The sequence below is a fragment of the Lutra lutra genome, chromosome 13 (assembly GCF_902655055.1).
Source record: "Lutra lutra chromosome 13, mLutLut1.2, whole genome shotgun sequence".
Classification (NCBI taxonomy): Eukaryota; Metazoa; Chordata; class Mammalia; order Carnivora; family Mustelidae; genus Lutra; species Lutra lutra.
In genome coordinates this window covers 74,405,981-74,644,253 of record NC_062290.1, presented here as the reverse complement: position 1 = coordinate 74,644,253, position 238,273 = coordinate 74,405,981, and the positions used below count along the sequence as shown (strand labels likewise).

The 238,273-nt window shown below is 38.7% G+C and overlaps 3 protein-coding genes across 12 annotated transcripts; 1 reads left to right on the top strand and 2 right to left on the bottom strand.

Moving 5' to 3' along the window:
- Nucleotides 1–2,909: 2,909 nt before the first annotated feature.
- On the bottom strand, nt 2,910–61,667 carry HSDL2 (hydroxysteroid dehydrogenase like 2). Of its 2 annotated transcripts, XM_047700040.1 has the most exons (11): nt 61,510–61,667; nt 52,293–52,456; nt 50,812–50,910; nt 45,785–45,899; nt 39,572–39,675; nt 38,787–38,885; nt 29,094–29,288; nt 25,170–25,241; nt 19,556–19,705; nt 16,801–16,929; nt 2,910–3,033 (listed from the first exon to the last, which is right to left on the bottom strand). In XM_047700040.1, exons 1-11 carry the CDS (start codon nt 61,524–61,526, stop codon nt 2,921–2,923), a joined length of 1,257 nt encoding a protein of 418 aa, XP_047555996.1. In that variant the 5' UTR covers nt 61,527–61,667; the 3' UTR covers nt 2,910–2,920. The 2 variants fall into 2 exon arrangements, with proteins under 2 accessions (XP_047555996.1, XP_047555997.1); XM_047700041.1 differs by lacking the exon at nt 52,293–52,456 and having other exon boundaries at nt 61,510–61,623.
- Nucleotides 61,668–86,433: 24,766 nt separating this feature from the next.
- On the top strand, nt 86,434–208,195 carry PTBP3 (polypyrimidine tract binding protein 3). 9 transcript variants are annotated; one of them, XM_047699126.1, is made up of 15 exons: nt 86,436–86,624; nt 128,186–128,258; nt 136,317–136,471; nt 150,482–150,651; nt 155,165–155,311; nt 164,081–164,245; nt 173,517–173,627; nt 175,075–175,249; nt 193,580–193,657; nt 195,247–195,386; nt 195,627–195,660; nt 198,157–198,249; nt 199,583–199,799; nt 202,918–202,995; nt 203,143–208,195. In XM_047699126.1, exons 4-15 carry the CDS (start codon nt 150,631–150,633, stop codon nt 203,273–203,275), a joined length of 1,392 nt encoding a protein of 463 aa, XP_047555082.1. In that variant the 5' UTR covers nt 86,436–86,624; nt 128,186–128,258; nt 136,317–136,471; nt 150,482–150,630; the 3' UTR covers nt 203,276–208,195. The 9 variants fall into 9 exon arrangements, with proteins under 9 accessions (XP_047555077.1, XP_047555082.1, XP_047555081.1 ...); XM_047699125.1 differs by having other exon boundaries at nt 128,186–128,267; XM_047699120.1 differs by lacking the exon at nt 136,317–136,471 and adding an exon at nt 89,571–89,604.
- Nucleotides 187,362–187,778, bottom strand: LOC125083142 (60S ribosomal protein L39). The gene has a single exon (XM_047699129.1). It carries the CDS (start codon nt 187,720–187,722, stop codon nt 187,567–187,569), a length of 156 nt encoding a protein of 51 aa, XP_047555085.1. The 5' UTR covers nt 187,723–187,778; the 3' UTR covers nt 187,362–187,566.
- Nucleotides 208,196–238,273: the final 30,078 nt, after the last annotated feature.

Genomic DNA, 238,273 nt, shown 5'->3' with positions numbered 1-238,273 from the left:
GCACAGCCACTTTGGACAGTTTGGCAGTTTATTATAAAACTAAACTTACTACCATATATTTTCCTTGGCACAATTTGCCACTTTAAGAAACTCAAAGTTCTTTTCTTTCGTATTATTTGTCTAAAAATGTATTGTTCTTTTGTTGAAATGATATATAAGCTCAAGTTCTAACCAAACAAACCTTGGAGATACTCATGTCTGAATACTCCCATGTATATTTGTAATGCACTTGTTAGAAAACTTCAATTTCTTCTTGTTAAGCTATCGTTTGCTAATCTAATTTATAGGACACCCCAACTGAAAACGTAAAGGTAGAGGGAACAGACTTTTTTCTTCTACTTAAGAGGCTTATTTAAGAGGCACTATATAAGGGGATTTGGTGAAATATAGGATTACTAGCAATAAACCATTTTAAAAATAACATCTAAATAATTTCACTCAGGGGCGCCTGGGTGGCTCAGTTGTTAAGCGGCTGCCTCCGGCTCAGGTCATGAGCCCAGAGTCCTAGAATCGAGTCCCACATCAGATTCCCTGCTTGGCGGAGCCTGTTTCTCCCTCTCCCTCTGCCTGCCACTCTGCCTACTTGTGCTCTGTCAAATAAATAAAATCTTTAAAAATAAATAAATAGGGGCGCCTGGGTGGCTCAGTGGGTTAAGGCCTCTGCCTTTGTCTCAGGTCAAGATCTCGGGGTCCTGGGATCGAACCCCGTATCAGGCTCTCTGCTCAGCAGGGAGACTGCTTCCTCCCCTCTCTCTGCCTGCCCCTCCACCTACTTGTTATCTCTGTCAAATAAATAAAATCTTTAAAAAAATAAAAAATACATACATACATACATAATACTTTCACTAAATCACTAACAAGACTCATGGGCTTGATTTCCCTCCACATCATTTAATTTCAGAAATAGGGTTCAACTGGCTGCTGGACGACTCACAAAATGGCCTTCAAAACTTCTGGGTGGTTCTACTTCAGTGCAGTTAATGGATAAGATCCATGGAAAGGGAACACATGAATCCATTAAGGTATCTGGGGAATGTTGCAAGAGAGGCTTCAGAAATCTAGGTGTGGCTACCTTTATTTCTGATAGGCTACGCTAAACCTGTCTGGTACTTAGCAATAATGACTGCAAAGGGGCTGCAGATGACCTAATCCAACTCCTTCAGTTACAGATGTGAAAACCAGGGCCCTACAAACATATTTTTTCCCCAATATCCCAAAGCCTCTTAGTAAGCGACTTCACATTTTAGTGACTAGCACCCAGAACTCCAGTCTCCCAATATTTTCATTTTCCCAAAGCTTTGAGACTGTTTGGAGAATGCAAAGGAAGAAGGCTTTGATAGACTTCAGTGGAATACAAGCCTGCTGGTAACACGTGACCAGAATCTTCAGACAGCTAGGAATGACTGGCACATGCAAAGGTAACTGTGAGGCTGTCACCCCAAAGGCAATCCATCTGGGCTTCTGGATGGGCAAGTAAAGTCTTCAGGTTCTATTCAAGGCTAATGTCCTAGGAGATTTTTGTTGGATAGGGATTTTGTTAATTTTGGCCTTGGGCTCGTCTTTTCCATTCTCTGATCCTGTTTCCTCATGTGTAAAATAGACATTAAATGCTTCTAACATTACGATTCTAGGAAATGTCAGAATTAAGCACAGTAATATTAGAGAATGAAAGATGAGAAGTAAAAGAATTACACTGAGCAAGTATTTTTAACTGATTAAAGTGAAAGGAAAGGACTTTTTTAAAACCTTTGCTTTAAAAAAGAAAGAAAGAAAGAAAAACAAACCATTGTAAGAGTTTGCTGGGGTTGCCAAAACAGGATACCACAGACTGGATGGCTAAACCAACAGACAACTTCCAGTTCTAGAGCACAGGAGTTTTGGTAGATGTGGTTTCTTCTCAGGCCTCTGTCCTTGCTTTACAGATGACTGTCTTCCCACTGGTCCTCACATGGTCATTCCTTTGTGTGTGCATCCCTGGTCTTTTATCTCCCAACTTCCTCTTCTTTGAAGGACCCCAGTCAGACTGGATTAGAGCCCACCTCATTCTAACTTAATCATTTCTTTCAAGGCCTTACCTCCAAATACAGAAAGTCTGAGGTACATGGGGGGGGGAACGTGTGTGTGTGTGGGGGGGGGAACATGTGTGTGTGTGTGTGTGTGTGTGTGTGTGTCTGTGTGTATTTCAACAAACAAGTCTGGAAGGTTGACAATTCAGCACTCAACAACCATCTATTCTGATGTTCTCTTTTTAAAACACTGTGACCAAGTGCATACTTCTGGAGAGAAAGTATTTTATTTTAAGGCTTTTTATACATTTAGCAAGAGGATACATACTGAATTACATTAGCAGAATTGTATTAATAATAGGTAACTTATACCTGGAAAGCTAGTTAGAATGAAAAACAGTTTTTGTTTCATTAGTCTTCACAAACAGTATTTATTAAGGTAGTTTATGTGATTTCTGTGAAAATACATTATAGAAGATATTCCTTAAAACAAGTATATAAAAATCTAAAATATCGTTAAGATTTCATTAGCATACAATCCCAAACTGAAAAATTTAAAACAGATTAACCTCCTTTTCTATGGGAAGATGTGCTGAAAAGAGCTAATTTTACTGTTTGAACCTGATTAATTTTTCACCATACCTTCCCCACAATGAATGAAATCTAGCTCTCAGAGGGCAAAACTCACAAAATTCAATAGGCAGGCTGTCTTAGAATTCCACTTAATGAAGTTTAGGTTTGATTAACTAGCTGTTTTAATTACAATTTCAAGTCTTATAGATACAGAAATTCTAGTTTTTCCAGAACAAACTTGCATATCCTTATAATAGGAAAGGGAAGAAAACAGATTTTAACTGTTGATTCCTTTTACTTTTTGAGCTTAGTGACTGACATTTTTTTTTCCCCCTTTTCCTTCACAGCCTGGCATTCATCTGATTCATTAGCTTCTCCAATTTGATTGCTAGGGACATGTTTCCTTTAATCTTCAATTTTCCTGACATGAATGCCATTGTTGGTTTTAGTTTCCCTAAAATGAGAAAATGAGAGAAGGAAAAGCAACCATTAGTGCCCTTAGGGAGATACCACTTCAAGAACAAGCATTATAAAAAGAACCTTCTTGAGTTCTATAATCCTCTGAAGTGCACAAATTTCTATTCCAGAATTTTTTTTTATCAGTATCTTGGGAATCCCAATTCCTAGACTTAGATGTTAACAATATCTTATGAGATAATGTAAAAACAATCAGCAAAGATTATACCAAAAAGATGAAGATGCAACATTTATACACCAGTTACAGCACATTAAAGGATACACAGCCCTCAGATGAACTGTAGTAAACAAATACTATTTTAGTTAATTTTCCAATCTATTATACAGTTCATTAAACTTTTAACATTTCAGGTTTAGATTTAAAAAAAATCAAAAGGTATAAATGCATATAATATTCTTAAGAAGTTATCATTAAAAACATAGTATATGGGCAACAAAAGTATGTAGCACAGAAATGCCAGGATGTAAAATGGGAGCATTACAGCAGAACTGTAGTTATTAACAACACAAAAGGAACAGAAGCTCCATGGAGGGAGGAGTCTGTATTTGCTACTCTTATTCCAGTGCTAGTACAGGGTCAGGCACACAGTGCAAATAATGAGGAAACTGAGGCTCAGAGACTATTCTGACTTGCCCAATGTCACACAGCTTATATACGACACACTGGATTTCAAAGCCAGGTGTTTGATATTCCTTTGTTCTTTTTTTAAAGATGTTATTTATTTGACAGAGAGAGAGAAAGAGAATGCACACATGTGCTGGGCATGAAGCCCAACGTGGGGCTCGATCCCATGACCCTGAGATCACAACCTGAGCCTAAATCAAGAGTTGGATGCTTAACCAACTGAACCACCCAGGTGCCCCTAATTCTTAATAGTTTTCTGAGCTATATGATGCCAATTTATATATACAGATATCTCCAGCAGGCACGATATGTGTCTGGTGCATTAGTAAACTTCTACTTGCCCACACAAAAATGGGCTCTTTGTAGGAAAAAAAAAAAAAAAAGCATGGGTTAATGTGTTTATACATGTTGAGATATTAAACACCTTTAAATTATTCAATGAAGGGGTTGTAACAAAGCATTATAGTTTAAGGATAGAAAGAATCAAGTCCAATTCTTTAACGAATAAACAGGTGCACATTACTCCACGGAAATGTGATGTTAAATACCTAAATTTACAAATCATAAACTAAGGGATAGTTTTGATTTATACAGAAGACAGGAAAATCTTTGTTCTTTACAGGAACAGAACGGCTCCTCCAGAAACTTAACAAACACTAATATCTGGGAGCTCTTCCGCTGAAAAACTGGGTCCCTATTCTGTCACCCTGCTTCACTGCAGGGTTTCACAACCCAGGAGACCACAAGCCCTGCTCACACATACACAGCTTCTCCAGCTTTATGGAGCCCTGCCTATAAAGACAAATGGACATCAAATGGAGACAAAAAAAACAAAAACAGATAAAAGCCATTTGACAGGCACTGAAGAAAGCTAAACAAAGTAAAAAAATTAAAAATTTCACAGTTTGTGTCCTTATTGATAAGAGAACATATAAAAGCAATGAATCAAGAGAATACCGGAAAAAGGGGGAAGAAGAGAAGCACAGGGAAGAGGGAGAAAATAGAGGAGACAACCTAAATGGGTAAGGGAGGAGAATGAGAGGGAGAGAAACAGTAGAAGGGAAATGGAATGGGATCCAGTGAGTGAAAAGGGGGCGGTAAGAGAAGAAGAAACAGTGACCACGTGGTGAAATCCTAGAAATTAAAAATTTGAGAGATAATATTAAAATACGATAGGCAAGAGGCACTTGTAGATCCTCTGGTCACAGAGGTCCGTCTTCCCCATTGCTACCATCCCCCTCCCACTACTACAAAAGTCTCTCTCCATGCACCACCCCCCATAATACTCTTTCCAAATAAAGTTTCTCCTTACTCTATAAAAAAACATGGTAGGTAAAAATAAGGTGAGCCAATCTCCCCCAAAGTAAAAAAGTTATATTAAGACATATGCAATACGAGAAGGAGATGGTCAAAGATTGAATCAAAGATCATATGTTTTCTCTAGAAAGCGAGAACTGAAAGAAATATCAAAGAAATAATTTAAGATACATTCCCAAGGAACCTATCAAGTACCCAGGAAAATGAAAGAAAAAAAGAAAAAAAGACCACACTACCTTACATCATGATGAAATTTCAAACCACAACAGAGAAAGAGAGCACTCCAATTCCAAAGTTTTTAGAAAGAAGAGAGGGTGGATCCAAAATAAGAAAAACAGTATCATTCAATTCTCAATGGTAATCTTAGAAGATGGAGCAATGGCTTCAAGATTCTTTTTTTTTTTTAATGAGTCTATTCATTTGTTGATTTTAGAGAGACGGAGAGAATGTGAGCAGGGGAAGAAGCAGAGAGGGAGGGAGAGGGGAAGAAACTCCAACAGACTTCACACTGAGTATGGAGACCAATGTGGGGCTCGATCCCTCAACCCTCAGATCACGACACGTACGGAAATAAAGAGTTAGGCACTTAAACCAACTGAGCCACCCAGGCACCCCCTGGCCTCACATTTCTGAAGAAAAACGAGTTTCAACCCAAAAAGCTCTACCCAGCCAAATAATGTGTTGGTAGAATACAAGTAGTATTAGACACTCACAAAATACTGCCTCTTAAAACAAGATGGGATTGGGAGGGAGACAAACCATAAGTGACTCTTAATCTCACAAAACAAACTGAGGGTTGCTGGGGGGAGAGGGGTTGGGAGAGGGGGGTGGGGTTATGGACATTGGGGAGAGTATGTGCTATGGTGAGTGCTGTGAAGTGTGTAAACCTGGCGATTCACAGACCTGTACCCCTGGGGATAAAAATACATTATATATGTTTATAAAAAATTTAAAAAAAATACTGCCTCTTATGTATCTTTTCTCATGAAGCTACTGGAGAATGTGTGCAACCAAAAGAGGATATAAACCAAGAAAGAACATGGGACACAGGAAATAGAGACATTCAGTGCAGAAGAGAGTTAAAAATTGCTAGGATCACAGCTGTGTAGCAGGCTTAGTAAGTCTATCTATCTATTGTAACAAGACAAAGGGCTCCAGGAAAAAAGCAGACCAACAGGTAACCTGACACATTTGGCAGAGTGGAAAACTGTATCAAAAGGTTGTGGGAAGGGGCGCCTGGGTGGCTCAGTGGGTTAAGCCACTGCCTTCGGCTCGGGTCATGATCTCAGGGTCCTGGGATTGAGTCCCACATCGGGCTCTCTGCTCAGCGGGGAGCCTGCTTCCCTCTCTCTCTCTGCCTGCCTCTCTGTCTGCTTGTGATCTCTGTCTGTCAGATAAATAAAATCTTAAAAAAAAAAAAAAAGGTTGTGGGAAGAGTACAGAAAGATTCTGCTTAGTTTCTTTATACTTATTTTAGTGGGGGGAAAAATAGGACAATTATTTATGTCCAGGAAAAAAGAAAAGTTCTCTGAGAGGACACATAATAATAGTATACTATTTGACTCAGCAGCAAACTATACCAGAATCATAATCATTTAAACCTAAGTATTGGGGCGCCTGGGTGGCTCAGTGGGTTAAGCCGCTGCCTTCGGCTCGGGTCATGATCTCAGGGTCCTGGGATCGAGTCCCACATCGGGCTCTCTGCTCGGCAAGAAGCCTGCTTCCCTCTCTCTCTCTGCCTTCCTCTCCGTCTACTTGTGATCTCTCTCTGTCAAATAAATAAATAAAATCTTTAAAAAAAAAAAATAAACCTAAGTATTGATTTAAGCAAAAATAGTGATAGAATTATATTGGGGGGATGGGTAAGGGGCAGGTAAAACAAAATCAAGGTGCTGTAAAAGGACTTAAATCTCACTTATCAGTCTTTAGATTAGTGAATCTAAACAAAACAGTCTAAGTATATATCTAACATTGAGAAATATGATTACATTGGAACAAGTGCAGTTACACAATGAAAAAGATACCAAAGAGACCTGAAGGTGATCACTTCTGTGCTGTGGAAAGGGGAAAGGCCAAAGAACATCTTTTAAAAATACATACTTTGGGGCACTTGGCTGGCTCAGTTAGTGGAGTGCGTAACTCTTTATCTTGGGGTCATGAGTTCAGACCCCATGTTGGCTGTAGAGATTACTTACAAAACAATTTTTTTTTGAAGATTTTATTTATTGGACAGACAGAGACACCAAGAGAAGGAATACAAGCAGGGGGAGTGGGAGAGGGAGAAGCAGGCTTCCTGCTGAGCAGGGAGCCCTGTGTGGGGCTTGATCCCAGGACTCTGGGATCATGACTGGAGCCAAAGGCAGACACTTAACAAGTGAGCCACCCAGGCACCCCAAAAAATTTTAATAAAATAAAAACAGGTATATTAAAGATTGAGGTGAAATTCACATGACATAAAATTAACCATTTTAAAGTAATTCAGAACTTAAATTTAAGTATAGTCACAAGATCATACAACCACCACCTCTATCTTGTCCCAAAACATTTCCATCCCCCAAAAGGAAACTTTGTACCCACTATGTATTAACAGTTCCCCTCCTTCTAGACCCTGGCAACCACCAATCAGCTTTCTGTCTCTATGAATTTACCTATTTTAGTATTTCATATGAAAAAATTCATAAAATATGTGATCTTGGGTCAGGCTTCTTTTGCTTATTAAGTTTTCAAGGTTCATCCACATTGTATGATGAATAAGTACTTCATTTCTTTTTATGGCTGAATAATATTTCATTACACACACACACACACACACACACACACACACACACACACAAATAATTTATTGATTCATCCGTTGATGGCCATCTGGGGTTTTTCCCACCTTTTGCCTATTGTGAATAGTGCTGCTATGAACATGTGTATATACATATTTGAGAGTCTATTTTCTTTTGAATATGGGAGTGGAAATGCTGGGATAACTGGATCTCCACGTCCAAACAAATGAGGTTAGGGTTCTACTTCATACCATATACAAATATTAGTTCAAAATGGGTCAGAGACCTAAATGGGAGAGCTAAATCTAAACACACTCAAAAAAGGGGTGCCAGGCCGGCTCAGTCAGAAGAGCAAGTGACTTTGGATCTCGGGACTTTAAGCTCCACTGTTGGGTGCAGAGATTATGTAAAAAAATAAAATCTTAAAAAAATAAAAATAGAGGCCCCTGGGTGGTGCAATCCGTTAAGTGTCAGACTCTTGGTTTTGGCTCAGGTTGTAACCTCGGGGTTGTGCAATTGAGCCCCATGTTGGGTCCCAGTGTAGAGTCTGCTTGAATTTCTCTCTCCCCTGTCCCTCTGCCCCTCCCCTCTGTGTTCTCTAAAATAAATAAATAAATCTTTTTTTTTTTTTTAAAGATTTTACTCATTTATTTGACAGAGAGAGATCACAAGTAGACAGAGAGGCAGGCAGAGAGAGAGAGAGAGAGGGAAGCAGGCTCCCTGCTGAGCAGAGAGCCTGATGCGGGACTCGATCCCAGGACCCTGAGATCATGACCTGAGCCGAAGGCAGCGGCTTAACCCACTGAGCCACCCAGGCGCCCAATAAATAAATCTTTAAAAATATTAAATAAGATAAAAACCCTCTGGGGTGCTTGGGTGGCTCAGTTAGTTAAGTGTCTGACTCTTGATTTTGACTCAGGTCATGATCTCAGGGCTGTAAGATCAAGTCCCATGTCAGGCTCTGAGCTGGGCATGGAGTCTGCTTAAGATTCTCTCTTGGGGCGCCTGGGTGGCTCAGTCGGTTAAGCATCTGCTTTCGACTCAGGTCATGACCTTGGGTCCTGGGATCGAGCACCACCTTTGGCTCCAGCTCCCTGCTTAGTGGGGAGTTGGCTTCTCCCTCTGTCCCTCCCTTCCCACTCGTGCTCTCTCTCAAATAAATAAATAATATCTTTAAAAAAAGATTCTCTCTCTTCCTCTCCCTCTGCCCAACCTCTCTCTCTAAAAAAAACCCAAAAATCAAAAAACCCTTGGGGTTCTGGGTGGTTCAGTCATTGAGCGTCTGCCTTTGGCTTAGGTCATGATCCCGGGGTCCTAGGATCAAGCCCTATGTCGGGCTCCCTGCTCACTGAAGAGCCTGTTTCTTCCTTTCCCCCTCTTCCTGCTCGTGATTCCTCTCACGCTCTCTCTCTCTCTCTCTGTCAAATAAATAAATAAATAAATAAATAAATAAATAAAATTTTTAAGAGTAAATCGCAAATCTTTAAAACAGGTTTCATTAAGATTCTTAGATATGACAATGGAAGCACAAGCAACAGAAGAAAAAAACCCACAAAATGGACTTCATCAAAATATAAAACTTTTGTGTTTCAAACTATATCATCAAAAAAGTGAAAAGATAACCCAAAAAACTGAGAGACCATATCTGCAAATGATATACTTCATAAAGGATATCCTCTTTATATCTGAGCTCTATAAAGAATTCTTAAAACTCGGTAAAAAAAAGACAACCCAATTAAAATGTGCAAAGGACCCAAAGAGACGTTTCTTCAAGGATGATGTACATGTAACCAATAAGCAAGCACATGAGAAAATGCTGAACACATCATTAGTTATTAGGAAAATGGAAATCAAAGCCACATGCAGTATCACTTCACACCCACTAGGATGGCTATTAAAACAAAAACAAAAATAAGGAGTGCTGGGAAGGGCAAGAACACAAAGAAACAGAAACCTCACACAACTGCTGGTAGGAATGTCAAGGCAGAGCTGCTGTGGAAAAGTTCAGCAGTTCTTCAAAGAGTGAAACATAGATTTACCACATGACCCAGCAATACAAGAGAAATGAAAACTAAGTCTACTCAGAAACTTGGGCACAAATGTTTATGGCAGCATTACTCATAACAGCCAAAGAGTGGAAATAACCCAAATGTCTGCTAACAGGTGAAAGGATAAACTAATTATGGCATATTTCTATGATGGAATATTATTCAGTCATAAAAATCAATGAAGTACTGATACATGCTATAACTTAGATGAACCTTGAAAACGTTATGCTAAATGAAAGGTGCCACACACAAAGGTTTTATTTTGTATGATTCCATTTATATGAACTATCTAGAATAGGCAAATCCATAGAGAGAAAGAGGGAAAACGTATGACTTGTTGCCAGGGGATGGGGGAGGCCAAAATGAAGAGTGTTACTTACATGCCATGGCGTGTTCTTCTGGGGGCGATGAGTAAGTTTTGAAATAAACAAGTGGTGTTTGCACAGGACTGTGCATGCACTAAATTAAATACCACTGAAGAGTATATACTTTAAAATGGTTAATCATATGTTATATGAATTCAATCTCCATTTTTGAAAAAAAGAAAAAAAGAAGTATCAATACATTCTACATCAAGAATGAAATTTGGGGACGCCTGGGTGGCTCAGTTGGTTAAGGGTCTGGTTTTGGCTCAGGTCATGATCCCAGGCTCCTGGGATTGAGCCCCACATCAGGCTCCCTGCTCAGTGGGGAGCCTGCTTCTCCCTCTCCCTCTGCCCCACCCCCCATGCGCTCATTCTCTCCAATAAAATCTTTAAAAAAAAAAGGGAACGTTGAACACATACTAAAAGAAAAACCATGCTGAAAGAAGCTAGTCACCAAAAAATCACATATTATACTACTCTGTTCAGATGAAAGTCCAGAAAAGGGAAACTAGGAGACAAAAAGTAGATCAGTGGTTGCTTAGAGCTGAAAGCAGGTTGATAGGGGATATGAGGTTAACAGCAAATGGGTAAACGGTTTCTTTTTGAGGTGATGAAAACGTTCTAAAAGCAACTGTGGTGCCGGCTGCAAATACCTGTGAATATGCTAAGAACTACTTAACTGTACACTTTAGATGGATGAATTGTATGGTAAGTGAATTATTCCTCAATAAAGCTGTTAAAAAAATAAAAGCGACTGTTACATATAACAATAAACTGAATTAGTAATTAAAAATGTTCCCACAAAAAAGCCCAGGTCCAAATAGCTTCACTGTTTTTTCGCAGGATACAAAATTAATACACAAAAATTAACTGTATTTATGTATACTAGGAACAGATAATTCAAAAATAAAATTAAAGACAATAATTCCATTCACAATAGCATGAATAAAATACTCAGGGGAAAAAGCATGAACCATAAAAGAAAGAACTGATGGATCAGACTTTATCAAATCTAAAAAACTTTCATAACTCAAAAGACATCATTAAGAAAATGAAAAGAGGGGCTCCTGGGTGGCTCAGTGGGTTAAAGCCTCTGCCTTTGGATCAGGTCATGATCTCAGGGTCCTGGGATCGAGCCCCGCGTGTCGGGGGCTTTCTGCTCAGCAGGGAGGCTGCCTCCCCCTCTCTCTGCCTGCCACTCTGCCTACTTGTGATCTCTGTCTGTCAAATAAATAAATAAAATCTTTAAGAAAAAAAAAAAGAAAATGAAAAGATAAGTCACAGAGAAGATATTTGCAAATCACATGCATCTAGAATTTATAAAGAATCTTGCAATTTAATTTAAAAAGCCAAGTCAATTTAAAGATGAGCAAGTTTTGAACAGTTCATCAATGTAAACAGCTATTAAGCACATTAAAAGCTGCTCAACATTAAGGAAATACAAATTAAAATCACAATGAGATACCACCACACGCTCACTTGAATGGCTATAATACCAAAGACACTGCCATTTGTGACAACATGGATGAACCTAGACCCAGAAAGACAAGTATTTATGATCTCACTTACAGTGGAATCCAGAAACGGAGAGTAAAATGGTGGTTGCCAGAGTTGGGAGTGAGAGAAATGGGGAGATGTTGGTCAAAAGGTACAAACTTTCAGCTATAAGATGAATAATTCCTGGGGATCTAATGCACAGCATGGTGACTACAGTTAATAATAGTATATTGCATATTTGACATTTGCTAAGAGTAGATCTTAAAATGTTCTCACTACAAACATAAAAAAGAATTATGTGGGATGACAAATGTGTTAATTAGCTTGACTATAGTAATTTAACAATGTATATATACACATGTATCAAATCATTCTGTTTTATACCTTAAATATATATACCTTTTGTCAAGTATACCTCAATAAAGCTGTTCAAACAAACAAACACTAATAAGTTTTGGTGAGAATTTGGAGAAATAGGAGCCTTCACACATTACGAATGAAAAGGTAAAATCAGTACAGCCACTGAGCCTTCACACATTACTAATGAGAAGGTAAAATCAGTACAGCCACTGAGCCTTCACACATTACTAATGAGAAGGTAAAATCAGTACAGCCACTTTAGCAAACAGTTTGGTAGTTTCTCAGAAAAGTTATCAACTTACCATATGACCCACCAATTCCACTCTTAGGAATCTATCTAAGAGAAATTAGAATATACAACCACCCAAATACATGCATGACCATACTCAGAGCAGCATATTCATAATAGCTGAAAACCTAAAATAATCCAAATGTCCACCATCTGGTGAGTGGATAAGTAATATGTAGAATAGCTACACAGTAGAATACTATTCAGCAATAAAAAGGAAATGAATTACTGATACATGCTACAACATAAATGGATGAATCTCAAAAGCCTTATGTAAGTGAAGACAGATACAAACGACTATACACTGTGTATTTCATTTATATCAACTACCCAGAAATCTATAAGAGACAGAAAGCAAATCAGCGTTTGGCTAGCTGAGGGTAAAAATGGGGAATGATTACAAAGAGACATGAAAGAATTTTCTGGGGTGACGGAAATTTCTCAAACTAGATTATACGTGATGGCTGTACAACTCTATAAATCTATACTGGGTGGATTTTATGACGTGTAAATTATACCTCAATAAAACTGTTTTAAAAATAACTTTAAAAATAGCTAGTAAGCACAATATCCTATATATAATATCTCCTCTCTATATATTAAACAGGTAATCTCCTACAGTTTCCTTTCTATGCTAATGTTTTACCCTACAGTGGCCTCTACTGGCCAAAGGAGATTTTGATTAGATGAGCACTAGTTGCTTGAATTTATTTATTTATAAAGAATCCACTATATAAATTAGGTCAGAAATGGCTAGGCTTTTTTTTTTTTTAAAGACTTTATTTATTTATTTGACAGACAGAGATCACAAGTAGACAGAGAGGCAGACAGAGGGGGAAACAGGTTCCCTGCTGAGCAAGAGAGCCCAATGTGGGACTCGATTCCAGGACCCTGGGATCATGACCTGAGCTGAAGGCAGAGGCTTTAACCCACTGAGCCACCCAGGCGCCCCTGGCTGTGGTTTCTTAAAAGAGAAACCATACTAGGATATAAGGTCTAAACTGTGTCCCTTCAAAGGAGAGCAGGTGAGATGAAGAGTAGAACAAAAGGACATAAGAAGCAGAAGTAAATTCACTGTCGATATAAGAAACCTTTTAAGAGGGGCGCCTGGGTGGCTCAGTGGGTTAAGCCTCTGCCTTTGGCTCAGGTCATGATCTCAGCATGGGGCTCTCTGCTCAGCAGGAACCTGCTTCCTCCTCTCTCTCTGCCTACTTGTGATCTCTGTCTGTCAAATAAGTAAATAAAGTCTTTTTTTTTTTTTAAGATTTTATTTACTTATTTGACAGACAGAGATCACAAGTAGGCAGAGAGGCAGGCAGAGAGAGAGGGGGAAGCAGGCTCCCCGCGGAGCAGAGAACCCGATGTGGGGCTTGATCCCAGGATCCTGGGATCATGACCTGAGCCAAAGGCAGATGCTTTAACCCACTGAGCCACCCAGACACCCAGTAAATAAAATCTTAAAAAAAAAAAAAAAAAAAAAAGGAAATCTCGTAAGAATACTTTTTTTTTCTTTTACTCATTTATCTGACTTCCCACAGTCAACCCAGAAGCACATTCACAGACAGATATAAATGGAAAACCCATTATTTTTTTTAAAAGATTTTATTTATTTATTTTTTACACAGAGAGATCACAAGTAGGCAGAGAGGCAGGCAGAGAAAGAGAGAGGAGGAAGCAGGCTCCCTGTCAAGCAGAGAGCCCCATGCGGGACTCAATCCCAGGACCCTGAGATCATGACCTGAGTTGAAGGCAGAGGCTTTAACCCACTGAGCCACCCAGGCACCCCTGGAAAACCCATTATTATAGGCTGATGTTACATAAATAAAATGTAAATTTAATAAGTCATTTGACTTTTTTCACCTTTGGAGGGTGGAGTAGCATCATGATTAAAAGAGCATGAGCCTAAAAGCTTGGATTCAAATTTTGACTTCAGCATTTCTTCACTGTGTGATCTTGAGTTTATTATTTAATCCACTGGTGCCTCAGTCTTCATTTTTATAAAATGGAGAAAATACTTTATCTCAAAGCATTGCTTGGATAAGCAATTAATAAGCAATATATAATAAGCAATATAAGTTACTAACAATAAGCAATATAAGTTACTAACTCATAGTAACCATATAATGCATATTAGTTGTAATTATTATTTCAGTTTAGAAATTGACAATTTTTATTTTAAATGATCTTTAAGTTCAAAAAATTACTTATCTATAAAATATAAATTTGCCAACATTTACTGAGCATCTTGTATGTCCAAAGCACTTTGAGTTTTATGAGGACATAGTGTTGGAATACTGAAACACTAAAGGCACTACTAGAAAACGACTGAAGAGATCATTATTAACATTGAAAGATGTTATAATGTGTGAGCGAAAAAGATCACCAAACAGTGGTAATGCTATAATCCTGTTTTTAAAAGCACTTGTGTATATTTATACATATTCACAAAAGTATGTATGACTCTAAACCAAAACCAGCTAATGGTTGACTTCTCAGTAGTGAGATAAAGAAGTATCTTTATTTTGCTTAGGGGTGCTTGGGTGGCTCAGTCGGGTAGGTGGCTGACTCTTAATCTCAGCTCAGGTCATGACCTCATGGTCCTGGGATCCTGCCTGTGTTGGGCTCCACACTCAGCAGAGACTCTGCTTGAGATTTTCTCTCCCGGTGTCCCTCCCCCTGTTCACATGTTCTCTCTAAAATAAATAAGTAAATCTTAAAAAAAATAAAAAGAACTATCTTTATTTTGTGTCTTTTTAAAAAGATTTTATTTATTTATTTGACAGAGATCACAAGCAGGTAGAGAGGGAGGAAGGGAAGCAGGCTGCCTGCTGAGCAGAGAGCCCAATGCAGGGCTTGATCCCAGGACCCTGGGATTATGACCTGAGCTGAAGGCAGAGGCTTTAAACCACTGAGCCACCAGGTACCCCTTTGTTTTGCTTTTTTATTAAGTGTATTTTCTGATTTTGTACCATGAGTTTTTTAACACTACTGTAAAAAAAAAAAAAAAAAGTTGGGGCACCTGGGAGGCTCAGTCAGTTAAGTGTCTGATTCTTGGTTTCAGCTTAAGTCATGATCTCATGGGTTGCGAAACTAAGTTCTGCATTGAGCTGTGCACTCAGTGCGGAGTCTGCTGGAAGATTCTCTCCCTCTGCTCCTACCCCCATCCTTGCACTCTAAAATAAATAAATCTTAAAAAATAAATAAAAGGAAAAGTTGAAGGGACCTCAATGATTAGCAACATACACACATTGTCTCAGATGGTAGGTAGGCCATTATCATCCTGGATTAGAACTGGAAAGCAGTGAGAGTCTGGGGGCTCAGTGGGTACGGCAGCTACCGTCAGCATGGGTCATGATTCTGGGGTTCTGGGATTGAGTAGTGCATCCAGTACCCTGCTTAGCAGGGAGTCTGCTTCTCCCTCTGCCCCACCTCCCTGCTTGTGTGCTCTCTCTCTCTCATAAATAAATAAATCTTAAAAAAAAAAAAAAAAGGAATTGGAAAGCAAGATCTACAGGGCACAGAGTACACACTGTGATCTTCGGGAATTTATAAAGATTAAAACAGAACAAAGAATGAATCACATTTATAGATCATTAAGTGAATTGTTTTGGTTAGAATGTTATAATGCTTTAGTCTGAAGTGTTGTTTCTAAATACATGTGATAATTACCATTTGGAGTAGTATCCTAAGAGTAGAAAATAGAAAAAATTATCCTTAAAATTCTCTGGCACAGTTAGAGGTACATGGGCAGAATAGAAGACTACACAAAAGGTTCTCTTGCTTACGGATTCCACAGAAAGCAGGATCATGGAGCCATGAGAGAGGGCCTCTGTTTCCTGTTACAGTCATGGCATGATCAAAGCAGGACCTTACTCTCAATAAATGAGGTACAGCTGAGTTCAGCACCTCCTGTGTCCCAGGTGTTACTGGAAGGGCTATGTCTTAGTCCAACCAGTAGAAATAAAGTCCACCTAGAAGTCCTTTTATTTATTTATTTATTTTTTTAAAGATTTTATTTATTTATTTGATAGAGAGAGATCACAAGTAGATGGAGAGGCAGGCAGAGAGAGAGAGAGGGAAGCAGGATCTCCGCTGAGCAGAGAACCCGATGTGGGACTCGATCCCAGGACCCTGAGATCATGACCTGAGCCGAAGGCAGCGGCTTAACCCACTGAGCCACCCAGGCGCCCTAGAAGTCCTTTTAAATCACCTTTCTATTCTCAAGATTATCTTATGGGCTTCTCAGTCATGCAAAAAAGAAATTCTGACTTTGACTTTCCCATTGTTGGCTGAACAGTAAGAACTTAACAAACAGTAAGACCCACCTTCTGAAGACTATGTGCTCTTTAACATCAACAGCTACTAAGATTCTATGGCTATGAACACAAGTCTGGATTATATGGAAAGGAATAAAGTTAGAACTAAATTTTCCCTGAACAATCAGTAAGTTAATAAAATTAAAAACTCACCTGAAAACATTTTTACAAAATCATCAGTAGACATACTCATCACCACATCTGCCTGTTCAGAGGGCTCTCCATATCCGACATTCCCACCTTTGCTTTTAAGATCAAGAAACCATGTTCCACCATCTTCACCTGCAGAAAATACAGAGATACAGAAAACAATGCCGAAGAAGCCTTGTTCTTCTTAAACTTAATAGCTGCTAGAGTTAGAATAATTTTACATAATGCTGTTTTCCTGGTTAAAACCCTCAGGCCACTATCAAATTCAGTAACTATTTATTAAGTATTTCCATGCCAGGCATGGGACTAGGCTCTGAAGACCCTGCAGTAACATGGTTCTTACACAAGACAAAGCAGAGCCAGGCAAGCCCCATGGAAGGTGAGACTAGAAAGTCAGGTGAGAATTAGGCAGATGAGGAACTGAAAAGAGTGTAGGAGGACTGAAGGTAGAAAGAGAATGAAGTGTGGCATGAGATAAGCTCATGAAGCAGTCCCGAGGCAGGGGCAGTGGGCCAAGTGAAAGTACTCCTTCCATGGCATATCCCTTATGATAAAGTCAGTATCGTAAGGGATATGCCATGGAAGGAGAATGACATAAGGCTGGTATTTTAAATCAATCACCCTAATATCAGGGTGGAGAATATATTGTTGAGGGATAAAGAGGATGCAAAAGGCAAGTTAGGATGGTTGTTAGGGTAGTTTGAGAACTTGAGGATGTGTGCCTGGATCAGGACTGTGGCCGTGGGAATAGGGAGAAGTAGGCATATTTGAGAGATAACTTCAAAGCAGAAACACAAAACTCGGTAAATGAACAGGATGAGGAAAAGGTATACAGAGTGCATAAGAAATGATTTGCTAGTTTTTGGCTCAGGAAACCGGGTAAGTGTGGATGTATTTTGTACTGAAAGAGGACTACTGAGAAGAGCGGATTGAATAGGCAGTGTCCGAGCCAGGTGTTGGGAATGGTGAGCTGTTTTAGACATTTTCAGATTGAGGCATCTCTGCGCCAACAAAGTGAAGATGTCAAATGAAGTCTGACTAGGCTGGAAATACAGAACCTAAGTAATCATTTCCTATGGTCAACTGAAGCCATGTGAATGATTAAGGTTTCCTAGGGCAAGTCTGTAACTGACAAGGATGATTACAGATAAAGGAGGAAAGCAAGGAGAGCTGCTGTCAGGGAAGACAAGGACGGGAGCCCTTCCAGAAGGCAGGAATGGTCAACAGCTTCAAATGTTGTAGAGTGGTGACAAGGTAAAAATGACAAAGGCCCACTGATGATATAGAGGTCACTGAGGACCTTGGTGACAGCATATTCAGCAGAATGGAGAAATACGATACTACAGTAGAGTGAACTCTAGATGAAATGAAGTTTGGCTCTAAAAGGGAGAGGAATGGTAGGGATAAGAAGTGGGATCAGGGGCATTGTGTTTTGTTTTAAAGATGGAACAGACTTTGAGGACGTTAAGTTATCATTGGAAAGCAGGCTGCAGGATACACAGGTGAGAGGGCATAATTAACAGCACAAAATCCCTGATGAGGCCAGAGGAAATGGGATCTACAACTTTGCTACTCAAGTGCGATCTGTGGACTATAGTCCTGTCAGAAATGCAAAATTCAGACCCTACCCGAGACATGGTGAATCAGACTGCATTTTAGCAGGGTCCCAGATGATCAGTATCAACATTAAAGCTTGAGATGCTTAAATCTAGAGCTGAGCTCTGTTCTACTGGGAAGGAAGAAAGAATGATGCTCATAACAACTGATGTGATATCAGATGACAGGAAGCTGAAGCACTTTGTCTGCAAGTTTGTATTATCTCTGTGAAAGAGGAGGTGGGGTTATCTGCTGAAACTGGCAGGGAAGTGGTAAAAGGGAGAAAAATGGGAAGTTTGTGGAATACTGAAAAGTTTTAAAACAGTCACTGTGGAAATTGAGGCAGTAAGCCAACCACAGAAATACAGTATTCTGAGGTGCCGCTTAGAGCCCAGTTGAGGAAGGATGATGAGAATTTCTACTAGTACAGATCCACTGGGTAGTGTGACTGGTTTTTTTCCATTTCCCCAGGAGCACTGAGCAGCCTGAATGCAACTGTGGGCCAGCCAGTGTGATTCATCCAGGACTAGGCTTTTGACAGGCAATGACATAAGCACAAAAAGGCCAGGGAATGTAGGATACAGGCAAGAGAGTGATTAAAGCAATGGACCATGGGCTCTAAGGAGAGCAAAGGAAGAAGAGAGGAAACCGAGGAGACAAAGGATAAAAGAACTGATAATGTCAAAGTTGCACTCAATGGGACTGAGGTAGCTAGTTCTTAAAACTATCATTAATATGTGTTAATACCTTGTTGAGAAGAAAAACATTGAGAAGTTTAAGAACGCTGACTACATGCAGACTGACTTGGATAATTTCAAAGACAAAAATGGCTGGGTATTGTGGCTGATGATACATTACTATATTAAACCTCATGTCAGGATCCATATGCCCTCCTAACTAGGAATTTCTCTCAACTACATACGCCAAAATTTATTTAACACTGGAAGTCTATGTAATGAGATTTTATTTTACATGTGTCCATATGCACTGATCTTAAAATACAAATCAGTATTTACTATTCTTTAATGTCTACATTCTAGGGTTAAGGGTTTTGGATATAGGCAACTTATCAAGGTGATTGCCACTGGAGGCTGATTTTCTTCCAAGAGAAATAACCTACTTTATTTCACAAAAGCACCACATTCCCAGATATTATCCTTACCTGAGAGTTCAAACAGATAAATTGCTTGAGTGGCTTTAACAAGGTCATCACTGAGGAAGTCCTTAACGATTCTAAATGTTTCTGCCACGGCTCCAGAACGTGGTTTTGGTGGTGGCTGTGACTTCTCTTGTTTCAATTCTGGAAGAGCATCTGTAAAATATTATTGATATAAACGGTTTGAAAGCCTACACAGTATGAGGCCACACAGAGAATCAATTAATTAGCAGAAAAGACTTGCCACCAATTAGACCTGTTTGACAAAAATGATTTTAAATGCATCTGGTGACATCAAAAGGCAGAAGTCAAACTGATGGAATAATATCCAAACACATCAGTCATGATTATAAATGTAAATGGTTTATACTCTCCAAGTAAAAGGCTGATTCTCAGATTAAGTTAAAAAAACAAAACAAAACAAACAAACAAAAAAAAACCACCCCAAACCACTACACTAAGCTATAGTGGCTTTTTTTGGTTTGTTTTTAAACAGACCTAAAGACATTTTTAGGAGTAATAATTAATCACTCCTTTATCACCCCCTGTGAGTTCTAAAACCAAATGAGAAAAGAAGACACTAGAGATCAGAACATCAACCATGTAAATTGATGGACTGAATTGAGGGAGTCTGCCGGCCTGAATCAACAGCCAAGTGAACTTCTAATAACTTTACCTCTGAATTAAACTTAGTTCCTTCATCCCTGGATTGAACCTACTTCCTCCCATCAGGACTATGCAAAGGACAAGGCCATTGGGGTTATTTTCCCTGGGTTTAGGCAGTAAAGGGGTGCAATGTCTGTAATGAATTTAAAAATAATGACAAACTCACTACAAGTGTTTTTAAAAAGTGTGTATCTTCTTTGCTCCATTGGGTCTTGAGGATTTCATCTTTAATATCTGTTTAGATTTTATTTAGATTTTAACTTGTAAGAAGAGAAGGATTTTATTGTCATTTTTGTCTCTGGAATCATCATAGTGAAAGGTAATTTATAGCCAGCAAATTTGGGATACTTTTATATTGCTCCTGTTGTATGATGGAGGATCTTTATGCTGTCCATTAGATTTCATTTAATAATCTTTGGTGAGTTATATTGGTCAATATGGCTGAGTATGATTTTGAGTTGGGAAACAGATGGAGAGTTCAATTTTAGCCTAGAGCACAAATTGAACTTGGAGTTAATTTAATTAATGAATTGTTCTCACTTGTTTCTGGGGGCAACTGCCAAACTACTCACAAGTGATTACTGGAGAATGAATAAAGGAACAGAAGTTGGTATTTTGAGGGACAGCTTCATGCTGTTGGAATTGTCCTATGGATTGCAGATCCCCTGGCTCATTATATACTGAATGGTTATGGCCATTGGGTTAAGTTGATACAAGTTTAAAAATACTGTAACTTCCACTCCCCTGGTCTTCTGTTTCTAGGCTCCTGCCAGGGCCAGGGGCAGGGAGAACTTTTGTGAGGCTGATAATCTCACCTTCCTCTTCATCCAGTGGGAGAAGCCCCCAGTCTGATGAAATTGCAAGAGGAATTGGCTTTTTGTGGATAACGGGTATGAATAATGACCATAAGTATACAACTCAAAAAGTTATCAGAAGAACTGGGGGATGGGTAGAAAGAGTAAAGAGGAGTGAGAGGTAAGGCTTTTCAGTTATGGAATGAGTAAGTCATAGGGATAAAAGGTACAACATAGGGGATATAGTCAATGGTACTGTAATAATGCCGTATGGTGACACATGGTAGCTACACCTGTGGTGAGCTCAGCATAACGTAAAGAGATGTCCAATCACTATGTTGTACACCAGAAACTAATGTAATATGCTACATCAACTGTACTTCAATAAATTTTTAAAAAGTTATCAATAAGTGAATATACTGTGTCACCATCACCTAGATCAGGGAAGCAGCCCCTAGAAGCCTGTGGTGCCAAGGAGACCACAGCAAAAACTTTAGTGTAAAGTTTTTACGTAAATTGCATAATTTATCACCTGGAATATTTAGACATGGTGTGATGACTCTGCACAAGAGAATAAAACTTCAGGAGACAAAAAAGAAATCAGTAGTGTAGTGGAAAGGTACAATCAATAGACTACAATGAGAAGCATTTCAGTAACCCCCCCAAAAACAAACAAACAAACAAAAGATACATGGCTAGGAGCCCCATCACAGATTCTCCTAATTTCACAACTTAAGTATAAACATGTGAACAAGACACTAAACATCACCTAGACTCACAATCTACTCTCAGAACCTAGGAAGAAATGTTCAGTAACTCTAAGGTTGACAAGGAGTCATCCTAAGAACACAGGACTGCCTATACTTTGCTTCATGGAAGATCTCAGAAAAAGAATAGCTCTGCTCACCTAAACAAGGAAGACAGGTTTCTACATTTTTTAAAACATGGGACCAGACTCTGGGCTTGCGCCAGCTAGAAGATTAGATCTGCCCCTCTATTATATAATGCCATCTTTTAAGAATGCCTCCATCTTTCAAATCCAATTTCAAAGCTTGTAGTTCCCAAATATTGGAAGAGCAGACAGTATAGGGAGCCTTGGTAGTGGTTCATCCTGAAAAGTAATGCCTCAAAGCCTTACTGGTGAAAGTGGGGAGAGGAAGAGCCCTGAGAGCAGGGAACGCAGGGGACAGTAGGAAGTAAAAGAAGGTCCTGTGTCAGTCTTGCACACTGGCACTAGCTACAGGCCTAACAGGTACCACATGAGAAGCTACAGCTTTGAGAAAGGAATTCCACCAGCTGAACAGGGAGTGGAGCCAAAAGCAATCTATGCATCTCTGTCACCGGGCTCTACTAGCTCTAGCGATCACTCCTAATATGAAGATGAATTAACATGGGGAAAAAAATAACATGATGTCTATGAAAAACAATGTACCATAAGGTAAAGAAAATTATCCTGAAGAAAAAAGAATCTATCTCTAAAAATAATTTACTATGCTTATTCACTGTTATTTACTACTAATTACTATTATTATTTACTAGGATTATTAATCCCACAAGGATTCCTCCACATGAAAACTCTATGAAACAGGGGCATAGAGTCATATATAACTGGCCAGGATGAAAAGACAACAGAATAAAATGGAAAAGGAAATAGGGAACATGAGAAACAAAAAGTACAACACCAAAATTAAAATAAACATTATTTTAAGTATGGCCATACGAAAAGATGAAAGTGTCCAAAGTCTTTTTGTAATGTAGGCTCCAAGCCCAGCATAGGGCTTCAATTCACGACCCCAAGGATCAAGAGTCACGCATGCGGTCTACCAACCGAGCCAGCCAAGCACCCTGTCAAAAGTCTTAGCAGTAATACAGAGTTCAACCTTGAAAAGGTCTCCCAGAATGCAGAAGGAAAGAACAGTAAGATAGAAATATTAAAAGATGGTGATAACTACAAGGTAAAGTAAAAAGACAGTCAGGCAAAAAATAAGTGTTTCTGAGGAAAATCCAGAACAATTGGAGAAGAGGAACAAAAGCAATTAAAATTAAAACTAAAGTAAAACAAAAACAAAAATAAACTGAACCAACTAACAAGACTCTGTGGGCTCCCTGTGTTGCACTAGGGTAGTAGGAAGAGGGGAAATCAATGAAGAAATGACAGTACTATTTTTAATATGAGAAAAAAAACACAAATTAAAAATTATGTGCATAGTTTTTACTTCATAGTTACAAACACATTATATAAAACAAATATACACAGCACAAATAACCAGAAAAGGTACAAATAGGATTAGCAAATAGAAAGGTGAGCTGTTCTCACTTGAGAAATGAGGGATTACACACGGACCTCAGAGAGAAAGTGTGAAGTCAACATATAGCGGATGTGCACATGGACTAAATAATCACCTGAAAGAGATGTTATGTCGCAGGCCAGGTATACTGGACCATTACCTATATAAACACATTAATATATCTACAGGAAATATTGACTAGAATTGCATGAATGAGGAAGAGGGAAATGAGAGCCACAGCAGCAAATGCTCTCTCCAGCATCATATGGGGAAGAGAAGCTTTAGCAGAAGGAATGGGAGTACTGCGACCTCAAGGATGAGAGCATCCCTCATGTGGAGATTGATGTAAGGACTGCAGTCAACACACCTGACATACTCTGATCCCACAGGCAAAATCACTCCTACTGAAATCCGATGCTAATAGACATCTATCTTACATTTTACTTATCTAATCTCTCTTGTTCTGATTCTACAGTCATGAAACAACCTTCTGATTATGATTCTGTTCCCCTATGTCATTATGACCCAAGGGAGAGAATGGGCTGATCACAGCAACTACACACTTAGTCCATGAGATAGCAATTCCTCATAGCTAATAAATTAGATTACTGAGGGAGGAAATATGTTAATTTAAAAGGACTTTACATAATAAAGATTTAGACAAGGAATTTAAATCTACTGGTTAAAGTTACAGGCTTTGCAATCAGAGAACTACGAATTCAAATCCTGGTTCTGCCACCTGTATGATCTCAGATCTAAAATGAAGATAATAATACTTGGCTTGTAGGCTCATGAGTGTTAAATGGGACAATGAATGCAAAGGACTTAACACAGTATTTGAAACACAGTAGTGCCCAATAAATATTTTTTGAAAAACAAAATGAATATACATGATCCATAAGTGGCTCTTGTTAATTTAAATTTGGAACTTCAATGAGCTCATTTCCAATGTTAAGGTTATGAGTAAAAATCAGGATTTTCCTCTTGCCTAACCTGAAGACTAGACTCTTTCAGACTTTGATAAGCTGTATATTTTTCAAGTTTTTTATGATATAAAAGAAAGCTGCCATTTTTATTAAGTAATTTCTTAAATATCTACAAAAATTTGGACAAAGAAAAAATATAGAAAAGAGTAAGCCAGAAAAAAGGTTGGCGCTAAAAACACTGCAGTGTCAGGTTCTATAAATCTGTACGAACGTATAGAGGAAATCTATTCTAGTTTTCTAGCAGCCATGTAAAGAATCTGTGATCGCTTAGGAGATTCACAGTATCTAGAAGATAAAAATAAAGTAAGGGCCCAGGAGAAACACAACTATTCTTGTTAATAAAGCATGAAAGATTCTTCTCAATGGTATCTGTTAAAGAATGTTTCTTCTGATATCTTTCAGTAAGCTAGTGGCATAATGTCAAACACAAAGACTAAACTCTGGACCAATTATAAAAACAAAATAAAGTAAAACCAAAAGTTCCTTTGAAGTTAATTTCTCCCCTGAAGTACTCACACAGCACAAACTCTGAGAATGGTGTTAGGTGTACTTCGATGTAACACATTTTTCCTCAAAATGAAATAATACATCAACATGAAATACCTAAAGACAGTGCCGAGGAAAAGAAATAAAACCTTAAAAAGGGTTTGCTTTCTTTTTAGAGTTTTTTTAAAAAAAATCAAATGAAAAGAATATATTAAGACCTTCTTACTGGGAGAAGGAAAAGACAACCTTCCTTGCTTGAATTAAGCCCACATACTACTGGTCTAGTTTAAATTACAAAATGTTTTAAAAGCATAAGGCAGAAATGTCCAATTTTATATTCTGAAAGAAATACATAGTTAGCATCTTTATTTTCCTACATAAAATATGGTCTACATCTTACCATGTGATTCCACTTTCTTGATAATTGTATCTGGGTGTTCATCTAAGAAGAAATCTGGTAACAAAGGATGGCCTGGAAAATTGACCCCAAAAATACTCAGGTTACTATGACAACATCAATACATCAAGATTTTAACACCTGTTTAACGAACATTCTATCTGTTTTTATTGTAATGGTCATTCTCGTGCAATGGAAAAGACTCCCACGAGAACTGTCTGACTACTTGACTTTCACAAGGCTAAAATATTTTTCTCATCATCAAGTTATCCTCCTCTTCTATGGCAAATTTCATCTCTAAGATCCAAACAAAGAGCCACCTGTTATGTTAAGCCCTCAACTTCTCTCCCAGGTGGTTTTACCCCCTCCTCATCTATGCATGCAAACCTTCTGTTCTACATCCCTCCAAAGTGCTCAGGACTCATTTCTTACCTGGGCTCCTGAGAGAAGGGGATTCCTCATTAAGAAGGACATGTTTCCCATCTCTATCTCTCCCTCTCAGAAGATTAAAAAAACTGGAGGTCAGGAATGCATTGGTCTTTATTATATCCACTTATCAAAGTACCTATTCATCTTATGTTCTCAGTACTTAACAGGATTTTTTTTTTTAAGATTTTATTTATTTATTTGACAGAGAGAGATCACAAGCAGGCAGAGAGGCAGTCAGAGAGAGAGGAGGAAGCAGGCTCCCCGCTGAGCAGAGAGCCCGATGCGGGGCTCGATCCCAGGACGCTGGGATCATGACCTGAGCCGAAGGCAGCGGCTTAACCCACTGAGCCACCCAGGCGCCCCCTTAACAGGATTTTTAATCTTAAATCAAATTTAAGATTTTGGGGACGCCTGGGTGGCTCAGTGGGTTAAGCAGCTGCCTTCGGCTCAGGTCATGATCCCAGCGTCCTGGGATCGAGTCCCACATCGGGCTCCTTGCTCATTAGGGAGCCTGCTTCTCCCTCTGCCTCTGCCTGCCATTCTGTCTGCCTGTGCTTGCTCTCTCTCCCTCTCTCTCTCTGACAAATAAATAAATAAAATCTTAAAAAAAAAAATTTAAGATTTTGTACACAATGACTCTGTGTCTTTAAAACCTAAATTGATAATTACACTGTCCAGGATCCAGAAGACCTGGATCTGGTTCAGGTTCTGCCACTGATTAGCTGACTGCTCTTTCACAAAGACTAATCTCTGTGAGCCTGTTTTTCTACTGTAAATAATTAACTACTGACTACTGCAACTGTGTCATATGCTGGGCACCGTGCCAAGCACATTACACACATTATTGCATTTCGTGCTTACAAAAATCCTGTATGGAAGCTATTGTTTCCTTAATTTTACTAGTAAGGAAAATGAAGGGGCGCCTGGGCAGCTCAGTTGGTTAGCAACTGCCTTCAGCTCAGGTCATGATCCTGAGGTCCTGGGGATCGAGTCCTGCATCGGGCTCCCCGCTCAGCAGGGAGTCTGTTTCTCCCTCTGACTTCTCCCCTCTCATGTTCTCTCTTTCATTCTCTCTCTCTCTCTCAAATAAATAAATAAAATCTTTGAAAAAAATAAGGAAAGTGAAGCTCAGAGAAAGTCGGTGACATGCCTTAAGTCACACAGCTCATGAGCAGCTGGGCTGGAGTCAGAATCTGGCTCGTCTTCTCCCAAACTCCATGCTCTTAATCCCTAAACAACACTGCTTCCCTCACAGGACTGCTGTGAAGGTTAAATAGATCATGTATATGAAACTGCGCTGGGGATGCCTGAGTGGCTCAGGGGGTTAAGTGTTTCCTTCGGCTCAGGTCATGATCCCAGGGTCCTGGGACAGAGTCCCACCACCGGGCTCCTTGCTTCTCCCTCTGGCTGCAGCTCTCCCTGCTTGTGCACCCACACTCTCTCTGGCAAATAAATAAATAAAATCTTAAAAAAAAAAAAAAAAAAAAAACTAGGGGCGCCTGGGTGGCTCAGTGGGTTAAGCCGCTGCCTTCGGCTCAGGTCATGGTCTCGGAGTCCTGGGATCGAGTCCCGCGTCGGGCTCTCTGCTCAGCAGGGAGCCTGCTTCCTCCTGTCTCTCTGCCTGCCTCTCTGCCTACTTGTGTTCTCTCTCTCTCTGTCAAATAAATAAATAAAATCTTAAAAAAAAAAAAAACTATTCTGTAAAACTGTAAAGAGCTATTTCATTCAGTTCAAACTGAAGAGACAGACAGAGATGACACAAATATAAACAAGTGCAAGTGCAACCTAATGAATATATTTAGAATACACTTCTGCACCAATAAAGAGAACTCCTGCTTATGGCTATATGGTCTATTTTTTTTAAATCATTTTATTTATTTATTTTAAAGATTTTATTTATTTGACAGAGAGAGATCACAAGTAGGCAGAGAGGCAGGCAGAGAGAGAGGGAAGCTGGCTCCCTGCTGAGCAGAGAGCCCAATGCGGGGCTCAATCCCAGGATCCTGAGATCATGACCTGAGCTGAAGGCAGAGGCTTAACCCCCTGAGCTACCCAGGCACCCCTATACTGTCTATTATTTAATATAGATTATGTTTTACACATAAAGTAAGAATGCTTGATCATCACCACCATGACCTACAACTTTAGAGAGGAAAAATGATTTCTGAACAAGGGGGCCTTCTGAGAACTTCTCGAATCACACTCTTGACAAAGGGCAGACTGTGTTCACTTGCCTTCACCATCCAGCAGTAAGCTAGCTACTCTAAGAGACTGCACTTAAGAGAAAAACATTTGGAAAGAGTCCAAATTCCTAGAAAGTTTTCATAGAGATGTACTCCTATATCACCTAATCCTTGAATAAAGTCTTTACTCTGATTTTAAGATCAACTTTATTTTTATTAATTTTTTATAAAGATTTTATTTACTTGACACAGAGAGAGCGCACAAGCTATGAGGAGCAGCAGAGGGAGAGGGAGAAACAGGCTCCCTGCAGAAAAAGGACCCCGATGTGGGGCTTGATCCTAGGACCCTGGGATCATGACCTAAGCTGAAGGCAGACACTTAATCAACTGAGCCTCTCAGGCATCCCCAGCGCAGTTTTATATATATGATCTATTTAAACCTTCATAGCAGTCCTGTGAGGGAAGCAGTGTTGTTTAGGGATTAAAAGCATGGAGTTTGGAAGACGAGCCAGGTTCTGATTCTAGCTCAGCTGCTCACGAGCCACTCAGGTGCCCCTTAAGATCAACTTTAAAAACCAATTCTCGGGCGCCTGGGTGGCTCAGTTGGTTAAGCGACTGCCTTCAGCTCAGGTCATGATCCTGGAGTCCCCGGATCGAGTCCCACATCAGGCTCCCAGCTCCACGGGGAGTCTGCTTCTCCCTCTGACCTTCTCCTCACTCATGCTCTCTCTCACTGTCTCTCTCTTCTCTCAAATAAATAAATAAAATGTTTAAAAAAAATAAAAAATAAAAAAAATAAAAACCAATTCTCAGATGCGCCTGGATGGCTCAGTCATTAAGCGTCTGCCTTAGGTCATGATCCCAGGGTCCTGGGATTTGGCCCCGCATCGGAATCCCTCCTGCTCCACGGGAAACCTGCTTCTCCCTCTCCCACTCTCCCTGCTGTGTTCCCTCTCTTGCTGTGTCTGTCAAATAAATAAACAAAAATTTTTTTAAAAACCAAACCAAAAAAAAAAAAAAAAAAAACCCCAAAACTCAATTTTCATTTTTAGTTTCAAGATTTAGAAATGGCTGATATGCCTTCTGTATCTGTACATCACTTAAAAAGGCCTCAATTCACTTCAATTGTTCCTTTCTTCCTTTCTGAAGCTATGTTGGTATGGTCTTCCCCTTCATCGGGAGGACAGGTTTTAAAAGAACATATTAGCTTTATGATTACACAAACATGCCCACAAAGCATGTGTGTGTTCCTTGCAGGAAATGCAGAAAAATGCATCACTACTTTTTAAAAACTTTTAAAAACTGGAAGCATTACCTGGTTTAATTGCATAGATGTCAAAATTATGTATTCCTTCTTCTCTTAAGATATTTTCATCAACAATAAAGTTTCCAGTAAAACTCTTTGGCTTTTTAAAAATTGAATAGGCAGCATCTGCGATGATATCGACTTTTCTACACTGGCTTTCAATACCAGATCCTCCCAGCATATCCATAGCAGCGGTGTGGATGGCTGTGGAGAGAATACACACATAGAACTCCAAATTAAACAAGACTGTTGGAAGGAACAAACGAGGCAGCTGATCTTTTTATTTCACAGGTGATGAGAACAAGAACCAGAGAGCTTCAGGGATTTGGCAAATGTTCTGTTGACATAACTGGGTAGAACACACAATCCTTACTCTACACAATACTGCTTCATAAAATAGAAGTCCTTTGTGAGACTCACAGCAAAATTCAATTAGACTTCTGATTTAGAATGCTCAAGAATGTGCATATGATTCTTCAAAGAAAGCCAGAAAGATATACCAGAAAAAGCACTGAGCAGTAAGGTTAGTGAGATTTTTATACCAACTATGTTGCTTTTTGGCAAGGCGCTTAACCTCTATGGGGCCTCAGTTTGTCTCTAAATATGGACCTCATTCCCTAAATTTATTGTCTTACCCCAGGGGCAGAGGGAGAGGGAGAACAGATTCCCCACTGAGCAAGGAGCCCCGGACCCCAGGATCATGACCTGAGCCAAAGGCGGACGCTTCACCAACTGAGCTACCCAGGCACCCTTTAGGTGCATGTGATTTTTAAATTCTATGTTTTTTTATGAAGTAATTTGAAACTCTACCATTCATTGTACACTATTAATTATACATTGTCAAAATTGTAAAGAGTAACTTATCTCAATTTACTTACATATGTTTTAGCTTACATTTCAAACAATGAAAAAGTCAACTTGTTTAAATGTACTTTGGGTTTCAATCTCTAGTAATTTAAAGTTCTCTCCATACCACTGTTAACCATCATTTTAAATCATTACATACTGGAATAATTTACATAACTCAGTCCACAAGATGAAAACTTTATAGCTTTTGAGAGCCAATAACCCCTTTTCATTCATTCAACATATAGTGATTGCGTACTTACTAGAAGTCAGGCATGACTGTAGGGATTGGGGACAAATGTGTTGATAAAACGGATAAAAGCTCCTACCTTCATGGTGAAGACATTCTAGCATAAAACCCTACTTCAAAGGCAGCACAATTAACTTGGGCAATTTCCTGAAAGCACTGAGTCAGAAAATATATCCCTACCTTATAACTATAGTTCGTTTACCACGAAGAAAATTTTTGCTTAACCAATAGTTTAAGAGACCTGGTTTTGCTCTTGATGTGATACCTTATTAATAAAAAATGGCAGCTGGGCACCTGAGTGGCTCAGTTCGTTGAGCGACTGCCTTCAGTTCAGGTCATGATCCTGAATTCCTATGACCGAGTCCTGCATCCAGCTCCCTGCATAACAGGGGGTCTGTTTCTCCCTCTGACCTTACCCCTCTCATGCTGGCTCTCTCTCATTCTCTCTCAAATAAATAAATAGAATCTTATTTTTAAAAATAAATAAATAAATAAGTGGCGCCTGGGTGTCTCAGTGGGTTAAAGCCTCTGCCTTCAGCTCAGGTCATGATCCCAGGGTCCTGGGATCGAGCCCCGCATTGGGCTCTCTGCTCAGCGGGGAGCCTGTTTCTTCCTCCTCTCTCTTCTCTCTGCCTGCCTCTCTGCCTACTTGTGATCTCTATCTGTCAAATAAAGAAATAAAACTTGAAAAAAAATAAAATTAAATAAAATCAAAAAGAGCAGCTAATATTTATCAAGTGCGCCCTATGCTGAGTATGCTGCTACATACTTTACATAAGTTATCTGAATGAATTCTATGAAGTAGGTACCTATTATTCCCATTTTAAAGAATAGAGCACTCAATGCACAAAGGGGTTAAATAACTTGTCCAAGGTTACAGGAGCTAGCATTCAAACACAGCTTGACTTCAGAGCCAGGATCTTAATGAAACTAAAGGATCATACTTTGGTAACCAACATTCTTAGAGTTCAGTTATCTCACTCCCATAAACTGTAGAATTTTTCTTTTACTTTTTGAGAGAGCACCTGCATGCACAGAGGTGGTGGGGAGGGGCCAAGGGAGAGGGACAGAGAGAATTTCAAGCAAGCTCCATGCCCAGTGCAGACCCCAACACGGGGCCTGATCTCAGGACCATTAGGACCCAAGCCAGACACTTAACCGACTGAGCCACCCAGGCACCCCAACTATAGAATTTTTCTAAAAATATTTCATTATAGGGATGCCTGGATGGCTCAGTCAGGAAGGCATGCGACTCTTCATCTCCAGGTCATGAGTTTGAGCCCCATGCTGGGTGTAGAGATTACTCAAAATAAACTTTAAAAAAAATTTCAATACAGTGCATCTTAAAACTATATGCGTATGCACACACTTTAGTCTCATATAGACTATATGAATGGTAAAAGAATTTTTAGAAACTCCAAATTAAGAATATGTCATGGATGTATACATGTGCTGTGTGTGTTCCTATGTACAGACACATACATACAACCAAAGAACAAAGAGCGATTTCCCCAAACAACCTATCTTTACTTTATTAATCTTTCTACAGATGATACAAAGAAGGCAAAGATGCTCAAAATCAGGAACTAAGTCAGAGTTATTTTCAACAAAGGTTTTGCAATGTCATAGGCTACCCTAATAGGGTATAAAACTGACAACAAAAGAAGCAGGTTCACAATAGGATACATCAAATGAAAACTCACCGATGATTTCTGAAGAAGAAAAAAAAGCAAAAATTTTAATGAAACCTGATCTGCCTTGGATCATAAGAATCCTAAAGGTGACCCTAAAACTTAAGCATTTATAAGGAAAAAATGGAGAAGTATCTAATAGCTTCCAAATGATTCTCCTGATTGCAGGCTGCACAAAACACACAATAAGAAGAGCCTTAAAATCAACCTAAGAGGGGTGGCCCAGTTGGTTAAGCATCTGCCTTCAGCTCAGGTCATGATCTCAGAATCCTGGGATGGAGCCCCCTATGCCAGGCTCCCTGCTCAGGCTCCCTCCTTCCTCTGCCCCCTCCCCATGCTCTCTCTCTCTCTCCTCAAGTAAGTAAAATCTTAAAAACAAAAACAAAAACAGAAACACAGATGTCCTTTCACATAAACATATAGAGTACATATCAGACTTAAAACATCAGCATTGCCTTTGACTCCTCCTCTGGAAAGAAAGCCTGTCTCACCTCTTTAGCACCTGTCAGTTGGGAGATTACTTCTGGTTCCAGCAAGCATAAAGAGCTGCTCTATACAGTCTAGGATGAAAAAATATGTTTTTTGGGGGCGCCTGGGTGGCTCAGTGGGTTAAAACCTCTGCCTTTGGCTCGGGTCATGATCCCAGGGTCCTGGAATCGAGCCCCGCATTGGGCTCTCTGCTCAGCAGGGAACCTGCTTCCTCCTCTCTCTCTGCCTGCTTCTCTGCCTGCTTGTGATCTCTGTCTGTCAAATAAATAAATAAAATATTTAAAAAAAAAAGAAAAGAAAAAACATTTTTTTTTAAATAGAAGCCTCATAAACAGCCAGGAGCCTGGGCACACTCTGAAATCCATTTTGCCTTAGTCATGAATAATGCAGTATCCTAGCAAGCGCTCCTGCCTCTCTCTCCATGATCTCACAAGTCATCCTACATTCAGATGCCAAATTAAACTTCTTAAACCTCATCGGCAACCCTATCACTCCACTGTTCCTATTTTCCCTCTGCTCTCCTGCTTCTAAAATTCTGAAGTGGCTCTGTACTGAATACAAGTTAAAATTCAAGCTCCTAAACTTGGCAGTCAAGATCTAGGGCTTAGTCATCCCCACAACAACTTCACACCTACCCAACATTCCACCCAATTCTTCAAGTTCAGTGGGAAATAAAAAGCCCATAATTTATCATATAAACACCATTATCAAATTCCTTGACAGTTCCACCAAACACACGGTATTTTTTCCTATCCCACAGTCTTCGTTGTTCCCTCTGCCAGGAATACCTTGTCCAATTCTTCTTCTTGCTAATTCCAAAATCCCCTTGAGATCCTACTGGAATTGTTAATTTTTATTAGAAAGCCTCCTTTCCTGACCTCTAACCAGAACTACACAGTCCTCCTGATCTCTTTCAAAAGTATCCTGTATATAACTCATCATGTCATGTATTACAAGGAACAGGACTGTAAATTCAGTTTACTGTGCCATCAAGTCTAGGCCCCAAATAATACCAATGGTTCCAAGATGTCTAGTAAAACTTCTAAAATGAACATCTCAAAGCTACAGCAAAGATGATGGAGGTGAACTGATTTCTCTCGTCAATCCTGGTGGTGTCCTCCACGTTCATGGTCATGCAATGTTCTGTTCAGAATGTCTATGTTGGAGGTGGGCAGAAGGTAATCATACTGTGCACTCATTAATTCATCAAATATTTACTGAATGTCTACAAGGACTACAATAAAATGAACAAAGCAGATACTATCTCTACCTTTAAGAAACTTTCATTCTAGCAAGAAAGACATTAACCAAGTTATAAAATAAATAGCTCAATTACAAATGTTGTAAGTAACATGAAGGAGATGTAGAGACTACTAAATCCAGGGGTCAGTCCCCATTTTATAAGAACTACCAGCAACATCTGACACAATGAATCACTCCCCTTCTTCCTTGAAACATGTTCTTCAAGTGGCTTTCAGGGTATCATACTCCAATTTTCTTCCTACCTTACTCTGCTATATAGTTCTGCTTTTTCTCCCAATTAGTTTTTCTTCTTCTTCCAAATCTCTGAATGTCATAATGGCCAATAGTCCTTTCTCTTCCTATATACCATTTACATGTTGATAACCCACAAATTTCTATCTCCAGCCCGGACCTCTCTCCTGACACCCATACTTGCAAATCCAACTGTCTACTGACCATATCTACTTGGATGCACAAACACAATGCCTCCAAATAAATTCCTAACCCTGCTCCCTAGCCTGCCCCTTCTGCAGCTTTCCCTATTTATTGGTTCCACTTTCAAAATACAGCAGAATCTGACCACTCTCCACTGCTTTTACTGCTATCACTCCGGTCACAGCTACCAAGATATACTGTCTAGGTAACTGCAACAGTTTCCAACCTCATCAATTTCCTGTTTCTCCCTTTGACCCTCAAGAATTTATACCGGCCCCTTCCTCTCCAACCCAGTGGGGACCAAGGTCCAGTGCAGAGAGTCTCTCCTCCTGGGGGAAATGGGCATGGCCAAAAAGAGTCCGCCTCCTCACCCACACATTCCTAGGGAACCTGGTGCTCAACAGTTCCTAGACTACCTGATTTGTGGGTCCCGGGAGTTTCAAACATAGCAGAGCAGCTCCCCAATGGGATCTTCTTAAAGTCAGCCCCTAACACAAGGGTTTAAAAAAAAACAACAAAAAACAAATCTTTTTTTTTTTTAAAGATTTTATTTATTTATTTGACAGAGATTACAAGTAGGTAGAGAGGCAGGCAGAGAGAGAGGAGGAAGTAGGCTCCCTGCTGGGCAGAAAGCCCGATGCGATGAGGGGCTCCATTCGGGGCTAGATCCCAGGACCCTGGGATCATGAGCTGAGCCGAAGGCAGAGGCTTTAACCCACTGAGCCACCCAGGCGCCCCAAATCTTTTTTTTTAAGTAGGCTCCACATCTAAGATGGGTCTTGAACTCAAAGCACCTGAAATTAAATTAAGAGAGTCTTGTGCTCTACTGAGTCAGCCAGGTACCCGTCCCCGACGTGCCCCCCCCACAATAATCTATTCTTAAGAGCATCCAGACAGATCCTTTAAATAAAGTACCATCACGTCCCTCCACTGCTGAAAACCTTGTCAAAGGGGTGCCTGGATGACTCCGTTGGTTAAGTACTCAATTCTTTCTTTCTTTAAGATTTTTTTATTTATTTGACAAACAGAGACATAGTGAGAGAGGGAACACAAGCAGGGGGAATGGGAGAGGGAGAAGCAGGTTTCCCGCTGAGCAGGGAGCCAGATGCAGGGCTCGATCCCAGTGACCCCAGGGGAAGGCAGATGCTTAACAACTGAGCCACCCAGGCGCGCCTAAGTATCCAATTCTTGATTTGGGCTCAGGTATTGATCTCAGGATTGTGAGATCCAGCCCCACATCAGCTCCGTTGCTGTGAGTGGAATTTTCTTGAGATTCTCTCTTCCCTCTACTTCTGCCCCTACCTGCTCCTGCATAGGTGTGCACACTTTCTAAATAAATAAAATATTTAAAACAAAATCAAAACAAAACCCTGCAAAAGCTCCCCATTTCACTCTGAATAAAACCCCAAGTTTTGGCAAGAACCTATAACATCTGCTCCCCATTTCCTTATGGGCATTATCTCCTTTTCTATTCTTCTCCCCTAAGTCCAGCCACATTGGTCTTCTCCCTGCTCTTTGATCATGCCAAGCATGCTCACCTCTTTCCCTTGGCCTCCCTCTGCCTTCAATGCTTCCCTCAGATTCCCTATGACTAACACATCACCGAGGGTAACTCCAGCACCCCCTTCAAGTCTATGCTCAAAAGTCATCTTCTTGGGGTGCCTGGGTGGCTTGGTGGGTTAAAGTCTCTGCCTTTGGCTCGGGTCATGATCCCAGGGTCGTGGGTTCGAGCCCCGCATCGGGCTCTCTGCTCCGCAGGAAGCCTGCTTCCTCCTCTCTCTCTGCCTGCCTCTCTGCCTACTTGTGATCTCTCTCTGTCAAATAAAATAAGTAAAATCTTAAAAAAAAAAAAAAGTCATCTTCTCAAAAAGGCGAAACCTTTCTACTCTATTTAAAATCGCAATCTAGGGGCGACTGGGTGGCTCAGTGGGTTAAAGCCTCTGCCTTCAGCTCAGGTCATGATCCCAGGGTCCTGGGATGGAGCCCTGCCTAGGGCTCTCTGCCCAGCAGGGAGAGTGCTTCCAGCTCTCTCTCTCTCTGCCTGCTTCTCTGCCTACTTGTGATCTCTGTCTGTCAAATAAATAAATAAAATATTTTAATAAATAAATAAAGAGTAAACTCGAAGGATAAGATCTGCATCCCCTTCACCTTAGTACCCTTAATCCCCTGTACACAGGTTAGACACATAATAAATTACCTGTGTATGCACAATGAATAAATAGTGCAGAGAACTGTGCCTGGCATATAAAAATGTTTGGAAGATGAATGAATAGAAAATGACAAGTAACATAACAGAGGTACAAAAAAGGGAAAATACTATGTTAGGACTTTGTTATCTGGAAGAGCTCCCTTTCAGACTAACTTCCTTTCACTATCTACCAACAGCAGCAACGACTGAAGTGGGAGAGGAGGAGGTTGAGAATGGATGAGAAGGAAAGAAAGCTGAAGAAGGGAAGACACAGTAAACTGTGAGCTTTTAAAGTTTTTAACTGTGATCCATAATCAGTAACACTTTTTATTGACATGACTAAGAATACATAATACCTACCTATACACATACTCACAAATACAAATCTATCCTTTATATATGAAACAATATTGACAATCTGCAATGCCCCCTAATATTTTCTACCTTATTCCACTAGAAATAAAACAACGAAATTCTGACTGCTACCTTCTAACTCAATTTCACAATCCACAAAATTGATTTCATGACTCACCAATGAATCTTGACATGCAGTTTGAAAAACACTACAGAAGCACTTTTTCACTTTCACCTTTTGCCCCAATGCAAAGAATATCATTCTCTAGAAAATCTTAAAGGAACTGTGTCTACTACAGAAACATAAGGGAAAATGAAGAAGCAGTAAAACATGGTTCAGATCCCACAGTGGGCCAGGGAAGAAAGGAATCTCGGTCAAATAGCATTCGAAAGGAATTTTAAAAAACTGGTCCTTGGAGCCCTTAGAAGAAGAATAGTAACTACAAAGGTGGCTGCAACGGCTAAATTCTCCTGAAAGTTACATTAACAATATGCCCCCATGTTCCATACATTCTCACCCACAGCCTCCCTGTTCCCCCCATCCCCTGGCATCAATACCTTGGGTCCTTGGCCCTTTCACTTCTGCTGGGAGTGGTAAAATCCCTTCACCCAGCAGACAGCAGAGGCGAACAAAGATAAGATAACCCTCAAATATCCCCAAGCTAGAACTCTGGTTAGTTTTACACTGTTGTCTGTAGCAATTCAGTTCAAGAGTACCCCAGAGCTATAATACTTTGCAAAAACGCTGGATTAAATGTGTTTTCATGACCAACTCTTACCAACCTCATCATCCATTAGCTGAAAAGGCTAAAGAAGTATCCACAGTGCCCTGCACAATGTCTCCACATAATAACTGTCCAATAGGTATTTGTCAAGCAATAAAGGAATAAACAAAATAATTCCAGAAGGAAGAATAGGAATAAAAAATATAAAGGTCCTTTAGACAATAAAGAAACATGTTAAAAGACACGATGGGGAGAAACAGGAAAATCCAGAATGTTGGAAACTCTATAAATGACCTGGTTTTTCAAGAAATCAGCGGCAAGGAAAAAAAAAATTAAAAGTGTTAATGACTATAAGTGAAAAACATATCACACAAATATAATGTGTGAAACTTTTTTATATCCTGATTTGAATAAACCAACCGCGGAGAAAGTATTTGAGACATATGGATAGAGCTGGAGAGTATAATGCTAAGCAAAATAAAGTCAGAGAAAGACAAACAGCATATGATCTCACTCATATGTGGAATTTTAAGAAACAAAACAAATGAACAGAAGGAAAAAAAGAGACAAACCAAGAAACAGACTCTTATTTGACAGAGAATGAGAGTGAGAGCACAAGCAAGAGGAGTGGCAGAGGGAGAAGGGGAGGCAGAGGCAGACACTCTGCTGATTTCCATCCCATGACCCAGATATCACCACCCAAGACAAAGGTAGACGCTTAACAGACTGAGCCAAGCAGGCGCCCAAGAAGCAGACTCTTAAGTAGAGAGAACAAACTAAGAGTTACTAAAGGGGAAGTGGTTGGAGGCATAGGTGAAAGGCATTAAGTGTACACTTATCCTGATGAGCACTGAGTAACGTAGAGAATTGTTTAGTCACTGCATTGTACACCTGAAATTAATATAGCAATGAATGTTAACTATACTGGAATTAAAATAAAAAATAAAAAAGGCAGGTAGTTGTTTATAAATTTAAAATCCAGAAGCACTTCTATACCCTAGCACCAAAGAGAAAATATAATTTTTTAAAAAACTACCATCTAGTATTGTGGCTGCCCCAACATGAGACTTACTAGAATACTTTCCCTTCCCCAATCTTCCCAAGCTTGTATAAGCCCTTCAGAATTCAATTACTTCCATATTTCGCCCTCCCCCAACCTCTAAGTTTTAAAAAGAGAATTCAGGAGCGCTTGGGTGGTGCAGCTGGTTGAGTGTATGATTCTTGATTTGGGGTCAGGTCATGATCTCAGGATCATGAGATCAAGCCCCAAGTCTCTCTCTCTCCCTCTTCCTCAGCCCCGCAACTGCCTCTGCCCCACACTCATGCCTCCAGCGCGCTAACTCTCCCTTTCTCTCAAAAAATAAAAAAGAGAAAAAAGAAAAAAAAGTTTGTTTCCCACCTCAACCTACCTACTCAAGATGTATCTCAAAGTGTCAAGGACAATAAATGAGACTCCGATCTGGATTTTTTTTAAATACATACCTGTTTTTGGCCATAATGCATTCACTGCAATTTCACCCTTAAATTCTTCTGCCATTCCAAGCACACACATAGACATACCATACTTAGCAATGGTATAAGCTGAAAGAAACCACAAAGAAAAGTGCTTAATTAAGAAACAACTCTGTGAGTATAAATAACCACTTTCTATGGCTACACTGCTAGTAAAACAAGAACAAAAAGTTGCAGATTTGTTTAACCTAGTCAATTAAAACAGAACTTCTTTTTTCAGCTTTGCCCTGTGGCTTTCTAATTACCTGTCTAAATTTTAGTGAATTATGTACAAAGAAGAAGTATCTGATGTAACTATTTTAAAGGAGGCACCTCTACATAAATATTGTAATTTAATGCATACTCACCTCAAATTATTTGTTTGCTGTGAAAGGAAAAGTACTCCATAGTTTCAAACCAACGTTATTGAAGAATAAGTTATATATAATAAAACACACCCACTGAGATGTGAGGGAGCTTTCTGGAACAATGGAAATCTGTATCTGGATTTGGGTATTGGTTATACAGGTGTATACATTTGTCAAAACTCTTTAAACTGAACCATTAAGATCTGTGCATTTTATTGAATGTAAATTATACTTCAGTGGTTTAAGTTACAGGTAAAAGTTTAAGAATCTAGTTTCGAAAGTACTATTGATTCTGCATAGAAAAGTTAATGTTGAATGCTATGTAAAAATTGTGATTATAACACAGAAACACTGATTTAATGCAAAACAAATTAACCAAACAAACCAGCCCCTCAACCTACCACCTACCACAGTGCTGTTTGAACCACATGGGATTTAGGTTCAGTGGTGGGCTGAGATTGAGGATATGAGCAATTTTACTCTTTTTCAAGTAAGGAATACAAGCTTTAGATCTGAAAGCAAAAGAAAACACACCAAGTTAATAGATTTCTAACAACCTCCCCACTTCTCAAAATTATTATATTTATTTTTAAAGATTTCATTTATTTGAGAGAACATGCACAAAAGCAGAGGGGCCAGAGGGAGAGGGAGAGAAAGAATCTCAAGCAGACTCCCGGCTGAGCACAGAGCCTGATGCAGGCGCTCAGTCTCCCAAGCCTGAGATCATGACCTGAGCCAAAATCAAGAGTTGGATGCTTAACCAACTGAGCCACCCAGGCATCCCTAAGATTGTATTTTAAAGTACTTCTACAAAGCAACTAAACCTGGTCAGCAATCTGTAGGCTACTTTTGTTTGTTTGTGTTTACTTTCCTAAAATGAAGGTAGGAAAAGCAGTAATTTTCACTTTTTTGAAACTTTACTTAATAGTCTGAAAAAATGATCTGCTTGATGAAAATAAATCCTTGGCACATTAGCCTTAACTCCAACTGAAGCTGTCCTCAACTACATCCTTCCAATTCTCCTCCCACCAACACACACACGTGCGTGCGCGTGCACGCATGTGTGCACATGTGTGTATAGTTTTCAGCAAGTTAATGTCCTTGCCAGCCAGCACAGGCAGTACTATGGTAAAGAACATGGTGCTCGGGTCAGACAGAGTGGGGTTCAAATCCTTCTTCTTCCCCTTCATCAAGTGATCTCAGGCAAAATATATTCTAATTCTCAGTTTTCTCATTTGTTTAAGTGTTGGTAATACCTGCTACCATCTAGGAATGACCAAGGGATTAAAATGAGATGATAAATATTAAATACTTAGAAGAAAAATAAATAAATAAATACTTAGAACAGTACATATGTTAAACATGAAATAAACAACTGCTATTATTAGTATAATGTATACTGATTTATTTCATCTTAGTAGGTGTGGTATTCCTACTATGCTGGAACTGTAATTTAATAACACAACTCCCAATACATTCCCAAATTTAGTTTGCACCAATATGCAATGCAGTATACCTTCGAGATGAATATTTAGTTTTTATATTTTTTAAAAAACTATTCAAAATGGTAGGTAATTTATTTTTTTAAACTTAGGTTCAACATTTTAAATTTATTAATGATTAAGCTACACTGTGTTATTAAGCTATAACATTGTGTAGCTTAAAATTATATAGCTTTTAGTTTTATTTCACATTCAGTCATTTCTAGGACTTTGAACTAGTTGATTCTTGTTTGTTTTTTTTTATTAACTAATGTACAACATTCTTATTACCATTTGCAATGTCTTTTCAGGTCTAGAAACCAAATATAATCAATATCACTAAAAGGTTTTATACACATTGCTTTTCCTTTCCAAAAGTGCTTCACTTTCATGGGAATGAGCTGGGGAGGGGAAAACACTATTACAGCTGATATTCATTAAACCAATGAAGCTAAAATCTCCACAGGAAAAACCAAATCTATTCCAGGCAATAAGACCATGACTACATTTTACATCCAAGGAAAGAGCTCATTTCAATTACATTATAAACATGAACTTCTCCTTTGATCTTTTAGACAAAACCTTTCCATCTGCACTTTGCCTGACTGGACCTCACCATTACTAATCCTAAATCAGCTGCATTTTTATGAGCAACGTGCTCGATCTTATGTATTAAAGATAATTAGCACCACACTTAGACACTAATATCTTCAGCTTAATAAAATAGTTAAGCTTACTGAAAACCTACTGCATGCTAGGCACTGCACTTACTACCCTTCCATGAATTATTTTACTTAATTAGGCTCACAAGCTCAATAGGCATTTAAATAAATAAATAAAGTGAGCTGGGTGTAGGGGAAAAAAATTAACTATTCAGAAATGCAACTGAACTTTATTATTCAATTTCTATAAGCATTTAACATGATACAAACACCTATACACTGGAGATTATATATTTAAAACTTAAAAATGCAAATTAAGGGTTTGCCTTCTATCTCATCTCTGCCACAGGGCCCTGGGTGCCAGGGATCAGGAAAGAGCTCTAGATCCTCGCTGAAACCTCCAAACAGGTCAGCTCTTTGGCCCTTGCCCCCACTCTCTCCCAGATGATGCTTCTCAGGCTTGCCTGAGAAAATAATCTACGCTTTCCTTCCATGAATAAATAAGTGTCACTAAATAAAAAACAAAATAAAAATTAAAATGGAAATGTTTCATTATCAATTTTCGCTTTCATAACTTATAATTTTCACAGAGGGCCAAAAACCTGACACCTTGTCCTTGATCCAAAGAGCAACATCAGGTCTTTTCATTTGGCATTGCAATATGCCTTTAACTGGGAAAAATATTTAGTATTATTTAAAAAATAGCTGTTCCAGGGGCCCCTAGCTGGCTAGGTCAGTAGAGAATGCGACTCTTGATCTCAGGGTCGTGAGATGAAGTCCCACATTCCGCATGGAACCTACTTTTAAAAATAAAATAAATAAAACAAGATAAAGTAACAGCTGTCCCTAAATGCAGGAACTTTTAACAATGAATAGAATCTTTTAAAAAAGGCTTTTTATTTTAGAGTATCTCTTCCTGAGACATTTGTAGATCTGCTATTCCAATATACTCATATTTAGTTTTTACTACATTAGTGCCCTATGGCTCATATGTTCCATCAGTAGTTCTCAAACTACACACGTAGTATTCATTGAGAAATGTACCTGAACAAAGTTAGTTCATTTTCTCACAGTTTGAAAATCAGGGGTTTTTTTGCTTTAAACTGAACCTTCAAATATGTAACTGCAGGAATGTAGTTTAAGCCATCAGTTTCATTTTTGGAAAATGATCCTGGTATAGGAAAGGGGCCAGGTTGTCCTTGCCAAATGGGTTTTCCAAAGACATAATTTCACAAGGAATGAGCAATGAGAATCAGACATTTGTGTTTAGTTAGTCATAATGTCGACTGATAAAGTTAAGTCTTTGATCCAATCTTTGTATGGAAATTGAGTTGAGAATTCTCTCAGGGGTGGCAAAAAACAGCTGATTTCTTTTAAATTAAAACCAAAATCTTGGGGCACCTGGATGGGATACTCGGTTAAGTGTCTGCCTTCAGCTCAGGCCCCACTTCAGGCTCCCTGATCAGTGGGGAGTCTGCTTCTCCCTCTCCCCCTGCTCATGCTCTCTCTCTCCCTCTCTCTCATACACACATACACACACACACTCACTCACTCTCTCAAATAAATAAAATCTTCTAAAAAAACAAAATCTCTTCAACAATACAACACAGCCACATAATCTTGTTACATAGCAGAGGATCATGTTTCTAGTCCACACTAGTAAAGCAGTTAACTGTGGTTCAAACCATGGAAGTGTGTTTAGTTCTTAAAATTTGTAACACAGTCCATTTTTAAATTTTTAAAGCAAGAGCAATTCCCAATGAACAATACGATGACCAAAATTATTTTCTACTAATGTAGAAATGGTTCCGTGAACCATTTCTACATTAGTTTAAAGTTTAAAGCTAACACTGACCATTCATGACAGCTTAAAGTTGACACTGACCATCGCCAACAGCACTGTCTACAATTATGGTTACTACGATTTTGACAAATCTATATCAAACTCCTAAGATGTCTCTCAATGCTTAACAAGTCATTTCCATGCTCGTGTCATGGGTACCAGTCTAAAAGTTTTTTTTTTTTTTCATGTCAAAATTCTCCTGACACCTTAGGTAAATAAAACTTGGTCAGTAGAATGTTTATATCCGTGGCTTCATCATCTACAATCGAAACCGTCACGAATGATTTAATTTCTCACAAATCATGTCCTTTTAAGCCTTAATTCAACATGCTGAGAAACAGTATTCCTGCTTAGGTTTGTATTTTTAAATGCTTGTTTAAATGAATGTTTGTATTTAATCAAAATTCTTTCACGAAGTTACCATCTGTAAAAGGTTTTGAGGCGCAGATAATTTCTTCATGTAACACATGACTGCATCAAAGAGCAGCGCTGCTGGTTTTATTTGAAAATAAACACAAATCCTATTGAAGTGTTAGTCCTTTTTCTATGTAAGTTTTTCACCACAATCTTTTCTGTATGTTTGCCATAGTTCTTACTATGGTTGGATTCACTGTGATCTCCATTCAACAGAGATAGACTTTACATACTGAATTTATAGAAATATGCCCCACGTCTACAAAGAAGTAAGCTCTCACTCATTTTACTTGAACATATGGCGCTCTTGGCATATGTCTCATCTTCCCACTTCAGACGAGACACATGGGTATGAGAAATATTTTACTTCCCTCTTTGAGAAAAACAGCAGGGCAAGCACACAAGATAAAAAGGGTAACTTTTTAGCCTGTCCTCAGTTTCAGGTCTCTAGGAGTCACACTGCAACGTAACAAAAGGCTAAAGCTAATGTCTCTAATGAGCCAGTCCACACCAGCCACTCTGCTTTAGTGCCTAACTGCTGCCATGTGGGTATGCTGTGGCCAGACTTTCCAATGCTTCAAGAAAAGCTAGAAATCTGGAATTTTGTGTAAATCTGATCTTTTCATATGCACAGCTAATAAAATTCTGAGCTAATAAAGGTGCTAATAAAAACAAAGTGTTTGGGGCGCCTGGGTGGCTCAGTGGATTGGGCCGCTGCCTTCGGCTCGGGTCATGATCTCAGGGTCCTGGGATTGAGCCCCACATCGGGCTCTCTGCTCAGCAGGGAGTCTGCTTCCTCCTCTCTCTCTGCCTGCCTCTCTGCCTACTTGTGATCTCTCTCTGTCATAAATAAATAAAAATCTTAAAAAAAAAAAAAAAAAACAAAGTGTTTTACTCTGTCAGGGCCCAGTTTTGCAGACCCAACAAAATATATCTCTAAGAGTAAAGTCCCAGATTAACAACAAATTTTACATTTAACCCTCACAACCAATCCTGTGACATACTTCATTGTCCCCATTTCACAAATGAGGAAAAAGAATCTGCAAGAAGTTAAGTTACTTGAAAAAAGTCATGAGATAGCACATACTTAAAGGAGTCTAACTCCAAAGCCCAAGGTCTTAATCAGTCCTAACCCATTTTATATAACTGTAAGGCAGGTACATGTAAGATACATGCGGGGACAAACAAGTTCTATGCTGATCTTTCCTTACGTCCACATGAAAAAATGATAGAGGGTGCCTGGGTGGCTCAGTGGGTTAAGCCACTGCCTTCGGCTCGGGTCATGATCTCGGGATCCTGGGATCGAGTCCCGCGTCGGGCTCTCTGCTCAGCAGGGAGCCTGCTTCCCTTCCTCTCTCTCTGCCTGCCTCTCTGCCTACTTGTGATCTCTCTCTCTCAAATAAATAAATAAAATCTTAAAAAAAAAAAAGAAAAAATGATAGAACCTGAGGGTCAACAGATAAAAAATGGACAAACAAGAGTGGATTGTCTGACCGATTCAGAACAGATCACAACTACATCTGGTTTCATTCTGTATCCTGTATTCACCCTGATATTTCCCAAGATAGCCTTAATCCTCTGTTACATTAAAATTTGATTCATAGGGGCGCCTGGGTGGCTCAGTGGGTTAAGCCTCTGCCTTCAGCTCAGGTCATGATCTCAGTGTCCTGGGATCGAGTCCCGCATCGGGCTCTCTGCTTGGCGGGGAGCCTGCTTCCCCCCTCTCTCTCTGCCTGCCAATCTGCCTACTTGTGATCTCTCTCTCTGTCAAATAAATAAATCAAATCTTTAAAAAAAATGTGATTCATAGACAATTAAACTAATATAACAATTATGTTAACTATACTGGAATTAAAATTTAAAACTTAATAAAAATAGAAAAAAATGTGGTTCATAATGAGCTTCCTGTGATTTACATAACTATAACCAGTGTTTTTCAGAGAAAGCAAAGACTACTGCTGATTTGAATACTCAGAAGAGTTGGCATGCATTCATGCAAATGTTTGAAAATGTTTGAGCTATACTTCAGACTTTATTAGATTCACAGAGAAAGGAGCTCTGAATAAAACTATTTAAAATATCATTTACTGGCTTGGAGCACTTTAAAGCCTTTAAAACAACTGACTAGGTTTTAAACTGTATTGCTAATCTGGTTCAAGTCTGTTCACAACAAGTTCTCTGAAAACACACTGCAAGATTCTCCCCGACCACTGTAACTTACGTCAGAAAGGTGCCTCTGGTGTTGACATTCATCATCAAATCCACTCTCTTTGTAGGTGTTTCCAATGTGTTGGTCAAACTAATAGCACTGGCATTATTCACCAAAACATCAATTCCTGTTTTCAAATAACCAACTTCCCATTAATGGAATTTTAACTTTATAACAAAAAGAAATAAAAACATTCATTCTATATAGTTGAATCCTAAGCTGGTTCACAAATACTTCTTTTAGATAATATGAGTGACAATATACTAATGCAAGCAAGATTTGATAGCTGTGGCAAAACACCCAAATGATTTTCACTGGCACAATGGAGAAAGCCAATCTCCAGAGCTCCACCTGAAACCACAAGGAGGCTTAATACTCAGTGGTTGTAGCTTCTATTCCTATTTTGTTCTCTTACCTCCTGGTCTTCCCTCATCTCCAAGAACCTTAGGTTAATTTCCTAAAAGTTTTCCCTTCTCTCTAGCATCTTTCCAAGGCTCTCCCCCCTTCCAAGCTCACTAGTCTCCCTTACTTTAATAAAAGAGGTCCTTCCTGGTCTTGGGAGGAAAAAACACCTAGAGTGAATTTTCAATTCTAGGCAAATCATCAAAGTATATCAAGTTTGTTTCAGTAATTCATACACAAAATTAATCTAGAATGATGATTATTTATGCATATTCTGTCGGTCCCTCATTATATAACATAATCTTGTTTAGAAGTTTAATTATAAGTTTTAGTTACAAGTTTAGTTAAATAATGTTAAATGAAAATAGTAAAATATGAAGGTATCTTAAAACACTTCTCTGTTTCTCCATGATTCATACTTCTTTTTAAAGGGAACTTAATATTCAGTTAAATAGAAATATCACAACTTCTATTGTGGGCTTAGACTGTTGCAATAAACATTTTCTGTTGTCCTCTTTACCAAGCCCCTCTCTCACAATACATGGATAATGTATTTTAGTCCTAAGCACCCTTTCTTCATATATGATATTATAAAATCTTGATCACATACTCATTCCTCAATTTCCATATTCTTCTGTATAAACTCTGTGTTGCTAATGTTTTTCTTTTTTTTTTTTTTAGGTTTTATTTATTTATTTATTTAAAAGATTTTATTTATTTATTTGACAGAGAGAGACACAGCGAGAGAGGGAACACAAGCAGGGGGAGTGGTAGAGGGAGAAGCAGGTCTCCTGCTGAGCAGGTAGCCCTATGGAGGGCTCAATCCCTGGATATTGGGACCATGACCTGAGCTGAAGGCAGACACTTAACGACTGAGCCACCCAGGCGCCCTGCTAATGTTTTCTTAAAATGTGTCCTTAGGACTAACTTTGGATTCAACAACATTACATCTTATAACTCCATTATAACAAATCTCAACTCAAGCAAGTCATCCACATATCTGAGACAAGTTCTAGATTCTGTGACTACCAACCTCCTAGATTGAACATAATGATGGCTGTCTTCACAAATAGCAATGATCTATGAAAAGCACATTTTTTAAAAGATTTTATTTATTTATTTGACAGACAGAGATCACAAGTAGGCAGAGAGGCAGGCAGAGAGAGAGGAGGAAGCAGGCTCCTCGCCAGGCAGAGAGCCTGATGTGGGGCTCGATCCCAGGACCCTGGGATCATGACCTGAGCCAAAGGCAGAGGCTTTAACTCACTGAGGCACCCAGGTGCCCCATATGAAAAGCATATTTAAATCAGGACATACTTGTCAATCCACAAAGCTATGAGCTGCTCAGCCACACCATGGAAAGGTAATCAGCGAGTGGCTACACTACATAGGCACTCTGCTAAGGCCTGGGAAGCAAGAAAGATGATACTCACTAAGGAAGCCAGGTGGGAGCAAAGCGAATTGAGGAGAGGTCTGAGTGAGAGGCTGGCCTGATGGGTATATACACCACCCTGTGTAGAATTACCCTCTTCAGAGAGATGAAGCTAGTAAGGATTGATCCAATCAATAGATTCCTTAAGCAAATTCAGACTTTATTGACTTCATCTCTCTCACTATGTGGTAACAAGTGACAAGGATGTTAGCAGAGCAAACATCTGGGCCCAAAAGCAAAGAAAGTAGATGAGAAATGGGGATATACTAACATGGTAAACTATGTTTGACTTGCCAGTGATAAAGAAAAAAATAGTTCTAATTAAGAGGTAGGTCAAAATTTCTAAACTCAGATGGCCCAAATTAAAATGGATCAGGGAACAATAGTGAAAAGTAATGCACAAGCAAAAAAAAATTATATATATATATATATATATATATGCATGCATGCTGCAGTGGGGGAAGAAAGGTTGCAGGAAAGAATGATTCTGTGGTTTATAAAAGAGCATAATTTAGGGGCACCTGGGTGGCTCAGTGGGTTAAGGCCTCTGCCTTCGGCTCAGGTCATGATCTCAGGGTCCTGGGATCGAGCCCCGCATCGGGCTCTCTGCTCAGCGGGGAGCCTGCTTCCTCCTCTCTCTCTGCCTGCCTTTCTGCCTACTTGTGATCTCTGTCTGTCAAATAAATAAATAAAATCTTTAAAAAAAAAAAAAAGAGCATAATTTACTCAAGGCCTGGAAAACTTTGAAGGTGAGGGAAGGCAGGGTGATAGGGAGCACCCTGTAGCAGAGCACCTTGAGGGCACAGGTTTGAAAGCATTATCAACTGCTCAGGATTTTGTTAAAGACAATTCTCCAGCAGAGAGAAATATCAGGAAAAAGTAAAGTCTTCCCAAAAGGCAGAATTCAAAGGCCCAGAGAATTCCAAAACAGAAGGCCACAACGGTAGCAACCACAGTATGGAACTAAAACCAAACAAACAAAAAAATAAAGGCTTGGCATCTTCATGGAAAAAGAGTACAGAGGGAAAGAAAAAAAAGGAGCAGCTTATGAATATTTCTTGTAAATGTGGTATCCTTCATAGTTATATGAGAGTGGCAGCTGAGTGGCTGAACAGAATTCCCTCTTCATTGTGCATTGTTATGCCAGGAAAGCAGAAACTGATGGGTAAAAGGAAAGCAAAAAATTTTAAATACATCAAAGTGGATATTAAGGAGGAGGAAAGGAAATCTTAGGCAAGTCTTCAAAGCAGAGGTAAGTCCACTGCAAATCTGTAAATTTATCAAGAAAAGTGTGTTTCAGATGACCATCTCAATAATAAGTAGCAAAATAGGGGCAGGACCTGGGTGGTGATGTCCTCTGAGCATTCGACTGTCGGTTTTGGCTCAGTTTGGTATCAGGGTTGTGAGATTGAGACTGGGTTGGTCTGTGCGCTCAGCGCGGAGTCCGCTTCAGTTTCTCTCCCTCTTCCTCTGCCCCTCCTCTGTGCGCCCACGCAAGCACACACTTTCTCTCTCTCTCTAATAAATAAAAATCTTAAAGTATTAAAATATACTGGGAGATTTTTTTGTTTCCCCTCAAAGGTATGGAAAACATATCCTCTTAATTGAAAACTAAACTCTGCTCCGGCGCTTTATAACATAGTACTTTGCGGTGAAGGTTATAAACACAAGCCATGCTGACAATAAGATATTTCTTCCCATTGGTCAATATCTTTCACACGTACATACGTACAGTCTCTGGAATATTATAGGGGGAGCAGGGAAGAGTGGTAACGGTTTGGGCAGGATTTGGACTTGGCCAGGTGCCTTGGTTTAATACCATCAAAGCTTTAGCTCACCCCCAACACCTGCCTTCTAGGAGTTTATGAACTAATTGAGGAAAAAAAATACTAAGATCTAAAGCAGTACAACAGAGGTACCTGAGGGGCTCAGCTGGTTAAGTATCCCACTCTTGATTTAGGCTCAGGTCATGATCTCGGGGTTGTGAGACTGAACTCAGTGTCAGGCTCCATGCCTGGTGGGGAGTGTACTTGATATTCTCTCCCTCTCCCTCTGCTCCCCCAACCCCAGCTCTCTCTCTCTCTTTCTAAAATAAAATAAATCTTTAAAAAAAATAAAAACGGGACCAGGGTGGCTCAGTTGCTAAGTGTCTGCCTTCGGCTCAGGTCATGATTCCAGGGTCCTCGGATCGAGGCCCACATCGGCCTCCCTGCTATGTGGGAAGCCTGCTTCTCCCTCTCCCACTCCTCCTGCTTGTGTTCCCTCTCTCTGTGTCAAGCTTAAAAAAAAAAAAATCTTTGGGGCGCCTGGGTGGCTCAGTGGGTTAAGCCGCTGCCTTCGGCTCAGGTCATGATCTCAGGGTCCTGGGATCGAGCCCCGCGTCGGGCTCTCTGCTCGGCGGGGAGCCTGCTTCCTCCTCTCTCTCTGCCTGCCTCTCTGCCTACTTGTGATTTCTCTCTGTCAGATAAATAAATAAAATCTTTAAAAAAATAAAAAAAAAAAATCTTAAAAAAAAATAAAGTAGTACAAGATAAGGATTAAAGGAATATTTTAGGAATTCAGGAAAAGAAAAATACACTTCTGACTAGTTGGCATGGTGAGGAAATTGGCTTCATGAAGGAGATGAGATATAACCACAGAAAGGTGGGTTTTCACAGACAGAGAAGGGAGCATTTCAGGGAGGAATGGAGATGGACAGGTAGGCACTGGAGAAGTCTCAGGATGGGAAAGAGAAAAAGTTAAGAGGCAAAAACCTCAAGGCAAGGATATGGAAGTAAACTATTTGAGGAAGAATAAAGTATTTACATAGGGGCATAGAAAAAAGACGGAACCAAAAAAAGTCTTTTGAGATCAGAATGTGAAACGTCTTGAATGGCAGTAAGTTATCTATACTTAATCCAATAAATATCAAAAGTCATCAAATTGATGGCTATATTAATTGAGGAGAGGCAAGAGGATGAGATCTGGGAAACTAGTTGGTTAGATGTATGTTACTGTCAAGGGCCTAACTTAAGAATGAATGGTGGATGTGCTGTATTATTCAAAATAACTTTTAACAATACAAAAGTCATCACATGGTTTTAAGCTGCATTTCTACATAAGTGAGTACTCATATCTGGTTATACTCCAAAGACAGGAAAGTTAAAAAAAATTTTTAAATTTATAGTTATAACAGTCAATAATTATTTCAGAATTAAGGTACTACCTCCAAATCGCTCCACTGCTTTCTTCACCGCATCACTGATTTGCTGTTCATCTCTCACATCAACAGCACATGGTAAGGCCTTTCCTCCAGCTGCTTCAACTACAAAGGACAAACAAACAAAAAAGCACTGAGACAATCAAATACTAAACTTTTCATTCTGCTGTGAATCAAAAGAAGTACCCTATTTTCAGAAAATCAATATAAATAACTATGTTCTTATAACTGCTAGTGACTCCACCCTACTGTAGGACAGACAAACCCATATCCAGCCTCTGCCTAGAGAGGCCAACTATATGAAAAAAACAAAAAGTGGGGGGTGTGCCTGGGTGGCTCAGTTGGTTGAGCATCCAGCTCTTGGTTTCAGCTTGGGTCATGATCTCATGGGTCATGGGACTAAGCCCTGCTTGGCCTCCGTACTCATCAGGGAGTCTGCTTGAGGATTCTCTCCCTGCCACCACTCTTGAGCACATGTATGTGCTCTCTAAAATAAATAAATAAATCTTAAAAAAAAAAAAGGCAATTTAAAAAAGTCTATTAAAAAGAAAAAAAGCGGGGTGCCTGGGTAGCTCAGTGGGTTAAGCCTCTGCCTTTAGCTCAGGTCATGATCCCGGGGACCTGGGATCGAGCCCCACATCGGGCTCTCTGCTCCACGGGGAGCTTGCTTCCTCCTCTCTCTCTCTGCCTGCCTCTCTGCCTACTTGTGATCTCTGTCTGTCAAATAAATAAATAAAATCTTTAAAAAAAAAAAAAAGAAAAAAGAAAAAAGGAAGGTAATTTAAAAAAACCTTTATTATGAAAAAATTCAAGAAAAAGACAAAATTATAAAGAACGGTATATTAAACTACCATGAATCTTATCACCTATCTTCAATGACTGTTAATTATCTGCCAGTTGTTTAATTTTTTTACTCCCAATCCTGTTTTTGGCCGGAGTATATTTTAAAACAAATCTCAGGCATCATCTCATTCATAAATACCTGATATGTGCTCCCCTAACATAACCACAATGCTATTAACATGATTAACAAAACTAGCAATATCCACCGAAGTTGAATTTTAAGCCCTCCCTCCTGATATCGTGCCTAGCGCAATGCCTTGACTAGAAGCACTTGATAATTACTTGTGAACTTAAAGTATTAAGATAATGAGTTTCAAATGGCACAGAGAATAAAAAACATGGAGAACTTTTTCCAAGTATCACATCCTCCACCTCTCATTTCCACTCCCCTATTCTCTGCACAGATCCAAGAACCACTGCTCTCAAGAGACATGATTTTTAAAGGGAGTCTCTCATATAATACAAAAGTGCTGGGGAAGACATGGTTCCTAAATCCTTGCCCCCAGGTGACAAAATACTTCTATAACCAGATAAAATTATGTTTAGAGTAGCTTTTAAATAGCTATAAACTCTCCAGCAAATTTCCCATCTACTGAAACCACAGTTAGAACATTTCAAGAAACGGCATTGTCCCATTCACTCACTCTCTTCAGCAGCAGTAAAGATTGTGCCTGGAAGTTTGGGGTTTGCATGGGTGGTCTTCGCAGCAATGACAATGTTTGCTCCATCCTTTGCTGCTTTCAATGCAATAGCTTTGCCAATGCCACGACTTGCACCTGTGATAAAAACTGTACATCCTGCTAGCCTCCTACAACAGAACAAATAATGACCTTAGAAGAAACCTCAGTGTTTTATTTACTTGTTAGTATCAGGAACTTCTGCGTATTTTCACAATATTTATGCTTCCTCCCCTAAAACTTTCTGCAGGGGCACCTGGGTGGCTCAGTCGGTTAGGCATCTGCCTTCGGCTCAAGTCATGATCCTGGGGTCCAGGGATCAAGCCCCGAATGGGCTCCTCGATCAGCAGGTGGTCTGCTTCTCCCTCTCCTTCTGCTCTGCACCGCCCCCCACTTTGTGCTCTCTCTTTCTCTCAAATAAATTTAAAAAATCTTAAAAAACAAAAAACTCTCTCTAAACTTTCCTTCCTCCCTCCCTCCCTGATAGCTAAGAGCTCTGTGATACTGCCACTGCATAATGATTTAAAAATTATTACAACTGCAGTTGGCCAGGCTTGTTGTGTGATAGGGCAAACAATATCTGGCCTGATAAAAGGTAAATCTTTTTTTTTTATTTGATTTTTTTACTATTTTTTATTACATTCAGTTAGCCACTGTATTATTAGTTTTTGATGTAGTGTTCAAGGATCCATTAGTTACATATAACACCCCTTTTAAAAGATGTTATTCATTTATTTGAAAGACAGAGAGTGAGTGAGGGAGAGAAAGACTATGAGCAGGGGGAGGGGGAGAAGCAGACTTCCCCTGCTTAGCAGGGAGCCTGATATGAGGCTCTATCCCAGGACCCTGGGATCAAGGCCTGAGCTGAAGGCAACTGATAACCAACCGAACCACCCAGGCACCCCCAGACAAAAAGGAAAACTTAACAAGAAATAGGGAATTAATAAACTATACACACATTTCCCCACAGAAAAAGTGGGGAAAGTATTTTTCCCCCACAGAAAAAGTGTTAACAAAGCTTATTTTTGAGTGATACAATTATGAATAAATTTTACCACATTCTTTATATTCTTCAGGCTTTTTCAAGTTTTCTACAATGAATACATACCACTTAAAAGAAATTATCTAAAAGCAAATAAATGTATAACAGATGCTCATCATTGCTCATAATAGCCAGATTGGAAAAAATGAAAACGTCTATCAACTGATGAGAGGATAAATAAATTGCTGTATACCCATACAGTGGAATATATTCAACAATAAAAAGGAAGGAAGTACTGATCCATGTTACATGAATGAACCTGGAAAACATTATGCTAAGTGAAAGAAACCAGTTACAAAGGACCATACATTGTATGATTGCATTTAAATGAAATGTCCAGTATAGGCTAATCTATTGAGACACAAGGATAGTGGATGCCTAGGACTGGGGGGGCATGGATGGGAGTTGATAGCTGAGAGATATGGGGTCTCTTCTGAAGATGATGCAAAGGTTTTAAAATTGATAGTGGTGGGGTACCTGGGGAGCTTAGTCAGTTAAGCAGCTGACTTCTGATCTCAGCTCAGATCTTGACCTCAGGGTTGTGAGTTCAAACCCCACACGTTGGGCTGCCTGCCGGGCATTTAAAAAAAAAAAAAAACTTGTCTAAGGAGAAGGATTAAAGAGAATATAGTGAAAATGACAACAGCAAAGAGAAAAGGGTACAGTAACCACATAAACAGGCTTGTTAACAAAAAAGAGCATAAGGTCTCTGACAAGATCTATAGGATTTACACTCCAGAAAAGGTCAGAGGTAAACATGGGGAAGGGTTTTAAAATAAGAAATAATCACTTTGGTAGGAAAGAAGGAGAACAGAGAAGAGGGAAGGAAAACGTATTACCAACACTCCAGAAGCCACCTGTCTATTCCTCTAATTCTATTCTCCTCCTCACTCTCCCACCCCAGAAAGTAACAACTAGTTTACATATGACTACTCATTCCCATTTTTTTTTAAAGATTTTATTTATTTATTTGAGAGAGAATGAGTGAGAGAGAACATGAGAGAGGAGAAGGTCAGAGGGAGAAGCAGACTCCCCAAGGAGCTGGGAGCCCGATGCGGGACTCGATCCTGGAAGTCTGGGATCATGACCTGAGCCGAAGGCAGTCGCTCAACCAACTGAGCCACCCAGGCGCCCCCTCATTCCCATTTTTTTACTATTCCTAATATCAACACATCTATGCCGAAGCCAAGGGCCTACTAAACAGTATAGCCCTAAAGCTAAAAATTGTTTACAGATGAATATTTATGATCAATTCGATGATAGGGAACACCATTTTTTAAAAAAAGATATTTATTTATTTATTTATTTATTTATTTATTTATTTATTTATTTATTTAACAGAGAGAGAGTACAAGTAAGCAGAGTGGCAGCAGAGGGAGAGGGAAAAGCAGGCTCTCCGCTGAGCAAGAAGCCTGACACGGGGCTCAATCTCAGGTCCCTGGGATCATGACCTGAGCCGAAGGCAGATGCTCAACCGACCAGGCCACCCAAGTGCCCTGGGAACACTAATTCTGAACCCCAGTGAAGCCAGACATTACATCCCTGTTGTGTACTGAATTCTATCTACCAAAAGGATATGTTGAAATCCTAACCTCTAGTACCTCAGAATGTGACCTTGTTTGGAAACAGGATTGTTGCAGATGTTAGGTAAGATGAGGTCATATTAGAGTCAGGTGGGCCCTTAATCCAGTATGATTTGAAATGCAGAGGGAAGACTACATGAAGACCCACATACAAGAACACCACACGATGAAAGCAGCAGAGACTAGAGTGACGCACGCTAAGAATACCAAGGGTGGCTGACTGTCACCAGAAGCTCTTTCACACCGTGGAAGAGGCAAGGAAGAATTCTACCCACAATTCTAGAGGGAGAATGGCCCAAGGGATACCTTGACTTCAGACGTTTAGCCTCTGGTACTGTGAGAGAATTAATTTATTTATAGCCACTCAATTTGTGGTTATTTTGTTATAGCAGACCTAGGAAACTAATAAAACCTCTCTCTTCCCCCCACCCCCGCAAAAGAATTTCATTCTTCTCATTGTATTGCCCAAAACTGTACTATTTTGAATTTCACTCATAAAAAGTATTGTGGAAATTGGTTTCTCTCTTGTTCTCTCAGGAACCCTCTTTTTTCTATTATGAACAATGTTGCTAAAAATATTTTGGTTTTGGTTGCCTAGTTGGCTTAGTTAGTTAAGCCTCTGCCTTCAGCTCAGGTCATGATCCCAGGGTCCTGGGATCGAGTGCCACATCGGGCTCCCTGCTCATTGGGGAGTCTGCTTCTCCCTTTACCCCTCCCCCTGCTTGTGATCTCTCTCTCTCTCTCTCAAATAAATAAATAAAACCTTAGAAAAAAAAATATTATTGTTCACTTTTTCCAGTCACATGGGCAAGAGTTTCTCTAAGGCATATAATCTTATTGGTGAAACTGATGGATTATAGGATACTATTGTAGGTCAAACATACAATCTACGTAAGTATTCATATATTGGAGCACCTGGCTGGCTCTGTCAGAAGAGCATGATACTCTTAATCTTAGGGTCATAAATTCAAGCTCCATGCTGGGTACAGAGATTTCTTAAAATAAACTTCACCAAAAAAGTATTCATGTATGGGGATGCCTGGGTGACTCAGTCGGTAAAGTGGCTGCCTTCAGCTCAGGTCAAGCCCTACAACATCAGGCTCCCTGCTCAGTGGGGAGTCTGCTTCTCCCTCTGCCCCTCCCCCTGCTCATGCTCTCTCTGTCTCTCTCTCTCTCTAATAAATAAATTTAAAGGTATTCCTGTATGTAAATACATATTCATATATTTACATATTTAAATACAAATAATAAATATATGGTATCTATAAACCATATATACTTAAAATAGCTTCTTACTTATGGCTTGCTTTTTCACTACATTTACAATTTTTTTTTTAAGATTTTACTTATTTATTTGAGAGAGAGAGAAAGCATGAGTTGGGGCAGATCCCAGAGGTAGAAGCAGATCCCAGCTAAGCAGGGAGCTGACAGGAAGCTCCATCTCATGATCCCAAGATCATGACCTGAGCCAAAGTCAGATGCTTAACCAACTGAGTCACACAGGAGCCCCTATAATATCTTTTGATGAGCAGAAATTCTTTATTTTCATGTAGAATTTATGAATCTTCTTTTACAGCCAATGCTTTTGGGTTAAAAAAAATCCTTCCCTAACCACAACTGTATTAATTTGTCTCTCAAAAATTTTATGGTTTGTCTTTTAAATTTTAGTCTTTAATTTACCTAGAATTAACTTATATGTATGAATGAGGGATGGATCGAATTACATTTTTTTCCAGTAAGGAAACCAACTGTCCAGTCTAAAAAGCTCATCTTTCCTACAGATCTTCAGTTCTAGCTTTGTCAAGATGAGTCTCCATAAATACAGCTGTTTCTAGGCCTTCTCTTCTATTCCACTGGTCCACATGGATTGCACAGTCTTAAGTGTTAACAGCTTTATCAGTCTTACTAACTGATAAGGCAAGTATTTTCAATTTGTTCTTCCTCAAGAGTTTCTTGGTTATGCTCGGACTTTTGCTTTTCCACCCATTATTTTAGAATCAGCTTATCTCGGATGCCTGGGTGGCTCAGTGAGACAGACGTCTGCCTTCAGCTAGGGTCATGATCCCAGGGAACTAGGATTGGACCCACATGGGGTGACCGGCTCAGTGAGGAGCCTGCTTCTCCCTCTCTCTCCCTCTGCTGCTCCCCCACTTGTGTTCTCTCACTGTCAAGTAAATAAAATCTTTAATATTAAAAAGAATATTAAAAAATATTTAAAAAAAAGAACAAACTTTTGTATACTGAAAATTATTAAATCTAAGACTTTAGTTACATATTATTTTGGTTTTCTATATAATCATATCAATTGCAAATAATGACAGCATTGTTTCCTTCACTTCAACAAAGATTTTTTTTCCTTCCCATTTCTTATTTATTAAAAGAAGAAATGTTCCTAGATGGGAGGTCTGAAGTGCAAGAAGACATAAAAACCAAAAATACTAAAACAAAAGAAACAAACAAAAAATAGAAACAAACAAATTTTAAAAAAACTCTGGTAAATTAAGTACAGAAATCTACAAATGTATTTACAATAATAATTAGTTATACCATAAGTAATAATAAATAATATTTGCACAAAGAATTAAAATATATTATAATAACATATGTTAAAAACAGTTATTAGAGTTTAACTTTTCTAGGTCCTTGTATTGTTTGAGGGAGTGATAAAATTTTACTTACTTTAGACACTTTAAGTTATTTACACGTCAAAATTTCTACATTAAATGTGACAAACAGAAATCCCAGATCTTGGGGTACCTAGGTGGTTCAATTGGTTAAGCTTCCAACTCTTGATTTCAGCTCAGGTCATGACCTGAGTCATGATCTGTGAGATCGAGGGCTCCAGACTCTGCGGGGAGTCTACTGGAGGATTCTCTCTCCCTCTCTATTTGCCCTTCTTCCCACTTATGTGCACATGCTCTCTCTCTAAAATACGTAAATAAATCTTGGGATGCCAGGGTGACTCATCAGTTGGGCATCTGCCTTTGGCTTGGGTCATGGTCCTGGTCCTGGGATCAAGCACCACATCCGGCTCCTTTCTCAGGAGAAGCCTGCTTCTCCCTTGGCCTGCTGCCCCCCACCCCTGCTTGTGCTGTCTCTCTCTCTCTCTCTCTCTCTGACAAACAAAAAATAAAATCTTTAAAAAAAAATAAAACATATAAATAATTTTTAACAATTTAAAAAAAGAAATCCAAGACATGTCTCAACTATTGCTTTAAAAGCCTCATCCCTTTGCCTTTGGTACAGCTGGACTGATTCCCAGTAGGATAAAGGACATTTGTCTCCTCACAAAGAGTTTCAGGCACTGGCAAAAGAAAGGAAAAGACAGTTTCTCCTCTTAACCTGAAGCCCTGGGCTGTCCTATTAAGAAACCCCCTTCCAGTTCAAAAACATTATAGCCATACGAGGCAAGCAAGCAAGCAAGAGTCCCAATTTGTCCGTACCATTGGTGGATGGCTAAAACTTGTTAACGTAGTTAATCTACACTACAATTTTCCAAACTTCTCTGGCACCTCAAAATCAGAGTAAATGTGATTTAATTTTTGTTAAGTTTTTAAAAAGAAAAGCAACCACTTTAAAAAAAAAAAAAACTATATAAGCTACTCAAGTTCATTTGGAAAAAGAAACATCCAACAATACCCAGGAAAATTCTGAAAAAAATTCCAAATGAGGCAGAAACTAGCCTTCCCAGGTATTTAAACATTTTCTAAAGCTAGAGCAATTAACTACTTTGGTACTGGTCCATGAATAGACAGACTAAAGTAATAAAATAGAAAATCCAGAAACAGATCCCTATCATACAAGACTTCAGTTATATGACAGGTGGAATTTCTAACAGAAAGATTAACTAGTCAGTCAACAATATTGGTACAATTGTACAGCCAGCCATCAGAACCAAAATGAAGAGGGCTTCCTAACTCACTTCCTATGTCAAAATAGTAAGCAAAATAGAATATCATCTCAGGTGAATGAAAAATCTGAGTAAAAACAAAATAAAAGTAATAAAAAATAATAAAAATCCCAGAAGAATACTTATCAATTCAAAAGAAAATCCTACCTTTAGATGGCCCTATAGGTTTGTCACAAAACCACAAAAGCCTTAAAAGACTATGACTCAATCAAAACATGTTTCTGCATGATAAACAGTACAAAATTAAGACACAATGAAAAAGAATCTGAAAATATTTGTAACACATATGACATACAACAATTTTTTTTCAATTTTAGTATATGTGCTGCCGAAGCGAGCACAACAATTTTTTTTCAAATGGAACTCTAAGAGATCAATCAAAACCTAGTTGTGTAAGCCAGGCAAAGAAAGATACACAGATGCTTTTAAACCAGAATTTCTCAATCTGCACTATAGACATTTTGGAAAGGATAATTCTTTTTTTTTTTTAAGATTTTTTTATTATTTATTTGACAGACAGAGATCACAAGTAGGCAGAGAGAGAGAGGAGAAGCAGGCTCCCTGCTGAGCAGAGAGCCTGATGTGGGACTCGATCCCAGGACCCTGGGATCATGACCTGAGCCGAAGGCAGAGGCTTTAACCACTGAGCCACCCAGGCGCCCCTATTTATTTATTTTTAAAGATTTTATTTATTTGACAGAGCACAAGTAGGCAGAGTGGCAGGCAGAGAGAGAGGAAGGGAAGCAGGCTCCCTGCTGAGCAGAGAGCCTGAGGCGGGGCTCTATCCCAGGACCCCAAGATCATGATCCAAGATAGAGGCTTTCACTGAGCCACACAGGCGCCCTGAAAAGGATAATTCTTTATCTGTAAGGGATTACACCGTGCATTGAAGAACATTTACCAATATTCTTGGACTCTAAAGATGCACATACTCTCACGCATACATAATTATGACAACCAAAAGTGTCCCAAGATATTGCCAAATGTCCCATAAGAGTCAAAATTGCTCCTTGATGTGGACTATTACTTTAAACATATAGAAAGATCCCCTCCCTCACTAATGATGAAAAATTTAACTGTAATGAGGTGCCATCTTTTTCAATTAGGTTTTGAGTATCAAAATAAGTATTTTTATTATCAAACATTTTGTTGTTTGCCAACGTGTGGGATTAGGAAATCTCATTCAATCTTTTGGTGTGCAGTCTCTTTGGAGCACTGAGGATATTAGCCATTGAAATATAAAGTGCATACACTTTTTCAAACTTCGCCTCCAGGAATTTGTCATACAGACATACTCAATTATATACAAACAGTGGATACAAGTTTAATCACTGCAGCAATTATGCAATAAGAAAAACTAGAAATGATCTGGTATCCAGTGATTGGGGGCTGGTTAGACAAATTATGGTACATCAATAGAATACTATGTAACCAATAGAAGATGTGCATATACATATGTAAAATGTACGTAAAAATATGTCCCAAGACATACTATGTAAAAATAAAAAGGGAGTGTGTCACTATTTTTAAAAGTGGTCTGTGTGTTTACAGTGGTGTACAAATGTTTAAAAATGCACAAACTATCTCTGGAAACATACCAGTGAGTAAATGGGAAACTGAATGTTAAGGATGGGGAAACTCACTCTTTACCTTACACCCTTTTGAGCCTTTTAAAGTCTTTTGACCATGTACCTGTATGTTTCAAGCAAGTTATAAAATAAACAAGTCACCCCACTCAAGACATGTACACTTTATAGAAACAGAAAGTAGAATAGGTGCTAAAGGGAAGGGAGGAGTGGGCGAGTTGTTTAATGGGTACAGTGTTTCTTTTGCAAGTTGAAAGATTTCTGGAGAATGGTTGCAGACAATGTGAATATACTGTACACTTAAAATGATTTAAGATGGTAGATGGTGGGGCGCCTGGGTGGCTCAATGGGTTAAAGCCTCTGCCTTCGGCTCAGGTCATGATCTCAGGGTCCTCAGTTGAGCTCCGCATCCGGCTCTATGCTCGGCGGGGAGCTGCTTCCCTCTGTCTCTCTGCCTGCCTTTCTGCCTACATGTGATCGCTGTCAAATAAACAAATAATCTAAAAAAAAAAAAAAAAAAGATGGTAGATGGTACTACGTGTATTTTATCCAGTATTTTTAAAAATCTTAAGTGAACCGCCACCGTGAAAAAGATACCCATATTTAAGATTAATTTAATTTGTTACTAATTTGAAAATCCCTTTTTAAAACACCCCATTATCATTTCATTACTTCGGAACTGAGCGTTCGGAAAAAGTGAAGAACTGTGAGCGGTACAGTGACCTTTCACCTAGAACTTGCAAACCTTCAGCAAAACACGCGAAAGTCCAAGGCAGGGCCTACCCCGCGAGCGGCGGGGTAACCCACTCTGGATCCTTTCCTTGTGGGAGAGACTTGCACGTGGCTGTCCCCCAGAGGTGCACAACTCCGAGTTACTTTCACGCATCACGGCGGGTTCCAGCAACACTTGCATGCCAGCGGGGAGCGGCACTCCAGAGCGCGTCCTCCCACCGCCGGGGCCGCAACCCGCGAGCCACCCACTCCGGCCACCTTGGCGCGCACTCCGCCCGGCCGCGGCTTTCCCCTCTCCCCTCCCCACCCCGCGACGCCCCCATGCCCTTACCCGGTGTTGGGTAACATAATTTCCTTAGAGCAGACGTGAAGTCCACAGCAGCTGCAGCGAGCGTACAGTGAGAAGCGGGGCTTCCCCCTTTAATTAGTCCTGTCCGGAGAGGGCGCTCCACGCTCGCCCCGCCCCGCAGGCCTGCGGGGATAAGGGGCGTTGGAGGTAGGGGCAGATCCCTGAGTGCGCCTGCGCACGCAATGGGCCTCCCGGCGCTCGGCGCTAGTTCCCACCTTCCCCGGGCTGGCCCCGGGAAACCAGCTCTCTGCGCAGGCGCTGGGAAAGAGGCAATTCCGCCCCACCCCTCTCGCGGCCCGCTGCGGTGACAATCGGTCTCCCGCTGGCGTCCAGCGTAGGGGGCGCGTCAGCCACTGCGTCTGTATGCTTTCCCCCGCCGCGTGAAGGCTCCTTCGTCGCAGCGCTTCGTTATTCGGCTGGTAGGGTAGTCGTTTGAGTCGAGCACTAGGGTCTCCAGGGCTAGGGTGAGGCTTCTCTGCAGGCCCTCACCTGCAAGTACTTTGGCTCTCCTTCTTCTCCCCCTCCGTGGCCCGAACCTGGATGCTTGTATGGCTGCAATCGCCCCATCGAGTGACAAGTTTTCCTCGACTGATACCTTCTGCCAGACGCGGTCCAGCATCGCATTCTACTATAGCAAGGAATCTGGACTAAAGCCCCCCGGACCCTATAGATAGACCTGTGATGAGCGGCAGCTTCTGGATCAATATAGCCTGGGGGATAATGCATAGTTAGCGAAGGAACTCCCAAACTCTGTGCAGGAGTAAGGTGAATTCTGAAATCTAGTACTGCGGGGTTTTGGGTTTTTTTTTTTTTTAAGTTTTAATTTAAATTCCAGTTAAAACATAGTATAATAATAGTTTCAAGTGTACAATATAGTGATTCAACACCTCATAGGACAGCAGGTGCTCATCACAAGTGCACTCTAGTATTGTTTTTCATGGTATACCTGACATTACTCAGCTACCCTAATGAACTGAAGATTGGCATATCTTTAGGGAGACGTGAAAAAACTGTGTTTTGAATTGGTAGGACAGGACAATGAGATGCTTACATGAAGACCAGTTAAACTAGCTTGAAGATGGGGTGTGTGCACTCCCTTTACTGCAAGCCCTAAATGGTCCTGTTTAATCATGTATATTGCCAGTCTCCTATAGGCATTTGAATTGGTGATCTATGATATTGTCCTTAGAGACTCCAGAAGAATTTGTTTATTCAACAAATAGTAGCACCTAGTGCATGCTGGTCACTGTATGTAGACATACAGCAGGACAAAAAAAGACAAGGTCTGCCTATGTGAGAGGAATGAATAGCCAATGTATTAGACTGTTGTAGATATTGGGTGTTTCAAAAAGAGTGTTGATAGGGACTGTTAGATGAAAAGCTTAACTCTCCACTCAAGAAAGTGAAAAAACAATCTACAGAATGGGAGAAAATAGTTGCAATGATATATCCAATAAGGTCTAGTATCCAGAATAAAGAACTCTTACAACTCAGCAACAAAAAGATGAACAAACCAAATAAAAAGTCAATAGGGGCTCCTGGGTGGTTCATTTGATTAGCCCTCTGACTCCTCATTTCAGCTCAAGTTAATGATCTCAGGGTGGTGAGATCCAGCCCCATATCTGGCTCTGGTGGAGCTCGGAGTCAGCTTGGGATTCTCTTTCCTTCTCCCTCTGCCCCTTCTCCGGCTCGCACACACATTTGCTCTCTCTCATTCATTCTCTCCCCGCTCTCTAAAATAAATAAATACCTTTTTAAAAAAAGTGAACAAAGGATATGAATAGACATTTTTGCAAAGAAGATATGCAAGTGGTCAGCAAGCACACGAAAAGATGCCCAACAACATTAGTTATTAGGGAACTGCAAATCAAAAGTATAATGAGGGGTGCCTGGATGGCTCAGTCATTAAGTGTCTGCCTTTGACTCCAGTCATGATCCCGGGATCCTGGGATCAAGCCCCACATTGGGCTCTGCTCAAAGGGAAGCCTGCTTCTCCCTCTCCCACTCCCCCTGCTTATGTTTCCTCTCACACTGTGTCTCTCTCTTTAAATCTTTTTTAAAAGTCTAATCTTAAAAAAAAAAAAACAACTATCATGAGATTCTAGTTTACACATACTAGGATAGCTGTAATAGAATATATGGAAAATAACAATTGTTGGCCAGGATGCGGGGGAATTGGAACCCTCATACATTGTTGGTGGAAATTTAAAAAGGCATAGCCACTTTGGGAAACAGTTTTGCACCTCCTCAGAAAGTTACAATTACCACCTACTGGATATCCACATGCAAAAGAGCAGCCCCACTTCTTGACATATCCCCAAGAGAAATGTAAATATGTTCAGAAGAACCACCAGATGGCACTATTCTTTTAAAATTCAAAATTATATAAAGCAAAATGTCAATTTATTAATAATATTATGATATACTATTATAATCTGAGTTGGATTAAGGCAAAAATAGCATAAAGTTCTCTATAGGACTCCCATAAAGGAGAAATATTTTTTTTAAAGATTTTATTTATTTATTTGACAGATAGAGATCACAAGTAGGCAGAGAGGCAGGCAGAGAGAGAGAGGAGGAGGCAGGTTCCCTGCCGAGCAGAGAGCCCGATGTGGGGCTCGATCCCAGGACACTGGGACCATGACCTGAGCCGAAGGCAGAGGCTTTAACCCACTGAGCCACCCAGGCGCCCCAAGGAGAAATATTTTAAATTTTAAATTCCTTAATGAAAATGTGTATTTTATAAAAAACACATCATTAAAAATAAGATGTGATGGGGATGCATGGGTGGCTCAGTTGGTTGGACGACTGCCTTCAGCTCGGGTCATGATCCTGGAGTCCTGGGATCGAGTCCCGCATCGGGCTCCCAGCTCCACAGGGAGTCTGCTTATCCCTCTGACCTTCTCCTCGCTCATGCTCTCTCTCACTGTCTCTCTCTCAAATAAATAAATAAAATCTTAAAAAAAATAAGATGTGATACTCTAATTCCTTTTATTATTTAAATTATTAGTTAATATTACCAATATTAAAAATTAATTTTGGGGGTGCCTAGGTAGCTTAGTTGGTTAAGTGTCCGCCTTCTGCTCATGGCCTTGATCCCAGGGTCCTGGGATTAAGCCCCACATACGACTCACTGCTCAGCATGGAGCCTGCTTCTCCCTCTCCCCTGCTTGTGCTCTCTGTCTAGTAAATAAATAAAATCTTAAACAAATAAATAAAATTTATTAAAAATAAAAAATAAGTAGTTTTCAAATGCATGGGGAATTAAAAATGCAGACTTAAATTGAAATATTAAAAGATATGACATTGAGGGGTGCCTGGCTGGCTCAGTTAGAAAAGCATGTGACACTTGATCTCAGGGTTGAGAGTTTAAGCCCCATGTTGGATGAGAGATTACTTGAATAAAAAAACTTAAGAAAGTTATGACACCAAGAACACCTTCAATCTGAAGTTAAATAAGGACTCTATTCTATCTTGCATATATATATATATATATATATATGTATATATATATATATGATTTATTTATTTTATCTTTTGAGAGAGAGGAGGGACCGAAGAGAGAGAGAATCCTCAAGCAGACTTCCTGCTGAGCAGGGAGCCTGACACAGGGCTTGATCCCAGGCCCCTGAGATCATGACCTGAACTAAAACCAAGAGCTGGATGCTTAATGAACTGAGCCACCCAGGCATCTCAAGAATATCTTTTTTAAGGTATATAATGGGGGTGCCTGGGTGGCTCAGTGGGTTAAAGCCTCTGCCTTTGGCCTAGGTCATGATCCTGGAGTCCTGGGATCCAGCCCCACATTGGGCTCTCTGCTCAGTGGGGAGCCTGCCTCCCTCTCAGTCTCTGCCTGCCTCTCTGCCTACTTGTGATCTCTATCTGTCAAATAAATAAATAAACTCTTTAAAAAAAATAAAGTATATAATGCAATAACATTCAAGTTTGTTGACCGCACCCACATAAAGAAATTTCTTAAAGATTATTCATTTGAGAGAGAGAGAGAGAGCAGGGGATGGGCAGAGGGAGAGAGAATCTCAAGCAGACTCCCTGCTGAGCATGGAGCTCAATGTAGGTTGATGTAGCTCAATGTAGCTTGATCTCATGACACCGAAGTCGGAACCTGAGCCAAAACCAAGAGTCAGACACTGAACCAACTGAGCCACCCAGGCACCCGACAAAAAAAGTTCTTTTTCATCTAGACCCAGTACACAGAGTTTTCTATTTTATTGAATCTATTATTTTCTATCAAGTTGATCATAACCTACTAAATTTTTTGATGACTCATTAATGGAAAAAAATATTTGGAAAACACCTCTTTAGTGTATTGTTACATACCATTGTGATTTTTCAACTTGCCTTTTTAAGATATTCTAGGCTTCTTCACTCAGATATAAAATTACTAATAAATGGTCAGAGGCCAACAAACAATGCAGATGCTTTCAATGCAGATGCTTTCAAGTCACAGCTCTTGAAACTTTCCATTCCTTTCACCCACATCCTGGTCCAGGTTAAATGGAAGAAATCCCTAGGGTTTTGAAGGTATGGCAGTTCCTTCTGATAATGTACCAAATATTCCCCATAGGACTGCTAGCAGTACCTTTTGCTGCTCAAAGAATTATTCCCAGTCACTATTTTATTAGTAACTGTTGGATATTAACCTCAAGGATGTATTTTAATGTCTTTATCTTCCTGATAATACGTGACTACAACAATCTAGGGAAAGTGAAAATTTCCATCTTAATACCATCCTTTGGAGATAGTCATTGTTAATATTTTGGCATGTATCCTTTAAGACTTTGAAATTTTATATAGGTTTCGATTATTTGTAAATCCTAGGGGAGATTATGTATACCAATTGTTTTGGATACTGTTTTTGTTTTCCTTAATGTATTATAGACATCTTTTCAAGTTTACACCTAAAAGTTTATCTTGACTTGTTATATATTTATTTTTTAAATATTTTAAAGATTTTAGAGTGAGCGTGAGCAGGGGGAGGAGCAGAGGGAGAGGGAGAGAGAGAATCGCAAGCATGGAGCCTGACGCCAGGCTGGACCCCAGGACCCTGAAATCTTGACCTGAGCTGAAATTAAGAGTCAGATGCTTAACCAACTAAGCCACCCAGGCGCCCCTACCTTGACTTTTTAAAAACAGGTGTGTAGTTTTCTTTTACATGATTATACTGAAATTAATTTTACCATTCTCATTTGTCATGTAAATTTTAATTGTTTCAACATTGTCTCTATTATAAACAGCCTTGCAATAAAAACTTCTGTGCATGCATAATTGTTCATTACTCATTTTTCTCCAAAATACATTCCTAGAAATGAGACTGCTCAATGGATATGCAAATACATTTTTGCAAGGTTGTTATTGATACAGTTGATCCTTGAACAACACTGGTTTAAACTATGTGGGTCCACTTTACATGGATTTTTTTTGATAAATACAGTATAGTATTATAAATGTATTTTGTCTTTCTTATGATTTTCTTTTTTTTGAAGATTTTATTTATTTATTTGAGGGAGAGAAAGAGCATGAGCGAGGGAGAGACAGAAGCAAAGGGAGAAGCAGGATCCCTGCCCCGTCCTGTTGCGGGACTCAATCCCAGTACCCTGGGATCATGACCTGAGCCAAAGACAGACACCCAACTAACTGAGCCACTCAGATACCCTCCTTAATGGTTTTTGTAACATTTTCTTTTCTCTGGCTTATTTTAAGAATACAGTACATAATACATGGAACCTACAAAATATGTGTTAATAGACAGTTGATGTTATTGTAAGGCTCTGGTCAACAGTAGGCTATTAATAGTTAAGTTTTGGGGGTCAAAAGTTACACACAGATTTTTGATTATGTGGGCATCAGTGCCCCAACCCCCTCATTGTTCAAGAGTCAGCTGTAACTTAGACGGGTATTTGTCAACCTTGCCACCACTGACCTTTTTGGGTTGGCTAATCCTTTATCGTTGGAGTCTGTCACATGTATTGCAGTATGTTTAGCAGAATTCCTAGTCTGGGGGCGCCTGGGTGGCTCAGTGGGTTAAAGCCTCTGCCTTCAGCTCAGATCATGATCCCTGGGTCCTGGGATCGAGCCCCACATCAGGCTCTCTGCTCAGTGGGAAGCCTGCTTCCTCCTCTCTCTCTCTCTACCTGCCTCCCTGCCCATTTGTGATCTCTGTCTGTCAAATAAATAAATAAAATCTTCAAAAAAAAAAAAAAAGAATTTCTAGTCTGTACCTCTTAGATGTGATAGCCCCCACTCCCGTGTATGTATGTTTAAATATATTACGTAAAATTTACCATGTTAACCATGTTAAAGTGTTTCCTTAAAGTACGCTCACATTGTTGTGCAACCAACACCACCATCCAAGCCATTCCAGTTTTGACACTCCAGAAATTGCTGAATGTCCTCTGGAGGGCAAAATTACCCTTGTTGTTTAAACCATCACAGAGGTAAATGAGAAGTCAAAAATGTAATGTTATTAAAAGGAAAATGAGAAGCTGAAGAGCTGTAATAGAATAAACAAAACTAAAAAAGACATTACACCTAAATGAAACACATGATCCTAGACTGGTTTCTATACAGAAGAAGAAAATTTGCTGTAGCACAATTGACTAATTGGAATATGTACCATAGATTAAAGTACTGCATCAATGATAAATTTCCTGAATTTGATAACTACTGGGGTTATGAAAGAGAAGATCTATGTTCCCAGTATGAAGTATTAAGGAATAAAAGGAAATTAATACTTACTCTCAAGTGTGTGTGTTTGTGTGTGTTGTGTGGAGAGAGAGAGAGAGTATGCTAAAACAAATGTGGGAAAATGTTAAAAATTGGTGATTTGGAGTTAAGATGTATCAGAGTTCTTTTTTTTTTTTTTTTTTTTTTTTGGTTACAACTTTACTTTCCTGTAAGCTTGAACTTAATTCAAACTAAAAAGTTTTATGTTTTGTTTTAAGTGAAAGAAAATCTTTATAGCTGAGACTATTTCTTAACTGCCCATGCTTTTCAACTCCTTGTCCTTGATAATTTTGCTCATCTATGCTTCAGAAAAGTTTAGAATATATTTTAGAACAAAATCTTGATTAGTGTAGGTTAGTGGTTCTTAAACTTTAATGTGCACCAGAATCAACTGAAGAGCTTTGTAAAACACAGATTAATGAGCCTGACCTCCGGAGTTTCTGATTAACTAGGTCTTAGACAGTGGACTTGAAGAATTTGTAGTTGTAACGAGTTTCCAGGTAAGGCTAATGCTGTTGGTTGCAGCCCCAAAAGGTGTAGGCTGGTAGTTCTCAACCTTGCTTGCAAATTAGAATCACTTGGGGATCTTTTCAAAATTTTAATGTCTGGGTCTCGCTCCCAGAGATTCTAATTAAGTTGGTATGGAATACGCATAGGTGGTATTTTTTTTTAAAGCCCCTTAAGTGGTTCTAATATGCAGCCAAGATTGAGAAACACTGACTTTAGTCAGTGTAATCCCATTCCCCTCACTCATGCCTTGATTAGAAGTGGACATGTTATCTACTTTTGGCAAATGTGGGGTCTGCTAAGAAATTTTCTTTGTCTTTTGACTGAGAAAGGTGGTTTAGTCTTTTGAGTATCCAACTTTTGATTTTGGCTCAGGTCATGATCTCAGCACCATGAGATCAAGCCCTGTGTCGGGCTCCGCCCTCAGTGGGGAGTCTCCTGGTGATTCTCTTTCTCCCCCTCCCTCGGCTTCTCCCCCACTCTCATGTGCTCTCTTTATAAAATCAATCAATCAATCAATCTTTAAAAAGAAAGAGACCACAGAATAAGTTGCCTCTTTTCTTCTAGATGTTAATACCAGATATGATGCTTGGAACAGCTGCATTTATGTTGCATCACAGGGGGTATTGGTCTTTCCCTCTCCTGTGACTCCTTCAAAGGTGGACTTTCTTCTGTAACATTCATGGAAGAAAGGTTAGGGTTGGGAGGCAGCCCTCAGTACCCTCCTGAGTTTTCCACCTAGCCTTCTCGTATTCCCACTGCTCCAAGTTATGCTGTGGGTTTTCCCCACTTTGCAGGTGCCATCTTTTAGAATTCCAGGGAAGGGTTCCCTCAGTAGAAAACAGCTCACTTGCATGACTGCAAGTCATGAGTGGAATGGGTATGTAGGTGTGTGGATTATGCCTTATTTCACTTTCCTGCTTGTTGGTTTATTTACTATACTATCTGCACACAACTCTTAGCCAAAGATTTGAGGCTAATGTGAGGGAATTAGAGATATATATATGTGTGTATATATATACACATACATATATGTGTGTGTGTGTGTGTATGTGTGTGTGTATGTGTATATATATGTGTGTGTATATATAAAACAAGTCCATATGCATATATACATACTATGCATACATATATACATATGTATGTATATATGTGTATATATATATATATAATTATGCATATACAGCAATTAACTTTATACTTTATGGGATAACCGCTATGTCAGAGACTGATATTTGCCTACCTATAATGCATTCTCTGCTTCTTTTTACCAACAGTATCGATTACTGGAGGTGTCTGTATGCCCAGAAAAAAGCCTGCATCTCTCAGCCTGCCTAGTAACTAGGAGTGGCCATGTTACCAAATTATGGCTAATGAGACATAAGTGGACGATATTGCAGTGGACTTCTGGGAAAGCTTCTTTAAAGAGATTCCAGCCATTTTGTGATCTTAAGAATGAAAACCATATGCTCACATAATAAAAGGGAGACTGGGTCTCTGATGAACATGTAATGTCATAACAGTCCTGAAACTACTACTTCTAGACTACTTTTGCAGGAGAAATTAATCTTTATCCAGTTTAAGACACTGTAATTATTTTTTGTTTCCTGTTATATGCATCTGGACCTAACTCTTAAATGATACCCTATCTCAAGGCAAAAATATCAAAAGAACATAAATCATTGCAGGTTCCCTCTCGAGTTTACCCAAATCTCTAGCTTTGTTTCTTGTTTTCGTATCTGCTTTTCTCCTTAAGAGCACCAATATTGTTCAAATTTCCTTCTTCAAAATTGCTTTTAGGGGTACCTGGGTGACTTAGTTAAGTGTCTGACTCTTGATCTCAGCTCAGGTCTTGATCTCAGGGTTGTGAATGTTTTTTTGTTCTTGTTTTTTTTTTTTTTTTTAAGATTTTATTTATTTATTTGAGAGAGAGAGAGTGAGAGAGCCAGGGAGAGCATGAGAAGGTTGAGGGTCAGAGGGAGAAGCAGACTCCCTGCTGAGCAGGGAGCCCAATGTGGGACTCGTGGGACTCGATCCTGGAACTCCAGGTTCATTACCTGAGCCAAAGGCAGTCGCTTAACTAACTGAGCCACCCAGGTGCCCAGGATTGTGAGTTCTTAAAAACAAATTTTTTTTTAGTATTTCCAATGCTTTTAGGAAATCCCATCCTCCACTCATAGGAGTTGGTCTGATTTATATCAGGATCCATCCTCCTTTCTCAGGCCATACATTTTCCCAAGTGTGAATTATTCATTCTTTTTAAAATATGACTTAAGCAAAAGAGTCTGGGTCGGGTGTGGGTATTCTAAGTCCAGTTCCCTTGAGATATTTCCATCTAATTCTTCCTGGTATCAAACACACCCACATCTCCCAAAGTCAGGCATTAATTCTGTGACACAGTACTCTACTAGTACTATACATGGTCTTTGCAAGGTGAGAGAGAAACTTGACTCTTCTATAATCAACATGGCTTCATACCTGCTCACTATAAAGATAGTATTTTAGGGGCGCCTGGGTGGCTCAGTGGGTTAAGCCTCTGCCTTTGGCTCAGGTCATGATCCCAGGGTCCTGGGATTGAGCCCCGCATTGGGCTCTCTGTTCAGCAGGGAGCCTGCTTCCCCCTCTCTCTATCTGCCTGCCTCTCTGTTGACTTGTGGTCTCGGTCTGCCAAATAAGTAAATAAAATCTTAAAAAAAAAAGAGATAGTATTTTATTTTGTAGAATAATATCAATTCTTTATCTTCAGGCCTTCAAACTGTGCCTAGAAGGCATTAAAAAAACAAGTTAAAACAAAACCCATTCAAAGTTACCTTAAGAATCAGGCCCATAATTGAGCCATCTATCTCTTTTTTTTTTTTTTAAGATTTATTTATTTGACAGACAAGTAGGCAAAGAGGCAGGCAGAGACAGAGAGAGGAGGAAGCAGGCTCCCCACCGAGCTGAGAGCCCGATGCGGGGCTCCATCCCAGGACCCTTGGATTATGACCTGAGCTGAAGGCAGAGTCTTTAACCCACTGAGCCACTCAGGCGCCCCTGAGCCATCTATCTCTTAATGGCCACTACTTTAATACACAAAGATCAAGCTTTGGAATTACCAAATGTGTTAACTCTGCCAAATTAAATTCTTGTTGGTATCATCCTACTATCTCCCTCTACTAAATTAAATTCTTTTTTTGTTTGTTTGTTTTTGTTTTTTTTTTTTAAAGATTTTATTTATTTATTTGACAGAGAGAAATCACAAGTAGGCAGAGAGGCAGGCAGAGAGAGAGGAGGAAGCAGGCTCCCCGCCGAGCAGAAAGCCCGATGTGGGGCCCAAACCCAGGACCTGGGATCATGACCTGAGCCGAAGGCAGCGGCCCAACCCACTGAGCCACCCAGGCGCCCCCTAAATTAAATTCTTGATTAGAGTCTCACACTCCCACTTTTTCAGGAGAAGAGAAGGTATATGAGGACTTACTATCCTCTGATAGAAGTAATCCTCCACCTCCGTGAATGGGGGAGGGGATGGGGAGATTTTCTTTTCCAGTTACCTAAATAGCATATCTTCATAGAGAAGTGTTCCAGATTGTTCTTTTGTTTTGTTTTTCTTCTACTGACCTTTTGCTTGTTTGCCTGTTCAAGGTTGAACATTTGCCTTGTGCACCCTGTGGGATTATCTGCAGTTAAAACATTTTTTTAGAAACATATTGGGGAGGGAGAACAACAGCTCTATTCAGTTGTCAGGCATCCCAGGAACCTTTCTACTGACCTTATAGACTATGATCTGCTTTTTGCACAGGCTAATATTCCAAGAAAAGGCAAATGAGGAAAAAGAAAATATACTCTAAACAATCTATCTGGCTCTTCATTAAACAGTTATGTCAAAAAATTTAGAGAGGGTTTGAATTAGTGGCTAGAGTAAAGGGCTTGTTCTAGTTGCAAAATAAAATCTTTAATTCTTATTGGTATATATCCTCAGATGCCTAAGGAGGGACTATTTTGTCCCACGTAAGAGCTTTTACAATATTGGGGCACCTGGGTGGCTCAGTTGGTTAAGTGGCTGCCTTGGGCTCAGGTCATAATTCCAGGGTCCTGGGATTGAGCCCCTGCATCAGGCTCTCTGCTCTGCGAAGAGCCTGCTTCTCCCTCTCCCTCTGCCTGCTGCTCTTCCCACTTGTGCTCTATCTGTGTGTCAAATAAATAAATGAAATCTTTAAAAAAACTTTTACAATATTATAGGCATCTGTAATGTGTATCAACTTCATATATCTATAAACAAATGGAATATGAAAGCAGGAAAAGTAAATCAACTCAGTATAGTAGACTAACTTCAGTTCAGGGAAGAAGAATTGTAAATAACAGGTTATGGAAAAGAAGAAAAAAAGGGGAGTTGCCCCTTTTCCTCTGCTACCCTACTCACTGCTATTTCTTTCCACCTCCTTCCTTCTTTGAAAATGCTGAGGTGAATCACATGTGAGTTGACCAGTTAGGGACAGATAAAGTAAGGGACAATCATGTTAAGAGCTGGTGAAATGAAAATCATTAATGGTTACATAACTTCCAGGGAAGAGGGAACTGTAGGAAAGTGAACAGAAATGAACCAAAAGGGGCACCTGGGTGGCTCAGTGGGTTAAAGCCTCTGCCTTCAGCTCAGGTCATGATCCCAGGATCCTGGGATCGAGTCCCACATCGGCCTCTGTGCTCAGCAGGGAGCCTGCTTCCTCCTCTCTCTCTGCCTGCCTCTCTGCCTACTTGTGATCTCTGTCTGTCAAATAAATAAATGAAATCTTTAAAAAAAAATGAACCAAAACCAGAGAGGAAAATTTCACGTTTAATGAAACTAGGGAACTGCCATAATCCTACCACAGACTTTGAAGAATACCTTCCAAATTGTACCCAAATTAAGGAAGTGAGATTTAATAAGCATTTCCTCTAAATAGCAACTCAGTGCCATTTTAAGAAGGTAAATGAGATAGTTATAAAGGTCCAACAGTAATCTGAAACTTGAAGAAATAAACACTAGGGACATGGATGGACCATGGAAAAATTAAGGCCACCTTGGCATCCATTCTCAGATGGCAAGGAAGGTAGAACCGAAGAAGAGAAAATGTAGCATACATTTTGATTTTCCAGAATAACAGTAACAGACAGATCAGTTAACAGACCGATCTGCAACTGTTGATCCAAATAAATTGAGCAGAGTAAATAAACAGCGCCTATAAGATAGTTTGGGAGTGAAACTCCTGAACTTAAAAAATCAATCTTAATACCAATAGAAATGAGAACCTAGAAATCAGATTTCTTTTCCTTTTTAAGATTTAAAGTAATCTCTATACCCAATGTGGCAGTTCAAACTTACAACCCCAAGATCAAGAGTTGCATGCTCTTCTGACTGAACGAGCCAGGTGCCCCTTAGATTTGATTTCTAATACTCTACTCTAATAAAAAGAATCAGCGTTCCTTGGAGAAATGACCAATTCTTCAACTAGAGTAGAAAATATATAAGATGAGCCTGGAACATCTTATAGTGGCAGAAAGTTAGGAAGTGCTAAAAAAATGAACACAAAAACCAAAAGACTCCCGGGGGCGCCTGGGTGGCTCAGTGGGTTGAGCCGCTGCCTTTGGCTCAGGTCATGATCCCAGGTCCTGGGTTCGAGCCCCACATCGGGCTTACTGCTCAGCAGGGAGCCTGCTTCCTCCTCTCTCTCTCTGCCTGCCTCTCTGCTTACTTGTGATTTCTCTCTGTCAGATAAATAAATAAAATCTTAAAAAAAAAAAAAAAAAAAAAAAAAAAAAAAAAAAAAAAAACCAAAAGACTCCCATTGAAGAAGGTATGTCAAAGGAGCATAGAAGTCAACTGAAAGAGCTCCCAATGGCTAAAGCTGGAAAAATCTGGGCAACAAAATAAAGTGGTTGTAACCAAAGTATAAAATAAATATCTGAGTCTTTACTGATAGAATTATATGATTGAATAAATAAATAAATGGGGAAAAAGAACAAAATTTCCTATGTAGAAGAATTCCAAATAGTTTATGTAAATACTGCCCCCTGAAGAAGGTGAATAACTTCCCACTCTTTAAGTACGGGCTGTATACAGTGACATCTAGAGTTCAGTAGGAAAGGAGGGGTGGAATGACTTTACAGCTAAGAAAGCTGACAACATCTGAGTTAAATGATCAAAGTTAGTATCAATTTTGGTACGTCATGTTGATAATACATGTTCTTTTTTTTAAAGATTTTATTTTATTTTATATTTTAAGATTTTATTCATTTGAGAGAGAGAGAGAAAGAGTGCAGGGAGGGAGAGAAAGGGAGAGAATCCCAAGCAGACTGCGCTAAGCATGGAGTCTGACGTGGGGCTTGATCCCACAACCCTAAGATCATGACCTGAGCTGAAACCAGAGTTGGACGCTTAACCAACTGAGCCACCCAGGCACCCCTAAAGATTTTAAGATTTTGTTGTTAAGTAATCTCTATACCCAACGTGGGGCTCGAACTTAGAACTCTGAGATCAAGAGTCACATGCTCCACGACTGAGCCAGTCAGGTGCCCCAATAATATGGACCTTTGATATGGCATGATGAAAATGGCACTTTATCTCTGTGGTCTCTCTCTCAAAAACCTATAACCCTAGTCTAACCATGATAAAAAAATAAACAAACCAGAAACACCAGACAAATCCCAGCTGGAGGACATTGCATAAAATACCTGAGCAATACTCCTCAAAACTATCAAGGTCATCAAAACAAGGAAAGTCTAAGAAACTGTCACAGCCCAGAGGATCCTAATAGAACATGATGACTAAATGTAATGTGTCTTGGATCAAATCCCGAAGCAGAAAAACATTAGGTAAAAAAACAAGGAAATCTTTTTTTTTTTTTAAAGATTTTATTTATTTATTTGACAGAGAGATCACAAGTAGATGGAGAGGCAGGCAGAGATAGAGAGAGAGAGAGAGGGAAGCAGGCTCCCTGCTGAGCAGAGAGCCCGATGCGGGACTCGATCCCAGGACCCTGAGATCATGACCTGAGCCGAAGGCAGCGGCTTAACCCACTGAGCCACCCAGGCGCCCAAAAACCAAGGAAATCTTAATCAAGTATGGTCCTTAGTTAATAACAATGTATCTGTATTGGTTCCTTAATTATGACTAATATACCCTCCTATGTAAGATAATAATAGCAAAAACTAGGTGTAGGAACTGTAAGAACTCTGTACTGTCTTCACAGTTTTCTGTAAACCTAAAACTGCTCTAAAAAATAAAGTTTACTTTAAGAGTTTTAAAATCTTAGGGTCTCCTGTAGACAAGTAATAGATTCATAAGGACTCAGGAAACATGATACCTTCTAAAAAGATTATTGAAGATATGATTCTGCTAATGGAAAGATTAATTAAAAAAACTATCAATGGGGGCGCCTGGGTGGCTCAGTGGGTTAAAGCCTCTGCCTTCAGCTCAGGTCATGGTCCCAGAGTCCTGGGATCGAGCCCCATATCGGGCTCTCTGCTCGGTGAGGAGCCTGCTTCCTCCTCTCTCTCTCTCTCTCTGTCTGCCTGCCTCTCTGCCTAATTGTGATCTCTGTCAAATAAATAAATAAAATCTTAAAAAAAACTATCAATGAACATTAATTCATGTAGATGTGAATATTCAGTTTAACGTGACAGTTATAATTCTTAATAGAAATTTTACATAATGTGAAAATGATAATACTTGGACAAAACTGACTATAACGAAAGAGTCATAAAAGTTAGGGTGAGGGCTAATTTGTTCATTTCTCAGAGTGGAGTCAATAAATAACATTTTTGCTTCTGAGCTGATGATTTAAGTATATTATTTATTTATTTATTTATTTATTTATTTATTTATATTTTTTAAAGATTGTTTATTTATTTATTTGAGGAAGGGAAGCAGGCTCCCTGCCAAGCAGAGAGCCTGATGCAGGGCTTGATCCCAAGACCCTGGGATCATGACCTGAGCCAAAGGCAGAGGCTTTAATCCACTGAGCCACCCTGGCACCCCTAAGTATATTATTTAAAGCTTAAAGATAACCACTGTGGAATTAAAACTAGATCTTCTAATTTACCAGAGGAAGTTGCCGTAATTCAGATACTAAAACTGTACCGATCACAAAAACTCTAAAGCAATTTCATTTATTAAGAGATATTAAAACAGTAATAAAAGTATTAACAAATGTATTAATGTATTTAAAAATACCTTGACAAAGTATATTTTATTCTGTGAATGCAAGAATGTATTGACATGAGAAAATTGATGACAATTTTCCATTAAAAGAAAAAAGGAGAGGGGTGCCTGGGTGGCTCAGTTAGTTAAGTGTCCAACTTTTGATTTCAGCTTAGGTCATGATCTCAGGGTTGTGAGATCAAGCCCTGCATCACGCTCTGTGTTCAGTAGGAAGTCTGCTTGAGATCCTCTCTCTCCCTCAAACTTTGTCCCTCCTCCCTGTTCTCTCTCTCTAAAATAATAAATTTTTTAAAAAGATAAATAAAAAAGAAAAAGCATATAATAACCTTATAATCATATATTAGCCATCAAGATCTACTTGATACATTAAATTCAATATCTACCTGATGAATTTTTTATAAAGCTGGAAATAGAAGAACGCTTTCCTTTTGGTGCTAGTATGCCTTTTACACCAATACTTGCTAAAATTTTTACCCAAAGAGAGATAGGTTTTTGGCTAAGAGCCAAATAATAGTAACTAGCTAGAATTTAATAACATTAAATTATTATTATTATTATTATTGTATCTTTTTATTTATGATGGCCTCTTATGGCAAGTGATGCTGGCTTTCCATTTATGACAGAGATATAAAATTTCCTTTGAAAAAAAATTAAGTAAAAAAAGTGAAGTGATTTTAAGAAAAATGTTAAGTAAACAAAAGTAAAGATGGTTCATGGTCAGAGAAAGAATCATTGAACTGGTATTGAATGACTAAAGTTTGAAAAACTGCTCCAGGCAAATGTTTCTTTTTCTTTTCTTTTTTTTTTTTTAAAGATTTTATTTTTAAAGAGAGAGAGAGAGAGAGAGAGAGAGATCACAAGCAGGCAGAGAGAGAAGGGGGGAAGCAGGCTCCCCACTGAGTAGAGAGCCTGACAGAGGGCTTAACCCCAGGACCCTGAGATCAGGACCTGAGCTGAAGGCAGAGGCTTAACCCACTGAGCCACCCAGGCACCCCAAGGAAAATGTTTCTTAAATGGGCCTCTGAATACATTGAAAACCCTCTGAAGTCTGAGGGTTTTCTGCAAGAATGTTTCAATTTTTCACATTTGTTGTTTATATATCTAAAATGTTAGGTAATTATACTCTAGATCATGTGGTTAACTATCTTACAACCAAGTTCTGTCATGTAAATTTAGTGTCTACATTTGGATTTACATTTGATTCCTCATCCATTAGTGTCACTTTTAACTGTGTTGGGCTAATAAGAAAAGAACAGAGAGGCTTGGTATGTAGGTGACGAATTTGATTCAGACAGTGGACAAATGATATCATGGCATGTTAAAAAATGAAGGTATATAGAAAGTTATATGATACAATTGAGTCATTGTCACATAGCCCTCTGTAGAGAAGTTATATCCATTCAAGTATTTAGCTAATATACAAGAGTTTGGTTTTACTAGTTGTTTAAGGACATCTGTTTCGAATAGGTGGTGCCCATTTAGTACCAGTAACTAAATATTCTGAGTATCACCTATATCAGAAAACAAGTGAAAGAAAACTTTATAGACACTTACTTGGGTTACTTATGAGAAAAAGGAAAAAAGAAGAAAGAATATAAAGAGGGGCAAGGGCAAAAATCCATTATCAGTTCTCAAGAAATGGATACCTTAAGGGTAAGTCTGAAAACATATATTCTGTGAGCTCAGGTTAGAACAGAGGAGTTACTAGGAATATTCTACCCATTTGTGTTTAGCAAGAAACCCATGATTTAGGCTAAGGGGTCCAATGCTTGGCATAGGGATTGCAGAAAAATCTCGCCCCTTTACATCAATGATTCTCAAAGCTTGCCTCTTAGGCAAACTTTAGTAGGAATCTGCTAGAAATGCAAATTTTTCGGTCCCATCCCTGAATCAGAAATAATCAATTTCTGTTTAACAAGTCCTCCAAGTGATTCTGATGCATATTAAAGTTTGAGCATTCGTGATCTATACTGACAATTTTAAAATTTTCAGTGATTTAAAATTATCAGTGATTGTTAGTTAGGGGTCATTAAACTACTTCCATTTATTTGTATGTTTGAAATTTTCACAGTAAAAGTTTAAAAAAACAACACTCAAGTAGACAGCATATTCATGTATTACTTATAAAATAAGAAAATGAAAAATTGAAACTTTTTAAAAAAATGGATCCATATAACTGAGAAATAGTGGATTAGTGCTTCTAAAATTGTGGTGAAGGACCATTTTTTTCAAAAAGCTTCCAATCCTTTGTGGAGTAATACTTTCATAAAGCCATAATAAAATTAACTAAAAATTGAAATAAAAAAAGACAGAATATTAATCCAATTTTTTAATTATTAGATTCAACAGAAGTAATATTTCTCTGTCAAATTTCTGTGAGTTCTCAGACACTTTTTCTCATTCGTATTTTTCTTCTTAGGGACTAGTAATAGTTTAGAGACCAGGACCATTCCACTGTCCACACTAATGATAAAATGATAAATAAATGATCTCAAATTATATTCTCCAGGAATTCTGCTGCTTTGTAAGCCCATAATAGTATTACAAAGTAATAATTATTAATAACTGTAAACATATTGAGCATTACCATAGGCCAAACATCATTTTAGGTACTTCTATTAATTTAAACCTTCCAAAAAACTGTAAGTACTACCATTATCCCTTCTTTACAGTTCAAGAAGCCGAAGCATAGAGAGGTTAAGTAACTTATCCCGGTTTATACTTTTAGCAAGTGCTGGTCTATAATGTGTTAGAAACTGAATACACAAATCAGGAAATGGGAGTTTAGGAGTAGTGGTAATGCAAGAGAGAAGCTGTTGGGTGAGGTTTGGGGATAGGTGGCAGCGGTGTCTCCCCTTCACCCCCATACCTGGTGTTGTCTCTTGAAGAGCGACAGACTGCACATTCCGGAATGGGTAGGCTAGTCCTGTACTACGTCTTTTTGTTGTATGAGGAGATGTCTATCCAACAGGCAGCTCACTAATTTTGATCTTAAAGCGATCCTGCACATCATTTAGGCTCTTTGTGTCCTTCTCATCTGACACAAACATGACGGCCACACCCATGGTACCGAAGTGGCCTGCTTTGACCACATAACACAGGCAGGTGTTGGAATCCTCAGGCATGCCATTGTTAAAAGCAACGTTCACCAGCTTAATGTCCACACCTCAGCCGAAGTGTTGGTAGCCACAAGAATTCATCACTGAAAAAATCTTTAAACTGCTGGTACTGAGAAAGCTTCTCCTCCTGGAGCATCCCACAGTGGATGGCAATGGCTGGGAAATTTGATCTACTAGGAGCTGGGCCAGTGCAATGCAATGCTACACAGACTTCGTGAAGATTTAAGATTCTAAATGAGGAAATCTGGCTCTAGATCACATTCTTAACCACGACACACTATTGTTTACTTTATACAGTAGGCAGAGGTATTCCTCAACTTAACTCAGTGTCCTTTTCCTAGTTATTTGATAACTAAATTTGGTGAATGGAATTCTTTTTGTGGGAGTAGGGGGTCTCAGCTTGAAAATAAACAGGAACAAATATACTTAAATGTATCTGAAGAGGTGTGTTGACCTCTGTTTCCAAGAGATCTACTTCTAAGTGGGGCCAAGGAATCTCCTAGTTTAAGAACCCACCTTCAGGGTAGGGAGTCATGTGCTCCAGTTTTAAGGACAAAATGTCAGTGCTTAGGGGAATGATGACACTTGGAACATTGGAGTGATGATCATTTAGATGATTCTCTAGCCTAGCTCCACAAACTCATGTCTATCCTAAAGGATTTTCTGTAAAGAGAAATGGAAAGTGCTGTTTTATTAAAAACCTTGAGGGACAATGGGACCCTGGTGATGTAGTATGACAAAAAGGGGAAAGGAATCCCCCCTTTTCAGAAAGTGCTCTGGAAAATTCAGTACAACTTTGACATGGGCTAGAGGACAGTGTTAGGTGACAGCACTTTCCATGCAAACACTGGAGTCCTCTGAACCAGGCAATTGGTCATGTCAGGACCATCATGTCGAGATGATTATGTCAGGGCCAGGCACAGGTTGAGGAGAATGGACACGACTTACAGTGGTGGAGAGGTCAGGAGGAGACACTTTCAAGCCCTCTCCTCAGATAGGAAGGACTTTAAAGTAAGGCTCATAATTCAACAGATCGGGCAGTCTGTCAGACTCAGTGTGTGTAAGCTATTACAACCCAGTTTGATTACCAAGGTGATGCAGCCTGAAAAATACAAATTATACTCCCACACAGTTTCCTTTCTTTTCCTTTTCTTTTCTTTCTTTCTTTCGTTGTTAGAGAGTGATCACAAGCAGGCAGAGAGGCAGGCAGAGAGAGAGGGGAAGCAGGCACCCCGCTGAGCAGAGAGCCCTATGTGGAGCTCGATCCCTGGACTCTGGGACCATGACCTGAGCCCAAGGCAGAGGCTCAACCCACTGAGCCACCCAGGTGCCCCTCCCACACAGTTTTCTTAAGTTTTTGAAGTTTGCTTTGATTAACTATTAAAAAATAACAAGTGTTGGGGCACCTGGGTGGCTCAGTGGGTTAAAGCCTCTGCCTTCGGCTCGGGTCGTGATCCCAGGGTCCTGGGATCGAGCCCCGCATCAGGCTCTCTGCTCGGCAGGGAGCCTGCTTCCTCCTCTCTCTCTCTCTGCTTGCCTTTCTGCCTACTTGTGATCTGTCTGTCAAATAAATAAATAAAATCTTAAAAAAAAAAGTGTTAAGGGAACATTCTGCAAGATTTCTTTTATTTTGAAATAATTATAGATTCATATTAAGTTTAAAAGGCTGTACAAAGAGGTCCTGTGTACTCTTACCTGCTTTCCTACAATGGTAACATCTTATCTATAACAAAACGAGGAAAAACATTTTTTTTAAAGATTTTATTTATTTATTTGACAGACAGAGATCACAAGTAGGCAGAGAGGCAGGCAGAGAGAGAGGAGGAAGCAGGCTCCCTGCTGAGCAGAGAGGCCGATGTGGGACTCCATCCCAGGATCTTGGGATCATGACCTGAGCTGAAGGCAGAGGCTTTAACCCACTGAGCCACCCAGGTGCCCCATATAACAAAACCAGGAAATTGACATCAGTAACATCCACAAATCTTATTCAGATTTGCCAGTTTTTTTTTTTAAGATTTTATTTATTTATTTGACAGACAGAGATCACAAGTAGGCAGAGAGGCAGGCAGAGAGAGAGGAAGGGAAGCAGGCTCCCTGCTGAGCAGAGAGCCTGATGCAGGGCTTGATCTCAGGACCCTGAGATCATGACCTGAGCAGAAGGCAGAGGCTTTAACCCACTGAGCCACCCAGGCGCCCCCAGATTTTGCCAGTGTTATATGCACTTGTGTGTATCTAAAATTCTGTGCAATTTTATCAGGTGTAGACTTGTATAACTAGTCCTATAATCAAGATAATAAAACTATCATATCACCACAAACATCCCCTTGCTACTCCATTATAATCACATCCCTCCTCTTGTCTTCCTATACCCTCTCACCCTGTTCCTAATCTGTTCTCCATCTCTATATTTTTTTCATTTTGAGGATATTATACATGAATGGGATCATACAATATGTAACATTTTAAGTTTAGCATTTTCCCCCTCAGTACAATTTCAGATGTTTCAATTTTAAGGAGTACATGTTAATGATTAAAATTTTTGTCTTTATCATATTATAATTTTGTCATTTGTCTTTATTAAAATGTCCACCTTCCAGATTCACCTAATGGCTGATCTTATTTCTAACCTATACTGGCATCTTTGCATTGTATGTCTTAGGAAGCCTTACCTGTTAACATCAATAGGGTAATATTAGTTAAATATTAACTATCATTGCATACTGGAATGCCTTACAGCAAAATGTTCCAAGGTTACATTTTGTCCAGACAATAATAGTATGTGTGTGTGTGTGTGTGTGTGTGTGTGTGTGTGTGTGTGTCTTCTCAGTGAAGGTATTTCAGGGGAATTTCTTAAACAAATCAGAACAAAAACACAAAGAAGTAAAATCTTAGAAAATTTATAAATTGAGTTATTTTAACTGCTTACTTTTCAAAAGAATGGAGCATTTAACAAATTGAGAACATGTTATTCTCTCCACCAGCAAAGAGCTACTATATAGAACATAAAGTTCTCATGACAAGCTAAGTCATGTGGATGATATCCCATCATTCTGCAAACTCAGAAACTTCTGCTAAGATTATCGAAGGCCATGGTTTTCCCATGCCATATGGACTATGGGAATAGCTAGAATTCTAAAAATGGTCCTAGAAGACCTAATTCCCATTCTGTCCACTGTTTTGAATCAGAAGGACTCACAAACCTAGGGAGCCAAATCAGTGAAAAGTCTTCTGAACTTATGACCAAGAGGCAATGGAAACAGAAGGGTTTTACCTTGCTTTCCGTTGTGAGTTGTTTCCTTCTATTTAGCCTTCTGTTGCAAAATGGGATGTTAAGTATTTAGGAAATGTCATACAGTTTTTTTCATTTAATCAGGTACACTATCTTTACACTGGAGACTTTTCAGAGTTATTGTTAGTAATATGGACAGTGAGTTTCAGGTTGACTTCACATTTATATTTTACTACTGAAATTAAGGCATGGGGCTATGAGAAAGAAAACTTTTTGTTTTTTATTATTTATTTATTTATTTTTAAGATTTTATTTATTTGATAGAGATCACAAGTAGGCAGAGAGGCAGGCAGAGAGAGAGAGAGAGAGAGAGGAGGAAGCAGCCTCCCTGCTGAGCAGAGAGCCCAATGCGGGGCTTGATCCCAGGACCCTGAGATCATGACCTGAGCTGAAGGCAGAGGCTTTAACCCACTGAGCCACCCAGGCACCCCAACTTTTTGTTTTTTAAATAAAGAAAATGTAGGGGCGCCTGGGTGGCTCAGTGGTTAAATCCTCTGCCTTCGGCTCAGGTCATGATCTCAGGGTCCTGGGATGGAGTTCCGCATCGGGCTCTCTGCTCGGCAGGGAGCCTGCCTCCTCCTCCTCTCTCTCTCTGCCTGCCTCTCTGCCTACTTGTGAGCTGTCAAATAAATTAAAAAAAAAAATCTTAAAAAAAAATAAAGAAAATGTAAACTGGTACAACCTTTTTGGAATCATATTCACAATATTAATTAAACTTGAAAATGCGTATACCCTTTGTTCTGTAATTCTGCTTCTAGGAATGAATTCCTCAGAAATAACGTGTGCAAAGATGCTCATACATATATGATTTTCTTTGCAATATTGTTACTTTGAATAATTAGAAACAATGTAAATTTCCACTATTTTGAAAAAGGTTAAATAAATTGTGGTGTGTGAAATTATGATATACTATGCAGTATTAAAATGAATTAAGTTGCAATGGATGGAGCTAGTGTGTATAATGCTAAGCAAAACAAGTCAGATAAAGACAAATACCATGATTTCACTCATATGTGGAATTTAAGAAACAAACAGAAGAACATATGGAAGGGGGAAAAAGGATGGAGGGAAAAAAAAAACACAAGATACTCTTAACCAGGGCAAGCAAACTGAGGGTTGATGAATGGATGTGGGTGGGGGATGGGCCAGATGGGGGATGGATATTAAAGAAGGCACTTGTTATGATGAGCACTGGGCATTGTAAGTAATGAACCACTGAATTTTACTCCTGAAACCAATATTGCACTGTATATTAACTAGAATTTAAATAAAAAATTAAAAAGAAAAAAAATGTATTTACAAAGAGAAAAGAAAAGAAATGCAAAAAAAAGCCAAATTAAATAGATGGAAAGTACAGCTATGAAAGAAATCTCCAGAGTTTTTAAGTAAAAAGAGCAAATAAAAATGGTGGGGGTCTAGAAACACACTCACAGAATTGATTCATTGGTTATCATGGGTAGGGGGTAGGTTGTGAAGAAATATAATCCTAAGTGTTTAATATTTAATACTATTTCAATTTTCCAAAATGAGCATATATGTTTGTTACTCCTGTAGCTAAAAAAAAAATAAATTAAGGAAATTTCATCAACAGACTATATCCTCAAAACAATATAAAGATTGCATCAAGGACTTGCCCATATTTTTAACATCCATCTGGCAATGTGGGGTGGCAATGTTTACAACTGCAACTTAATACTTAGACCTAACATATAAAATATATTTCATCTTTTGTAAAAGACGGACTGAAGTTAGATACAGTTCTTTAAAAATAGGGTCCCCAAGAAATGAGCTATCTGAAAATTGTTTTTTGCCAAGAAATAATAGAGCCATCGAGGAATCCATTCAACCATGAATGCTGGCACGTGAGTTTTTGGGTTATCCCTGCAGTGCTTGGCACATAGTAAACAATAGATAATGACTTAATGATGGATGAATAGACAGTTTAAGTAGTTTTAGTAGCGCCAACTTATTTAAAAGCAGGATACACTAGCAAGGATAGATGATGATTGAAACGTCTTGTTACTCGCTTCGCAAATGAGGTGGCTGAGGGGGAGCAGTCCTCTCTTCCCATTGAGATATTTGGTCGAGGACAGCGTTTAGTGACTTAAGTTTTGATGATCTGTGAATTGAAAAATCACTGAATTTCAGAACTAGACAGAATACAAAAGGGCAAACAAGCGAGTTGCCACTAATTATACATACATAATTTTGCTCAGAGGAGAAGGGGCTCTAGTGGCTGTGAAACTGTAATCACTGTATTAGTGAATCACTGTAATCACTCTACTAGTGTCTTTTTCACCTGAAAAAAGGGGAATAATCACTCCTTCATAGGATTTGTTTCTTTACATGGAGGAATATGAAAAACTGTATAAAATGCTGGCAACATAGTGACCATTCCGTGTTGTGCAACGAATGTTTCATATAAATTCAAACCCAGACTGTAGGGTCGAAAAGCACTCAGAGACTAAAACTGTTCACAACTGAGAGGTTCTCAAGTTCGGGCGGTCTCTTTCATTCATTTAAATCTCAACCACACCTATCCGGCGGGAGCGAGTCCCAGCAGTCGGCTCCCAGGATCTGGCGGACGACCCGCGGGCCTCGTACTGGCGGGAGTTCGTGGCAGCCCGGATCCCGAGCCGGGGCTTCCCTGGGTTGCAGGGCCCGGGGCTTCGAAGACCACGGCCCCCACCGGGCCTCCGTGCTTGGGGTCCAGCCACCGCCGGCCTCGCCCACCAATCCACCGCGGTTCTCGGGTCCTGGAGAGACACTCCTACCTACATTCCACAGCCGGGTCTCCAACGCTCTTCCCACGGGCCCGCGGGTGGGCGGGCGGGGCGACAAAGCGGGAAGCACAAGGAGCGCGCTCCCGTGAACGCAGGAGGGAAGCGGGGGCGAAGGGCGCGCGCGCGCTGGGGAGAGAGGCCGGGAGGCGGAGTCTTAGGTCGACGGCAGGAAGAGGGCGCCCTGGAGCCGAGCGGGAGGCCGGCTGGGGGCGGGGCGGAGGGAGGGCGTCGACCCTAGGGGGCGAGGCGAGGCGGGGACGCGCTTGCGGGGTGGGGAAGGCGGGGGCGCGGCGGTGGCGGGAGCGTCCCTGGTCTCCGCCCCTGTTTCCCACTCTCCTCCACCTCCTAGCCGGCGGGGCTCCGGAGAGGCGCCGCTTGCCCGTCCCCGGAGCCGCCCGGCTGCCGCCGCCTCCGCCCTCCGCTCGCGGTGAGCCCGTCAGTCCCCGCACCGTGCGCTCGTCCGTCTGGGCCATGGATGGGTAAGTACTCGAAGGCTCAGCGGTTGTGCGGGGCTGCTGTTGCCCCGCTTCCTTTCGGTTCTTGCCGGACGCGCCACGGCCGGGGAGCCGGGCGCGGCGCCGGCGGCCGGCGGCCGGGGGAGCGACCCCGGCCGAGTCCGACGGCGGGGCTTCCGGGCGCCCCGAATCGCGGAGGGGCGGTACGCCGCCCCCTTTCCTCCCCCGGCTGGGGCGCCCCCGTAATGTCCGCCCCTTCACATCCTCACACCCGGAAGCGGAGGAAAGCCGGGTGCAGCCGCCGGGTGCCGGGGTCCGCCCTCCGCGGGCAGAGTCCGGGAAGCCCGGCCCGGCCTGCCGACACTTCCTCTCAGAAAATGGTGCGCCGCGCTGGGGGAGGCGGAGGCGGCGCTCGGGGCGGGCGTCCTCCCGCTTGGGGAGTTGCTGTTTACCGGTGAGGTGGGGCGAGCGTTGGAGCTTCCCCTGCTGGGGAGGCGAGTGGCCGCGGAGAGGCAGACGGCGAGTGCACGCGTCGGGGCACGTCTGGGCGGCGACCTGGTCCCGAAGCCAGGGCCCCCCGCGGGGTGTCGACGTGCCGGGGAACCCGCCGAGGTCTCCGGACCTGGGCTGTGAGCTGTGCTAAGACCTCTGTATACCGGGCGTCTGGACCTGGTGATCGTGGACTCCAGCCCCCACATCCCCCCAAAAGAAACTTCGTGAATTTCTGCAATTTTCGGGAGCGTTCAGACGCTCTAAAAGTGAATGAGGTCCGTGGCCAAAATAAAAATATTTTGGATTCACGGATAGAAAAATTTCGCTGAGAACCAGGGATATGGCGTGGGACCTGATAATTTAATATTCAAAGAAACGACTAGATTAGGATCTTCGTGTATTAATTGTAGCATATGCATATCAAGATTTAAAAAATATCTCCCGCTCTGTTAGAGCTTGCAAATCCACTATTCATTCTCATTATATATTTGAGCTTTGGTTTGGCCTTTTACTTGCTTTTGAGGACAACATATCTGTAACCCCCCTGGTTGTAGAATATGTGGAACTTGCGTAAACAGTAAAAGCCTTGTACATGTTACCATAGAGTTGATGACTGTTGCCATGCTGTGTAAAGACAATGGAATCTTCCAACAATTTTTGCCTTCGTTAGACTTCTTTTATCTACTTTCATAACGTTAAGTCTGTATGATATTTGGATTAACTCATTTGAATGCTAATTGCACACTGCTGCAGATTTTAGAGTGCGGTTTTAGATTTCATTGATGGTTGTGATGTTCTATATTTTCTTTTAATTTAATTGAAGCTGTATTCATTGTTTAATTGAAACTTTTCTGAGGACATTGTTGAGAACTCATTTCACATCACCTGATTCAGTTACACTTTATATGTGTGCAAAGTTTTGCTGCTTTAATTTGTGCGATTATGCCAACATTTCTTTTCAGAAAGATTGTGAAATTAGTGTCTCACTGTGTGTAGTACGTTGTCGTTAGACAGTTTGACTTGAGCCGTGGAAGCAGGCTAGCTTTTTTGTATTGGAAAATTGATAGTGTGATAGTGATGACAAAAGACTCCACTTACATCTTGGCTGTTAAACTCTTGGGTAACTGAGAAGTGCAAACTTACTCTTTTGGATAGTTTAATAACTCTTCACCCTATATGTGGCTTTAAAGCTAGGAATGAGTTTTTTGGTTTGTATATGTGGGGCAGTAAGACATTCTGGAAGTTAAGTTCAGGACCTATACAATCTTATTTTCTATGCACTGTTATTTGTCACATTTAAATTTCAGACAAATGAATTGCAAGTTTCCAGAGTCTATAAGAAAAAATTAAAAATCGACATGGTTATTGTTTATTTTATTTTTTTTACATGGTTATTGTTTAAAACAAATTTGCATCATTGAACAATCCAGATTCATATTTTTTTTTTACTTTTATTAAGTAATGGCATTATAGGATATTAACAATATATAGAATTTAGAGCTTTCTTTTAGGAGATATGAAGGCAAACTGTAATTGAAGATTGTTTTGGTGTGAGAAAAGATGGATTTCTGTTTGGAGAACTTTATAGGAGTTTTTACACCTTGGGGTTAAGGGATGAGGTTTTGAACCCAGTGACTATTTGCTTTCAGGAGGCTAATTAACTTTCTGCATTTTCCCACAGCCTGAAAAGGTCCTTTTTCATTATTTTGGATAGTTCAAAAAGAAATATCAAACCATCAGTCAATATATCTTTCTAGTTCTTCCTCAAATCCCAACTGTCGTGTGTGTGTGTGTGTGTGTGTGTGTGTGTATGTATGTACGTGTTCATTTCCTCCTGAGATAATTTATACTTAAACACAGTTTTGATGTGGTAGAGTTTTTTTTAAAAAGCAGATCTTGAAAAAAATAAAAAATAAAATGCAGATCTTGAAAATTTTCATGTCTGAAATTTAATATTTGCATTTATTTTAGTTCTGAGAGACTATCTTAGTTGTATTTTGGTGAGCTGTTTTGGGTGGTAGATGGAAATTTGCTAGATACCTTCCATTTCTGTAAAAGCCACTCAACTAGTTTTGTTTCATTTAAAATTTTAAAACACGGTAATTCAGACCAGTGATTTAAAAGAATGAACTTTGGCAATTTTAAGTTTTGATTTGGATTTGTTAAATAGAGGTAAATAGATAAACACATGTTAGTCATTTTATTGAAACAGGTGTATTTTAATAAATGCTAAAAGAATTTGATTTACTTTTTATTTCTTACATTGTGGTTAAAGCTTTGCTTTATACTCTGCTGCTGCTAGACTGTCCCATCACTTTCCTTTGTATTAACATTTCACAATTCATCACATTCTTATTTTTATTAATTTTTATTATTATAATGCTTTTCCTTTTTTTCTTTAATCTTATTATCTCTGTCTTTGAAAAACTTGTTCTCTAACTTTGTTTTCCATTTTCTCTTTTTACTTTTTCCATACAGTGTTGTTACAGATCTTATAGCAGTCGGTTTAAAGGTAGGACTCTTTTACTATCCTTTCATAAACTTTTTAAAATCTTTGTTTTGGCATTTTTTTCCCCAGTGGTGATAATCATCTCATCTGTTCATAAAATTATGTTTTACTGTGTGATAATAATCTTTCATTTTTATTTAGCTTCAAAATAAGTGGACCTGTAGCTGATTTTGGATTTTACATATTTATATAGATTTTGGATTTTACATACAACATTATCTTGTATGACTAAAATGAAAGTTTAGCCCAAAGTTATTTTTACTTTCTTACAAAATACTTTACTTTTACTTTTTACAAAGTTTTTACTTGAATTATCAGAGTTTATTTGTTTGATTTTGTTTTGTTTTGTTTTAGGAGTTAGATGTAGCCTAGACTATATTTCCCTCTCATGTTTGTTCTTCTGTTTTCTCTTGGTTGTATATATGAGTAATAAAATAGTAATAGCAGCTAAAGTTTCTTCAATTCCTAGTATGTGTCAGCTGCTTTACACATATTTCACTAATTATGATAGTCCTTCAAGGTAGGTATTAATAAATTCCCATTTTATTTTATTTTAAAGATTTTACTTATTTGACAGAGAGACACAGGGAGAGAGGGAACACAAGTAGGGGGAGTGGGAGAGGGAGATGCAGGCTTTCTGCTGAGCAGGGAGCCTGATGTGGGACTCTATCCTAGGACCCTGGGATCATGGCCTGAGCTGAAGGCAGATGCTTAACGACTGAGCCACCCAGGCACCCCAATGAATTCCCATGTTAGAGATGTAAAAATAGGTGCAGAAAGTTTGTTTTCAAGGTGTTATGCACCAGAGTTCAAACCCATGTCTTTCTGGTTCCAAAGCCTGACTTTTTTTTTTTTTTTTTTAGATATAACTACTGTCAGTAATAAGGGTTCTGTCTAGAAAGTGAACAGGAGATCTGGATAATTAATATTTTACAGTAATAACTCTTCTAAGCTAAGTCACATTAGTTTTATCAGTCTTCTCATTTATTGAATTCTAAAATATAAATCAAGTAAACAATGTTCACCAATATGAGGCTTTTAAAATATAAACAGATGTGTTAAGGTTTCCTTTAGCAATTTGATATTTGATATACCTGAGTTAAGAATCTAGTTCTAGAGGCCACTTATGGTTTGGATTACTACAGAAAACAAAAATAAATAATTCATGTTTATATTATATGTATTTTGTATAAGGTTTCACCACTTTCTGTCTTCCTCTATCTCTTCATCATCTCTTCTTGCTAGCAATTTCAGCACTTCCATATTTGTAGTTACTGGATCTGGTGGCGGTGCTCTTATTCTTAAAATACCATAAAAAAATAAGCATAATAGCATATGAAACTAACAATAGGATTCTTAAGATTAACATAATAGGGAACCACTGCTTATACTGTCTTTTGAGGTTGGGTGGAGTTAGCTTGCTTTGGCAAACTTTGAACATACTTTATGAATTGAAAATAAATGAAGGAACCTCTTTAGTGAGATATGCTTTTCTTCTTTTTTTTTTTTTTCCACAGATACTTAAGTTACTTTCTCTTTTGGGAATGACACTAAGAGATTAGAAACTGCAGGCTCATATCTAGGACCACTTTTGGTGTCTCTATAGGTACCTGTGAGGGAAAGGATATCTAAAGTGAATGTTGGGGTGCCTGGGTGGCTCAGTTGGTTAAGTGCCTGCCTTCAGCTCAGGTCATGATCCCAGAGTCCTGGGATCGAGTCCCACATCACGCTCCCAGCAACATGGGGAGTCTGCTTCTCCCTCTGACCTCCCCTCTCATGCTCTCTCACTCTGTCTCTCTCTCTCTCTCAAATAAATAAGTAAAATCTTCAAAAAAAAAAAAAAAAGTGAATGTTGTTTGGTTTTAGCTGAAATGTGATTTGTGATTCTAAAGTTTATCTGGCAAAAATGAATACATGAGACATTTAAAAAACTTACCATTTTTGAGTAGAGAAATTATGCTTGAAAGGGTATTACGGCTTTTTTATTATGGGGGAAAATATATCTTAACGATAAATAAAAGAAAAAGATTAGACATGGCAACCAGGTTTGAATACATGATTTTGATTTCTGACTACCTGTTCAGTAGCCAGCACTTTGAAAACAAAGATCACATCCTGCTCTGAAGAGATCAGCTGATTTAGTTGTTTCACTAGGCATTCTATATTTTTATAGGCTTAAATATTGGAAATGGCAGTAAATTACTCATTATATAGAAGATTTTTCTTAAGATTGTTCTCCTTCTTTCTTGGATCCCATCCAAGGAGTTTAGTTACCAGGTAATAGGCTGATAAGGCTCATAATTCATCTAGATTGTATAAACCAAAATAAGCAAATTTAAATAAGTCTTTTAAGAATGTCAGTTACTAAAAAAAAAAAAAAAAAGGAATGTCCGTTACCTTCCTCTGTTTGTTATCTGAATATGACAATACAACAAATAGTTTCAGCCAGTGGCAAAAGTGGATTTCAGGTTATGGTTCATAAGCTGCTTTCCTGGATTCAGAAAAATATGCATTTCATTTTTAAAGAATTAAAAATATCCTTAAATATGAAATCCCTTATTTTAGGGGAAGAAAGCTGAATTATTTTTTGATGACTGATAATGAACATATGTCAAGAACTTTACTATACCGGGGCGTCTGGGTGGCTCAGTTGGTTAAAGGATCTGCCTTTAGCTCGGGTCTTAATCCCAGGGTCCTGGGATGGAGTCCTGAGTTGGGCTCCCTGAAACAGGGAGCCTGCTTCTCCCTCTGCCTCTGCCTCTCTGTTTCTCATGAATGAATAAATAAAATCTTAAAATTTTTTTTTATTATACTGGATAAATCAGACTGTCAGCATTGTGGGTAACATAGCTTTTTGTGTGTGTACCTAAGTGTATTTTAAATTTCCAGCTTATATTTTATTTTACTAACTAGCTTATCTGAAACTCAAGTATTTCCCATATTTTTGGTTATTTTCCCAAAGTACTATAATCGTTATGGCAAATGATTTTTGGGCACCTGGGTGTCTCAGGCCATTGAGTCCGACTTTGGCTCACTCAGGTCATGGTCTCAGGGTCCTGAGATTGAACTCCCCGTTGGGCTCCCCACTCAGCAGTGAGTCTGCTTCTCCCTCTCCCTCTGCCCCTTCCCCTGCTCATTCTCTCTCTATTTCTTCTCTCTCTCTCTCTTGAGCTGGGGAAGGGGGAGACCAGAGGAGGAGGGAGAGAAGCAGTCTCTCGGCTGAGCTGGGAGGCTGATGCTGCTCAGTCTCAGGATGGAGAGATCATGACCTGAGTCGAAATCAAGAATTGGCCACTTATCCAACAGGCACCCACTCCCCTAAAACATGATCTTTTTAAAATGATGATACTCCATATGTTTTCTGGGTAGTGTTCCTATTTTAAATGATTAGATGAGTATAGAAAAACTCACGTTTAGTGGACTAAAGTTGGCTTCTAATAATTACCATCCTGTCAGTATAAAGGAGAGAGCAATATAACAAATTTAAATTAATTTTGAAGATTCATTTTTTATTTGCTTGACCAGAGCTTAGCAAACTCCAGGCTGTGGACCAAATCCAGCTTGCCACCTGTTTTGTAAATAATCTTGTTGGAACAGAGCCATGCTAATTCCATATTGTCTGGTGACTTTCACAATAGAATGGTAGAAGTGAATAGTTGAAGCAGTGATCATATGACCACAAAGCCTGAAATATTTACTTTCTGGCCCTTTTCAGAAAATGCTTGCCTGCTGCTGTGCTTGTGCTGTACAAAATATAGAAGGCCTTTGCTGGAATTTTTTTTTAAATTGGGCTGTAATTTACATAGAGTGAGATGCATGTTCTCAAGGGTACACAGTGCAATAAATTTTAACAAATGTATCCACCTGTGTTTCCTCCTCCCCAGTCAAGGCCCTAGAATATCACTGTAAAATATTCTTTCTTGTCTTTTTCCAGACTCATTCTAGGCAACTGTTCTGATTTCTATCATTGTAGATTATTTTTTCCTGTTTCTGAACTTAAGTGGAATAAAATATTTACACATCATATACACAGCTCTTTGATGTCTGACTTCTCTTACTCAGCAAAATGATTATTTGTTTGTTTATAGATTTATTTATTTGGGGGGGGGGATGGGAAGAAGGAACCAGAGAAAGAGTCCTTAGCAGACTCTGCATGGTCTCTGCCCCATCTCATCACCCTGAGATCACCATCTGAGCTAAAACCAAGAGTTGGTTGCTCAGCTGGTCCCTCAACCGACCGACTGAGCCAGCCAAGCGCCCCTCAGCAAAATGATTTTTAGATTCAGCCATGTTGCATGTATCAGTGGTTGATTATTTTTATTTCTGAGAGTATTCCATTATGTGAACGTATTACAGTATTTAAAAATCTGTTCCTGGGGCGCCTGGGTGGCTCAGTGCGTGAAGCATCTGCCTTTGGCTCAGGTTGTGATCCCAGGGTCCTGGGATCGAGCCCTGCATCGGGGTCTCTGCTTGCGGGGAGCCTGCTTCTCCCTCCCTCTCTGCCTACTTGTAATCTCTCTCCTCTCTCTCTCTCTGTCAAATAAATAAATACAATCTTTAAAAAAAAATCTGTTCTCATGTTGATAGATGTTTGGGTTCTTTCTAGATTTGGGCTATTTTGACTAAAGCTGCTGTAATCATTTGTTTATGTCTTTGAGGAGATATATGTTTCATTCTACACCATACCTAGGAATAGAATTAGATAATGTGTATGTTTAAATTTGTAAGAGACTGTCAAACTATTTTCTTTTAAATGTTTTACCACTTTATACTCTTAACTAGCGTTGTATTAGAGTTTAGGTTGCCCACATCCTTGTTTACATGTGCATTTTGCCAGTCTTCACTTTTATCCATTCTAGTGGGTTTAACCAGAATTGCTAACGGTATCTCATTATAGTTTTAATTTACACTGACCTCATAACTGGTGGTGGCGCTTACCTTTTTGCGTATTTCTACCTGTTCGTGTGTTTTTAGCCATTCACATATCTTTGTGAATGTCTGTTAAGTTTTTTTTTTTTTTTTTTAAGATTTTATTTATTTATTGGACACACAGAGATCACAAGTAGGCAGAAAAGCAGGCAGAGCGGGAGGGGGAGGCAGGCTCCCTGCCAAGCAGAGAGCGGGATGCGGGGGCTCTATCCCAGGATCCTGAGATCATGACCTGAGCTGAAGGCAGAGGCTTAACCCACTGAGCCACCCAGGCGCCCCCGTCTATTAAGATTTTTACCTTTTTTTTTTTTTTAAAGGTTTGTTTATTGGGGCGCCTGGGGGTTCAGTCGGTTGAGTGGCTGCCTTCAGCTTGGGTCGTGGTCCTGGGGTCCTGGGATTGAGCCCTACTTCGGGCTCCTTGTTTACCAGGGAGTCTGCTTCTCCCTCTGCCTCTGTCCCCTGCCTCATGCTCTCTCTCAAATAAATAAAATCTTAAAAAAGAAAAGATTTATTTATTTTTAGGAAGAGAGAGGGAGGGAGGAGGAGAGGACATGGGGAGAGGAGCTGAGGGAGAGTCTTAAGAAGACTAACTCTGAGCACAGAGCATGACCTGGGGCTTGATCTCAGGACCCTAAGATCATGACCTGAGCCAAAACAGAGTTGGGTGCTTAAGCAGGTGCCTCTTTTACCTACTTTAAAAAAAAAATTTTAACTTTAATTTTTATTTTTTTAAAGATTTTAATTGAGAGAGAGAGAGCAAAGAGAGCTTATGAACACTGGGGAGGGGCAGAAGGGGAAGCCGACTTTCCACTGAGCAGGGAGCCCCACACAGGTCTTGATCCCAGCCAGGACCCTGAAATTATTATTATTTTTTTAACGTATAATGTATTATTTATTTCGGTGGTACAGGTCCATGATTCATCAGTCTTAAACAATTCACAGCACTCACTATATCACATACCCTCCCCAGTGTCTATCACCCAGCCACCCCATCCCTTCCACTCTGATCCACTCCAGCAACTCTCAGTTTTTTTCCTGAGATTATGAGTCTCTTACATTTTGTCTCCCTTTCTGGTTTCATCTTGTTTCATTTTCCCCCCCTTCCCCTATGATCCTCCATCTTCTTTCTCAAATTCATCATATCAGTGAGATCATATGATAACTGTCTTTCTGTGATTGACTTATTTCGCTTAGCATAATACTCTCTAGTTCCATCTGCATCCTTGTAAATGGCAAGATTTCATTTTTTGATGGCTGCGTAATATTCCTGTGTGTGTGTGTGTGTGTGTGTGTGTACACCACATCTTGTTTATCCATTCATGTGTTGATGGACACATCTAAGCTCTTTCCATAGTTTGGCTATTGTGGACCAGGACCTTGAAATTATGACCCGAGCTGAAGGTAGACACTAACTGACTGAGCCACTCAGGCACCCCTACCTATTTTTTTTTTAAATAGATTTCTTGCTGTGGTGCCTGGCAGGCTCATTCGGAAGAGCCTGTGACTCTTGATTGATCTCAGCGTCGTGAGTTCCAGCTCTACATTGGGTTTATAGGTTACTTAAATAAATAATTAGATGAAAAACTGGGAAAAAAAAAAGGTGGGTTTTTGTAGATAGCATATAGTAAGACTTTTTTAAAAACTATTTTAGTATTTTATTTATTTATTTATTTTTAAAAGATTGTATTTACTTATTTGACAGACACAGATTGCAGGTAGGCAGAGAGAGAGAGATGAGGAAGCAGGCTCCCTGCGGAGCAGAGAGCCAGATGCGGGGCTCAATCCCAGGACCCTGGGATCATGACCTGAGCCAAAGGCAGAGGCTTTAACCCACTGAGCCACCCAGGTGCCCCTAGGATTTTATTTATTTAAAGGATTTTATTTATTTGTCAGAGAGCAAGAGTGAGAGAGAAAGAGCACTCACAAGTAGGGAGAACAGCAGGCAGAGGGAGAAGCAGGCTTCCCGCTGAGCACGGACACACACCCCCCCCACCCCAGTGTGGGACTCAATCCCAGGACCCCAGGGATCATGACCTGAGCTGAAGGCAGACGCTCAACTGACTGCACTACTGAGGTGTCCCAAGATTGTTTTTTTAAAAAGCTTTTATTTATTTAATTGAAAGAATGTAACAAGGTGGAGCATGTTGGTGGGGGGCAGAGGGAGAGGAAGAAGCAGGTTCCTTGTTGATCAGGCAGCTGATGCAGGGCTAGATCTCAGGACACTGGGATCCTGAGCTGAGCCGAAAGCAGACAAAAGCCACCCAGGTGCCCCTAGTAAGGTGTTCTTTAAATCTTGTCTGACAGTCTGTCTTTTAATTGGTGTATATAGACCATTCACACTTCAGGGGATGAATTAGTTGTATTAATACCTACCTTATCCATAATTGTTTTCTGTTGTTAAAAAACAAAATCAGGGGCGCCTGGGTGGCTCAGTGGGTTAAGCCTGTGCCTTGGGCTCAGGTCATAATCCCAGAGTCCTGGGATCAAGCCCCTTATCGGGCTCTCTGCTCCACAGGGAGCCTGCTTCCTCCTCTCTCTCTCTGCCTACTTGTGATCTCTGTCTGTCAAATAAATAAATAAAATCTTAAAAAATAAAAAAAAAACCAGTCAGTCTAGTTAAATTTGAAGATCTAATTGGATTTCTTTTTTTTTTTTTAAAGATTTTTTTGTTTTTTATTTTATTTATTTATTTATTGGTCAGAGAGAGAGAGAGAGAACACAAGCAGGCAGAGCAGCAGGTAGAAGCAGAGAGAGAAGCAGGCTCCCCGCTGAGCAAGGAGCCCGATGCGGGGCTCGATCCCAGGACCCCGGGACCATGACCTGAGCCGAAGGCAGAGGCTCCAACCCACTGAGCCACCCAGGCACCCCTCTAATTGGATTTTCTTTTTTTTTTTTTAATGTTTTTGTTTTAAGATTTTTATTTTATTTTTATTTGACAGACAGAGATCACAAGTAGGTAGAGAGGCAGGCAGAGAGAGAGGAGGAAGCAGGCTCCCCGCTGAGCAGAAAGCCCGATGTGGGGCTTGAACCCAGGACCTGGGATCATGACCTGAGCCGAAGGCAGCGGCTTAACCCACTGAGCCACCCAGGCGCCCCTCTAATTGGATTTCTTAAGTGATTCATGAATCAAGTAGCATCCCAGCTAATAAGAAGAGGGGAGCTTCAGGGTGTCCTACAACAGGTTTTTAAAGGAAGGAAGGTGGGGCAGGAAGTTATTAGTGAAAGAAAAGAAAGGAATGTTTAGGCAAGATCACCTTCTTTTACAGGGGTCTTCTTATGCAGATTACCTCATCTTCCTCTGGGGGATTGAGAGGGCTCTGTGACAGATTACTTTATTAATGCTGATCAGAAAATTCCTGACTGACCAGTTAAGACAATTCTGGGGGAGGTTGAAACTGCTAGTAGGTTAGGGATTAAGTCCAGATTTCATGATTTGTCTTAAGTGATGCCACTTTGGGCCTGTGGTTTTCTTTGTAACACTGTTCATTCACTTGTTCTTTGTTTTTATTTTCTTCATTCCATTTTTTTACCTTCCCTGGTTTTGATTTCGTTTATCTCTCCTCTCAGCATATTATACTTATTTTAAATAGTTTTTTACTGGTTTCCCTATTCTAGTTAAATTTATAAGCTCCTCAAGGTCCATTTAATTTTGATAAACTTCTTTCCCATGTTTTGGTTATGGCTTTTTGTTCTTGTCTAAGAACTCTGCTTATCCCAAAGGTAGAAAGATACTCTTTGTTTTAAGAAGCCTCTACTTTGAACTTTTTAAAAGGTTAGGTCTGAGGTGAATCTCATATTTGTTTTTGTGTGTCTTAGAGGTGCAGATTGACTTGTTTCCATAGGGTTATCAAGTTAGTTCTGCACCTTTTGTTAAAAAGGTTTTCCTTTCTGTAATGAATTGTTTTGGTACCATTATTTGAAAATCAGCTCAACATTAGTGTCTATGCACAATGAATTTTTATCCATTATCTATTTGTTATGTTAATATCACCCTATTTTGAAAACAGTGGATTTATACTGTGCCTTAAGATCAAGTAGTGAGGTTCTCCAGCTTTGTTCTTCTTTATCAATATTGTTTTAGCTATACTAAGTCATTTGTATTTTCCTTGAAAGTTTACAATTAGCTCATCAGTTTCTGTCTAGAAGCTGGGATAATGAGTTGGGTTGCATAGACTATATGGGTCAATTACGGAGAAATTGATGTTTCAACCATAGTGAATTTTTGTAATTTGTGGAACAGAGTATATCAGATTTTTAGGTCTTCTGTAATTTCTTTTAGTGCTGCTTTGTAGTTTCCAGTGTTTACTGAAATAAACAGGTTTACATGTATATTTTAATCTGTATATATATTATTTTTATACATATATTACCTATATATTGTTTATATATTTATGTAAATATATATAAATATATATTTAACCTGTATATGTACATTATATATGTGTGTGTGTGTATATATATATATATATATATATATATATATATTTGGTGTTTACTGATATAAACAGGTTTACATGTATATATATATATATATTTTTTTTTTTTTTTAAGATTTTATTTATTTGTCAGAGAGAGAGGGAGAGAGAGTGAGCACAGGCAGACAGAATGGCAGGCAGAGGCAGAGGGAGAAGCAGGCTCTCCGCCGAGCAAGGAGCCCAATGTGGGATTCGATCCCAGGACGCTGGGATCATGACCTGAGCCGAAGGCAGCTGCTTAACCAACTGAGCCACCCAGGCGTCCCAATATATATACATATATATATATTTAAAGATTTTATTTATTTGACACAGAGAGAGATCACAGTAGGCAGAGAGGCAGGCAGAGAGAGAGAGGAGGAAGCATGCTCCTTGCTGAGCAGAGAGCCCGATGCGGGGCTCTATCCCAGGACCCTGAGATCATGACCCTAGCTGAAGACAGAGGCTTTAACCCACTGAGCCACCCAGGCGCCCCTACATGTATATTTTAAATATATTACTTTTTCCTTTTTATGGTAAGTTGTGTTCTTGTCAATATACAGAAATACTTTGCACATTTTGTTATTGTATTTTTTTAATTGCTTAGGATTTTTTTATGTACCTGATCATGTCATCTGTAAATATAGTTTTATTTCTTCCTTTCCAATCTGCATGATTTTTTTTCTTGCCTTAATCTAAAATTTAAGACCTCCAGTGTAATGCTAAGTAGAGGTGACAACATGCTTGTCTTCTTCCTGCTCATAAGGGAAAGCAGTCCCATCTTCCTTACTGTAGGTTTTTCTTAGATGCCTTGCTCCTGTTAAAACATTGCTTTCTGGGGCGCCAGGGTGGCTCAGTGGGTTAAAGCCTCTGCCTTCGGCTCAGGTCGTGATCTCAGGGTCCTAGGATCGAGCCCCGCATTGGGCTCTCTGCTCAGTGGGGAGCCTACTTCCCTCTCGGCCTGCTTCTCTGCCTGCTTGTGATCTCTGTCAAATAAATAAATCTAAAAAAAAAAAAAGATTGTAGCTTTGTTTAAAAAAAAAAAAAATTGCTGGGGCACCTGGGTGGCTCAGTGGATTAAAGCCTCTGCCCTTGGCTCAGGTCATGATCCCAGGGTCCTGGGATTGAGCCCCGCATCGGGCTCTCTGCTCAGCGGGGAGCCTGCTTCCTCCTCTCTCTCTGCCTGCTTCTCTGCCTACTTGTGATCTCTATCTGTCAAATAAATAAATAAAATCTTTAAAAAAAAAAAAATTGCTTTCCGGGTGCTTGGGTGGCTCATTTGGTTGAGCCATTATCTTCGGGTTGGGTCATGATCCTGGAGTCCTGGGATTGAGTCCCGCATAGGGCTCCCTGCTTGGCAGGGAGTCTGCTTCTCCCTCTGACCCTCCCCCTTCTCATGCTCTCTCTCTCATTCTCTTTCTCTCTCTTTCAAATAAATAAGTAAAAACCTTTAACAAATTGCTTTCTGTTCATTGTTTGCTGTTTTTTATTAACATGAATGGATGTTGGATTTGGATTGTTCAAGGAATTTGTACATTGCAGCTAAATTGTTGAATATATGTGCATAAAATTGCTAATATTTCCTTATCTTGTTAATCTCTAGGATCTGTAATGATTTCCATCTTTTCAGTTCTGATATTGGTAATTCATGTTGTCTTTCTTTTTTTGCTAATTGGTCTAGCTAGAGGTTTTCAGTATGACTGATCTTTTTCAAAAGGCAATTTTTGGTTTCATTTATTTTCTCTTGTTTGATTTTTCTATTTCATCACTTTCACTTAGTTATTAAAATTTATTCTCTTACATTTTCTGTGGGTCAGGAATCTAGGTGTGGCTTAGCTGAGTGGTCTGACTTTGGGGCACTTACACAAGAGTGTTATCAAGGTGTTGGTAGATGCTGCAGTCATCTTCTGTGGAAGACTCTGCATCCACTCTCGGTCATATGATTGGCCAGAGTCTGTTCCTCCAGAGCTGTTGACCTAAGGGCCTCACTTCCTCATTTGTTGTTGGTTAAAGGCTGGCCTCATTTCCTCGCGGGTCTCTCCATAGTGGAGCTTACTTCAGCAACTTGTTTCTCCCAAGTAACCAATAGACAGATTAAGATTTAAGCAGAAGTCAGTTTTTTGAAACCTAATCTGAGAGGGGCAACCTATCACTTTTGCTAAAGTATTCTGTTCTTAGAGGCATGTCACTAGGTGTAGCCTACACTGTAGGGTTGGGTATTATACTGGATGTGAATACTAGGCAGTGGGGATCATCTTAAAGGTTTGCCTACTACTCCATAAGAGAATACAGAGTGGTGTAGGGATAATGTACATGTTCAGCTTTACGATAGTTCCAGGTACTGACTGACAGTGTTTGAGAGTTACTGTTACTATAATTCTCACCAACACTTGGTATTTTCACTTGATATATTTTTTTTTACTCGATATATTTTTAATGTAATCATTTTAATGCTATAAATTTTCCTGTGAACACAGCTTTAGCCACATCCCAAAAGTTTGATTTATTGTTTTCATTTTTATTGAGAGTAAATAAAACTGCAAGAAAGTAGGAGATACGTAACTTAAATGAAATGTACAGATTCCTCAAAAGACAGAAAATACTGGGGCGCCTGGGTGGCTCAGTGGGTTAAAGCCTCTGCCTTCGGCTCAGGTCATGATCCCGGGGTCCTGGGATCGAGCCCCACATCCGGCTCTCTGCTCGGCAGGGAGCCTGCTTCCTCGGAACTCTCTCTCTCTGCCTGCCTCTCTGCCTACTTGTGATCTCTGTCTGTCAAATAAATAAAAATAAAATCTTAAAAAAAAAAAAAAAAGACAAAATATTAAGTGACCAAAACTGACATGAGTTAGAAAGTATTCCTTTATCATAAAGTGTTTGTATAAGATTAGTATTATTTGTTCCTTAAATCTTTGATAAAATTCAAGATAGCTATTTGTGGTAAAGTTTTTAATTATGAACTTAGTTTTTAAAAAATAGATCCTGTGTTAATTCAGATTTTAAATTTCTTTAGCTGTATCCCACAGATTTTCATATACTGGTGTGCGCAAGTGTGGGGGAGGTGCAGAGGGAAAGAATCTCCAAGCAGACCCCAGCTGAGCTAGGAGCTGGAGACAGGGCTGGATCTCACAACCCATGAGGTCACCACCTGAGCGAAAGCCGAGAGTTGGATGCTTAACCAGCTGAGCCACCCAGGCACCCCTGATATATACTGGGTTTTTATTTTCACTCAGTTTAAAATATTTTCTTTTGTGATTTCTCCTGTGACCCATGGTTGTTTCTAAGTGTGTGGTTTAATTTGTAAATATTTTAGGTTTTTCCAGATATCTTCATGTTACTCTTTTTTTTTTTAACGTTACTCTTTTTTTAAGGTTACTTTGTATCATTTCAGTCTTTCTACATTTCCTGGAATTTGTTTTAATGTCAAGCACATGGTATGTATGAGTGGTCTATATACATTTGAAAAGAGTGTATAGTCTACTTTTGTTAAGTGTATTGCCTTATAAATGTCAATAAAATAAGCTGTTTGAAAATTCAAGTCTTTTGGGTCCCTGGTTGGCTCATTTAGTAGAGCGTCCAACTTTTGATCTTGGAGGCTGTGTGTTTTAGCCCCATGTTAGGTGTATAGATTACTTTAAAACAAAGAAATTTCAAGGGGCTCCTGGGTGGCTTGGTCGTTAAATATCTGCCTTCGTGATCCCAGGGTCCTGGGATTGAGCCCTGTGTTAGGCTCCCTGCTCGGCGGGAGGCCTGCTTCTCCCTCTCCCACTCCCCAGCTTGTATTCCCTCTCTGGCTATCTCTCTCTTTGGCAAATAAATAAAATCTTAAAAAAAAAAAATTCAAATTTTCTGATATACTTACTGATTTTCTTTTTGTTCTGTTAAGTAGTGAAAGAGGAGAGAATATTGGCATTTTCATCCATAATTACAGATTTTTTATTTCTTTGTAGTTATGTCAGTTCTTGCTTTATTGTGTAGGGTGTCCCTCACTTTGAATTTATCCATTCCTTTGTGTCTAGATTTAGGTTGTGTGTTTTTGGCAGGAATACCCCAGAAATGATGTTTTTTTCTGAGTGTATTGTATCAGGAGGCGAATGATGTTGATTTGTCCTTACTTGTAGTGTTAATTTTGATACTTGGTTAAGGTTGCATTTGCTAGGTTTTCCACTGTGAATTTATTGTTTTTCCCTTGAAAGTTAGGTTGATCTAACTTGCAAAGCCATCTGGGCCTGGGTTGGGAGTAGAAGATGGGAAGTCTTTACTTACTGATTCAACATCTTTAACTCATGTGGTTTAATTCAAGTTGTTTCCTCTCACACTAATTTTGGAATTTTATATTTTTCTAGGAATGCATTCATTTGATTATTTCATAAGTTTATTCTGTAGTTTATAATACTCATGTTAATTTTTAATCTCTGTAGCCTTCATTTATTCTTTTTTTTGTTCTGAATTGTTTCTTTTGTCCTTGATCTGTTATGCCAGAGGCCCAGGTATTGTTTTAAAAGAACCAGTTTTTGGGGGCACCTGGGTGGCTCAGCGGGTTAAGCCTCTGCCTTCAGCTCAGGTCATGATCTCAGGGTCCTGAGATCGAGCCCCGCATCGGGCTCTCTGCTCAGCAGGGAGCCTGCTTCCTCCTCCCTCTCTGTCTGCCTCTCTGCCTACTTGTGATCTCTGTCTGTCAAATAAATAAATAAAATCTTTAAAAAAAAAAAAAAGAAAGAAAGAGTTAGTTTCTATTAAAAAAAAAAAAAAAAGAACCAGTTTTTGGTTTTTATGAATCTTTAAGTGATTTTTCAGTTCTTGATTTCATGGTTTTCTGTTCTTTAAAATTTTTTCTTCTTTCATGTTTGTTTGGGTTTGTTCTCTTGCTCCTTTCCTAACTTCTTTGAATTGGATATTTAACCCACTTATTTTTTAATTTCCTGTTTCAACTGTAAATTTATCTTAAGGAGTTGAATTTGGAAACCACAAGTTTGTGTTTTCATTTCATTATATCAAGTATTTTTACATTTTTCTTATAATTAAAAAAAAAATGTCCTTTTTGACTCAGGGTTGTTTACTGGCGTTAAAATTTTAGTTTCCAGACAATAGCTACTCTTTTGTTATTGTTTCTATTTTTATTGTAGAGTCTCTGTCCAGTGTATTCTTTTAGATTATATTGAGATCTTTCTTTTAGGAACTAATGCAGGAATTGGCAAACTATGACCCAAGGGCTAAATAGAGTTCACTGCCATCTGTTAAGCTTAAATGCTAAAATGGCTTTTACCCTTGCAAATAGTTTAAAAAAAAAAAAAAAGATTACTGTATCTTGTGATAAGTGAAAATTAGATGAGATTTGATTCTCAGGGTCCGTAAGTGACGTTTTATGGAAGACAGTCATGCTTATTTGTTTTCATATTGTCTGGTTGCTTTTGTATAGTTGTGGCAGAGACCATATGTCCAGCAAAGCCTTAAATACTTAATATTTGGCCCTTTACAAATAAAGTTTGCCAACCTGATACAGTACCTTTTTTTGTAAGTGTGTTTTCTTAGTTGGATGTCTGTTTCTGCAGTCATTGTATCTATTAATTCAAGTTATTGATTGTATTTGTTTTTTTCTGGTCATATTTTATATGTTTGTTCTATTAGTTTGTAGGAGGCACGTATTAACATTTCAACTCAACTGTTGATTATCTTTTTTCCCTATTATATTTCCTCATCATGTTGATGACCCAGAATTTTAATTTTGGATTATACATACTTCTCATTTTCTCTAGGACTCAACTTCTTTTTTCTTTCTTTTTTTTTTTTTTTAAGATTTTATTTATTTATTTGACAGAGGTCACAAGTAGGCAGAGAGGCAGGCAGGGAGAGAGGGGGAAGCAGCCTCCCTGCTGAACAGAGAGCCTGATACGGGGCTCGATTCCAGGAGCCTCGGATCATGACCTGAGCCGAAGGCAGAGGCTTTAACTCACTGAGCCACCCAGGCGACCCTCAACTTTTTAATTAAAGATCTATTTATTTGGGGAGGTGGGGGAAGCAGAGAGAGAAAGAGAGGGGACACAGACTCCCTGCTGAGCAGGGAGCTCATGACCCTGAGATCATGACCTGAGCCAAAAACAAGAGTTGGGAGGCCCAACCAACTGAGCCACCCAAACACCCCTCATTTTTTTTTTCTAACATAAACTTCAAGGTATCTGATCAGTTTTTTATATCTTACATCACCTCTTAGCTTTATTTTTCAATTGATTTGAATGCCCCCCCCAAAATTATAACATATCTTTGTGTGGCGGATTATGTGAGGCTTTGTATCTCTGAGAATATTTTTAGGCAAGAACAGAATTCAGAAAGCTTTCTTCCAACTTGTCCTCGTATTTGAGACCTTTGGGTTCTCAACTGCAGTCTGTAGCTACTTGTCTCCATCATCCCTCCCCCATGTACTAGTTCAGATTGGCCTTCCAACTTCCTCAGGGTCTCTCTGTCCTCATTTTGGTTCCTGAAATCCACACATCTGCAGATTTTCCATTTTGGTTTTGGAGATGGGAGTTAACATGTCGTGCTAATTTGCTAATTTCAGGCTTCAGACCTTGGTTTATTACCAAGAAAAGTTAGTACAAAGGACCATCACCTAGATATGTTATTGTGAAATTTTGGAATTCCATGAAGACATGACTGTGAAAGCTTTCAGGAGGGAAAAAAACAAGTCACCTTCAATGAAATAAATGTCAGACTGGTATCTTATCAGCCACACATGTGCTAAATGAAAATGGGACAGTGTTTATAGTTTTCTTAGGACAAATAATTTTTAACCCAGAATTTTTTATTAAATGAAAATGGGACAGTGTTTATAGTTTTCTTAGGACAAATAATTTTTAACCCAGAATTTTTTATTTTTTATTTTTTACTAAATCAAATGATTAATAATGAGGGTATAACTATGAATATGGAATTTTCAGACATGCATGGATCCAGAAAGTTTGCTTTCTGTTTACTCTCATTTAGGTGGTTACTTGAGGATATCCTCTGGCAAAATGATAAAGTAATGAAGACACAAGTTTAGAAAAAAAGTTAAGCCAACCCAGAAGACTAAAAAGAAAACTTGGGTTAACAGCTGTTCAAAAGGTCTAGAAAGCATTCTTGATTGAAGCAGGAGGAAGCAAAAAAAGAAAGGAAATCATGAGCTAACTATGAACCAAATTAGAATGTGGTACAATATTGAGAGATTGAATGTAATAAAGAAACCACTTGATCTTTATTCTAGGAATAGTTTTTTCAAGTGGTCCTAATTTTGTGACATTAGACTATAGAATAAAAAGTGAAATGTGGGTAAGGTATATGTTTCCTTGAACAGTATTTACATAGTCATAAAGATGTAAGTACTGTTTATTGAGTTCAAGTTTTTTGCTTTTAAGATTTTATTTATTTATTTGACAAACAGAGATTACAAGTAGGCAGAGAGGCAGGCAGAGAGGGGGGGGGAAGCAGGCTCCCTGCTGAGCAGAGAGCCCGATGCGGGGCTCCATCCCAGGACCCTGAGATCATGACCTGAGCCAAAGGCAGAGGCTTAACCCACTGAGCCACCCAGGCGCCCCAAGGTTTTAGCTTTGAGTCAAACTGTGGACAGGACATGAGTGAAGGAAGCCTAGCATTCTCTTGTTGCAGGGCAGAATGTAACAACTATAAGGATAAAAAATAAAAGTGAAGCTGGCAGAGGCAGGGAAGGAGAGCACAGATTACTTTTCCTAACAGTTTTGTCTTTCAAAATGGAGAATTAAGAGTTGGTCAGATTGACAGAATAAACAATAAAATTATGAAGTTTAGTATTTAAGATTTAAAGGTAACTTATTTAAGAATTAAAATTAATAGCATATATTTCAAACATTAAGAGGGCAAGAAAATAGAAAAGTTTACTGAGATAAATTTTTAAGTTTTTATATTAGAGTTGTTTTTTTAAATTTTTAAATTTTTATTTTTTTAAAAACTTTATTTGAGAGACAGAGAACAAACAGTGGGGAGGAGCAGAAGAGGAGAGAGAGAGAGAGAGAAAGAGAGAGAGAGGAGCAGATTGCCTGCTGAGCAGGAAGCCATTATGATGCAGGGCTTGATCCCAAAACCCTGAGATCATGACCTGAGCCCAAGGCAGATGCTGAACTGACTGAGCCACCCAGGCACCCTAAGTTGGTTTATTTTCAAAATTGTTAACTCAGAAGTAGTGGTGTAATCATATTATCTAGGGTTATAGGGACAACCATTAGAAAGTCTGAGAACTGTTTAAAGATTAGGATTGGGGTGGAGGGATTTGCTTTATCATATAAACTTCTTTGTAATAGGGCATGTATTTGATGAAAGTAAAAATTCATAAATAAGAGAACAGAGGTAATTCAACAAAAAATAAGTTCAGTCATATGTATATAGGAGAAGTGTCATGTGCAGTATTGCCCTCCTAGTCTTTCCCCCAAAGGTAATAATTTTATTAGATTTTCATTTACTTTTCTGGTACCGTTTATGCAAGTAAAGGCAAGTATACATATTTTTTTCTTCCTCTTCCAGTACAGGAGGCAGCATATTTATATACACTGCTCTTCACTTTAATTTTCTCAACAAAGCACAGGGAATTTTCCTCAGAGTTTCTCCCTTTCTAATTTTTTAAAGAAGATTTTATTTATTTATTTTTAAGTAATCTCTATACCCGTTGTGGGGCTTGAACTCAAAATCCTGAGATCAAGATTCACGTGTTCTATGTACTAAGCCAGCTAGGCATCCCATTCTAGTTTTTTTTTAATTTTTATTTTTATTTACTTATTTGACAGAGAGAGAGAGATCAGAAGTAGGCAGAGAGGCAGTCAGAGAGAGAGGGGGAAGCAGGCTCCCCACTGAGCAGAGAGCCCGACTTGGGGCTCGATCTCAGGACCCCGAGATCACGACCTGAGCTGAAGGCAGAGGCTTAACCCACTGAGCCAACGAGGTGCCCCTCCCATTCTAGTTTTTTTAACAGCTGCAGAATATTTTGTGGATATAGAAGTTAATTCATTACGTCCTCTATTGGTGGACTCTTAAGTTATTTACAATACTGTGCTATAATGAACAGTTCCTAATGAATAATCTTTAGATATTTCCTGTATATGCAGGTGTATCTGTGAAGTAGAGTCTTGACATGGGATTGCTATACCAAATTTTAAATGTGTTGCAGGTAAATAATACCAGAAACTCCATTGCGTTAGTACTATTTTGCATGACTCTGTTCTTGGTGAGATTATGCTGTTGAACTTTTGGATTTTTGCCAGTCTTATTGGTGAGAAATGTTATCTCGGTTTAAGTTTTTTTTTTTTTTAAGATTTTATTTATTTATTTGACAGGGAGAGACACAGCGAGAGAGGGAACACAAGCAGGAGAGCAGCAGAGGGAGAGGGAGAAGCAGGCAGGCTTCCTGCAAAGCAGGGAACCTAATGCGGGGCTCCATCCCAGGACCCTGGGATCATGACCTGAGCCCAAGGCAGATGCTTAACGACTGAGCCACCCGAGCACCCCTAAGGTTTTGTTTTTTAATATATGAGTGAGTGAGGTAGAGCATATTTATATATCTTTAAGGGTGGTTGTATTCCCCTTTCTTTTGGATGTTGGTTTTCGTCCTTTACCTTTCTATTAGCTCAGTGGGTCTTTCTTTTCAACTTAGAAGCTCTTTGTAAATTAGAGAGGTAAATCCTTTGTCTACATGAATTGTACATATGTACTCCCTGTGTCATTTGATCTGCTTATGAAGCTTTTTTTCTGCCATGTGGAGTCTTTTGATTTGAATTTTATGTATTTATTTGTGTGTTTGCTTATTTTTAGTATAACTGGATTTTGAATCATGATATTGGGCTCTCCCTATTCAAGGCTTATAAAAGAATTCATTCATGGGTTTTGTTTTGTTTTTTGTTTTGTTTTGTTTTAAATACTGGTGTGATAGGGGTCCCTGGGTGGCTCAGTTGGTTAAGTGGCTGCCTTCAGCTCTGGTCATAATCCCAGGGTCCTGGGCTTGAGCCCTTCATTGGGCTCCCTGCTCAGTGGGGAGCCTGTTTCTCCCTCTCCCTCCGTCTGCTGCCCCCCTATTTGTGCTCTCTCTATCAAATAAATGGGTAGAATCTTTTGAAAAAATAATAGTGTGATTATTTTTCATATTTAGATTTTTATTCATTTGGAGTTTATGCTGGTGTATGGTGTGTGTGTGAGATATGGGGTCAACTTTATCTTTTTCCAAATGGCTATCCAGTTTTCCAGATACCATTTATTATAAAGTCCAATTTCTCTAAATTGATGATAGATTTTAGTACTTTAGCTGTTGCAAAAGTAATGTGACCATAGGTATAAAACCCTGGTCATTCTAATTGTCAGTTAACCTCTGAGAGAACAGTAGGCAAAGTGGGAGGGAATCTTCCTTGTAAATAATAATAGCTACTAAGTCCTTTATGTGTATTTTTGTGTATAATCATCACAGCACTATGAGGAAGGTGTTTTTATTTTCCTCATCTCAGACATGGAAACAGGAGCAGAGAGAGCAAATAATTTATCCTTCATTTAGAAGGTAGTGGAGTCAGGGGGCGCCTGGGTGGCTCAGTGGTTTAGGCCGCTGCCTTCGGCTCGGGTCATGATCTCGGGGTCCTGGGATCGAGTCCTGCGTTGGGCTCTCTGTTCGTCGGGCTCTCTGCTCTTCGAGCTCTCTGCTCTTCGAGCTAGCTCTCTGCTCGGCAGGGAGCCTGCTTACCTCTCACTCTCTCTGCCTGCCTCTCTGCCTACTTGTGATCTCTCTCTGTCAAAGAAATAAATGAAATATTAAAAAAGAAAAGAAAGTAGTGGAGTCAGAACTTAAATCCAGAGAGAGATTCCATAGGCCTATGCTGTTTTAACACATTTAACTCTACAACACTGTGTCCAGTCTCTGATCTTAGTGGAGGCAACAAACACAGAGGCTCTGATTTCTCCCTCTTTCAAATTTATTGCTAATGCTGCTGCAACAGCAATGGTTGTGGAGATGCAACCGGAACTAAATAAGTGTGTCTGGGTTCTGGCCTTACCAGAGAGCTGCAAGAAAAGTTAAGATCTGGGGACGCCTGGGTGGCTCAGTTGGTTAAGCAGCTGCCTTCGGCTCAGGTCATGATCCCAGCGTCCTGGGATCGAGTCCCACATCGGGCTCCTTGCTTGGCGGGGAGCCTGCTTCTCCCTCTACCTCTGCCTGCCATTCTGTCTGCCTGTGCTTGCTCGCTCTCCTCTCTCCCTGACAAATAAATAAAATCTTTAAAAAAAAAAAAAAAAGTTAAGATCTGTTTGGCCGTTTAGGATTGTCAATGTACAGAAAATAGTTAATGTAGCAGACTGGAGACTGCTATCCTTAGGAAGGCTGTTTGTAAGTTGGCGCTTGGCTAGAGTCCTGGCTGGTAAACCATTCCCTACATTGATATGACTTGTCCTTAAATGATAAGAATGTCTTATTGTTCTTGGAGTGTTTGTGTAAATGATACGGTTTATACTTTCTGGGAGTCTGGAATTTTGGTACATGCTAGGCAGAGGGTATCTGGGTGACCAGCTCCCAATAAAAACCTTGGGCAGTGTATCTCTAATGACTTTCCCTGGTAAATAGCTTTCCACAAGTGTTACCACAATTCATTGCTGGCCTCACTGGGAGAGAACTCTTAGCTTGTACTTGGTGTCCCCCAGATTTTGCTCCATATACCTTTCTTTTAGCTTGCTTTGCCTTGTATCCTTCCATTGTAATGAGTCTTAGCTGTGAACACTTTCCGCCAAGTCTTCTGAGTCCTTTTAGAGAATTACTGAACATGGAGTTGCTCTTGAGGCTAATTCTAGACATCGACATTAAAATGTTTGTTTTGATTTGGGCGATAGGGGTATGTGTGTATATGTAGGTGGGAATTGGAGAGAGGGAGAAAATGAAGGATGTATATATAATTTGAGATTTTTATAACTTTGGGAAGTTAGCAGCAACAGGAGCTGAGACTGATACCAGAGGAGTTTCCTCCTTTACATGTAGAAGGAATACTGGCAGATTAACAGTGCTTTGTGCTCAGTCATTACCGCAGACAGGAACTTCATCCAGCGTCTGTTGCTAATGATGACCTGTGGAGCAAATAGCATCAACAACCAAGGAGCAGAATAGTAGCCGCAGAGAGTCAGCCTTTTACCTGAGCTAGCACTCCTCAGGTTTGAGGATTTGTCATTCAAGAGAGGGCTCCTGCTTATGAAGATAAGACATTTTCTTGAGAAGTTGTGTGAGTGACAATTGTGGGTGAAAGAAGAAAGAGCCAAATGCATAATCGTAGGTTCTAACATCTCTTAATTATTGCTAGAATAAGTCGACATAACCAGCATTCTGTTTACAAGTACTGCTTATGGCCCTCTCCCCCAGATTAAAAAAAATGCATTTTATTCCTATCTTGCTATGTGTCAGTATACAAGAAGTCCTTTATGAGAAGGAACTTTGCGTATTTATTGTAACATTAGACCAGTTTTACAGAAGAGGATAACAAACCTGTGATGTTACTCTAACCTAATACCTTAGATCAAACGGGCAGTATGTGATGGGCTAGATTCGAATGAAAGATGTGTTGGCAAAGCACATGCTCTGTTTTTTATACCATGGTGCCTATATTGGCTTTAGGGAAATTCATATTCCATATGGCATTTGGTTAATAAGCACCATTATTTTTGGAAATTGGTTTGTTCTAGGACAAGTAAATATTATACTGTTTTATTAGAATCAGAGATGGAAGCATTGTTTCCAGTCTGCTTAAATAGTAAAGTGTATTTGTAATTTAACTAAGATCAAAAGGAGGTTGGAATACTGCCCTATTTTTGTGCTGCTTTGGAATTCCACTGGGAATTCCATTCACTCTGATTTCTTAATGTTTGTTCTTTTTTTTTTTTTTTTTAAAGATTTTATTTATTTGTCAGAGAGAGAGGGAGAGCGAGCAAGCACAGGCAGACAGAATGGCAGGCAGAGGCAGAGAGAGAAGCAGGCTCCCCGCCAAGCAAGGAGCCCGATGTGGGACTCGATCCCAGGACGCTGGGATCATGACCTGAGCCGAAGGCAGCTGCTTAACCAACTGAGCCACCCAGGCGTCCCTCTTAATGTTTGTTCTTTAAGGAAACATGAACCAGCTTAATTCCATATGATGTGTCTCTTATAAAATTTATAGGTGCTTATAGGTCACTAAATGATGCAAAAGAAATTTTACTTTATTTTTTAAAAGATATTTTAAGAAATATAAAATTAAATAAGTGTTTTGTTAACATTTTTGAGATGGCAGTATGGTAATGGTCAATAGAAGAGTTGACCAAAAATCCTCGTGAAATGTATTTGATTGAAAGATCCATGGAATGGGCGCCTGGGTGGCTCAGTTGTTAAGCATCTGCCTTTGGCTCAGGTCATGATCCCAGGGTCCTGGGATGGAACCCTGAGTTGGGTTCCCTGCTCAGAGGGAAGCCAGCTTCTCCCATGCTCCCCCGCTCCACTTGTGTTACCTCTCTCACTGTGTCTCTCTCTGTCAAATAAATAAAGTCTTAAAAAAAAAAATCCATTGTGACAGAATTTTTATTTATTTAATTATTATTATTATTTTTTAAAAGATTTTATTTATTTATTTGAGAGAGAGACAGTGAGAGAGAGCATGATCGAGGAGAAGGTCAGAGGGAGAAGCAGACTCCCCGTGGAGCTGGGAGCCTGATGCGGGACTCGATCCCGGGACTCCGGGATCATGACCTGAGCCGAAGGCAGTCGTCCAACCAACTGAGCCACCCAGGCGTCCCTATTTAATTATTATTTTAAAACATTTTATTTATTTGAGAGAGAGAGAATATGAGTGTGGGGGAAGAGGCAGAGGAAGAGGGAGAAGCAGAGGCCCGACTGAGCATGGAGATTGACGTGGGACTTGATCCCAGGACCCCAAGTTCATAACTTGAGATGAAAGTAGACGCTTAATAACTGAGCTAGCTACCCAGGTGCCCCAACAAAATTTTTAAATATTTTAAAAAATATTTAAATATTTTTCAAATAACCCCTTTCTCTCTGATTAATTAGTATTTACACATGACAAGTAGAGAAGCCAGATGTAATAATCCCTGCTAATATTTAGGTGAATTTGCTTTTCTCAACACAGTAGCTAGAGTGATCCTTTAAAAAGTAAATCAGATCATGTTACTCCTCTGTTCAAAACTGTGTCCCTCATTTCACATAATAACATTTTTTAGAATGGCCTTCAGTGCCACACATTATTACACACCCTCCTGATGTCTTTATTTTTCTTTACCCCTTGCTTACTCCTAGTAACAGTTGCCTTCTCAGAGTTTTCTAGAATATGCAAGGGATTCTATGCCAATTTCCTCTGCCTACAACATTTTTCCCTCAGTTACCTACATAGCTTACTCCTTACCTCCTTTAAGACTTTGCTTAAAGGTAACTTTAAGTCTTTCCTTAACTGCCTGTTTAAAATTGTATTTATCCTCTTCATCTCTGGCTGCTCCTTTTCCTACATTTTAAAAGCACGTATGACTTTATTTATAAAAAGTTTGTTTGTTTGTTTGTTTGTTTATTTATTTATTTATGAATGAGAGCGAGAGAGAACATGAGCAGGGTGAGGGATAGAGGGAGTATCAGATTCACCTCTGAGCCTGGAGTCCAATGCCGGACTCAGTCCCAGGACTCAGGAACCATGACCCAAGCCAAAGGCAGATGCCCAACCAACTGAATCACCCAGGTGCCCAAAAAGCACTTATAACTTTAAAAAGTATTAAGTGATTTTAAATTTTTTGATTATTATCTATTTTCTTCTGCAAGATTGTAAGCTCCGTACATTAAGGGGAGGATTTTTTTTTCATCATTCACTGGGATTTTCCCCAGAGGTTAAAGACCTGGCTCTCATAGTTGGGTGCTCGATAAATATTTGTTGGATTTGTTGAATGAAGGAATGTTATTGCTAAGGCAGTTATACACATTGAATTCAATGTGGACTATGCTGTACAGTAGGAACGGAATATTCAAATAAATGGCATTTTGGTTGCATGCCATGAATTAGAAGGCCTTTGGAGGAATAATTTGTCCTTTAAAGAGTTAATATTTTTTGCTAAGATGCCCATATAAAATGAAGGGACTCAGGATCATTTTTTTGAAATAGGTTCATAAATGGGATTTTGAACATTGCCACAGCTGCATATATGAAGAATTTGCCCCATTGTTGCCTTTTTATTCTCACTGTTCTAAAATCTCACCAGTGGGGGGCCGGGGAATAAAAATAAATAAATAAAATAAAATAAAATAAAATAAAATAAAATCTCACCAGTGGCAGCTTTGGAAAGGAACATACTACAGATGAACAATGTGGTAACTATTTTTTTTTTTTTAAAGATTTTATTTATTTATTTGACAGAGAGAAATCACAAGTAAGCAGAGAGGCAGGCAGAGAGAGAGGAGGAAACAGGCTCCCTGCTGAGCAGAGAGCCCGATGCGGGGCTCCATCCCAGGACCCTGGGATCATGACCTGAGCCGAAGGCAGTGGCTTAACCCACTGAGCCACCCAGGCGCCCCTGTGGTAACTATTTTGAGGTTATTGGTGGCAATTGTTTTTTAAGAAATGTGTTTAGGCATGATCACACAGTTAGTAGCTGAAGAATGTTGATGCGGCTACAATGTTTGTGGGAATGTGATCTCCAAGTCATTTGTAGGGGTAGAGTTACCAATAATAGGTAGTGCCTTTGGGTTTGGATATGCTTTGAGTAGGAGGAGGCTGTGAAAGGGTGAATGTTAACAAAAGGCTGAATTAAAAAACAAAACAAAACTTGGAGTTACTGCCTTACAGTTAATCTAAAAGCTTCTCTGAATATTCAGTTTATTTCCTTTTCTAATTTTTATTCTTTTTTGAAGCAAAAAAGATTTGAACATAGATGCCACGTAAAACATTATAGTAGGTTCTGTGGAGGAGGGTATAAAGGTGATTAATCAGGAAACCATAATCAGTAAGTGTATATAGAATGGTGAGACTTTACATAATATCACTTTTGTTTTTATTTATGAAAAAGCATAACAGAGCAGGATTAACATGTGTTTTCTGTTCTGTTCTTTTCACAAAGCCTCACTAAGACTGTCTGCTAGAAATATTAATAGAGGGGGCTACCTTGGCTTTACGGTAGAACTTGGATATTAATTCCAGTATGCAGATTCTTATATTTAAAAAAGAAGTACTAGGGGGCGCCTGGGTGGCTCAGTGGGTTAAAGCCTCTGCCTTTGGCTCAGGTCATGATCCCAGGGACCTGGGATCGAGCCCCGCATCGGGCTCTCTGCTCAGCGGGGAGCCTGCTTCCTCCAATCTCTCTCTCTGCCTGCTTGTGATTTCTGTCTGTCAAATAAATAAATAAAAATTAAAAAAAAAAAAAAAGAAGTACTAGGATCATAGACAATTCTGAGGTAATTTTGGTAGCCTCTTTTTTATGGTCATAGAGTAAAACAAATGCTCTCTGAATTTCATATGCATTTTACGTGTGATCTGAAATTTAACTTGTTAGTAAAGGTTTATTTTCAGAATCTTCCTTACATGTTACTTTAGCAGCTGTTTCTCGGTTGTGTGGATTGCCTTCTGTCATATTAATAATATCTCTTCAACGTGAACTAAAACCACTTCCCATCAAATTTGATAATGAAGCACTTTATTTGTGCTGCTTAATTATAATATTCCTTTGCTTTGTTGTCATGTGTATTTCATTATTCTTCAACAGGAGAGAACTTCAGTAATTGATACTTGAGGCAGCTGATTGGTGTGTTGACTTAGGCAGAGAGCTAACAAGTGCACAGAGCAACTGCTGCACTTATGTAAATTTACTTTGTGTTTCTAAGGAGACTGTTGATCCAGTGTTTTCATACAGCCCACCTCCCGAGATGTCTTCATTATTCGGCTTCTTAAAGCCTTTTTGTGTAAGGTTAATTTGCTTGTCTGTAGCACAGGGGTCTTCATCCTGCTTATTTTCCAACCCATCTCTTAAACCATAATCTCGTAGTAGTCAGCCCTTGTGAGAGATACTCAATTTACCTAGGTCTGCATTGCTCTTTTCTTGGTATGGAAAATTGCTTTTCAGACTCTTAGGATATAAATATTAAGTATAATTTTCAGATTTTTTTTTGAACTGAAGTGGTTTGTAATTATAGGTGGTGATGTGTTTTTAGGAGAAAGAATTTATGTCTAGGAAAGAAAAGTTGTTTTTTAAAAGAAGGGACTGTTTAAAATAATATGGAACTAATTGAGTGTTTGTCATCTTTTACAGAGCTTTACAAAATAATATGACTTTTGGGATTTGAGCTTTATAATATTAAACAAACTTTTTTTTTCTATAATTTGAAAATTAATTATTGGGGGAAAAAGCTTAGCCAGTAAATTTTGATTATTAGAATACTTTTCCTATGACCTCATTTTCAAATGTAAACTCCTTTTGCTCTCCTTGTCTTTTGTTTATCAATCCTGAAATTATTAGGGTCAAAATAAAGTATCATAATTATTTGAGAGATGTGTGGTTTAGTCTAACTGAAGAATAGTCAACCCTTTTTCTGATATAAGACAGGATTCCCAGGTCTGAAACTTTAGGATCAAATCTTGTTTCTTGTGTATTAAGTATAAAAATAAAAATAGCTGTTCCAACACTTCACTTAATTCCCTGATGTTTGCTTTACATATGTGTAATTTTTGGAAAGCTTTTCCTGTTGCTCTTGAAATATCTAGTAGAATTATCACACTTAAGTGTTTTTATTTTGAAGATGCTGCAGTGTTAATCATTTTCTTATTATGACAGTTTATATTTTATGTGGAAACATTGAATGTGACAGTTGTTATATTAATTTATTTAAGATGTCATATAAATTTAAATATGTGTGTACTTGATCACATTTTTAGGCTGAATTTTTCTTTTACAGTTAGAAGTCCAAATGGTAATTCAGAGATTAAGAATAAAGTTTTAAAAAATTTGTTAAATGAGGGGCGCCTGGGTGACTCAGTGGGTTAAAGCCTCTGCCTTCGGCTCAGGTCATGGTCCCAGGGTCCTGGGATCGAGCCCCACATCAGGCTCTCTGCTCAACGGGGAGCCTGCTTCCTCCTCTCTCTCTGCCTATCTCCTCTGCCTACTTGTAATCTCTGTCTGTCAAATAAATAAATAAAAATCTTTAAAAATTTTTGTTAAATGAATAGTTTTATTATACTTGGTTGATTCATCATTTAACCATGAGAGGAATTAGGCCAACTGCAAAGTTAGGGGGCATGGTCCACAGAAGACTACTCTTACTTCTGACACTAGGTATAAGTTCTGGGGGTTTCCAGAACCAAAGTTGAGGTCCCATAATTTGCTAGAAGGATTTATGGAACTCACTGAAAGCTGTTACAGTCATGATTACTGGTTATTACGGGGAAAGTATATAGATTTTAGTCTGCTGAGAGAGGAAACACATTTGGCCAAGTCTGGGAAAGTACCAGCCACAGAACATCCTTTGTCCTCTCTATATGGCATCAGGATACATTATTTTCCCAGCATCATTGTGTGACAATACTTATGGAGTATTGTCAAATGGGGAAGCTCACTTGTGTTTTAGCAATTAAGTATATTTTTTGTTGAGAAGCTCCTTTATGTAGGCAATATACTGCATTCTAAATGAAGTAATAATGTAGCATAATTTCATGATATCAATAAATTGCAAGTAACACTAATATTAAGAATCCATTAAAAATAATTATGAAGAATATAACAATGTAGCAAAAGCTTATCACTTATAAAAGGATTATAGAGAGGAGCATAGATTCATATTATAACTTTGTAAAATACACTTAAAAATGAATTATAAAAATAAAAATCTAGCTATTTAACATCTATACATTTATTCTGAGATAATTGAATGAGTATATAAAGTTGCGTAAATAAGGATGGGTGTAGTGAAAAATTTTACTTCTTTTCTTCTTTTAACAGATCTTATCAGTGTTCTGCAGGAAAGGTCCTAATGTCCAGGCTGATAAATACTTTATTCTTTCTCATTCCCAGAGGTTAATCATAAGTAGGACTTTATTAAATATCCTATGTAATGCTGTACAAAGAGGGTTTCAGCTTATATATATTTTAAGAATTTGTTACATAAAATGCGAAAAGTGTTGCTTTCAGTTTTTTTTTTTTTAAAAGATTTTATTTATTTGAGAGAGCGCACACATGAGCAGTGGGGAGGGGTAGAAGGAGAAGCAGACTCCCCACTGAGGCTGGAGCCCCATGTGGGACTCTGTCCCAGGACACTGAGATCGTGACAGGAGCCAAAGGCAGACCCTTAACTGACTGAGTTACCCAGGCCCCCAATTGCTTTCAGTTTTTTTTTTTTTTTTAAGATTTTATTTATTTATTTGACAGAGAGAGATCACAAGTAGACAGAAAGGCAGGCAGAGAGAGAGAGAGAGAGAGGGAAGCAGGCTCCCTGCTGAGCAGAGAGCCCGATGCGGGACTCGATCCCAGGACCCTGAGATCATGACCTGAGCCGGAGGCAGCGGCTTAACCCACTGAGCCACCCAGGCGTCCTGCTTTCAGTTTTTAAGTGTGTTTTATCAAAACCAAGTCTTGTATCAATTTTTTAAATCAGTTTTTGTTGTTAGAATGGGGAAGTGACTTTTTTTTTTTTTAAACTTTACAAAGTTTACTTAATTGAATGTTGTCTTTCACCTTTTGGAGATTATTACCTAGTGATACTTACACATGTACCTTTTTGAAAATGAGTAAATTAATCAACAGCGTTTATTGCAAGTGTTTAAGGGATACCTTTGTATTAGAAATGTTAATCCTCAGAGTAACCCACAAGGATGGGTACCATTATGATTCTTTTTTATAGATGAGCAAACTGAGCCTAGTATCAGACAAAGGTAAGTTTAAGGTGGAGCCTGTTCAAATCTACTTATGGTCTACTCTATAAGACTGTATTTTAAACCACTTTATGTTCTGTGTTTATTACAATATTTCTATAGTAGTTCTCAGTCGGGTACACGTTAGAGCTTTGGAAATAATACAGGTTTTGCCTCAGCCTAGATCTTCTAGTTAAGAATCTCTGGGGTGGCGGGGCGCCTGGGTGGCTCAGTGGGTTAAGCCTCTGCCTTCAGCTCAGGTCATGATAACAGGGTCCTGGGATTGAGCCCCACATCAGACTCAATGCTCAGCGGGGAGCTTGCTTCCCCTTCTCTTTCTGCCTGCCTCTCTGCCTACTTTTGGTCTCTCTGTCAAATAAATAAATAAAATCTTAAAAAAAAAAAAAGAATCTCTGGGGTGGGACCTTATAAATAGTATTCATTTTATTTTACTTTTTTTTTTTTTTAAAGATTTTATTTATTTAAGAGAGAGGGAGTGAGAGGGAGCACGAGAGTGGGAATGAGGGGCTGAGGGACAAGCAGGCTCCCCACTGAGCGGGGAGGGAGCTTGATGCAGGATTCGATCCCTGGACTCCAGCATCATGACCTGAGCTGAAGGCAGATGCTTAATTAAGCTATCTGGGCTCCCCAAATAGTATTTATTTTAAACTGGTTATATGATTGTGATGCATAACTAAGGCAGAAAGCCATTACATGTAATGTACCTGGCACTGTGCTATAGACTGTGGGGAAATATAATCAAATATAAGACACAATAATAGACCTCAAAGTAGCTGAAAAAAATCTTCGCATACATATTTGACAAAATGTGTGATATTGATAGTTAAACATACAGGAAAGATATATTCCTCAAGTGTGCTAAAATCCTAAAACATACACATTTTAGTGCTGCAGGACAATCAGAATTAAGTTCAACCTCTTCATTTGGGGGATAGAAATATTTTCAAGGATGTGGTATTTATTTGTGATCAGTAGGTAAGAATGGATATGTAGTGAAGGGATAGTGTTTGAGATGGGAGAATAGCATAAAGAGGCTAGAATAAAGATGATGTGTCTGGGGCAAATTCCAGGACAGGAGTGTTACCATGAGTAGGAGGTCCAGGTTAGAAAGAACTTTTAATAGCCATTACAGTAAGTTTAGACTTGATTAAATAGTAAGCAGCAGGTAAAACTTTCATGTTAATTGTTGACGTGATTTCCTAGTTAGGAAACTAGGTAAAAGTTTATTAAATGAGATAGAAATAGAGCCGTGAGTAACTCAGTTCTCTTCCCAAAATGGAAACTGAAGTGGCATGTGTGCATTAAGAAGACTGCAAACAACTTTTTTGGATTCTTAGCTCTCAAGCACTGTGGGGTCTGTGTTAAAAGTTTGACACCTTTGCTAGATGCATTTTAAGTAATCTCCTGTGCCTCCAAGGGAGTGCTTTTCTGAAAGTTTGTCCCCCCCCCCACCAAGGTTTTATTTATTCATTTGAGAGAGAACAGAAGAGCCAGTGACAGAGCGCAGGCAGGGGGAGCTGCAGAGGGAGAGGGAGAAGCTGACTCCCTGCTGAGCATCCCTGCTGAGCAGGGAGCCCATGGGGCTCCATCCCTGGACCCTGGCATCATGACCTGAGCTGAAGGCGGACGCTTAACTGACTGAGCCACCCAGGAGCCCCTGAAGATTTGTTCTTTGTTAGCTTTTTGATACAAAAATTCTAGAGCAAGAGTTGGTTCCTTGCAGGAGAGTTTGGTTCTTTGGATAACTGAAAGGTGTTTGCACTTTTGATTCTCTTCTCTTTGTAATGGCTGACTTTCATGACACTGCTTTATTCTTTTTTTCAATCAGTCTATCTTTTAAATCCTTCGGTAGAATTCTTATTTGCTTTTCCTTTAGCTGCTGTATCCCTTTGTATTTTATTTAGGAGAGGCTGTTATATTTTCTTAATTTTTTTTGTTTTTACAAAATCAAATCACTTATTTGCTCATAATTTAAAGTGTTGTACTTTTTCTGGTGTATGTTGTCTGCCTTTTGATTCTTTCCTTCCTTTATCCTAGGTATGGATTGCCATAAGTAACTCATATGATTATGTTTTTGTTTTGTTTTGTTTTTTTAATGTTGTCTGCCTTTGAAGGGATGCCTTCTGGATCAGCAGTGTATAGGCATGAACTCTGAGAATTAACTGTAGTAGTTCATAGTTTGATCAATCTTTTCTTATCCCTTACAGGTTGATTCAGCATAGGTGATGGTAATGACTATTTTAGGCAGGGAGGAAGTCTCAAGTCAGTAGGAATCCTCTGGCTCAGAATGATGCATCTCTTATTTCATTGTTTTATTTTATATTTGGAAAAAATTTAGAGGTGTAAAGATACTATGGAAGGGTCCTGTGTACCCTTCACAGTTTTCTCTGATGGTTGCATTTTAATTATAGTGCATTATCAAAACAAAGATTTTGATATTGTACAATGCCTATTTATAATTCTGTTTCATTTTATTGCTTGTGTAGATTCACATAACTATCACCTCAGTCAAGATACAGAATTGATCAGTCCCCCACAAAGCTCCATTCTTGTACCCTTTTATAATCATACCCATTACCTCCCACCAACTATCTCAGCTCCCTTGCAACCACTGGTCTCTCTTTTTCACCTCTATAATTTTGTCATTTTGTGAATGTTATATAAATAAAATCATAGAACATGTGATTTTTCATTTTGAGAATATGGTTGTTTAATTGTTTTGTATGTTTCATTTTTTTTTTTTTAATTTTTTTTATTTATTTGTCAGAGAGAGAGGAGAGCGAGCAAGCACAGGCAGACAGAATGGCAGGCAGAGGCAGAGGGAGAAGCAGGCTCCCTGCCAAGCAAGGAGCCCGATGTGGGACTCGATCCCAGGACGCTGGGATCATGACCTGAGCCCAAGGCAGCTGCTTAACCAGATGAGCCACCCAGGCGTCCCTGTATGTTTCATTTTAAAGAAACCACCAAACTGTCCAAAGTCGCTGTACCCTTCCTGTCAGCAATGTATAAGAGATCCACTTTCTTCCACATTCCTCCCTTGCATTTGATACTGTCATTTTTCCTTATTCTAATTGTTTCCATAGGTGTGTGGTGATGTCATAGTCTTAAATTTTGTTTGAAGTGCTCTCTGTGGTTTTAAAATTTGCATTTCCTTAATGTCTAATGGTGTTGAGTATCCTTTCATGTGCTTAGAGGTCATTTGTATATCTTTGGAGAACTGACTTTTCAGATGCTTTTTGCCTGTTTTTTTACAAATACGTCTTTTTATTATTTAGATTTTGCAAATACTTTCTCCCATTCTCTGGCTTGTCTTTTCATTTTTTTGATGGTGTCCTTGAAGTACAGTAGCTTTTTTTTTTGTTTCTTCTTATTTAAATTCCAGTTAATTAACATACAGTGTACTACTAGTTTCAGATGTACAATATAGTGATTCAGTACTTCCATACATCGCCCTGTGCTCTTCACAGGTGCACTCCTTAATCCCCATCACCATTTATTAAACGTGCTTCCACCCACTTCCCTCCTGGTAACCATCTCTTTGTTCTCTATAGTTAAGAGTCTGTTTCTTGGTTTGCCTCTCTCTCTCTCTTTCTTTTTTCCCCTTTGCTCATTTGTTTTGCTCCTTAAATTCCACATATGAGTAAAATTGTATGGTATTTCTCTTTTTGTGACTGACTTATTTTGCTTTGCATAATACCCTCTAGCTCCATCCGTGTCATTGCACATGGCAGGATTTCACTCTTTTTTATGGCTGAATAATATTCTATTGTGTATATATACCTCAGCTTCTTTATCCATTCATTAATTGATGGACACTTAGGCAGTTTCCATAATTTGGTTATTGTAGTTATTAACACTACTATAAATATTGGGGTGCATATATCCCTTTGAATTAGTATTTTTGTATTCTTTGGGCAAATAATGCTATTGTTGGATTGTAGGGTAGCTCTATTTTTAACTTCTTGAGGAACCTCCATAATGTGTTCCACGATGATTGCACCAGTTTGCATTACCCCACAATAGTGCAAGAGGGTTCCCCTTTCTCCACATCCTTGCCAACACCTTTTTGTTTCCCATGCTGTTGATTTTAGGCATTGTGACAGGTGTGAGGTGCTACCTTCTAGCTTTGCTTTGCATTTCTCTCATGATGAGTGATGCTGAGTATGTTTTCATGTGTCTGTTGGCTGTCGGTATGTCTTCTTTGAAAAACTGTCTGTGTCTTCTGCCTAGGTTTTAATTGGATTATTTGTTTTTGGGGTGTTGAGTAAGTATCCATTCTTTATATATTTTGGATACTAACCGTTTATTGGATATGTCATTTGCACATATCTTCTCCCAGTCTGTGGGATGCCTTTTAGTTTTGTTGATTGTTTCCTTTGCTGTGCAGAAGCTTTTTATTTTGATGTAGTCCCCGTAGTTTATTTTTGCTTTCATCTCCCTTGTTTCAGGAGACCTATGTAGAAAGTAGTTGCTGTGGCTGATGGTCAAAGGAGATAGGATTTTTACAGTTTGTTTTTTTTTTAAGATTTTATTTATTTGACAGAGAGAGACAGCTAGAGAAGGAACACAAGCAGGGGAAGTGGGAGAAGGAGAAGCAGGCTTCCCACCGAGCAGGGAACCTGATGTGCAGGGCTCCATCCCAGGACCCTGGAATCATGACCTGAGCCAAAGGCAGACGCCTAACGACTGAGCCACTCAGGCGCCCTGGATTTCTACTGTTTTTGTGGTTTTTATTTTTTCAGGTCTCAAATTTAGATCTTTAAACTGTTTTAACTTTATTTTTGTATGTGGTGTAAGAAAGTGGTCCATTTTTGTTCTTTTGCATATTGCTGTCCAGTGTGTCATTTAGTTTTGGCCATATTTCTGAACTCAATAATCCAGTAGTATAGTGTATAATCTTTTGTGACTGACTTCTTATGTGACTGACTTAGCATGCTTGTGAGATTTATCTATGTTACTGTATGGAGCGGTAGTTCATTCTTATTGCTATAAATCACTGCATTTACAAAAATCTATCCACTCTGAGAAAGAGGAACCCTTTTACACTGTTGGTGGGAATGCAAGCTGGTACACCCACTCTGGAAAATAGTGTGGAGGTTTCTCAAAACGTTCAAAATAGAGCTACCCAGGGGCACCTGGGTGGCTCAGTGGGTTAAAGCCTCTCTGCCTTTGGCTCAGGTCATGATCCCAGGGTTCTGGGATCAAGCCCCGCATTGGGCTCTCTGCTTAGCAGGCAGCCTGCTTCCCTTCCTCTCCCTTTGCCTGTCTCTCTGCCTATTTGTAATCCCTGTCTTTCAAATAAATAAATAAAATCTTTAAAAAAAAATAGAGCTACCCTATGACCCAGCTATTGCACTACTAGGTATTTACTCCCAAAATACAAATGTAGTGATCGGAAGGGGCATGTGCATCCCAATGTTTACAGCAGCAATGTCCATAATAGCCAAACTATGGAAAGAACCCAGACGTCCCTTGACGGATGAATGGATAAAGAAGATATGTGGGGTGTATGTGTGTGTACATGTATATCTACATACACACACACATATAACAATATTACTCAGCCATCAAAAAAAAAAAGAAATGTTGCCATTCACAATGACATGGATGGAAATAGAGGGTAATTAGGCTAAGTGAAATAATTCAGTCAGAGAAAGAAAATTATCATATGATTTCACTCTTATGTGGAATTTAAGAAACAAAACAGGAGTATAGGGGAAGGGAGGGAAAAATAAAACAAGATGAAATCAGAGAGGGGGGCAAACCATAAGGGACTCTTAATCATAGGAAACAAACCAAAGGTTGCTGGAGAGGAGGGAGTAGGGGAATGGGGGAAACTGAGTGATGGACATTAAGGAGGGCATGTGATATAATGAGCACTGGGTGTTATATAAGACTGGTGAATCACTGACCTCCACCTGTGAAACTAATAATACACTATATGTTAACAAATTGAATTTAAATGAAAAAAATTTCTTCATTTACTTAAAAAGAAATCTGTCCATTCTTTCATTGATTAACTGGCTATTTCCTATTTGGCAGGTACAAATAATGCTGCTGAGAACATTCTCATTTGTTTAGGTACACATAAACATGCAATCTCCTGAGTGTATCTGTAGGAGTAGAATACAGAAGGATTGTAGGCTGGTCATATATTCAACTTCACCGTTATTGAGTCCGTTTTCCAAAGCTGTGCCAACTTGCACTCCCAACTAGTAACATACTCGTTCGGATGCTCCTTGTTGTTACCGACTCTTGATATTGTCAGTCTTTTTTAATATCTAGTATTTTATTGTGGTTTTAACTTTCCCTGATGACCAGTGGAATTAAGCATCTTTTCATATGTTTTTTAGATATGATAATAGTCATTTAGATATAGGTTAGAAAAATATTTGTTTCTGGTTCACTTACAGTGTTGTGAAGCTATATGTGTTTTTATTCTGGAAATTAGGCCGAAAGAGCAGCCCCTCTTGGAATATGCTCCTATTTCAGAGGGAAAGAGGGAAAAAATGAGCAGAAACTGCTAAAAATCTTTTGATGCTTCTGCTTGGATTTATTGAAGATCATGTCTATTCATATTCCATAGGCCAAAAAAGCCTATCACAAAACAGTGCTCAGTGTCGGAAGTTCTCTCTCACAGGAGGCATTGCAAGTCACATCATCATGGACGGGGGTGAAAAATCCTTTCACAGGAGGAGAAACCACAAATACTCTGAAACAAAAAGTCTGCCACTTTGTTAGGTACTTGTTGAACTTTTGTGGTTTTCTTTTACCTTGACTTTTTCTTAGTGATGCTGATGAGGTTTCTTTTCCCCCCTCTGGTTATAAAACCTGGTGGCTCAGTCAGTTAAGCATCTGACTCTGGGTTTCCGTTCAGGTTATGACCTCAGGGTCCTGAGATGGATCCCTGCTCACGGAGGGTGTGTGTGTGTGTGTGTGTGTGTGTGTGTGTGTGTGTGTGTGTGTGTGTGTGTGTGTGATCTACTTGAGAGTCTTTCTCCTCCCTCTCCCTCCCCCTTTGCCCTTTCTCCGCTCTTGCTTGCACTCTCTCAAATAAATCTTAAAAAAAAAATCAGTAAAACTTGTTGGGGTTATATGTAATTGCAGATATTTTCTTCCTCTCTGTAACTTGCCTTTTAGATTCCTCATGTCTTTTCCTAAATAAAATTCTTTAAAAAAAAAATTGACATGTAGTGTTAGTTTCAGGTGTGCAACATTAAGATTTGAGATTATATATACTGTAAATAAAATTATTAATTTCAATGTCTCATTTGTATTTTTCCTTCATAATTGTACTTTTGTGTCTTATTTAAGAAAATTTTCCTTACTCCAAAATTATGAAGATACTCTTCTGTTACCTTTTAGAGTCTTTATTATTATACCTTTTACATTTCAGTGTGCAGTCCTCCTAGAATTAGTGCTTAGTTGACATTTTAACATACTTCTGTAAGTCTAGGAAAAAGCTAAAATGGTTTTAGTAGTTTCAAATAAACTCAGTTTATGTATAGAAACATATTAATACTAAACTCATGTATATGTAGAAAATATATCTGTTAGTAACACCTCTTTTACCACATTCTCAGAGATAAAAACATACTGGGCATGTTTAAATTTTTACTGCTTTTAAACCTGCAGAAATTCATCTTTCTCCATAGCTGCAAGTAGCCAGTGAACCACAAAGTCTTTCCTAGTTAAGGTATTATCAGGAAGATAACAGATGTTCTTTAAATGAGGCCTTAATCTTGGTCCTTCCGGAAGTTGAGATTTTCATTTTAATTTCATCTTGTGTGCTTACTTAATTTCTTCCTCTTGTCCTACCTTGTCTGTATAAATTTCTAGTGAAGAACCAAAGGGAATAATACCTGAATGTTTAATACAGGAATTGTTTAAATAATTGTATTTCTATTATGCAAACACATTGGTGGTTTGCCTTTCTTTAGCAAAGGTTTAAGTTTTGTCCTATAATGATACTTAACACCTAAACATTAAACATCTTTTGGAGAATTATAATTATTCTAATATTTGTGGAATAATTTGGGAATTAAGTTTTATCATCCTGTAGACCAAAATATTTGATCTTAAGAATTGACCAAGTAAGGGCACCTGGGTGGCTCAGTTGGTTGAATGACTGCCTTCCGCTCAGGTCATGATCCTGGAGTCCCGGGATCGAGTCCCGCATCGGGATCGAGTACCGCATCGGGCTCCCTGCTCAGCAGGGAGTCCGCTTCTCCCTTTGACCCTCTCCCCTCTCATGCTCTCTCTCTCTCAAGTAAATAAATAAAATCTTTCAAGTAAATAAATAAAAACTTCAAAAAAAGAATTGACCAAGTTAAACAGTGACATTTGGAAATTGTTTGGTTTTAACTCCTTTTTCTTTTATTTTTTAAAGATTTTATTTATTTATTTGACAGAGAGAGACAATGAGAGAGGGAGCACAAGCAGGGGGAGTGTGAGGGAGAAGCAGGCTTCCAGCTGAGCTGGGAGCCCGTTATGGGGCTCCATCCCAGGAACCTGGGGTGATTACCTAAGCCACCCAGTCTCCCACAATCGGTCAAAACTCTTACATGTAGGAAAGAGGAAATTATTTAAACACAAGTTGTTTAAAAAAATCATACACATTAAAGATCATTGTGAACATTAATGAATAAAAAATCACTGATTATAAAGCATTTGGTCAATATAGAAATAAGTTGTGTCTTTGTGTTCAAGTTTAAAAAATACATAGGTATCAAGAAATTGGGATTGTTAGTAGGTACTACACAAGTGATTTCCATATGGGTACTTAGAAATAAATATGCTGGGGGCACGTGTGTGGCTCAGTTGGTTAAGTGCCTGCCTTTGGCTCGGTTCATAATCCCAGGGTCCTGGGATTGGGTCCCACATCGGGGTCCCTGCTCAGTGGGGAGCCTGCTTCTCTTTCTCCTCGGCCCCCACTCGTGCTCTCTCTCTTTCTGACAAATAAATAAAATCTTTAAAAAAAAAAAAAGAGTTTCAGGGTGCAACCCCTAAATGTGGTTTCTGGTACTTCACATGTAACATCTGTTCATAACAGGGTTGCAGGATTATGTCCCCCATTATGTGATAGCAGTTTTTCTTTCTTTCAAATAACCATGTGGCTATGCAGTAATTTTTCTTCTGTAAAATTTACTTCCAACCTTTATTTAGATTTTGTGATTCTTGAGGACTTCCCCTTAAATGCCTTGACCTTCCGACAAAGTAATATTATTAACTTTTGATAGTTTTAGTAGTAAACATGGACCATTATCCAGGGCTCATTTTATTAACATAGTATTTATTGGTCTTGCTTTTCAGCGGGGATCTGATGAGCTTCTTTCTTCTGGTGTCATTAACGGACCTTTTACCATGAACAATTCTACTCCTACAGGTGTGTATGGTGAGTTTTCACTTTTTCAAAATCTAAAATGTTTTCTTTCTGTGAGTTTAAAAAAAAAAATTTTTTTTACAGTGTTCTTTGCTCATCTTAACAAACATTTCTTGAAGTCCATTATTTATAACAAAACTAAAATTTCCTGCAGTCAAGCTCACATAAGTGAAATTACCAATTGTAGATCTTAAGTTTTAAGAATTTGGATCTAATTTGATAATTACTTTTTTGATTGATGTTCTTTGTGTTTTATAGTTGTGATAAAACTGTCAATCAGTTGGTGACCCAGAACAATTGAGTAAAAGCTGGATTTAAAAGCTTGTGTTGAATGATGGTTTAGCATATTAGAAGTATTAAAACTATAAGATCACATTACTTTTAAAAATTGGAACATAATTTACATTCTGTAGGTTACCATGTGGTTTAAAAATAAATGTTCTTGAAATTTGGGGACTGTAAAATGAACTGGTGGAGTATAGTTAAGAGGCTCTTACTGTATAGAATATTCCAGTTAGGGATGGTAATTTGTACTGTACCACTAGCAGTTGTGATAGAATGAAAGCATTCACAGAAGGTGAAATAGATAGTAGCTGCTGACTAATTGAATGTTTGAATAAGGGATTCCATCAATGATTTATTTCCAGGTTTTGGATTGGATAATTGGGTAGATGAATGGTGGTGCCATTTATGTAGAACATATAGGAAGAAGTTGGATAGCATAACAGGTTCAGATTTTTATATGTTGTATTTGAGGTTCCTTTGCAACATCCAAATGGAAGTGTTGGGTAGTCACTGGCTTCTTCTGGTCTCAATATCAGGAGAGAAATTTGGAAATTAGCATCATCCACAGTTGAAAAGGCATGAAGAGTGGAGAGTTTCAGAAAAGGCCAGATATTTATTTATTTATAAAAATTTTATTTATTTATTAGAGACATGAAGAGTGGAGAGTTTCAGAAAAGGCCAGATATTTATTTATTTATAAAAATTTTATTTATTTATTAGAGAAAGAGTGCAAAACAGTATATAAGCAGGGGAGAAGGAGAAATAGGTTCCCCACTGAGTGGGGAGCCCAGCGCAGGGCTCAATCCCAGGACTGTGGGATCATGACCTGAGCCGAAGGCAGATGCCCAATGAACTGAGCCACCCAGGTGCCCCTGAAGGCCAGATTTTTATCCAAATGTTTTTGGGGTTACAGGGAATAAGAAATGAGTGGACCTTACTTTCTAGACCCTAAGCTATATGGTGTTTAGGAGAATGAACGGCTTTTTTGTGAGGACTGTATAAGAGTAGTAGACTAGGTTCTGTTAAGTCAAAAGATGCAATGAAAATTCATGGAAGAGATAAGAATATATGGGAATTAGTTAACCATGGTACACTGTTCTACAGTACTAAATGGAAAGGTTTTGTGGACAGGACAGCAACAGACGACTTGTTCTCGTAGAAGTGTGAATAGAATAATATGAACATGAAACTAAAGTGTTTTCTCAAACTTGAGCTGGCATCAGAATCACGTGGAGGGCCTGTTAAAGCATAGCTGTTGAGTCCATATCCAGAATTTCTTTTTTTTTTTTTTTTTTTAAGATTTTTATTTATTTATTTGACAGAGAGAAATCACAAGTAAGCAGAGAGGCAGGCAGAGAGAGAGGAGGAAGCAGGCTCCCTGCTGAGCAGAAAGCCCGATGTGGCGCTCGAACCCAGGACCTGGGATCATGACCTGAGCCGAAGGCAGCGGCTTAACCCACTGAGCCACCCAGGCGCCCCTATATCCAGAATTTCTAATAAAGTAGATCTGAGGTGGGTCCTCAGAATTTGTATTTGCACAAGTTTCTGGGTAATAGTGATGTTGCCTTTAGGAACCGTACTTTGAGAACTGTTGTATGAGGAAATACTAGTATCTAAAGTTTCTAAACCTAATTATCCTTTTGGTCAGGTATGTTTGTAAAAATGCTAAAAAAAAATTGTTGTAAAAAAAAAATTGCTAGAGACTTAGGGGGCTTGGGTGGCTCAGTTGGTTAAGCCTCTGACTCCTGATCTCAGCTCGCACGCTTTGATATCAGGGTCATGTGTTCAAGTCTCATGTTGGGTTCCATACGGGGCATGGAGCCTACTTTAAAAAAAAAAAGTCCTTACTCCTAGAGTTACAGTAAATCTAAGGTGGGGCCAATTATATTTTTATTTTAAAAATAGGTCACTTTGGTCACGTATATGAACTACCAGGATGGATAACCAGGAAGATTTCACGTTTGTTTATTGATTACTTAGGAAAAGAAAGACTTAGGAAATGGGAGTTTAGCTGGCAGCAGCAGTTTGTTCTGTTTTGCTTTTATGTTTTGAATGTCTTGTGTCCCATTCTGTGTTCAGTGTTTCTCTTCCTGAAGCATATCCTCTTCAGTAGCTATTTCTGCAAAGCTCTATAAATGGTAACCTCTCAGTTTCACTAAAAATGTTTATTTCATTATCTCTATTCAATGTTAGCTATTTTGAATTTTAGGTTGCCAGTTTTTTCTCTTAACACAATGAAGGTATTGTTCTATTATTCTTTTGGTGTCTGTTGTTGAGAAGTCTGTTATCAGTGTTGGTTATTTCTTTGTAGGTAAAATTACTTCTCTATAGTCATTTTAAAACATTTTCCTCCTTATTTTTGTTCAGTGGTTTAACTCCTATTTGTAGATAGGGATCACAGATTGGCAACCCTGGATGATCACTAAAATAGCTTGGGAAGCTCTGAGGAAAATATAGATACCTTGACCGCACCAATTCTAAAATCTTGGGGTAGAGGGATGAGCAGTTTTTTGTTTATTTTTAAAACTTCTTAGATGATAATCGTAAGGTTCAGCTAGTGTTGAGGACCATTGCTAGAGACTTACTTTCATTCATCTTTCTTAGGCGTGACCCAGCTCTTCCCAGAACTGCCTTCTCCTGGAACTCCAGTTAGAAATGTATAGGACTGGGGCGCCTGGGTGGCTCAGTGGGTTGGGCCGCTGCCTTCGGCTCGGGTCATGATCTCACGGTCGTGGGATCGAGCCCCGCATCGGGCTCTCTGCTCGGCGGGGAGCCTGCTTCCTCCTCTCTCTCTGCCTGCCTCTCTGCCTGCTTGTGATCTCTCTCTGTCAAATAAATAAATAAAATCTTTAAAAAAAAAAAAAAAAGAAATGTATAGGACCGTTTCATTCAGTCCTGTATTTGTTTTAACCTCTTACATTCATTGTCATGTCTTTCCCCTTAAGGTCCTATATTTTGGATAATTTCCTTAAAATGTTTTTCTGATTCACTTATTCTGTGTTCAGCTTGTCCAATGTGCTGTTTAGTCCTTCGGTTAAATATTTGCTTATAACCTATTATTTTTCCTTGTGTGAGTCATAATTTTTAGCTGAATTGCTTTTTCTTTTGTGAGGATCTCTAAGGTGTTTTGTGTTTGCTCTGCTATACTTTCTAAGGTATCACCAGCCCCTAACATAGTCTAATGTGTATGTTGATTTATTGCCTTGGAGATTCTTAGACCAGAGAAGAAGAGAAAATTCAGAATCCAAACATTCACATTTCCCCATCAGAATCTGAACAGAGATGGGCTTCCTTTTTAAATACTTTCGAAATATGAGTCTGTCTTTCTTTCTTTCTTTCTTGATGGGAAGTTTCTGATTTTAGTTTGCTTTCACTGAGGGCCTTGGCTGTTGACATGACTTGGGGAAATTTCACTTTTTTTCTTTTGAGGTCATTTATACAGCAAAAATATTTTTGTGATATTTGGTCTAATATTTGCAAATTTCTAAAAGAACTAAAATTTCAAGATTTGGGTATTCCATTCCTTGACTATAATAAAGATTCCTAGTTGATTTTGAACAAATTTGGAGAGAAAGGTTTTAGGGCTCATTTACAAATGAGTTTTTAATGCCTGTGTGAGGTAGTTTTTCAAAGATACAGAAAGTTAAGAAATCACATTGATAATAATGGGTAGGTCAAAGAGCCTGGTGTACAGTTGTGCGGAAGGAGCTTTTTGATATTCAGTATAATCTTATCACAAAATTTTTGTGGTTCGTTTAATCTAAATGTGGATTTAAAAATAATTTCTAAAATTTAATGACTGTACTATCTATTAGTAGAATATTGCTTGTTTGGTAAAGGAGTTATGTATGTACTAAACTAATTGCAAGTACACGTCTGCCCCGTAGGACTATTGCACCAAAACTTATGTTTGTATTATGTATGTAATATGTTATTACCTCAAAAAAAGTAGATCTTTAATGTAGAACTTTTTTTTTTCTTTTTTTTTTTTTGAGAGGGAGGAAGGAGGGGCAATCCGGAGGGAGAGAAAGAATCCTAAGCAGGCTCCATGCTGGACATGCAGTCTCACAACACTGCAATCATGACCTGAGCTGAAATCAAGTTAGATGCTTAACAAACTGAGCCATCCAGGTGCCCTTTTAATGTAGAACTTTTAAAACTCAATTTTTGGGGCACCTGGGTGGCTCAGTGGGTTAAAGCCTCTGCCTTCCGCTCAGGTTATGATCCCACGGTCCTGGGATCGAGCCCCGAATCGGGCTCTCTGCTCAGCGGGGAGCCTGCTTCCCTTCCTCTCTCTGCCTGCCTCTCTGCCTACTTGTGATCTCTGTCTGTCAAATAAATAAAATCTTTAAAAATAAATAAATAAATAAATAAATAAATAAAAACTCAATTTTCATTAGTATTAGGTATTTCACTTTTGATAGAGTGATTTCCCAAAAGCTTTATTTTGATTCCACTGAAATGATTCAACATTCAGTCATTATTGGGTAATAACTGATTTTTCATTGTTAGCAGATGATGATAAAACTGATATAATTTAGCTTTTGGCAAAGTTCTGTTGATGGGGTTAACATTATTTATTTTATTTATTTTTTTTTTAAGATTGTGTTTATTTATTTGACAGAGATCACAAGCAGGCAGAACAGCAGGCAGAGGGCGGGGCAGGGGGAAGCAGACTCCCCGGTGAGGAGAGAACCTAATGTGGGGCTTGATTCCAGGAAGCTGGAAGGCAGAGGTCCCCAACCCACTGGGCCACCCAGGTGGCCCTGGGATTAACATTATTAACACCTGTTACTTTACACATGGAGAAGAAACTTCCCAAGTTAAATTAATTCAGAATTATACAATTGTGGTTTTACTGCAAGACATCAAATGGAATTGGTGATAAGCACAGTTGTGCCTTTCCTTCTGGGAACCTGACCTGTGATCTCATGTTTGTAGGTCTTATTTTATGTCCTTTGATAATTATGAAAAAGTTTTACACATTTCTTCGTGAGTTGTATACTTCTCTTTAAAAAAAATTTTTTTTCATTTATTTATTTGACAGACAGAGACTGCAAGTAGGCAGAGAAGCAGGCATAGAGAGAGGAGGAAGCAGGCTCCCCGCTGAGCAGAGAGCCCGATGTGGGGCTCAATCCCAGAACCCCGGGACCACGACCCGAGCTGAAGGCAGAGGCTTTAACCCACTGAGCCACCCAGGCGCCCTCTCTTTTTAAATTTAATGTTAGGAATTATGGCAGAGACTATTGTGTACCCGAATACTTTTTGGTTTTCTTTAGTGAAACGCTAATTTTTATCTGGGTGTGTTGCCTCTCAAATTAAAAAGCCATGTTTCAGGGCGCCTGGGTGGCTCAGTGGGTTAAGCCGCTGCCTTCGGCTCAGGTCATGATCCCAGGGTCCTGGGATCGAGTCCCGCATCGGGCTCTCTGCTCAGCAGGGAGCCTGCTTCCCTCTCTCTCTCTGCCTGCCTCTCTGTCTACTTGTGATCTCTCTCTGTCAAATAAATAAATAAAATCTTAAAAAAAAAAAAGCCATGTTTCAGTCTTCCTTATAGCTAGGTGTGGTCATGTGATTAAGTCCTGGCTAATGAGATACAAGTAGAAGTTAACAGGAGATAGATACTTCTGGAACATTTCCACATAGATACACTTCTTCCTCTTTTATCCTACCTCCTACAGGAGTTTCATCTTCCATCTTACATGATGAGGGTGAGGGCTGCACCCTAACAGAAAGACAAGTAGAGCCTGAGTCACTGGTAACTTTATGTCACCATTCTGGATTTGGAAATTTCTACAGTTGGACTTTTTACATGAGCAGTGATTTTTTTTTTTTTTTTAAGCAGCCATTATTTGAAATATATTATTATTATATACAGGACCATGATTTCAGATAAAAGTAAACAAATGAGGTGAACCCTGTGATCACCTTGGCATTTTTTCTGGACTCTATTTAAAGTTGGGGGGAACCCAGGCAAACAGGACAGAATTGCTAAGTTGAAAAGACAGAGATCCATGCTTGGGAAGGCTGACGCAGCTGGGAGCTATGGAAGCAATGCATGGGAGAGGAGGGAGCTCCATGAGAAAAGTGCTCCAGAAGTCTCCCTTTGAATATGTTGCCAAATAGTAAGCTACACATGCCTTACTAGTAACGTACACCAGTTCTAGCATAAAGGCTTCTCTAAACCCACTCTAACAAAGCTTCAAAACAAGCTCCGAAACAGTTGCCTGATCTGAAACTACCTTTTTTCCCAGAAAAAACTCTGGCACATTAAAGGAATAAAACAAATTCTAGTGCTCGCATTGTTGACTATTCAATCAAAAATTGCCAAACATGGAGAGAACCACAAAACTGTGACCCATAACCAGGAGGAAAATCAATCAACAGAAAGAGAACTAGATGGGGCACCTGGGTGGCTCAGTCAGCTGAGTATCCAGCTCTTGACCAGGCCATGGTCTTACAGAGTCGGGAGAGTGAACCTCATATTGGGCTCCACACTCAGAGTGGAGTTATCTTGGGATTCTTTCCCTGTTCCTCTCCCTCCTCTCTGTGTCTCCTTCTACTCTTGTGCATGCATGCACATGCTTGCACTCTCTCTCTCTCCCCCTCCCAAATAAATAAATAAAACCTTAAAAAAGAAAGAGACCTGGGTGGGATTATGGACACTGGGGAGGGTGTGTGCTATGGTGAGTGCTGTGAAGTGTGTAAACCTGGTGATTCACAGACCTGTACCCCTGGGGATAAAAATATATGTTTATAAAAAATAAAATTAAAAAAAAAAAGAGACCTATGAAAGGACAGAGATAATGAAATTAGCAGATTTGGAGTTCAAAATGGTTATTAAAAGCATATTTAAGGATTTAAAGGAAACTCTTAGCATAATAAGGATAAAAATGGGACTTCTAAAGATAAGAATATGTCTAAAAAATACATGGCATGGCATTAATAGCACATATGTTCTGCAGAATAAGTCAGCAGTCAGTTCACAGACAGCAGTAGAAGGGTGCCTGGCTGGCTTAGGGGTAGAGCATATAACTCTTGATCTCTTGCTTGTGAGTTGCAGCCCTACTTTGGGCGGAGAGATGACTTAAAACAACAACAAAAAGACAGCAATAGAAACTAAAGCACACAGACCAAAGAATGAGGAAGAAATGAACAGTCTTTAGTAAACTATAGAAAAAAATCAGGTGGTCCAAACATATGTGTAAATCAGGTCCCAGAAAGGAAGGTGGGGGCAGGGAAACAGATAAACCTGAAGAATTAGTGATTGAAAATAATTCCAGATATGGTAGAAATTATAAAGCCATATAACTAAGAAGTTCAATGAACCACAAGCCGATAAATACAGTGAAAACCACACCAAGGCTCATCATAATAAAATTCTTGAAAACCAGGAATGCAAAACAAATCTTAAAAGTACCCAGAGGGGGAAAAGTCCCATTTTATTCTGTAGGTAAGAATGATACAGAATTTTTTGTCTGAACTGTAAGCCAGAAGACAATGGAGTAACGTCTTTAAAGTGCTGGAAATAAGTACAATCATCTATATCCATCTAAAGTTTCAAAAATGAAGCTAAAATCAAACTTTCTTTGAGGCAGACAAGAGCTGAGAGCATTTGTCAGTAACATGTCTGTTACATGAAATGGTAAAGGAAATTCTTCAGACTTGAAAATGATACCAGGTGGAAACTTGAGTTTGTACAAAATGGTAAATATCCACAGAGTGGATATGACTTCTCCCTCCTTCCCCCCCCCTTTTGGTTTATTTTGTTAATTTAAGATAATTGAAGGAGGATTCTGGGAATAGTGGAGTAAGAAGCACCAGGAATCTGACTCCCTGCCTAGACAACAATTGCACTAACAGACTCTTTCTGTAATTTGGAACTCTGGAGTCTATTGAAAGCTTGCAAGTTGTTCCAGAGGAAGACTTGGAAGGTAAATTGTGTTTAATTTTGATCAATTTCAGGTCTTAGCACTGTAGCAGCTACCCATTGTCTGTGTTTTGTTTTTGTTTTTTGTTTTTTTTAAAGATTTTACTTATTTATTTGAGAGAGAGGTAGGAGAAAACATGAATGGGGGAGGAGGTATGGTATGGGGCGGGGTTGGGGGGGAGTGGGGTAGGGGAAAGAGGGAAAAGCAGAAGTAGGCTCCCTGCTGAGCAGGGAGCCTGATAGGGGTTGTCCTGACCTGAGCTGAAGATAGACACTTAACCTGCTGAGCCACCCAGGCACCTCCCATCCTCTGCTCTTAAATCACAGGGAGCTACCTACATGTTCCAGGAGCAGCTTACAAATAGCTTGAGGGAGCCAGCATGGGTAGAAAGGACATTGTCCTCTTAACTCTCAGGGATCTGTGTTCTGATTGTTAATTGCTTCTTCTGAGCACATAGTTGCAGACAGAGGCAGGCAGCCTTTGTCTTTGCATCTCCTTCTGTTGTAGCAAACTCCCCCTTCCTCCAGTGACTTCTAGTGAATTCAGAGAACTGGCACTCTTTCCCTTTCCCTTCATATTTCCCTTTCACCCTTTTTGGGAGTGAGATATTAGAGACTAAGACATTAAAAAACAACTGCTTCTATAGGGAAAATTAGAAAGTGATAATGCATGCCAGGGAAAAAGGCTCAAAAGAAACCAGAGAAGACTTTAAATTTATATAAACCTAAGGCCAGTTCTCAGTACAGAGATAGCTTACAACAATCAAAAGAAGAAAAACCATAACAAAAACTAGAAGACCCCAAGGAAGGGAAAGAATCTGATTTCTAGAGTTACCACAGTCCCCAGTTATTTTTTAATAAAGATTTTATTTTATTTTATTTTAAAGTTTGTTTGTTTTTTTTTTTTTAAAGATTTTTATCTATTTATTTGACAGAGAGAGACACAGCGAGAGAGGGGGCACAAGCAGCGGGAGTGGAAGAGGGAGAAGCAGACTTCCTGCTCTGTAGGAAGCCCGATGCAAGGCTCAATCCCAGGACCCTGGGATCATGACCTGAGCTGAAGGCAGACACTTAATGACTGAGCCATCCAGGCGCCCCTTAAGATTTATTTATTTTAGAGAGAGAGGGAGAGTGCATGCTCAGTGGGTGGAGGGGTGGAGGGATAGAATCTTCAAGCAGACTCCCCACTGAGTGCAGAGCCTGATGCAAGGCCCAATCTCATGACTCATGCCTGAGTCAAAACGAAGAGTTGAATGCTTAACTGACTGAGACATCCAGGCACCCCAATAAAGATTGCATTTTTAAGTAATCTCTGTACCCAACATGGGGCTTGAACTTACAACCCGGAGCTCAAGAGTTGCATGCTCCATTGACTATGCCAGACAGGTATTCTACCACACAGAGCCCCAAATTTGATGAAAAGTTTGAGTATAAACATCCAAGAAGCTTAACTCTGAGTAAGATGAACTTTCCAAAGACAAAGAATCTTGAAAGCCAAAAGGAAGAATCAACTTATCACATATAAGTGATCCTCAATAAGAATGTGAGCATGTTTCTCATCAGGAACTTTGGGGATCAGAAAGCAGTGGTCCAATATATTTAAAGTGCTAAAAGAATTAAACTGTCAACAGAGAGTCCAGTATTTGGCAAAACTGTCCTTCAAAAGTGTCTTTGTGGGGCGCCTGGGTGGCTCAGTGGGTTAAGCCGCTACCTTCGGCTCAGGTCATGATCTCAGAGTCCTGGGATCGAGCCCCTCATCGGGCTCTCTGCTCAGCAGGGAGCCTGCTTCCTCCTCTCTCTCTGCCTGCCTCTCTGCCTGCTTGTGATCTCTCTGTCAAATAAATAAATAAAAATCTTAAAAAAAAAAAAAGTGTCTTTGTGTTCTAGCTTAAATAAATTAGATTTAAAAAGAATCATTTGTGTGTGATGTACTTGACTCTAAAGTCCAGTCACAGATTAAAAAAAAGAAAAGAGGGATGCCTGGCTATCTCGATCAGTGGAATCTGATCTTGGGGTTGTGAGCAGCTCCATGTTAGAGGTAGAGATTACTTAAAAATAAAATCCTAAGGGGCACCTGGGTGGCTTGGTTGGTGAAGCATCTGCCTTCGGCATATGGTCATAATCCCAGATTCCTGGGATTGAGCTCCATGTTCGGCTCCCCACTCAATGGAAAATCTGCTTCTCCCTCTCCCTCTGCCCCTCCCCCTTCTCCCTCTGCCCCCTCTCCCTGCTCGTGCACTCTCCCTCTCCCTCTCTTAAATAAAGTCTTAAAAAAGATATGGTGTGTATGTATATATATACATACACACACATACGTACACAGAATAGAATATTCAGCCATAAAAAAGAACAAAATCTTGCTATTTGCAGTGACATGGATGGAGCTAAAGAGTATTATGCTAAGGAGGGGCGCCTGAGTGGTTCAGTGGGTTAAAACCTCTGCCTTCAGCTCAGGTCATGATCCCAGGGTCCTGGGATCGAGCTCCACATCGGGCTCTCTGCTCAGCGGGGAGCCTGCTTCCTCCCTCTCTCTCTGCCTGACTCTCTGCCTACTTGTGATCTCTGTCTGTCAAATAAATAAATAAATAATCTTTAAAAAAAAAAAAAAGAGTATTATGCTAAGGAAAATAGAGAATGACAAATACTATATGATATCCCACCAACAGTGCACAAGGGTTCCTTTTTCTGCACATCCTCACCAACACCTGTTCTTTCTTGTGTTACTGATTTTAGCCATTCTGACAGGCATAAGGTGATATCTCATTGTAGTTTTGATTTGCATTTCCCTGCTGGTAAGTGATGATGAGCATCTTTTCATTTGTCTGTTGGCCATCTGCATGTCTTCCTTGGAAGAAATGCCTGTTCATGTCTTGTACTCATTTTTTAATTGCATTTTTGTTTTTTTGGGTGTCGAGTTTTATAAGTTCTTTATGTATTTTGGATACTAACCCTTTATTGGATATGTCATTTGCAGATATCTTCTCTGTAGGTTGTCTGTTAGTTTTGTTGATTGTTTACTTCGCTGTGCAGAAGCTTGATTTTGCTGTAGTACCAATGGTTTATTTTTTCTTTCGTTTTCCATGCCTCAGTAGATGTATCTAGAAAGAAGTTGCTACAGGTGATATCAAAGAAGTTACCGTCTGTTCTCTCTTTGAGGATTTTCATGGTTTCAGGCCTCACATTTAGGTCTTTAATCCACTTTGATTTTATTTTTGGTATGGTGAAGGAAAGTGGTCCATTTTCATCCTTTTGCATGTTACTAACCGGTTCTCCCAACACCATTTGTTAAAGAGACTTTTTTTCCCATTGGATATTCTTTTCTGCTTTGTCAAAGATTAATTGTCCATATGGTCGTGGGTTTATTTCTGGGTTTTCTTTTCTGTTCCATTCATTTGTGTGTTTGTTTTTGTGTCAGTACCAGTGTTTTCATTACTACAACTTTGTAATATAACTTAAAGTCTGGAATTGTGAGGTTTCCAGCTTCACGATTCTTCTTCAAGATTGCTTTGGCTGTTTGGGGTGTTTGGTGGGTCCATACCAAATTTTAGGGTTATTTTTTCTAGTTCTGTGAAAACTGCTGTTGGTGTTGGTGTTTGGTGTGTGTAGATTGCTTTGGGTAGTATAGACATTTTAACAGTATTTGTTCTTCCAGTCTGTGAGCATGGAGTGTCTTTCCATATCTTTATGTTCCCTTCATTTCTTGCATCAGCATTTTATAGTTTTCAGAGTACAGGTCTTTCACAAGAGAATGGCATTTTTAAAAGTTATTAATCTAAAAGCTAGCATATGACTTGTTTGTAGCACTACATTTTTTCCCATGTATTTTGGGAGACTAATGCATTTAAAAGAATTTTTAGTTCGTGTTTTGGGGCACATGTATATAAAGTTATAATACTGTGACATCAGCAACAGGAAAGGGTGGGGATAGAGGTGTAAAGGAACAGAGTTTTTGCATATTACTGAAGATATGCTGGCATAAATTCAGATTAGAGTGTTATAACTTAAGGATATTAAGTATAGTCCCCATGGTAACTACAAAGGAAATAGCTGTAGAATATGCACAAGAGGAAGTGAGAGTACTCGAAGTCATAGAGATGGGGAGTAGAATAGTGATTGTCAGGGACTGGAAGAAGAGGGAAATAGGGAGTTACTGTTTAATGAGTATAGAATTTCAGTTTTACGTGATGAAAAGAGTTACTGAAATGGAGAGTGATGATAGTTGCATATTATGAATGTGCTTAATACCACTGAATTCTACATTTAGAATAGTGAATTTTGCTATATGATTTTACTGCAGTAAAAAGAAAGAAAGAAAGGGAAAAAAAGTATAGAGTGCTCTCTATGGAAAGGACTACAGGTTACATTATGTGTTGGGGCACCTGAGTGGCTCAGTTGGTTAGGTGTCTGCCTTCGGCTCCACTCATGACCCCCAGGGCCCAGCATCCGGCTCTCTGCTCAGTGGGGAGTCTGCTACTCCCTCTCCCTCTCCTCCAGTTTGCGCTCGCTCTCCTTTTCTCTCCTCACCAGCAAATGAATAGGTAAAATCTTAAAAAAAAAAAAAAAAGGATACATTAAGTGTATAAAACATGATGTAAAAAGAAAAAAATTGACTAAAGCAAGATAATAGTAATATATTTGGGGAGCTATGGCATATGTGAAAAGTAAAATATATGACAGTAACAGAAAGGTTTTGATGAGGGAAATAAACATATACTTTGAAAAGTTCTTACATTGTACCTAAGTGTTATCATTTGAAGGTAGACTGTGCAAGTTAAAGATACATATTGATGATTTATCCCCAGAGCAATCACTTAAAAGTAAACAAGAATGTAAAGATTCCAGTTAAAAAGCAGAGATCAACTGTGTTTTATGTTTGTATGTTTCATTTATGCATGACATATTATCTTTTCTTGATAAATTGATTCCTTTATTATGAAATGTCTTTTCATCCCTGGTAATATTCCTTTTCCTGAAGTCTGCTTTGTCGGATATTGGTATAGCCACTCAGCTTTATTATGATTACTGTCTGCATATTTATCTTTTTCCATCCCTTTTATTTTGAAACTGAGATTTTATGTTTAAAATAAATTTCTTCTGGGGCACTTGGCTGGCTCAGTCAATAGAGCATGTTTGAGTCTTTGTCTTGGGGTTGTGAGTTCAAGTCCCACACTGGGAGTAAAGATTACTTAACAATAAAGTATTTTCTTATTTTTATTTTTTATTTAAAAAAATATTTTATTTATTTATTTGTTAGAGAAAGAGAGAGTACAAGTAGGAGGAGCAGCAGGCAGAGGGAGAAGCAGGCTCCCTGCTGAGCGAGGACCCTGATGTGGGCCTCAGTCCCAGTACCCTGGGATCATGACCTAAGCCAAAGGCAGAGGTTTAACCAACTGAGTGTCCCAGAATATAAAATTTTCTTCGACACATCATATAATTGAGTCTTGCTTTTATCAGACTGATAAACTCTGCCTTTTATTTGGAATCTTTTGCCATTTCCACTTAATAAAATTATTTGACATGGTTGGTTGAAAGTCTACCATCTTGCCATTGTTTTCTATTTGTACCATTTATTCTTTGCTTTTTCTTCCTTTGTTTCCTGGCTTTCTTTAGACCATTTTTTTTGGTATTTCATTTTATTCATTATTTATCATTTTGTGTTTCATTGTATTTATTTGTATTTCTTGGTAAGTGTATAAAGAAAAATATATGTAATTTTAATATATATTAATATGTAACATATATATGCCATCTTATTTATGATAATTATATATTATATGATTTTATTTATAATACATTATAATTAATATGTAATATATGTTATATATTATGTATAATTTATATATATTATATATACATGATAACAGCTTCAAAATATGTAAAATGAAAGCTAATAGAAATAGAGAAATAGACAAATTCACAGTTATAGCTGGAGATTTCAAAACTTCTCTCTCAGTAATTGGTAGCATAGTTGATAGAAAATCAGGATACAGACCAAGGGGTTGACAGACTCTGACATGTGGGCCAAATCTGTCTTATTTGTCCATTTTTATATTTCCTGTGACCTAAGACTGATTTTTACATTTTTAAGTTGTGAGAAAAATAAAGAACAATATTCTGAGATACATGAAGCTTATATGAAATTGAAATTTCAGTGTTTATACATAAAACTTTATTTGAACCCCTGCACACTCCTTTATTTACATACCTCTGGGTGGTTTATGCTACCACTATAGAGTTAAATAGATGCAACAGAGATTATATGGCTCACAAAGCCTAAACTACTTAAGCAGACCTTTAAGAAAAAGTTTGTAGATCCCCTAATATAGAGGTTTTGAACACTAACAACTAGGTTGTTTTAATTGATAATGGAACGTTTTCTGTAACATTCTCACAATACACATTTTTTTAAGTTCACATGAGATGTCACCAAGATAGGCTATATGTAGATCCTAAAACAAGTCTCAATAAAGGTGAATGCATTAAAATTAGGTAGAATTAGTTCTCTTACTTCATTAAAATTATATTAGAAATCAAAAAAGTATGATCCTCGGGGTGCCTGGGTAGCTCAGATAGGTTAAGCATCTGCCTTTGGTTCAGGTCATGATCCCAGGGTCCTGGGATTGAGTCCCGTATTGGGCTCCCTGCTCAGTGGGAAGCCTGCCTCTCTCTCTCTCCCACTCCCCCTGCTTGTGCTTTCTCTCTCTCTGTCAAATAAATAAAATCCTTTTTTTAAAAAAAGGGTATAATCCTCAATTTATGAGGGAAATTTTCCTAATTACTTCTTAAAAAAAAGAGTAGTACTTAACCCATGGATCAAAATGTCACAAAGGAAATTAGAAAATAGTTTGAATTGAATTAAAATAAAAATACAATTTACTAAACTTTGAAGGGTACAGCTAGAACTGTTCTTAGAAGGAAATGTATAGCTTTAAATGTTTATATTAGAAAAGAAAAAAAGTATAAAATGAATCATCTATGCTTCTAAGCATAGCAAAGAAAAGTAAGTTAAAGTCCCAAATAAATAGAAGAAAGAAAATATTAAATATGAGGAACATAGATTAAGGACATAGAAAACAAGCAGTAGAAAAAAAAATAATGAAACCAATGGTCTTTTTTTAATAGGTCAATAAAATTGATAAACTTCTGGGTAGACCAAAAAAGGCGAGAAATTACTAACATCGAGAATGCGCCTATACATTAAAAGGGTAATGTTATGGACTGAATGAACGAATGTATACCTCTCAAATTCTTGTGTGTAAGGCCTAGTCCTTACTGTAATGGGATGTGGAGATGGGGCCTTAAGAGTTGGAGCCCCCATGATGGGATTAGTGTCCTTATAAAGTGATGCCAGAGAGCTTGCTCTTGGCTCCACCCTGTGAGGACAGGGAAAAAGGTACCTTGTCTAAAGCCAGGAAAAGAGTCCTCATTAGAAAGTGACATGCTGGCACCTTAATTTTGGGCTTCTAATCTCCAGAACTGTGAGAAACTAAATTTCTACTGTTAAACCACCCTGTCTGTTGTATTTTGTTACAGTATCCTACACAGGCTAAAACAGATATAAAGAAAAGATTATGAATAATTTTAAGCCATTAAGATGAACAGGCATTCATTCAGTTTAGAAGTGGACAAATTCCTTGAAAAATACAAAGTATCACAACTGACGCAAAGTGACTAGAAAACCCAAATAACTCCATACCTATTTAAAAATTGAGAATTAAAAAGTTAAAGACCTAATGGCTTTATTTTAGGAAGTAATAATACCAATGCTATACAAACTCAGAAGAACACTTTCTAATTTATTTTATGGAGTTAGTATTACCCTTGATACAGGAGGGAAAAGAAAACTATAGATTAATATCCCTCATGAAAATGGACCCAAAGATAATATTTAGAAGGCATTAAATTAAATTCAGTTATATGTCTGTAGAGAGGAGATCATATATCATGAATGAGTCAGAATAATTCAAAAAATACAAAGTGGTAAATAAAATCTTTAAAAAAAAAAAAAAAAGGGTGCCTGGGTGGCTCAGTGGGTTAAGCCGCTGCCTTCGACTCAGGTCATGATCTCAGGGTCCTGGGATCGAGTCCCACATCGGGCTCTCTGCTCAGCAGGGAGCCTACTTCCCTCTCTCTATCTCTCTCTCTGCCTGCCTCTCTGTCTACTTGTGATCTCTCTCTGTCAAGTAAATAAATAAAATCTTTAAAAAAAAAATACAAAGTGGTTTAACTTTTGAAAATTAGTGCAACATACTCTGTTAACGGAATAAAGAGAAAAACTTTATGATCATCTTAACATGTCCTGAGGTGTTATTTGAAAAATTCAGTTTTTATTTGTGATAAACAAGACCCTCCGCCACTAGGAATAGAAGGGGACCTGTTTACCCTGATAAAGGTATGAAACTACATCATACTTAGTGTTCTTAAGAGAATCCTATCCTCTGAAATCCATAATAATGCAACTATGTTCAGTCTCATTATTTCTCTTCAACTCTGTACACGAAGTCCTAGCCAGTTCAGTAAAGCTAGAGTAAGAAATAAAAGGCAGGGACACCTGGGTGGCTCAGTCAGTTGAGCGTCTGCCTTTGGCTCAGGTCATGATCCCAGGGTCCTGGGATCAAGTGCCACATCCAGCTCCTTGCTCAGAGGGGAGTCCGCTTCTCTCTCTGCCTTCTGGTCCCTCTGCTTGTGCTCTCTCTCTGACCAATAAATAAATAAAATATTTTTTAAAAAGAAAAGAAGTAAAAGGCATCCATGTTGGAAAGTAAGGAACAAAGCTGTATATGTAGAAAGTTCTAAAAAATTACTAATGTTGGGGCGCCTGGGTGGCTCAGTGGGTTAAGCCTCTGCCTTCGGCTCAGGTCATGATCTCAGGGTCCTGGGATCGAGCCCCGCATCGGGCTCTCTGCTCAGCAGGGAGCCTGCTTCCCCGTCTCTCTCTCTGCCTGCCTCTCTGCCTATTTGTGATCTCTCTCTGTCAAATTAAAAAAAAAAAAAAAATCTTTGAAAAAAAAATTACTAATGTTGTAGGATATAGGTTAAGCAATATATGCAAGACTGTTACACTGAAAACCACAGAACGTTGTTAAGGGAAATTAAAGGGGCCTCAATAAATGCAGAGAGAAATCATGATATATATGTTTTGGATTACTTAAAACTGTTATGTGAATTCTTTCCCAGATAAGTACCTGATTTCGAGAATGGCTATTAAGGGGCTCCTGGCTGGCTTGGTTGGAAGAGCATGGGACTTTTGATCTCAAGGTTATGAGTTCAAGCTCCACTTTGGGTATAAAGATTACTTAGAAAAAAAAATTTTTGTTTAAAAAGAATTGCTCTAGGGATGCCTGGGTGGCTCAGTTGGTTAAGCAGCTGCCTTCGGCTCAGGTCATGATCCCAGCGTCCTGGGATCGAGTCAGTCCCACATCGGGCTCCTTGTTCTGTGGGGAGCCTGCTTCTCCCTCTGCCTCTGCCTGCCACTCTCTCTGCCTGTGCTCGCTCTCTTTCTCTCTCTCTCTGACAAATAAATAAAATCTTAATAAAAAAAAAAAGAATTGCTCTAAAGTTATCGTAATCAAGATAGTATGGTGGTAGTATATGGTATATGTTTAGTTTGAGAGGTGGGGGTTTTGGAGGGAGGACTGACTACAAAGGAGCACCGGGGAACTTTCGGAGATGGTGGAAAGGTTCTATATCTTGATATTTGCAGTATTCGACAAATTGCATTTAAAATGTAGGTGGATTTTATTATCTCTAAAGTATAACCTAATAAAGTTGCATTTTTAAAAAGATCCATATTTGTAGGATAGTTTTCCTGGTGGATTTCTTCAGTTTCGAGATGGGAATATATGAATTTTTAAAAGTCTCTTCTATTTATTATTTTGGAACCTGACTAATATGTAGCAGGCATTCAGTAGTTTTCAATATATTGTTCAATAAGATGCAGGGTTTTTACAAGCTAAGTATTTTGAATGGTGATTTTCATAATAAAAATTTTGGAAAGTCTCTAATGTATTTTGTACAGAGAGTAGTTCTTCAAAGTTATGTATTTAATGCACTATAATTTCCTTGTTTCCTGTTGACTTTTAGTAAATTATGCCCATGTGATTGGTTATATATTTTCCATTTTTCAGTGGCTATAACCTTTTCTGGGGCCATCTAGATGAGTAATTCTTAGATTTTTAGATTTCATAGAATAATAAAATTTTTTAGTTAATTTTGAGCAATGTCTTAAATTTTGCTAAGTAAGCACATCAAGAGAAAAAAGTCACTGTCACCTACAGTCATCATTTTAATACCAAAGAAGTGGAAAGAACATCACTTTCAGGTAACACAGTCCTTCCTAAGAAAATCAAGACATATTATTGATTATTATGTGCTAGGCATTATACCTAGTATTTAGAAATTTTTTATTTATTTTAGAGCCAGAGTTCAATCAAGAGTGTGAGCAAGAGCAGGGGGTGGGGGGGCAGGAGGAGAGGGAAAAAGAAGACTCCCTGCTGAGCAGGTAGCCTGATGGGGGGCTTGATCCCAGGACCCTGGCATCATGACCTGAGCTGAAGGTAGACTCTTAACTGACTGAGCCACCCAGGTGTACCTACGTCTAGTATTTTAAATATATTACCTAATTTAATTTTCAAAATACCTCTGTAATTATACTCATTTTTTAAAAGAGATTTTCTTGGGGCACCTGGGTGGCTCACTCAGACCTGGGTGCCTTCAGCCTGGGTCATGGTCTCGGGGTCCTGGGATCAAGCCCCACGTGTCGGGCTCTCTGCTCGGTGGAGAACCTGCTTCCCCCTCACCCCTCACCTGTCTCTCTGCCTACTTATTCTCTCTCTCTCTGTCGAATAAGTAAATGGAATCTTAAAAAAAAAAATACATACATATATATATATATATATGATTTTCTTTTTTTTTAAATTTTATTTATTTATTTGACAGACAGAGATCACAAGTAGGCAGAGAGGCAGGCAGAGAGAGAGAGGAGAAAGCAGGCTCCCCGCTGAGCAGAGAGCCCGACACAGGGCTCGATCTCAGGACTCTGGGATCATGACCTGAGCCGAAGGCAGGGGCTTCAACCCACCGAGCTACCCAGGCGCCCCAGACTTTCTTTATTTATTGGACAGAGAGAGACACAGTGAGGAAAGGAACACAAGCAGGGGTAGTGAGAGAGGGAGAGGTAGGCTTCTCGCAGAGCAGGGAGCCTGATGCGGGGCTCGATCCCAGGACCCTGGTATCATGACCTGATGCTTAACAACTGAACCACCCAGGTACCCCTATTATACTCATTTTATTGGAAAAGATTTTGAGGCTCAATTATGTCAGGTAACTTGGTTAGAACAGGTTGTCTGATTTAATAGCCCACGCTCTTAACATAGCTCAGGCACTTTTATAATTCAGAACAATTAAACTAAAATGGTGGGTTTCTATAATTGTATTTTTTTTTTTAAGATCTTATTTATTTGAGAGAGAGAGAGAGAGAGAGGACAAGCGAGGATGGGGGGGGAGGGAGAAGCAGACTCCCCATTGAGCAAGGAGCCCCATTCAGGGTTCAATCCCAGGACCTTGGGATCATGACCTGAGCCAAAGGCAGACACTTAACCCACTGAGCCACTTAGGCGCCCCTAATTGCATATTTCTTGATAAAAATTTGTTACCATAGTTCTTTATTTGATAGTCTAACGTGAGCTCAAATAGCATGTATAGTTGTTTTTATTCACACAGGTAATGATTAAAACCTCTGTTAAAGAAACAACCTTCTAAATGTTCTTTGATTTGTTTTAGAATATTTTGGGTAAACTGATAAAATCCTCTTGCTTTTAGGGTGTTTTTCCAGTCTTAACACCTTGTGCTGGTTAAGAAAGCACAAGATTGTGGCACTATTGTCTCGCCATCTAGGCCTACCAGGAGAGTTCAAAAGGGCACACCCTGTGCCCAGCTTTCACTCCTATCTAGAGCATGAATTACAGTGTTCTAATTTAGTGACAGTGTTATTATAATCCACTTAAGTCTGCACATACTTTGAAACTTTATGTTAGTGTCAAGTTGCTTGTTTTTTTCTAGGAATGGTAAGACATTTTGAGATTTTTGTGCTAAAAAAATAAACTTTAGTTTGAATGACACTTTTTACACTTGCTAGCTGTGTACAAAAATCACTTATTTTCTGAACCTCTGTCTCTTCATCTGTTAAAATTAGTAAGATTTAGCTCATGTATATTTTTGTCAACTCAAATGAGGCAGTATAAGTGAAAACAGTGTGAAAACTAGAAACAAAGGGACATTTTAGGTGGTTGGAAGCCCATCAGGGTGTTTAAGGTAAGATAATGATGTGATAGACTATTTTATTTTTGTTGGTAAGTTGGAGCTGAGTGGGGCTAGAGGGAGAGTGAGTAGAGGAAGGCAGAGTGGAAGGGGGAAGATCATAGGTGAACTTAGTGACATCGAGAGTGGACATGAAAAATGTAATCAGTCGTTTTGAAGGGGAAAATCAATATTTCTGGGTACTTATGAGGTGGGAAAAGAATTTCTTCCCTCCCAGGTTAATTTACAATAAATATTTGACTGCCTGTTATTTACGGTCTTGCTAGGCATTTGCTATATACAGGCACAGCCGATAAGGACCTATAGGAACTAGTAGTCTTTGGGGTCTGGGTAGGATGCTGCCTGCATTCATGAACAGAAAATTTGGGAGTGAGTCCTCGTTTGGGTTATTAAGTCAACCTACCCACTTGTAAGCAAGTGAGTTCTGTGCCACAGATATGGTTATAGAATATTGCCATGTAGTTTTTATGTGGTCTTCATGTTCTTTGTTTGCAGAGTTCCATTAATGTTTGGAAAAATGACAGTTTTAGGCATTTGGGAAGATTGTATTTTCCTCCTAATAGTGTTAAGTATGGTACTACTTAGCATTAAAAAAAAAAAAAAACCCACTGAAGGGGGGTGAGAGGAATGGGGTGGCTGGGTGATGGACATTGGGGAGGGTATGTGCTATGGTGAGTGCTGTGAATTGTGTAAGACTGATGAATCACAGACCTGTACCCCAGAAACAAATAATATATTATATGTTAATTTAAAAAAACACTATAATGAAACTTGGGGCTTTCAGATAATTTGCATTCATTCAGTCATACATGGTGCTATTTTTGGGGAAAAACATTTCTGAATCTTATGTACATAAATTTGAGTATTCATTATAGGCTTGTCAGTTCTAGTTATTGTCAATGTTAAAAGGATTTAAATAAAATTTAGCTGTAAACTTGGCTGGTGGATTTGTTTATTGTATAGCAGTGGTTCTCAAACTTTAGATTGCACCAAAATCATGTGGAGGGCTTGTTAAAACATAGGTTACTGGGTCCTAGCCCTAGGTTCTGATTCAGTAGGTCTGGGGTAGGGCTGAAAATTTGCATTTCTAACAAGATGATGCTTATGTTAAGATCTACTGTTACCTAATAAGGAATAAGATTATGTTAGGAAACAACAATTTAGCTTCTAAAAAATACTTCATAAAAAGATCAGTAAAAAATAATAATGCCTAAGAAGTAAACTTAATTTTCATAATGATACAGTTCAAATCCCCTCAGGATGTGGTAAATATAAAATTTCTTTTACAATCTTTATTAAAAGTTATTGTTCTTATTTATTTAGCACTAGAACAAATTAGAAAAATATCTTTAAAAATGCATTAGAGACATTATAAAATTGTTCTCTACTCACAACAAATAGTTGTCTATTTAGAGGTATAAATATGTAATTTATTTAGTGCTTTTCCTTGAAGTTAAAAATCAGAATTGAATTTTTAACTAATTTAATACTTGCAGTGAAAAACCAAAAACACCCATTCATTCATTGAAGGTGGATGGTTTGTTTTCCATTATCCTTCTCTTCCCTGATCAGATCCATAGTGTCCTGAATTTCAAAAACTAAAACTGTTGGAAGGATGAAACATGACAATAGGGTTAATGTAGTATGTCAACTTAAATTAGTTTCAGTAATTTCAAAAAATCTTATATTTTTTTAGCTAATGGGAATGACAACAAGAAATTTAAAGGAGATAGACCTCCCTGTTCGCCTTCCCGTGTTCTCCATCTTCGCAAAATTCCAAGTGATGTCACCGAAGCAGAGGTCATATCATTAGGTCTACCATTTGGCAAAGTTACTAATCTTTTGATGTTGAAAGGAAAAAGCCAGGTATGTAATATTTAAAGACTGAACCACAGTGATTATCTCTGGGTATTAGTGCTAAAGATGACTTTTATTTTCTTGAACTTTTCTATGTTTTCTGGATTTCATTTTCTTTAGATAGTTTTTTAGTTCTTTAGATAGAATTTTTTTATGTGTGACAGGAAGCAACAAACAAAAATATTAACACAGGACATAGAATTATTTTTTAATCAGTGACTTGGCCTTTTCTTCCTTAACAAAAAAACTTTTATATTCTTAATTACAGAATAGTTTATGAAAAAACCCTTTGATTATCAGAAGACCAAGACACAGAGAGAGAGGATATAAATTATACCTTATTTGGCAATTAAAGAACATTTAAGTTTTCTAAAATCTTTATAGAAATGTGTAGTATATTTTAATTGTAGAATTAAATATATATCTTCTTTAATAATTCAGAAGAGACTGTTAGAATTTTTTCATTTCAGAAGTTAATAGGTTTTTCTTTTCTTTTTTTTTTTTTTTTTTTTTAAGATTTTATTTACTTATTTGACAGAGATCACAAGTAGGCAGAGAGGCAGGCAGAGAGAGAGAGAGAGAGAGAGGGAAGCAGGCTCCCCGCTGAGCAAAGAGCCCGATGCGGAACTCTATCCTAGGACCCTGGGATCATGACCTGAGCCAAAGGCAGAGGCTTTAACCCACTGAGCCACCCAGGCGCCCCTAATAGGTTTTTCTTAAGATGAATAAGGAAACTTGCTTTTGTGGTGACCAGGACAAAAATATAACACTTTTTACGTTAATTTGAACAATCGTCTACTTTCTTGTTCCAGCTTAGACCCCACTAGGGTGAATTCTTTAGTTCTTTTCCAGTTTTTGGTTGTCCTGAAAATCTTTTATGCTGAGCATTGCTGTAAGAAGACAACAAATTTAGGCCCCAGACATTGTGTAATACATTGTGATAAGTCCCTATTTCTTAGAATTTTCATAAATAAATTTAAGAAACATAAACAGATTTATAAATAGATTGATATGTGTTGGTTATGAAAGAGATTGGAAGATGTCTGATTCTGGCCCTTTAGTAAACGAAATAAACATTCCCATTTAGTTCAGATGTAATTATTTAAATCTGAGAGGTTAAATACCATGTCTTAGTATTCAACTTCTGTTGTGATTACACTTCTGTCTTACATCTTTTGGAGATCGTACATGCACTTGGATCTTTATTTTAACTCAGTTGCCACTGTTGAGAATAATATAGTTTGCATAGTTTTAGAAGAGCCAGTGTGGCCAAGTCTAATGGCTGTGAGATGTATCATGTATGTGTATCATGTATATTATCATGTTTCATGGAGTGTATTCTGTACATTCTTTCAAACTGTTACAAGGAGCAGCAGGCAAGATCACACTTTGTCTTTGTCTCTACTACTGGTTTGGGGTTTGTTATTTATCTGTAGTGCTGTTATGTTAAGTGCTTGTCTTTGGATCATAAATCCTGTTTTGAAAATATTTTGTTAGTAATATACTTGAGCGAGAGAGTGTCATGTTAGCCATTAGAACTACTAGGACTACCTAGCTGTTAGGACTAGGTATAGTCTATCCTTTGGTACTTAGAGGTAAAGTGTTGAGGGCAGCCTGGGGGATGTCTCTACCAGCCTTTCTGTGGGTAATGACTTTTGATTTTTTTCTCCACTCCTTATTATGAAAATGGATTTCTCTGCATACTTTGAGAAAACCTAAATAATTCCTTTACTCGGCTCCATGTGGAAAAAGTTATTTTTGTGTATGAATTTTTAGGTTGTATATACTTTCAGGAAAAATTTCCTATCACAAGAATCATGTATTCCAAAGATGTTTAGCTTTTCTTTTGTGTGACTGTTAGACATTGAGTTTAGTTCTTTGCATTTATGAAGGAGTTTTCATAAAGATACTGTTCCCCCGTAGAGTGAATATTATTAGCAAACAATTTATAAATTCTTTGTTGAAAAGATGATTAAAAACCAGATAGGAAGTATTATTTAGCTATTTTGATTACCTTGATCATTTTTAACCTCGTAGACAAACTAGTAAGTATATTACTGATACAGTTGGATAGTGGTTTTAAATTGCAGTGTGGACATTTATTCCTTGATGATGGTGGAGTTTTATCTATTTTGGATTGATTAATGATATTTGATCTGCTATCACATGGCTAACATTACTACTTCATAGAATATTGTTAGTTAAAACATTTAATTGGTTCACTTGTGACTTTTTTTTTTTTAATATTTTATTTATTTATTTGACAGACAGAGATCACAAGTAGGCAGAGAGGCAGGCAGAGAGAGAGGAGGAAGCAGGCTCCCTGTTGAGCAGAGAGCCCGATGCGGGGCTCGATCCCAGAACCCTGGGATCATGACCTGAGCCGAAGGCAGCGGCATTAACCCACTGAGCCACCCAGGCGCCCCTCACTTGTGACATTTGAGTGATACGGTTAAGCATCACATTTAATATTTGTCAAGTTAATATTCCTTTACTGGAATATTTGCCAAATAGAAACATTTAGCAAGTAATATAACTATAAACAAATAAGTAGTTTGTTTTATAGATATTTGCCATTATCTGTGTTAAGTAAATTTTGTTCTTAATAAATACACATTTTTATAAATGAAATATTTTATGCATAATTTGAAGTGGTTACTGTACACTTGCTAATTACATACTCTGTTGTAGTGAAAAAGAATTGAATTGTCTAACTAGAAATTTGCATTGATTCAATCAGGGGTTCTTCCTGCATGTTCCTGCATGAACAATGTGAGATGTTCTTTTTTTTATAAAGATTTTAGTTTTATTTATTTGAGAGAGAGAGAGCAGAAGAGGGAGGAGGATCAGAGGAAGAAGTAGGCTCCCTGCTGAGCAGGGGGCCCAATGTGGAACTCAATCCTGGGACTCCAGGATCATGACCTGAGCTAAAGGCAGTCACTTAACCAACTGAGCCACCCAGGTGCCCCTAAATTTGAGATGTTCTTATAGGTAGTTCCTAGGAGTCAGAATGGTTACTATTTCGTCTTCCTAACAAACCATTAAGATAGGGTGGCGACAGCCAGAAGAAGCCATATAGAGAAGAAGATGTAAGTCCCAAAGATCTTCTTCCATCTCAGCTCTTCCTATATTCTTTTTCAAATATCTGATATGAGTACAATGATTACAGATACAGATACTAAAAGATGAAATTCAGTTGAGTAAATTTTGAAGATTTTATTGGCCTTTATTCAGCAATTCATGAATTGGGCAGCATCCCGTCTAGCAGATGGAAAGGACCTGTGAAGAGCAGTGCAAAATGAAAAACTTTTGTAGGCAGAATAGGGTGAGACAAGGAAGTTACTAGCAGAGTGAATTGTGTCAGGCAAGTTCACCTTCCTTTAGGGATGGTGGGGGGTCTATCAGGCAGATAACCTCACTATTGCTGACCAGGTAATTCCAGATGGACTGGTTTAAGATTCCACTCTTGGGAGAGGTTGAAACTATAATTGTTAGGTATTAAATCTTGGTTGGTAACTTAGGCTTAATACAGGTGATTATATTTTGGGCGTTGATGTTTTTCTTTCTTTCTTCTTTTTTTTTTTTTTTTTAAGGATTATTTATTTGTCAGAGATAGAGGGAGAGAGCGTAAGCACGTACAAACAGGGTAGCAGCAGGCAGAGGGAGAAGCAGGCTTGCTGCCAAGCAGGGAGCCCGATGTGGGACTAGATTTTAGGACCCTGGGATTGTGACCTGAGCGGAAAGCAGATTCTTAACCAACTGAGCCACCCAAGCATCCCTCTCTATTTTATAATAACAGATCTTAAAAAAAGTGACTTGAGGGGCACCTGGGTGGCTCAGTGGGTTAAGGCCTCTGCCTTCAGCTCAGGTCATGATCTCAGGGTCATGGGATCGAGCCCCACATTGGGCTCTCTGCTCAGCAGGGAGCCTTCTTCCTCCTCTCTCTCTCTGCCTGCCTCTCTGCCTACTTGTGATCTCTGTCTGTCAAATAAATAAATAAAAAATCTAAAAAAAAAAAAAAGTGACTTGAATGACTCAAGTCAATATTGACTTAATGCAGAAAATTCCCCCATTTCCCTGATTTGAACAATTGAGCCTTTGCACCTGCATGCTCTTTTTAATTGCATAATAAACTTAATTGTATCATAAAGAGTTGTTTAGTAAAAGGTAAAGGAGAGCAAATCATTATGTTCCCCCCATCTTTGGGAAGTTTTTCTTTGGGAAAGCACGATTAAATCCCAACCCCCCCAAAGCATCAGGTGTGCTAATGCTCACCTTTATTTTTGCCTTTTTAATTATTTCTAGATTTTAGAGAAAAAGAAAAAAGAGAAAAAGCAAAAACCACATGAAATCATTTATTCAACTGGCAATTTCCCAGTCCCAAATCCTTTATTGAACCCAACTTTTCAAATGTGTTTTCAGTTAACATCAGTGATATGCTTTGAAGCAAAAGTCTTTTCGTAGTTCTTAGCTGTCTTTCCAAAACATGAGCTTTCACTTTGCTTTCTTGTGTTTATTGCAGGCTTTCTTAGAAATGGCTTCTGAGGAAGCTGCGGTTACTATGGTGAATTATTACACTCCTGTTACTCCTCACCTTCGAAGCCAGCCCGTTTTTATTCAGTATTCCAATCACAGAGAACTTAAGACTGACAATCTACCTAATCAAGCTGTAAGTATTAAAGGCATTTTAAAAATTAGTTACAAGAACTCATGGTATAATAACATAGAATTAATTTTCTGTTTTTTAGAGGGGAAAAAAAAATCTTGTGATTTCCTTCATGTTAGGATGCTTTATTAGTAAAGATTGTGTGTGTAAATTCCTACCTGAAGGCTTAAGTAGTACTACTTAGAAATAGGTTTGAAGTTCTGATATTAGGAATCGTATTAGTTTTCCCTTGAAACTTTTTATGAGTAAAAGAAAAACTTATATTTCTATCTATCTCTTAAAATTTCAGATCTAAAAAGAACTTTTCACAGAATATACAGACTCCATAACAGAGGCAGTAAGAATTTGAGTGAAACTTCTGTAGTGATGTTAAGTAACGGAATTTAACATTTAAAGTGTTAATAAGAATTTATATAGAAACATTCATTAAATATATTTTGACCCTCCTAGATAAACGTGGATTGTAGAATATCAACATCTCTAACCTCATTTTTCAGTTTTTGATATAGTTCGTGTTGACTTTTTCTGTGTTTCTCCAGGTTGGTATGTAGTAGCTAAAATAGTAATTTGAAGTTATTCAAGGGTAGAAAAATTGATCCACAAAGCAGGAAAGAGGTTTTTTACTATGTTAAGAGCAAGTTTGGCCCCTATATTCTTACTCTAGGCAAAAGAACACCAGCTCTTTGAATTTAAATTATAGTTTTCCACATTCTTAAAATGATAACTTTTCCTGTGCATAATCCTTAAGTTGTTCTAAGAGCTATTAACAATATATAATAACCTATATAAACTTAGTATTTGAGATGTCAGCTTTACATTTTTTATGTATTAGACTTTTTAAAATGAAAAACTAATTTATAAATTCTTAATTGCATACATTCTCATGGTAAAACATTGAAACAATCTAGAAAAGTAAAAAAATAACAATAACAACATTGAAAACAATCCAGTTATCCAGAGAGAGCTAATTAGGTAACATTTTGCTAACAGTTTGGTGTGAACCCCTTCTCTATTCAGGTGTATAATTATCTGTGTATATAATTTTATATCAGTGGAATCCTAATGTTTTGAAAGGTATTTTTTTCTATGTAATATGTCATGAATGTTGTTTCATGACAACAAGGGTAGAATTACTTCATGATTTTTAAATGAATGCTTAATACTCTCTTCTATAAGATTGCTACAATCTATCAGTATCTTGTTAATAGAAATTGAAATTGTTTCCAGTTTTTTGCTTTTACAAAAAACACTGTAGCAACATTCTTACATATCTTAGCCCACTTGCAACATTTTCTTATTAGTTTACATATGTGGCATTATGGATTGCTTTTTTAAAAGAATATATTTTACTTACGGGGCAGCTGATAATGTGTGAGCAAGCAGTTTTCTTGTCTTTGTTAATACACTATGTGAGAAATGACATCTTACTATTTACTTAGTATTTATTTGGTAATTTATAGTGATTTCTGTTAATCCAGTTTTTTCCTGGTAAAATATATATAACATAAAATTTACAATTTTTAATGATTTATTTAACGATTTAATAAGTTCAGAGCATTTGGTACATTCACATTGTGTAATCCATCACCACCATCTTCTCCAGATTCTTTCATCTTCCCAGACTGAAACTCTGTACCCTAAATACTAATTCCTCATTCCCTCACTCCTCTAGCCTCTGGCAGCCATTCTACTTTCTTTCTTTCTTTCTTTTTTTTTTTTTTTAAGATTTTATTTATTTGACAGACCGAGATCACAATTAGAAAGGCAGGCAGAGAGCGAGGAAGGGAAGCAGACTCTGCTGAGCAGAGAGCCTGATGCAGGGCTTGATCCCAGGACCCTGCGATCATGATCTGAGCCGAAGGCAGAGGCTTTAACCCACTGCGCCACCTGGGCGCCCCCATTCTACTTTCTGGTTCTGAGTTTTGTCTGCTAATACAGTTAAAAAAAAAAAAAAACTTTATTTATTTATTTGACAGAGATAGAGAAGGAGGGAGAGAGTATAAGCCAGAGAGAGAGGCAGAAGCAGACTCCTTGCTGAGCAGAGAGCCCAGCTCGGGGCTTGTTCCTGGGACCCCAGGATCATGACCTGAGCTGAAGGCAGACTCTCAACCGATTCACCCAAGAGTCCCTGCTAATACAGTTTTTAAAGTATTTTTATGCAATAATCAAATCTCTTTAAGATTATATTATGGTTTCTGATTTTGATACCATGCTCATAAAGACCTAGTGTAGCAACATTTAAAAACTTTTTTTTTTTTTTTAAGATTTTATTTATTATTTATTTGAGAGAGAGACAGTGAGAGAGAGCATGAGCTAGGAGAAGGTCAGAGAGAGAAGCAGACTCCCCGTGGAGCTGGGAGCCCGATGCGGGACTCGATCCCAGGACTCCAGGATCATGACCTGAGCCGAAGGCAGTCGTCCAACCAACTGAGCCACCCAGGCGTCCCAAAACTTTCTTTTTTTTTTAAAGATTTTATTTATTTATTTGAGAGAGAATGAGTGAGAGAGAGCATGAGAGAGGAGAAGGTCAGAGGGAGAAGCAGACTCCCCAAGGAGCTGGGAGCCTGATGCGGTACTCGATCCTAGAAGTCCGGGATCATGACCCAAGCCGAAGGCAGTTGCTCAACCAACTGAGCCACCCAGGCGCCCTAAAAACTTTTTTTAACCTATTCTCATACTTTTATGTTTTAGCTGTTTTTACTTTAATGTTTAAAGTTTTATTTTATTAGAAATATTTGGAGTTGGGGAGTGAGGGTATAGGTTTTGGTCTGTTTTTTTTTTTTTTCTTCTTAACTCCCAGTGACCAGTTTCTCCCTTACTATTTTTTTTTTTTTAATTATTATCCACTCATGTGAAACTTGTCCTTTGTCAAGTTCTAGTTTTCCACACACTTGCTTTCCCCTACTTACAATATATATATATATATATATATATATATATATATATATATATATGCATATGCTTTTCTAGACATGCATACACATTCTGCTTGCATGGCCCTGATAAACTCTCTTGTGTGGGCTGCTCACTTGCCCACATTACTTCATTACTCAGTGTCTAATCCGGACTACCTTTTGGATTCCACTCTGCTCCATTCCTTTTTCCATGTTCCTAGAGCTAATGACATCTCCAGTATTGATATATTATTGAATAGGGCTGGCTCTTTTCAGCCATTAGATATTTACTGTATTTTAAAAATTTGGGATACCTGGGTGGCTCAGTTGGTTAAGTGTCTGCCTTTGGCTCAGGTCATGATCCCAGGGTCCTGGTATGGAGCCCTGCATCGGGCTCCCTGCTCAGCGGGAAGCCTGCTTCTCCCTCTCCCACTCCCCCTGCTTGTGTTCCCTCTCTCACTGTCTCTCTGTCAAGTAAATAAATAAAATCTTTTAAAAAATATTCAGGGCACCTGGGTGGCTCAGGGTTAAAGCCTCTGCCTTAGGCTTGGGTCATGATCTCAGGGTCCTGGGATCGAGCCCCGTATCGGGGCTCTCTGCTCAGCAGGGAGTCTGCTCCCCCACCCCCGCCTGCTTCTCTGCCTGCTTGTGATCTCTGTCTGTCAAATAAATAAATAAAATCTTAAAAAAATATATTCATTCTTTCTTTTTTTTTTTTTTTTCATTCTTCTTTTTTTTTAAGTAGGCTGCATACCTAGCATGGAACCCCATGCAGGTCTTGAACTTAGAACCCTGAGATCAAGACCTGAGCAGAGATCAAGAGTTAGACATTTAACTGACTGAACCACTCAGGCACCCCCAACTAGTTACTATATTTTATTTATTTCTTCAGATAGAATAGAATTATTTTGGTAACTCCTACCCCCCCCCCAATTGGATTTGGGTTGATTTTACAGATTAATTTGAAGATAATTTACATATTTATATTACTCTCTCATCGTTTGGAGGAGGAAGTTATATTTGTTTCCTGTCTTTCATTAGAGTTTTTAAATTTCCTTCATATAAGTCATGGAAGTTTTCTTATTAGTTTGATTCCTAAATATGTTAGTATAAGTCTTGAAGAAGAAATAAACAATTAAATAAAACTCTTAAAGACTAGATTATTCTAAAGGGAAACTGTGAGGAATCCCAGTTGCTTGGCAACCAAAGCCAGCCGAAATGACCTAGTTTATTCTTAGATAGCCTTGATTTCTTCCCAGTGCCCTTTCCATTTTGTTACTTTCGTGCAGTTTTTATGCATTGATGTTTGATAAAATATAATAATTTTTCTTTTATTCAAAGTCCTGCACCAAAGCGGAAGTCAGAATTGAAAGTACCTATTTGCATATATAAAATGTACCAAATGTCTTTTTATTCTGACAGCTCCAAAAAACTGATAAATTACTATTTCATTATCTTTTGTTCTTTGAATAACAAGATAACCCAAAACATGTCCATAACTTCTTTTCCAGCCTATGGACTTACTTGCCAGAGGGTCAGGTGAATATCAAATATTTTTATCCTTTTATTTAAACTAAAATGACTACTAAAAATTTAAATCATATTTTGAGTTACAGCATTTGAGAATTTTTTTTTTTTTAAATATAGTCATTGTGGTATAGACAGGTGTTTTTTGACCTTGTGGGTGAACATTCATAAATCTGACGAGATAACCATGGAAGGATTTTTCCCTAAAAATGTTGTCCTAAAAAAATCATCAAGCTGTACACTTAAGGTCTGTGCATTTTATTGTATATTCATTTCCATATCAGTTTTAGAAATGTCCTTTTCACATTATCCAGGCACATTTAAATTTTATATGAAGTATATTTACCCTCCCCACAACAATAAAATATTTGTTGATTTTCCAATCATACTACTGCTATTTTCTTTAATTAATAGTTAATACAACTATTCCACAAAGTTTGTTTGTAAAACATTTAAAAGTAAGGGGCACCTGGATGACTCAGTGGGTTAAACATCTGTCTTCGGCCCAGGTCATGATCCCAGAGTCCTGGAATCGAGCCCCCTTGGTCAGAGTCTCTCCTCAGCGGAGAGTCTGCTCTCCCTCTGCTTCTTTCCTTAGCTTGTGTGGGCTCTCTCTAATAAAATAAGTAAAATCTTTTAAAAAAATCTAAAACTTATCTCCCGTAGTAGGAATTCTACCTCATAATTTGTAGCATCAAAGACACAGAACATAAGTCAGCTATGTGAAATAATCCTTTTACATTAAAAAAAACACATTTCTCAGGGCGCCTAGGTGGCTCAGTTGGTTAAGCCTCTGCCTTCAGCTCAGATGGTGATCCTAGAGTTCTGGGATCAAGCCACTTGATGGACTCCCTGCTCAGCAAGAGTCTGCTTCTCCCTCTGCCTCTGCCCATCCCCTGCTCCTTCCTCCCTCTGTCTCTCTCTGAAATAAATGAATAACATTTTTAAAAAAAGAAGAAGAAGAAGATTAAAAAAACATTGGTCCTTTTCCCCCCCCGACTTTTCAGTTGCCCTCAGTGGAGAATATGACTCAATTTTATTTATTTATTTATTTATTTATTTATTTATTTATTTATTTATTTATTTATTTATTAAATATTTTATTTATTTATTTGACAGACAGAGATTACAAGTAGGCAGAGAGGCAGGCAGAGAGAGAGGAGGAAGCAGGCTCCCTGCTGAGCAGAGAGCCCGACTCGGGGCTCGATCCCAGGACCCCGAGATCATGACCTGAGCCGAAGGCAGCAGCTTAACCCACTGAGCCACCCAGGCGCCCCAATTTTATTTATTTTTTTAATGCTTTGCCTAATTAAAAATTGAAACTACAGAGTTACTTGCAAAATAATTCTGTCTTCTTTTCAGGTATTATTTTCTCAGATTTTTATTGTCAAAAACATTTCTTGCATGCCTGCTACTCAGAGACCTTTGTACGCAGTGCACTATGAAATACTAATGCAGAATATATTGAGAACTGTAGAGTGATTAGGACAATATATACCAGGGCTGCTTATACTTCTCCATTATGGTAGTACAGATTCCCAAGAGGAAGAGTGAAGGAAGAGGAACTATAAGAACGAGAATAGTAATATTAGTAGCAGTAAGCATATATGTCGAATTGTTTAATAAAAAGGATTGGTAGGGGTGCCTGGGTGGCTCAGTGGGTTAAGCCTCTGCCTTCGGCTTGGGTCATGATCTCAGGGTCCTGGGATCGAGTCCCACGTCAGGCTCTCTGCTTGGCGGGGAGCCTGCTTCCTCCTCTCTCTCTCTCTCTGCCTGCCTCTCTGCCTATTTGTGATCTCTCTCTGTCAAATAAATAAAATCTTAAAAAAAAAAAGGATAGGTAGAATGATCGATGACATAATGAAGTGAAGTCAGCGAGGTAAAGTTTACTTTTGGTTATGCCAGCTTACTTTTATAAAGATTTAATCACCTTCATCTAAGAGAAAAAGCCTTTATTCCACTTAGATCCTCTCTATGATGACATCTTCCTCTAGACTTTCCAGAGTTGTGTTCAGTATGGTAGTTGCCAGCTATGTGTGGCTAAATTTAAATACATTTAAAAATGAAAAACCTAGGATGCCTGACCGGCTTAGTCGGAAGAGTGTGTGACACGTGATTTCAGTGTTGTGAGTTCAAGTCCATATAGGGCATAGAGATTACTAAAAACAAGTAAACTTTAAGAAAAGAAGAAAAAATTAGTACATCAGTTGCACTTGGCACTTTTCAAGTGCTCACTAGCCACATGTGGGTAGTCACTATCATATTGGACAGTGTAGATATTGAACATTTCCATCATCACAGGAAACTCTGTTGGAGTTTATCTTCCATGTCTGTGCTTACTTTTGTGTGTATATGTGTGTGAGGGAGAGAGGACAGATAGTTATAAATACTACTTTAATGTTCTTGTCTCCTAATTCTAACTTCTGTGTCATTTCTGGGTCTTTTTATTTTTTAATTGACCCCCACCTCACCCTCATCTAATGATAGGCTCAAAGTTGAGGTCTGAATCAGTTTTCAAATTTGAAGGCAGTAGAACCCTTTTTCTAAATAAACTCTTACGGAGGAGCCTAGTATAAAATAGATGAGACGAACTGCTGTGTTTGAAGCAGGATTAGGATGCTCGGTTTTCCATGGGCATGGCTGTTTTTTAAAGAGCATAGTTTCGAAAACCAATGGTATAAAATTTTCAAGTAATTATTCATATGCTGTTCTCAAAGATGATGATTCTTTGGAAACTGGATGTTGAGCACTTTGTACATTACCTGATACATAAAAGTATGTAGGGCTTGGGGCGCCTGGGTGGCTCAGTGGGTTGAGCTGCTGCCTTCGGCTCAGGTCATGATCCCAGGTCCTGGGTTCGAGCCCCGCATCGGGCTTTCTGCTCAGCGGGGAGCCTGCTTCCTCCTCTCTCTCTGCCTGCCTCTCTGTCTACTTGTGATTTCTCTCTGTCAAATAAATAAATAAAATCTTTAAAAAAAAAAAAAAGTATGTAGGGCCTAAAGATGCTGTTAAAAGTATAAAAAAAGGGGTGCCTCAGTCCGTTAACCATCTGCCTTCGGCTCAGGTCATGATAGCAGAGTCCTGGGATCAAGCCCCGTATCAGGCTCCCTGCTCAGCGGGGAGTCTGCTTCTCCCTTTCTCCCTGCCCTTCCTCCTGCTCCTGCTTTCTCTCTCTCTCAAATAAATAAATCTTTAAAAAAATAGTACACACCTCATAAATTGTTGTGAGAATTAGAGATATTTGTGTAGTGAGTGCTTAGAATGATGCCTGCACATAGTGTTCCATAAATGTTTAATTATAAATAAATATTGTCGTCTTACTAAAAAAGAGAAGAAGCTTGTCTGCCTGACCCTGCTTGTGCTCTTACATCTCATGCCAGGCTGCCCCACCATTGAATTACCTCCTTACCCCATTCAGGCCCGCATATGGACCTGGTCTTCACTTTGCTCATACTATCTTCCCTATATTAGTCCACACTGTGTGGACCCTTTCCTGACTGTCCTTGGGCTCTGACAGTCCTTTGTACCCTTCTTTTGTTCCTCAGGTTCTTATGTCTAGCAGTGAGCCACCCCCACACATAGAAGGTTCATATCTTATTTGGGCTCATGTTCCCCTTGCCAGACAGCCTGACCACACAGATGTTCTCCTGACATTGCTTGGGCTCACGTGATGCTCATGCCAGGATGCCTTCCTATAGGGATGCATTCCTAACCCCCTCTGAACCACTGTAGCTTCTCTCTTCCATATTTGCATCTAGCAGATGCCACCCAAAGGTTTTAGAACTCAATTGTTTAGGGAGAGAAAAGGAAGAGGTACTTGAGTGGTTTCTAAGTCATCTTTAATGTTACTTTCACATTTTTTTTCTTACTGTCATTTCAAAAATAGGAAATAAAAGGGCTCCTGGGTGGCTCAGTTCAACTCTCAGTTTTGGCTCTGTTCATGATCTTGTGGGTAGTGGGATTGAGCCCCACGTCAGCTTGCACTCAGCGTGGAATCTGCTTGGGATTCTCTTCTCTCCCTCCGCCCACCCCCTACCCTCATTTGCACACACGCTCTTTGAAAAAATTAGGAGATAAAAATCCACATCCAAATTTTCCTCTTCGCCATGTGTGTTTTTTTTTTCATTCAAGTAAATTTAAGCACCTTTCTTAAATATTGTGTCATTGTTAAATGAAAGCAAGACTTTGAATCTTAATTGATTACAGATTTAGGGTATGTGCATCTAGGGAAAGTAGATATGTATATTTTTATTTAACTATATTACTTCGTAGTACTCTATACCAACTGATTTTTAGGATTCATGTAGTGCTTCAGTGTAACTAAAAGTTCTCATTTTGGATCATTTTATAGAGAGCCCAAGCTGCATTGCAGGCTGTCAGTGCTGTCCAGTCGGGAAGTCTGGCCCTTCCTGGAGCTCCTACCAATGAAGGCACAATCCTACCTGGGCAGAGCCCTGTGCTCCGAATAATTATTGAAAACCTCTTTTACCCTGTTACTCTGGAAGTTCTTCATCAGGTAAAGTGGAATAATACTCTTAAGAGACACATGTGACCTCCAAACCCTTGATGTTTTACTATCTTTAGAGTTTTTTGGTTGTTGATTTTGGTTGGTATATTTGTTTAAATAATAATAATTTTTAAAAAAGCCTTCAACATCCTGTTTCAGGTAAGAAATAGTATCAATTAGAGATAAAATTTTTTAAGGACTTTATTTGTTTATTTGTCAGAGAACACAAGCAGGGGGAGTGGCAGAGGGAGAGGGAGAAGCAGACTCCCTACTGAGCAAAGAGTGTGATGTGGGACTCGATTCTAAGACCCTGAGATCATGACCTAGCCAAAGGCAGATGCTTAACTAACTGAGCCTCCCAGGCACCCTAGAGATAACTTTTTGATAGCTTCCTTTTTCTAACTAAAATACTTGATTTAAAGGGATATGTAAGAAATTCTTATTACCTAAGCATGAAAATGAACAAATTATAAAATCCTATAAAAACCACTAGTAGGGGCGCCTGGGTGGCTCAGTGGGTTAAGCTGCTGCCTTCGGCTCAGGTCATGATCTCAGAGTCCTGGGATCGAGCCCCGCATCGGGCTCTCTGCTCAGCAGGGAGCCTGCTTCCTCCCCTCTCTCTGCCTGCTTGTGATCTCTCTCTGTCAAATAAATAAATAAAATCTTAAAAAAAAAAAAAAACCACTAGTAATAATTATTCCTAGAAAGTTAAATCAATATAGAAAACAACTAACTTATTTCTTTTGACTCCTTTCATATGAGTATTTTCATTTTAAAAACTCTGAAAGAAAGTTGTGTGATAATTCTGCATATGTAAAATAGAAGTATATTAAATACTGACTGATAACCAACATAGTTTTCATAGGCTACTCATTAATATTTCTAAACTGTTGTGATAAAAGACACTCCACCAGATCATGGCCTACTATGAATATATTGAATTTAAGAACTGGAAACTCACTTAGTTACATAATTTTATAGTGGATAAAACAGACTCCAGTAATTGATTAATTAAATATTATTGTAGAGAGTAATTGAAAAGCCAGTTAGAACTCAAGCCTCCTGATTTGAGTGCTTATTATATTATTATTATTTTTTTTGAGTGCTTATTATATTTTTAACTGATGCTCCGTATATACACATATCCTCAAAATGTACAGTTACTTGGTAACCTGTATGCATGAACATTTGCATCTAGCCCAAAACCTTCAGTTAGTTTTTGTCCTCTTTTGCTGCATATTGATTCCATTTCATTATACCTGTCAGCCCATATATCAAAATGTTAAAACACTAAAACATGCTTATTTCATATTTATATCTCAATATATATTGCATAGCATGATACCAAGTCAGTCCAGAATCATTTAATTGTTTTTCAGACCTTTGGATTTACATTACTAAGTGAAGAATCATAGGGGTATATATGTGCATGTGTAGTTAAGAATTGCATTCCATCCTAGTCTCACATTTTATCGATAAGGAAACTGGGGTGTTTAAAAGTTGTTACTCTCCCACAGTCTTCGTACTAATTGGCAATAAAGCTCAGATATAGTTCCTGTGCCATGCATGTAAATATCAAAATATACCATTTATCAGGCCTACTGTGTTCCCTGTGATAGCTTTTTGCAAGCCATTTTCTAAATAAATGCATTTGTGAAATTTATCTTAGGGAGGGCTCTATCAGTGCTATCCATAGCCCCCCTCATTCCTTAACAGGGTTCAACAGTTGCTTCGGTGATTGGCTTCTTGGTTCTGGTAGATTTTCTTCTCTTGTTACCCCAGAGTGTTACTGAACACTCTATGATCCATCAGCTGCGTTTGCTTTTGCAACTGTAACATTGAAACTATTGCTATCTAACTTACAAAAGGTGTTTTTGTCCCTGTGGTCAACATTGCCCTCAAACAGCCTTGAACTTAGCTACCGTCATGTGGTCCTGTCCCATCATCCCAGTTATCGTTTCACTGGGAGCAGTAACAAACCTCGTTTCTCTCCCAAAAGATCACAGTGTCCTTCAGGGTGAAGAGGAGTGATTCTGAGAGTCTAAGTAGTAACCATCGGGGTAAGACTCTCAGCCTTTCAGCTAACTGCGCTCCATTCCCACTGCTGGCGGAATAAAACCAAAGTCCTTACTAAGGCCCTTCAGGTTCCCATACGCAGACCTCTCCCCATCTCTTTACCCTCTTTCCCGAATATTTTGCTTATTTAGCTGCCAGCTTTTCCGGCCCGTTTACTGTTCCCCTCCCCCCACTTAATTCCTGTCTAGTCCATTTCTATTTCTTAGGCCTGGAGCACTCTTCCCTGAGTTAGTGACTTTGCTGAATCTACCTCATTCAATTTTCAGGTCAGATTTACGTCTTCATTCTTTCTCTAATTATGTTAAGCCCTCTCCTCCAGCACTTTGTATCATTAGCCAACGAAAGTGTAGAATAGCATAATGATTAAGGATACAAGGTCTGGAGCTGGTTTGAATCTTGGCTCTGTCACTTACTGTCTCTATAACGATGAGCAAGTAACTCACCCTCTTTGTAGCTTTTTATTATTTCTATGCATTTAAAACCCCTAGAGAAGTGTATATATTAAGGTATATATTTGAAAGGTACATATTAAGTGCTCAAGAAATGTTAGCTGTAATTATCAGATGCTAGTAAATTGCATTTGATTGCATTACTAAATTGCATTACTAAAATGCTACTAATAAACTAATCCTTGCTCTTATTGTCTTGTCTATTAAGATATAATTTCATAAGTAATAGCATAAAATGTGATGAATATTGTGATGAAGGAGTACATGGAAGTGTGGATTTTGTTGCTTCTGTTATAATTAATTAGCAGATTATTTAATACTTTTTGCTGAAGAGTTGCCATTAGCTTAACTGTTCTCTAACATCCATTGAAGCTCGTGTTTTTTCTTTAGCTCATGGTGAGGGGATTGAATGGCTGAGATGAGAGCAGTGCTATTTCAGATGAGGAAGGCTAAGGGAGCTTTTCAATATGACATTTGAGCAGAGGCTTGAAGTATGTGAGGATATAAGTTATGTGTACATGTGGTAGCATAATGATCTAGTCAGAACAGGAAGTGCAGAGTCTCTAAAGTGGAAGTGTGCTTTAATGCGTTGAAATATCAGAAATGAGACTATGTTTTGTAGTGTAAGAAGTAGGAAGGCCATAAATGATAGAGTCTCAGAAGGTTTGGGATCCAGCTGATGGGAAGCTATTAGAAGATTTTGAGTACAGTAGTAAAATGATAGATTTATGTTGCAGTGAAATCACTCTTGTTGCTATGTTAAGAATAAACGTATAGGTGTAAGTGGACGATCTTGGCATAGTCCAGATGAGAGATGGTGAGACCCACGTGAGGATGTTGTCACAGGCAGTGATGATAATGGATGTATTTGGAAGGATTTGCAGATGGTTTGAGTAGATGTGGATTATGAAGAAAAAGAGAAGTAATCAGGAATGCCTTTGAGACTTTGGGTATGAGCCTCTGCTAAATACAGCAGTCTTGTACTAAGATAGTGAAGACTGAGTGAAGGGGCAAAAAGATTTGGGGCAAGGGTGGGAGGTAGTGGTTTGGAGATGTTAAGCTTCCTATTAGGCATGCAAGTGGTAGATGTTGAATAGACAGTTCGTAAATAAGTCTGGATTGGGTGTAAGAATTCAGGGCTGGAGATGTGGTTATCATCAGCGTATGGGCGGTAATTAAAACCATTGGATTAGATGGTGTCACATAGAGTATTTATAGATAAAGAGGATATTTATCGACTGATCCATAATGTAAATTCAACCTGCATACTAAAAAATTCCTTTGTGCGCTGAAAAAGTTCAAACAATGTTCTTATATAATCCATTACTTCCAAGTACTGTTATTTATGGGGGACTTTTATGAATGTCCATTAGATGAATGTCTTTGGGATAAAGGACTGATCGTTTTGAATTGCAGAACAAAGAAAAATAACTTGGAAAAAGCAATTATTTCGATATTGAAAGAATCAGTGCTAGTAATGTAAAATTCTTGTTCTTGAGGCACAGTGAATGGTTCAGTTGGTTAAGCATCTGCCTTCGGCTCGGGTCATGATCTTGGAGTCCTAAAATCAAGTCCTACATTAGGACTTGCTCAGCAGGGAGTCTGCTTCTCCCTCCGCCTCTCTACCTGCTCATGCTTGCTCACTCTCTCTCAAATAAATTAAAAAAAAATTTTTTTAAATAATAAAATAAAATTCTGGTTCTTAAGTCTTACCGTTTTGTTGGGTACAAAAACTGTTGTAAACAAATTATGGCCAATACACTTTTTACAAGTGAGTACAAATGAACTTTTTCAGTCTCTAGTAAGTGCTACTTTTATAAAAATCATGATGAAGATTAATTTTACCTGACTTTGATCTTAGTATTCTCTTTATCCCATTTTTAAAGTCTAAAAAGATTAAAATGCACAGGAAACATCAAGAGTTGAGTCTGTGCGTTTATGACAGCAAAATAAGTATGTTAGGGAAATAGAGTCACAGAGTCAAATTATTGTAATCAATATTAATAAATCTATACATGTTAAACTTTCCCAAATGATAATCTTATGAGACCAAATTGTTTAAAAATTAGTATTTTGATAATTATGAAAAGATGTTAAAAATCACACTTGAGGCATTAGCCTGGATTCCCTGATGTTGGTCCTCACTTACTTTGTTCAGAAGTATCAAAATGATCTTTGTAGTTCCTCTCTCAACAAATACAGTCGAGGGGACTCTGGATAACTCTCCATGATTAGCCAGTTCGGTCCGTTTATTTTTTATTTATTAATTTTTAAAAATATTTTGTTTATTTATATGACAGAGAGACAGCAAGAGAGGGAACACAAGCGGGGGGAGTGAAAGAGGGAGAAGCAGGCTTCCCACTGAGCAGGGACCCTGATGTGGGGCTCCATTCCAGGACCAACCTGAGCCAAAGGCAGGCACTTAATGACTGAGCCGCCCAGGCACCCCTATTTCAGTCCATTTATATTCTGTTAGCACATTTGTTAAAAATCACACAGCCCAACAACACTCAGGATGTACATTGTACTTGGTGTTCCAAGTTAAATGAGAGAAAGAATATAAACATTAAGGAAATCTGAAAGTTAAGTTAAAATTAACTAAGTTCTGTGCATAATTTTGTGTAAAATTATTCCAAATTTGAGAACAAATTATATGTTCTTGCTATTTCATTAATATTTTACATCAAAAATGTTTATTTAAAAAAATTTTTTTTTTAGATTTTATTTATTTGTCAGAGAGAGAGAGCGCACAAGCAGGGGAAGTGACAGGCTGAGGGAGAAGCAGGCTCCCCACTGAGCAAGGAGCCTGATGTGGGACTCGATCCCAGGGTCCTGGGATCATGACCTGAGCCAAAGGCAGACGCTTAACACTGGGCCACCCAGGCGTGTTTTTGTTTTTAAAAAATTGTGTGCTGGGGCACCTGAGTGGCTCAGTGGGTTAAAGCCTCTGCTTTCAGCTCGGGTCATGATCCCGGGATCCTGGGATCGAGCCCTACATCGGGCTCTCTGCTTGGCCAGGAGCCTGCTTCTTCCTCTCTCTCTGCCTGCCTCTCTGCCTACTTGTGATCTCTGTCTGTCAAATACATAAATAAAATCTTAAAAACAAACAAACAAACTGTGTGTTACTATAATTCTCCAATCAGGTCTGAGTATACTTCTTTATCAGTTAATAAAAGGCATTTATGTGTACCTATTTATATGTTAAGAATTACACTCAGTGATATAGAAATGATTAAGACAAAGTATATACCTTCAAGAAGCTCTCAGTCTAATTAAAGGAGGCAGATAAGTAGACAAATGTATAGTACAATATAAGTAAAACAAAATAAATACTTATATTCGAGACCAAGAAGGGAGTAATACTCTGGAAAGAGAATGAACTCTGTTTATATTTGGGAGAGGCAGAGAATTTTCTGGTGTCATTACTTCCTGAGCTGAGTTTTGGAAAAGATAAACGAAAATATATTGGTTTCGGCACAGAGTTCTAAGAAAAGGGAATACCCACACGTGTAGGCTTAGAAGTCTGAAACCAGGGGCGCCTGGGTGGCTCAGTGGGTTAAGCCGCTGCCTTCGGCTCAGGTCATGATCTCGGAGTCCTGGGATCGAGTCCCACATCGGGCTCTCTGCTCCGCAGGGAGCCTGCTTCCTCCTCTCTCTCTGCCTGCCTCTCTGCCTACTTGTGATCTCTCTCTGTCAAATAAATAAGTTAAAAAAAAAAAAAAGTATTTAAAAAAAAAAAAGTCTGAAACCACTTTGTATATTTAGAGAACTATAGACAACTGCACCTCGTTGGTGTAAATAGTGTGGTATAAAAAGTATCAGGAAATGTGGTTAGAGAGGTACACCAGGGCAAAATTATATATGATATAATCTTGTACTTTAGAATACTACCTGTGGCTGCAGTAAAAAAAATCTGTTGCTACTTCTTTGGCCAACACTCAGTTGATGCACTCGTAATATTTAGATTGGGGGTTGTATGTGTGTGACCATAGTATCACCAAAGGCGGAAATAAGGAAAATACAAGACCTTTTCCCAAGAATGCTTATATCTTAAAGAAAGATAAAACATAAAATCTATATTCTTTGATAGTCATGTGAGAAGAAGGCAAATTTGGTCCTTTAAAAAAAAAATATTTATTTATTTGAGAGAGAGAGACACCATGAGTTGGGGTAGGGGACGGGGGAAGCAGACTCCCTGCTGAGCAGGGAGCCTGCCGCAGGGCTTGAGCAGCGCCCCAAGATCATGACCTGAACTGAAGGCAGACACTTAACTGACTGAGCCATGCAGGCCTCCCAGTTAAAAAGGGAGGACCATTTGGCTATTAGGGACACTCAGAGATAGTATTTGATAATAGCAGTTTGGTATTCTTTTATAAATTCTAAGACTGTTACCTAGGACACACAAGTATACTGAAGAAATGCCTGTTATAGGACCATTAAAAATACAAAAACAAGGGGTGCCTTGTTTTTGTATTTTTACATGGCTTTGCGGGAAGCGTGCTTCTCCCTCTCCCACTCCCTCAGCTTATATTCCCTCTCTTGCTATGTCGCTCTCTGTCAAATGAATAAATAAAATCTTTTTTAAAAAATACAAAAGCATGGGCGCCTGGGTGGCTCAGTGGGTTAAGCCGCTGCCTTCGGCTCAGGTCATGATCCCAGGGTCCTGGGATCGAGCCCCACATCGGGCTCTCTGCTCAGCAGGGAGCCTGCTTCCCTCTCTCTCTCTCTCTCTGCCTGCCTCTCCATCTACTTGTGATCTCTCTCTGTCAAATAAATAAAATCTTTAAAAAAAAATAAAAAAAAATACAAAAGCAAATTACTTATGTTTTTCAAAATAGTTAAATGAGAGATTAAGATCCTGGAGTTCTAAATATGAGCATAATTAAATTATCTGCATTTTTAAAGACATTAAATAAAGAACCCTCAGACATCTGATTTTAAATAATAACGTTTTTTGGTTAGCTCTTCTAGGACAAATTGTTTCCACAAATCTTGGTAAATAGTACTATCTCCTCTAAGAAGTGTCTGACTCTGAGCTGATAATATGTTAAAGAATATTTTTGCCAAAAATTAGTATTTGGACTTTTAAGATGGTTTATTTTGAGGGGTTTAAAATATATATACGTTTTACTATTTTAACCTCTTTTAATTGTGTAGTTCAGTAACATTAAGTACGCTCACATTGTTTTTCAGTTATCACCAAACATCTTGTATCTACAAAATTTTTTTTATCTTCCTAAGCTGAAACCTATTAAACAATAATTCCTCATTTCCCCTTTCTCAGCTACTGGTAACTAAGATTCTACTTGCTGTCTCTGTGAATTTGACTATTCTAGGTTACTCATATAAGTGGAGTCATGCATAATTTTTCATTTTGTGACTGGCATATTTCACTTAAATGTCTTCAAGGTTCATCCATGTTGTAGCATGTGTCAGAATGTCCTTTCTTTTAAAGGCTGAGTAATATTCCATTGCATATATTTACCACATTTTTGTGGGTGGATATTTAGGTTGCTTCCATCTTTTGCAAATAAGGCTGTTGAACATGGGTATACAAATAGCTCTTTGAATCCCTGCTTTCACTTCTTTTGGGTTTATACTCAGAAATGGAATTGTTGGATCATATGGTAATTGTATTTTTTATTTCTTCAAAGAACCACCATACTATTTTCCATAGCAGCTACACCATTTTACATTCCCACCAACAGTGCACAGGAGTTCTGTTTTCTCCACATCCTCCCCAGCACTTGATATTTCTCATCCTTTTTCATTTCATTTTTATTCATAACACTTTTTTATGATGAGACATCATGTTGTTTATTTATGGTCTATCCTTCCTCAAGGCAGAGGCTCTTGTCATTCACTGGTGATTTCCCAGGGTGTAGAACAGCGCTCTGTGAATATTGAATGAATTAATGGAGCAGCCTCTAGAGGAACATTTTGTAGTTTCTCTGCCTATAAAAATCTCAAGAAATAGATGCTGATTCTCATGGTGAAATAGCTGATCCAAGGACTCTTCCGGTTTCATTCATATGCTTTGTAACACCATTATCTCATAACACTGATTAATTCCTATTGTAGTGTCATGTTGTCAGTATTGTGCCAGTTATGACATACTGTAAAATAGGTGAAATACTTGAGTGCCTGTTGTCATGCACTGTGTCAGGCATTGTTTTAAGCCATGCATGGGTATAAGTCATTTTTGTATCAACAGGTTTTTTTGTTTGTTTGTTTTGTTTTTAAGATTTTATTTGTCAGAGAGAGAGAGAGCGCGCATGCAAGTGCATGCACGAGGAGTGGCAGGCAGAGGCAGAGGGAGAACCAGGCTCCCCGCCAAGCAAGGAGCCCATTGTGGGATTTGATCCCAGAACCCTGGGATCATGACCTGGGCCAAAGGCAGACACTTCACCAACTGAGCCACCCAGGTGTCCCTGTACCAACAGTTTTAATAGAGGAAATTATTTTCACTTAAAAAAGGAGTTCATGGGTCACCTGGGTGGCTCAGTCGTTCAGCTTCTGCCATTATTAGCTCAGGTCATGATCCCGGGGTCCTGGGATCAAGCCTCACATTGGGCTCCCTGCTTTTCCCTCTCCCACTCCTTCTGCTTGTGTTCCTTCTCTCGCTGTGTGTCTCGCTGTCAAATAAATAAATATTTATAAAAAAAGAATAAATAAAAATGGAATTCATGAATCAAGTTATATTTATAAAGGTACATTAGCCTAATTTCTTCCTTGCTAATGTGAACTTTTTCCAGATATTTTCCAAATTTGGCACAGTCTTGAAGATTATCACCTTTACAAAGAATAATCAGTTTCAAGCCTTGCTTCAATATGCTGACCCAGTGAATGCACATTATGCCAAAATGGTAATTATGATCTTTCTTTATTTTTCATTTATCAGTCACTTCAGTGATAGCAAAGAATGCCATCATGTCTTTTCCCTTATTGTAGTTCACAATGTGTTTTTATAGTATATACATAATATAAAATTTTGTTTTTAAAGGCACTGTTCCATATGCTTTTTAAAATAATAAGTAAAAATTAACTCCCTTCATATGAAATGGTTTCAAATCATTTATCACTTCTCAGATCTTTGGGACTCTTTTCTGTCATATATAAAGTCTAGAGTGGAGCACAGTATTCCTAATAAAATCTGACTAGTAAAGTAGAATTATCTTTGTCCTTGTGTCTTCATTTTCTTCTATTAAATTAGCCATATTGGTTGATACCGTTTTTGTAACCATATTTGCTATTGACTTTTGTTGAGCTCTGAATTGGTGAAGATACTACATTTTAGGAAGTTTGCTGCTGTTGGTTTATATTGCCCCCTTTTTCTTCCTTTTGTGTTTGTGTGTGTGTGTGCTTGGGTTTTGACAAGATGTAAGATTTCATGTTCAGTTTGGTTATATTTCACCGATGTCTTACTGAGATCTGTTCCTAACGCTAATTCTCTCTGGTATCAGTATCTGAATTATTTCTAATTTCTTTTCAAAGATAGGGACTAAGGCTTCTAGTAGTTTTTTGTATACTGTCTGCCTTTTGATTAGGAGTATAGACTTTATATTTGCTGTACCCTCTGTCTGTATATATTATTTTATACCATTATGATAATGTACTCATCAGTAACTTATTATAAATATTTTTGTATATTTGCATTTTCTTATGTATTTTGGTTTCTGATTTCTGTTTTTATAAATCTTAGCATTTGTGGAAGTCAAGTGACTACAAATATCCCTTTGATAAGTTTTTGTTGTTGTGAAGGGAGGCTTTGCTGATCTCTGGTCTTATATCAGAACTGACTGCAAAATTTCCCTCAAGTTGTTATTCAGACTATTATAAAATAAATTTACAAGAGAAAAAAAAGAGATAATTCATATGTTGTGGTTCTTACAAGTTCCATTTACAAAGGCTTTATTTCATCTTAACCTACATAAAGTATACTAAAAAGTTAAGATGAAATATAAAATCAAATCATTCTTAAACATTTGTTGGGACAAAATAATTAAAATGATAGCTAGTACGATGCTCAATAATGTATAATATTTTTCCAAGCTTTTACATTTCTCTTCTTTCATTTGATCTTACCACAGATAAGATAGGGATTATTATAACATTGTGAAAAACTGAGATTTTCTTTTTCTCTCTTATGTTTATATAGTGAGTGACAGAGGTACAAGTAAACACAGGTCTTTGGCTATTAGTCCATTTCTCTCTGCTTTATACTTGATTGCCACTCTCTGTCAAAGTAGAAGCTACTTGATTTATCAGTGTTGTTGTCTTGCAAAACATCAGTCCCTTTCTTACATGCTTTAGGCTCTGGATGGCCAGAATATCTATAATGCATGCTGCACTCTGCGTATTGACTTCTCCAAGCTCACCAGCCTTAATGTGAAATATAATAATGACAAAAGCAGAGACTTCACTCGTTTAGACCTTCCTACTGGTGATGGCCAGCCATCCCTTGAACCCCCTATGGCCGCTGCTTTTGGTGAGTAGTTCCATTTTGAGTCACAAAGCAAGTTTTCTGAAATCATAAGTTTATTTATTAATCCATGTGTATCACCCTTTTTCTTCTTGGATTCTCTCAGGATTTCTAAAGGAAAGAAAAAAATCTTGGAATAAAATGTGTTCACTGATTAAATCTTAATATTAGTAGATTCTGTTAGTTGGCAAAAACAAATGGATTATCTAAAATTGAGTTAAAAACTTATTTTCTAACATTAATCTTACACATTCTTTTATAAGCCATACAACCATTTCCTTCAAATTAATAGTGTTACATATTAACATGGCTTTGAATGTGTTGATTTATAGCCATAGAATATTGATATAAGTGCTCTTGAAAGAAAGTGCTCTTGAAAGAAATGCTTCTCTCTTCTGAAGTAGTGGTATTTTAAAACTAGGGCCTAAATTAGTGCCCTTTATGTAAATGGCATAATCCCATAGAAATCCTCTTCTTTGAGAAGAGAATTTATCTTACTTTGTTTGGTTTTTTAAATATCAGAACTCCTGTTTTTATCTTTAATTTGTGTGAAGTTGCATTTTTTCATTAACAAAAATACAGCCTTCTGAATTGTCTCTGCGATACTGCTTTGAAGAGCTTTTTGTACTTATTTAAAATTAGTTATCAATAGATTTATAGTTTTAAAACAAAAAAGGAAGGAGCAGTGAATGGCCCAGTTATATCATTAGGTTAATGTGTGATACTTTTTGGTTTTGCAGCCCTCAGAAGTGTGGTTTATTATCTAGATCAGTATTAAATTTTATTTCCCATTGTGATTGGTTTCCCTTTCTCAGGTGACAACATGAAATACTGCTTATTGAGCCCTTAAGTGGTATTTAGTCCATCTTTATCTTACAGGTGAGAAAAATGAATCCTTAGCCAAGTGCCCCACATTTTCTGGAAAGTAGTTTGTAACTTTATTTCCAAGTAAAAGCCTTTTGTTATTTATAACTGGAAAAGCCAAGTGAATTGTAGTTCATGTTCCTACATTGTTAAAACTTTTGTCTTGGTCTAACCAGATTTTTGTGTTATAATATTGGTTACCAGCCTCTACTCAGCATATCCAGTTTGGTAGAGCCCAAAGGTCTTTGTAATCACAGTTCCAGCAATCCATAATTGAGGCTGTAATTAAAGTTTACCAAAACTTGGCTATCAAATGCAGAATTGCACTTATTCTACTAACTGAGTATATATTGTTGATGTAATTAATATCCTACATTGTGGGAGGAGGACGTTTTAAAAATATGATCAAGAATTTTGGTTTCTGAATATACAATATCAGAATATTAACATCCTTTTTCATTGTTTCAGTAAATCTCAATGCAAAGTAATGTCTCCATCTTAAGATAACTAATTCATCAACAGAGAATAATAATTTTCTTTTTTAGTATTATGTGAAGGTTTACCCTGCTTCTCACTAATATTTGATGCAGTTCACTGTTCCCTTGTTCTTTTCCTCTTGGCTTCTGCAGTACAGTCTCCTGAGCGCTTCCTGCTTCACTTTCTGTTCTTTTTTTCCTGAAAGGTTCTTTACAGTTCCTGGGTTAAGTCATAATTACTCTGTGTTTAGTGACATACATTATACCATTAGAAGAGCTTCTAAAATATGCAAATATATTTCTTAACACGCATGTAGTTATCACCCAGGCTAAGGAATAATAGATTTATACAGCCTGAAGAAACATTCTTTGTGGCCCTCTCATTGATTATGTTCTCTCCCTCCCTGCTGCAAGATCAGTCTCAAATTTGATGGTAATCATTCTTTTGCTTTTCTGCTTTTCCCTTGTGTGTGTTTTTCTTACCACCCATTATGCAGCCCTAAGTGCTAATTTAAACATTTTTCATCCTTTATTTAGAATTTTATGTAAATGGTATCATGCTCTTCATCTTTTGTGACTTGTGATTCATCCATATTTATATATGTATATATGTGGTTGTTGCTTATTCATTCTCAGTATCAAGTATATAGATACCCATTGTATGAATATACTGCCGTTTGTTTATCCATTCCTCTGTTGATAGACGTTTGGGTTGTTTTAGCTTGAGGCTATTACGGACAATGCTGCTGTGAGATTTTCCTGATCACCCTTGAGGTTGAATGTATTTTTATTTATTGGCCATTGTCCCTTACTCTTTAACTTTGTTGCCATCTTGTGTGTGTGTTTGGCTTCTTGTTTTTTTCTTGTTTTCTTTTTGTGGGAATTTTAAAATATATATCATACCTACTAGTCCTTTGTTGATTTTATGTGTTACAAATCGTTTCTTCCATTTTTGGCTTATTGGTTTATTCTTATCATGGTATTTTTATCTAGTCAGATTTATTATTTGCCATGTTCTTTATATTTGTGTTTTTTATGTCTTGTTTAAGAAATCCTTTGTTACTAACCATAAGGAACTCTTGATTATAGGAAACAAAGTGAGGGTTGCTGGGGGATGGGGATGGGGTAACTGGCTGATGGCCATTAAGGAGGGCATGTGCTATAATGAGCACTGAGTGTTATATAAGACTGATGAATCACTGATCTCTACCTCTGAAACCCATAATACATTACATGTTAATTTAAAAAAATAAATTTTTTTAAAATTGAAGTTAATATGTTAGGACCAAGAAAGGTTATAAAAGGATAGATAGACACCTGCCTGTTATCTAATATGCCATATTACTGCTGAATTCAGAGAAAGGTCTATCCATTGAACAAAATCATTAGCTGTTAGCATAGGCCATTGAGCTACAAAGCCAAGGAAAGTGTATTCTTCAGTTTAGAAGCCAGAGTCTAGTACCACGGCTTGATAGAGATTGGGAAGCTGTTACTAATTATCAAGGAACCCACTTCTGCAGGTGACCTGAAAAAAAAAAAAATGTGTTTTTTTACCCCCAAAGGACCTAGGCCTGCTTTTAGTAGCCTTAAAAACTGTGTTTGCAACTGAATCGATGAACTCAACTCAAGACTGAATGAATGAATCAGTGACGAAAACCAACTTATTTTTCTTTGTCATTATTTTCATTGTTCAGTAGAAACAAATTAGTGAACTGTAACTTCATCCTTTAACTAGCTGTGTGACTTTGAGCAAGTTGTGGAACCTCTGTGTATCCCAGTTTCTACAACAGTAAAATGCTGGTAAAAAAGAAATGTATCTCCTGGGGCGACTGGATGGCTTGGTTAAGCGGTCTGCCTTCGGCTCAGGTTGTGATCCCAGGGTCCTGGGATCAAGCCCCATGTCAGGCTCCCTGCTTGTCCGTCTACCTGCCGCTCCCCCTGCTTGTGCGCTCTCTCTCTAGTGCTCTCTTTCTCTCTCAAATAAACAAAATCTTAAATATCTATGTAAATAGATAGATAGATCTCCCAAAAAAAAGAAGAAAAGAAAAAGAAATCCTTTGTTACCCTGACATCATAAAGATATATACTCATATTTTAAAGTTTATAGTATTTTAGTAGTTCTGTTTTGAAATAATTTAAGTTGCAAGGATAGTACAAAGAATTCCCTTACAACCAGAATTATCCAGACTCCCTAGTTCACATCATTTCACATTTACTTCATCATCTCTCTGATTATATCGAGGGCGTGGGTAGTTGTTTTTTCTTTTTCCTCTTAATACTGGAGAGTAGTTTGCAGGCAAGATGCCTCTTTATGAAAACTCAGTGTGTGTTTTCTAAGAACGAGGATGTTGTTACCTAAACACAGTTAGTTAATGAAAATCAGGAAATTAACATTCATACAATACAAAAATTAGAGAATATGGATTCTCTAATCCCATAGACCTTTTAAAAATTTCACCTATTGCAGAAGTAATGTTCTTTATAAGAGAATTTTTTTTCTGGTAAAGATCTAAACCAGTATCAGGCTAATTTATTTAGCATGTCTCTTCAGAAAGTCCTTTAATTTGGAACATTTCCTCATTTTTTGTCCTTGGTGATCTTTGCATTTGTGACGATTTCAGGTTGGGTATTTCATAGACTGTCTTTCAATATGAGTGTCTCTTTGAAACAGTGTTACCTTTTTGTCGGTTGATTAAATCAGGAGACGGATGATGTCAGTTTATCCAGTTTCTGGTGATACTAACTTTGATCACTTATTAAGGTGGTTTTTGCCAAGTTTCTTTCTAGTAAAATTACTGTTTTTCTTTGTAATTAATTTGTAGAGTGAATCATTGAGACTGTATAAATAGAATGTTCTTCATCTCTTTTGACTCAATAATTTTACCATCCATTACAAAAATTTTTTGTTACTGTGTTGCCTGCCTTATGGGAGATTTGTTAATTCTGTCCTTCCTTTGACAGTTATTACCTGGAATTTTATTACAAAGGATTTTTTTTTTTCTTTTCACATCTTCCTTCCTCCCTCCCTCCCTCCCTCCCTTCCTTCCTTCATTATAAATGAATTTGATACATAACATTGTGTGAATTTAAGGTGTGTAACAAGTTACTTTGATAGATTTATATATTGTAATGATTGGTGATGTAGTGATGTATATCACATCACATAATTATAATTATGGTGTCTATATTCATTATACTGTGCATTAGGTCTGTATGGCTCTAGTACTTATTTGTTTTTTTTCATGTCAGTATGGTCTTAGAGATTCTTATTTTATTCTATAGGTTTTGTACTATTACTTTTCATTTTATGTTCAATTTTCCCAGGTTTGACCAGTAGGAGCCCTTTCACACCATCTTTTGTGGCTCTTTGACATACCCCTATCATCATTTGAACACTTCCTGACTTTCTGGCTGAAGATAGTTGAGATCTTCTTTACCTTCCCTGTCTTAGTGCTGCAGTTGGCTACTTCAATGAGTCCCAGTTCCTTTTAGTGGAAAATGGTATTTTGAAATCAATATCCAGGCATTAGCTGTGCTCATTGGTAATAGGAGCATCATTGCTTCTAGGCATTTTGAATGAACATTACTGGGATATGTGTGTATATACTTCATAAATACATTTCTGTGTGTATGCTTCATAAATGTATGTCTCCATGTGGTTAAAAACCCACAAATTTTAACTAATACCTCTAGTTCCAACCTAGCATCTTTTCATACTGTTACCTCCCTACTTCAAGAAGGAGATACCTAGTGTTTTAGTCTCACCATGTTTACTTAATTTGCTCAATCCTGTATTACACAGAAAGTGGCTTCAGACTTGTTAACACATACCAATTAATTTCAGCTGAATATTTGCTTCAGTAGTTTCCTTGGCCTTGTTCATGGGTCCGTTTATTAGTCTTTTCTTTTGTCATCTCCACAGTGCTTAATATCTGATAGAGTAAATCTCTCCACCGTATTCTTCAAGAGTATCTTAGCAATACTTGATCATCTTACTTATGAATTTTAGGATGAGCTTGTCAAATCCTCAAAAATTAAAAAAAAAAAAAGCTATTGAGGTTTCCATTGGATTACATTGACATTATAAATTACCTAGAAGATAATTGACATCTTTATAGCAGAGTCCTCCAGTCTTTGAATATTGTACATCCCTCCATTTTTTTTTGAATGTTCATTAATGTCTTTCCAGAGAATTTGGTGACTCTTCTCCATAAATGTTTCCATGCTTTGTTTGATTTATTCCTCAGAATCCTACTTTTTAGATTCTAATTCTAGACCTACTATTTATAATCTCTGTGACTTTGGGCAAATTGCTTAACTGCTCTCCACTTTTGTTTCTTCATATGTGAAATGAACATAATAATAGTATTCAACTGGTAGGCTTATGATAAATATTAAATGTGCTAATGTACATAAAGAGTTTAGAATGGTTCCTGGAATAAATGCAGTGCAAGTTTCAGTGATCATTGTTATTTCACTGTTGCTAATATAGAAATTCAGCTTTGTTGTTTCTTGATTTTATATTTAGCAACTTGATAAAATTGCATTCCTTATTTCTTTTTGTAGGCCCTTATTTTCTTTTTCCCTACTTTAAAAAGATGCACTGAACTTCTAAAATTTATATAGAAATGGAAAAAGAAGCTATTGAGAATAGTCAAAGTAGTTTTAAATAATTTTTTTAAATACAAGACTTAATGTAAAGCTGCAGAAATCTAGCTAGTTTGGTGGTGTAAAAAGGATAGATAATATAGATTTACATTAATGGCGCTAAATACAGAGTGTAGAAATAGACCCATACGTATCTAATTTGTTGATTTTTCAAAATGTAAAATTCCATAGGGAAAGAAGATCTTTCAGCAAGTTTTTGGACAGGTAGATACTCATATTGGAAAAAGTAAACATTTTTTTCTGTATCTTGTACTATACTGACAAAGTGGATCTTTAGACCTATAATGTAAGATTTTAAACCTGTACAACTTCTACAAGAAAAAATAGGAAAAAATCTTTTCAACTTGCGATAGACAAAGGTTTCTTAGAACATAAAAAACACAAATCAAAAAAGGAAATAACTTATGTATTGTATATCAAACATTAAAAGTTTCACTGTTTATGATGTATTCAAAGTACTGAATGGGAAAAACCAGAAGCAAAGAATACTCTCCCTAGCAAAGCTATAATTCAGAATAGAAGGAGATACAGAGTTTCCCAGACAAACAAAAATGAAAGGAGTTCATTACCACTAAACCAGTCCTGCAAGAAACATTAAAGGGGACTCTTCAGGTAGAAAGGAAAGACCGAAAATGACAGTATAAAGGTGGGAAATACAAAAGCAGAAAATATGAATATTTCTATAAAAAATAAGTCAAGAACACCACACACATAAAAGGATGTAATATAATAAGATATATCTAAAACATGAGGAGAGGAGGAAAGAATGGGTTCAAACTTGGACAACCGTCAACTTAACATATACTGCTATGCAGGAGAGATCTTATACAAATCTAATGGTGGCAATAGATCAAAAACCACTAATAAACAGGCCAGAGTATAAAGAGAAAGAAATCCATGGGCACCTGAGTGGCTCAGTGGGTTGAGCCTCTGCCTTTGGCTCGGGTCATGATCTCGGGGTCCTGGGATTGAGCCCTGCATGGGGCTCTCTGCTCAGCGGGGAACCTACTCCCCACCCCTGCTTAGTTGTGATCTCTCTCTCTATCAAATAAATAAATAAAATCTTAAAAAAAAAAAAGAAATCAAATATATCACTAAAGAAAATCAGGAAAAGATGAGAAGTGAAAGGCAAAGGACCAGAGAAAATCTTCAGAAACGGCCACAAAGCAAGTAATTAAGTGACAATAAACACATCTATCAGTAATTACTTTTTGGGGGCGCCTGGGTGGCTCAGTGGGTTAAAGCCTCTGCCTTCAGCTCAGGTCATGATCCCTGGGTCCTGGGATCGAGCCCCACATAGGGCTCTCTGCTCAGCAGGGAGCCTGCTTCCCTTCCTCTCTCTCTGCCTGCCTCTCTGCCTACTTGTGATCTCTGTCTGTCAAGTAAATAAATAAAATCATTTAAAAAAATAATTACTTGGGGCGCCTGGGTGGCTCAGTGGGTTAAGCTGCTGCCTTCGGTTCAGGTCATGATCTCAGAGTCCTGGGATCGAGCCCCCCCGCATCGGGCTCTCTGCTCAGCGGGGAGCCTGCTTCCTCCTCTCTCTCTGCCTGCCTCTCTGCCTGCTTGTGATCTCTCTGTCAAATAAATAAGTAAAATCTTTAAAAAAAAATTACTTTTTGAATGTATAAATGGAGTAAATGCTCTAATCACAACATATAGGTTGACAGAATGGATTTAAAAAACAAGAGCCATCTACGGTGCCTGGGTGGCTCAGATGGTTAGGCATCATGCCTTCAGCTCAGATTATGATCCCAGGGTGCTGGGATCAAGTCCCACATTGGGCTCCCTGTTGAGTGGGGAGCCTGCTTCTCCCTCTGCCTCTCTCTCTGTCTCTCATGAATAAATAAAATCTTTTTTAAAATATTTAAAAAAAAAACCACCCAGACCTGTCTATACACTGCCTCCAGGAGACTCATTTCATACCTAAGGACACCTGCAGATTCAAAGTAAAGGGATGGAGAAACATCTGTCATGTAAATGGATGTCAAAAGAAAGCTAGAGTAGCAATACTAATATCATACAAAATAGACTTTGAAACAAAGACTGTAACAGACAAAAAAGGACAAAAAAGGGGACAATCCAACAAGAAGTTATAAAAATTATAAATATTTATGCACCCAATATAGAGGGACCCAAATATATAAAATAGCTAATAACATAAAGGAACTAATCAATAGGAATGCAGTAATAGTAGGAAACTTACTTATACCAATAGACAGATTATCTAAACAGAGAGCAAGGAAACAGTGGGTTTGTAGGACACACTGAAACAAATCAGTTTAACAGATATATTCAGAATACTCCATCCTGAAATAGCAGAATACATTCTTCTTGAGTGTACACGGAACATTCTCCAGGATAGACCACATATTAGCCTACAAAACAAACCAACAAATTTAAGAAGATCTAAATCATACCTTGCATCTTTTCTGATTACAATGCTGTGAAACAAGAAGTAAACCACAAAAAAAAAAAAAAATCTGGAACGATCATAAATACATGGAAGTTAAATAACATGCTAGTAAACAATGAATGGGTCAACCAGGAAATAAAAGAAATTTTAAAAGTACATGGAAACAACTGATAATGAAAACACAACAGTCCAAAACCTCTGGGATACAGAGGTCAAAGTAGTTCTAAGAGGGAATTAATACAGGCTTGTCTGAGGAAGCAAGAAAATGTTCGCATAAACAACTTAACCTTATACCTAAAGGAGCTAGAAAAAAACAACAAACAAAACCTAAAACCAGCAGAAGGAAGGAAATAATAAAGATGAAGGCAGAAATAAGTGATATAGAAACTAAAAACAGTAAAAACAAAACAGCAGAACAGATAATGAAACCAGGAGCTGGTTCTTTGAAAAAAAAATCAGTAAAATTGATAAACCTCTAGGCTTGTCAAGAAAAAAAGAGGAAAGACTCAAATAAGATCACAAATGAGATAAATCATGAACACCAAAGAAAGACAATTATAAAAGAATATTATGAAAAACTATATGCCAACAAATTGGACAACCTATATGAAATAGATAAATTCCTAGAAACATAAGCTATCAAAACAGAAACAGGAAGAAATAGAAAATTTGAACAGCCCGATAACCAGCCAAGGAATTGAATCAGAATCAAAACACTTGCAACAAACAAAAGTCCAAGACCAGATGGCTTCACAGGTAATTTCTATCAAACATTTAAAGAACAGTGAATACCTGTTTTTCTCAGATTATTCCAAAAAAATAAAAGAGGAAGGAAAACCTATATTCATTCTATGAGGCCAACATCATCCTGATACCAAAACCAGATAAAGACACCATTTAAAAAGAGATCTGCATGCCAGTATCCCTGATGAACATGGATGCAAAAATCCTCAGTGAAATGCTAGGGCACCTGGGTAGCTCAGCTGGTTAAGTGTCCGACTCTTGACTTCAGCACAGGTCATGATAACTCTGGTTTGTGAGATCAAGCCCCATATTGGGCTCCTTGCTCAGCATAAAGCATGCTTGGGATCCTCTGCCACTCCCGCTTGTGCACGCATGCGCACTCACACACACACAAACTCTCTCTCAATTAAGTAAATAAGTAAGTCTTAAAAAATCCTCAGTAGGGGCACCTGGGTGGTTCAGTCGGTTAAGTGTCTGCTTAACTGAAAGGACTATTACACTGTATGTTAACTAACTGGAATTAAAATAGAAACTTAAACGTTTCAGTGCTTGAAAGATAAGAAAATCAAAGGCAGGCTACAGACTTGAAGAAAAACCCTTGCAACACATACATCAGACAAATTAGTTATATCAAGTTGCATGAAGACCACTTACAGCTCAATAATAATAAACAAAGAAAAAGTGCACAGATTTGAAGAGATACTTTACAAAAGATGGTATATGAAGGGAAACAAGCTCATGAAAAGATGCTCAACAGCTCTAGTCATCAGGGAAGTGGAAAATAAAATCACTGTAAGATAGTCCTGCATGCGCATTAGAATATCTAAATTTTATAAAGTTTACTATACCAAGGATGTGGACCATTTTTCAGTGGCATACAGTGTTGGCAATGTAAAATTTAGGTATGACACTTTGGAATAGAGTTGGGCAGTTTATTATTTTTACAGAGACAGCAAGAGAGGGAACATAAGCAGGGGGAGTGGGAGAGGGAGAAACAGGCTTCCCCAGGCTGAGTGGGGAGCCTGATATGGGGCTCAATCCCATGACCCTACGATCATGACCTGAGCCAAAGGTCTGGTGGCACAGTCATTAAGCATCTGCCTTCAGTTCAGGCCATGATCTCAGCGTCCTAGGATCAAGCACCGTCTGCTTTTCCCTCTCCCTCTGTCCCACCCCCTACTTATGTGCTGACTCATTCTCTCTCTCAGATAGATAAATAAAATCTTTAAAAATTACAAGAAACAAAACAGGTGAACTTAGGGAAAGGGAAAAATAAGATTAAAAAAGAGGGAGACAAGCCATAAGAGACTCTTAACTATGGGAAACAAACTGAGGGTTGCTAGGGCAGGGAGAAGGTTGGGGAGGTGGTGTAATTGGGTGACAGACATTATGGAAGGCACGTGATATAATGAGCACCAGATATTATATGCAACTGATGAATCACTAAATTCTACCCCTGAAACTAATAATATAGTCTCTATTAACTAAATTGAATTTAAAATATAATTATAAAAATATATATGTCAAAACTTCACAGAACAACTTTTATGTATATACAGTTTATTTGGGTGTAAATTAGATAACTTTCCGTCTAACGCTGACGGAAAGCCCTCTACAGTTTCCTGTTTCCTTCAGAGTAAATGCTCACATCCTTACGTTGGATTACAAGGCCCTATATCATTCACTCCAACTTTACTTTTTGAATATTTTCTTTGATGCCCACCCCCTTGTTCTTTCTGCTTACCCAACTGACAGTCCCTCCAGATTACAAAACATGTTAGGTATGTTTCTATGACCCAGTGGGTATTTCCCTTTTTCTGGAGTACTTTTCTTTCAGATACCCTCTATTTTCTTCATGCTGCCTTCTTTTTTTTTTTTTTTTTTAAGATTTTATTTATTTATTTGACAAAGAACACAAGTAGGTAGAGATGCAGGCATAGAAAGAGAGGGAGGGAAGCAGACTCCCTGCTGAGCAGAGAGCGCAATGCGGGGCTCGATCCCAGGACCCTGGAATTATGATCTGAGCCGAAGGCAGAGGCTTTAACCCACTGAGCCACCCAGGCGCCCCTTCTTGCTCCCTTCGTTTAACCTGCCCCGACCAGCCCTCCCTCAGTACTCCTGATTCTTCCTGTTCTACTTTCTATAGTATTTGTTATCTTCTTACCTACAGTTAACTTATTTACTGTATTTTTTTCCATCACTAGAATTATGCTTCAGCGGGGTAGGTTGTTTTGTCTTTCATTTGCTTATGTTTGTGCCTGACCCAAAATAGGGGCGCCTGCGTGGCTCAGTTGGTTAAGCATCCAACCCTTGGTTTCCGCTCAGGTCATGATCGTGGATCAAGCTCTGCACTCAGTGGAGAGTCTGCTCTCTCTCTCTCTCTCTCTCCCTCCCACCCCACTTATGGGGTCTCTCTTATTAAAATATATCTATCTTAAAAAATATTTGTTAACGTTTATTACTCTGTTTTTCCTGCTGTTTTTGAAGTTTGATACTGTTTTGTATTTTCGCCTAGGATTCTTTTTTAAAGATTTTACTTAATTATTTGAGAGAGAGAGAACGAGCAGGGGGGGGAGAGGGAGAAGCAGACTCCCTCCTGAGCCGAGAGCCAATGTAGGGCTCGATCCCAGGACCCTGAGATCATGCTCTGAGCCAAAGACAGATGCTCAGCCAACTGAGCCACCCAGGCACCCCTCATCTAGGAATTTTAACTTTCATACTTACTTTATTAAAATCTAAACTGATACTGTCCCTTTTCCTTACATAATATAAAAATTTTAGGGCACTTTAATTCCTTTTACTTCTTTTACCTTTTCCTAACTCATGATATTATTGTTATGTTTTAAAATTTTTTATTTTAATCTGACAATTTGTTAGTATTGTTTTATGTAATAAATATTCACTTAGATCAAGCCATACATGACTGTAGACTTTTTTTTTTTTTTTTTTGTACAGCTCAAACGCCTCACATTTATTACCAAACCAACCGACTGGTGCAGAGCTATAGTAACAGAAAAATCTTTCGCTGATAAGTGGTATCTATTGGCCAGGCAGAAAGGTGTTTACAGGGTGATGCAATAGAACACATGATCTTCAAGTAGCTTAATTAAATACGTGGTGCCCATTAGGTGTGACATCGCGTGATGTGGGACGCCTTAGAGACCCAGCTTGGTTCTCCTCCAGTGCCTCCTCTTGGAGTTGTACCTGATTTTATTACCAGTTTTCATCCGAATCCACTGGGGAATGGGACGATTCTGCTTTTGTTTCTTGGCCAGGAATCGCTTGATTCTGAAAGTCTTGTGAGAAGACATGGTCAATTAACAGCGAGCGGCACACAACAGGATGGCAGCGAAAAGGAGAAAGAAAGAAGCAGCCGGAAGGACGTATTTAGAAGACGCACGACTGTAGACTTTTTATTCCTTCTTACAATTCAGATATGCCATCTAGGTTCACTTACCTTCTGTCTAAAGGATATACTCTAGTATTCATTAGGGAAGTCCATGGTAGCATACTTGAAGTTTTCATTTGTTCAAAAATGTCTTTATTTTGTTGTCAATTTTATTTTATTTTACTTTATTTTTTTAAGCTTAATTTGTTTTTTAGTAATCTCTACACCCAATGTGGGGTTCAAACTCATGACCCTGAAATCAAGAATCACGTGCTGTCCTGAGTGAGGCAGCCAGGCACCCCTGCTGTCAGCTTTAAAAGATAGTTTTCCTACCACAGAGTTCTAGATATTTCTAGATATAAAATATATATCTAGGTATATTTATTGTTCTTTTCAGTCAGTGTATTAAATCATTTGATGATGTCTGGTTTTCATTTTTGCTCTTAGAAAGTCAGCTGTATCAACCAAACTACTGCTTTTTTCTCTCCAGTTATTCTTCAGATATTTTCTTCATCTTCGATGTCTTGTAGTTTCAGTGTGATGTGTCTAAGGATTTATTTACTCTGATTGGAGCTTTCTTGGGCTTCTTGATTTGATGGATTGTTGCCTTTTATTGGTTCTAGAAATTATCTTTTCATATATTTTCCCTTCTCACTGTTTCTTTTCTTTGTAGAACTTTGATTTGACCTGTTATACTGTCTTACTGTATTTTGAGTGTCTCTTTTTCATATTTTCTGTTTCTTTATTTCTCTAAGCTCCATTCTGGATAATTCCTTAGGGCCTAACTTTGATTTTACAAGTGGTCTCTAAGCTATTGCTAATCTAATCTAATCTGTTGTTAAATTTGTCCAGTAATTTAGAGTTTAATAATTGTGTTTTTCATTTCTAGAAATTTTATTTTGTTCTATTTTTAAGTGTCTCCTGCCCTTCAGATATTTTTTGGCGTATCTTTTATTTCTTCAAGTGTACTATTTAAAATCTTCATCTGATAATTCTTTTTTTTTTTTTTTAAGATTTTATTTATTTGAGAGAGAGAATGAGAATGAATGAACATGAGAGGGCTAAGGTCAGAGGGAGAAGCAGACCTCTTGCTGAGCAGGATGCCTGATGTGGGACTGGATCCCGGGACTCCAGGATCATGACCTGAGCTCAACTGAGCCACCCAGGCGCCCCTCATCTGATAATTCTTATGTCTGAAATCATAGCATTTGTGTCTCTATTAGATTTTTTTTCTTCCCTCCTTCCCTCCATCCCTCTTCTTTCCTTTCCTATCCTATCCTCTCCTCTCCTCCCCTCCCTTCCCTTCCTCTCCCCTCTCCTTTCTCTCTCTCTCTCTCTCTCTCTCTCTCTCTCTCTCTCTTTCTTTCTTGTATTCATTTTACTTAGAGAATTAATTACATGAGTTCTTTGAGGCTTGGGATTGTGGTATGCTCCTCCAGAGAGAATTTGTCTGAAACACTAAAGGCTCTGCGTTTGGGACCAAACACAGATTTAGACCATTTCAGTCTAAATCCACAACTTTATTTTTTATTTTGGATTCCTAAGAAATATGAATTTGAGCTGCAAATTGGCAGAGCTTGCATTTGGTTAGAACTTTTCAGAAATGCATTTGGTTAGAACTTTTCAGAAATTTTTTTGTTCCTTCTTTGCTAGACACAAAGACACCTTTTCTTACAGTCTTCTCTGAGGGTGAGATGGGTAGGTTATTTAGGCATACACTTTTAGATTAATGCCATAAAGATCGCCTATTGACTTCCTTCCTTGAGCCAATCCTAGAATTTGCATCTTATCTACTACCCTTTGAGGCTGACAAAACCAAAGCTCTGTTTTTTTGGTATAGGTTTTTTACCTGGTTATTCTTTTTTTTTTTTTTTTCAATTATTTTTTTAATTAACATATAATATATTATTTGTTTCAGGGGTACAGATCTGTGATCCATTAGTCTTATACAATTCACAGCACTCACCATAGCACGTACCTTCCCCAGTGTCCATCATCCCTCCCTCACACCCCCTGACCTGGTTATTCTTTATCATTTTGTCAGCTGTTAGATTTTTTTAAGATCTTTTCACTCTTTCATTGGACATTTTCTGCATTAAGGATAGTCTATATTATTTAATGTGCCACTGTATTCACATTATCTAAAAACACTGTGGTTGTGCTTTTTTTTTGTTAGTACACACTCTTCATAATATTTTAAATGGCTTTATAGATTAGAAAGTGACTCATGAGTTATTTAATCATTCTCCAATTTGGACATTAAGCTTTTTTCTTTAGGGTTTTGCTATTATGAATATTACTGAAAAATGATTTCATTGGTAAAAATAGTCACAATTTTTATTGCCTTAATTCCTCTTGTGATGGTACATTTTCCAAATGTAAAATATCTATTCTTGGTCATTCAAATCTTGAGTCTTTATAAAGGTTTGTATAATATTTTCATAAAGATACTAATTCATTGTCTCTAAAGGTTACTTTGCTAAAATGCTTCTGCGTCTGCTGGAGGAGTATATATTAATGGAAACTGTCAATGATACTTCTGTCAGTTTTTTTTTTTTTTTTTAAAGATTGATTTATTTAGGGGCGCCTGGGTGGCTCGGTGGGTTAAAGCCTCTGCCTTCGGCTCAGGTCATGATCCCAGGGTCCTGGGATCGAGCCCCGCATCGGGCTCTCTGCTCAGCGGGGAGCCTGCTTCTCTTCCTCTGTCTGCCTACCTCTCTGCCTACTTGTGATCTCTGTCTGTGAAATAAATAAATAAATCTTTTTTTTTTTTTTTTTTAGATTTTATTTATTTATTTGACAGAGAGAGATCACAAGTAGGCAGAGAGGCAGGCAGAGAGGAAGGGGGAAGCAGGCTCCTCGCTGAGCAGAGAGACCGATGCGGGGCTCGATCCCAGGACCCTGGGATCATGATCTGAGCCGAAGGCAGAGGCTTTAACCCACTGAGCCACCCAGGCACCCCACTTTTGTCAGGTTTTAACAAATGTTCTTATTAATCATATTTTACTTGGAAGAAACTACTTAAAATTTATCCCTGTTAATTGTTTGACAGTTCTTTTTTTCATTGCTATTTTTAGCATTCTGTGATACTTCCCTCAAAATCTTTCCTTATTTAAAAAAATTTTTTTCCCTTCTCTAAAACCTACCACTAGTCTTCTGACCCACAACCTCACAATCCCCCCCATAGCCATCTGTTACTAGTTTTTTTGTGTTTTAAAAAATCCTCCTTGGGGCGCCTGGGTACCTTAGTTGGTTAACGTCTACCTTTGGTTCAGGTGACCTGCATCAGCTCCCTGCTCAGGGAGCTGCTTCTCCCTCTGCCTGCCCCCCCCTCTGTCAAATGAATAAATAAAATCTAAAAACAAAAACAAAAAAACCTCCTAACCCCCCGCACATCTCAGTGGTTTATAGCAATTAACATTTATTTCTCTCACTCTCCTGACATTTATGCAGCTGTGAATCCGTTCTTGCAACAGCCTTTCACGTGTATTTCACGTGTATCCAGGGCTCAGGCCGAAAGTGTCACCGCATTTGAGAAGTGACATTCTTGTGGCAGAGAGTAAAAAAATAGTGTAAACCCATAGTGCCTCTCGAAGCTTCTGTGTAGAGAGGGTGGTATATGTCATATCTGTGTACTCACATGATTTTAAGTGCAGTGGGAATTGCATAAAAATATGTGGTACTGGGGACGCCTGGGTGGCTCAGTTGGTTAGGCATCCAGCTCTTGATTTCAACTTAGGTCATGATCTCAGGATGGTGAGATCGAGCTCCTCATCAGCTCTACGCTGCAGGTGGAACCTGCTTAGGATTCTCTCTCCCTCTCTCTTTCTCTTAAAAACAAGTGTGGTATTTAAGTCATAGTACTAGCCAGAGTATATCACAGAAGGGACAAGTAAATACTTGTCAACAGTAATACAGTCTGCTGTATCTCTCATGTTTAACTTCCTGGTGTAAATTTTCGTAATTACTCATATCCATATTGAAGCTTCTTTGTGAAGTCTTCCTTTATGCTTTAAATATAGTTATTTCTGTTTTAAAAATGAATCATTTTATCTGTGATCTTGAACGTACTTAATGTAAGTTTATCAAGAACAGATTCTTGTCTGCTTTGTTAGTGCTTCCTCAGCAATAGAAGAATGCTTGACTCACAACGTGCTTTCAGTAAATGTTATGTTTCTCTTCCTATTTCATCACTTCTGTCACTTACCTCATTTTTTCTATTTTCATTCATTGTCAGTTTCCCTTGCTTGCTCTATCCCTGAAGTCTCTTAATGACTATATATTTTCTTTATTTTAATAAATCATAACTGCATATTTAAGGAATTCTGTTAACTCTTTTTAAAGAAGAGAATAAACTTTTTGAGCTTTTAGCTCCTCTGGAAAATATAGCCTACGTATTTCTTCCCATAAAATGCTCATCACCTTCTCATTAAAAAGAGAAAAGCAACACTCCCCTTGACTCTTAAAATCTCACTACTCACTATTGTTCTAAAATTTCTTTACTTCTTACATTTCTCATTCTCTTTGACTTTTATTGAGCCCCTACCCACTTAAATGCTATTCCTCTAGATCCTGAGAAATTATAATTCACTGTTCTGTTTTTTCTTTCTAAGTCTCTTCTCTTTTTTCTTAAAATATTCTTCCTTCCTCTACCACTTAAATGTACTATTACTCCCAGGTTCTATTTTTAACTCTCCATTTTTTGTCTTCTCTTGTATGTATGTGTTTCTTAGGGTGCATGCTCAAGCAGGAGGGAGGGGGAGTAGGGAGGAGCAGCAGAAGGAGAGGGCCAGAGAGAATCTTAAGTAGGCTCCATCCAGCATGTGGGGCTGGATCTCAGGACCCTGAGATCTTGACCTGAGCTGAAATCATGAGTCAGACCCTTAACCAGTGGAGCCACCCCAGGCACCCCATCCTTTGTCATTTTTAGTAGAACTCTCATTCATGTGGTTTTCACATTTGTTTCTACATAGATGATTTATGAATCTGTGTCTTAACACTAGTTAATTTCTGAATTTGCCTTATTTCCACTTGTGTCTTGCCATCACCTCAATCTTGACATGTCCAAAACCAAATTGTTTCCTACTAATTGATTCCTCCCGTTGGAACTAACTCCTGTTTCTGTTGCTGGTGCATAGTCACCAGGCTTCTGAAAGGAAAGGGAAGGATACCAGCATTTGTTTGGCATCTGGGATACACTAAGCATTGTGCTTTTCAATTATATCATGTCCAGCTCAGGTTTTATCTCCTGAGAAATCTTCAAACAATCACAGTGGATCCTCTGTGATCCCTTCTTAGACCACTTATAGTATTTTGTGTTTAAACCACTAGATCCTCAGTATATAAATCTCCAATAATTTATATTTTTTGTTTGTAAGCCTTTCAAAAACAGCGATTTTAATTTCGTATTTCTTTTCATCAAAACAGTACTCTCTAGGTACAGTACATTTTAATAAATATTTGACATTTTTCACAGAGAAACTGTGCTCTCAATAAGGGCTCTCAACCTCAGTAACAAAACTAAAAAAATGAAAATGAAATAACCAGTAACACAAAACTAAACAGCAAAGCTGGACTCGTGAACCTCGGACCCAGCTGAAAGGGGTTAGTCTCTAGAAGGGGCAGAGGCTCTTTACGTATACATTAAGAAGCACCTGTTGAACAAATCTTAACAGTATCTCTTTATGAATAATATACCATCTTGAGGTTTTTTTATATTGCTTTGATAACCATATTTATAGAGGTAAAATTATTTACTTTAGCTTCTCTTCCCCCACTAGGTGCACCAGGTATAATTTCTTCACCCTATGCAGGGGCAGCTGGATTTGCCCCGGCCATTGGATTTCATCAAGCTACAGGTGATTTTTTTAAAGTTGAATTTGAAATGGCTTTGTCATCATCTATATGTTCTAGGAACTTATCAAGATGAAAAATAGCACCATATTCGAAGGATTTACAATAAAAGGGTTATGTATATCAACCATAGAAGTGGCTCATCGTAGGGATTCCTGAGTGGCTCAGTCGGTTAAGCGTCTGCCTTTGGCTCAGGTCATGATCCCAGAGTCCTGGAATTGAGTCCCACATTGGGCTCTCTGCTCAGCAGGGAGCCTGCTTCTCCTTCTGTCTGCTGCTCTCCGTGTCTGTGCTCTCTCTCTAACAAATAAAATGAATAAAATCTTTTAAAAAAAAAAAAAAAAGTGACTCATCGTATGATGCTCAGCTTCCTTGTCCTTATGAATAATTCCCTGTGGTTCCATTTCCAGCCCCCCAGGTTCCAGTGTATGTTCTGTATCATTTATATTATTGGTACAGATTATGATAGGTTGACTGTATTAAGTAACCTTACATTTGCCCTTTGGATTCCTGTATAAAATGTATAAACTACTTATGTCTTTGCTGATAAGCTTATCAATTGTCCAAATGTTGGATAGACCTGTGTCTTACTTAATTTGTGTTCTTAATGCCTTTGATGGCATTCAGTACATTCTATGCAGTCAGTAAACACTTCAGTTATTTTTGTAAAAGATTTTATTCATTTATTTGAAAGAGGGAGAGAGAGAGAAAGAGCATGACTGGGGTGAGGGGCAGAGGGAGAAGCAGACTCCACACTGAGCAGGGAGCACAATGCAGGGCTCAATCCCAAGAACCTGAGACCATGACCTGAGCCAAAAGCAAACATCCAATAGCCTGAGCCACCTAGGTACCCCAGTAAATATGCAAATTAATAAATATTTACTATACAGCATATTTGTAAATCCTTTTTTATGTCACTGATAGTTTCAGAGGATTGCCATAGAGAGTACACATGCTGCTTGTAGTAGGGGATATATAGTTTTTAGCTAATAGAGATAATTAAGAGATAGCAGTTGGTTAATATTTTGATAATGACTTCTCACTCTTCCAAATAGTAAGTGAAATGAATTTGATCATAACTTAAGGAAAAGAAGAAAAATTACTTTATGGTTTTGTCTCCAGTGCCTAAAGAAAACACTGAGGTTGCTGATTAAAAGTGATACAGTGTTAATCCTGGTGTACTTATTACATTTCCAGTTTCCAACTGATTAATGAGTATAACTCTGTTTTAAATTGCAACATAGATCCTTTCTGTACTAATCTTTACATTTCTGTCCCTCCAATTTTGGGAATTTTAAGTACTCTCTGATGGAGAGTATGACATGTGACTAAAAGGGAAAGAGTAATAAGGTTGACGTTTAAGTTTTATGTTTTTGGTGGTTTTAAGTCATCTTAATGTATGTCAAAGAATAAGGAACTTGACTCCTAGACTAACTCTGTAGGGCAGGAAACTGGCCTTTGATATCCTTATGGTAGATTTGACACATTTTCTTCTATATTTTTGCTTTCATCTTCATTTATTTACTTAAGATATATCCAGTGTTGTAATTCCCCAGATAACCAATATATGAAATGCTTTTGATGTTTTAAAAAGGATTATCAGTCCCAGCTGTTCCTGGAGCTCTGGGCCCTCTCACAATCACCTCCTCTGCTGTCACTGGAAGGATGGCTATTCCTGGGCCTGGTGGTATACCAGGAAATTCTGTTCTGCTTGTCACCAATCTCAATCCTGATGTGAGTTTGAAAGTATTATATAATTTTAGTCTTTTAGACAGCGGAATAGTAGGGAGTGGGGTTATATTCAAATGAAAATGTTTACATTTGTTTCAAGGATTTTTATTAAAGTTTATCACTAGTATATATAGGAAAATATAAAATCAATGCTTTACACAAAGTCAACTGCTGTTTTTACAGGTAAACTTCCTTTAAATTTTTACTTGGACACTTATAATTTGTGTTATCCTTTTCAAACAGCTTATCACACCACATGGGCTTTTTATCCTGTTTGGTAAGTTCTTCTTTGCTCTTTTTGATGTCTATGGTGTGGATTAAATATATTTCATCATTCAGTAATATTTATCAGTTATCTCTATGTGCCAAGTAGTGTATTTGACACTGAGGGTAGAATAGGAAGTAAGACTTAGTAATTACAGTTACAGTAGAGTTTTATAAAAAGGGAAATAGAGATTGTAATGGGAACATGGAGATGGGAATCAAAGATAGTGTACCAAAAGAAATGATAGTTAAGCTGACTTGTGAAAAATGAGTAAGCATTAGTTAGCCAGAAAGAAAGGGCGAGTGTCCTTTCCCAGATACTAGCAGTAGATGAGAGGGCTCCTAGAACATGGAAGTGAAGGAAACCCCACCCCCCCAGTGGAAAGTATAGGGGAGGTACATGTGCAATATGGGCAAGGTCATAGGAAGAGCTTTGTAAACTAAATTAAGGAGCTTGATTTTGAACCTAAGAACAGTGGGAAACCATTGAATAGTTTAAAGCAGGCAAGAGGTCAGATGAAATTCAAGTTTTAAAAAATGAGATTGAGGTTTTAAAAGGTCTCCAGACCTTCTAATATGTTCTTCTCTCAGTTAAAAAAAAAAAAAAAATTAGCATGTACTCCTAACTTATATATGATTATTTATAAACTTTATCCATCTTTCACTGTACTCATGTACAGTATAATATGTACAAATATAAGAGCAATACAATAAGTAATACAATAAGTCAGCATTTTAAAGCTTTTTACTGATGAAAATTTTCATAAAAAACATTAACATATAGTGAAAAGTATGATTTAACATGCTTCATTATTTTCAAAAATCTTTTCCATTTTGATTTAGTATTCCTGGATCTGATTCCAAGTTCACTTTATTTTAGTACTTGATCTTAATGTTTGTCATAACTAAGAAAGATAGCTCATAAAGACAAGTGATTTTAGTGGAAATGTTTCATTGTCACTGTGCCTAATTAAGTATGATACTAATATTTCAGTCTAATCCACTTACTTTTGTTTTACGTACCTAGAGAAGCTCCATTTTTTCTCTTGTTAAATTGGTTGATGTCGAAAACTGTTGGCATTAGAATTTTTTTAAGCAGGTGGGTTTAAAACTCACTGGTACTCTTTATTTGGAAGTTTTATTAGGATGGAAAATTGTTTCAAAATTTTGAGTGGATAATTGAATTTTTAAACAGTCTTTTTGAGATAGAATTTATAATCCTACCGTTCACCTGCTTCAGGTATTATTACATCATTGATTTTTAGTAAATTTACATTGTTTTACCCTCTTTACCACAGTCCAGTTTTAGAACATTTCCATCACCCCACAGAGATCCTTCATACTCATTGGAATTACTTTGGAAGTTTTTATTCATGACACGTTCATGTAATTTTCAATAACAAAATTAGGTATTAATGATAAATTTTCACATGTCTCTTTAATAGCTAAAGTACATTCTTTCTAAAAGCTAATTTCTTATTCGTTTAAAAAAATGTCACCCTCGGCTTTCAAATTGTATGTTATTTTTTAAAGAATATTTGTTTCAGATACTCACCATTTCTAAGAAGGACAGCATGTTTGGAATGCTTGTCTTTTTGTTTTAAATCTAAGTTCAGTTGCTCTTAGGTGCTTACCCACAAGATAACCAGCACTCTTGTGTGCCTTGAAGATTTTCAGTTATTCTCTCATCACATTACAAAGTATGATCATGGTGCTACTTGCTTAAGGTTCTTATTTTTATTATATTGGTGATACACTATAGCATATAAACTGCAATGTATTTTGGTATACTGAATTTTAAAAAGAGAGAATACTCTTCTTATAGAAATTTCTGCCTGTAATGTCATGTATATATTAAAAATTAGTAAGGTGTAGCTTTTCATATTGGCTCATATAAGCAAATCAGTATAAATATGAGTTTGATTATTTTCCCCCTACATCCCAATGAATCATTTTGCCAGTCCTTCGGAATATGGGATCCACTTTGGGGAAGACAGGAATTGGGGTCAGTTAGAAGGCTATTAGGATAGTTCAGGTGTGAAATGATGATGGCAGTTTTGATGGTAATGAGGATGGGAATAAGTAGACAAATGTAAGAGATAATTTAGGCCATAAAGTCAATGGGTACTGGTGATTGATCAGATGTAAAATTTTAAGGAAAGGGAGAAATTAAAAGATGACTCCCAAGTGTCTGAATATGTGAATGATGATAATATTTATTAGCAGAGTTAGTGAACACTGGAAGCAGGGAGAAGAAAGAGGAGATGAATCTGTTTGGGATGTACTAAATTTGAAGTGTTTATGGGACATCCAAGTGAAAATGATTGATTGAGTAGATTAAAAGATCTGAAATAGAAGAGATACAAATTTGGGTTCACATGTGTGGAATTGCCCAGAGAATATATATAAGATGAGAAAAGAAGCCTTCTTTAAATGTATTTGTAATATTAAACATTACGCAGTCAGGCATTAAGATTTTTAATAAAATTGTTTTTGTCTTTTCAATTAGGAGTATATGGTGATGTACATCGAGTGAAGATTATGTTTAATAAGAAAGAAAATGCTTTGGTTCAGATGGCAGATGCGAGTCAAGCTCAGCTAGGTACTGACGATTAATAATAGTAATGATAACCTGCCCCTTTTGTATGTGGATTTTCCTATAAAATAAACTTATAGGTAGTAGGAATATGATTTTACTGAAGAGTACCTCTTTATGCAAATGTCTTCATTATTATTTGGGCCTGCTTATAGTTTAAGATTTAAAAATACTTATTACTGTTTGAAGTCTGAAGTTCATTCATCTATTTGAAAATATTGTTGATGTTTAGAACTTTGACTCTAGGGACACCTGGGAGGCTCAGTTGGTAAAGCATCTGCCTTTGGCTCAGGTCATGATATCAGGGTCTTGGGATCAAGTTCCACATCCGGCTCCCTGCTCAGTGGAGAGTCCACTTCTCCCTCTTCCTGCTGCTCCCCCTGCTTGTGCTCTCTCTCTCTCTCTCTCTCTGACAAATAAGTGAATAAAAAGAACTTTGACTCTAGGATTTTTCCATTAAATATAAACTAATAAATGCAACTTGTTTTATTTAATTTTTGTTCGTTTATTTATTTGTTTTTCTTCCAAATTAAGTTTTCTGCAGTTATTTCATGACTTAAAAGTTTGTGCAAACTTCTTAATGATAGTGCAAGAAAATGGCATTCTGTGGTCTTATTGTTCATTGTTAAAGTGGCTGTTAAAAATATTACTACTTAACTAGGGCGCCTGAGTGGCTCAGTGGGTTAAGCCTCTACCTTCGGCTCAGGTCATGGTCTTGGGGTCCTGGGATCGAGCCCAGCATCAGGCTCTCTGCCCAGCGGGGAGCCTGCTTCCCTCTCTCTCTCTCTCTGCCTGCTTCTCTGCCTATTTGTGATCTCTCTCTCTCTCTGTGTCAAATAAGTAAATAAAATCTTTAAAAAAAAATCACTATTTAGATTTTTTTATTAAAAAAAAAAAAAAAATGTGTTCCCAAGGGGAACCTGGCTGGCTCTGTTGGTAGAACATGCGACTCTTGATCTGAAGTTTGTGAGTTCAAGCGCCATGTTAGGCACTTAAAAAAAAAAAAACAAAAACAAAACTGTTGCTTGAGAGTAAACTACCTTTATTCAGTAACCATTTCCTGAGCACTTGTTATGTTCTCTGCACTATGGAACTTTCTAGCACTCTGCTAAGAAGACGATTATTTTTTAAAGATTCCCTCTCTTCTATTATAGTCAAGTAAAGTCATTTAATACATTTCTGTATGTAAGAGTTTTTTAATTTAAAACCCTTTTAACCCTCATAACTGGCAATATAATCTTAAGTGACTAAATAAAAGGAATTTATGATAATTTAGACAAATTTTACAGTGACTCTATCTTAATACCCAGACTTTTCTTATTTTCTTCCTATATGCCAGCAATGAACCACCTGAGTGGACAGAGACTTTATGGAAAAGTACTTCGTGCTACACTGTCCAAACATCAGGCAGTTCAGCTTCCTCGAGAGGGACAAGAAGACCAAGGTCTGACTAAGGATTTTAGCAATAGTCCTTTGCATCGCTTTAAAAAACCTGGCTCTAAAAACTTCCAGAATATCTTTCCACCATCAGCTACCCTGCATCTTTCCAACATTCCGTATGTACCTAATTATTTATTATTCATTTAGATGATTAATTATGTTTTGAGAGAGGTAGAAACTCTGAAATTATTCTAATGTAGCAATTATCCTAGTCATTAATTTCTTGTGAGACATGGTTTATTTGCCATCATGTCTTAAGGTATATCTTTAGTCATACACTCTAAAAGTGAAAGGTAAAATTTCTTTCCATATAGGGAATTAGCAACTAGTTACCTCTCAGTTTTAAAAAGGCATTAAAATAAGTTTGTGCAGGGACACCTGGGTGGCTCAGTGGTTGGGCATCTGCCTCTTGGCTCAGGTCATGATCTCAGGGTCCTGGGATTGAGCCCTGCATCGAGCTCCACGCTCAGTGTGAGGAGGGGGGCAGTCTGCTTGTCTCCCTCTCTCTGCCCCTCTCTCAGCTTGTACTGTCTCTCTAAAATAAATAAATAAATCTTTTCTAAAGAAAAGTTTGTATGGAAATATTCCATTGGTACATACTTGTTCATCTCTTTGTATAGAATTAAAGGATTAACGAGCATAGGAAAATCAAATACTTTGTGTCTAAAAATATGGGGAAAATGAAGTTTCTAGTATTTATCTACAAGTTGCAAAGCCATATATATGAAAAAAATTGTTAAAGCCATGTATGTGTTAATTACTTAAAAGCTAAAAATTACTTTATTGTGACCACTCTCTGTTAAACAGTGTTGTAGTAGACTTGTTCTTTACTCATCTTCTAACTCAGGGATTAGCAAACTACAGCCCACAAGCCAAATCCATGTGTTTTTATATGGCCTGTGAGCTAAAATTGATTTTTACATTTTTAAATGGTTGGGGGGGGGGGGTGGGAAGCAAAAGAGAAGTATTTTGTGATTTGAGAAAACTATATAAAATTTCAAATTTCACCTTCCAAAAATAGTTTCAGGGCAGATAACTACACTCATTCATTTACATAGTGTCGGGTTGCTTTTGAGCTACAACAGGATAGCTGAATAGTTGCAGCAGAGACTCTGTGACCATTGTGTGGCCCTTTATAGAAAGCATCTTGTAATCCTTGATCTAATTCTTGAAATCCTTGACCTTTGAAGATGGCAGTTGTGTATAACTTACTCTAATACATGAAGAGGGAATGAACTTTGGAGAGGGTGGGGTAAAAGCTGTGGGATATGCTTGTATATGCCCGTGTGAGTGGAAATTGAAAGACTGAGGGAATGGAGGAGGGTAAAATTCTAGAACATTATTGAGAATAAGAATGGGGATGAATAGGAATAGAAAATAACCACTCAAAATAATATGGAATGCTTAGGCTGCCAGCTAGTCTCTGGTTAGGCTACCTGAAGGAACCTTGAATCTGAACTGGACAGCAGCTCAAACCTCATGCCAGATAGGAAACTGGAGGAGTCACTTAAGGAAAAACTCAAGATTACATGGACTTAGAAATGTAGCAGCTAATCATTATGGAGTCAGGTAGAGGAGCAACATACTTAGATACCAAGACAGACTCCTGTCATTGTTACCTTCTTAAATACATTATCTAGGGACTGGTCTCAGTTACAACATACAAAAGACGTGTAGGCAGAAGAGGGAAAGGACATTCATATTTTTTTGAACGTCTGCCACATTCTGGGCACCATGCTGGTAACTTACATGTGCTACCTCATTTAATCTCCATATAATAACCTTTTTTTAATGTGTAAGATATACATATATCATAAAATTGATCATCTTAATCATTTTTGAATGTGCTGTTCAGTGTACATTCACATTTTGTATTCCTGTTGTATAGCCATCACATCTGTCCCATCTACAGATTCTTGTCATTATCCCAAACTGGAGCTCTCTACCTGTTGAACAATAATTCCCCATTTCCCTCTATACCCCAGGCCCTGGGTAACAACTATTCTGTCTCTGTCAATCCATGCATGGTAAAGTCATTAGTTTCATTTATCAGTGAAACTGAGAGTCTCAGTTTAAGTACCTTACTCAGAGTCATATACCAATGAATGAGAAATAGAATGTGAACATAGATCTGTCTCCCTGCAGATCCAGTCATTGTTCTACCATGCCATCCTTACTGTCTGTCATGAGATGAAATACAGTCTTCTTAAGACATTATGGCAGTTAAATCATCTCATAAGAAATTAGTGAAAGAGGAAAACTGCTGTGTTAGAATAATTTAGTCAGTTGACCCTTATGTGATAGGCCACTGTATTAGTTATCTACTGCTACATAAGAGACTTCCCTAAAACTTAACAGCTTATCAAAATAGTAAATGTTTATTATCTCATATTGTTACTAAGAGTCAGGAATCCTGAAATGGCTTAGCTGGGTTGTTTGATTAAGACTCTCTTGTAAATTTGAAGGCTTTATTGGGGCCAGAGGCTCTACCTCCCAAGTAGTTAACTTACTTATGCCCTTAGTTGCTGACAGGCAGCCTCAGTTCCTTGCCACATGGTCTCCATTTGGCTCAAGCGTCCCCATGAAATGGTAGCTGGTTTCTTCCAAAGCTAATAATTCAAGGAGGGCAGGATGGGAATTAGAATGTTTCTCAGCCTTAGAATTCAAACAAGTCATTTCTACAGTACCGTAAAGGTTAGAGAGGACATCTCTTTGTTATGGGAAAGGAGTATTTAAAGGCCTGAATACTAGGAGGCAATAATAATAGGGACCCACCTTAGAGCCTAGTTCCCATATACATGTATTCAGAATTACCCTAAAAGCCTTTGAAAATGTAGAACTCTGGTGGTCTATAGCCAACAAGTCGGAACTGGGAAGTAACTTTGGTAATATTAGAAGTAACTTTGGAAATCCATGAGTTAATTACTGAAGTCAGTCATATGGGTATTTATCCCTTTAAAAGAAATATAGATACATTTTTCTTTTTCTTCTTTTTCTTTATATACCTGCTTATATCTTATGCAAAAGATTTGAGACCAGATTACATTGCTGAGGACATGTATGTGTCAATCTTGAACATCTTTCGGGGTACTTCCGAATCGTGTCTTCATTGAATGGCTTTATTGTCTTTAAAATGTGAGATACTCTGGAGATTTGGCAGTTGTAGCAGTTAATCTTTGGTTCATGTGAGAATTTGGGCTAAGGTAGTTGATGCTCTCTCTCATGTTTTCACAGCCCTTCTGTTACAGTGGATGATCTGAAGAACCTTTTCACAGAAGCGGGATGTTCAGTGAAGGCTTTTAAATTCTTTCAGTAAGTCAGTGCTTTCAAGAAATACATTAACATTATTTAATGTGGTATGCAGATTTTTAAAGTACTTTAATGAAGTCTTTAGAGGGTTGGGAAGAATTGTAGGCAAACTGAATTCTATATACTTTTTGTTTCTTATATTATTTTCAGAAAAGATCGCAAAATGGCACTCATTCAGTTGGGATCTGTGGAAGAAGCAATCCAGGCCCTCATTGAGCTTCATAATCATGATCTTGGAGAAAATCACCACCTCAGAGTTTCCTTCTCAAAATCTACAATCTGATTTTTCTGTGAATTTTTCTCCTAAGACTGGACCATAATTTCAGTAAAACCTTCAGACATAGACTGAAGCAGCTCAAGACCAATTCTGCCTCTTTCACAAAAGTAACTCTGGTTTGATATTCAAGTATATACAGAAAATCAAGGGATATTCTTTTCTTTTTCTTCTTTTTTTCCATTTTTCCCCCCCTTGCCAGGATGTGATCAAAGGTTTGTTTTTGCTTTGTAGCATAGTTTCTAATGAAAATAACCTTCAGGAAATTTTTTTTTTTTTTTTTTTTTTTTTTTTCCGAAAATTTAATTCCCTATACTAAGTTAGATTTCAAGAGGACAGACTTTCTTTTAGTTTGGGTCCAGATCAGCCTTATAAAACATTTCTAAAATCCTTTGTACTTTGGAAAAATTTAAACATACAGACTTTTAAAATTACTTACAACCAGGTTTTTAACTTTATGATTCAGAAGTTCAACCCCTATAGGAAATTAGGTTCACTTATAAATTATATTAATTATTTAGCATATATTGATAGGTATACACAAACAAATTGGGTTGTATTGGAAGAAAATTTATAAACTTGCATGTTTTCCTTCAATGGTTTCTTTTTTTCACTGCAGGACACTCCTTGGAATAATACATATCTTTAATTTTTTAAAACTATTTGGAGAAATGAAGTGTCTCAGTTGTCCCCAAGGAAATTAAATAGAATCCAAGATCTATTAAGGTGTCAAAATAATTATTAGTTTTATTAGGAAAAATCATGGTTTAAATTTCAAAATGACACTATTTGCTGAGTAATATGATCTTGGAAAATTTAAAAAGAAAATCCTACTTATAAACTACTTTTTTATAATTGTTTTCAGAAAAAAAAAAGTTTACAGTCTTAAGGAAAATATTCAGGTCTATCATATGGTTTGACAGATTTTTTAAAAGTTATTTTTGGTAAGGTCTTATTTTAGAAAAACATTAATCTCAAGGGTTTTTTGTACCACTATAATCTCTAATACTTATTCAGAATTACTGTGTATTTACTTAATTTCTTATTATGTGCCTTATTATGTGCTTATGATATAATAGGTTAGAATTTTATCTAAATATCTTGAAAGCTATATCGTGGGCTTGGTGAGCATTTTGTTTTTCTTTCCCTGTTTTGGTAAGGATTTTAAAGTTTTTTCATTGCAATTTTAAGTGGTTTTCAATAAGTAATAGTTTTTATTCAAATTTTTGGTGCTTTGGTGCAGAGATGGGGTAGGGAAGGGTGAATGGTTTGGGTAATAACTTAGTGCACACCTGTAGGCCTCTTTACATTGTGACCAGTAGTGGTCGTGCAGTCCTTGACAGAGCATACCAGTTTGGTACTATAAAATGCAATCTCAGTTTCTGGATCTTGTCTAATCTTTCTCACTCATTAGAATTTGTCTCAGGATTACTTGGTTTTTCTCAGTTCTCAAGTGACATGCTTTTCTTTGTTACTATAACTTCATTACTGAGTGCCCTGCCTACATGGAATATGACGAGGTGGGGTCCTTTTTCATACTCTGTCCCTCTCTGTGGTTGAGTGTAAGAATACATTTTCATGTTGCTTCAGTGATTATATAATGTAAAATTATTTCTTTTTAATTAGAAACTTTACGTTCTTTAATTTTTTTCAGTGCTTGATCGGATTTTTTTAAGAAGCAGAGTTTAGTAAAGGGGTCATTTTTGTCCATCCTTTTTACAGTTTTTAGATCCTCAGAGTAGCTCATCTCACCTTCAAAAATTTCCATTTCTTTGCTATATTTCAACCATTAGCTTGAATGTTGAAAGATTATTTCAAAAAATTGGAGACTACAGGAAATACCATAGATTATTAAAAAGCAGAATTCACTCAACACTGAGCAACAGGTAGTTGGTACATAGAATAGGAAGGAGGACACTAAATTGAAACCTTTCAAATGAATCCATTTTAGCATTGACTGAATAGATAGGTATAATCATTTATATAGTTTTTATTTTTTTCACTTAATGTGTTTTTACTAAAACACTTGAGTAAGGGGGGAGGGGAAAAAAAACAAAAATTTTTTGAGAAATCTCCCAAAATTTGCTTCTTTTTTCCAAGCATACAAGGCACTATTATAATTGTCAGTGACACATTAAATTGGATTATTTTGTTTGCTTTGAGTTAGGAATTACTGTGTGATTTAATTCATGGTTCTCATAGCATTCAGTGTCAGTGTAGCAGATGGGAGATCATAATAGCATTGAATGTAATTTTGAAGTAGGGAATGGCCTTTAAATCTGAGGGAGACATTTGAATCCTTTTCAGGGAGTTTGTGTGAGTGTGTGTGTGTGTGTGTGTGTGTGTAGATAAATATATATACATACATGCACTCTTCTGTGTTGTACATACATATGCACAGTACATACATTTTAATTTATTGACAAAATCAGATTAAGATTTGGAAAAGAGATATTCTTATCTAAAATAGTATGCTTGAAATCATCAGTTTGGGTCTGAAATTAGCTCTAGTGCATGGATATCGTCCATATGTTATTTGCCGTTTGAATTATAGAGGTCTACAGTATTTGTTTTGGCATAGTATCTGTAGAAAGATTTTAAAATATCAGGGTAGTGGAAAAACTAGATCTTCGTACTTTTGTTTTGGCATGCATTTATTCAGTATCTCCTGAATAATGTTTATTTTTGCTGTTGAGCTGTCATAGTATCCTATTTTTAAGTTCATTTACTTTAAGGAGTATTGTCTTACCACTTTTGGAAGTGTCTTGACTTTTACACAAAGTATATATATTCAGGTCTTCAAAAAATAGCAGTACACGTTCAGCAGTAGCAATTTATGCCAAAAATTTTTACTTTGAGATTTTAATAACTTGTGTAGCAGTAAAATGTGTTTTGTGTGAGATATAAATAGAAAAATGTCCCAGTATCTTAATATCTTAATTGATAACTTACTGGAGAGTATCATAACTCCTAATAGCTCCTATAGAATGCTATAAATTATTTAAGACTAGGTAATCAGTTATTTTTAGTCATGTTTCTGATTGTGTTGTTAAAAGTTGCAGATCTCACAATATTTAGAGACTGAATTTCTGCCTGCTTAATTCCTTCTGGGAGCAATGCCTTCTTCGGTACCACCTAGGATGATGATCATTGGTTCTACTTCAGTTGATAAAAAGTTAACTCTCATTATTGTCTCTGTTCATTTCCATACAAACTTTTCAAAGCTTCCATGTCATTAGGCAGCAAAATTTATATAGTGAATATATTTTCATGTAATTTGTTTCCACTGAATATTGTTGGAGGAAAGATGACAAACTCAAAAGTATGTGTTTTCCCTGAATGACTCACTTAAAAACCCTAAGTTTGCCAAACTATCACTCTGTCTCTTTGAAAACCAGTGTGTACTGCTATTTTTAAAACCAAAAAGACAGCATGACTATGCGTAAAAGCATTTTTCTTAGCCTTTCCTTTGTCTTGATCAGTTGTTAACAAGAATAAAACTGCCAGACTTTAAATAGTCTACTATTGTGCTACAAGAAATACAGTTTAGATTGCACAAGTTTTCCTTTAAAGAAGATAGAACTCAACTGTCCTTCAAAAGAGCTGTGTTGTTATCTGTAAGACTATTTGCAGTCTTTTTTCACAGCAAATTCTAACAGTTAGTTATGAATGGTTTAAAAGTAGAAAATTACTAAAAAGTTTGGGGAGTTTTATAGAGGGAGGAAAACAAAACAGGACCAAAGTTTATGTGCCTTCTTCAGTAGTCTTAATTGACCTTTTCTTCCTATTTGAGACTAAGGTAGTATCAGTATTCTGGTTTTCAGGAAATACGTACTATATAGTTTTAAAAGAATGTTATCCCACAGACTATTCATACAAGCAAAGAATTGTAACTGTATAAATGAAATCTCAGTTACACTTTTGCCTTTATCCCATAATATTCATTCTATAGCATTGTGCAGGTCCAAGAATGAGCTGCTCTACATCTTTGTGGTAGTCATTTTAGTTTTTGTAACCTGAAGCATATGTTCCAGAGAACAGGGATATCTGTCTGGTCCAGTGACCTTGGTGATAATAGTCATGATTGAAAGCTGCTTATAGCAAGCTTAAGTCAGCACTGTAAACAGATTTTGTTGTGTTATTTTCAGTTTTTGAATCTGTGTAGTAGTTGTATTAACAAATATTTAAATAGATATTTTTGATGTCATTTAAAAAAAAACACTCTGGCCTTTTCCCCCCTTACCATTATTAACCAGATCTTTTAAAAATTCATCCCACATTCAGAAAGTACTAATTATAGGTTGCTGACCAAGCAAAGTTTTGCATCAAAATGTCACCTCATTGCTCTGACCAAAGAAGACTTACTGTTCTGGTTTTAACTCCTCTCATTAAGCATTTTTTCCCAAGCTCCTTTCTGAAAGAAGACCCAGTGCAAAGCAGCCTTTACTTTCTATTTCCTGTTGGTGAATAGACTACTTAGAGAAAATGGGAGTATAAATGTGAACAGAATGGATTAGGATGACAAGGGTTGACATGGGCATTTTCAGTACTGTATTTAAGTAAAACAAAAATAGCACAGCTAGGAGCCTCTGACATTGTCTTGTGTTTTATGTGGTCTGTTCATAAAATTCCCTTTTTCAGTTTATAAGAATGTTCATCTAAGAGAAGAAAATGCTGTAAATATTTGTAACAACGTTTTTTTTAACCAGGCCAAAAAAGGAAAAAAAAAAGGTTTTTGGGAACAAGTTAACATATAAAGTGGTTTTATACAAAACATCAATTGTCTTGTATATTTTGATAAGCAGCAGTACCAGCTTTCATTTGTAACACAGTTTGTGGTGTTGGAAGAAAAGGATTCTGTGATTGTTTAAGTGAATTATGTTATAAATGCAAAGAGAAGATAAAATATTAAAAAACATATTTTCTAAATGCGTAGTGCATGGTTAATTCAAGCTTCTGTACTCTATAGTATATTCCATTTTCATTCAGTTTGTATATTTGCTATTACTTGATAATCTCTAATCTCTTTTCCTAACAAGTATAGCATTGTAGCATGCCTTTTAATAAATGTCATGACATCTGTACTCTCTTAAAATTTTCTGTGTTCTTGTGTCTGTACTTTGGGTTTCCTCTTGTCTTACCTGTAATTCTAATGATGTCATACTTTCTTTTCTTTTTCATAGCTATCCATCTAAACTTGTCATAGTTAGAGGGAATAGCAAGCATGTATTCATACTTTAAAAACTGATAAAGCCCCAAGTCTGCTAACACCCTCTTTTAATTAAGGAGTGATTTTATTTTGAGAAGCAAAGTGCTTTTCTAATTGTCCTACAGTCAACTTCTTCTGTGGCCCTCTCCCTTTAGTACAAGTACACGTTGACAGACTGTGTGAGTTCTTTCTCTCCTTGTGTATCTGTCTCTTCCCACCCCCCATAAACACGCTCTTTGTCTAAGCTCAGTTGCCAAACAAGAGTTGGAACACTTTCTCCAGTTCAGTTTTTAGCTTCCCTATAGGATTAGTATACATAAATTTGAAACATGAGGTGTGATCTCAGACCAGGTTTGTGTTCGTTTTAATTAAAAGGTAACAATAGTTACCAGCTGCCAGATACTTCTTTTCCTTAGAGAAAAAGTTCTATTTTTAGAAGTTCTATTTTTAAGTTCTTTAAAAGAGTTTTGGATTGTCAGAGTTTATTTTAATCTTTTGCTTAGGATCTTTTGGAAGTAGGAATTTATTTTTAATGAAATAGAAAATTAGGTAACCACTGTTGATCTTTGCTGGCTAACCTGTAAAATCTTTTGTATCCATAAATGTAATTACCTTTTTTTTTTTTTTTTCAATGTAAGAGGCATTTTTATCAGGAAAAGGTAAAATAACTATGGCCAAATGAGGTCTTAACTGTGAAATGCTTATTTACAGATCAGAAGGCTTCTAACCATCACTGAGTCATGTGGGTCTGAAATAAATGAATCTAAGAGACCACCTAGTTCAGTCTCCACTTTTTAAAGTCAGTGGTGTAAAAAAGAAAATGACTGGCCCAAGGCCACATGACACTTAATTGCAGAGTGTGGACTAGAACCAGGACTCCTTGGTATTACCCACTGCCAGCATTGCCCCTAGGGGTTCTGTCCTGCCAACTGTAATGAAGATTGTGATCTTGAAGTTCTGTACACAGAATTGAGGTGCTTGAATACTCTTCTGAAAACTACCCAAAACCAATTTGAAGACACTGTATAGTGCTGGGTGCTTTTGCTGAAGGGTAACAAATGTCTACTTCTGAAAAATTTCATCTAAAAATGTAATTTCAAGTTGCAAATTTGAGAACTCTTAAAAATGTAGTGGCTATTCATATTAGTTTCCTAGGACTCATATAACAAAGTACCACAGATTAGGCGGCTTAAACAGAAATTTATTTTCTCACATTCAAGAACATGGTGTCCTGAGACCTCTTTCCTTAGTTTATAGATGGCCATCCTCTCCCTATGCACACAGTCTTTCTTTTCTGTTTCTTTGTCCTAATCTCTCTCTTTATGAGGCCGCAGTCATAATTGGATTAGGCCCACCCATCTGACCTCATTTTACCTTCATTACCTCTTTAAAGGCCCTGTCTCCAAATAAAATAGTCACATTCTGAGATATTGGGAGTTTAGGATATCAACACAAGGATTTGAGGGGGGGGGAATTCAGCCCATAGCACTATTTAGTAAAGATTATTCATTCAGCTCACCGAGTACTGATTATATCAGCAGTTTGAGCTAAGTGCAGGGGGGAAAGAGACAGAGTTAAGGGCTTGATTGCCTTACCTTTTAGGTATGTGTAAGTGTGGAATGTCACCTAAATCCATAAACTAAGGCATTTTGAACTCTTGGCCTTCAATAGGAAGTTCCCAAAATGAATCGTGAGGCCTCTCTAGGTAATTCTAGTCAGAATACATATGGCTAAAGCTATCCTCTAGCTAATTATGAAGATGTAGGAACACATACACTGCAATAATTATCTACTTCTCAGTTTTAGAAGTGAGCCATTTCAGAGCAGTGAGCATTTCTAAGACATACCATTACTTGAAGAACAGTTGAAAGAGTAAGAGGACACTGTCATGCTGTGTCCAGTTTTCAGTGACCATTTATTGATTGAACTGGGACTTAAATAATCAAATTTAGGAATAGTTCAGTGTTAAACTCCACTCTTTACAATTTAAGTGATTGTTCCTGCATCATTGATTTTTTTCTGTTGTCCTATTTCAACTTCTGGAAATTCGTCACTATATGCTTCTATCAAAACAATTCATGCTAAACTGATAAAACTCTATTAATTTTTTAAAGATTTTATTTATTTGATAGCACAAGCAGGAGGGAGAGGGAGAAGCAGAATCCCCGTGGAGCAGGGACCCTGATGTGGGGCTTGATCCCAGGACTCTGGAATCATGACCCAAGCTGAAGGTAGACGTTTAACCATCCAAGCCACCCAGGTGCCACTGAACTGATAAAATTCTAATAACGGTTTGGTTGGAATTACTATATTTGTAAGCCATTGGGTTTAGATGTAGAACTTCAACTATGTGAATATAAAGAAAGTATAGTTGACCAGGAAGAGTTAGTAATTCTGATGTTCCATGCAGACCCCGTTAAGAGATTGTCTTTAATCAAATGAAAGCTGGTATTATATTAATTCAAATAAACTTTAGGACAGGCACTATTAGAGATAGATTTCATAATGATATATTTATATAATAGAATACTTTATAGTTATGCAAAGAATTTAATGAAACTACATGAATCTCAGAGGTGATGTTGAACAGGCTGTACACAAAAGAGTACATAATGTAGGGGCACCTAGGTGGCTCAGTGGGTTAAGCCTCTGCCTTCAGCTCAGGTCATGATCTCAGGGTCCTGGGATTGAGGCCTGCATCCGGCTCTCTGCTCAGTGGGGAGCCTGCTTCCCCCTCTCTCTGCCTGCCTCTCTGTGTACTTGTGATCTCTTGTCTGTCAAATGAGTAAATTAAATGTCTTTAAAAAAAAGAATACATAATGTATAATTCTATTCACATCATGTTCAAAAACAGGATAGTGGTTACCTTTGGTAAGGAGGTAATTGAGGGTATGCGAGGTTCTGGTGTGTGGTTAATGTTTGGTTTTATAACCTTTGTACCAGTTATCCAGGAGAGTTTACTCTCTTGATTATTCATTGAGCTTGTACACTTGGGATTTGTACATTTTTCTGTATGTTATACTTTAATAGGATTTTGAAAAATGATTATAATTGAGCAAGGAGCTAGAAACTGTTCTTCTTGCTTCTTAAATCAGCTGATTATTCTACCAGGTAAGTAAGATTTTGTTATAAATACTCAAGATCCCATGAACTGGGTTTCACAGTGCAACCCTCCCACATATCTGTGGCATTTCTCTGACCATGGCATACCTACAGGAAACATATTACCCAGAACAAAACAAAAAGCACAAACTGTTTTCATGTAAATTTTATTTCTTCTGAGCAGTTTTACACAGAACTCGTTCAGAGAAGATTTCATCAATAATTTTGTTTTTGCAGCTATAAGCTTGATCATGTGGGCTAATCTCTCAATATATTTCCATCAGGGGGCACCTGGGTGGCTCAGTGGGTTAAAGCCTCTGCTTTCGGCTCGGGTCATGGTCCCAGGGTCCTGGGATCGAGCCCCGCGTCGGGCTCTCGATCCCAGGGTCCTGGGATCGAGCCCCGCGTCGGGCTCTCTGCTCAACAGGGAGCCTGCTTCCCCCCCCCCCACCCCCCGCCTGCTCTATGCCTGCTTGTGATCTCTGCCTGTCAAATAAATAAATAAATAATCTTTAAATATAAATATATATATATATATATATATATATATATATATTTCCATCAAGAAAAGCCAGAAAGACCCCTAGCTCATAAGCATCCTAAGAGGAGAGACTATACAGAAGGTTTAGCAAAACTTCTTGTCATTAAGATTCTTAATATATGCTAATTAGTGTCATGAACTCCATGTACCTAATACCCACTGTAACCAGTGGCCCATCTTGTTTCATCTATTATTCATCCCATTCCTTGGATGATTTTGAAACAAATCCCGGTTATCCTATGATTTCATTTGTAAACATTTCAGTGTGTGTAAGTCCATATGTTGTAGTTCCTGACAAAGTCTTTCAGTATATAGCATTCCTTTCCATTGTCTTGTTCCCTTACAACTTATTTGTTGAAGGAACTGAGCTATTTTCTCTAAAAATTCAAGTGGTCTAAATTTCTCTGAGTATATATGTCCCTGCAATGTTATTTCTTTACTATGTCTCCCCACCTCTAGTTCTCTGTAAATTGGAAGCTGCTGCTTTCCTTACCTCCTTCCTGACTCCCTCTTTCTTTTTTTTTTTTCCGGGGAAGGGGAGGGGTAAGAATACTTCATAGATGACATTGGACACTTAGTGCGTCGCGATGATAGTAAACATTGATCACTATTATGTAAATCCATTAATTTTTAAGGATAACAAAATGCCAAAGTTCTATAATGCCTTTCGCATGTATTACTTCGATTGCTTTTATGTAATAAGAGAAACTTTCCTTATCAACTTTTTGGTTACTCTGAGGTACAATTTCTATGGGAAAGACAAGATAAATGATCCTTTTCCTTTACTTAACCTGTTTTTGAAATGATTGTTTTATTTTCTATCCTCCAAAACTTTGTTTACCTTGGTTTTGTTTTGTTTTTTTGTCTTAAAGATTTTATTTATTTATTTATTTATTTATTTATTTATTTATTTATTTATTTGACAGGTCACAAGTAGGCAGGCAGAGAGAGAGGGAGAAGCAGGCTCCCTACTGAGCAGAGAACCTGATGTGGGGCTCAATCCCAGGACTCTCAGATCATGACATGAGCCGAAGACAGAGGCTTAACCAACACTGAGCCACCCAGGCACCCCTGGGTTGTTTTTTGTTTTGTTTTGTTTTAAGCCTGTGCTTTTATGGAAATTTCAAACACCTGTGAAAGTAGACTCGTGTAAGAAGCTCATGTTGCTGGAACCTAACTTGTACAACTCATACTCAGTGTTTTCTATACCCCTCCCTGCTCATTCTTTGCTTCTACTTGGAAGATTATTAAATCATTTTGTATAATACTTTTCAAACTGGTTAAAGTGGTTTATAATATTTTAAAGTCTCTACATCTCTACCTAGTTGATTAATTATGGTTTTGGTTTTTTTTTGTTTTGTTTTTGTTTTTCTTTAAGGGGGAAAGGGACATAGGGAGAGAAGTCCAAGCAGGCTCCATGCCCCGCACAGAGCCCAATGAGCAGCTTGATCTCATGACCCCAAGATCATGACTTGAGCGGAAATCAAGAGTCAGATGCTTAACTCACTGAGCCACCTATGCACCCCAATTATAGTCATTTTTTAATCTTTTTTTTTTTGGTTGTGTCTTATTTTTCCTTCCATCCTGCCAGAAGTATTTACAAAGAACCTGCTTTTTGGTTGTTTTGATCTCCCCAAATAAGTTTGTTTTTTTAGTGTGTTAAATGTTTTATTGTTTTTATACTGTCTTTGAATTTATTTTGTATGCCAAAAAGATTTTGGTATATTAATCAGAGCTGTCTACTCTGATTGTCCTGTTATCCTAAGGATTTCTACTGCATATCCTTCATGACAAAAACAATTATCAGAGAAATAAAATTATTTAGGTAGGAATAAAGCTTATTTTAAAAAAAGAAGGTTTAGGATTGTCCCAATGAGTCTCTCACTCCTATGCCTTTTACTGCTGTACTTTCATGTAGATTGTTCTGTAGACATATGTTTGCTGGGAAGATCTGAGGTAGGAAAAGATACTCTAGCCATGCCATCAAGGAACATAGTAAACGGAAAAGCACTGGGGTATCTTTTTTTGTAGCATGATAACTGGCTTACAAATTAGTTCTAAAGAATCTGTCTGATCTTGCTTCTCTCCCTCTTCCTCCTTCGGATAACAAAGTTTTTTCCTTCAAATTTCAGTAACAGGACAGCTATGTCCTTGAACAGCTGGTAGGTTCTCATATACAAAAGATGTGACTCATGTGACGTCAAGTCTGTGTTCTTTGCTTTGACAGAAGGCTAGTCTACATCTACTTTCAAGTCAAAGCAAGGGCCCTTTATTGGCAATAGAGTATTAAGTTGATAAAACCTGACTTGGTTATCTGAACAATTTCCTCCCAGCAGTAGGTGACTTCAAAGCACATGCCATAGTTGGTTATTACTGTCCTTGCATGATCATTTGGCTAGTAGCCACTTTTTGCACTGGACCATAAGCTCCATGAAGGTAAAGTCATGGTGCTATTTTAAAATTAAGCATTGTGGGACGCCTGGGTGGCTCAGTTGGTTAAGCAGCTGCCTTCGACTCAGGTCATGATCCCAGCGTCCTGGGATCGAGTCCCACATCGGGCTCCTTGCTTGGCAGCGAGCCTGCTTCTCCCTCTGCCTCTGCCTGCCACTCTGTCTGCCTGTGCTCACTCTCGCTTCTCTCTCTATGACAAATAAATAAATAAAATCTTTAAAAAAAAAAAATTAAGCATTGTGTGCCCAGAACCCACCACACTGCCCTATATACTTAATAAATATTGGTTGAACAAATAAATATATATACATACATATATATGTATATATATAAACAGAGACATATATATTCTTTATATTTTTACATAAATCTACCTGATTTATGGATATCTCATGTTTTTAAACATCTCTCAATATGATCCAAGAGCAGTGGCTATCAGCCTCACATTTTCCAAACAGACATAAGTATCTGTATTTTCAAAACATGGCTTCCAGGGTTTTTTTTCTTTTTTCAAAAAGAACTACAAAATTAACTGTTTGCTTGGTGTATGCCAAGTTAGCTCACTTTTAGATTACCTAAATTCTCACAATTAAAGCCATGAAGATGAAAGAGATTATAGGACTCTAATAACCTCTGTTCAGTAAGTAGCAGTTTTTCCTTAAAGCACCCATGTGGAGACTAGCATACAGTAGGTTATCTGTTGAATAAAAGAAAATTTGCCATTTCCTTGCAGTTGGTAGGAGTTTATGGTGGAACCAGCCCTAAATTCTTTCCCTTGGCAGTCCCCATCCTCCACTCCTGAAATAAAACTGCTAAGACCATCATAAATAGAACCCTGGTGTTTCTGGTGACTTCGTGGACAGCAAACTGGTTATTATAGACCAACGTCTTGTCAAAACCAAGCTATCAGCTGATCAATGAAACATACAGAAAGCTGAGTGATTACTCAAGGAAGGAAGTGGGAGTCCTGCCTCAGCCTACAAAAACAGCTACTCTCTGCTTCAGGGCTTTGGGAATTTGGTGACAAACTCCCAACAGCCCAACTCTTTTTTGCAGTATATGTATTTGCAGATCCCCACCCTTCCTGAAACTATTGCTTCTGACCTATACATTTTTGGGGGTAGCCATAACTTCTTCCATGATGTCCCCCAAAGCATAGGATTTCTTATATATGGTCAATCCCAAGGAAGCCAAACTATTCCCCTGCACAATGTATTAGTTTGCTACAGCTGCCATAACAAAGTACCACAAACTGGGTGGAACAAATTTATCCCCTCAAAGCTTTAGAAACTAGATGTCTGAGATGGAGGTTTTGGTAGTTCTAGTTTCTTTCCCCCTTGACTTACAGATGACTACCTTCTGTGTCCTCACGGTTGTGTGTGTCCTAATTTCCTTTTAAGCACACCGGTCATATGGGATTAGGCCCACTCATCTGACCTCATTTTACCTGAATTATGTCTTTAAAGGCCCTGTTTGCAAAAACAGTTACATACTGAGGGATTAGGGGTTAGGACTTTAATATATTTGGTGGGCGAGGGGAAGGGGGCACAATTCAGCCCATAAACATTTTTCCCCAGTTGCTCACGACTCTGCTAAGAGAATCTTCAGGACCTTAGGAGCCAGAGTCTCAGAAACACTATTCCTTAATTTTACTGACTGGTGTCTGTGCTATTTGTGTAGGGGGAAAAATCAGAATTGAGACTGCAGAGGTTTGAAAGTAAAATTCTTAAATTGTTAAAAACATAATTCTTATACAAATATAATGGACATGAGTTAGGTTTTATTTAACTCATTAATGAAGGAGCTGGCAGGATGACAAGCTGTGTAGAACGATGTTTCATGTCATCAGTGGGGGAAGGAATTCTGAAGTGAGATTTCTAATTTAGATATATAATCAGTTAATCTTCAGGCAATTAAACCATAACACTTGGGGTTCTCTTCTCTACTAGATATATATATTTTTTAATCACACCCTTAATGGTAGTCCACAAGTTAACCTCTAACTTCCATGATTGTTAATCACATAATCATCAATTATATGTTATTTCAAAGTTTTAGATACTTTACTTGCATAAGTAAGATCACCTCTTAGAATCTAATATATATAGGGGCACCTGGGTGACTCAGTTAAATGTCTGCCTTCAGCTCAGGTCTTGGTTGCACAGTCCTGGAATCGATCCCGCATTGGGCTCCCTGCTCAGTGGAGTCTGCTCCTGCCTCTCCCCACATGCTCTCTCTCATGCACTCTCTTTCTCAAATAAATAAATAAAATCTTAAAAAAAAAAAAAAAACCTGATCTATATTATCCTTCACCCTGAGTCTCTTTGAGCAGCTTCGCCAGCCCTGGATCTTCAAAGAAATAGTTCTGAAGGTTGACTTCTGGACTGGTGACGTGAAGAACTCCACTGACCTGCTCCCTAGTAATAGTGAAAGCTGGAGAAAAAAAAAAAATTAAGGACTCTGGAAATGGTCCTAAAGGCAAACGGCACATAAGGAAACACTTATTGAAGAGCATCTAGGTAAGAAAACTTGCTAAGAAAGGTGAGAGTCTGTGGTATTTGAACCAAAATAGCTCTTTCTCCCCTCCCAGCTCCCACACTACAGAAAGCAAAAACATTCCTTAGTAGCAGAACAATACCTTCTCTCCTCTTGCCCACGGGCACCTATCGCTGGGTCTACATCCAGTGTGGTCAAGAGGTGGTGGCTTTCTTCTTCCTCTCAGCCCCTTCTCAAGATGGGGGAATCTTCCTCAGGTGTGGCACACTGAGAATACTGGGATCCTGTCACTTTGGCCTTGACTTGTGAAACAATGGTTCCATGCCGGGAAGGGCAAGCCAAGAGGACCCTAGGATGCTCTCCATTGACAAGTACTCTGCCCTTAACCAGGCTTTAGTCAGATTCTTTTTAGCTCTTTTCTTGAGTAAGTCTCCTCCTTGGGGTTGTTCTCACCAGCCCGATTTTAGCCAGAATCCTGCTCAGTCAGTTCAGTGAGAGTCCTTTGACTTCATTAACACGACTTTGCTATTCTTCTGTCTTCATTAGGGTGACTTTTATTTTTCCAGGAGTCTCCTGTGTAGGTAAATGGTTTGACTTTTCATACAAGATCTTACAGAAATACTCAAGTTTCCAATGGAAAGCACTAATGTGTGTCGATCCCTTGAGTCCCTCCCTTAAAATCCTCACCATGCTATTCCCACCATTCCTGGACAGTGAAATTGTGACTGTTACCCAATCAACTAAGATCTCCCCTCCCACATCTTCTTCAAAAAAACCTGTCTTAAATCAAACTTCCACTTAATTCTGATCTTACGTCCCTTATCTGAGACCATCTGAGACACTACCAAAGCCTTTTCAAAGCTTACTGGGGTAAGCAATAAACTAGCTTTATCTTCTCAACAGGTAGGTTGGTGATATTTGGAGAGCCGAGTTTTGACACTGCTTTTGCATTGAAAATTTGATTTTGTTTTGATGTTTATGTTTAAGGAGTCTGATGGAGACTATAGTGACATTAACTGCAGCCCCACATACACACTCACCCTTTGGTAGCTCTAGTGCCCCCCATATTTCCCCTGCAAGAGAACTGTGCCTGGTCTCCTCATGATTTGGGGAACATTCTGGTTTACCGGAATGAAGAATCCTGTATACTGAAGCATGGGTACTAAGTTCAGTTCAACTGCACACATGTTTACTGGCACCTGTTACATGTCAGATTCTGGGCTGAGCACAGAGATAAAGTATTTATCCTCTGCTTCTGATCTCACAGTGTATTCAGGGAGACAGACACATATACAAATAAGTATAACAAAAGGAGCTAAATGTCAGGATGAATTAGGATGAAGTGTTATGAAGTAGATGAGGTATCCAGTTTGCTGTGTGCTAAAGGAAATGCTTCCTGGAGGAGGGGAGACCCGAGGGATGTATCATCCAGCCAGCGGGAGAGATGAATGAGAGGAAATGAATAAAGATGCCATGCTGAAAAAGCAGCATGATATGAATGGAAGGCGGACATTTAAGTATTGCCAATTTAAGGACCTTTGAAAGTATGATGCTGGGACAGGCATGAGCTGAGGCTAGAAACATGGGTGGGGTCTTGGTTTTGTTTTGTGGAGAGCCATGAAAGTGCTTTACACCTGTGCTCTCAATATGGTAGCCACTAGCCGTGTGTGGCTTACTGAGCATTGAAATGTGGCTGGTCCAAACTGAGATGCTCTGTAAGTACAGAATAAACCCTCAATTTTGAAGACCTCCAATTTTGGTACAAAATTTGGTACAAACCCTCAATTTTGGTACAAAACAGTGTGTTAAATATCTCATTTATACCTTCATATTGGTTACATGCTGAAATAAGATGGTAGATTGGGTTAAATAAAATACATTATTAAAATTAACTGCATCTGTTTTTTTAAATGTGACTGCTAGAAAACTGTGGATTACATATGAGACTCAAATCTGTGGCTTGTATTTCTACTGGGAAGTGTGACTTTAATTGATTGGTGAAGACGGAAGAAGGTTGAGAATATGATTTCTTAAGTCAGACTACCTGGGTTCAAATCTTAGCTCTACCACTTAAGAGCTGTGTGATCCTGGGCAAATTTCTTAGTGTCTTGGTATATTGGTTAGCTAGCTGCCAGAACAAAATGCCTTAGATGAGGTGGTTTAACATAATTCCATTTGGGGAGGGAGACGCAGAGGGAGACAATCTTAAGCAGGTTCCATGTCTAGCCCAGAGCCCAACACGGAGATCAATCTCACCACCCTGAGATCAAGACCCAAGCCGAAATCAAGAGTCTGACACTTAACTGACTGAGCCACCCACGAGCCCCAGACTAGGTGGTTTAAACAACAGAAGTTTATTTTCTTACAATTGTGGAGGCTGGGAGTCCAAGATCAAGTTGTCAGCACATTTAGTTTCTCCTGAGGACTCTCCCCTTGGCTGGCAGAGGGCCTTTCTCTTGCTCTGTCCTCGCATGGCCTTTGCACTGTGTCCAGGTATCTTTTCCTCTTATTCCTATTATAAGGACACCAGTCCTACTCGGTTAGGGCCCCACACTTAGGACCTCATTTAACCTTAATTACCCTTTAAAGGCAGTATCTCCAAATACAGTCACATTGGAGGTTAGGGCTTCAACATACGCATTTGGGGGGACAAATTCAGTCTGTGGCACTTGGTGCTTGGGTTGCCTCTCTATAAAATGAAGATGATAGAGGTGCCTGGCTGACTCAGTTGGCAGAGCGTGTGACTCCTGATCTCACAGAGTCAGGAATTCAAACCCCACATTGGGTGTAGAGCTTACTTTTAAAAAGAAGACAATAATAATAATATCTTCCTCATATAGTTGTTGTGAGGCATTAATGAGTTACTCTATATAAAGTACTTAGGATGGTGCCTGCAATATAAGTGTTATCCAAAGTTATCTATTATTGAACAGTCATCCGGCAGTCCAGGAAATGATGCAGACATATCTAGTGAATAGATATTTCCTTTCCCTAAGATCCTTAGGATGTAGCCCTGATACAAGGACAAAGCTAGAAAATGAGTTGGGGAGAAAGATTGTTCCTTTGTCTCTGCCATAGAGCTATTTGTCTTAGCTACATGTTTGGAAGAAGGCAAAGATGTCTTGGGCACCTGGGTGGCTCAGTTGGTTAAACATCTGCCTTTGGCTCAGGTCATGATCCCAGGGTTCTGGGATCCAGTCCCACATCATGCTCCCTGCTCAGCAGGGAGCCTGCTCTCCCAGTGCTCCCCGCCCACCACCTGCCCCGGTTCATGCACATACTCTCTCTCTCTCAAAAATAAAATAAAATTTAAAAAATCTTGGGGCGCCTGGGTAGCTCAATGGGTTAAAACCTCTGCCTTCGGCTCAGGTCACGATCCTGGGGTCCTGGTATCAAGCCCCGCATCGGGCTCTCTGCTCGGCAGGGAGCCTGCTTCCCTTCCCCTCTCTCTGCCTGCCTCTCTGCCTACTTGTGATCTGTCAAATAAAGTCTTTTTAAAAAAAATAAAATCTTTAAAAAAGATGTCTTAAACTAGGGAGGTGGGTCCTAATATTATACCATCATCTTATAGAAGTGTCAGGTAAATAGTGGTTTGGCCCGAAAATGATGGAAATAAGCATAAAGCTAGAGAAGCCATCATAATTTGCCATGTTCCTACACTGACACCAGGCAGTCCACAAAAGATCTGGGGAGTCCTCTGCAATTAATGATCTCAAATGGGCATAAAAGGGTCAGGTGGACAAGGAAAACCTTGCCCATGCATCTCAGACCCAAAGCCTGAAATCCAAAACGCCTCCACCCTAAAATGTTGCGTATCCTAAAGTCACCCTCCTCGTGGAACCAGATCCGCCCTCCCACTTCAGCCAGGAATGTGAACAGGAGCCTCTTCAGACGGCCATTCCCTATCCCTCTACCCATGTTCATTCCAGCACTATTTTTTCTATGTAGAGCAGTTTTTCTCAACTCTTTGATAAACTCAAAAATCTCATTCTCCTACCCTCTCTTTAGAATCATTAGGTTTATACTAGGGGCACCGGGGTGGCTCTGTCGGTTGGGTGTCTCGGACCTGGGATGAAGTTCTGGGTGGGGGTCCCTCCCCTTTGCCCCTTCCCCTGCTGGTGTGCGCATGCGTGCACTCTCCTCTCAAATGAATCAATAAAAAAGTTAAAAAATAAAAAGATTTATACTAATGTAAACATGGCTAAAGACAAAGCAATGACAGTTTTTTAGAACAAATGTGTTCTGGTGTTTACAAATGTTGTGTTTTTAATCTTAGTAAGGTGATATCAATGTGAGCACTACGTGTGCGCCAGGACCAACCTTGCATCTTATGTGGAAGGCACAGCCTGCCCCCGCTTGGTTTACATCGCCAGAGGTGCAGACAGATCAGCTTGGCATTACGCATTGAGGGAAATGATACAATGGCGAACAAAATTGGTTCTCTCTCTCTCTTTTTTTTTTTAAGATTTTATTTATTTATTTGACAGAGATCACAAGTAGACAGAGAGGCAGGCAGAGAGAGAGAGAGGAGGAAGCAGGCTCCCTGTGAGCAGAGAGCCCTATGTGGGCTCGATCCCAGGACCCTGAGATCATGACCTGAGCGGAAGGCAGAGGCTTTAACCCACTGAGCCACCCAGGGGCCCCCAAAATCTGTTCTCTTTATGATAAACAGGGAACTACTTTATCCCTAAATTCTCCAATGTGCTATTCTAAATGTTTCTTATGCAACTAACTCAAAGTTGCATCACTTAAGCCCTTCTTGAGGTTTTAGCTGGCAAAGACTGAGTATCAGGAAGGAAAAATTCTGCCCCACCAACCCACTGAGTTTCACAAAGGAAATTTGGGTCTACCGCCCCCCACACAAGGAAAAGTTAGCTTAGTTTATCCTGCAGCTGGACTAGAATGAAGTTGGAATTTGTTTTTCTTGGAAACCAGTTTCAGAATTCTTGTCTTTTAGAACATCGTGAAGATGAGGAAAATGAAAAGATGTTCTAATATAAACTTGAATAATCTACAAATGGATTTCTAAAATATAAATGCTTAAAGAACAAACGCAGTTGGTATTTGAGCTTTTATATCTCAGATTCAATGTCTTCAGGGCTTCTAGTCTATATTCCAAACAAAACAAACTCAATGACAAGCTAGCCTTTTTTGAAAAGTTTGAAAATGTTAGCCTCACCCCAAAGTAGGATAATAGTTTCTAAATTTAGCCCAGGGACTTTCTTTGGCCACCCACAAACTTCAGTATGAAACTGCAGAAATTTGTACAAATTGAGCATTGGTACTCAGATACTCATGAAAATACGTGAATAAATCCAGTTTCCTCCCTACCCCCTGATTACCATGATGGACTGCAGTCGGTCCAGGGACTCTCACACTTAATGCAGTCACATAGAATCTTTGTCCTTTTTATCCCCTTTCCCTCGTCTGTTCAGTTTCTCATCCCTCCCACCTCCCCAGAGATCTCGCTCTATCCACAACCTATTATCTGTATCCATCATCCATTCTCTCCTGCTGCTTCTACCTTATTGGCTGCACTGGATTTTCCCCCTTTAAAATGCTCTCAAGGGGTGGCTGGGTGGCTCAGTGGGTTAAGCCTCTGCCTTTGGCTCAGATCATGGTCTCAGGGTCCTGGGATCGAGCCCCACATCGGGCTCTCTGCTCAGCAGGGAGCCTGCTTCCCTGCCCCCCCCCAGCCTGCCTCCTTGTGATCTCTCTCTCTCTGTAAAAAAAAAAAAAAAAAAAAAAAATGCTCTCGAGTCTCTCTAGTCCTAAAAGCAAGGAAATAAAACTCCCAAAACCCCTTTGCTTACCCTTCTGTTTCTCATCTTCCCCTTCACAGGCAACCTTGCAAGCAGAATTGCCTCTGCATCTTTATCTCTCTATATGCAGCAAAGCCCCCTCCCTTTTTTTTGCCACATCATATGAACTGCAAATCAGGACTTGCTTGAAAATAAAAACCTCTACTCCCCTACAACACAGAATACTTACTTTGTGTTTGTAGTGAGAACTGTAGCAGATGATACCAAACATGCCATGCAAATAACACCCTTCGGCTAACAAGTGTGCACTGGGTGCCACCTTGGTTCTCCAGCTTGTCCTCACTGCTTTCCCGTCCCATAGTCTCCCCCTGCCTAACAGCCCAGAATGTCACACTTGAGTCTCTATATTCTGTATTTAAAAACAAGTCTTGGGGCGCCTGGGTGGCTCAGTGGGTTAAGCCGCTGCCTTCGGCTCGGGTCATGATCTCAGGGTCCTGGGATCGAGCCCCGCATCGGGCTCTCTGCTCAGCAGGGAGCCTGCTTCCTCCTCTCTCTCTTCCTGCCTCTCTGCCTGCTTGTGATCTCTGTCTGTCAAATAAATAAATAAATAAAATCTTAAAAAAAAAATAAAATAAAAACAAGTCTTTAGGGATGCCTGGGTGGCTCAGTTGGTTAAGCAGCTGCCTTCAGCTCAGGTCATGATCCCAGCATCCTGGGATCGAGTCCCACATCAGGCTCCTTGCTTGGCAGGGAGCCTGCTTCTCCCTCTGCCTCTGCCTGCCACTCTGTCTGCCTGTGCTCACTCTCGCTCCTCTCTCTCTGACAAATAAATAAATAAATTCTTAAAAAAACAAAAACAAAAACAAAACAATAAAAACAAGTCTTTAAAATAGAATCAAAATACTTGTTGTTTTCCTCCCCTTTTGAGATTCTGATATGCACCCTTCCCACTTCCTGGTTGAGAATCCCTGATCTAAGGGTAATAAGTATTTAGGGAAATAAACAGATGACCCCAGCCTTTCTGCATCCATAGCAATGACATCCCCAGAAAGTACAGATGATGAGAACGTAAACACAGCTTTGCAGTTAGGGCTTCTGAATGCCAGGTGACCTTTTCTCTCCCAGTGGGAATGTCGTTGTCATGTTTCTCTTTTAATTTGTGACTAAGAATGAATGTCGTCACCTGCAATCTCTTGCTCTTCTGATTACCGGTCACTATATAAATAACGCTGCTATATGTAACTGGCTTTCCCAAGATTGCAGACCTATTTAAAGAGAGGCAGTCCTTTATTTAAGGAATAATGGAGATAAAACCTAAAGAGGTATTGTCCTTCCTGATACCAGGCGAATTTGATCTGGCTCTATCATCCATCGGGAGAGTATTGGCCGTTTGTTCATTCAGCACACTCGAAAGCACTTGCTGTGTGAGGCCCTGGGGTCACAAAGTCCAATAAGGCAAGGCTCCTGTGTGCTGGTGAGAGAGAGAGAAAGAACTAAGCAGGCATTTATGAAGCACTGTAAGTGGGGTGCCTGGGTGGCTCAGTCAGTTAAGCGTCTGCCTTCCGCTCAAGTCATGATCACAGGGATGGAGCCATGTGATGGACTTTGTGCTCAGCTGGGGGTAGGCTTCTCCCCCTCTCTGCCCCTCCCTCTGCTTGTGCTCTCTTTCTCTCTCTTTCAAATAAGTAAAAAATTTAAAATCTAAAAAAAAAAAAAAAGAATTAAGCATAGTAAGAGAGAAGTTCATAAAAGGTAAGAGGGGCTCAGTGGAAGAGGAAGGAGCCACCGTGACGTCTGCATGATATAATACTCAGGTCTAGGTGATGCTACAGTAACAAACAAACCCTAAGAATTCATGACTTTCCAACTATGAATAAAAGTTCACTTCTATGAGTTGGGCAGCCATCTTCTATCTTGTCATCTACAACACACAAACCTGCAGTCTCCCCAGCAGCAGAAGAGCAATGACTCTTATATGTCCCAGTTCTTAAATGCCTTATCCAAGGAGTGACACGTGGAACATATTATGATACACAGTGTTATTGCATGGGATCTACTTCTACTGAAACAGCATTTGTCGTTTATCTGAAATTCAAATCCAAATGGGCATCCTACGTTCTTACTGGCTATATCTGGCCAGAGTTAAGGAAATGTTTGCCAACATTTTGTGAATGGTTGCCTCTCCCAGCAGCACGCATGGATGGGCCTCACATTTTGAGCTAGGTAGCCGCCACACGGGCCGAGAGCCCTTCCTGGCACATAGCTTCCACTGGTCAGCCAGAGAAGAGCTTTGGCAGTGCCCAAAAGACCATAGCTGTTGGAGGAAATGCAGGGCTGCCTGTGTGGGTGGGAGAGCTGTCCATGCCCTCAGGAGCTCTTCTGCATGCCAGAGCCTCCCCCACACCTGGCCTGGAAACTCACATGGGCTTCTGGGGTCAAAGCTGGTCCCATCTGGTCAATTGCAGAGGGACAGTCCTTCTGGGCACAGAGTCTGTCCAAATGTCTTAGTGGCCACCCAACCTGGAGCAGGGCACAGGGCGAGGTGTGTTCTGGGATCATGCCCTCCGTAAAAACTCCGATCAAAGGCTCAAGGGTCCATTTCCTAAGCTCCAGCATCCAGGTTTAGCCTTCAATATGGTAGAATATGGGCATGCTTCAGAGCACACGCTGGCAGGCCTCCCCCTGATATTTGCAGAGCCCAGGGCAGGAATAAACATACCTCATATTGAGAAACATACCTTCCTAAATACAAAATTGAAAAATATGTGAAAAGCTCTGACTTTTTTACAGCTGAAAGTTGGCAGGGTATTAAAGATGACTTTCCCAATTATGGCACAGGTCTGGGTGTTCTGTTGAGAAGCCAGTGATATTTGGGTAAGTACTAAAACAAAGACATTCATAATTTATAATATATATAGACATTCCATAAATTTTTAAAATTTATCTCCGCAAAATTATGTTGACATACTAAAGATTTTCACATAATTTGTATTCCCTTGACAGTAATCATCCAAAGCAGACGCTGGCAAACTTTTTCTATGAAAGACTAGATAGTAAAAATTTTAGGTTTTGTGGGCCATATGGTTTCTGTGAAAACTCTCAGCTTTGTCACTGTTATATGAAAGCAGCCACAGACAACATGTAAATGATGAGCAGCATAGCTGGGTTCCAATAAAACTTTATTTACAAAACAGAAACAGGTGGTGGACCAGATTTAATCCTGTAGGATTAAAAATCTATTTTAATTGTGTTCACAGGGTACAAAATTTGAATATATTTTACCAAAAACAGTGGATCACAATTAAGATGAAAATCTTCAATTATTTGAGTACATTTTGAATAAGTTATTTTCTAAAATATTCAAAATCCTCTGTTAAAATTAAGAGTAAAATTCAAATTATGTTTAGTCAATATCAATATTTAAACTCCAAGTCAATTAAAGTTTTTAATTTTAATTTATTTTTAAAAGATTTTTATTTATTTATTTGACAGAGACACAGCGAGAGAGGGAACACAGGCAGGGGGAGTGGGAGAGGGAGAAGCAGGCTCCTGGCTGAGCAGGGAGCCCAGTGTGGGGCTCAATCCCAGGACCCTGGGATCATGACCTGAGCTGAAGGCAGACGCTTAATGACTGAGCCACCTGGGTGCTCAGACTTTAAATTTTTAAAGATTTAATTAAATATTTTATTAAAAGAAAACTATTCACAATTCTAGCCTTTAATATTCACTTTAGTGCCAACATAAAGAACTGTTATCATGCTTCATCTGCATTAGATCTAGCACTCTCTATTTGCAAATTTAAAAATCATATGAACTGTTAATGTTGCAAAATGTTTCTCAACTGTCATGAACAGTTGTTGCAAAAACTGTGCAAATTTGTGAGTACCTTTAGAGCCACGAATTGGATAAAACATGAGGGAAAACAGAATATGGACACTCAGCACTCTGGGAAATGGTACTTCATCATGCCAGAGTCTGTTGCATTTGTACCATCCCAGAGAAGGGATTTAATAAGTTGATTACTCTGTCTTTTCTCTATTTTATGTACTTTCCGTTTTCAATACTTCCTATAGTTTGAAGTGTCTACCTCTTGTGCCAACAGTGATACAGCGAGAAACTTCTAGGGCATTCGGAAGCTGCTGCCTCTTGTTTCAAGAATGTGGGGCAAGAGAAATGGAGAAACACTTCCTGAGTCTGGATGGGGTTGATGATAGGATGGATGTTTAGACTTACAGGGTGCTTCTGCCAAGTGCGAGAGTAGGATCCTGTGTGAGAGGGCACTTTGTGACTTTGGATAAATTAATTTTAATGTTTATGCCAAATCTTTCTTTTCTTCCTTATAATTTTTCTGTATTAAGACATTTTGCTTTCGCAGGAGACCATGGAAGATGGCAGAGGGCCGGTCCTAGTACTCAATGGCCCAGGCGTCTCCCAGGGCACCTGAGAGCCATTGTGGCCAAACAGGTACCACTGGGCCAGGAGATAATGGTCGTATGCTGTGAGGGCATCAGCATTGCTGGCAATTTCTACAGAAAGAAGTTAAAATACCTGGCCTTCTTCTGCAGGAGGACGATCGCCAGGCCATCCTGTGGCTGCTACCACTTCTGTGCCCCAGCCATTCTTCATGAAGGTGTGAGACCAGGCTGTCCTAACTACCTCAAGGTGTTCGATGGGCCCCACTGCCTTATGACAAGAACAGAGGGTGGTTTCTGCAAGGTTGTACATCAGTAGCCTACGGGAAAGTTCTCCTGAACCCATGAGCAGGCTCTGAGGCTGGCTGGAAAGGTGGTGACAGCCACCCCCCCCAAAAGAGGAAGAAGGCCGAGATCCATTACCTGAAGGAAGAATAGCTTCTAAGGCTAGTGAAACAGTCCAAAAGGAACACTGAGAAGAAAATTAAATACATAGAGGTCCTCAAGACTCTCAGACTCTGAACTTAATAAACACTTTTTATTCCTCAAAATATATTAAAAAATAAAGTTCCATAATTCACCTACATTGCTTTTATGATCAGATGTTGAAAACGCTATTTTGTGCATTAATCTAATTTTGGGGGCAGTTGGCTGGCTCAGTCAAAAGAGCATGCAACTTTTGATCTCGGGGTTATTAGTTTGAGCCCTACATTGGGGGTAGAGATTACTTAAAAAAATAAAGTTTTTTAAAATTAATTTTTAAGAATATGATTGTAACACGAAGGACCCTCTGAAAAACAGAGTTCAGGATGGAGGGTCCTCTTACTATAATTAAAGAGACATTTAATCTGGCTTGGAGACATTTCCTAGGGAAGCTCTTTGAGAGAATGAAGGCGTAGGGCTGGGAGCAAACAGGATTTTCCTTTTAGCTTAATTTTAATTTCTGACTTTCTCTTATGTGTGTCCATGGCAAAGCAAACACCTCCATCCCTTAGTAAATTTCCTTATGTGCAGATTTTTCGGCAAAAAGCCCCTTTTCTGTCTATCTCATGTTCCCTTTTGTGTTTCAATTTTCACCTGTTGAAAAGTAACCATTTTTTAGGGTCTTGCTTGAAGGTCTCCTTTTTTTTTTTTAATGATTTTATTTATTTACTTGAGAGCAAGAGAGAGAGAGAGAGAGAGCATAATTGGCAGGGAGGGGCAGAGGGAGAGGGAGAGAGACAAGGAGGCTCCTCACTGAGCAGGGAGCCCGAGGTGGGGCTCATCCCAGGAGCTTGGGATCATGACCTGAGCTGAAGGCAGATGCTCAACTGACTGAGCCACCCAGGTGCCCCTGAAGATCTCCTTCTTAACATCTTTCCTAATCTTGGCAGCCAGAAGCCCCCTTTTGGAGGCCCCGTCGGCCTTTCTTTAAGCCAGACAGAAATACTTCTCAAAAGCTAGGTTGGCTTATAAGCCACGGTCCTTCCTACGTCTTTGCAGAGGTTTCAACTGTGGTATGTGGCTTTTGGAGGCCATGGAGTCTCCTTGCTCAGTAACTCCCCTTTCACAGCACCCTAAAGAGGTCCTGGAAGCTAGCCTGAGGCTGACTTCGGGTTCATTATTCCTGGGGGAGTGGAGAGTTGGTCTCCAGAAAGACACTGATAAAGTATTCTGGAATCCTCGAGTCTGAAAGACCAGAGGGCACACGCCATAGACCTCATCTAACACGGCAAAGTATATTGTGTGTACATTAAATATTATACACCCAAGTTACACAGAAATTGAGTGTTTTACAACGGTTTACTATGAGCACCTGGTTGGGGGGAATATCCACCTGGTTCTACTCTAAGTCAGACTATTCCCGGAGCACTGTGTTCAGTCTTGGATGTAAATAACTCCTTGGGTAGATACAGTTTAAAACAACAACAACAGGGGTGCTTGACTGGCTCAGTCAGCAGAGAGTGTGACTCTTGATCTCAGGGTCCTGAGTTGAAGCACCACGTGGGGCATGGATCCTACTTAAAAATAAATAAACAAAACCAGGGCACCTGGGTGGCTCAGTTAATTAAGTGTCCATCTTTGGCTCAGTCATGATCCCGGGGTCCTGGGATTGAGCCCTTTGTGGGGTTCCCTGCTCATCGGGGAGCTTGCTTCTTACTCTCCCTACCCCCAGTTTGTGCTCTCTCTCTCCCTCAAATAAATAAATAAAATATTAAAATAAAAATAAAAAATAAAACAACAAAACCAAAAGGAGTTACTGAGAATGATAAGAGATGCAAAGCCACGTCCTAGAACATCATAGAGAGAGGGAAGCCAGGTCCAATGAGTTAGGATCTGTGGAAAGGCATTTTCACTAAATGAGAAGAGAGGGATTTTACAAGCTAGTATGCTCATAAGCTGTATCTCACCCGCTGTTTTTATGCCTTGCACCTTTTATCCTTCCGATAAAATGATATTCTGTATTTCCATCAGGAAGCACTCCTCTCCAGTTGATTCTTTGGGATTTGGAGGATGCTGACCCCACACTCGGGGATGAACCCAGGTGGCTCTTGGCTCATTATTGGCCCTGTTATCCAGGACGGTGGTGTGGCTGGTTTGGCTATGGGCACTTGTCTCCAGGGATAAACAGGCTCAAGGCTTTTGTGTTGTTCTTGGGAAAGAGAAGCTTTCTCTGTCCACTGAGATGGAAGCTGAGAGGATATAAGAACGGCCATTGTGGGGACCGTGTTATAATTGTCAGGGGGAAACCTGAGGCAGGAGCAAGCAGAGCCAAGAGGAAGAAGCTGGATTCCTGGGGCGCCATCTGTGTTTGGCGAAGTCCCACTTTCTGCCAGATCTGTCCAATGACTCTTTTAGGTTATGGGAGCCAATAAATTCCAGTTCTGCTTTCAACATGGTGGATCATTTTAAGTCACTTGAACCCGAAGTCTCCTAGATGGTACAGAGCAAGGCTAGGAAGGAGCTGGACCGGGGAGCTGGGGAGCCAGCCTGTTTGGGCAAGCACAGTGGGTACGATTTCGATGATGTGTGCCCACCTCACATGACATGCGAGCATCTGAGATTTCTGGTCTGTCAGCCCAACACTGTAGCTGATATTGGCAAATCGAGTTTCAGAAGTAGCTACCATGATGAGAAAGAATAATTAGATTTAAAAAGTACCTGTGAGTGCATAGGGTTGATTCCAAAACCTCCCAGGGAAAATCAAAGCGTAAGAAATCTTTTGAACTGGCTAATACATGCTTTCTTTTCCATTACCCACTTTGGCACAGATTCAAAGTTTCTTGCTCAGATCCATTTTAAAAACGACTGTATGAGCCAGTCAGTAGAATGCGAGGTGTCATCAGAGTCCCAGAGACAGTTTGGGAGACAGTCACCTGGGGATAGATCATCCAGACCCACGGAGCTCTTGAATGAACAGGAAATTAGACATGTCGGGAGATGAGTAATCTGCAGCGTTTCCATATTGCCTTGCTCCAAGGATGCGCAGCTGATCCGAATATTAACACCCACTCACAACCTCAGACCGACAGTGACTGACTCCACTCCTCCTTTCCTTCACGTAGAACACTTACGAAGTACCAGGAGTTTGCCAATACAGGACAGCTGGTTGGCACGCCACTTGCCATGCCCTTCAGCGACTTAAAGTCTAGAGGGAAAGACATACAAGTAAGTGGTAAAAGGAACTTATAGCGAGACTTTAGAAGTAGAAATGCAAACTTAATATTTGTGTATTTCACTGAATGTAAATTAGACCTCAGTTTTTTGAAGTAGTGGGGAAGAAAGGAATCATTTGAAAATACTGAAAATCCCGGCAGGGAATTATCAGAGCACTAACACACTAACACAGAGGTGATCTCTGGAAGATATAAAGCAGATGTGATCAGATTAATAAAAACAGGAAGGAGCCAACGCACCTGCAACCCCTGGAACGCAGAAAGAGAGGATCTCTCAAAAAAGTGAACTTTCTAATTAGAACTCCAGAAAAACTCCAAATACAGAGACAGCAGGGACAGGGAAAACTGGTATGATGGTGAGGTGGTAGTTAATTCATAAACTGCAAACATCTGCACCCATTTTTAGCTTTAGAAGTGGCTAGTTTTGAATATTTTCCTCAGGTGAAAATTTGAAGTAAAGCTTATTGCTTACCAAATAAGATACGAGTGATGATCCAAGAGGCTTCCAGAGAAGGCACTGGAGCCAGAGAAGTTTCCACCTCGCAGCCCCCCAAGACCATCAGAGCTAGGACCACTGTAACCAAACCTCACTCCTGAGAAAGCAGAGTCCCAGATGCCTGCCTGGCTCAGTTGGGAGAGCCTGTGACTCTTGATCTTGGATGGTGAGTTCAAGCCCCATGTTGGGCATGGAGCCCACTTTAAAAAATAGCTCTTTCTTCCCCCCCCCTTTTTTTTTAAGATTTACTTATTTATTTTAGAGAGCGAGAGAGCTCTATCCAGGGCAGGTGGTGCAGAGGGATGGAGGGAGAGGGAGAGAATCTCAAGCCGACTCCTGGCTGAGCGTGGAGCCCAACAAGGGGCTCCATCCAATGACCCTGAGACCATGACCTGAGTGGAAATCAAGAGTCGGCGCTCAACTGGCTGAACCATCCAGCCCCCCCCCCCACCAAAATAAAACTTAAGAAGAAAGAAAGATAGAAAGAAAGCAAACAAGCAGAGATTCTCACCTGGGCATCAGAAATGTATCCAGATTTCTAAATAGACAAGACTCCCATAGAAAAATAACAGTCAAAAATCATGAAACAGGGACACCGTGGTGGCTCAGTTGGTTAAGCCTTTGACTCTTGGTTTTGGCTCAGGTCGTGATCTCATGCAGTGCCGAATCTGCTTGAGATTCTCTCCCTCTCCTTTTGTCCTGCTCCCCCACCCTCCACATGGACTCGCTCCCTCTCTCTCAAATACATAAATAAAATCCTTAAAAAAAAACAAACAAACCATGAAACAACTGAGGAATCCAGCAGAAGAGTTATCAAACTGCAAGTAAATGAACAACCTCCTGGTGAAAAAGAGTTTATCAGGAAAGAAAAGAATTTTAAAATACAATAGTTGGTATCCTTGGGGGGAATTAAAGAAGTTATCACATCTAAAGAGATAAAAACCATTCTATAAAAAGAAACAGTTCTTAGAGATCAGAAGCGTGTTGGCTGAAATAAAAAATGTTTCTACAGGGATGAGTGGCTGGGTTAGTCGGTGGAGTGTTTGACTCTTGATTTCAGTGGTCGTGAGTTCAAGTCCCACACTGGGTGAGAAGCCTACTTAAAAAACTTCACAGATGGACTGAGGTGCAGAATAGGTATGGATGAAGGTCAAATTAGTGAACAGGGTGAATTAGGGTAGTTTCTGGTGGAACTGGTGAATGAGGGTGGTCTCCCACATTCAGTGGATAAAGCTGAAGAAGAGGAAAGGAAGATAAATGCTGCGTCATGGAGGCAGGAGGCACACTTTTAGAAATTGCCTACAATAAATCCCAGAGGGATATGTATAAAAAAAAAAAACTAAGGGAATAAAATAATCAAAGAACCAAAAGGGAAAAAATAAATCTATGCTGAAGAAAGGCTCAAATCTACAAATTGAAAGGGTCCAATGAGTGCTGGGCAAGAATAATGGGAAACTACATCCTCATGAAATTTCTGAATTCCAAGGGGGAAGAGAAAATCCCCAAAGCTTGCTGTGGGGATCAGGAAGACAAACCACGTGGAAAGGAGTTGATAACCAAATTAGCCTGGGGTTCTCTCCTGCAACACTATCAGGAGAAGGCTAAATTTTGAGGGAAAATTCCAGACCACATTAAACTATCTTTTAATTATTTTGAATTCAGAATTCTGTAACCAGTTAATCTGTAATTAAATTATGAAAGCACAATCAGGACATACTTAGACACGCAAAGATTCAGAAAGTTTACCACCCAGGAAAACTTTCTGAAAGAGATGCTCAACCATCTATCAGAAGTAGTTTAAGCAGGGGGTGGGAGGGGGAAAGAGGAAGACCTAGGCCAAAACAAAAACAAAAACAAAAAAAACCCCTAGCGGTAAGCAAAGAAACCAGCAGAACTTGTAGCTAAGTCCATTGCAAATAATAGAATTAAGCGTTTCTATTTTGAAGGTTGCACAATTTGCCAGGGTCAGTGATCCGGGGCTCACTGGTTCTTGTCACACACCGTCCGTTGTGGGCTTCCTCAGCAATTGTGGCTGTCACTGCTGGGTGTGCCCCACTTCTCCTTAGGGCTGTGGGTGGTTGCCCAGGGTCCTAGGGCTGATCCTGGGTCCGGAAATGGGTCGTCAGCAGGCTTCCTTTCAGGGTTTGTGGAACAACCAGACCCACAGCTGAGACTTCCTCGAGTGGGGGGCAGGTGACTCTGTGTGTACGTGCACGCGTGTGCGTGTGCGCATGTGTTTGTGTGTGTTTGCCAGACTGGGTGACAGAGCCCCCGTGTCACTTGGTGCTGCCTCACCTCTTGAGGTTCCGGGGGAGGATGGGCGCATACTGTGCCGGATGGAACCGGAACATCCGTCTGTCAGGTGTCTGGAGTTTGTTCCTGAATCCACGCCTGCTCCTCCAGCATCTGCTGGTGGGATCACGGGGTGTCTGAGTCCCATCAGAAAGTGCGTGCCAGGGAGAGGTGGGGAGGAAGGGGATCGCCAGGCTGGGGGTCTTCCTTGCTCTACTGGGTCATGCTTCCAACCCTTGTTTGTTTTGCTTGTCTGAGGACAACAGGTTCTAGCACAGCCCTGTAGTTCCACAAACTAGCTTCAGGCCGGGTATATGGTTTGTGTGCTTGTTCGGTGGGAGGCAGAGATGTGTTAGAGGAGCAGAACAATCCTACTATTTCTCACATGGCGACAAGGGGTCTGAGTGTCACCGAGCATCCGAGAATGAGGAGTCTACCTTTGTTTGACTTACTGGCCGTCATCAACAAGGGATTTTTCCAGAGACAGGTCCCTATTAGCAGTGGGGACAAATCTGCTTGAGATGACGTCTCTATTCGGGGAAGGTCAATGTGGCTCCTTCCAGGGGGCCTTGGGGTGTTCTCTGATGTCATGTCAGCTGGGGAGGGGTGGCTGTGTGTGAACGTACAGTGGGGTGTTAGAAAGGGACCTACTTTTATCTGTTGGAGACACAGGTTTTCAATCAGCATCAGTGGAAATGTTAAACAAAATTCAACCAAGTAAATTTGAAGATTTAATTGGCTTTATTAAACAATTCATGAATTGGGCAGCATCCCATCTAGCAAGCTGAGAAGAACTCTGAGGAGTTAGGCAAGATGGAAGGATTTTATGGGAAGGAGGATGGGGCACGAAAGTTATTAGTGGCCAAACAGGATTGTTCTAGGGAAGGTCGAGTTCCCTTAGCGGGAAGAGCCAGGGGTCTTATCCTGCAGATTACCTCATCTTCCTCTGGGCATCGAGAAGGCTCAGGTGACTGACTCTGGCTCTTCTGGGAAAATTCCTGACTGACTGGTTAAGACTCATTTCTGGGGGAGGTTGAACCTGCCATTAGATTAGGTATTAAGCCCCCATTTGGGAATTAGGCCTAAGAGGCACCATTTTGGGCGTGTGGTTTTCTTTTTAACAAAGTCTTCAGACATTAGAATCATTTCTTTTAATGCAAACTTCAAGGAACAATTTTAACACCAGAGTATATCAAACTCATTACAATGAGACATTCAAACCATTCCTGAAATACCACATATAAGCCACTAACATTTGCAAATCTGCTAGTGGTATTCCCAAGCCAGACCCTGGGGAAAAACAGTACTGCATTTCTGGTCAGTAGTGTCATGATCAAGGAAGGGGTTTTTTTTTTTGGAAGAGTTTCAGAATATTAGGTACCCAGCCTCCTTGCCCCCTTCTCCTTCTGGCCTTGCACCCAGATGGGCACCCACTGGGCAAATTCCAAACTTGACACTGGAAGAAGACATAGCGAAGGGCAGCCTGAGGAAAAACCCCAGAGAGAGCGGATGGGTCTTCACCTTCTACTCGCTGTGTCTTCCTCCTTCCCACACTCCTGGCTGGCCAGAGTCCACTCAGGGCTCTCTTGGGATCTCAGGGATTGGGAGAATGGGGCTTTCCAAGGGACATTTCTTCTTTTTTTTTTTTTTAAAGATTTTATTTATTTATTTGACAGCGAGAGATCACAAGTAGATGGAGAGGCAGGCAGAGAGAGAGAGAGAGAGAGGGAAGCAGGCTCCCCGCTGAGCAGAGAGCCCGATGCGGGCCTCGATCCCAGGACCCCAAGATCATGACCCAAGCCGAAGGCAGCGGCCCAACCCACTGAGCCACCCAGGCGCCCATCCAAGGGACATTTCTTATAATTCTGATCCCATATAGAGTCACCAGGATCCAAAATTGGAAAGTCCTACATGTTAATGCTTGTCTGGTAAAATAAAAATAAAAATTGGCACCTCAAAAATTTTGTCATTGACTTTTTAAAGAAATTATTTTAACCGTTTTTAAATGTAGTGTAGTGTTCAGTGGCATTAAGTACATTCACATGGTTGGACAACCATCACCACCACCTGTCCACAGAACTTTTTTCATCTTGTAAACCCAAAACTCTCTACCCCTGAAACACTAACATCCCCTTCCCCTTTCCCCCAACCCTTTTACTTATGGCCTCTATGAATTTGACTGCTCTAAGTACATCATATGAATGAAATCATACAATATTTATCCTTTTAAAAATGGCCCATTGGGATGCCTGGATGGCTCAGTCAGTCAAGCATCTGCCTTTGGCTCGGGTCATGATCCCGGGGTCCTGGGATCGAGTGAGCCCTGCATCAGGCTCCCTGCTCAGCAGGAAGGCTGCTTCTCCTTCTGCCTGCTGCTCCCCCTGCTTATGCTCCCATGTGTGCGTGCTCTCCTCTCTCTCTCTCTCTCTGACAAAGAAATAAATTAAACAAAACAAAACAAAACAGGGGCTCCTGGGTGGCTCAGTCCTTAAGCATCTGCCTTCAGCTCAGGTCATAATCCCAGGGTCCTGGGATCAAGCCCTGCATTGGGATCCCTGCTCAGCGGGAAGCCTGCTTCTCCCTCTTCCACTCCCCCTGACTGTGTTCCCTCTCTCGCTGTGTCTCTGTCAAATAAATAAATAAAATCTTAGAAAAAAAATCAAAAAACAAAAAACTAGCCTATATCATTTAGCATAATGCCATCACGGTTCATTCACATTAAGGCATAAGTCAGAATTTTCTTCCTTTTAAAGGCTGAACAATATTCCATTGTATGAATATACCACATTTTGTTTCTCCATTTATGCAATCATGGTTATTTGGATTGTCTCAACCCTTTGGCTGTTGTGAATAATAATGGCAAGAGTATGCAAGTTGTCAAGTGTACAAGTTGTCCTTGAATGTTTCAACTGGACAGCAAGATACATTAAGATAGACTTCAATATTTCTTAATTCTGATGAAGGAGGCAAGAACAAATCAATCCTAGATCTATCAGAAACTTCTTTCCTGTGCTTCCAAAGAGTAGAATACTTCTGCTGTGGGTCTCTTTGAGAAGCTCTCTTCATCTTGTACACCTGTTTGAGGTCCCTTAAGAGCACTTCAGATATTGGTCGGTAATTTCAATATTTTAGTTGTGATTTAAACATTTTGTCCAACTATATGAAGGCCCTCTCATGAGTAAAGTACTATAAAAAGCTTTTTAAAATATTTATTTTGAGAGAGAGAGCACGCACACATGTGAGCAAGCAGTGGGGGGCGGGGGCAGAGGGAGAGAGAGAATCTCAAGCAGGCTCCATGCCCAGTGTGGAGTTCAACTTGGGGCTTCATCTTAGGACCCTAAGATCATGACATGAGCTGAAATCAAGAGTCAGATGCTCAACGGACCAAGCCACTCAGGTGTCCCTATAAAAAATGTTTTAAAAAGTGAAGTTTAAAATTATTTTTTTTAGGGACACCTGGCTGGTTCAGTAAGTAGAGCATGTGACTCTTGATTTCAGGGTTGGGAGTTCGAGCCCCACACTGGGTATCGAGATTACCGAAAAATAAAATTTTTAGAAAATAAAAAATAAAATGGCTTTTTAAGAATTTTATTTTATTATTTATTTATTTATTTTTAGAGAGAGCGCAAACCAGGGTTGCAGCAGAGAGAGAGAGAGAGAATCTTAAGCTCCATGCCCAGCAGGGAGTTCCACACAGGGCTCAATCTCATGACCCTGAGATCACAACCTGAGCCAAATCAAGCATTGGTTGCTTAGCTGACTGAGCCACCCAAGGCACCCTCTAAAATGATATTTTTTAATGTGTAGAAATTGACTGGTTGCTTTGGAGAGCCAGGAAACTGGTATTTGGGTAGCCTGAAGCCTGAAGAAGGAGCTGATGGTAATGAACAAGATGTCCACAGAGGTGCAAAATAAAATGCTTTGAATAGGTAGGAAGTGTACTTTGCATTTTTTTCAACAATTCTTACATAATGGTTCTGATTTAAATTTTAAAACATTATAAAATCTGCACATTATATTAATATGTACAAATAATAACTCCAAATATGCATATAATTTTAAAAAATTTTTAACTGCATGTTTTTTTCTTCTTCTTCACTCTACTTCCTGTTTCTTTTGGTGCACATTTTTGCGGCGGATGTGTGGCGAATGCAACCTAATACATTCCTCAAAGCTATCTGGTTCATTGATGTCATCTTTTCTTGTTTGAAAGCACTGTTGCATATTTAATTTTGTCTCTCTGTGTGTGTGTATCTTTGGCCACTTTACTGAAAGAGAACTTTCAGGGGTACAATGCCATCTTGAAACCAAAAGTTGAAAGTTTTCGGTGAAATCTAGATATGGACAGAAAAAGAGCTCTCTCTAAATTCTCCTTAAGAAGATGGTGTATTGGCCATGCTCTCTTAAAAGAAAAACATTTTTTTTTTAAAGATTTTATTTATTTATTTGTCATAGAGAGAGTAGCGAGAGCGAGCACAGGCAGACAGAGTGACAGGCAGAGGCAGAGGGACAAGCAGGCTCCCCGCCAAGCAAGGAGCCCGATGTGGGACTCGATCCCAGGACGCTGGGATCATGACCTGAGCCGAAGGC

Excerpts from the sequence above, each read along its gene's own strand:
- HSDL2 (XM_047700040.1), bottom strand. Across the intron at positions 45,900-50,811 it reads AGCAGTGGAGCGATTTGGAG|GAATTGATGTTTTGGTGAAT; the intron begins GTAGTACCTTAA and ends ATTTGAAAACAG. Across the intron at positions 25,242-29,093 it reads CATCTATGCAATTAAACCAG|GCCATCCTTTGTTACCAGAT; the intron begins GTAATGCTTCCA and ends TCAATTTTCCAG.
- PTBP3 (XM_047699119.1), top strand. Across the intron at positions 193,658-195,246 it reads TGGATTTCATCAAGCTACAG|GATTATCAGTCCCAGCTGTT; the intron begins GTGATTTTTTTA and ends TGTTTTAAAAAG. Across the intron at positions 195,661-198,156 it reads TGGGCTTTTTATCCTGTTTG|GAGTATATGGTGATGTACAT; the intron begins GTAAGTTCTTCT and ends CTTTTCAATTAG.
- LOC125083142 (XM_047699129.1), bottom strand. The coding sequence starts at position 187,722 with ATGTCTTCTCACAAGACTTTCAGAATCAAGCGATTCCTGGCCAAGAAA.